Genomic DNA, 235,991 nt, shown 5'->3' on the forward strand with positions numbered 1-235,991 from the left:
CTTTCAAGCGTTCAGTCTTACAACTTCACAAAATTCTACCAAACAAGTGTCGCATAAACATGTCAGTCAGTCATAAATTGTTTTACAATAATGCAAATAAACCGGTGGCTTTATCGCTTCAACTTTTCATGTTTCATGAAACAATATGTAAACACGCAGACTGTACTTCTTAAGCAATACACTTATCTAGACACTATAAAAATCCATCAATAAAATACAAATGTATTGATTTTGATTGAACGTTCAGCCCATTCCTAAGTATTGACTGTGGTCGAATGCTTTAGTCTACAGATGAGCTTCAGGGAAGAAAACTGGAAATCAGGGATGTGTAAACAGACGCCCAATTGTCGTAACGAGACGAAAAGAGAATGAATGAGCACAGGAGGGAGACATGAGGGCTCTCTTGTTTTGGCATTCTCAGAATTACTGCCCTTGTTTTCCGCCCCACATCAGATGGACAATAAGATGAGTCCTCCCCCCTCGCCCTTGCCCCTCTCTCAGCTGCTTCTCAATGTCATCAATCGGATGATGAGCAGATATGAATTCTCATCGCCGCAATGAAATTTCAAACACTCACTCTAACAGTATGGGGAGCATCATGAACCGTGATCATCGGCTCACGTTATCTTCTGATGTATCTTTGTTCCGTTGGTCAGCACTTGTTTGCATTTGTTCGACCTTGCAGCAAAGACAGAGCGGCTGCAGAATTTGCGCTCGGCTGCACAAATGCGATGCGACGCCACTTCCTCTGCAGCTCCCACGGGGCGGGAAAGAAATCGACTAACTGCACTAAATTTGATGATGCAAAGTCACACCTCATTCACTTAGATATTCTCAAAGGTCTTTCGTGCATTTTTCTCCCATTTTTTTCCCACTCCCACCAAACTTTCTCTGAAGTTCTGCAATGTTTGCAGTTTTTATTATTAAATATCACAGTTATACTCCCAAGTCAATCTTCAGTGCAGCTTGAAGTGTATCGATATCTGATATTGCTGTGTTTATTTTAGCCATGCTCCATAATACATTTTCTCCAACCAATAAACGATACGATTTTTCGCTCTTGAGTAATCACCGATACCACCGGCACACATATAAAATGTAACATTTTCATCAGCATAATGTCAAATCATGATGAACAAATCCTTCTTTCTTTCCGGTGTACATGATTTACTGACGTGTCTAGCCACTGCATTGTAGTACAGTCAGAATTATGTTTATTGTACTTTCTTTTTGGTTTGATATCGGTGGCTGATATCGGCAGCGTTCGTGATACCTGATACCTTGAAATAAAGCTGGTATCGGCCCGATCACGATATTTGGTATCGGTCCTCACCCATCCCCGCTTTACATTTAATGAACACATTCCATGTTTGCGCACAGCCAGCAGGTAACGACACAAGCATCGTGATCAGGGCAGCCATGAATGAACATCAATATTAAATATTGCATGGTGATTGCAGCAATATATAACCATACCTGACATGTAAAACAGACACTGTAGTTACGATATACTGCATGTCTTCACCCTCTAAATCGCCGAACCCATTTTGAGGCTTTTATTATGAAAGAGGGATTGAAAGATGGCGAGACAACAGGTCACCGGGGAGCGTTTTAAAAGCACAGGGAGGAGATCACATGACTAACATGACTCCTGTATGGTCTATCAGCATAGGCATGTGTGCGTGAAGACTTGGTAGACCTGCTGAGGGACACTCATGCCGGATCAAGTATGGTACATTCATGTAAAATGTGGAAAGATTTGAGGAAATTGAGAAGGAGATGAACAAGCAACAAAGGGGCGAAAGTTTGCTTTGGTTGTTGTCAGCGAAGGAGATCAAAAGTAAGCTAGCCCAAGTATGTGGCCTGGTTGCTCTGCTCAGGCAAAAGTGATACAAGGGTGTGTGCTTTCAGGTTAATCACTAATGCGGTACTGCAAGGACAAAGTCCACACAAGCGTTACTGTCGATGAACCTTGTGTCCTTAAGCTGCTGTTTGTCAGGCAAAGTTTGGACTTTTCATGCTTGTTGCCAGACAAGGTGGAACTTGTTTTTCTCTTCGGACACATTTTTCTTAACGGTTCATCCCCTGACGCTTGCAGAACTGTGCTCAAATGACATCATGCGTGACGGCGGTTCGATGTCAGAAGGCCATTTCCCGAAAATATGTGTAGAATCCTGAATAGTGCAACCTGGCGCTATTTGACGTTTCCATTTCATTCTATTTTATTGTCATTTATTGTAAAATAATCTTTTTAAGCGCGTCATCTGATTATTTCGGGGGGGTGGGGGGGGTTCTCATTTACTGTATGCGAATAAGATAATCGGTCAATTAAGGAATCAAATCCACTAATCTGATCTCAAGAGTTCACATGTGATTTCCTGTTCTCTCTAGTGTTGACATCATGAACACATCATCCTCTGGGCGCAGGACTCCAGTGGACCACGGCGTCCAGATCCGCTTCATCAATGACCTGCACGACTCCCGAGGATTTGGCGGAGGACAGCCTGGGCCTCAAACCAAGCCCAAGTCTCAGACATCCTCCAAATATGGTGTCGCAGTCCGGGTTCAGGGCATCGCCGGACAACCGTACGTTGTTCTGAAAGACGGCAAGAAGGGGGACTCGTACGGCGTTCAGCTCAAGACTCAGTCCAATTCTGGCTACAGTAGCCTCCCCCGCAGGAGGGAGAGGGGCGAGCTAGCAGTGCAGGGGGCAGATGATGATGATGATGAGGGCCGCGGAGGCGCGCTACGCAGAGCCCAATCCCACGGATCCCTCCTGGACAGAGACGGGGAGGGAGGGGCCGGCGATCGGGAGTTTCAGCTGTCTAGACCTCCAGGGGATGGCAAATCCGGCAGCTACGGCAATCTGGACAGCGGTCTGGGAGTGCGAGGAGAAAGAGAACCGGCTCACAATATGTGGAATGGTTCATATAAGGCTAAATTGAATGGCTCAGTGGGTTCGCTGAGTGAGAGAAGGCACTTCTCCAGCCCGCCTCAGCAGGCACCCGCAGCCAACCACCCGGTCAACAGGTTTGACCACAACAGGGGCCACCAAGGTCAGCAGCGAGGCTTATCGCCTTCCCAGGATGCTCGAGCCAACCACTACGCTTCGCCCTCGTCCTCAACTCACAGCAGCCCGGGACGCAGCCACAACGTTCCCGGGAGCGCCGCCGCACGCTCGGTTCATCAGCAGCCGTCACCGGGCAGATACGTTGCCGTGGAGACAGAGCCACGAGTAAGAGTGACTTTTATGGACGGAGCTGGACTTTTCAGCTTCAAGAATCATTTTCTCCTCTGTCTTAAGGTGACCCCTGACCTTTTGCTGGATCAGAGTGCGGAGATGAGCCGAGAGGAGGAGCAGATCATGAAGACCATATATAGCATCCTCAGAGAAGGGTACACACTTTCATCCTTTTCTCCTCTTAGAAATGATCGGATTCATGCTACCAAGGCATCTTGGAGTGTACATTCTTTTTTTTTTTTTTTGTTGCTTTCTTAATGTCTCTTTCTGTCTATCCTTCATTTTGCCTATCCAGCCATCTTTCATCCTTCATTCGTCCTTCTTCGTCCATCCTGTAGAACGTCCCGACTTCCATCCTTCCTTCAAACCTTCCATCTCTCCACGCTTCAAGTTTTTAAACCTTCTTTCCACTCTTCAACTTCCTTCATCCATCCGCACACACCCATGCATAATTTCCTTCCATCCATCCTCCGTTCCTATCCCCTAACTTCCCTTCTTTCAGCTCCCCCTTCCTGCCATCCTTCAAACCTTCCGTCCTTCCTATTATCCTCCCTTCCTCCCTTTCCTCAATTTTTCCCATCCTTCAACCCATCCATCCGTCCATCCAACCTTTTATCCCTAAATCCATCCTTTCTTCATCATCCTTCTAACCTTCCTTCCTTCCATTTGTCCTCCAAGCCTCTTTTTCTCCCTTATATCCATCCTTCCCCCCACTTGTCATTCTCTCATTCTTGTCATCCATCATCCTTTCTTTATTATGTCCTTTTTCTTTCACTTTCTGCGGTTCTCTCCTCTCATTCCTTTTTGTTTTTCTTTTCTTTGGTTCACTTGCTCCCTCTCTCTCTATTTCTCTCCCTCCTTATTATTTTACTTATTAAGTAACCATCAAATCTCTTTCTTTCCTTCTCTTTCTTCTCTCCCTTAGGACCAATGAGAGTGATGTTGCCATCAAGCACAAAGTCAAGATGATCCGTGAGAGGATTCAGAACCTTCAGGTCTGCTTTTTAGACTGCCACTTTTACATTTCGGTTACACCCGTTAAAGAGTTAACAAATCCTCGCGTCTTCATCTTCACCAGCATAAAGAAACACCCTTGGAATTGATGAGAGAAAAGAGGGTGCTTGAGAAGAAGGTGGCGGAGCTGCAGAGTGCCATCCAGGAGGCCCGAAGGGTAGGTGGAGAGCACCCACTCTAAGATACTCGTGAAGGTCTCCTTGAACAACACAATGATGTTGTGAGTGGGATTCCGCTTCAAAGTATTTATGCCTTTTTTTTTTGTTTACAATCAGGCGGGCTCGTTATACTGTTGAGTGTGCTTCAAATGAATCCTCTCATTAATCCTTTAAATCCTCTGCGTTGGTCAGAGGTGCACACACGCACGCACGCACGCACGCACTTACACTATAGGATGTAACTTCAGTCATGACTCATTCCATATTGTCTTAAGGAAGTTGGTCAGTTCTTAATCTCTAATAGCCCATAATAACATCATCCCTATTGCGTATTGATCTTTGGGTGATTGCCAGTCGCTCCAAGCGCATTGTTTATGCTTAGAAGCCATCTTGGTCCAGTGTTCTGATTAATTTATCATCTGTGTCCGTGTGCAGGGCTCTCTTAGCCGATCCGATAAAGCTTTGAAAGCTGAGCTGGACTCCTGCGTGGATGCAAATCTGGAACTGGAGGAAACGCTGGCCCGGATGAAGAAAGAACTCAATGAAACCCAGTCTGAGTGAGGAACACAATATTCACACACGCATACACTTTATAGAGAGAGGAGGTGGGAATCTGTAGACACGGCATCTGCAAATCCGCACTGTATGCTGGAGGGGAAGTCGAAAGAGTTGCTCGATGCAGTAGAGACAGATTGTGTTAAAGTGATCTCCCCTGGAATGAGTGAGGCTATAAACCATGAATCCATTGTAATAAGTACTTTTATCATCATATCTATTTTATTTTTAATACGAACTATCAGTTTCATGTAGCATCCGAGTATCAGTATCATTCTTTTTGGGCATAGGGAGGATACATCTAAAAAATGTCACTTGTAAAGCACAAAGGTTCTCATACACAAAATATCTTCGCTCGCAGACTGACGCAACTGCGTATCGAAAGAGAGAATGCAGAGGCTCGTGCCAGAGGGATGGAGGACCAGCTGGCCGGGCTCCAAGATGAACTGAGAAGAGAAAATGGCAACAAGACGGTAAAACAGCAACGGCACTCACGCACAGTTGCAACTGCGCCTGATGGGAGGTTTTGAAATGTGGCATCTCCCGGGGATGTTTGCAGGACGTGGTGACTCTGGAGGCCGAGTTGATGGAGGTCTGTTGCGTGAAGCAGAAACTGGAAGAGACGCTGCGCCAGCGTGAGAGGGAGCTGACGGCACTAAAGGGAGCGCTGAAGGATGAGGTGGCCACGCATGACAAGGAGATCGAGGCGCTCCGAGAGCAGTACAATGTGGACGTGGAGAAACTCAGGAGCAGCATGGAGCAGGTGTCTCAGGTACACATACATGCACGCCGTTAATTTGTCACTAGATTATTTTTTTTAAACTATTAATACATTTTGAAGCGTTCATGGCCGTGAACAGGGAGGAGCTAGTCTACAAAAGTACCGTTAATGCAACAGCAACACATGTTGTGAAGATGTAATTTTCCTTTTCTATCACCGAAGGGGGGGAAAGAAGCAATTGAATTCGGTCATTGGATTTTTGGGAAAGAAAATTGGACACACTATATTGGCCAGCCCTATGATGGCCCATAAGGCTTTTATGTCACACTCGCGTTTTGTCACCTGTACCTGACTTGGGCCACATTGAAATGTTCTCTCCTCTCTGTCAAGACTCACGCTGGGATCGAGGCTGAGCGCTTGCGTGTCAATTCGTCAGTGCGTACTCTCCAGCAGCAGTTGGAGGACTGCAGGGATGAGAGCAGCCACTGGATGGAGCAGTATCACAAAACCAGGGACGAACTTCGCTCTACAAAGCAAGAGTAAGTTCAAGGATGTTCCGTTGCCTTGCTTTCAACGTTTGCTCTGCACTCCCGGGAAACGATTAGGGCTCTTTTGTTTCTTTGTGTTCTAATTTACTGTATGTATCCATCTCTTCTCTTTCCTCGGACCTGCTCAATATTTCTGCTCTCTTGTCACCCAGTATCCATGAAGTAGTGTGATAGTTACCATTTGTATCGTTTTGTCTGTTGATATGGAAATCAACAGACTGTAGCATAAAGGCCCTCCAAACTTGAATGCATAATTTGTGGCAAGTGTAAAGTTATGGGACACTTTACTCAACAAAAATAAAATGCAGTGCTATTTTTGTTCCCATTTTTCATGAGCTGAACTCAAAAGGATTAAAATTGTTTTCCCCTAATCCAAAATACGTATTTCTCTCAAACCTTGTTCACAAAAGTCTAAATCTGTGTTTTCCATCAATTTTGCGCGTTAGCTCAATGTTTCACCATGATCTAATTTAATCCTACAGCCGCTAATCAAACAAATGATCATAAATACATACATACATTATCGTTTAAATAATAGGGTTGATCAAATTTGTGTGTTGACATTTAAGACTCCTCCAAACCCGACTGGAGAAAGACGAGAGTGAGGAGGAGCTGAAGGAACTCCAGGACAAAGTGAATACTATGAAGCAGAAGATGCCTGACCCCAACCACACACAGACTCTAAACCAGGTACAGGAGAGAGCACGCACACGCTGAGGCTCACAAAAATCGAAAAAGCAAATTCTAAGCATCTTGTTGGTCGTGACCTTGTGCAGGAGCTTGAGCGACGCAGTGCTGATCTGCAGAAGGTAAAGTCAGAAGTGGAGAAGCAGAAGACGGAATTCGACAAAAAGGTGATGGAGATCATCTCGGTAAAAAAAGCTCATCAGGAGCAAGAGGCAGAACTCAGGTACGAGATTGACCGGCTAAAAAACCAGCTGCAAAAGGCCAAGGATGATTTTGCCAAGGTCCAGGAGAAAAACAAAAAGGTTAGTTGTTAAAATGAAACCCCGATGAATGACCGAATTATTTGTCTCCACGCATGTTGTCTTTTCTAAATTCTTCCCTTGTTATTTTGTCCCACAGCTCCCAGACCCAGCCAGCTTCTCAGAACTGCAGCAGAAGCTCAGTGAAGCACAAAATGAATTCAGCCAGCTCAAAGAGAAACTGTCATCGGCTGAGGATGAACTTGAGGCCAGTCAAGCCCGCTTGAGTAGGTCTCAGGCGGACCTTAAGTCTTTTGAAGATACCCAGAAGGAACAGACTGAGTCCCATACACGTCTCAAAGAGAAACTGTCTCGGTTAGAGGTAAGATTTCATCCTGAAAGCCGAAAATCGCTCAAAACGATTTCTCTAAACTGGGCTGCGGTGTCTTCAGGCTCAACTGCTTGCCAGCAATGCGCAGAGCTCAGAAGCCGAGCTCGCCCTCCACAACGAGGTGAGAGGTCTGAGAACTGAGCTGGATGAGGCGAAGCGCAAAACCTCCCGCCTGACACAAGAGCACCGTGAACTCAGCCAGCGTGCGGAGGATGCTGAGAGGGAGAAGGAGGCACACAAACAGACCATCGACCAGATGGAGGAGCTCAAACGACAGCAGGAGAGAGCTCTGGAGAAAATCAACAAAGAGGTAGGAAAGAGGGGCTCCAGAGTGTGTTGGGGAGGGACAAAAATATCAATATTGTTATCGGCTCTAACGCCAGTGTTACTGTTGTACAAGCCTTGGAAAAATAAAACAAGAACGAAATAACATTTTCAATAAGTAAAATAAAATAATTTGTTTGGTTTAAAGAGGGGGGTGCGGTCGTTTGTAATCATGCACTGACTGCAATGAATTAGGACAATTTTGGCACTTCGCTGTGTCGACTTAGCTTTATCCGACACGCAATTTAGAGTTGCCAACTGTTATTTTTTCATGATGGCCCTCCTTCATCACGTTTGGCCGCATCAATGGTGAGCAGTAGCCCTGACAAAAGGTGGGTGACACAGTGGGTTTTATTTGGCTTCCTTCTCCATTCCCAAAACGTGCACACGTTGTATTAACTTGAAGACTCCAAATTGCCTACTGTTGGGAAGAGCTGTTCGTCTGTGCCCTGCGATTGGCTGGGATGGGCTCCAGTTTGCCCAAATGAGAACAAGTCCCATAGAAAACGGATAAATGGAAGCTTTACAAAAACAAAAAACCCCATCAGTTTACCTACCTTTCTAAACCTTTCCTTGCTTCAATTGCATAGAAATGGTGGTTATATTGGTGTTTCATCTTACAAAATATCAATCCTTTTAAATTATTTTTTATTTATCACACATTGCTAATCATCGTCATCTTTGGCAAAATGTGATACAATAGTGTACTGTGATCCCCGCTGCTACAGAATGCTCACTCGCAAACACAAAGCACCAAAATAATCCCCTTTTATCCCTGCTTTGACCCCCCCCCCTCCTCCCCCTGCTTGTCTCGCTGTCAGTTTGAGTCTCTCACCATGTCCTCAAGAGCCCAAGTGCAGGATCTCAAGGTTCAACTAGAGGAGCAGAGAGAGCGCACACGCAAGGAAATTCAGGAGGTACAGCGTCAGGGTAGCGACGCTCAAACCGAACTGGACAGAAGTCACACAAATGTGAGGCGACTGGAGGAGGAGGTGGGTGACAAACACAAAGAAGTCAAAGCGTGATGAACAGCCAGTTTGGCGTGACCGTGCCTAATATGACGGTGACTCCGTGCAGCTGTCACGACAGAAGAAGGAGCTCCTGCTCGCATGCGAGGAGAGGGACAACCACCAGCTGGATAAAGAGATGCTCACCAACAGACTGCGCCACCTCGAGGCAGCGGAGGAGGCGGGCAAGAACGGCCTCAACGAGAAAACCAGGGAGATTCGTATCCTGGAGGTAACATATGTGCATCTGTTTGTCTCTGTGTTTGGGATGCGAGGGCATGCAAGTGGAATAATAATGAGAATACAAACAGCGCTAGTTGGGATAAGCCATATGGGAGCCCGAAGCTAGCATTTTCAGTGTCACTTCAGTGGAATACAAGAACTGATTTGACCCCATCTACCTCTTGTATCAGGTGACGGTTCGTTCGTACTCAAAAGTGCCAAGTGGTATGACAGCATTGTTTTATACATGTCCTCGGCTCAGTTTCAAAATCAGTCCTTGGTCCTTGGCCTGGGCCTCGGAGGCAAGTCCTTGGTCCTTGGCCTTGGCTTCGGAAAATGTCTCAAGTCCTTGGCGTTGCCCTTTAAAATTTTCCAAGTCCTTGGCCTTGGCCTTTAAAATTTTCCAAGTCCTTGGCCTTGGCCTCGGGTTGCCGGTCCTTGGACACAACACTGTCATAGACACAGACAAATATTTTGTCATTTTATGGACGCAATCCATATTTAAGCAAAGAATAAACATAGTAGAGATGTGTCCTCCTCTCTTTCAGGACAAGTTGAAGCGCTTAGAGCTGGAGCTGGAGGAGGAAAGGAGCGGCACGGAGATGTTGACGGAGCGCGTGTCCAGAAGCAGAGACCAGATTGACCAGCTGCGTTCTGAGCTCACGCAGGAACGCTCATCCAAACAGGACCTCGAGTTGGACAAGAACGCCATGGAAAGACATGTGAGTTCACATTAAACATAAACAATTCATCATTTGTTTTTTACTACACATATTCTTAAGGTTGACATATTTGATTGTGTCGCTACAGCTCAAGGAGTTAAGGGGTCGTGTCGCCGACATGGAGGGCCAGTCTCGCTCGTCAGCTGGGGCCTCTCAATTGGAGAGCAAAATCCAGGAGCTCGAGGAACGTCTCCGCACTGAGGACAGGTACTGGGCTTTGTCTTGTGACCAAAAACAGCAATGACATACAAACAAATCCCTCAGTAAACAATCATCATAAGAAAAGTTAAATTCATCCTTTTTCAATCCTAAACTAATATCATGCCATCTATCTATTACATCGTGGGCTAGGCGCCACCAAGACGCATACTGTCAAATTACACATTTACTTACAATCACACTTGAGGACATACTTCAGTTTACCTAAAATATGTTTTTTGGAAAGGAGGAAGCTCGAGCAACTTTGGGCCCGATAGGATTGGTTTTTTTTCGTATACCACCAAGGAGTATCTTTCTTAACTCATTCAGTACCAGCCAAGTCTGAAAAGACGTTTAAAAACGTCTTTGGGAGTGAATGAGTTAATATGCTACATAGGACTGGATAGCTAAAAGTATTGTGATACCTAGCCAATAAACCTACAGGAAGTAGAACTGGCGGACAATATGGAGTTGTTCCACTTTTTGTTCCACTTTTTCTTGATATATATAGTGCATTCAAATAACTAAAATGACAACATTTAAAAACATGTACAAACAAAAGAATTACAGTTCAAAATCAAGCAAAGACAGATGATGATTTTGAAGAATGTCATTTTTTAAATGCATTGAGGGGCCTTAATCATAGGTATGGTAAGGATTTACACTTGGACCTGACCTCCCTACTGTTGCCAGCTCATTCAATTTGAGTGCAGCATAATGGCTAAATGCTGCTTCTCCGTGTTTGCTTTGACGTGCGCTCCACTATTTGACCCATATGATTGCCGGTGTCTCTGTATCCACCTTTAAAGGGAGAAGAATTCAGCTTTGGCGTCGCAGCGCCGTCTGGAGAGGAAGCTTAAAGAGCTCAACATGGTGATGGATGAGGAGAGAGAAACACACACTGAACAGAAAGACCAGGTGAGTGCATTCTCTATTTTTACCGGTACTTCTGTAATAGTGGACGAGGGCTTATTACCTTGAAACCCCCCCTCCCCCGCGCGCCTCCCCTTTTTGTTGCCTTGCAGCTTTCTCTCAAAGTGAAGGCTCTGAAGAGACAGGTGGACGAAGGCGAGACGGAATTGGAGAGGATAGACACATTGAGGAGGAAGGCTCAGAGAGACTTGGAGGAGCAGATGGAGCAGAAAGAAGCCTTGCAGGCACGGGTCACCACTTTGGAGACGGAACTCAAGTAAACCTTACCCTTTTTTTTTAAATACAACTTCTTCATTTAACTCAACAGTTCATTATTAACAGAGGGTGTGTTAAACAACACCCGTTTTGCGTCACAAGACGTGAAACCACATGTAATTGATGCCATCACCCAGACATTCCAATGCCATTATTGTGGCACAAACTTCCCACACACCTGCAAGACCGTGTGTGCATGTGTGCGTGTTTGTTTGCGTGCGCGTTAAATATTTCACAATGAGCTTAAGATCTTTCAGCACATGCTGAAATAGTGGCCTTACTCCGGGGTCACTCCATGATCATGCGTGTTACTTGTCATGGCCACCAGAGGGAGCCCTTCCACTTCTCTGTTTAGAGTAGAAAGCTGAAGCTCAATAAGCAACACAACTCAAGAACATCCAGGCATTGTTTACCATTTAAGGTCACAAGGGAACGGGAGCCTATCCAAGTTGACTTTGGGCACTTGACACACTATTCTACTCCACTTCATTTACATATTGTAGCACTTTCACATCTTCAGCTATAACAAAGAATTACAATAATAATACAATGCACTTAATATGATCCTTTTTTTTAATTTGCAAAAAAGTGATGCACCTTTCACCTTAAAAATAAAGTGAGGAATTATGCAGGAGACCACTCCAGAAATTGTCTAAATAGAACTAAAATGAATTCTTTCATGTTGCAGACGGAAGAGCAAGGCCCCGATGCGGTCCGCTTTGGATTCGTCTGCTCTTAGCTCAGATGATGACGACGACAGCATTTACGACACGTCCACGATCGCGTCCATCCTAAATCAGGGCAACCTCCAGACCAGCTCCTGTTGAAAGCAGCGTAACACAACATTTAGACGAGTTCTGAGGGAAGTATGGTTGCACTAAAGACCAGGAGGGAGTGTTATGGAGGTTAGTGGGGTGACCGTCCTCCACATGGGAATGAATTGAAGGAAGCCAAACTTCCCGTGTTCAAAGCGGTTTCCTTCACAGCATACGTATGTATGCAAGCAATATTTGGCACAGACGTAGACTGAATATGAACCCTGAGTGCTGTTGCTGCTCCACTATTTTTTTTTCTTTGTCTACTTGTCTTCATTTTAACAGAAAATAACAACCAGTGCTGCACTTTTTTCTATGCATTCCTTTTAAATAAGGTCACAGACTACACAATGCCTTAAAATTGAGATCATGATCAGGACAATTTTTGTCAATGTTTGTATTGAACATGCCCTCGTTGTACTTGTTAAGTCTTCATTTTGTATCCACTTTGAACAAATTAGCACAGAAGGACATTTGCTGCAATGTATTGTTTATTTTGTACGTCAAAGTCAAGTGGGATATTCATAGGTTTGTTGTACTTTAATTTGCGGGTGTTCGAAATGCATCACAATGCTGTTATTGCTGTTGGGACAAATATTTCACAATTTTGATCTTTTTTGTAAAAAAAAAAAAATCTTCATTCACAAAAAAATTGTTTGGCATTTTTCATGATGTAATAGCGGTGATTGTGTGTATTGCGGGACATTTTTTGCATATTTGACGAAATTATACATCCACTTATGGAACTCACTCCTCCATGAGGGATGTGTCAGCTTTTTAGGAAGTGCTCACTCACAGTGCACTAAACATAAAAAAAGTTGAAAGCATGAGGCAAGAAGATTGAGAATTTCTGTAATTAACTCCCCCAAAAAGGACTCCCACAACTTTCTGGACTAGGAAACACTGCCGACAAATAACGGACAACCTCAAAAAATGCATTGAAGTGCAAATTGAACATATTAACCACGAAGATTATAGCATGAGAACAAAAATATCAAACTCCATAATGCACAATGCTAATAAAATAGCCTTCACCGTGGCAACCGCACGCCCCCTTCGCTGGTGGTATGTGTAAAATGGGTGGACCAGCCGGGACAGCCATTTGTCAGCAAATGATGACCAAGGAGCTGAAATTAGACAGCGGCAGTGTGAGATGGCAGCTAAGAATTCCTCATACATCATTTTTATTATTTACAGTTTTTCAGTTTCAACAAACAGTGGTGAGCCTCTTTTATACAGGACTTCTATTGTAGAATGTGAATAAAAACATGCAACCACTTCTCTGCAGTCGTTCCCCACGTGCTTGAGGTTCACTCTTCAAAAATTCACATTATTTATTCATTTTTTTCCTGTGGAACTTCTCAGCTATTCACCTCAAAGACAAGAAACCATTCTGAAACGTCATCAGATTCCGCCGAAGCTCAGTCGAAATAGTTCAAACAGAAATTGGTGTAAAAAAGAAGCCATTCACACATCATGAAAGTTTGAGTTACTTGAACTCCTTTTGGCACCGACAGTTAAAGTTAAAATGTTCTATGGCTGCATTGTCACTAAAAGTTATGATGTGGCCGGTTACACCGAGAACCAAAATCCAGTTTCTCCGACCTTTTGGTTGGGTACTATTGTCCTACTGGACAAATTGCACTGTATCGGGTGTTGAAGAGAGTGTTATTGCAGAACACATTTGTTAACCAAGTCTGAGGTTGCCGCAGGCTGAGCGATCAAATGTTACCCAGTGTTGACAGTCGATCTCGTTCTCGTTGCCTCATCACTAAGCTGTGATGTGACAAGGCAGCTTGTTGCTGAGTGTGTCTTTTGATTCATGTCCAAAACATTTCTTCCAGTCACATGTTCCACACTCGCACTGCTGCATGCAGTCCTCCTCAATGCTCTCACCGGGTGTCACGTGACAAGGTTGGATTCAGATTTTACCTCATCCATGATTCACCAGGGAAAAAAAAAAAAAGTCGACACAAATGCCGCGTTTTTGCGTTAGAAATAAATGAGACTGAGCTAAGGCATTTAAATAAAATGCAAATTTGAACTATAACCTGTACAGCTCAATTACCGAAATAAAGCAAATGAGATCTTTGTGAGGAATTATATGCGGTTGAACAAGCATGCACACACTCTTACAAGTGACAGCCACGTTTGTCCAGTGGCTGTCTTCAAAATGAAGCAGTGACATTTAAACTCTTGTAAAATGGGAGTTAGCGCACACCTGCCCTCAATCAAAGTGCTTCTGATTCACCCAGTTAAAGTTCAGATGTTCAAGCAGGCTTTTCCTGATCATTACGTTGCTTTCGAGCAGAAGCCAGAAGATTGGCTGTTATGTTTCTGTGAAACCAAGCAATACATCTGGGAGAATGTTTCGCAAAGAGGGTTTTTTTACGAAAAAAATCCCCCACCCCCCCTCGCCCCCATGTCATTCTCTGACCTTGTTCCACTTATGGGGCACTCGATATCTGAGGTACCACTACATTGTACTGTTGTTGCGTTCTCTTATCTCCTGCTCCAGGATTGTTTCCATTTCAGTCTTTTTTTTTTTTTTAGGGGAGACGTGTTCATCAGCGCAATTCTCATGCAGCTATGTTTTTGTTGTTAATACCAATGCTTTCCTTTTTTTGTGTGTGTTTGTTTTTTTGGTTATTTCTGTGATAGTGACCTACCACGTGTGATCATGACTTACCAAATACACACTGAGAACTGCAAGGAAACAGGTTGAGATTGATAATAACACGATCAATGATCCTGTTTCTTTGGCACTAGCCATAAAAATCAAACAAACAATAAAATCATTGATTCCACGCCAAAATAATTCCCACCCTCAAGCGTACCTAACTACGCCCTAAACAGAACATGAAAGACAGCATCCTGCAGGGAGACAGTTGTTCCTCGAGGTTCCATATGGGTTGACTTTAAACCCCCCTTGTAGAGCTGTTATGTGACTTGTTTACCTTAGAAATCACAATGTTGAAAACCTATGCAAAGATACCATACCAAACTCAACTGTACAGTGGTACCTGTACTTGCGAACGTCTCTTCATACACAATTTTCAAGTTACGAAATGCCTCAACAGGAAAATATTGCCTCTTGGTTCAAAAGAAATTTCAAAATACTTTCACCAGTCAGGCGATTGTTCACTATGCTGACGTGTGCCTTGGACATTTTTGAAGGCTTGTCAAGAGTCAACAAAAGCAAACGCCCTTGCATCAGTTCTTTACACAACGCCAGGCAAAAACAACTTCTGAGAGGACATGAACTAAAAAGGGCAAAAAAAACGATGAGGGCCCAGTTAAAAGTTAAATGACCATCATTTGTATCTTTTATTCTTTGTTTTTTACATTGTGCATAACTCATTTATTGTGCCATAATCTAATTGCAACATGTATTTGTGACATTTTGATGCATTTTTATGCTTTACAAAACATTTTTGTCCTAATTTTGTGTGGCTTGGAACGGATTAGCGCATTTACATGGAAAATGCGTGTCTACTTACAATTTTTCTACTTAGGAAATTTCTTCCAGAACCAATTAATTTCATACGTAGAGATACCACTGTATCTGTAATCTCTTTAAAATAATGTAAAAACAAAAAATGTAAAACAAATTCAAATAAGTTGAACATAACAGCAAATAATCGCCATCTCGTGTGTAAAATAGAAAACTTTACATAGAGCTCTCAATACCCACCTATGGTGTCAAAAATAATCTCTGTAAAAATAAAAATAAAAAATAATGGAAGCAAATTATTACATTCCATAAACTTCAATACTCCACGCCCAGAAAACCATCACTTCCCCATGTTGACTTTGAAACGTGTTGACGATGGATGACGTCGCACTTTCACTGTCAACCGTCGACGATACTACACCACCCTTCCAGTTTGACCAAACCCGCGTGCTACCTGTTATGCTGCTGTGTTACAATCAGTGGACATTCCTTCTGAGGGCGGGGGATGACGTTTCCCATCGCATCCCAATGCAAACTACTATGCCAGCGTAACTGTGTTTTGGAAGGATGCCGTATGTGTTATTCCACTTAAGTTATGTTGTCGAGAGGTGTGTCTAATTGTTTGCTTGTGCCTACAGATCTGTGGCTTTAGGCTTGACGGCACATGACTTATCACATCGGTGTTATTTTTAGTGCGCCTGCGTTTTGCAAATGACCTTAACTGGTGAGTGAATCAACTCCACTTTTTTTTTTAATTTAAAAGATAAGGATGAACTATCATTCTTTTGCCTTGACTTGTTACTCCAATGCAAGAGCTGTATCCCCACGCCCCCCAAAAAATCTGCATTTATTCCCCCAAAAAAGTACAATGATAATATGTTTTAATATACCGGTACTTAGAATATTGTTTTATGACTGTAGTTCAGTTCAAAAGGCGACTCTAAAAGTGAAGTTTTTTAGATGAATTATATTAATCAACAGCTTGCAGCTACAGCGAGGCCAGGCAGCTTCACATTAGACAGCACATTTCATACACAATGTAACTCAATGTGCTTCACAAAAGTAAATGTTCAACATTTAAAAAAAAAAAGTGAACCAAATTGAAGAGCAAATAAAGGGAATAAAAGTAGCTTACTAAAATGACCAGAATGAACCGTGCAATTGTTAAAATGCTTTGAAACTCCTTTAATCATAGATATGGGAGAAAAAAAATTTAGTCTGTATTTAAAAAGCATTTACACCTGGAGCTGACTTTACTCATGTTTGCGTGCAGCATAACCGCTAAATGCTGCTTCACCATGTTTGCTTTCAAACCTGGGCTCCATCACAGACCTCAGAGTCCGACTGGATTCTATCTTTTGTGAGCATTTTATTTCATGTAATCAGGACCTATACGCATCAACAATTTATAGACCAGTAGCAGATTTTAAGAATTTGAAGATTTGGACTGCACAACAAAGCGCTGAAATTGCGTGGATGATGCGGCTTCATATTTCGCTGGACTGATGGAACTGAAATCGGTAAGTCGTTCGTCTTCACACTTGTCATCCTGCAACGTCAGCCCTGTGTGTACGTTCCTCTTTCTTGACTCTGTTTTTGTTTTGTTACAGGTCCGTTGGTACTCTTAGTATGAGTCACTACGGCGTGGATGCATGAAACAAGACAGACATTTCTGGTAACTATGCGCTGCCTGCAACCGTCTGCCCTGTGATGTCATTCGTTTGGCTAATTATATCAGTCTGCTCGCAGCCGGCATACCTTTGACATGAGAAAACGTCACATCTTTGAAAACAGATGACAGTACTCCCGTTTGCATCATTTTCGGGGTGTTCCACTGAGGTTTCTCTGTGCAGCTGTCGTTTCGGTTTCATTTGACGTCATTCCCTCTGCTAATGTCATTAAGATCTTTATCCCACTGGAAGTCGGCGTCCATCTGGACCACTCGGAATCACAACAACAAGCCGCTTCTGGTTTGTTCACTTGTCTTGTTCCTCAACCTGGATTAACACTTACTTCAAAGAATTCCCAGGACTGCTTATTTAATTCTGTTCTGTTTGGTCTCCTGTGGTTTCAAATTTAACTACATTAGACTGTATTTGTTTTTTAATTCGAATGATCCAAACGAAACGCCTCGAGGACAAAAAGTCTGTGGAAAACCAGACGAGACTTTCTGCTAGACATATTTAATGGCAAATGTCGCGGTCCTTGGGTCACGCGGTTCAACGTGAGCTAGGTGCTCTGTGACAAACGCAAGCAGGAATGCGATGAATTAGCTTCATGCAAGTGCCAACTTTTAACACGGTAAAGTCTTTCTGTGGGACATGCCATTAGGTACACCTGCACAGTATCAAGCCATCCAATACAAAAGATGCGCCTGAATTTTTGCCTGTACAATCAAACATCAATTCATACATTTAGATTTTTAAAGTGTGTGTGTGTGTGTGTGTATGTGTATATATATATAAATGGACAAAATAAGTGTCGTTATAAATTAAATCATTAAAAAGTTTCTCCATAATGATATGAAAATAAAAAAAGACCAAGTTTTATGATTAAAAATATAATAGACAAAAAAAATGTCAATGTTATTTGAAAAGATAATGACGATAAAAGTCGAATGTTATCTTTTCAAAGTATATCACCAATCAAGTGATTCTCCGAATATGAATAAACAGTCATGCAAAAAACAAGAACAGCAATGAAAAACGGTAAAATCCACGATGTTTTATGTTACTTTGCACTGAAGCCTCAGTGGGTCAATTTGTCTGCTCACCGTTCCGTGTCTGTTCATTCCTCTTCCAGCCTCCTCGCCTCCTTATTTGGTCATCTGGGTTTAAGTGGGCGTATCCAAGCTGTGACGTACGAAGATTTGTGTCAGGACAGGGAAAAAAAATATCAAGAGCAGCCGGTGTGAAGTGTTCAGACCTGCATTGCACTACCGGGACAGTCAGCTGCTACTCCAGCAACTCACTTCTACTGGAATCTGTTTATTATTTATTGCTGATTGTCTATTTATTATTATTACATGAGAGATATGATGATGATGAATGGCGGGACCAGAAGTCTCTGCACAGTGGAGGACATCAGAAAACAACATGACCAGGTAAGTCTTTGTACCATGTGTCAAACATTAACCTTTGTGCACCTCAACTTTTTGTGTGCTTATGTTAAGGGAATAATTGATCGAGATGATTTAAAGTGCGTTTGTTTTATTTGTATTTTATTTGTTTGCAGGTTTTGATTATCCATCAAACAAATCTATATACTAAAATATGTACGTCATAAAGTCAAATCATGTGTCTAACTACCCATAAAATCATGAAATTAAGTTTTATAAAAGTTGTAATTTACCAATCCATTATGTGAACTGATGGTGAATAATTTAAAACAATGTGTATATATTTGTACATACTTTTTTTTTCTTTTAAATACTAAATAATACATAGGATGGATTTTGTTGTCAATTCACACCTAAAATTAGCAATTAGATTTAAAAAAAAATTGCAGCAAAATCTAATTTGGGCTAAATTTGCTGTGTGAGCGTGACATCACGAAGCTGTCATGGTGGCAACAAATTCAGTTTGGATCCAATCCAGATTATACTCATTACAAATTGATCACGGCGAATTCATGTTCCACATTCCAACGCTTATTGTGTGCCGCTAAACTCATCCGGTTGCATTCAGTTGCGTTTATATAGGATGTATAAAGAAGGTCAAATTTTAATTTGGATGCCTTCCTGTCCACATGAAATCGTATTTCCCCATCCTGAAGTTTGAATCTGAATCTAACATGGGCTTCTACTTGGGTGTATATTACATAACATGCATGGTAAGACTTTTGTCAGCTTTTCTTGTTGAACTGTGACTCTCCCCTGGAGGTACTGTCACTTGTGAGTTAAGAACGAGAGCAAACAGCCCGTTGAGGCCTTTACGTTGGCAAACGGTGACAACCGCACCTGTGCGTGCGGCGTCAATTTAACAAGCTTGGACGTTGCGCACACAGACCGACATGAAGAGGGCGTGCTGGGAGATGAGCGTCTGCGTCACCTCGACGGGCCTTATCGCTCCTGATGGTTTAATCATTTACGACGCGAGCTGCGCTCGGCTTTACAAGTTTTCCAGCCGACACTTTCGCCTTATCGGCACACGTCACATCATGTTGTAACGCATCCATTTGGATCATTGTGTGTACTTTTCACTCTCATGATTGTGACTCAAAGTCATGGCGTGCGAAAGGGGCATCAACACACATGATTAGATTTTGTGTGTTTCAGTCATGTGGAAGTGTAAAATCAGAAATGAGGAATGACAGCTACGGTATATGCATGCTATGTGAACACTTGCCGTAAAACACAATAACACACTGCGGAAAATAGTAAATGAATACCACCTGCTCGTCCATTCGTTTCCACCATTTAGGTTTTGCGCCTCATTTACTGCATGAGGTGAGATCAAATCTGTGGTCGGTTTCGTGTAAGTTCAATAAGGTCTCCAAAATGTCAGCGTGCGCAAAGTGGGGCTGTATAGCTAGATTATACCAATCCAAATTTTTTGGGGGAAACGATGTTGAATATGGAGCAATCTTACTGTGTGTTGCTAAGAGGTGAGTCTTTTCACATTACAGTGCGGAAAATAAAAAAAAAACTGCGCTGAACACGAGCAAAACACAAGCTTAAAGGCCTTTTCGCACTGCGCTTGGTTGTCTTGGTGTGCGCCACGAGGCAGGACGCAAGGACAACAGTCCCCGGGTGCAAGCTTGTCCATATTTGGGAGTGATTGGAAGTGACAGCGCAGCTTTTCTTGCGAGATGGTTTATCATTATTATTACAAATAGCATTCTGAAATCACTCTGCCATCCCTTCTCATATCGAATGTTTCTTTTGACGTCACTGCATTGGCGTTCTCCAATTGAACAGTTTTCATAAGTCAAGCGTCACGATGCGGCACGCGGCCATCTTGCGCAGCTCCGCAACGCGCCCCGCGGTCTTCGAGTCCTCGAATCACATTAACAATGAATTGGTTAGTCTGCGGTCTGTTGTCCGCGATCGACGCCAAAAAATAAACCAATGTATATGTATCCTGAGAGCAGCAGTCATAACTGTACATGAATAATGAATACTGTACGGCAGGTGTGTCAAAGTCATTTTTGTCGTGGGCCACATTTTAGTTACCGTTTCCCTTGGAGGGCCTTTATAACTGAAACCGCATAAAAAAAAAAAAAGACAATAATAATGGTTTATTCGACTATTGTTTAAGTAACTGTAATGAGGTGTTTGGTCACAAGAAAATGCTTACAATATGACTCTTATTGGTTACATATGAGAATTTTAAATTTTGGTCGAGATTTTAGCAAGCAGCATGGAAGTTGAACATGTTTGATTTGCTTTCACGGGCCACATAAAATGATATGGTGGGCCAGATCTGGCCCCCGGGCCTTGAGTTTGACGCCCGTGCTGTACGGTATGATGACTGTAAATGATAAAGAAGTGAATGAACTGCAGCAAGAATAGTCAGCAATATTATATGTAGCGGACCACCACACACTTGTGGTTCGGCACATGCAAATTAGCATCTATACAAATTTTTATTTTAAAAAATTGACGACTCCATGTGTCAACAATTCTGTACTCAAAGGTATGCAGCTGGGAATCTAGTAATATCATCTCGACTGTGTGTCTTTTGCACTTTGTTTTGTAACAACACTTCAAATCCTGCGAGTCTTAACTTCCTTCTCCGCTACATATTTTCCTACTAGATCAATAATAGCTACCGGTAAGCTATCTAACTTGGGCGAGGCTAAAAAAATAAAAATAGCCCAGACGTGTGAGCCTCACAGGGGTGAGATTGATGCCATCTGTGCTGCAGGTAGACAAGGGGAGAGACGGGGAGAGTGATTTAGTGCGCGTCCGCACGCATGCCTGCACACGAGTAGCAGCGCTGCCATATGTGGAATGTAGCAGGTGATTTTTTAGGATTTCTTTCCCCCGTGCTCACATAATTCAGCCTCGGCCTCCTCACCATGCCAAAGCAGAGTACAAAATGTCCCGGTAGCCTTTTAAAGCCTCCAGACAGCCAGCCAGCCTCTTTTGTGCCCTTTGTTAGTGTGCGCGCAAACCCGGGGCTCACGTTTCAGCCCTTTTCTGGAGTCAGCATTTACACTTTGTGTATTTCTGCGCGTGTCGTTTTTCCGTGCGGGTTTGTTCCATTGCTCCTTTTGTCCAGTGGAGGCTGTATAATGTTACAGCTGCTGGCGTTGATGTCCATGTGTAAATAGCTCAAGCTCTCAGCTTGTGTAATACCTTCCCAACAATTGTGCCACTGTTTCCCTCGCTCCTCCCTGACCGAACCCCTCCCTGCATCCACTACAGCCGCCCAAATGGCCCATCAGAGCGCTCAAGATGTAAAGTGAGCAGGCCGTGTCAAACAGAGAGGGAATTTTTAGACTTCTGTTTTTCATACTGTAGGCTCGCCTCGCACGCTATTTGTTATTTCAACTGCTCCTGTATTGTTTTTGCTCTGACCAGTGGGGTTTTTTTTCCCCCGCCCAAGCACGAGAGTGCTTTGGAATTATTTTTGGAGCCACTTTGGATAAAAAAAGAGACTAGAGGGGTTTTGATTCCCTTTTTTGTCTTTTGAGTCTTATTGGAATAGTCCACCCCACTTCGGCATTTAAATGGTAGAGTCTGTCATCTGTTCCTAATATTCATCTTCCGAGCCGCTTGATCCTCACTAGGGTCGCGGGGGTGCTGGAGACTATCCCAGCTGTCTTCGGGCAGTAGGCGGGGGGACACCCTGAATCGGTTGCCAGCCAATCGCAGGGCACACAGAAACGAACAACCATTCGCACTCACACTCACACCTAGGGACAATTTAGAGTGTTCAATCAGCCTGCTACGCATGTTTTTGGAATGTGGGAGGAAACCGGAGCACCCGGAGAAAACCCACACAAGCCCGGGGAGAACATGCAAACTCCACACAGGGAGGCCGGAGCTGGAATCGAACCCGGTACCTCTGCACTGTGAAGCCGACGTGCTAACCACTGGACTACCAGGTCGCCCCTGTTCCTAATAGTGATACTCAAATTAGTTTCATTTAGTATCACCATTATGACAAACATTAAAGTACAGTAGCATAGGAGGCCTAAAAACACAACATTTTATCCCGCAAAAGTGTGGCTAGTACTGCGCCAACATAGAGGTAAACTTGCTCAAATTTGCCCTGGACCTGGATTTGCGCTCCTGTTCAATGTCCCAAGTGTTACACCCACCATTTCCTCGGAATAATACATTCAATTTCAGAACACAGAATTGAAAGCAGCTTCAGCTCTTCAACTCACCCAAATCCAATTGTATGCTGGGAATAATTCCCCAACATCTGCGCAAAAAAAACCCCCAAAAAGTTATCTGGCCAACATGACCTTTTTGCTTTTTGGCTTGTCATCACTCAGGTGCTATGTAAGGCCAGACACCAAAAGATTGCAATTCATCTCACCATTTTCAAGAGCACTTGGCCTCATAGGGGTGTCAGGCGAGCTATCCCAGCTCACCTCTCGACCTTGGCTGATCGCAGGGCATTTAGTGACGCACGGCCAGCCGCGCTTCACATTCCCACCTGTGAACGATTTCGATCCGTCAATAAACGTGCGTGTTTTTTGGAATGTGGAAGGAAGTCGGTCTATTGTTTTGGGAATTGTTTTGTCTTTTGTCTGTAAACGTTTGAGAAATGCTGCCACATACCACAAAAGTGGGATGGGTGAGGTCGCCATGGGAACAACAGCAGGAGTATCAAAAAATACCTTGACATGATTGAGACCCTGTACATTTAGTTTCAGCTTTTGACATCGTTGTGCTTAAAAGTTACCGATTCCTCTGGCACGTAACACAAATTGACACTAGCCCTGCTCCTTTGAACTGAAAATGTGAAAAAATCAATAAAAATCACACACCGTGAAATTGTTCCGTCAGCCGGCCAAACGGTGAGCTTGACGGCGTGCATGCTTCACGTAACAATAGTGGAACGCGCTTGGAGACAAAGACGGCAAATGTCGAATGAGAGGAACGGTGGGAACCACCACGCCGAGTCACACCCACGGCAATCTTCACCCATAACACACATCAAAGGCCACGCCTGTTGACCGAAACACGCCTTGGTACACATTAACTATTTTTTGTTGTTGAAATACTTCACTCATTGATTTGGTATAAATTAACTTATGTAATTGATATTGAGTGTGCGCGTGAGCAGCAGAATTGCAAACGTTTTTGGCTTTGCATGTTGTGTGTCTTTTGTTTGGCTTGGAGTCAAGACACCACAAGACGACTTGTTTGGAATGTGTTATGTAATGTCTCTGGCCTCCTCCCATGCATCTGCAGCCCACACACACGCACACGCACAAAAGGAGTATTAATTAGGGGCGGGGGCGGAGGGGGTTCCCTGCACTGGTACACACACACACACACACACACGCCCTTTCACTTCCTGGCAGAGGCTTTTTCTGCGAAACTTCCCTTCAGAGAACTGAAAGAAAAGTAGTTTGTGTATTAGAGATGAAACCACTTTTGTGGCTATTGCGAGGCCAGGTTGCCACGGAAACCGTCTGCCGTCGCCTGGCATGGAATCTTTCCGTCTGCATTTCCAGAAATCCGCCTCCATCCTTATGACGTCCATCGCGCTCAATTCAAAGCAAATCGTGTGCGTGTCTGCGCAGGCTTGGATAACTTTTACTTCCTCTTGTGACGTTTGCAACCCCACCCTTTCCTCGCTGAGCCCCTCCCACCCTTGACTTGTGCATTTAATGACTCAAATTCTCCTATTTTTGTGTGCGTGTGCGTGTGTGTGTGTTTTTTTTAAGGAAATAGTGGCCAACCGGACTTCCCATCATATAACGGTCTCTTTGTGGTTTTCTCCTGTTGCTTTTTCCAGGAGGGGTGCAGGCGGCTGCGGCTCACACTGCACGACCACAACCAAACGGTTCGCAGCTCAGGGCAGCAGCAACACAGAGATAAGGTAAGCCTTTTAGATGGCTTCTTACTTTCTGTATGTGTCAGCTCACGAAGATATGTTTTCATAGGGACTGTATGTTATTGTGTGTGTGTGTTTTTTTTTTATGACTAAACCCAAGAGTGTCTTGCTTCTGACTCAATATTTTTCCAACGATGATATCTTTCAATTTCGGTTGTATTCCACACAGTGACGGCATGTTTAATTTAAATGTATTATTATTTTCATTTTCAAAAGGTGTATTATGGCACTTGGATATTTGTATCCTCATTTATTCTTTTCCTTATTTATTTGAATTATTAATTATGAGATAGTATAAACTGTAACTTTTTATTTTTTTCCATACTTTTTACATTAGTTTATTGAAATTATTTTATCTATCATGTATTGTATATTTTAATCAGATTTGCATATATTTTTGAGTCATTGTATCTTTTTTTTGATTGTTTGTTTACATCTATTTATGCCTATTTTATTTGTATTGTTCTGCATTTGAACTTTTACATTTTATTCACCTCACACTATTTGTTTTTGGTTGGGGGGGCTGTGCTTTTTTCTTTTTTTTACATTTTTATTTTCAGGTCTATTATGTATTGTCTTCTGCATTTTGTTTTTTATCATTCGTTGTCGTTTCATCATCCGAGTGTAATGGTCCAGATTGTACATTCGGAAGCGTTTTAAATATTTCAATACAGCATTGAAAATCCAATTTTCTCACATTAATAACAAAGTTTGGTTGAGCTACATTCCTAAATTGTCCTTGGGTGTGCGGATGTATTCGAAATGAAACGACTTTCACGTTTCTATGACGGGACAAGTGTTGTTTTGTGTGTGTATCTAAAGAGAGACATCTGCTTCCCATCAAGGGAGGTTCCCATATGTTCTGTCCTCTGGACTTCTTGAGAAAATCGTCGTTCAGCCAAGATGAGTGCCAAAGTTGCGCCAGATTGTTGCATAACCTCTACGCGCCACTTCCACCGTGTGTCCTTCCCTACCTGGTGGTGCTTCCAAGGGGAACGTGAAGAGATTTACATTGCCCGTGACTCAACCGTATTTCCCATTTCAGAGTTTAGTTTTCCTCCAAATGTTGTTTTGCAATATCCGTCCCAAGCGGATTGCGGCCCTTCCCGGGTGATCTCATCAGTGTTGAATTCGTTCCCATCTGTGAATATTTCAAATCACACCTATCTTGCTCATGCGATTTTCTAAATGGTTGGTCATCTTTTCTCCAGCCTGTCGGACGTGCGTTTGCGCTGGTGCAGCCCCCCGAGAGGAGGACGCTTCTGCCACCCGAACCCGTCAATTCTACGGAGGAGCAAGTGGAAGTCATCAAGGTGGGTGTGAAGAAAAGTTGAAAACAAACCTTTGAAATCACATTCAAGTACGAAAGGGCGGCAGTTCGAATCCCACTTCTGACGTCGGTTTTCGTATCTAATTACCCTGACCGGATGACTTTTAGTCTGTCTGTATGATATCAATTAAAGTACAACCCAACCCAAACCCTTGGAAGGAACCAGTCAACAAACTGAATATGTGAGACGAGACCCTTGAGTTGGTCACGATGGCCGAGCCGTCGCTAAGGCGCTGCATTCAGGTCGCGTTGGAGCCGTGGGTTTCGGATCCCACTTCTGACATCAGTTTTTTAAGGTCGCTAACATAACTGGACGAATCAAGTGTCTGTCTGCTTAGCTACACGTTTTATATTCATGAAAGTATCAACCAAGAAATGAAGCAACGAGAGAAAGAAGCAACTAACCCCCGCCGCTAAAAAAAATAAAAACCATAACATCGGCTGCGTTTGTTGCAGGTGTACCTCGAGGCCCGTAGAGAAGAGACTCAGAAACAGAATCAGAGTCTGAAGATGCTGTCAGATGAAGTTTCACAGATCCAAGAGGTCAGTCTCCTCAACGCCGAGTGTCCACCATCACCGTATCTTTTGTCACCTGCCCATGGTGGCGTTTTTTGCTTCCCGTTTGAAATGTTATGTCATGGCACCCGCTCTCGTTTACACACCAAAACAAACAAGACGCAAGGTTTCACACAACCTGTTTGCATTCCACACAGGTGCGATATTGCCTGAAGACACTGAGGGAGCAGATGGCGTCAAAAAATAAAGTAGGCAGCGCCGGCCCACCAGATGGCGCCGGTTTGCTTTCTATACAATATGTCCAGTATTTTACAGTTAATGCAGAGTAGCGCTTAACCGTCATCCTTTCTGTGTCCAGATTCACACCAACGGTTGGAAGGTCTCATCTCCCTTCAAGAAAATGAACTCTTCGAGCCAGAAAGGCGAAACCAAAAGTGTCGAGCAGGTGAGTTTTCTTTTTTGTTCTCCAGTAAGTAGTAAAAGGATCTCCGGACATGTAAACCGGGAAGGTGAGGAAATGAGGTTATGGTGTGTGACAGTCAGACACACCGAAACGGAACTGTAATTAAATAGTAGAGGGGATTAAAACGAGGGTAAATACACACAGAGCACCTCAGGGGATGAGCTGCGAGCAGACATTGTCCTTCCTTGTGTTTCTTTTCAGGTCCTACCAATTGTCCCATTTCACATGACATCATTGCAAAAGCATTCATGTGTGTCATTGTCTGTTGATCAGGAGGCAGACGACGAGGCGGAGAGGGCCAAGCTGAGAGAAGTGAGCAAGCGTCTGTATGCTCAGCTCCAAGACGCTGAGAAAAAGCACCAGGAGGAGAAGGAAAGACTGCAGGTGACTTGGCACATCTACAGACCAACCATGTCGTTCACCGTTTGCCGACCTTTATAAGACCGTATAAGACAGACATATGGATGCAGTACATGTACACGGACGAGCTAAATTCCTTAGTAAGTCGCAGTAATACTAGTCAGTCACGTATTTACTCAGTGTGAAGGGCCTTTTTAGTTGAACACAATGCCCGCTTAATGGAAGGATTGGAATGGATTACAAGCGATACATCATCATTTTCTGACCAATAAAGTGGAACATCCGTTGCTCTCTCATGACATTCAACATGGGGCAACAATAGCTGGGAATCACTGATCGCATAGAAACACAACACAAAGGTGCGGGAATGTATTGTCCCGTTTGGCCTTGCCCGAAAGAAAATTCTTGAATACCCGTTGTCACTGTACATTTGGGTTTAACCCTTTGAGGGACGGCGGTTACTGCAGTGGACAGCCTCTCATGTGATCAGTTTACAGGGTGCATGAAAGGATTCAAATGGTTGTTCATCACAAAAATGCGACAATAACCCAACTCAAGAATTCATTCATTTCCGGACTATAGAGCGCACCCGATTATAAGCCGCACCCACTACATTTTGTCCATACATAAGCCGCACCGGTCTATAAGCCGCGGGGGCCCACATTGTAACATGAGATATTTACAAAGAAAGACGGTACACAGGCGGCCGTTAGAAATCTCTTTATTAAATAAGCCGCAGAGTTGAAAGCGTGTGACAAACGTTGCGGCTGATAGAAAAAAAATGCAAATACCGTCATTTCCGGACTGTGTGGAAGGTAACTTTGGTTATGGTGGGGAGGAGTTAAGTTTAGCCTGGGTTGCTAGGAAGCATAACTGAGAGTCTGTGCCACATGAGGACGTACACAAAGACTTCATGTGTACTATTTTCCCCCCAAAATAAAATCATTTGTGAGACATTTATTTTGAAGGGTCATGTACGGTGAGTTTGAAATATTAAGCGCAGGAAGTTTACAGTTACTACAGAGTTGTTACAGTGTCGGAAATTGTTTTTTCGTTATTTTTTTAGTGTGGTTGCCTCACTCTTCGGGGCAGCGCTCGGTCATTACTCTCTGCAAATAGCTGGCCGATACCGTCGCATAAACCAACCTCACTACACCAAATTGAATCATGTGCCATTTTCCATGAGGCTAAAATCCCACTGCGGGCCATCCGGTACAGGCTGAAGGCAGCATGCTGAAGGAGCGTCTGAGCGAGCAGGAAGACGAGCTGAAGAGCACAAAGGAAGACGCCGAGAAGAAGGACCAGCGCATCGACGAGCTCCAGAGGTTACTGGGCGGCATGGAGAAGGAGAGCGCCGCCTTGAGGGAGACCATCCGCGAGCGGGAGGAGGAACTCCTCGAGCTACGGCGCTTCAGAGAGGAGGGCCCCAAAGGAGACCAGAGGTTGGAACTTTTTGGGGGTCCCGGGGCACTTGCACGAATGGACTCGTGTCCATTCTGGAATCTTAGAACATATGAAATCGGGACTTTTGGATGACTATTAGTCTTTGGGTGTTGAGAACATGTTCTGGGGGTGGTTCAAAGGTCATTTGAGGGGTAGAAAGAAGACCCTGCTTCGAGGTTAGTACTTTGAAAGGGTCCAGGAACTTTTGTGGGTAGGTACGGAGGTAAATTTGGTGCAAAGGTAACTTGTGCTGTAACTGTAGAAAGCAAATTTGCAGTAAGAGCAAAAATCACCTGTGCCGCCTCACTCACCTTCAATTTCGTGTGTGGCGCTGTTCAGGGCAGAGCAGTTGGAGAAGGAGGTTGCCATTCTCAAGGAGAAGATCCACCATCTGGACGACATGCTGAAATGCCAGCAGAGGAAAGTCAGACACATGATTGAACAGGTGGGACGAGACGCACGTCGCAACACCCGGAGGGGGAGGAAGACATCGTTTGTATTCGCGACAGGGTTTGATCCCCTGGTTTGCTCGCTTTCAGCTTCAGAACTCTCGCATGGTGATCCAGGAGCGCGATCGCGTCATCAAAGAGCTGGAGGAGAAAGTGGCTTTGCTGGAAGCGGAGGTAAGAAGGCCTTTATTCTTCTGCTCAGAGAGAAAAAAAATCAAAAATGTGAGATGGTAAAGGTCAATTCGCCTTTCTGCCAAGTGAGGCGATACGCCAAAGACAAAATGGATCTATTGTCCGTTTTGAGGAAGCTGGCTTGAACTTACCTCGTTATTTGACCTCGTCTGGGTGCAGAACCGAGAGATGCGCGATCAGATGGATCACTTCCTGGGAGGACAGCAGAGCAGTTCTTACCTTTCATCGGAGCAGAACCCAAAGATTGTATACAGGTAACGGCCATTTTGTCACATCAAACCTATTTTAAACTCAAGAAAATATTTTCAAAATTCTTAAATGTCATACAAGTGTTAAAAAAAATCTATCAATTCTGTATTGTTTCAACATGCCAATCAAAATACTCCGCAATTAATTAGTTTCACCCCCAAAAAAAATCAAACAACCGATTATTAAATGACATACACAATTTTTTTAAAGTATTGGCTCTCACCTCGGTACACTTTTTAAAATGTATCTTCGTCCTGTTCTTGCCTTGGCAGCAAACCATTCAAGCTGTCCACCTCCTCCAACAAGCCGCTTCCGTTCATAAAGGTCATTGAGATCAAGTCTTGAGTCTCTTGAGAAGCACCAAAGGTGTTTTTTTTGTTTGTGGACTGAAACCAAACAGCAGCTCAGACGGACCACCTTGCGTTGACGTGGCAAGATCCGAGCTGAGCTTTCACTACTATTTGCCCTCATGAAGTACGCACTGCACTCTCTGTCCTGTACAGTACTTTTAAATGTTTAACACATGTTCCGTAATGCACATGCGCAAAGTACTGCAGGCTTTTAAGTAGGCAATTAAGTTTGTTTAAATAACAGTTATGTGTAGCGTCAATGTTACAGTCACTGCAATCTTCTGTCTACTTGTGTAGTATGAAGCTTGACCATAAAGGATATTTTATACTGTTGTCGGAATTTAGAATAACAGTTTTAACGTAAGCACTTAATGAAACCGTGCAGAAATCGAAGCTGACAAAACTGCATCATAGAAGTGTCTTTTTTTTTCACCTTTTAAAGCATTTCAGTTTGCTGTCATGATACAATACAATACAATACAATACATGCTGATTTATATAGCGCTTTCACAACAGCGGCAGCTGTAACAAAGCGCTTTACAAAACAGTTAACATAAAGTAAAATAATAAACACAACACATAACATAAAACACGGACAGTCGTGCAGTCCTAACCACTTTTCCGTCACACGCTTTGTTGTTTGAAGCGGTTTGAGATGAAAGAGGAGAGAATCAAAGTGTCCTTTAACCAGTGGATCAGAGACGTCATGCTCAAAATGTGCACACGTCGGCTACAAGCTAAGTTTCAAAGTCAACAAGAAGCTGTAGCATTCATTGACGAAAAAAGAGATTGGTTCACTTCTCCTGTCCCATGGAAATCCATTTCAATTCCAAGCGGCAACTCACGGTTCCAAATACGAATCGGCGCTCTTCGCCAACGCTCCTCTCTCCTCATCCTCAACTTCAGCGGCCATCCATCCAGCCGCACCAACGCCAACTGTCCAACAGCGCTGACATAGCCACTGAACAAATCGGGGTTGTGAAAAATGCTGCCCATTACTGGCGCAAAAAACACAAGCGCCCCAGGTCTATCCAGCACCGACAGTCAATGGCGCCGACATTCCTCCCAATCAAAAATCTGTGCTGGTACAGGGGTGCTGCCGAGAAGGCGCAACCACCAAGCACAGATACTGCTCCTTTGACGAATGTCGTGGCCAAAAAGCGCTGAAAACAGTCCATATCAGGTCCACACAATGAAACAACAAACAACATGTGACAAAACAAAAGACAAAAACAGCAAAAAAGAACAAAAAAGAACAAAAAAGCAAGGCTCTTGAAGAGAACTTGCCGAAGGCTGCCTACTCGGGCGCCATCTTGGAAAAAAAAAAAAAAAAAGTAGGTAACAACGACACAATGGCCAAGCTCAAGTCCGGTTTTGATGACTCCCCAAAACATTCATTCATTCATTCATCTTCCGAGCCGCTTGATCCTCACTCATGATGTAAATGTGTTCACATGAATGTTCTTTCAATTTTTAATTTACTAAAAGCTGTCTACTTTGTATTTATTTATATTATTAAAAGCTTTCAACTAATTAAATGTCTTGTTGTTTGGTTTTCCAGAAGGCCATCAATTTTAAGCACTATTTAAAATAGTTATTTGGGTGGCCTGATAAAATATTTGTGGCATGCTCTCGTCACAATAACCTAAATATTTAAATAATGATAAATAATTATACAGATAGATCTTGCAAATACACTACTAAAACGTTTTTAAAATCAATGTTGGTGATTAAAAAAAAAGACGGACGTCCATGTCGCATATAAAGCTTGTAGGCGCCCTCTGCTGGTCCTTCTGCGCACCACAGTCAAGAACTGAGAAGAAAAGTTCGACCACCAAAAACTATTGAGGTCACAGTTTCATTTAGAAAATTACAGAGAAATTACAATCTTGGCATTCAGACGTTAGAGTAGCTTTCTGGGATAAATCCAAATAACAGACGTCCGAAAATCGCGTTACATTCAGAAAGAACTGATGCACTGCAAATAAATTCAATTGCATTGAAATTATGTAATTCAGTAAATCATGTTAAGGCATGAAAAAATAAAATATAGAAATTGAAAAATAAGTGCATGCATTTCACTAAATGTGATTAGCTCTCATGCTATCATTAAAGTGGTCATACAGGAAGCGTGTTTTTTTGTTTTTTCACATCGGCGCAATAAATACTGATTGTCTTATCATTCCCACATACCATCATGGTTTCAGTTTTGGTCAAGTCAACTCCATGAGTACATCACATAGACCTGATGCTTGCAAGTATCAAGCAAAAACTGCGAGTGAGAGGGAGGAATTATATGGAGGAGGATTAGGGCCAATGAAAGCAAAACGAAAAAAAAACTGCCTGATTTAAGTTGTAAACTTGTGAAAATTAAGGTGTCCCCCCCCGAAAAAAAAAAGTACCAGTAGATATTTTGAGGATACAGTTCGATATTATCCAGGGGAAAAAAGCTCACGATTAACATCGTCATGCTGTATTACGAAAATAAAGTTGTTCGTACCAAAACAGCCAAAGTACAGAATATTTTATAGATTTATTTTTAGAATTTTTTTCAACTCAAAATTCTCATGAGTACAACTTAAATCTCTTTGTTCTTCTTTTTGTTTCCAACTGCCTAATACTCCTCCATGACAATACATATTGATATTTAAAAGTAACACTTTGAGCGGCGTACATATACACTCATAGGGTTTTTATCATGTTGCTTCAGAGGAAAAAAAAACTGAATCAGCCCCCCCCCAAAAAAAAATTATCAAGAAATGTTTACTTGATCCCTGATTAAATTTTTTTGAATTTTGATGAGTGTGATCTACAGTAAGACATAATCTCTCTATGAAGCAGCAAACTGTCCACGCGACGAGACGAGAACAAATAAGACATTTGCAAAAACATCCACTTTTACTTTGGTAAAAATGAGCAAGATTTTTGCCAATTTTCTGACCTATAACAAACCAGTAACTGAATCATAATCAATTGATGTTTGCGCACTTTCTGTACTGTCAACTTGAAACCATGTCCTGTCCTGGGAAAAGGGGACAGAAATTCAACAATGTTGTTTTTTCCCCTTTTTTAATCTGATCCATCAGTGAATTGAAAAAAGTTTACAGATGAATTAATTATTATTATAAAAGTTAGTTGCTGCCCCATTTGCAAACATTAAGTCTCCTTTGAAAGATCACACCTTATTTTTATTGATTGAAAGTGCAATTTTGAATTTGTTTTCGACACCAAACAAAGTTATTAATGGAACGTAATGACTTTTTTCTCTTGAAAAATATTAATTATTTTGCCATTCAAGGGCACACTTTAGTTACATTTAATCAACGTCAGAATGACAAAGAAAAAAGCTTTCCCCTGAAACGAGTCCCTGAACCAAAAAGGTTTGAGAAACCTGCTACAGAAAACGGGCAGCTGTTGTAACAAAAAACGCCTCTAGATGGCGCCAACCTTCGCTTCCATTCATTCTTACAATGTGCTGTCGAGTGTGTTGTACTTGTCCTTAAAGTTCTTGAGCTCCAGCAAATTCCTGGTCCTCTTGATGCGCTGCTGTGCCGCCGACGTGAGGTGGGCCCGCGACGATGGGGAGGAGCTTACGGGCTCAGCGGGTGGGGTCAAATCCTTTGCGGCAATCTGGTGCCGCTGGCTTGCCGTGCTGCTGCTATTGCTACCGCTTCTGCTCTGGCTCTTGACACTGAAACCACAAGCGGGAGAAAGCGATCACTCCGGGCTCATAATTAAAATTCCGCACTAGGATTAGCGTCGGTGTTTACTCACACACTGGCCAGTTCAGTGAGAGCCTCCTGGTATTTACTGAGTTCTGCTTCACCAAAAGCCTGCGGATATTGTTCATGTGGCATGTTAAAATGACTGCGAGAATGCTGAAGGAGTGAACAAGCTGGCAAAATGTTTGTCTGTTGGGTGTGCCTGCATTTGCCGATGAAACTCAAAGCAGTATACACATTTTAAGAGAAGAAATTAGGACACACTTGTTGATGTTTTAAAAGTAAGTTGAGATGTTTCGGTTCATTGTGTGAGTACGATGAATCCTGCTGCTCCATCGCTCGTTCTAAAGTAAGAAGCGCTGCTATTTTGCGGAACTTTTTCTGTCGAGCTGACTGACATACAGTTTTATCCTTGATGTTGTGGTAATTCTACTTTTGGCCACTGTGTGGCAGCACACGATTGTTTAACAGAGTCGCTCTTTTTGCTCTCAATATATGAAATGTTTTTGAAGTTTGTATTATTTTTGAGTGTACTTCAAGTAAGTGACATAAAAGCTATAAAAATATGCCAACGGAGTATTCAAGCAGCTATTTCTGGTTATTTCTATATCGCAGAGTTCACTTCACTCATTGCGGGGGTGCCTCACTTCATGCATATTAGGAGAGAGACAAAGAGTCTGACCTTGTCCCCATGGCGTGCTTTATTGTAGCCATCCAGCACCATGTCAATCAGACCCTTCTGGCCGTCCCGGAAGAGGCAGTGTGAATTTTTTAGCTGCAGAAGCCAAGTTCTGAATCGTTTTCCCGTCACAGCAGTGGAGGATCCGCCCAGCTCCCAAAAAGGGAAATCTGGACAGAAAAAAAAGGTTTGCCATCCATTTAAATAAATTCAAATAGTCATCTGCCATGACATTTTTGTTTTCTTTACAGTACTTGTCTGTCCTTTTCAGAAAGAACATGAGGAAGCAGAACCTTGTTTACACAGCCATTGCGGGTTCACATATTCATGCTATAATTTTTTTTCACTAATCCGCTTATCCTCACAAGGGTCACGGACGTGCTTTGGAGCCTATCCCAGCTGTCTTTGGGCCCCCAAACACCCAGAACTGGTTGTTTAGAAAAAAGACAAAAAACTATTTAGTGACCTGTCTCTCTGATGGCGTCCAATGCTCTCATCCTGTACTGGTACTCACAGGTAGCTGCAACACACACACACAGACACACACACACTTATTTCAAAGAATAGAGCTATGTGTGTGTAAGACTGGATTGATAATGCCAGTCCAAAAGCAAAATTCCAATTTTAATGAGCAAAAACTGATTTTCATCCAGTGTCTATTTCCATGCATACTGCAAGTGACACATACTGTATACCAAATGTTGATGTTCATGTTCACAAAACAGGAAAAGCAACACGAACACGCAGAAAGCCAAGGTGTAGTCTTAAAAAAAAAAAAGATATTTGGACTATATTGAAACTATACATTTCTAATGTAGCATATTTATCACATAGTGTAGATCCAGCTTGAATGTGTAGTTCGTGATGAACAGACCTGATTTTAGCCGCTCATCCTCTGGAGACAGCAGACGAGGCTCAAAGTGGATTTTCTGAACTTGGCACAGTTTGGCTTCGATTTCTTGCCTTAGCTCCTTCAACAAAAACCAAAAACACAATGTAGCAGCAATACCAAGACGGTCACTATGTATTACTGTACTTCAGAAGGACAGGTTACCTTTGGAGCATTGTGACCAATGGGAACGTGGGGTCCCCGTCGAGATTTCATGGCCAGTCGCATAATTTGCCTTTTCACAAAGATGAACAGCAGTACAAAGACCTAAAAGAAAAAGACAAGAATAACACAATGGCTTCATCCATAGAAGGCTTAATATTGCACCCATTAATCGCCGCAACAGAAACATGCCACCACTAGATTCTGATGATTACAACATTCACAGTTACAATAATGAGTGTTGTTTTGTATTTTTAGTCCTGGAAATACAGGAAACAGGTTCTGGTGCATCATACCAAGAAGTGACATTAGCAGCTGTGGAGACTGTTACTGGACATTCATGACTCAGCTATTATTAAGCGAGGGCTGAATAAATGTCGTTGTACTGAGCCCGACTTACCAGACTACCAAAGGCCATGACGAGCACGACGTTGACGCTCGACAGAGGAGAATCGCTTCGCATTTTACACTTTGACTTTTACTTTCACTCCTCCCTAAAAAACAAACAAAATAAAAACAAGCGCGACAACAGTTGCAAGGCTGCGTCTGCTTACGAGTCGTCCTTCGAGCGCGAACTGCGACGCTAACATGCAGCAAAACGACACTTTAAAATGCACTTTTAAAAAGTTAAGGCTCGGAGAAATGTAAACGTTGCTTTTGAAAAGTTACATGTCGCCGTCGAGTTTGTTGACTTCCGGGTTGGTCACGTGATGTCGGCGACGTTTAGTGACGGCTTCTTTAACTTAACACATGAAATTCGGACAGCAGCGCCATTAACAACACAATTTAAAACAAGAAACTGTATAATATTATACATGTCCATGTCACCCCATTGTATTTGTGTTTTACCAAAACCGTTACTGTAAGGCAGGTCCAAGTGTTATACCTGTCAACCATTTTCCCATACAACAATGGCGCTTTTCTTCCATTGTGTGCTCATCCGTGGAAGGCTGTCGAAATGCTGAATGTGGGCAACATTTGCATCAATCCCTTGGGGACACTGAGTGCTTTCTTGTGTCAAGAACAAGGGTGGGTGTCAATGTTGGAGTCAAACTGACAGACGTTGTGAATAAGACCTCAAAAGCCTCTTGGCCATTGATTGATTTCAGGGTCTTGGAACATGGCCTGCAATGAGCTCAATGCTGCCTGACTTTTGACACTCGTCAGTCATTCTCGAAAGGTGACATGAAAACCAGTCTGTCTGTGCCAGGCTACCCATACAAAGAATAATATGTCGACCATCCAAGAAACAGCGTAAGTAGAACTGCATTTCTCATGTCTCGACACATTTACGTTTTCATTTAGAGGAGTTTCATTTAGAGTTGGAGGATTCATTGTATTGGGAAATATTTCCCATCTGTGTTTGTTTTTTTTCCCACCAATATATTTACCGGAACTATGGCTTTACTCCTACATCACCGTCGTCATATGGCCATTTTGACTTGCATACGTAGTCGCCGTAGGAACGTAACTACATCATAAAACACCGACCTGTAATCAATAATCTGGTGCCTACACCTATTGCAGAATATGACACCAAATTTAGGTTGGATCCTATCAATTCTGACTCAGTCATAATTGCTGGCCTCAGGTCACTTTGGCATTCGTGTTTTGGCACGGTGTTATGCTATGACGTTACGAACAGTGTGCAAGTTATTGCCTAAATGCGTGTTTCATTCAAAACATTTACTGTAACTATGGCTTCATTTCTGTGTTCGCGAGAGAGGTTAGTGACGATGGCGCGTTCTAATTTCGGTACAAATTTGGGATACATTGCTTCCGTAAGACGAAGCTCACTCACCCAGTTTAAGATTTACATGTAACAAAAAAAAAAAACGTCAACATCCTCTGTAAGCCTTTCTAGCCACAGTACTATTAGAAGCTTCTAGTAGAAACTGAAATGACAACCATGTGGTCCCAAAACCTCAACCAAACTATCCTGCATTTTTGACTGGCACCAATGTTCAATTTGGAAAGACAGTATACCTGGTGGCATTTCTTTGACGCCTGCATCCTAACACTCATTTGTGTCACAAAAATGACATTTTAAACTTTCAAATTTCAAAGGAGCCACGTGAGCACTCATAAGTGGCGCTGTCAACAGAGGAGCGATGGATAGCTAGCTACGAGCGCTCAGTGACGTGAGCATTAAATATAACTACCGCTCCATTCCAAATTACTGGGAAGTGGGGGAAAAAAAATCTAGTTCCGACCTCAAAGTTTTCTCGTTAAAAATAAACTAAAAACCCTCTGACGACTTTGACAAACATGTCACACGCTGACAACAACTTCATGTTTTTGTTTGGCAGCCTCCTATGCTTTTTTGGCATAGATTTGTTCAAATGACTTCATGCAGTGCGACTGGAGCAACTTTACAGCACCGATTTGTGGTTATATTTCATAAAACCAATAAAAGCAGATGAATAAACAGTATATTTTTAGATTCTATTTTACTGCCATTGTAGATGTCCTATTTCTTTATCGCGGTGAAGTCACGGCACATAGATTTTTCACCAAATCCACTAGTGGAAACTTCCATTGCAAGTTTCCAAGTAGGAGATCGGAAATGTCCAAAATAACCGTCCGGTTTATCCATTTAAAAAAATATATGGTTGAAGTGAACGTGCACTAGACTTTGCGTGCTTCTTGGTGATAGAAGACAAATCATCATCAAACGCATTAAAGTTACTTGATACAACAACAACGTGTCATCGGTTCAGGGAAGTTGAGCGACATCCACACATAGCGCTCTTTGGCAACTCCGTAATACGTAAGTGGCATTGAAACAGGAGTTTAAAGAGATTATCCTGCTCACGGAAATTCCTATTCTGTCACTATAATGACTATTGTCACCAGAGATGTCATTTAGTGGTATGCAAAAGTGTTGAATAGGCCTATAAAAGGCTTAGGCCTCACAACAATGTTCCGTATTACACAACCTGCATCTGATAATTTCCCCATCAAGCTAACATTACAGGATGTATAGGCATACGTGCTCATGCTTTGTTGTGCACGTCAACCGAGAAGTGTTCTTTTACATGTAGTTATCCCAGCTGGTATTTCTGCTGTCTACTTGAGCCCATTGTGTTGTCTGTTTCCAATTAAAGTACCTCTGTCATTATGTATTTGGATACCCGCCAGCCTGCACGATCGAACTCTGGTTAGCCTGAGGTACGTAGAAATTGAATGAGTCTTAATTCACGGTGAGATTGGCGCAATCAAGCGAGCTGAGGAGTGTTTCCCATGATGTCACACCATGCATGCTTGGAGATGGTTGAAAGTGTGTGTGTGTGTGTGCGGCTGTTAAATAGCTACACATTAAACTTACACCAGGAATGTGAGCCTATGAGATGAGGAAAAGAGTGAGAAAACAACAACGGAAGTGGGAGGAGAGAGAGAGAAAGAGAGAGAGAGAGAGAGAGAGAGAGAGAAACAAAGAAAGTGAGAGAGGACAAGAAAACAGACCAGTGTGACCGGTTTGCGTCACTGTACACATCCCAGTGTGCAATGCTAACAGGCAGACTGACTGAGTGAGAGAAAGATAGACGAGGAGCTGATATCATCCGACTTATAGGAGTTGACCTGCGACGAAGGTAAGGCGCATATTTGAATCCCTTGATGGAAGAACACGTTTGAATGAGCAGGTGTGTGTGTGTGTGTGTGTGTGTGTGTGTGTCTGTATCGTCGTCCGAGTTGAGGTGTACATTTGAGCTTTTTCTCTTATTTCCACGGTCAGTCGCTGTGAGTTTGATTTGGAGCGAGCCATGTTGCCCAGGTTACCCAGATGGGAGGCACGTGATCAAGCAAAACAGGTGTATCTGTAAGATGACACTCGCTTGCATTCAGAAGCTCCACCGGGGAGACTTATGCATATACATTTACGACTTACAAAAATAGTATTTGTCTAATATGTACAATTATCAGACAAAGCCATTTGTTCAAGTGCTATCTCGGTTTGCCGACTGTTTTTCTCATTATGGGCTGTATGTAAATAAATACATGCGTCGTTATCCACTTGATCTGATTATGTCTTCCCACCGCCAAGGTTTCGGTGAGTTGTTGACTATCTGTAGGTGTGTAAGAATATGCGCTGCACACGGACTGATTGTGTCACATTTCGACATTGTTGTGCCTCACTGGATTGCAGCGGAGTGAGTTTTTCCAGTTTTTGTGTGCAGGTTGAGCTGACGGTTACAGTATGAGCAATGCATGTTACTAGTGTAAACAGCTGTTCTCATCTAAGACGGCGCATTGTACAGCCTTGCATGAATTGACTCATTTAAGTGGTGTTTTTTTGTTGTTGTTGTTTAGTTTTTTTTCGCATGATTTGAAAGATAATCTTGGGCCTTTATTTCATCGAGTTGTCTCAGCATTCCTTGTCTCTCTCCACCCATTGGCTATTCTGTGCAAAGTTGTGTTCCTTATCCTCAACCGCTCTGTGATTTAAATTTGACCATTGTGAGAAGCCACAGCTGCCACAAATCCACATATCACAACATTCCATTTCAATTTTTTTTTCATTTTTCTTTTTTTTTTATGCTTGGCAGGCTTCGGGAGCTCGTGGTTCAAGCCCTGCTGGGGAACTAAAGACTTCCATGGACAGAACGACATAGAAATGACGACAACCAGACAGCCGACCTTAGCACATAGGAAATGAACAACGTTTAATTCACAGCAGTCTGCAGGAATATAGTGTAGGCGGAACAAAATGAGCTCAAGCTGCTTGCTGCTCTGCAGTCATTTAGAAAAGTCTAAATAAATCCAGTGCAGTCATCAATTCTCTTTTTCGGGATTTGACTTTTGTCAGGTAGTCATTAACTTTGTTTATGCTCTGACAATGGATGTGTTCTTGCTGCATGCTCCAGTGACTGAGTATACCAATCAGAGGTCTTTGGCATGCTTAACTGTCAGATCGGCCAACTCTCTCTCTGGCAGCCTCCCTCGCAGGCCAGGTGTTAGGAAGGACCGAGCTTCAGCCGCAGCCGTGGTGTCCAGAGATGTGGAACTTAAAGAACGAGAGACAAAAACTGGATACAATTGTTCAAGGAGGTGGGCCAGATCAGTCGATGGCCAAGATTTCAGGGCAAGAGCCATGTCAGGCTATCAAGCATGGACAGTGAGTTGCAAAGGTTGGAATGAAAACAAGGTCTTATCGGGTAGCACAATCTCTTCCAATCGGACTCAAAATGAGAACATAGACAAGAAACCCACAGACTTTGGCATCAACAGAGGTCGAAACTCTAACCCTGCATTTGTGAATCGGAATGGGACTGGAGGAGAATGGAGGCAGAATTTGCCAAGTAGAAGTAGGAGTGTCGACTGGAAGTCAGGGGCAAGCAGCCCTGATCGAGAAGCACGGCGATCCAACATAGCTGCATTGCTTTGTGACAAAAACAAAGCGAGAGGGAGGGATACTGAAGGCCTGAGAGGCAGCTCCACGTCTACGTTTCAGACGTACAACTCTGCAGGTGTTTCTTCAACTAGTCAGAGCAACCCAAAGATTTCAAGACTAAAGTCGGCCCCGGAACTCATCAGTGACTCCGTCGAGACTGGTTCTTTTGGGACTAAAAGAGGCCAGAGTATATCGGAGCGTATCGAGAAGCTTTTTGGCCCATCTAAAACTGAGGACTTCAGCAAAGTTAGGGATTTCTCTTCCCTCGAAAGAAACTGGCGTTATGGAAGGGGTGGAGCTAAAGTGCGCCATCGCTCAGTCATCAGCAGTTTGCCAAGCTCATGTGACGGGGAGACGGGAGATTTCACCAGTGCACTTCTCGACACCAAGACTGGGGGCTCCGTTACTTCACCATGTCCGAGGACCAGGCCAAGATTACCAGAGGGACAATGGGAAGAACGGATCTATGGGAGGTATTCCGACCACGGTGGAGTTAGCGCAGTTATCGGGTCTATTGAGACAATGTCTCTGGACCGAGCAAGGAGCAGGAACACCAGAGCTCGTCAGATTAGATCGGACAGGGCTGCCTGCTCAAAGGCTTCATCACAGAAGACATCTTTTTCGGGACTGTCTGAGACTAACCGGATAATTGGGACGCAGTGGGAAAAAAATATGCTGGATAAAGGAAAGACTGCAGCAGAGCTTGAATTAAAGGTTTATGAAGATGTGTTTGATCCCAATCTGAACATCAACGGGGTAGGGTGGAGGGTTCACCCTGATACGCAGTCTCCCTCGGTCAGTGTCAGAAACAAGATCAATCAGTTTGAGGCTCTGACACAGAAAACCCAAACTTTTGCAAAGGGCCAGAACATCATGCCCCGAAGGGCTTTTTCTGTGCCCACAAGACTCAACACTGCCCATGATGGCTTAAAGAGTGAATCAGAGAAAACAGGCGGTATTCTTGGTGACAAGTCGATGGGCCTGAGAGGGTTGGGGGAGACGGATAGAAAAGCTCAGGCGAAAGTAGGTCAACTGAAAAGTCAGTCACAAAGGTCTTTGTCAGTGGACGAGATTGGAAAAAGGTTCATGGGGGATTTGACAAAGATGGAAGGGACAACTATGGATCTTGTTTACAAATGCACAGATGTCAGTAACTATTCTAGGTTCAAGCATACAGTAGGATCACCCCTCAAAGAAGTTCGTCACTTGTACATAGACGAACCAGACTCTTGTATAGTCTCAAGGGATCAGGACCGTAGAACGAACAATACCGAGTCATCCATATTGCTGAGCTCAAGTGACCCTGAGCCACGCCCGTATGCCGAGCTTTCTGGGATAAAGAAAGCAAAATCTCCCGTGATTATTGTGGCAGTTACCGATGATGACAAGACTCCAACAAACTCTCCGAACCACTCGCCCTCAAGCTCTCCTATCCCACCGCCAAACAATGGCCCGCAGCTTCCAATGACTGAAAACACAAAAGCAGCCAAAAACCCCCAACGAGAATTTCCAGCCCCCGTGCAACCTCTTTGCACCTCTTCCCACAGCAAGTTCTTTCCAGATATCACTGACAGTGATTTGAAAGGGAAGAAAAACGTGTTGGATTTGGATTCTTGGGTTGCTGGCTTTAATGCCTGGAAGCAGGATGAAGCTTTCGACAAAGATGATGACGACGACGACGACACGGAGAAGGATGACGATTCCTACTCCGATTCAGACTCAGGGGAGTCCTCCGTTACCATCACCAGCAACATGAGCCTGTCAGATCGCAGGAGCTTCTCTCTCAGGTACGTACAGAAAAAAATAAGAATCAAATCAGTCGTCATCATTTCCTTACTTGACAACCCTCGCCCCTGCAGCCTGGCGGAATTGTGTCACTTCACCGGAGCTGACTCGGAGTCAGAAAACGACATCGACGAGATCTCGGCGATGGGCAGGAGGTCGGCTTCACTGAGCTCTGAAGTGTCTGCGCTGTCATATGTGTCTGTGCTGCCCAGCGAGGAGCTTGACAAGCTGCTGGAGGATGTCAGGAGTCTGGGCGACAGCAATCTGCAGGTGCACATGCTCATAATGTAGACATTTCATATTTCTACTCACCTGTTGACAAGACTCATCCCGTCCAGGGTCATACAACTGGGGAGTCTTTCCCAACTGGCTTGACTGACGGGTACCACTGTAACTGATCCCAACGCTGATTTTTAAATTCCTTCCCAAGTGCTATTAGAGTGGAACGATAGCTGTGTGATGATTCTGTAATGCCTGGAGTGGAAGGTGAAGGGTTACTCATTGCAGACTCATTGGGTGGGCAATACTTAAAGGAGGCCCAGCATTCCTGCGTAAAATGGTCACGTGGTACAAGATGACATGCTAAATTGTCACCATACTTGACCGTGACTGTCCAGCACTCTGGCTCACACAGTCCAGTCCAGTCCCGTTTCTTGGCATTTTGTATTCACCAGAAATCAAGATTGCTCATGTAATGGTTATTCTTAACACTATCAAGACTGCTGATCAAACTTCTATTTCTAACGCAGGATGATGTGCATGTGGTTGTCCTCCACAAAGAGGTGGCGGTCGGCCTGGGCTTCAGTATCGCTGGAGGCATTGACCAGAACAAACCAGTCAGTGTGAGTAAAATCCATTTAAAAAAAAATAATGTCTCTTGATTGTGTCTGGACTATTTTTTTTTTGACATGTGGTTCTTCACAGGTCCACAAGGTGTTTCCCACCGGTGTGGCAGCACAAGAAGGCTCCATCAGAGAAGGCGACCAGGTCCTATCCATCAACGGCACTGCCCTGGGGAGCTACACTCACTGGGAAGCTCTGAGGGTCTTGAGACGGGCCAAGACTCGAGAGATGGGAGTGGTGGTACTGAGAAGGGGCGACGTTAGGAGCATCTCGAAAGGAGACGAGGGTCAGACTGAGGAACCAACGCAGACTCAGACTTCAGAGACTGGTTAAATTCATTATACTGTGCATATAAAGTCTACACAACCCTGTTTGGATGCCAGGTTTTGTGATACGACAAATGAGGCCAAGATAAATCATTTCTAAACTTTTTCCACCACTGATGTCACTTTATTTAATGTTAATGTTGAGAAAAAAAATCTCTATTTTTGAGTAGGGAACTAAAAATGTACAAAAGTGATCATGTGGTCGCACGGGCTCCTATAACTGGAGATGTTTCAAACTCCTGTTAAATGGGATTTAGCACACACCTGCTGCCCTTTAAAGTGCCTTTGATTAACCCCAAATAAAGTTCAGCTGTTCTGGTATGCTTTTTCTCACGTTTTTCTAGTCGCATCTTACAGCAGTCTGCAGAGCGGTTCCACAGCATCAGAGTGGTCTGATTGCATCTCATGGCGCGGCGGCATTGCTCGGTGACAAAGTGGTCGCCTCCCAGCCCAGAGGTTGTGGGTTCGATCATTTGTGACCATGTCGAAGTGTCCTTGAGCAAAATATTGGAGCACCAGTTGCTTCTGATGCTGTGTCAAAACTTGAAATTAGCGTGAAGCGCTTTGAATGCCTTATTGGTGGAAAAGCGCTATGTAAGTGAAAACTTCAACGGTATCGGGAGAAATAATTTACCAGGCATTTAAAGACCATAGAAGACAGTGAAGATGGTCATCATCGCATAGAAAATATGACGCAGGACGTGACACTAAACCAAGAACTGGACTATCCTCCAAGACTATTACAGAGATGGGAAGGAAACTGGTCAGGGAGGACGCCATGAGGCCCGAAAGCAACTTTGAAGATCCCGCAGGAATTTGGGGCAAGTACTGGGTGTTTAGAACCTGTGACAACAATCTTCTTTCTTCTTTATTCGTCTGGGCTATGGGGTTGACTGGCAAGATGATCTTACAAGCTTACGTTATCTTTAAAAGGCAAAACATCTGGGCCTGGCTACATTTTGCACTTCCGGATCAACCAGGCGCATGTTGGAAATGTGTTCTGATTCGTTGAAATCTAGGTTGTATTTAATTTTAGAGGTCTGTTGGGCACAGTGTTCTCTGAACACTACTCATCAGTGAAAGAACACTAGACCTACAGCGAAGCTTCGTGTGCTCTGGAGCTATTTTTCTTCAGCTGAACTAATGAACAGTTTCAAATACCAATCAGTGTTAGCATAAAGGCTTGTGCTAAGCAAACAACTTACTTTGGGGGTTAATCAGAGGCACTTTAAATGGTGGCAGGTGTGCGTTGGCTCTCATTTAACAACTTGAATGCCGGTGGTTCATTTTTATTTGGTTTATTTTTACCTCCCCTTGCGAGATTTTATTTTTCTTGTTTTTCCGGCTCTAGGTGACATGAATGGTGCTGAAAGGTTTTACAAAAACCGGGAATTTCAACAGGCTTTTGTAGACTTTTCGTATCCAATGCACATGTTTGAATCTTAAGCAAGATCGCTGTTGTGTATTTAGTTATTTGATTTCGTCAGGTCAGTGTATGCGTGTGCATCTGGAGAAGAAAAGTAGAGATCTGGGATTCAGCCTGGAAGGAGGCTTCGGTTTAGGCGACAAACCGCTCACCATAAAGAAGATCTTCCAAGGTACCTTGACTAAAACCTCAAATGGAGGTACAGTACATCATATGGTTCATTTCATTGACCTTTTCTTCTCCACAGGTGGCCCAGTGGACAAGATTAGTCCCGGTGACGAGGTGATGGAGATTGAAGGAGTGAGCATGGTGGGGATGAGGCGCCTGGAGGCCTGGGCTTTGATCCGAGGACTTCCCTCCGGACCCGTGGATGTGGTAATACACCGGCCCCATAAAACCTCCGAGCCAAAGGGATTACAAAAGCAAATCTAATATGGACTACTTGATGAACTGTTCTGGGAAAATGCCATTTGTAACCCAATTTACACCACAATAATCCTCACATTTCTCAAAACCTGAACAGAAGAGGCACATGAAGGTGTGAATTTTACTTAAATTTTTGAAGGTGTTTAACATGCATCTACCTCAAGGCCACATGGCACGTGTATGTGAAGGATTGTAGGATAAACTGTGAACCGATGCTAACAGCATTTATAGCTTTTGTTTTTTTTTCAATAAAGCTTCACTCAAATGGATGCGTTTTCTTTGTGTAGCCTGCAGATGGCGGTAGAGTGGCGCATGATGTCGTTTGCTTTAGTACTATTGTCATTTTGATAAAATAAGTACAATGTAACTTAGATAAATAGATAAACTACATGACGTCACAAAAAAATTACAAAATTTTCCAAGTATGTTAGCAAACAAGCAATGCACACAACACGCAATGTGATAAGAGAAGACTCAATCAACAATACATAATGTTAAGGAGCAATGAGGTCATTAAAAATAAGAGAAAATTCTTGATTTGCTCGGTATTTTATCAGGAGCTTTTCTTTTTGCTTCAGCTTTTTTCAGACGTATCAGCAACAGCATGCTCCATGCATAATTCTTTTAGAGTCCAGAGTGTAGTGAGATTCGCCATCATGACATTCACGGCGCCAGTAATAAGATAATTAAAACCAGATGAATAAATCTTTCATTCATCATGACTAAGATTAGATGGATTTAGACATTTACTGTGTATTGTTTTGCTCTCTATAGCTTGAGCTCAGAGTTCAACAGAACTGGTCAAATGGTCTATTTTCACTGCCTCCTACTTTGTTTTGTTTGTCCTCACAATTCCACACAAAATAAACACAACCAATTTCCACGAAACCCTGTGGAGAGCTTTGCCCTTTCTGCCAATTTAAACTTTATTGGCCTGAATGATAACATTCAGGAATAGGCAGCATTCAGAAGGGTGTACAGTGATCCCTCGCTACTTCGCAGTTCGTTTATCGTGGGTTCAGTGCATCGCAGATTTTTTCAAACATATAAAAAAAAAGTTGTTTTTTGTTTTTTATTCTTTTACATATACATGGAGGACAGCACTGTATATGTTGCTCTATGTGACTCGCTGTTGTTTTGCAGCTTCTCGCGGGCCGTTTGCGGACTTCAAAAAAAAAAATTTTTTTTACCTGTTTATGTTAATTGGACGCTACTTCGTGGATTTTCGAGGGATTACTGTATTATCTTTTTATTTGTATTATTATGAGTAGTAAGCAGTAGTAGTAATTAAGAACAATACTACTCATGATCATAATTGTTAAAATTTTCAAATTATTGATAGGTTTGTACATTTCAGATTTTTACACTTTATTAGTTCGGTTAATGTATTTATTAGGAATAGTAGTAACGGCGCAGTATTTCACATTAGTTCTGATTAAGATTTCTAAATTAATGCAATAAAAAGTCATGTATTTTTATTTTACTCTATGTACTATATTGGGTGGGTCTCTCTTTCTGTGTGTGTGTGTGTGTTTCTGTACCGTATATATATATATATATATATATATATATATATATATATATTCATTAATTCATTCATCTTCCGAGCCGCTTGATCCTCATTAGGGTCGCGGGGGGTGCTGGAGCCTATCCCAGCTGTCTTCGGGCAGTAGGCGGGGGACACCCTGAATCGGTTGCCAGCCAATTGCAGGGCACACAGAAACGAACAACCATTTGCACTCACACTCACACCTAGGGACAATTTAGAGTGTTCAATTAGCCTGCCACGCATGTTTTTGGAATGTGGGAGGAAACTGGAGCACCCGGAAAAAACCCACACAGGTCCAGGGAGAACATGCAAACTCCACACAGGGAGGCCGGAGCTGGAATCGAACCTGGTACCTCTGCACTGTGAAGCCGACGTGCTAACCACTGGACTACCGGGCCGCCCATATATATATACACTGTATATATAATGTATATATGTGAATACAGTCCTTAAAGAATAAATGCAAATATACTGAATTTGAATTGTTAAATACAACTGAACTGTACTTGGGCAGTTATGCTTTCATGTACCACTAGAGGGAGATTGATACAACTACCACACTTTGAGACTCACTGTTCTATACGATTAGTAATGTTGTTTTAAGAAGTCATCACTATCATCATAATGGATATAAAGGTCGTGGCAGTCAGAGTGGAAGCAACATCAGTCCTCCGTTCTCCGTGTTGATGCCGTCAGCAACCAATGGTGCGAATGTGTGCGCTGTGACGAGCTGGTAAATGATTGTTAATGTCGGAGCAGCTGGGCTGAAAAAGGGAGGAAGAGGCCAGGTGGACAAGGAGATGCTGCTTGTGGAAGCAGCGCCTGCTGATGTCCAAGAACCTGGCAGTCATGTTGAAGCGACGTGTCTTGCGGGTGAGGAATGCTCTGTTGAGAGAGTGCTTGGCCGAGTTCTTGGGCACTTTTGTCTTGATGGTGAGTAACATGCTGATCAGCACATTTGGATGTAAAATCAACTGTCAAAGCTGCTATGATACTCAGAAAGGTGTTGTACCCTTGACAGAAATAAATCGAGTCATTATGTAGGGTATATTATTGTACTCTATTAGTATGACACAAGCATTGTGATGACAGCAATCCAATTCGACAATTAGTAAGTCCTTTGAGGCAACGTGATGTCATTATATTTCCACAAAATTGCTTTATGACTATGATATAGCTGTCATCGTCTTATAAATAATTCAGAGTGTATAATAATGATAGGATATTGATACTTTTCTGCTACAATATTTCTATAGCTACTGGAAGTGAGACACAGTCACTATAAAACCATTGCATTTTAGCATGGCTACAAATCTCTCTAAAATCTCCAAATAACGCAATTCTTCGTGTTACAGGGGGGAAAAAAGTTGAAAATTACATCAAAACTATTCATGTGTCAACGTGACCCCGCTGCATGTTTGTTTTCTTTTCCTCTGCTTGACGGGACAGTGTATAGAATTTAGTGTCATCTAGTGGTGAATTAATAGAATGCAACGACTCCAGATCGAAACTCATGCAATATGAAGCACGCGCACGACAGTGCCTCAGAGAGCACATACTTCGTATATCGACCACCCGTTTATTTCAGCAGAGGTACAATCAATATGTTATCCCTAAAGACTTATATTATTCTTTGAAATAGATGGGGTAAATGCATCGCATTACTGACACATGCTTTAATTTAATGTTGAGGAACCACTTTCACTAAGTTTGTCTTCTTCGGCCTTCCGTAGCAATAAGACGGTGGCGAAACATGGCGGCTTCCTGATAATTGTAACAAGCGATTACGTAATTGACCTGCAGTTGGATTTAAAAATCAACACATTACGCAAACCCCCTTTGAAAAAATAATAAAATATTGGACCTGTGCTCAGTGAAATTATAGCATGACCTTGAGAGGCCCTCTAAAAGACAGCGGATTAATGTCATTTGAGCTGATGAATTAATCTCTTTTGGGCAGTTAGACTGAACGGCAGATTTTTGTCTGCATTGTTTAAGGACAGAGTTTCATCTAGTATATTTTTTTGTCTGTGCCACCAAGCTTTTCGGCTGCTCAGCGGCAGCGCAGGTGAAGACCAGCAGGGAGACCAAAGGCCAGTTTTTGTCCATCAACATGTCCTTCTCAGTGGGCGTAATGTCGGCCATGTACCTCACCAAAGGCATCACAGGTGCTGTACAAACTTCAGACCTTTCCTTACTCTAGTATTTAAACTCTAGTATTCTAGTACTACACTCTAGTACTCTAGTACGGGTGAATACGGCATCACCCAGGTGAGTGTAAGGCCCAGCATTAAAACTTCAAAGTGACATAAATAAATAAATAATAAATTTGATATACTTTATAGTAATATAACTGTTTGTTCTTGTTTTGGATTTTGATCAACTTAACAATCGTATTCAAGGAATGCTAATTATAATGAATATCAGAAAATTGAAATACAAAAGAAGAAAGAATAACTATATATATACAAACCAAAAGGTGTAGAAATAGAATAGTATAGTATACACAAGGGTAAAAATATTTAATGATATGTAGTTTTTCATTTCTTTGTTTTGAAAAATGAACAATTCAGTTACATAATAAGGGGTAGGACTAGATAAGTTATTTACTTCTTCCTACTCCTTTGAGCATACAACTGTGATGATGTGTGTTTTTTTTCTTTTAACTATTTCTAATTTTCCTTTTATAAATTTTGTTTGATCTTTGTCAACCTGTTATTATGTCTACTATATATGCTTAATAAAACAAACAAACAAACAAACAAACATCATTCTCTCTTTCTCCCACTGCCGCTTCTGCAGGGGCCCATCTGAATCCGGCCGTAACACTCAGTTTCTGTGTGTTGGGCCAGGTGCCATGGAAGAGGATGCTGCCCTATTGGCTCTTCCAAGTTCTGGGAGCATATGTTGCATCAGCGCTTGTCTACATGGTCTACTTCGGTCTGTCTTTTGGCTCTCGTACTATTTTGGGGAAGTTTTGGATCTTGGACTCGCTGTAATGCGTTAGTTTGAATGAAGTTGCAAAACAAAGTACAGGTATGAGTAAAACTATTCCAGAATAATTCAAGATGATGAATGTCGTGATATTCCTCCTCCGAGCAACAAAATGCAGCAATTGTAAGATAAGGAGCACAACAGTGGGAACGCTCACTTGTTACACAACAGCAAAGAGCAAAGTTTTAACGCCCGATTGTCAGGATAATAAAATAACAGGTTATCTTTTAAAAAGCCAGGATAAAGGTAAAAATCTACATTTACTGTACATCTACATTTGGAAAATGGGAGGGTTTGTTTGCACACAACGGTCAAAATGACAGCTCAGCTTGTGATCGTCACATGGCCAAACTCAGAAAACAGGTGAGCCATGATCAGTTGTTACCTGAGCCCGGAACAACCGTGATGTGATGTCACATGATTGTAAAGATTTTTTAGACTATGCTTGAGTCATTAAATTAAAATAATTAAATACATGTTTTGTTTGAAAAATCAACATGAGGTATGGCAAATATTCAATACATTTATGAAAAAATTGCAAATGTATCAAATTTAAGATACCTTACCATATATATTTTAATAAATTTAAAAATGATAACCAAATAATTGTTAAGAGGTATATAAATAAATATTACATAATGATTTTTATTAGACTTAAATATTTCATAACAACAAATATAAAATACTATTGACTTAATTTAATTATTTAAAACACAGCTTTTATCCATTAAATATGGTTTCTTTAAAAAATGATGTTTGATAGCAAATTACCATAAGACACACAAAAAAAAGAAACCTCAAAACAGGGTTTTAGAATTTTAGAAATATTTTCATGTTTGATATAAATACAGCCCTAAAATACTACAAATATGTAAAATAATTCTTACAGCAAAAATATTTGATCAAATGATATATTTACATCAATAAACGAATACAGTATTTTGACTTTTACAAATGAGAATGTTTTAATTTCCCGTTTTAACCAAAGCAAATCTATTTGGATTTATGTCTTAGATGCAATAATGGAGTTTAGTGGCGGAATACTGACTGTGTATGGACCAAATGAGACGGCATCCATATTTGCCACATATCCTTCCGAGTACGTCACCTTGAGCACAAGTTTCCTCGACCAGGTCAGTTTATCAAAATACTTTTCTACTGTATATTTATTGTTAGTGTCATGATATGGCTGATGTTTGTCATCATCAGGTGGTGGGCACCGGCATGCTTATGTTATGCATCCTCGGTCTGGACGAGAAGAGGAACACCCCGGCTCCTCGCGAGCTGATCCCCGTTATCGTGGCGGTCGTCGTGCTGGGCATCTCCATGTCCATGTCGGGCAACTGCGGGGCGGCCATAAACCCTGCCCGCGATCTAGGACCTCGACTTCTTACACTGACTGCAGGGTGGGGCTCGGAGGTCTTCACGTAAGTACAACCCAACGAGATTGGGAAAGATCATGGTCAGGAGTCAGCCACATTCTGTGTTTATGATTGCGATTGTTGCGGTGTTCACGGTTCAAGATGTGCTTGAGAGCAGCCTGATTGTTCAAATGCGATTTGGGAAAACGTGCAATTGTCTGCGTGTTAGAAAATAGTGAAAGAAGAAGTGAACGGTGATCACGCGACAACTTTTATCAGGATCAAAGTAGCAAGCATCCGATTACGACGGGTCGTTTGTGTCAACTGCAAACCAACTAGCCACCCTCGTGTCGTGAGTGTTGTTCGCATTGCAGACGGAAAGCTGTTGTGTAGTTGTACCTAATGAAGTGGCCAGTGAGTGTCTAATAATTGATCACTTATTGACCAATCTAACCACGGATAGCAGTAGTGGTCGACTCTTTCGGAAGAAACATGCTCCAGATCGCACCGATGCTATTTGTTAGCCGGTCTAACATTTTGTCAGCGTGAAGTGAAAGGGACACTCCAAAAGGCAGGGCATATAAAAGGTGAATAGGGAATAGTTCAGGGTTCACTGCACCTCTCTGACAGTGCCAATCAAAAGTGAATGTCATCTTTGTAAATTATGCCGCGGTTAATGTTCATGAATACAATATCTGAATTGTATCTGATCATACTAGTAATTGTAATGTTTGCTTTGCAGGTGTTACAACTACTGGTTCTGGGTACCTCTGGTGGCCCCACTTGTCGGGGGTGTTTCAGGTTCGTTAATCTATTTAATCTTCATCCACTGGCACCTGCCCGACTCGGTTCCCCCCCAAGAGACGGACACGTCCTCCAATTCCAGCGATGTCATTAAACAGGCCGCAAACACGCCACTGATAGGGATTGAGTTAAAGACGGCGTCATTCTGAGACGGTCATGGAAAAGTCTTAACAGGCATTCTTGTACGTTGTCGTTAAGTTAGGAGGACTTTATTATTTTTTTGTCTGTATTTCATGCATCAATGAAGTGGACTTCAGCTTGGTAGAAAAAGTGAAGGAATCTTGTGTCATAATGCTGTTTATATTTTTTTCCTGATTAATTTGAATTTAAATAATTGCATTTATTTGTTTGTGTCTGTTTTTCTGAGCTGGACAATATTAAAATGCGTTTTTGTTTTTCTGAAAGCTTTGAAATTGACATTTATTAATTAAAGTTAAATAGTAATTAATCTTGTATTAATAATAGTTTTGAAAAAATAGTATATATTATAATATGAAATTATTTGATTATTTTAAATATTTTAGCAAATTGTAAAATTCCTTTATTAAACGATTTTAAAAAAGTGAAATTAGATTTGTCTAATAATATTTAATGAAATGTATTTTATCGAATACCACTTTATACGTTTTATGAAATATTTTAATTCTAGATTTGTTTGGAAATTGTATCATTAATAATGTCACTGATGGTGTTGTGGTACACACGCCGGACTTGTGTGCGGGCGGTGTGGGATCGGTTCCCATTCAGTGACGGTGTGAATGGTCATTTGTCTCTACATGTGCCCTGTGACTGACTGGCGACCAGTTCAGGGTGTAGCCTGCCTTTCACCCAAGGTCAGCTGGGATAGGCTCCAGCAACTCCCAGTGATCCTGTTCAGGATAAGAGGTGTTGAAAATGGATGGATGGGTGGATAGTAATGTTGAAAAGTTTTCTGGGAACCTTCCATCAGGTACTTTTAACTATATTAAATTAACGCAAGACCGCATATTCTCATGTAATGAATCCGTCCAAAATGGTTCCTATTGTTTATCCTCCCTTGGCCTGCAACCCACAAGGAGCCCTGGGGGAGTGACGAGCCCGTGTGACCCTTTGCGAGTTGGAACATTGAATTCAGTTATTCTTTCACGAACCACTAGGGGGAGCCTGCATGATACAACCTTCAGAGGACACCAGATTGACGCATTAAAATAATACTCAGGGGTGTGTACCACAACAAAATTTTCCCACCCCGCCCCACCCACATCTTTTAAAGCAAAGTTATATCACTGTATCACTTCCATTATGCTGATGAAACAATAGAGGGCGCCACTAAATAGGACATTTCAAGTGGAAAGTGGATTTAAAAAACCAAACTCAAATCATGTGTAAATAAACATGTACGAAGAATAAACTACAAGGAAAAGGAAGTTTAGATAAACTAAAGTGAAGCAGAGCAACATCACGGATGACTTTTCTCAAACAAGTAGGAAAATGGAAAAGGATGCAGCTTTCTCCCTAGCCCCCTCCCATTCTCCATTATCCTCATCCTCATCCGGCATCAACAACTACCAACCTCCTTGGTGACCTCGGGCAGAGTGAGGAAAAGCGCGGATGCCTCCACTGGAAACATTTCACTGTAGCCAATTTTGAGGAGGTACGTTTGATTCAGTCAGTCACGTTTTCCCGTTCAGCCTTGTTCTACTTTTTTATGTTGTTGCTGGACTCGGCACCACTGTGTGTATTTGTGCGCGTGTGTCCATTATTGCTGCTGCATGATTTGCTTGATAGTAATACCAATTAATACTTTGTTGGGTTTGTTTTAATAACCATCTTTTTTTTTCACTTTAATACAAAAGACGTTATCCGGCTAGAAGTGACACAAGACTGACACATCGATGCGGATACAGTGCTGCCTTGAGATAAAAGTGACCTGACATTGCTTGCTGTTGATCCCACGATTTCTTTTTTTTGCTTTGACCTGAGAGCAAAAATTGAAGATATGAGCTTTGTAGAGTGAACACCACTTCACAACAGTAGACAATTCTTCAAAGAAGAGGCTGTCAAACTAAACATAAAACAAAGAGAATTACACATTGTGGATTTAAAACAACCACTAACCTGCTTTCGATCAATTAATTTAGCCAAATGCTAATGAATAGCATCAGTGTTGGAGTGTTTTAACCCTAAAATATGTATTTCATTTAATTAAGGCCTGGGCAGCGACCCCTGCATGGTCTGTGTTTTGAGTTGAATTGATTAATTGAAGAAATCATTCTTTTTTTCCTTCATTACGATTGCTATACACGAGAAATTACATTTTGAGGGCCTAAACATGCATGGAAACTCACCAAACCCCGCATACACATCGGGCCTTTTGAAAATTGTAGTATTTTAAAGTTTTCATTCACAATCACCCCCCAAAAAAATGGCTGTTGTTCCCCCTCTGGAGCTTTTATTAAAGCCCCTAGCCTGGTACATTTTACCAAGTATATTTATTTTTAAAGATAATAACATATTTACTTATTATCACTCGTGTTGTATATTTAACTTATTTCCCTTAATTTGGTATTTACATTTACTTAATTGTATTTTTTTATGTACTGTAATTTATTATTTCATTGTATGTTGGATTTTCCATTTCATTTTGTATTGTAACTGTGTATTTTTTTTTCATTTCACTTCATCTTCTTAAAATTTGATATTGTAAATGTATTTCGCTCTATTTGATAGCCCACTTGAATGCATTATTTGATGTTTTGTCTTTTTTTTAAAAAATACATATCTGTATATTCAATTACAGCTACTGTATGTATTACAGTATGGCACATCTCGCGTCCCACAGATTATGGATTCAAATCTGAGCGAGCACCTATGACCAATAGTTCAAAGTGCCCTTGAGCAAGATATTAAACCCCCATTTTGCTCCTGGACCTGCGTCACCAGTAGATGAATGAGGGGGACCATGTTAATGCACTTTGGGTTGCTTGAATATAAAGAAAGTGCTGTACAACACAAAGTCCATTTCCCATATAAATGGAAATGGAAGGATATGGGTTTGTGTGTATATGTGTGTGCGCGCGCGCGCCTGTGGGCCGTGCAGAAACAACTGGAAGGTCATTATTGCAGCACACACATCTGAGCAGAAAGGAACTGGAGTGAAGTCTTTGTGGTAATGAGATTACTTCACAAAAGATAAATGCTAAATGATTTAGGCCTTAACTTCACAATTGTTATTTTGAGATTAGACATCTAATTAGATGTATTCAAAAATATACATTTTCATTTTGCAAAATTTAAAAGGCCACCCCTGCACAATCGAATGCATTCATTCAAAAGTGTGATGGATGAAATTGGCAAAATGGCAAATCTTGTGAGATGAGCCCCAATCAGACACAAAAAACTGTGCCAACACAAAATTTGTCAAGAATCGTTGCAGTTGTCACTATAAATTTGCAGTGGCAAACATTTATTATTAAGTTTAAGACTTTTTGTTCTGATCAGACCGTGTCTTTACCTTGATATGACGAAGCAGCATTTGTATTTTTCACACGGCCTGTTCCAAGTGATTGCAAACTTCAAATTCGCTGGTAGCAGTTCATTTACCTTCGCTCTCTTAATTTCTTTTCATTTCTGAACCTGATGTCTGACATTTAACATTTCTATCCTCTAGTATTACTAAAGGAGCTTGGATTTTCTCCATGTTGCGAAAGCAAACAGAGAGGACATGAAGACAAACTGAGAAGCGAAAGAGTGACACGGGCAAGAGAAGAAACTGGAGCTGAAAATCTCTCTCTCCCTCAGCAGTATTGATTAAAGGCTCGTCTGCCACGGCGTGAGTATCAGTTCGACAGAAGAGCCGACGAGACGTCCTCCTGTGCGGTACGGTGTCCTATGAGCTAGCACGTCTGCCTCAGAATTCTGAGGTTCTGGGTTTGAATCTCTGCAACAGCCTTCCATGTTTTTAAATATTTCCCTGAGTCAAACGATCAACTCATCGGCAAGTTCTGTGTTTCTTTTGTAGACACTCTCATGGGCCATTGCAGTAGCAAGGAGGCAGCAGTGTGGAGATGTTTACAAAGAAACCTCCTCCAGGTAAGCCCTAGACAATCCATGGCAATAAATATTCCATAATGTGTGTCCTCAGTAGGGCGGCGAGCAACTGGAACAACACATGCCTTCACACATCTATCTATGTATAGAGCAGTCGACTAAAGCCATAATATCAGCTGTGTGTGGACAACTATTCCGTACATACAGCAGTGGAACCTCAATTTAATGGACGAATGGGGGGCAAAGGCTCTTTTATTAGAACCAATTGTCCATGACATCAAAGTACCGTATTTTTCGCACAATAAGGCGCACCCAAAAGCATTGGACGCCTTACAATCCGATGCACTTTATATATGGATCAATATTCTGATTTCTTGGTTGTATTATTTTAAAGGTTCTGGAAGGTGCTTTTCACAGCTGCAGCGGTTGTGAAAGCACTATATAAATAAAGCTGTATTGTATTGTATTGCCTTTAGCGTAGCTCCATCTACTGGATGCATTATGCAACCACAGCCACTAATGTAGCTTCTATGCAGCTTATAATGGAATAATAGGAAAACAGTTTTAAAATAAGCCATTCATTGAAGGTGTGCCTTATACTCCAAAGCACCTTATAGTGCGGGAAATACGGTACTTTTTTTGTGGCTAATTAGATGTATTCAAAAATATACATTTTCATTTTGCAAAATTTAAAAGGCCACCCTTGCACAATCGAATGCATTGTACGTCAATGCAGTACGTAATTATTGTAAGTTCTGAAAATATTTTTATAACAGAATCAATCTCAATTTTTAGTAGGATACCCAAACATCAAAATATTCGATAGCTGCTGCCATGGCACTGTATAACACAAAGCAAAAATAATTTATGAAGTGCCACACGGAATTCCTGATGGTCCATCACGGTGGCGCCCGGTTGAGCCACTGCGCAACTTGATCCCCCTCAGCAAAGAGACCTTTGGTTGCCTTGGTCATTTGCTTGTTGTAAAATCGTGAAAAGAAAAGACTGCAGCGCATTGCCACATCATGAACAGGCTGGAGTCAAGAAGTGACGTGATGATGATAGCTTTGGTCCGCTTTCTGTGCGATGTGTGCGGCAGTGGTATTAATGTCAACGACCTTGCCTTTTGCCACTGCTGACTGAGACGCTGATCAATTTGAAGGCGCCGGGCTCGCTTAGCTGTGACATCGCTTGCCTCATCATCATCATCATCATCATCATCTTCATTCGTCAGCTTGAACACATCGCAACAATGTGACCCTTCCTCCAACCTCTGGACGCTCACAAAAAAAGCAGCAGGAAGCCAATGATGGAAGTCGTTGTGTGTTTCTGTTAAAGCTCAGCCTGAACCACTGGCAACAAACTTGAGGACACCCCAAAGTGAAAATATCCCAAGATGCAGCATTGGAGGATTCTAAAATTCCAAGAGGACTGAAAAGCTATTCCGCGTCAAACAAATCAACAGCTAGCATTTTCAACCCTTTCATGCACCCTGTAACCTGATAACATGATAAGCTGTCCACTGCAGTAAGCGCTATCCCCGAAAGGGTTAAAGTCCCTCCCAATATGAAATTAATATTTAATAGAAAGTCGTAATTCAATGATGAATGAGCGTACGGTGCTCTTTTTGGAGTGGTTCACCTTCGCGTTTTGTCTGACTGACTTCCTGAAATCGTTAGCATTCTACTTTGCTATTGTTTCGGAGCCCAGTTAAGTGGTTTGGAGCCCCACAAAATTTCTTTCCGTATAAAAATGCCACTCGACTGCAATTGGGATCAAAATTTGTCATACTCCGTGACATTCTAGATATCGGGTCTTTCATCTTGAATCGATACTCATAGACTCGCTTATGTCTCCCGAGTCAGCTGTCAGTTTGTCTGTAATGGAGCGTTATGGATTTCTACGCGCGTCTTCTCACATCGCAGTCAGCGTCGGGGCTCCTAATGCCTTCGCTGCTGTCAGATGTACAGTATTAAACACTTAATGGGCAGTTTGCTCAAGATGCATTCAAGTGACCGCTCAGTTTCGAAAGGGGTGCTAGCACCTGACGGGAAGAGGGTCGACATCTGCTTACTTGGAACTCTGAGCTACGGGGAAAATGGAGCCGGGACCAATGTTTTAGAAAAATCGTTTTTGTATGACTGTGTGTCATTGTTTTGTAATTTGGAGAACAGAAGAGTCAAAGAAGAAAGTGTTTGTCTTCAGAAATGGTGAAACATCATGTGGCTCATTATCCAAGGTCATATATTATTTCCAAGAAACTGTATACTATTTGATCTGTCACACCTATTCATCCATCCATCCATCCATCTGTCCATCAACCTGTCATCACCATCCATCCATCTGTCATATAATCATCCATCCATCTAGCCACAAATCTATGAACTACCATCCATCCATTTATCCCCCATTCATTCATCAATATGCCCATCATCCATCCATCCATTTGTCATCATCCGTCCACCCGTCCATCAGCCATCCATCTCTTCATCCATCTCTCTGTCACACACCCATTGATTCATCCATCCTTCCATCTACCAGCTACCATCCATCAACTATCATCATTATCAATCCTTCCTTCCACACATCAACCCATCTATCCATCCATCCATCGTCATCCATCCAGCCAGCCAGCCACACATCTGTCAACTAACATTCATCCATCCATCCTTCCATCATCTACTCATCCATTCTTCCATCCATCCACGAACTCACCTAGCCATTCCTCCATGCTACCCATCACCCATCTTTGTCTTCGTCCATCCCTACATCCATCCACTCCCGCAACAGTCATCAATCCACAATTTGTCATCATTGGCACATCTAAATAATATTTCAGAACTGCTAGGGCAAATCTATTATAAGTTGTGATTGAATGACACGTGCCAGGCGGGGATAATGACATCAGGTTATGAGTCAAGCCTGAACAAACGGCGAAAACTGCAGTGCATTTATTAATGTGTGAGCATGGGATTGCTCGTTAATCACGTTAGTTGTGCCGACTCTTCCTGTGGCCTCCTCGTTGCATCTCATGTTGTCATCAGTGAAATCTGTGCTGAGAATTCTCTCCTATCCTCTGAGCAACACAGGTAAAGCGCTTGCATCTTGGCGGCGCTCTGCAGAGTCATTTCAGTTCAAAAGCGCTCTCATCAATATTTAAGGACGCTGATCTAATCCGTAAAAATCTCGGCATCATGAGTATCATGGCACGTTTTGGACGAAATGCAACTAAATGTCCAGGATTATAAGGTGGTTCTTTCTAAAACGGTTATGGTTGTTTGTCTACATGTGTAAATGAGCTTGTCATGTGTTTAATAATATTTGTATGTTTACATTGCACAATGTGTCTGGTGTGTTTCCGCAGAGGAGGAGAGAAGGGTCAGGGCCAATGACAGAGAGTACAATGAAAAATTGCACTATGCTGTAAGTTCTCGTTCTCTCTCTCCCTGCTACACAACATTATGCTGTGCTATACAGGATTTGATCTGTGTGTGTCCTTTCCTTGTGCGCCTTTAAAATACAACAAGAGTAACTGCATCACCACATCCAAGTACAACGTGCTCACCTTCCTGCCCATCAACCTGTTCGAGCAGTTTCAGGAAGTGGCCAACACCTACTTCCTCTTCCTGCTCATACTTCAGGTGAGCGGCAGCCAAGAAGGAGGAGTGGGTCACACTAAACATCCGCTGCCTGCTGCTCATTGCAGAAACCCCGTGGAGGTTTTCCCAGGCTACTGATTTTGCTCTTCGAGTCATGACCGTAAAGAGCGCCGTTTGATATGAGGGTCATAATAATCTCGCACTCTAATTGCTCTCATATCCACTACTGATACGCTCTCGCTACTGATTTCTTTCGGTTTACATACACAAACACACTACTGGAATGTTTTCAAAGACCAGTAAAGCAATTTTTTACCTCATTTCACATGACTGAAAAGCTATCCCGCACACATGACTAAAATACCCTCACATTCTGGTGAAAATTGTTTCGCTTCTATAAACTACTGAAACACAGACACACTCCTAATATGCTCTCTCATGCACAACAGAATGTTTCTTTGCTTTCCATTCTCTATTGGAATGCTCTCACATAAACTATGGAAATGCGCTAACACGCTACCGAAACTCTCGCAGGCAATTGAAATATCACACTCACACTAATACCAGAATTCTTTGCTCATGTTCACCACTGAAAAGGTCTCACACACTACTGAAATGCTTTCACACACACACACACGCACACACACACACACACACACACACACACTGTTGAAATAGTTTCACACATACACACACAAGTGTAATTTGTTTTGCTTTCACACCACACTACTGGAACGCTCACACACACAACATTGAAACACTCGCACACACGTACACACGACTAAAACGCTCTCACACATTCTACAGATTTTTTTTCTCCCTCACATTCACAACTGAAATACTCTCATGCACAAATGGAACTCCCCGGACAAACTATTATATATATACTAGTCAAACACACAAACAGTGACGACCAAAATGCTCTCATACATACTGAATTTTTTCACTCCTGTAGACAACTGAAGCACTCTCACACAAATAAATGACTTTTTTGGGGGGTTTTTTTGTTGCTAGTACACTACTGAAAAACTCTTACATGCATAACCCCGAAAGTCACCGACACTGTTATTTTTTTTCGCATACTTATACGATTAAAACGCATTCACACGCACACTGCCAAAACACTCTCACCACCACTCAAATGCACTGTTCAAAGTTTGCCAAATTGCGTTTCCTCATTCATTCTAACGCAGAGGTGTATGCTCTCTATGATCCAGTTGATCCCTCAGATCTCCTCCCTGTCGTGGTTCACCACCATCGTGCCTTTAGCTCTGGTGCTGAGCATCACCGCTGTGAAGGACGCAACGGATGACTACGTGTGGACAACTCCGTCTTGCTTTAACTTCACACTGAAAAACATTTCTTAAAGACCTTTGGGGTGAAACGCTAACATTTGTCTTCTTCTTTGGTGGTGCTTTTTAGTTTCGCCACAGGAGTGACAACCAAGTGAACAACCGTCAGTCTCGAGTGCTGATCCGTGGCTCGTAAGTTGTCAACATGGAGATATTTTTTTACATGTATAACCTCCATTGGACACAGACAACACATGCCGTGATCTGAGTATTTCAATTTTACTTCCCCTCTCGAAAAGGCCAGCTTTGAGAGTCTTGAATGTTTAATGTGTTGCTAATGCGTGTTTTAAATCATGGTGATGTGTAGAAGTAAGTCATATTGTGCAGCATGAAAGGGTCCAGACCTTCGGGACACCGTTTTTTTCTGTCAAAAACATACCAGCTGAAAGGTAATACACATTTCCACATTTTATATTATTTAAGCATTTTATTTTGCTGTTTCAGGCTTCAGAATGAAAAGTGGATGAATGTCCGAGTAGGTGACATCATCAAATTGGAGAACAATCAATTTGTGGCAGTAAGTAACTGTATAATCTCATGAGATTCAAATGTGTGCCCGTAGGACTGTTCTCACTAAATCAAAATAATGGACATTGATTAAATTGCTACTTAATTGACAATGAAAAAAAAAAAGTTATGTCCTTGATTGATTTACTGTTTTATTTCTGTACATCCGCCTCTGTTTGCAGGCCGACTTGCTGCTTTTGTCCAGCAGTGAACCTCATGGTCTCTGTTACATCGAGACAGCCGAACTGGACGGGTCAGTAAGCGCACTGCAACTTGTCGGTCAGCTGCACATACAATAATTCATTTTATGAAGTGTTAAATATCTTACAGAGAGACCAACATGAAGGTGCGCCAGTCTGTCTCTGTGACATCCGAACTGGGGGACCCCAACAACTTGGCTCAGTTTAATGGTGACTTTTGAGCTGACTTTTTATGTATGTGTCCCCCCGCCCTCCTTTCAACTATGATGTTCATCTCTCTGTGTGAAGGTGAGGTGGTCTGTGAGCCCCCCAACAATAAGCTGGATCGTTTTAGGGGGATGTTGTACTGGCGGGAGAAAAAGTATACTTTGACCAACCAGAACATGCTTCTCCGAGGGTGTGTCCTCCGCAACACGGAGGCCTGCTACGGCTTGGTCATCTTTGCAGGTAGAAACATGTTTCTGGGCATGTACTCAATCTGTATGTTCAGACAAGATTCAAAAGGTCAATACAGAGTTCAGGCTTCACGACTGTGGCCCCACTATATGACCTACCCCCACCCATTTTATCACAGAAGTCTGCGGTTTTTAGTGATTTGATCAGCACAACAAACGAGCAGCCACTATACTTCACATTTTATGCTTGCAAATTGTATTGTTTGAGTGAAGTCCTAAAAATGTACTACATGTGCTGAAACGGCATTTAAATATGGTTGAATTAAACATATTCCTAGCGATAAATAGGGATTAAGTGTACTAGTTTGTGACTGTTTTGTTGACGAAGTCCTGTACAAACTCACTTATGGAAAATGTCCGACCATTTGCCACAGCACATTTTAAACGACTTGAAAATATTCGTTTATTCCCTTGGGTTGTGGAAATGGGAATCGGTTGACTGTTTGTGCAGTTATGCTACATTAGTTATGCTACATAACTACATATGCTCTCTGTCGCTGCCCCCACCCTCTGGAACACTCTACCACAACATATCCGCAACTGTACTGACCTCCAAATCCTTTAAATCATCACTTACACTCACCTGTTCCGCAATGCTTTGAACTTTTAATCTCTTTTACCCATTTTTGCTTTTTTTGTTCATCTAAATGTGTTGTTTGTAAATCATGTATGTCTTTTAAGTGTACATTTTTATTCTGCGTTTCAAGCTCTTGAAAAGTGTCTGAGTATGATGAAAAGCGCTTTCCAATAAAATGTATCATTATTATTATTATTATTACAAAAGAAGATAACAAGGCTACATAAGAAGATAATAAGTATGCGATTAGAATACAACTCGCTAATACTAGAAAACAAGCTCAAATGCAAATACAAACTAGGTAACTGTCTAGCTAATTAGCTAATGAACATTCATCAGTTCAATAGTTTTTGCAGTCATGTTAAATAACAATTTAACTAAGTAGTTAACTAACTAATGAGCTAAGTGGTCATTTAACTTCCTACCTTAGTCATAAGAATACATTCTGTTGAGGAATTAATTAGCAAAACATAATAAGCTCCCAAGCTAACTAGTGAAGTAGACAACTAATGTGCTTAATCAAAAGCTAACAAGCAAGACAGTCAGAGAAGAAATATAGCTTGTTTTATAATTATTTTATATTTATGTTTTATAATTATTATAAAAGGCCACATGCTTGCTAGACAGCTATTTAACTAAATATAAAATTGGTTTTAGCTAATTAGTTAGCTAGTTAGCAAAATAAGTAACGCCGCAGCTAGGATGGTGGTCAATACATTCCCTCCTGATTAAAATTGTGTCAGGAGACCTGTTCTTCTAATAACAGAACTACCTTTTGTACAATACGAAACTGATTGATAGTATTGAATCGCTTGTCCGATATTATGTGTTTGCTTTCCAGGCCCAGACACCAAGCTGATGCAGAACAGCGGTCGTACTAAATTCAAGCGTACCAGCATCGACCGTCTGATGAACACTTTGGTCCTCTGGGTGAGACACCTTCTCACTTTCATGGCCGACAGCTATTGGAGGACATGATCTCAGTGGATTTAGTGTCATGTCTGAAGGCATTCATTTTTCTCCTTGTCAGATTTTTGGTTTCCTGGTGTGCATGGGTATCGTTTTGGCTGTGGGCAATGCAGTGTGGGAGCGAGAGGTGGGCACGCTGTTTCAACATTACCTACCTTGGGATCCTCCCGTGGATGGTTTCCTCTTCTCCGCTGTCCTCACTTTCTGGTCCTATGTGATCATCCTCAATACAGTGGTGCCCATCTCGCTGTATGTCAGGTGAGTAAAAGCCTACATGTTAGATAATGTCAACAAATTAACATTTAAATAATAATGCTTGATTTTGGAATCAAAAAGTCCTAATACTAAAGGACAATGGTATGTCATCATTTTTCAAGAATAAGGTCAGAGTTTGATGAGTTAGTAGCTCAAGTACGAAAACACACGAATATGCCACAATCAGATGAAAGAGCGTAGCTACTTTGATTGGCCCTGACTGAAGTTGGTTGTGACCACTCCCACAGTGGCGCAGCCCTTCCCTCCGAGCTATAAGTCAACTCTTTGCCGATACCCCATTCGCCATGCTGAGGTCCATTGCATTAGAAGAAAAAGCTCTCAAGTACATAGTAATTTTACTCAAACGTAATGTTCCTACTGTGTTGTACTTTGCAAAATTTCAATCTTAATTTTCTGACTAAGTTGCAATTGTATATGCGAATGAAGCTGTAATATTATGAGTAAAAAATACATTTTAAAAGAAAGTAATAATTTTACATAAGAAAAGCAAAATACAATCAATCACATTTGTATGTTTTTTTTGTGTGCATAACAGTGTGGAGGTGATCAGACTGGGCCACAGCTACTTCATCAACTGGGACCAGCTCATGTTCTGCTCCAAGTGCAACACAGCAGCCGAGGCCCGGACCACCACACTGAGTGAGGAGCTGGGCCAGGTGGGCTTCCGCAGCAAAGCAGAGTGTAGTACTAGTGTGGAGGGAGTCAATGTTTGATGTTTGACATTATTCTTTGAATGCTCTGGTGTTTGACCCAATTAATATTCTGCAACATTTTAGTTATTTTCAAACAGAAATTATTTCATTCAGGTTGAGTACATCTTCAGTGACAAGACTGGGACACTCACACAGAACATCATGAGCTTTAAAAAGTGCTCCATCAATGGGCACAGTTATGGTGAGTTGACGCACAGACATGCAAAATGCATTCTACCGTATACAGTATATGACTTTTTGTGGTCAAATTTTACCATAACATCAAGCCAACAATTCTCCATTATACTTAAAAATAAAATAGTACATTCAATTTCATATCACATTTGTGTCACTTTTAGGGGAGGTAGCAAATCCATTGGGGCCGCATCCAAAGGTCAGTATCCCCACCAAAAAATGTCCAGCACGTAAAAAGTCCCTAAACGTAAAAAATGCACATATGACTCTCAATAATATTTTCTTCCAGAGGTTGGACTTCACTCCTTTCAATCTCCTAGCAGACCCAGACTTCTGTTTCTATGATGACACGCTGCTGGAGTCGGTCAAAGTGGGAGATTCTCACACTCAAGAGTTTTTCCGTCTGCTCTCCCTCTGCCACACCGTCATGAGTGAGGAGAAGAGCGAGGGTGAGGACCCAGGACGAAACACGATGAATCTAAGTGATCCATGACATTTTACCCTTTGAGTTTGTATGTGTCCAGGAGAGCTGGTCTACAAAGCCCAGTCTCCAGACGAAAGTGCTCTTGTGACAGCTGCAAGAAATTTTGGATTTGTATTTCGCTCTCGAACGCTGGGGACCATCACCACCACTGAGATGGGGCGAACCGTCACCTATACCCTCCTTGCCATCCTGGACTTTAACAACGCACGCAAGAGGATGTCTGTCATTGGTGGGACGGATGGATGGATTGGATAGACAAAACGAAGCATGATGATCCTCAATGTTTTTGTTCGGTTGTTTGTTTGTCAGTCCGTAACCCCGAGGGCAGGATCCGGCTGTACTGCAAAGGTGCTGACACTGTGTTGTTGGAAAGGCTCCGCCCATGTAAGCAGGACCTGATCAATATCACCTCAGACCACCTCAATGTGAGTCGCCAACCACAGGTTCAGTCAACGTGTACCTATGCTGCCATCTACTGTCACAATGGCAAAACCGCCAATGCAAACATAGTTTCAAGTGTCCTTCGTGCCAGTGTATTCAGATTTTGCCAGTTTTTTTTTTTTTACTACAGGAGTATGCCGCTGATGGGCTGCGGACACTGGCTCTGGCCTACCGGGACCTGACAGAGGAGCAATGGGACATGTGGTCAGAGAGCCACCAATGTGCTGACAAAGAAGAAGACTTGTTGTCAGCTGCCTATGAGCAAATAGAACAAGACATGACGGTCAGTCCACTCGGTTAGACTTTTGTGCCAATCTGATATGAATCGAGTACGACTACAGCGGTTGTGGGTAAACTTCCGGGTAGAGTGAACGCTGGCGCGTTTTTGGCTGCCGCTGCTCTCCCACAAACTTTTGTGTTTTACGGTGTTTTTACGCTCGACTGTTTTACTGTTTCGCATGGAATCACGATCATCATCTCACAGTCATTCCACCCAGCCCCCATTCAGGCCTGTCTCGCACTCTCAACTATCTTCGACTGTTTCGTCCCGGCGTCTCAGCGTCCTACCTGTCAACCTGTCGCTCCTCCATCGACCTGTCAAGGGTCTGCTCCAGTACTCGTTGGCCGAGCTCCTTCGGCTCCGCTTCCAATGGCTGGGCCCTCCTCCTGCTCTACACCGGCTCCCGGACATCGTTCGCTTTCCTTCCCGGAAATATATTCATCGTGGGTCTCGTCGGGGCTTCTGCCTCAACCGATCCAACACCATCGTCTCCTTCTGGTCTTCCTCCCGTCGGCCATCCAGAAACGCCGGCCGATCCGTCGACTATCGTGCGTTAGCCGGCTTGGCTAGGTCGGCTAACGGCCCCCGCAGCAGCGAGACTGCCGCCGTCAACTTCGGGCTACTTAACATCCGTTCGCTTACTGGGAAGGGTAATCTCATTCAAGATATCCTCACGGACCGTAAGCTTGACATTCTCTGCTTGAATGAAACCTGGCAAACTCCCGGGGACTTCTCACAGTTGAACGATTCCACTCCCCCGGGATTTGTTTACATTTCCAAGCCCCGCGATTCTGGTCGCGGAGGAGGTCTCGCGATAGTATACCGCGAGAAGTGGAAAGTACTTTCGGTTTCTCTCCCGCCACTTTCCTCCTTTGAATGCCTTGCCTGTCAAATATCCGGACCTATCCCCACGATTATTGCCACAGTGTACCGCTCCCCCAAACCCCACCGCGACTTTTTAAATGAAGTGTCTACCGTCCTCACCCATCTCTCCTCTCTGTCACCAAATGTAATAATCCTGGGAGATTTTAATATACATATGGACAACACTGCTCTTCCTCTCACCATTGACTTCACTTCTTCAATTAACAGTCTTGGTTTTGATCAATTTGTAGATTTTCCCACACACATTAAAGGTCACACCCTGGATCTGATCTGCTGCTCTGGTATTTCCCCCTCCAACTGTACTGCTGACGAACTTCCAATAACGGACCACTTCCTTATCTCATTCAACATTACACTCCAGCTCTCAACTGCCAAATCACCCCGGACCATTGTTTACCGTAATATTAAAGACATTAACATTGACTCTCTCACTGCATGGCTGACCACCCTGACTCCGGACATTGACTCCACTCCTGATGATTTGGTTTTCCAATACAACTCTGGTCTCACCAGCATCCTCAACACGCTCGCCCCTGTCAAGTCCCGCTCTGTCCTTTTTACTCGGTCTGCCCCTTGGTTCACCCCTCATCTACGTTCCTTGAAATCCCAAACCCGGCAGCTTGAGAGACTTTATAGGAAAACCGGCCTCACTGCTCACAAGGACATCTATGCAGCTCAGCTATCCCTCTACAAGGATTCCATCTCTCAAGCAAAATCACATTACTACTCCGGACTCATCTGCTCCAATGCTGGAAATACTAAGACTCTCTTTTCCCTTTGGAACAGAATCACTCAACCTCCTGACTCCCTACCACCTCACTTTTACTCTCGTGACACCTGCAATGCACTTCTCCTCTTTTTCAATGAAAAAATCAACAGAATCCACCAGCATCTGGGCTCCTCTGTACCTTTCCCCTCATCTGAACCTCTCACCCCTTGCAAACTGTTCTCTTCTTTTGAACTCCCCCATCTCTCATTAATTTCAGACCTCATCATTAAATCCAAGACTTCCTCCTGTCAGCTTGATCCCCTCCCCACAGTTCTGGTCAAATCCTGCCTACCCTCTCTGCTTCCCTTCATCTCAGCCATTATCCATTCCTCTCTGTCGACTGGAATTGTTCCTGTGCTCTTCAAAACTGCAGCTGTCACACCAATCCTGAAAAAAACTGGTTCAGATCCCAATGACTTCAATAACCTACGCCCCATTTCCCATCTTCCCTTCATCTCAAAAATTCTGGAGAAAACTGTCGCCTCTCAGATCCACTCCCACCTCACCGACAATAGTCTTTATGAACAATTCCAGTCCGGCTTCCGTCCCCGTCACAGTACTGAAACAGCCCTCATAAAAATCACAAACGATCTTCTCATGGCAGCAGACTCTGGCCTTATCTCCATCCTCATCCTCCTTGACCTGAGTGCAGCCTTCGACACAATCTCTCACCCCATCCTCCTCAATCGACTCTCTACCATAGGCATCACCAACACCCCTCTACATTGGTTCCACTCATATCTCACTGGCCGCTCTCAGTTCATTCAAGTTGATTCTTTTACTTCACAATCCCTCCCCGTTTCTTCTGGTGTTCCCCAGGGTTCTGTCCTCGGTCCGCTCCTCTTCATTGTCTACCTCCTTCCACTCGGAAACATTTTCCGCAAATTTGGCTTGCACTTTCACTGCTTTGCGGATGACACCCAGCTCTATCTCTCCAGCAAACCCGACGCTTCTCTCCCACCCTCGTCCCTCTCTCACTGTCTCTCAGAAATCAAATCTTGGTTCACCCACAATTTCCTCAAGCTAAACAGCAATAAAACTGAACTCCTACTCGTCGGTACCAAATCCACTCTAAACAAAGCCGACAGTTTCTCCCTCACAATTGATAATGCCACTATATCTCCTTCCCCCCAGGTGAAGAGTCTGGGTGTCATCCTTGACAGTTCACTATCCTTTCACTCCCACATCAATAACATTACCCGGTCCGCTCATTTCCACCTTCGCAATATAAACCGCCTCCGTCCCTCACTCACTCCGCACACCACCGCTATCCTTGTTCACAGTCTCGTCACTTCCCGTATTGACTACTGCAACTCACTCCTCTTCGGTGTCCATCAAAAATTCCTCCATAAACTTCAACTTGTTCAGAATTCAGCAGCCCGGATCATCACGAGAACCCCCTCCTTCCATCATATCACCCCCATCCTCCGACAGCTCCACTGGCTTCCTGTCAAACTTAGAATCAACTTCAAAATACTTCTCTATACATTCAAAGCCATCCATAACCTTGCGCCCCCCTATCTGTCAGATCTTCTTCAAATCTCCATTCCCTCTCGCTCACTCAGGTCCTCATCCTCCCTCCACCTTTTTCTACCCTCTGCCCGTCTCAGTACAATGGGGTGCAGAGCCTTCAGTCGCTCTGCCCCCAAACTCTGGAACTCACTTCCTCCCAACATTCGTAATATTGACTCTCTTTCCTTATTCAAAACCCAGCTCAAAACCCACCTATTCAGACTTGCCTACCCGCCTTAAATCTTTCTTTATTTATTTATTATTTTATCTGTGTTTTACTATTGGTCTTGGCTGTACAGTGTCCTTGAGTGTTGTGAAAGGCGCTTACAAATGTGATGTATTATTATTATTATAAACTACGGCCCGTGGGCCAAATCCGGCCCGTTGGTCTTTTTAATCCGGCCCGCCAAAGGTTGGTACACAATTAAGGTTCGATGTCAACAACTGCATTCATTTCATTTGGACTTGTAATGACAGGCATTTCAATGCCAGGTGGCACAGTTACTTGAAGTTGCGATACGGAAACGATACGGAAGCCCGCAGTAGCGCCAAATCAAGCAAATCCCGTTCGATACGAGGGAATAATGTACTCTTAAAGTCTGAAAAATGTGCCAAAAATGCAAAATACTGCTTTTTAAATAAAGAAATCCAATTAATATTATGTCGAATTTAGTTCACCCTTTTGATCCGGCCCGCCATAATATTTTCTGGTTCTCATGTGGCCCTATGCAAAAAATAATTGCCCACCCCTGAACTACAGGGTGTTTGTCTTTCAAATGGATACTTTCCAGTTTCCTTGAGCGAGACACTGAACATTTCATTCATGTGTAGCAGGTATGATGAGTCATGGTCCACTTAGCCTCACTAAAGTTCTTTGGTAGCCAGGCCATGGTGTAGTTCGCTATTTGCCTCATCATCTGTTTCTTGCCATAACTGCTCAAGGGAACTTCAACTTTGTGCAAAAAGTGAACTTGCCTCACTCCTGCAACCGGACACATTTTCATCTTTGTCACTTCACACCGTTGACTTTCACTCCCGCTCGGACTGAAGAGTGCGGAGTGAGCAAATTGACTAATGACAACCCGTCCAAGGTGCACTCTCACTGGGGTGTCATTTGAATGGCCGGACGGACAGACAGCTGGACTAACATGGAGCCAGTCGAAAACCAAAGTGATAAACATTACGCAATACTTACCAATAGAGCAAGTGACCTAATATGCAACCATTATTGGATTAATAGGAGAATCCTACAAATCAGACATAAATCGGAGGCCTGCAGACCGAGATTTTAGAACTGAAGAAGCCTTTTTGATTAAAGTTGAAACATCTGCAACAACCAACCTCAATTCAACTTTTGCTTATTACTTTGAGATTGAGCAGTCTTTTGAATCCTGTTGAAGTCAAGTTAAAACTCACAGTGTGTGTATGTGCACATGTGCGTGTTTAGCTGCTGGGAGGTACCGCTATAGAGGACAAGCTGCAGGAAGGTGTCCCGGAGACCATTGCTCTCCTCTCCCTGGCCAACATTAAGACGTGGATCGTTACAGGAGACAAGCAAGGTGGGACACAAGCGGTGATTTCTCTCAAGAAAGTTCCAGGATCCGCTCAAGTTCCTGTTTTATCGCACACAGAGACGGCTGTCAATATTGGTTACTCGTGCAAGATGCTGACAGATGATATGACTCAGGTTTTTATCATCAGTGGACACAGCGTTCAGAGAGTGAAGCAGGAACTCAGGTCAGACTTAAGAATTTACATTTTCGACATTCTATGACACAGACAAGCCGATGTTTTCTTTCCTCTGTAGGAGAGCGAGAGAACAGATGATTGCGCTGTCGCAAACAAAAGACAGTGAGAGAGAGGAGGTGGTCGAGGGATGTGGAGAGGTCTGCTTCATGAAATTCGGAGGCGCAGGAAAGCAGTCGCAATGTCCTCCTTCCAACCGCATGGACAACATCTCTGGAGATTTTGCCCTCATCATCAATGGCCACAGCCTGGTAGGCATTTAAAAGCCATATCATTAGGTACACCCGTGCACTCTAAATTAATGTACAGTGTAACAGTGGCAGCCCGGAGGTGTGTCGACCTCACAGTGCACAGGCCGTGGGTTCGATCCCGGCTCCGGCCTCCCTGTGTGGAGTTTGCATGCCCTCCCTGGGCCTGCATGGGTTTTCTCCGGTTTCCTCCCACATTCTAAAAGCATGCTTGGCAGGCTGATTGAACACTCTAAATTGTCCCTAAGTGTGAGTGTGAGCGATGGTTGTTCTTGTCCCAACTATCCAAAGACAGCTGGGATAGGCTCTAGCATGCCCCGCTTTCTGTCGGCATAAAAAGCAGGATCACAGAGATGACGTTCAATCGTTTTCAATAAAACCGCAAAAAATGACACAACATACTAATTTATGATTTGAGAACCACTGGTCTGCAGAGATTTAAACAAAGGCTTCTCTCCTGTCGTCCAACAAGGCCCACGCACTGGAAGCTGACATGGAGGAGGAGTTCATCACGACGGCGTGCGCGTGCAAAGCGGTGATTTGCTGCCGCGTTACGCCGCTGCAAAAGGCTCAGGTGGTGGAGCTGGTAAAGAAATACAAGAGGGCCGTCACCTTGGCCATTGGGGATGGAGCCAATGACGTCAGCATGATCAAGAGTAAGTTGGAAGGAAGAGCGGTAACAGGGAGTCGGGGAACAAGAAGGAAAAAGAGAAGTTGAGGTGCCGGTGTCCACCTTTAGGCAACCGCATGCTCAACAGAGGCTCGGTAACGCACGTGTTTTTTGACCACGCTGTTACGAAAAGCCAGGCAGACTGTGTGGCAATACATGTTGCAGTGTACGTTATGTCCTCATCGTACTGGGAACTTGTTTTTTTTTGACCATCTAAAAGCCCCCATGACAAGTAAACAATAACCGAGTAACCCAATGTGTTGTGTTCTTGCAATCGACTTTGTTTTGTAAGTGTTACGTCACTCATATTTGTTTTGTTTTGTTTTGTCAGCATGTACATGCATGTGTAATCGTACTTGGCGGTAAAAAACATACGCTAATTAAAATTTCCAGTGCATTCTGTCATTCAAGGTACAATTTGCATTAAGGTTCCACATAGGTCTTATTTTTGGTCATCGTGATAACTATTTAAAGTTTGTGTTGTCTTTAAATAGACAACACGACAGTAGACAACAGTGCCAAGTGGCCTCTCTGAAAAACTGGTGCACATTTGCATGCTGGAATGACTTGTCATTTTGAACCTTCAACCCTTAAACATATAAAAAAGTACCAGAATCATGCTGATCCAAAATCCTCTCCTCCAGGTGCTCATATCGGTGTCGGTATCTCAGGACAAGAGGGCATCCAGGCCGTGCTGGCAAGTGACTACTCCTTCTCCCAGTTCCGTTTCTTGCAGCGTCTTCTGCTGGTACACGGCCGATGGTCCTACCTACGCATGTGCCGCTTCCTGTGCTATTTCTTCTACAAGAACTTTGCCTTCACCATGGTGCACTTTTGGTTCGGCTTCTTCTGCGGCTTCTCCGCTCAGGTCAGAGCGGAAAGCTTCTGTTTTGCAAGCAAGTCTTAACTCATGGAACGAGAACAACTGTCGTGTATCAATCTCTGTCTTGCAGACGGTATATGATCAGTTCTTCATCACGCTCTACAACATTGTCTACACTTCTCTGCCTGTACTCGCAATGGGCATATTTGACCAGGTATTAATACATTAACCCTGTCATGCACCCTGGAACCTGATAACATGATAAGCTGTCCACTGTAGTAACCGGCAAATACAAATTTGAGCTTCGGCAAATACAACCAAGGCCATCTCTGCTTGCCTAAACTATCAGCAGCACTGACTTATATTTGCAACCTGTTTTAGAAAATCTTATTGATTTTTTTGAACTGTCTGTTGTCGTCACTTTTTGCCTCTTTGCATTTTAGGACGTGCCTGATCAAAGGAGTCTGGAGTATCCAAAGCTCTACGAGCCTGGCCAATTCAATCTGCTCTTCAATAAGAAAGTGTTCTTCATCTGCATCGCCCAGGGCATCTACACATCAGTAGTGCTGTTTTTCGTCCCCTACGCCATCCTAGCCGACGCCTCGCAAAACAATGGAGAGCCTCTCACTGACTACCAGACCTTTGCCGTCACCACGGCAACAGCGCTGGTCATTGTGGTGAGTGTACAGGTAAGCCGATGGTGTGAATTTTCCACGCGGGTGCTGCCCCCAGCTATATGTCATCATCAAGTGTGTTCTAACCATCCTTGTCTTGTTTTTGTATGTTTGGGATTATGTAGATCTCACTGGACACCGGCTTCTGGACCATTTTCAACCATGTGTTTGTGTGGGGCTCGTTAGGCTGCTACTTTACCATCATGTTTGCCGTGCACAGTCAGACACTCTTCAGTAGCTTCCCCAATCACTTCCATTTTGTAGGTCGGTCCACACTGCTGTTCCACCCACAAACACAGTAGAAAGAAACCGTAACCCCTGAAAAAAATGTGTTGTTGGTTTTTTTTCATCAGTATCTGTAAAGTAAGTGTTGAATGTTTTTGCATCAGTCTGCGGTCAAAAGGTTCAACATTGGTGTCATCAGACCGTAACACATATTCCATTTGGGAGACTTAACTGTTTTTTTCCCAAAACTTTGAACCAAGGTTGAACTTTTTGCCCCAAATGCATCTGTGGTAGCTAAATATGACGCTGCTCATCATCAAAAGAATACCACATCGACCGTGAATCATAGTCATACCAGCATCATGCTTTGGGGCTGTTGCTTTCCTCCCCTGGAACTGCGAAGTCAACGTAGAGTGAGTTGAGAACAATTCCAAATTCCAGTCAGTGTTAGCGGTTAGAAATATATTTTTTTTTATGTTGAGAAAATTCTAATAGAACAAATGACATTTATTATGGCTGACTCAGTGAACATGAGCTTAAATGTAATTGCTTGATTTTGTACACAGCCACACGACCCATTATAAGACCGTGTGCATACCGGGGGAAAAATGGACTTAGGAGAGAGCCATGGGGAACGCCACTTTGTAACATGTGTTTTCTACGGTACATATTTACCATTTGAGGCTTAGCAATTGCTTGTTTGTGTGTTTTTGAGTACAGGCAGTGCTCAGAGCACACTATTGCAACCAGTCGTGTGGTTGACGATTGCACTGGCAACGGTAATCTGTATAGTTCCAGTTTTGGCATTCCGCTTCCTCAAGTTGGACCTTAAACCTCAGCTCTCAGACACGGTGAGAAAAACAAGAACACTCACTTCAGTAGTGTGGCTTCATGCATTCCACTCCAAATTTCTCAACCCGTGATAAACTGCAGAACCTTTCTGAGCTCGTCCGTGCATTTTCATGGGTGAGCAAAGCTGTGACTGACCTCACACATTGTAAAAAGGCTGCAAATATTGACAAAATCAGTGTACTGTAATGACAGAAGAGGCTTTTAATGCAGCTTGTGGCCTTTGTAATTAATGTGTCTTCATCTAGATCCCTAAGCTTGATGTGAAGAACATCCTCTCTTTCTGTAGTGTTTTTTTCCCCTTTTAAAGCAGACCAAAGGATGGAAAAATATGTTTATGGTACCACTCAGTAAGCCTGTGTTTCTAGTTGCTGACATGCATAAGATACACATGTCCCCTCAAAATAGGCTCATTTCAAATAGACAAAAAATATACTTTGTCGCGCACCACATAAGTGTCACCGAATGCACATTGTAATTGTTTTGAATTTGGGGGGGTCTTTTAGTTACATTTTCCACATCTCGTTGCACTTTGAGATCATTTGAGCAAAACTTAGACGACACAATGACTGACACGCAGAAGCCATATTCCCCCCCCAAGAGAACGCATGCGGCAAAAGTAGTGTGGGATAAATTCCTCTGTGACAGGAAGAAAAACATTGAAATAGCAAGTGGGTGTCTCTCGAGAGGAGAAAACGAAAGGAAAAACGTTTAAAGGAAAGAATGTAAACATGCATACAAAGTTGATGAGACATTTCAAGTATGAAAAAGATGTCTTTGCATACGTTTGATGGTACCAATCTGCAAATAAAATGAAGCGCCCGTTTGAAAATAGTTTGCCTCTTTAATACGGATGAGCGATTTTGAAAAATAATGTCAAGGCTGTTTTTTTCCCTTTTTTTCACTCAATATAGCGATTACAATTTAATGTGATGATTTGTTTTTTCAAAGTTGTCTTCCCATCAATTGTTTAACAAATGACACCTTTGGTTTCCTCTCTCTAGGTCCGCCACACTCAGCTGATGTGTGAAAAGAAGCGCAGGCCAGCGGGCGGTCGCGTGGCATCCAACTGGCGCAGAGCGGGCAGCGTCTCAGAGGGCCGGCTGGGCGCGAGGGGCGGTTCCCGGCGGTCCGGCTACGCCTTCGCTCACCAGGAGGGATTCGGCGAGTTGATCACCTCTGGGAAGAACATGCGTCTGTCGTCTCTGGCTCTGGCCAGTTTCGCCTCCAGACACAGCTCCAGCTGGATCGAAACCCTGCGGAGAAAGAAGCACGCTCACACGCCCCCCAGTACGTCGGGGGAGTGCACTCCTGCACTCTCTCACTCCTCTTCTGTTTTGGGGTGCTCGCAGGAGGCACCCATTGAGGTGGAAACAGTCCAAGAATCTCGGATGATTCCCACCACTTCCACTTGAGTGGAAGCTTCGGAGGATTTTCGGGAAGGAGCCGTCAGCACAGGCTCACCCTGTGTTGCCGAGAAAACCGCTCAAAAAGAATGTGAAGAAAAAAAAATAATGACAAAAGAAGACTCAAACAAACAGGAAGTAGAAATGCATGAAATCCTCTAATTGTTGATGATACTGTAAAGCGCTGGCGGCCCGTGCGTTTGGTCCCGGGACTTTAATCCACCTCTTATTACTAACGCTGTCATGTTTTAATCATACAAGACATTGATACTAGCCAAAAGCAAAATGTAACAGCCGCCTCCCTCCATCATCTTGAGCAGTTGAGAATTTCTATTTACCTACTAACTGGACAAAGGCATAAAATAGTTCAATAAGACCACGCCTTACTCACCAGAGATGGTTCTTGTTAAATGTATGATAAGGTACAGATCACTAGCGTGAGGTTATTCGACATGAACAACCGGTCGGAGGATGTAAAAATGCTGACGGTATAGTGGGCCAGCTAGCTGAGGACAAAGTTGAAATCTGATTGGTTCTTTTCGTTTCAATTGCATTGGCCAGCTCTCCTGATTGTGAAGGCCTCGGGCAGATTACATTGACATGGCAACAAATGAAGAAATCTGATTTGACAAAAAATAATATTTTATAATATTTTATATATATATATAATTATTAAATACATTTTACACCCACATACACGTAGTGGTAGCAGGGCAGCCAAGAAGAATGATGCAAAATTACGAGGGCAGGCTGCGGGGAAGAAATGAATACAGTTTTATGCAACTGATTTTTAAACCGTTATGGGTGTTTGCCAGTAGGCGGCCCACACCTCCTAAAAGGCGGCAACAGCATATTTCAAGCGAGCATACACATTAAGCCAACAGAAAAATGCAGCTCATTAGTTCTCAATGAGAACAACGCAAGTTATCGTCGTGCCACACATCTACTCATTACTTTGGGTTTTCTTTTTTTGTGTTTGTTTTGTTTGGTTGGCTGCATCATGTTGATGTGTTTAAAGCAGCGTGATGTAAATTTAATGACTGCCTGGCTTGTAATGGAAAGCCAAGTTGAAACTCAAACAGACTAATGGATGTGGGAGCTCATTTTTGTGTGTCGACTACATACGACAAACGCTCTGAAATGTTTAAACGTTTCGTCAGTCGTTATCAGTGAAAGGTGTTCAGGCGTTCTCATGCCTCGTTTGCGGTGTGTCGAGTTGATCAAGTGGTCTAAATATATACTGTACATATCTTAAAGATTAAGCATTACATGATCTTAAACAAGACAGAATGTTTTGGAGATATGTTTATTCAACAGCACTTGACTCCAGGAAGCGGACTGTATGGTTTCAAAGTTGGAGAAAGAAGCTGACATTTGAAAAGTTGATTTAGTTGGAAATTTGGCAGTGATGTGTTCCTCGAGCCGGTCCTCGAGGCCAATGACCAGCTCGAGGACCAAAGGTCCTCGGCCTTGGGTTCGGAGTCAAGTCCTTGGTCCTTGGCCTTAACCTCTGAGTCAAGTCCTTGGCCTTAACCTCTGAGTCAAGTCCTTGGCCTTGGCCTCGGGTTGCCCGTCATCGGATACAACGAGGGATTAGAGCCCCTAATCCTTCGTCCACAGGTATAAAGTGGGCCAGAGGACCGCAAAGATCACAAAGAAATCGAACAAAATCCATCCAGGGAAACCCACGTTGATAACTTTGTCTGGCGCTTTAAGAGGGGCGGGGCTGTCACTGACGGTCAGTACAACGTTTAAAGAGCGGCATCACAGTTAGTTTCAATCACGGTTCGTTCCGTTAGCGATCGGCAGTTTAAATAGCGTGTAAAGCCTTTCTGTAAAAGTGGTATAACATTTATTTAGTTATTTTTGCACAGTCGTCACGTTTTAAGAAAAACGACCATGTATAGTATGGCGTTTTTAACCGAAAAAAAAGATCATGTATAGCGTGCGTTTTTGGCAAAAAAGAAAAAACGACCATGTATAGTAAGGCATTTTTTGCCGAAAAAAACGCCCATGTATAGTAAGGAGTTTTTGGCCGGAAAAAAACAACCTGGTATAGTAAGGCGTTCTTAGCTGGAAAAATATGGTGCAAATGGTTTTTATTGCCTGTCAGCCGGGTGAGGGTGCCCCCTCCCCTCTGCCAATGGCCCGAAGACAGCCGGGGGAAGGCTCCAGCACCCCCCCCCCCCCCCCCGACCTCGACCCTTGTGAGGACAAGGGGATGAGAAAATGTATGGGAGGGTGGACGGACAACACCCATGCCAGCAAGAAGAGAACACGCAAGTGCGACAGGCCGGAGCTGGACCCTGGACCTCTGCGTTCGCACTCCAATACACGAACCAGTGGGCCATGGAGCCAGCCCAGCATCACACTCAAATGTATAAATGACAGCAAAAAACACTTTTTTTTAAATAAAAAAAAATAAAAGATCAACACATTAAAAGTCATGATACTCTTAATTCTCTCTGTGTTGTCCTTTCTTGCTCTTGTGCAGCTTTCTTGGCTTCGATCTTCTCCACCAGTTCCTGTCGGAGAAAGGGGATATGTCATCTGACCAAGTTTTTAAGCCCACGCCTTTCTGTACATAGTCATTTTTTTCGGCTAAAAACGCCTTGATATACATGGTTGGGTTTTTTTTCGGCTAAAAATGCCGTGCTATACATGGTCTTTTTTTTCCGGCCAAAAACGCCTTACTATACATGATCGTTTTTTTCGGCTAAAAACGCCGTGCTATACATTATTGTTTTTTTTTTTTTCGGCTAAAAACGCCTTACTGTACATGGTCGTTTTTTCGGCCAAAAACGCCTTACTATACATGGTCGGGTTTTTTTCGGCTAAAAACGCCTTCCTACACATGGTTGTTTTTTTGGGGCCAAAAACATCTTACATCGTCATTTTTTTCGGCTAAAACGCCTTACTATACATGGTGGTTTTTTTCGGCTAAAAATTTAGTCCAAAAACGCCTTACTATACATGGTTGTTTTTTGGGGCTAAAAATTCGTTACTGTACATGGTCGTTTTTTGGGGCTAAAAATGCCTTACTATACATGGTCGTTTTTATCGGCTAAAAACACCTTTTTATACATGGTCGTTTTTTTCGGCTAAAAACGCCTTACTATACAAGGTCTTTTTTGGGGGGCCAAAAATGCCTTACTATACATGGTCATTTTTTGTGGGGGCTAAAAACGCCTTACTATACATTGTCATTTTTTTCGGCCAAAAATGCCTTCCTATACATGGTTGTTTTTTTCGGCTAAAAATGCCATGCAATACATGGTCATTTTTTTCGGCCAAAAACGCCTTACTATACATGATCGTTTTTTTCGGCTAAAAACGCCGTTCTATACATTATTGGGTTTTTTTTCAGCTAAAAACGCCTTACTGTACATGGTCGGGTTTTTTTCGGCTAAAAACACCTTCCTACACATGGTCGGTTTTTTTTCGGCCAAAAACGGCTTACTATACATCGTCATTTTTTTCGGCTAAAAACGCCTTCCTATACATGGTCGTTTTTTTTTCCAGCTAAAAACGCCATGGTCGTTTTTTTTGGCTAAAAACGCATTTCTATACATGGTCATTTTTTTCGGCTAAAAACGCCTTACTAGATAGATGGTCGTTTTTTTTTTCGTCTAAAAACGCCTTCCTATACATGGTCGTTTTTTTTCAGCTAAAAATGCCATACTATACATGGTCGTTTTTTTTCCAGCTAAAAACGCCTTCCTACACATGGTCGTTTTTTTTGGGCCAAAAACGGCTTACTATACATCGTCATTTTTTTCGGCTAAAAACGCCTTCCTATACAAGGTCGTTTTTTTTTCAGCTAAAAACGCCTTATTATACATGGTGGGGTTTTTTTCGGCTAAAAATTTAGTCCAAAAACGCCTTACTATACATGGTCGGGTTTTTTTCGGCTAAAAACGCCTTCCTACACATGGTTGTTTTTTTGGGGCCAAAAACATCTTACATCGTCATTTTTTTCGGCTAAAACGCCTTACTATACATGGTGGTTTTTTTCGGCTAAAAATTTAGTCCAAAAACGCCTTACTATACATGGTTGTTTTTTGGGGCTAAAAATTCGTTACTGTACATGGTCGTTTTTTGGGGCTAAAAATGCCTTACTATACATGGTCGTTTTTATCGGCTAAAAACACCTTTTTATACATGGTCGTTTTTTTCGGCTAAAAACGCCTTACTATACAAGGTCTTTTTTGGGGGGCCAAAAATGCCTTACTATACATGGTCATTTTTTGTGGGGGCTAAAAACGCCTTACTATACATTGTCATTTTTTTCGGCCAAAAATGCCTTCCTATACATGGTTGTTTTTTTCGGCTAAAAATGCCATGCAATACATGGTCATTTTTTTCGGCCAAAAACGCCTTACTATACATGATCGTTTTTTTCGGCTAAAAACGCCGTTCTATACATTATTGGGTTTTTTTTCAGCTAAAAACGCCTTACTGTACATGGTCGGGTTTTTTTCGGCTAAAAACACCTTCCTACACATGGTCGGTTTTTTTTCGGCCAAAAACGGCTTACTATACATCGTCATTTTTTTCGGCTAAAAACGCCTTCCTATACATGGTCGTTTTTTTTTCCAGCTAAAAACGCCATGGTCGTTTTTTTTGGCTAAAAACGCATTTCTATACATGGTCATTTTTTTCGGCTAAAAACGCCTTACTAGATAGATGGTCGTTTTTTTTTTCGTCTAAAAACGCCTTCCTATACATGGTCGTTTTTTTTCAGCTAAAAATGCCATACTATACATGGTCGTTTTTTTTCCAGCTAAAAACGCCTTCCTACACATGGTCGTTTTTTTTGGGCCAAAAACGGCTTACTATACATCGTCATTTTTTTCGGCTAAAAACGCCTTCCTATACAAGGTCGTTTTTTTTTCAGCTAAAAACGCCTTATTATACATGGTGGGGTTTTTTTCGGCTAAAAATTTAGTCCAAAAACGCCTTACTATACAAGGTCGTTTTTTTTCAGCTAAAAACGCCTTATTATACATGGTCGTTTTTTTTTCGGCTAAAAACACCTTTTTATACATGGTTGTTTTTTTCGTCTAAAAACGCCTTACTATACAAGGTCTTTTTTTGGGGGGCCAAAAATGCCTTACTATACATGGTCATTTTTTGTGGGGGCTAAAAACGCCTTACTATACATTGTCATTTTTTTCGGCCAAAAATGCCTTCCTAAACATGGTTGTTTTTTTTCGGCTAAAAATGCCACGCTATACATGGTCATTTTTTTCGGCCAAAAACGCCTTACTATACAAGGTCTTTTTTTGGGGGGGCCAAAAATGCCTTACTATACATGGTCATTTTTTGTGGGGGCTAAAAACGCCTTACTATACATTGTCATTTTTTTCGGCCAAAAATGCCTTCCTATACATGGTTGTTTTTTTTCGGCTAAAAATGCCATGCTATACATGGTCATTTTTTTCGTCCAAAAACGCCTTACTATACATGATCGTTTTTTTCGGCTAAAAACGCCGTTCTATACATTATTGTTTTTTTTTTTTCAGCTAAAAACGCCTTACTGTACATGGTCGGGTTTTTTTCGGCTAAAAACACCTTCCTACACATGGTCGGTTTTTACATGGTCATTTTTTGTGGGGGCTAAAAACGCCTTACTATACATTGTCATTTTTTTCGGCCAAAAATGCCTTCCTATACATGGTTGTTTTTTTTCGGCTAAAAATGCTACGCTATACATGGTCATTTTTTTCGGCCAAAAACGCCTTACTATACAAGGTCTTTTTTTGGGGGGGCCAAAAATGCCTTACTATACATGGTCATTTTTTGTGGGGGCTAAAAACGCCTTACTATACATTGTCATTTTTTTTCGGCCAAAAATGCCTTCCTATACATGGTTGTTTTTTTCGGCTAAAAATGCCATGCTATACATGGTCATTTTTTTCGGCCAAAAACGCCTTACTATACATGATCGTTTTTTTCGGCTAAAAACGCCGTTCTATACATTATTGGGTTTTTTTTCAGCTAAAAACGCCTTACTGTACATGGTCGGGTTTTTTTTCGGCTAAAAACACCTTCCTACACATGGTCGTTTTTTTTTCGGCCAAAAATGCCTTCCTATACATGGTTGTTTTTTTTCGGCTAAAAATGCTACGCTATACATGGTCATTTTTTTCGGCCAAAAACGCCTTACTATACAAGGTCTTTTTTTGGGGGGGCCAAAAATGCCTTACTATACATGGTCATTTTTTGTGGGGGCTAAAAACGCCTTACTATACATTGTCATTTTTTTTCGGCCAAAAATGCCTTCCTATACATGGTTGTTTTTTTCGGCTAAAAATGCCATGCTATACATGGTCATTTTTTTCGGCCAAAAACGCCTTACTATACATGATCGTTTTTTTCGGCTAAAAACGCCGTTCTATACATTATTGGGTTTTTTTTCAGCTAAAAACGCCTTACTGTACATGGTCGGGTTTTTTTTCGGCTAAAAACACCTTCCTACACATGGTCGTTTTTTTTTCGGCCAAAAACGGCTTACTATACATCGTCATTTTTTTCGGCTAAAAACGCCTTCCTATACATGGTCGTTTTTTTTTCAGCTAAATACGCCATGGTCGTTTTTTTCGACTAAAAACGCATTTCTATACTTGGTCATTTTTTTCGGCTAAAAACGCCTTACTAGATAGATGGTCGTTTTTTTTTCAGCTAAAAACGCCTTACTATACATGGTCGGGTTTTTTTCGGCTAAAAACACCTTACTGTACATGGTCGTTTTTTCGGCCAAAAACGCCTTAGTATACATGGTCGGGGTTTTTCCGGCTAAAAACGCCTTCCTACACATGGTCGTTTTTTTTTTTTTTTGCCTAAAAACACCTTACTGTACATGGTCGTTTTTTTGGCCAAAAACGCCTTCCTATAGATGGTCGTTTTTTTTCTACATCTGGCTCCTGATCGGGATGGTGACAGGAAGGAGAGCATGAGAAGAAAAGAGGACATGGAGAGCGCAACAATTTGATGGACAGAAAAATACAGTTCAAGAGTAAGCTGCATTCCAATTTGGACTTTGTGTTCACTGTTAAATAAAGAAAAGTGCATTTTTTTCCAGTGTATGTGGAGTTATATGTGAGGTTCACAAATTATGACAATAAACATATTTTTATAACAGTCGTTTTTGAGACTTTTTTTATTAATGTGGGTCAAATATGGCTCATGAAAGATGTGGCTTAGTTGAGGTTGAATTCAGGCTGATATCAGGAACCTGTTCCGGCCCAGCGTCGGGTCGGAATAGGGCCAGATATGGTTTTACAATGCGGCTCAGATCTGGGCCGAATGCGGCCCACATCATGGATGCCAGACGTGGGCCACTGCAATCCTCAGGCCTGCTACTGAATTATTTAAATTTTTGCAGCATTTGTTTATAATTGTATGTATATGTTGTTGTTTGTGTTATTTTCATATGCAATTGAATAAGTAGACCATTCCAGAATTAAAAATTTGGGACTCTCTCAATGCATAATGGGACTCATACTTTAATTTAATTATCTATATATATATTGCGCGTCGTCCCGCACGCAGTCTGTCCTTCCGTCTGTCCCTTTTCAAAACGTACCTACTTCACCGCACCGCTGCGCGCCGCCACTGCGCCGCTCAGGCAGTGGCTCACTACGATCGCGTGGGCATCTTAGCGAAAAAATGTTGTCTACCCACAAGCATTGCAATAAAATTGTTAGTTATTTAGTAGAGCTAAACATCTCAACAAAAAGTTGAACCAAGCAACAACACTTTTGTGGGCCGAAGGCCCACCTTACCAGCCTTCCGCAGGAACTAGCTGATGAGCCGCCGGGAGGGCGGCGAACCAGCTAGTAATAATAATAATAACAATTTAGAGATTCCATTCCTTGGGAATAATTTTCTCGAAAGCCTTTTTTTTGTTCTCTTCTTGGACAAGCAGTAACTTGAAACGAATTATTATGACTGTACAAATGACTTCACTCACAACATATTTATAAGACAAACGATGACCCTGATTAAATCATTGCTCTGCTGGCATCCCTTCATTGGCTCCCCATTCCTTTTAGAGTTATTTTCAAGATCCTCCTCTTTGTTTTCAAATCTCTAAATCAGGGGTGTCCAAACTTTTTGCCAAGGTGGCCAGATTTTATGTGGTGAAATGTCGGGGGGCCGACCTTGGCTGACATTCTTTACATTGAACAACAATATTGTTCAACAAATTTTAGTAAGCCAGTCTGTTTCACATTTCCATTTTTATTTTAATTTCAACAATCTTAAGAATTTCTTTTGGTTCATTTGAAACAGGTATATCACATGCAACTGCTTATTCACTTGACTTTTTCTTAAACAGAAGTCTCCTGAGTACAAATTGATTGATTTGAAACATAAGATGTATCACCATGACTTTTCAATAGTCACAAAACCTTTGACTCGAACAACAGGGAAATGAACAAGCAATACACATATCCACAACTGCAATGATCATTTGAAATATGACATATCAGTCAATATAAACACGGAGTGATGTCTTGTTAACTCGTGAGTGATGCCCTCTAGTGTCTAAATGCTATTACTCATTTAGTGAATGCTATTACTCATTTAGCCACTAGAGGGAAGCAGTACTCTATGAAACATCACTCACCAGTCTACGAGACCTCAGTCAATGCAACACATGTTCCATTGCGCCCAACCTGCGGGCCAGATGGCACTGATTTTATGACAGGGGCCGAGGGCCGGATGAAATTCGACCGTGGGCCGGATTTGGCCCGCGGGCCGGACTTTGGACATGCCTGCTCTAAATAATCTCGCGCCACCTTACCTCTCTGAGCTCATCCGCCCCTACACACCTGCCCGGCGCCTCAGGTCTGTGAACCAGTCTTTTGTTAGAAGTACCAAGAACTAAACTGAGGCTCAGAGGGTATCGAGCCTTTTCTGTTGCTGGTCCCTCTCTCTGGAATGACCTCCCACTGAACATTCGGCAAGCCTCCTCGCTGCCCATCTTTAAAGCCCTCCTCAAAACTCACTTGTATTCTTTGGCGTTCGACTCAGCATGATTTGTCCTTGATTTTACTGCTTGGTGCTTTCTACCGCCTTTATTACCATTTCGTCTTACTGTTAAATCGCTCCATGTACAGCACTTTGTATGCAGCGATGGCTGTTTGAAAGTGCTCTATAAATACTGTTGACTTGACTTGACTTGCTGATATATTACAGGACGTTAATATATTACGTTTGGTTGAGATCCTCAGTTTAATATGTGTGTGCGTGTGCGTCAGAGAGAGAGAGAGTGTGTGTGGAAAAGGGCGGGAGGGAGGGGGCGGATGGGTTTCACAATAACGTGTCTCAGAGGAAGTTTGTACACTCACGATACAAATTGGACTTCCAGTGCAAAGACAGCCAGTTGGGTCCACAAGCACGACTTTTTTTTTTTTCTGGAGACGATGTGAACATTTTGGATTTTCGGCATTGAAGATGTGCCGTTTTCACTCCCTGCTGTGGATTCTATGCGCCGCGCCGGTAGGCAGCATTTTCCGGGGGGCTTGTCCGAAAAAAGGTACATTTCCACCAAGCGTTGTGCTGTCTTATTAAGCAAGGAATTTTAAGTCGAACGATTGAAAGCATTTAACCTTCGAATATACTGAATAAAATACATACCGTCGAGGTCGGCTGCTTCTCTTACTTTAAGAGCCAAACAGAACCTATCAACATAAAAAAAAATGTCCAATCAATTATTAAACAACAGAATATAATTTAGGTATGCTTAACATGAAATAATATGATGCTCAAACATAAAAGCTTAGGTCACTCCTAAGACCCGAACTCTTGCAAGGCATGCATTTTTATTTTATTTTTATTTTCTCTTTGATATTTAGGCTAATTGGGACCTGATGAATGTAATAACAAGGAATCATCTTTTTACTTGATGTAACGTCCTCGTAAGTGGACGCCAGGCCCTTATAGTCCAAAATTTAACATTATAGTCTTGAAAACCAAAGACGTCATGTCCACACATGTGGACGCCAGGTCCCAAGAGTTAATAATATAAAATGATAATTAATAATATAACATCATCTTAAATAAACTGCAAATGACAAGTGGAAGGCAATTGACTTACGATTTCGAACAATTTCTTTTGCATTTATCTCCCGTTAATTTTTTTTTTTTAGCCATTCCAGCTGTTGTGTGTTTACCCTTCAAAAATGGCTAAAGGTCATTTTGTGTCAACATCTATCTCTCTCTCTCCCCACAAACTCTGCAATGTGAACTTAAAAGGGGTCAAGGTAGTTGGTTATTCAAATAAGAGAGAGTGCATTAGGAATGTGGTGCACAGAAGCAAGAAATTGAGAATTTAAAGAGGAAGTACACATATTTGGTCATCCTTGTGTGGAGGGGAACAAAATATGTCCAGAAACTAGATCAACTTATGTAATGGTCATTCCGCAATGTGCGCTTAACGTATCCAAACCTTAAATCTGTCAATCCTGGCCCAGATTTACTCTCACCCTATTTGTAACCTAATCCTAATTTTCAGAACACCCCGATGCTACACTTCACGGTAATTTACGCCAAAAGGTATGTTTGGTGCGAGCAACATCCAAAGGAACACCATGGGCGGTGGTTCAATTGGGGCCTTTGCCAATGCGGAGGGAATTATGAACAGTTCCATGGAACATCCGTAGCCATTTGGGAGTTCTTGAGCCTTACAAACTCAGTGGACAAACAAATGTCACATGTCCAGAAATGGCAATATCGTTTTTTTCCTCAGTATGTGGCCTTGTAAAGTTTGCGCTACGCCAATTCGTATAAATTAAAACAATATTCTTTGCATACAGTCTAAAAATAAACAATCATTTCTACCATTGCCTTGCTTGTTCTCTCGTCAGAGGCTCCTCCTGGAGTGTTGGTGGTGTCCCCCGGAAGCCGATTACTTCTGTCCTGTGATGGCGACGTGAGGGTGGATGGAGCAAAAGTCAACGCGGACGCGTCTCCTGAGACGCACACCAGCAACGGAGATTTCAGAAAAAAGGATTTGAACGCAACGAAGGAAAGAATTCACCAGCGTGGTGGACAAACATCGTTATCGTTATCATCATCCTTTCCCGCACATCAAGTGGTCCGGGCGACCGTGACACCTCTGGAGGGCGGAAACGCAAACGGGGGGACGAGGGTCGTCAAAGGGAAGTCCAAATGGAAGTGGAACGGGAAGACGGTGGGGAGAGGACACTGGGAGTCGGACGGCTTCGCGTTGGGAAGAAGTGGGACGCAGCTGTCCGTGACTTCGGTGCGGCTGAGGGATTCTGGGAATTACACGTGTCAGTACAGAGGTCGAGTGATGTTCTCCTTGAAGGTCATTGTGGCAGGTGAGTTAACATGGTGTTGAACGAATTTGTGTGGGGTTTTTTTTCTGTGATTGCAACACCCACATAATTTCCGTTCGTCATAATATTCAGTGGCAGCTTGATTATCAAAGTTTTTCATGTTATAAGCATTTGGTCATGATTTCTTTTTTTGCTTTTTGGCGTGACCCAAAATTCGAATGATCTCATGACGCTGCTGAGTGAAGTGAAAATAAAATTAAACAAAAAGGATCAAATAAGATATCCAGTTTACTGAACAGGATAAACAGTCCAACAAAATGTGAACACTCGTAAGCAGCTGCTGTAGACCACAACTCACGCCCAGACACTCACAAGGACAACAACCAACTTCAGCTCTTAGATTACTTTTGTACTTTACATTCTCTTTGTTGCGTCTTACTATGTTTTGGACGGTGCATACGGCAAAAAAAAAAAAGATATTGGTGTTTTTTGGGGAACGCATGAACGACATTTCAATTCATTCCAGTTAGAAACACCGATTTGATATATTGTAGTCTTAACCTCCATGTTTGAGTTGAACTGAGGTCTCCTGCAACCACACCTCATGCGCATGCCAGAAACCGTCACTGCCTGCACGTCACGCTGATGATTAAAAATTGCTGACGTGGCCAAGAATCTTGTTCAGGCTTGTTTGGTCGATCCTCAAAAACATCATTTATTGCAGTTTAATATGTGGCACAAAAGATCTTCCCTGCGCAATGCCTTTGGGAGATGAATTACAACATTTATCATGCCGTGCGTTAGCCGCATGATAAATAAATATGGCCGCATGATGTCACGCTTTCATGAAGTAATTGGAGGGTTCATGTGCTGTAGATCCTCCAGAAGTTCCCAAACTGTCCTGTTCCAAAAAGTCACCCAGCAGTAAGATCCGCTGTGATTGGACGCCTCGGAAGCCATTGCCGTTACATCCAAACTGCTCTCTCTTCATCAATAAAAGGTAAGAGTAGGAGCCGCCGTTAAAGCGTAACGCAAGTCACGATAATGCGAGTTGAACGTGAGCGCCAGCGTGCGGACATTGGGCTCCGGGCTGGTGTCGCCCGCTTTAGAGTGCCTCGTTATTGGGGTGTGCAAAAGCTTTGCAGCGCCCGGTGTTTTGGAGCCATTGGGTGGTTGAAGCAAATATTTTTTTTGGAAATTCATTTACGGATTGTGTGGGCCTAAGAAAGACTGTGGACAATTTCCACAGGATTTGAAAGTGGGAAGAAAGGCTTGCTTTTCACAATTTCAAAGCGGTATTGTAAAAAGGAAGTGATTTTTTTTTTTAATCGTTCCGATTTGGCTGGGATGTTCATAACACTCTTGACTTTGCTGCGTTTGCCAACACTTGAACGACAAAGATGGCAATGGAGTTATTTTGCAAATGTTGATTTCCTCCAAGTCTAAACGAGCTTCTCCTTTGTCTTGTTCTGGCCCAGGCCCAGTGACAGATTCCAGCGTGTTCAGTGCTCCTTCTCCTCCCAGCGGTCCCGCTGCTGGTGCGTTCTGGAGCACGACGACGACGAGCTCAGGACACGTCACATGGCCTACTTGTGTGTCACGAATATGGCGGGAAACACCACCAGTGCTATTTTGTCCTTTAGTCCTTTGGACATTTGTAAGTCCACACCCTTCTCGCCAGCTCACCGCAAAATGTTTTAGGGCTGGGGGTTTGAAAGTGAATTCTATCCTCCTCTAGTGAAGCCTGACCCTCCGTCAGCTGTGTCAGTCCAACAGGAAGTGGGACACCAAACCAGGATGAGAGTGAACTGGACTTTCCCTTCGTCCTGGAAGTCGCAAGATAGCTATTATGAGCTTAAGTATGAAATCAAATACCAGCCCGTCGACTCGTCGCCCTCGAGTGTGCAGGTACACAACAACAACAACAACAACCGCTACCGTATTTTCCACACTAAAAGGCTCACTGGATTATGAGGCGCACCTTCAACGAATGGCCTATTTTGTCATTTTTTTCATACTTTGGGCGCACTGCATTATAAGACGCAATCTCCAATGCATCCACTAGATGGAGCTACGCTCGAGGAAATGCCAACAGAACGATCAGATGTCACACAGTTCACTTAACCAACAGCAAGTTATAACATTGACTGGTTAATGTTTAACTCTCTTGCCGCTGCTCTATTTCTGTGCTCGACTGCATAACCGATCGCCTGAAGTTTGAACTCTGCGTTCTAAGCACGCCTCTCGCCAGGGGCCATTTTGGGGTCAACATATTCCCGTAATAACCATCGCATCGGATTTTAAGGCGCGCTGTGAGCTGGATGCTTTTAGGTGCGCCTTTTAGTGCGGAAAATTAGGTACATCTCGTGAACCTTAACAGAAATCAAATAAAATCAACCCGGTGTCAGATGTGGGAATATTAACGTTGAGCTCATTTCCAACAATTCCTGTGTGTGCGTGTGTGTTAGCTGAAGCCAATCAAGGGCCGCCGCTCGTTCACGATCACCGACGCGATTCCAGGCGTGGAGTACACGATCCAACTCAGAACTCGGGACGAATTCGATGGACTCTGGAGTGGCTGGAGCGCACCCGTCTATGGAAGCAGCTGGATTGGTAAATTACAAAAATTTAAGTTTTTCTTTTTTTTTTTTTAATGTACGAAAATCCACACGGAAGCATCTTATTGAATGGCAAAATATCCAAATGGATGTGTGGCTATGATTTTGGCGTCCTCTCAGAATCCAGCACATTGTGTTCTACAAGCGTTGGGGCTTGCGTTTCCTTCCCGCATGTTGGACTTTTCCGAAGAGCATTCCAAAGAAAGCAGAGTTGTAAACATGTCTCGGCACACGTACTTGGAATTCTAATTGCTTCTCTTCCTCTCTTTGTTTCTCTGAAATATGTTTAAAAAAAAACAAACATTATAAATGTAAACCACCCTCTCTGCCTTTTCAAGGGTAATTATTTTTTAATCCAGTTACTATACTTGCATATATAATTACTTTTGTATGTACTTTTCAGCCATGATTATTGTGCTTGTGTGTGATCAAAAATTCGATTTTGTGGATATTTGATATTCTGATTTATTTATTTTCATAGTTAAATTGAAAAAATACATACTGCATGATGCAAATTCATGAAATATAATCCAAGGCTAATTGCTGTCCGTCTCCATTTTCTGTACCGCTTATCATTACTAGGGTATTGAACCGTTTTTCTTTCTTCTGTTGCGATACTCAAATCTGTTGTGATGGTGAATTTTGGATTTTCGTAAACACTCAAAACGCAAATCATTAAAAAAAACAACAACATTTTAATAATATTTTCCAATCTTCATGTTTCATTTCAGACTCCAGGACAGAAGAGCCAATTGCATTGCTGACTGAAGAACTGATGAACATCACGGTAAACAAGTTGGTTTGATTGGGAACTGATTCCTGACAGGAGTTTTTTTTTTTTAAATTAATGACTACAGAAAAACACATTCTAAAAAGTTTCATATCAATGGGATACACTTTTAAAGATTCACAAGTCTGTACTGTGGCCTCAGTGTAAAAAAAATAATGATAAGTCTACAGAATAATATATATTAAACCCAAACAATCAAAACCAGTCCTATATGACTCTTCTTGAATTTTCTGAAGCTAAAATTGAAATTGGAAAAATGACGATTTTTTTGTTTTTTTGTGTGAAAAACAGTTTTTTTGGTTTTGTTTTGTTTTTTTTTAATAACCAATTGACAATGGAGAGAAAGAGAAAGAAAGAGAATTGCAAAATCCCCCTTTTAACTTTTTTTTTTTGGTGACTTTGTTTCATCTTGTAGTTTCCCGAGTATGAAGGTTCCGGCACGGATGATCCATCTGAAGGTGAGTCAGCCTTGCAGGCATTCTTCAGGTCACTGAGTATGAAACGCAGGAAGACAAGTGTTGATGTTGAAAAGTTCCTTCTGGTTAAAACAGGTAGTTAAGCCACAAAAGCACGAGGCGCGCTCAGGAAACATGGCTCAACCTTCCTTTTTGCATACACCGCACACCCTAAAATGTACTTTTGGTGGTCATGACTCTCGTGTCTTTGCAGCACATCCCGAAGCCAGCGTCAGACCCAAAATAGTGTCGCATCACCTCGCGTGGATCTCCTGTTTGTTTGCCATCCTCGCCATGATTTTGTCCGCCTACTTGTTCAGGTAAATCTCAAATGACAGCGTGGGGGTACGTTCCAGACCGAACCACGATTGGAGAAAATGTGTGTTATCAAGACAATTGTGCTTGCCTGAAGCTTCATTTGACACGTCCAGCTGAGATTGACTGTAAAATTGATACCCAAAAAAAAAAAAAAAACTGAAAAAATTCAAACTTTGACAGCTCTAATTTGTCAGAGAGCGCATCTGCCCCATGGCCCAAATTCAAATTTTTGTACCACAGTGCCTATTAGTCTCTTCTACTTGCTCATAATTGCTCTGCATCTCTGTCAGTAGACTTCATTCGTGGTTCTAAACGTCGTACAAATTTGCAATATCACGGTAGCACAACAAAAAAAAGTCAATCATAATGTAACGGCACACTACTGAACAAACTTGTCATTTTTACCCTCCTTGTTCCACTGCAGACACAAAGAAAAATTATTTGCCAAAGTGCACAGTCTGAGTTTCAGAAGCCAAAACAAAGGACCCGCCCAGCCCAAACCGGCTGCCCCAATAGCGCCAGAAAGTCGAGCTTTGGTGACCTTGAGCCCCCCGTGTCCAAAGGAAGAGCCGCCCGTGGCCGAAGAGGAAGACGAGGGGGTCGAAAATGATGCAGAGACGGCAAGGACCGAAGCAATTCACTTCAACAATACAACCTATTTCTTCACCCAGAGCGAGTGATAACAGAAAATGAACTCTGAATGTTTATAACAACACCAGCAAAAGCTTGTACAGTATATGAGGTGTAACAATTTAGAAGGAAGACTGTTGGCCATGAATCCAATTGCTATTCTGTTGTAATATTTATTGTTTATTCCTTTTACTCTGTGCTACTTTTGCAAGCTTTTTACGTAACACACACACACACCGCACACAAAAAAACATAGGGAAGGAAAAATTAATGATTCGATCTTTTTCGGCCTTTTTACTTTATATAGTGTCAAGCATACAGCCTTTAAGCTACCGTGTATTTAATATACACCGCCATATTGTATCGTTAATCGATGGAATTTGTACCAAATGCTCTGTGTATAGTTCAATCAGTACGTGTCTGTCAAATATTTTTTTTCTAAAGTTTGTAAAATATCAGATTCATGGAATTTATGCACTGTGAAAATGTAAATATAAAGATTTATCTATATTAAGGTACTTTTTGTCTATTTTTCCCCCCAAAACAAGGATTTCCTACACTGTGAGTTTGTAATTTAACAATGCAGTGCTATCGGCCAAATGAGGTAACAAAAATATGATGTCAATATTATTTAAAGCTCTGGAAAGAAATTTTGAGATTGTTACAACATGATCAGTTTCTCAGATTTTGTTATTCATAGGAATACATTGAATGTGCTTGAGAGATTTTATCATAGGTTGTACTTTTTCGCCATAATTATCTATTCGCTTCTCTCCAAAAGTTTTTTCTCGTCAACTGCAACCTGGGCATTTGACAAGGAGGAGGTAATTTATAGTAACAGTCAGAAATAGCAGTTAGTCTTAGCGCAAAACTTTCAGGCTTCTGGTAGAAAGCAAGACAAACGTTAAAAAAACGACTCGTATTTGGTATTTTAACTATATAAAGCACTGAGTGAAACCTCTCTGTGAGAATTCTGATGTATGATATAAAATGAGATTTTTTTTACACTAGTATAAAAAGAAAATGTTCCTGACTTTTTATTTTATAATCCAGTAGTTCTCAAACTTTTGAAGTCAAGACCATTCATTGTTCGGACTGATGAGGCTAATTACCGTAAAAATAACCATTTTTTAAAATAGTTCAAAATGTAACGATTTAAATAAACATGCCTTTGTTGGTCTTGGGAGTAACGTTTCATGATGTACTCGTTTGAATATGTCGCTCAAAAGCAATTACATTTAAGCGTATCTATGATGATTGACACGGACGCCATGAAGTAATATCCGGTGTTTTGCCGCCCTCCTGTGGACACAACATGCAACCTCGGGCGAGCGTTTCCATAGCAACTGCTTTTGTGTCGTGAGCAGATGACCGCCATCGTTTTTTTTTCTCCCTTCAAGCGACTCAGCAGTAAGTTGTAACCTTGATTTGGCACTTCCAGTGTCCCCCACGAGTACAAATGTCTGCCCAAAGCGGGTTAGGCAAACTGGACGCGGGCGTCCTGAACGCCGAACAGCGGGAGACACTGCGCCAGTTCAAAGTAAGTCGCAAGGCAAACAAACGGCACCTCATAAACAGACGTCGACTTCATGAAACGCCTTCTTTGACGCCAGATCCAGACCAGGATCGACAATGAGAAGTACCTGATGGCGCATCCCGAGGTGGAGGTCATGGTTGAAGATTTTCTCAGGTTCGATAATTTTATGAATCTATTTCTGTACTGTAAATAAGTTCGTGGCAGTGACACAGACTTATTGTATTGTACTGTAATAATAATAATACAATACTGTATTGTATTACAGTATTGTACATTTTCCAAATTCGGTTTAAAATATCATCCCAATGTGTGAGCCACTATTCCCCACATAAAAGGTGAAAACTGATTTAAATCTGCACAAATGATTTATTAAGCAATAATGTTTGAGTAAAATAACTATGTACAGGCTTGAAGGCAAATTAAATTGCATGCTGTATAACTATAACAAATATCATGATCTAATGATGGTGGCAGACACAATTTGCATGTAAAAAACTGCATAATTAGGGGGATTACTTTATGTAAATAGTAACATATTTGTGTCTCTTGAAAGGCACTATATAAATCATGGGTGCCCAAACTTTTTGGACCGAAGATTACTTTTCGATCAAGTAACCTGACGGGATAGACCCTTACCGTCGCGCGCGCGCGCGCGCACACACACACACGCACACACGCCATGATGAGAAACAGCCTGAAACGGAGGCATGCGATGCACTTTTGCAGCCTTGTAACTATCGTAGCTCACACGTACCGTTTTAAAGTGCTTCCCTGGGCCCTCCTCGGTTCATATTCTTTGCCCGTGCCCTCGGTGAATTGTACACGAAGCAAACTCAGAATGAGAATAATGACGATAAAAGATAGAGCACAACAACTCTTATCACAAGCTGCAATTGCAGACTGCTGAAAGCTAACAACTTCTGCTGACGTAATCACGCGCCACCGTAAATTCAAGATTGACCTGCTTTATTTTATTTTTGAAATATTTATTTTGTGAAAATGTGACTGATAGGACTATTAGGGTGCAGCGTACATTAACACAAAAAATATATTACTAACATGTACAAAGACACACAAATGGTTGTTTTTTTTCTCCTTGACACTCCTCGGATCTACTTCGACCTGTCTTAGATTTACCGGTAGATCAGGATCGACGTAATGGGCACCCCTGATATAAATGTACTATTTAAATTTGATATTATTATTGTTATTATTAATTTGTGGTAGTAGTATGTAGTTATAAGTGCATATTTTTTCAGTGTGAAATATTCAGCAAAATAATTTCACGAAACCTAATTAAGTCTGTTTTTCAACGCAGAAATCCCAAAAAGCGACAGGGACAGAATTGTTTTCATAATGCGATGGGGATTTTTTTTTGGTGACATATGTACGCAATGTTATGTTGCATAGAAGTATACATGAGTCTGTAATTTTTAATGCATTATATAGGCATGTATGATTGTGATGAGACAATTATCTTTCTACTGTATCTATTTACAGTACCCGTATCTACTCAATAACTGCAAGGTGTTTCTTTTGTAGGGACTTGCTTCTGAAAAGGCCAACTCACATTCGTGCATTTGCTGCGGGTGAGTTACACATGCAAATGCTCATCATAGAAAATTAATTGCATTAATGTGCACAACCTGCGGCCATAATCCAAATTAGGCCAAAAAGTGGGAGTCATCCACAACCGCCCGCGACAAGAATAGACGTTTTTAGCGGAAACCAAAGGCATGGTGGCAAGTTTGTGTCCCATTTATGATGGGAAAAGTTTTGAAATCTTGAAAAAAAAATCTTGGTCTCTCTTTTTTTTTTTAATATTCCAAAAAGCTGGCATGTGAGCGGGGGTGTGTAGACTTTTTACATCAACCATACAGTCTTCATTTTGTCCGAGGACTACATTGGCCTCAAACAAAAAGGATGTTTTTTTTTAATCTATCAGGAGTTCCTGACTACTAATCAATATTTTCAATCATGTTTTTCAGATCATTTCACCAACCCTGACCTTCACATTGTTATTAACGCTAAAATGGCAACTATCAATATGGATGCATAAAAAGCTGTTAACTCATTTCGGAACCGCTTTTTTGTTGTCATGTGCTGTCACACTTCATGAAGCACAAAATGCCTTCTTGTGCAAACATGTGTTCCCTGTATTGTATTTCAGACAGCGTCACTGGAGCATTGAAGCCATGTTTGTGTATGTGCTTTAATAACTTATATTGTATGCCATTGCAGCTATGACCTGTACACGCATACACATACACAACTGGACGATCACACGCGCATACATATCCTTATTATCACCGTCTTCATCCCTCTGATTCTTTCCCCCCCGTGACGTAGTATTATCTGCAGAGCGCATCGGGGACCGTGCAGCTGGTCAGTTAAGCTGCGTCACGGTCGCCCCCCTCCATCCGCCCTCTCATTACATGTTATGTCTTGTGACTTGTTGTAACTGTCATATGCTTATTTATGTGCTTGGGTCTTTTTTTATCCTGGACTTAAATTATCCTCAGAAGAGGATAGTTCGAGCATGGTTTTTTTTCCCCCTCTCCCTACCCAGTGTTTTCCTTTCTGAACTCTGACTGTAAATTTCCCCATTGCGGGACAAATAAAGGATATTTTAATCTTAATTGTGTCACTGCATAGGTCATTCTTCTTTAGCATTTAGTAGGCTGACAAGAGGCAAAAAAGAATAAAGCTTGTGTTCAACCACTGGATTTTTGCTCCTTATTTGCTTAAAGGTACACTATTATTTGCTTAAAGGTACACTATTTTAAATTTGAATCAGAATCACTTAGGTGAAAGATATATTAAAAGTTTTTACACACACAAAGTATTTTTTAAGTTTAAAGAAGGAATACAACATCGAAAAAACAAAGGAGTTGTAATATATAGATCAGTGGTTCTGTGAATCGGTCTCAGGGGTTCAATGGAGCCTCTGCCATGCTAAGACACACTGAACTCAGTATTTCAATGAGTTATGACACACCCGCTTGGCCATCACTGGCTGCAGATGATCACATGACATTTCTTGTCCAATCAGTGCTGGGGGACTTTTGTGAATAGGCAAATGTGTGAATAGCAAACTGAGAATAAGTAGGGGTTCATTGTTTTTGAGGTTGTATATTTACATCCATCCATCTTCTTGAGCACACCACTTCTTTTGTCTTCGAACCTCCTCAGGGTCAGGCTCAGTGGCTTGTTACTACAACGAAGCTCCTGCTTTGGCTCCTGAACTCAGTTGGAAACTCCGCGCCGAGTTTGAATTCTGCGACAACCCGAACACCAAATTGGCATCCAAAAAAGAAACCTCTACCAAACACTCTTTAAAACCTCTGCAGTTCAACAGGCAGCTTCTACTAGTGCTGAAATCAAACTCCAACTGGACCGGCGCTGAAGTTCTGAGCACATTGGGCACCGGTGGGGCACATTTTTATTTCGTTTTCTCCATCAACATTTGATCATGTAAATCAAAAACCTTGATGAAGCACCGATTGGTCACCTGAGACTGCTCACAATCGCACACAGCTTGTTGCTTCCAAACAATAACAGCACATTGACGGAAGTGTTTCAGACAAATACATAAAAATAAGCTCTGCCGATGGCCACCAAAGAACCGATTTTACGATCACCCGAACTCTTCTGCCGGAAGAAAGATACACATGTTGTACATGTAGCTATTTTAAACCAACGGCACGATATAGCAAACATTTTAAATATCCTAATTCACAAGTCACAAAGTCCTTTTCAAAAGGCTTTGAGAAGGCTTTAACAACTAACGCAGAACACAACAAGTGATAATTGATCACTCAAATGGTACGAAATCAACTGAAGCATGCTCATGAAGTATAGTAATAGTGCAGTGATTCCCAAACACTAGTGTGCCCTGGGAAATGATAAAATTTCACTGGTCCAAAAATATATAAGTATAAATAAAACACTTAAAATGTGTCTTTGTTCATCTATCAATGTCAGCATCATACAGTGACATCCAGAACAATTGAGGTTTGTGAGTAAACCGAAACGAAAATAGGATACATGTACTTTTTGTGACGTTTTTGTCTGGTCGAGTGGGTTTTGAATGTAAAAAAAATGTGCCTCTGCTCCAAAAAGGTTGGGAAACACTGCACTAGTCAACTTTTGCAGAGAGGAAGTCAGCAGTCTACTTTGTGACTACTGTGCAACCTCCAAAGTACAGTTTGAAATTTCCCTTTTGTGAGGAATCACTCATGGCTCCTCGCTACAACCAGTTTGACATCGATGATTGGGATGCACATTGTATGGTCACCCCTAACGGTTTAAATCTAATCTGCCACATGTCAAAGTTAAGTGTGAGTAAATACTCAAGTCTACCGTAAGGGTTTTCATGCAGTTACAACTGAAAATATTTAAAGCCGATTGCTTGTTCGCGCTGTCGATGTCTTGATAGTAGAGGGAGTCATTTAAGTTTTGGTTTAGTCGGTCGATTTGACACATGTAAGAATGTTAAAATGTTCAGTAAGTCATTCACTGGCAGCAGAGTTCAAATGGGTCTTTGGCGTCTCTCGCCGTCAATGGGAGTGAATGAGTTGACTGAATTATCGCTTGCAATCTTACGGGGCAGCGACGAACGGATTGTGGTGAACTTTGAAGGATCCACTGGAAATACAAATCGACTAGCTGGCACAGACCAACGGTCGTGTGTTTTCTCATTCCTAACGTAAAACACATTTGTACATGTTAGTAGAACTTTTAGATGACGACGGGCCATCTTAAAAGCAACTGTGCTGTCCTGCAACAAGCAACCAGATATTCAGGTGTTACAAAGGAAGGCCGTATTTGTTATACCAGTCATATTCATCATCATCATCATCATCATGAGTCACAGTACAATTTGGTTGAAACGCTTTGAATGCACTCTTAAGTGTTTTCTGAGATTTCCTGAGGGGAGTTGTGTGTGAGCGAGATAAAATTGACAAACACTAAAGAGCAACTCCACATTCCCTCGTGTACAGTGATTGCACGTACAGGACATTTGCGGTGTTGGCTATTTCGCCTAGTCACAGATTTTGGAACTGATTGTGTTTGACATTGGAGGTTCTGCCCTGTACAATATCCTGAGTGTTACACGTAGAGGGTTAATAAGGCTGATGGGAATCATCTTTGAGTCACTGATGGCGTCGCAGTACACTCGCCTGAGTTACGTGCGGGCAGCGTGTGGTTGGTTCCCACTGGGTGACAGTGTGGATGTGGGTGTGAATGGTTGTTTTTCACGATCTATGCCCTACAACTGACCGCCGACCAGTTCGGGGTAGTCGGCCTTCCGCCCGAAGTAAAGTGGGATAGGCTCCAGCGACCCTGTTCCAGGATCAGCGGCGTTGAAAATGGATGGAAGGAATCATTTTTGTTTTATGTTGACGTGACAATTTGTATTTGTATCATATCTGGTTAAATTGCATACCGATGAGTCAAACGCAAAGCCTCCCATCTGCAGGATTTTATGATTAGCCATTTTCACGTTGGTGTCTGCAATATAATCTTGCCCTTGGTTGTGACCTTTAAGTCCAAACAAAACCTGTGATCAGGTTCGCTGGGGAAATTTCGCAGTGATCAGATTTCAGAAAGGAGGTGCTATGTTTTTTGGCCAAGGATGATCCTCAATATAATAATAAGGCACGTTGTGAAGGTCTACTCACACCCTAGGTTGGTTTCACCGTGTTTCTTGCATTGATAAAAGCCATGCCATGAGTTCTGAAGTGCGTGTTGAGATCAGTGGCCCTGTCAAAATGTTTGCCGCACACTTTACAGTTAAGCGTGTCGTCATCTTCCTGACCGTGAGTTTGCGAGGAGGGCGATGTGGGGAAACCAAGAGAATTCTCATCGAGCTTCTTGCTGTTAACGGGAGACAACGCCGCGCCCACGATCAGGGCTTGATGTTGATCGGTGAACGCGTCTCGGACCTTGTGGGTGATAAAGAGGTGGCGTGCCAACGACTTGCTCGAAGTGAAGCAGGCGCCGCACTGAGTGCACTGCTGCCCGCCGCCCTCCACCCCGACTCGATGCTGGCTAATGTGCGCCTGGAACGTGGCCTGGTCTTCCGTGGTGAAGCCGCAGGGAGCGCAGCGGAACCCGGACTCGGGAGGAGAATAGGAGGCCGGCGCGAAGGATGATTTTAACTTTTTTGAGGGAGAGTACTCTTCGTTGTGTTCTGTCTTGGCGGCCGCTCGGCGTCTATGGCGAGTCAGCGAAGCGCCGTCATGTTCCGAGGAGCTGTCGGCCTCATCTGTGCCTCCCTGCTCAGAAGGCGCCATTTTTACATTAGAAATACACTTAATCCCACCTCATGAGGTACAACTGCTTCAAACAAGCTTAAGCAAGTCAAATTGAAACATCTTAGACTCTTTTGAAGGGCACTTCAATCAACCTGACATTTAACGGCAAGATAAATTTGTCCTCATTTGAAGACAAATAAAAGCCAATTTGTGCCTTGTGTAAACCCATAAGGTGCATAAAAAATAGTCCCCTCATCCTCTCCACCATCATTTCCCATATAATCTTAATTATGCTAATGAGCAAAATGCTAATTACATAACTCTCAAATCAATTTCTAATATAAATGCTTCGTTATTTACTGTTAGAGCCTAAGGCAGGGATGGGAAAACATGCGCTCAAGGGCTGCATTTGAGTTCTAAAACAGACAGATTGGTCAGGCGTACCTCCTGGTTCATGGCTTCCGCGCGGTGTCGAAGGTGGACGTGCTTGTCCAACATCGCTCGGCTGCTGAATGATTTCTTGCTGCCTGTACAGAACCTACAAACACAAAAAAATGTTCAATGTATAGATTGATAGGAGGTCAAAGTAAAGAAATATATGCATGCATGACAAAATAAACTACTTACAAAATGACTTTTCTAAGTCCCGTAATGTAAGAAAACACTCTTTTATCCCATATAACATAATTTGGAGGAAAAAGTGGCAAATGAACACTCAAATTTGAGCTTTTAATTACTTTTTCCAAATGCTTTTTTCTTTTTTTTTTTACATCCAGGAAAGCCTTAACATAAACGATGGCTTGTTTGTGTCTGTGGTAACAGGGCGTCACTCACTGGCAGTGGAAGCGACTTGTAAGCTTGTGTTTGTCGCGGACGTGGCGTCTCAGACTGGATGCGGAGGAGAAGGAGCTTTCGCATTTGTTACAGGGAAAGTTCTTTAAGATCTAAAAGCGCGCGCGCACATACACACACACACACAAGGTGACATGAACAACAACTGCTGTCAAATGGGAACCGACTTAAAAAAAAAAAGATATATGACTTGAGTTAACAACCTTGCCATGTTGTTTAGCCATATGGCTGATGAACTCTTCCGAGTCAGTGTAGCATTCCTGGCAGTGAGCGCACTTCCACCCTGGCGTGGTGATGGTAGTCTCAGCGTTAACTTCCTTCTCGCCGTCTTCCCCGTCCGAACTTTCTATCTTGACCGCAGGCTGAGGACACAAAGAAGCAGCCGCTGGGGCGGAGGCTAATTCTTGCTTGGATGTCTTGTGGCTCTAAAGAATAAGAACGAAGAAATACAGTTAAAAAGTGACCAGTGATGAATGAGTCCAATAATAAGCATGAGTATACCTTAAAATGTTCCATCAGTGCACTTCTCTGAGAAAACATCTTGGTGCATTCGGGACATTTATACAGGTGAACTTTTTGAGTGGCTAAATGTGTATCGAAGTGGACGTACAGCAAGGACTTGTGCGTGAAAACTGTATCACACATCACACATTTGTAGATCAACCTGTAAGAAACAAGAAATGTTGTGCTGTTAAGAGGCGCATTCAGAATGGAAACGCGTAACCTGGCTGCGTGCGTCGTACATGGCCTGGCCTTCGGTTAACGCAGGATGCTGGGTTGTGATGTGGCTCTGTACACTGGGTGCCGATTTGAAGGCCATGGGACAGCTGGGGCACTTGTGGAAAATGTCACAGTGGGCCTGTTGGATGTGCGCCTTCACTGAATTCAGCCCTCCAAACACCACCAGACAACTGGAGCATCTGTACGGACAAAAACAAGAGCGTGCAATCAAAGGCGGACTCACCGTCAAGGCCAAACAATAACGGCAGATAGTGGAAAATTCCTCCCTCCTCCTTTGCTCAGCAGCGAGATGTAATAGTGTTATATTTATAAAACACAGGCTAAAGCTTCACGCATAAAAACACCTGCCTGTTCTCTGTCCATTATGTGCCTGTAGGTACAGTGATCCCTCGCTACTTTTTAAATATACATGGAGTACAGTACTGTATATGTTGCTCTATGTGACTCGCTGTTGTTTTGCAGCTTCTCACAGACCGTTTGCGGACTTAAAAAAATAAAGAAAAAGTAACCGGTTTATGTTAATTGGACGCTACTTCGCGGATTTTCGTTTATCGCGGGTGGTTTTCGTCCCCATTAACCGCGATAAACGAGGGATTACTGTATTCACAAAGGGTGAGTTTAGTTTTATTTTATCTTTACATCGCCCTGCCAGCTTCTCCTCTATTGGAGGCACTTGTGTGATGCCCCAGCAATGCCGTTCAAGAGTACATACAACATTTTTTAATAAGAGGCGCCTTGCTGCACACTGCTAAGTGCAGTGTGAAAAGGTCTTGATTATTGAACTTTCTTGCCGCTGCTCGATTTCCGTGTTCAACTGCGAACCCGATCAACTTAAGTTTGAACTCTGCGTTGTAAGCATGTCTCTAGCAAGGAGCCATTTGGGGGGGTCGACATATTACTGTAATAACCATACACAAGGCGCATCGGATTTTAAGGCGCTGTGACCTTTTAAGAAAATACGGTAAGTGTTTTGGGATCAATGTTTGTGGAAATATTACCAATATTTTAGGGGAGGGGCATCAATTCTTAACATTTTTCCCTTTGGTTTACTGTATATTACAAAGACTAATCGAACAGCCGGTATGGGCTGATGACATACCTGTACCCGATGCGTCGTGAAAAGTGCAAACAAGCGTGTTCCAGATGTGACTGAAAGACTTGGTGCTTGGCGGTGCCACCGCACTCGGGGCAAACGCACGGTGGACTGCCTTGATGGATGCGCTGATGAGCTGCCGCGCTGCAGGTGTTGGGCAGCAGCATCGGAGGGGAGCATTCGGTGCATTGCTGGAGAGGAAGAAAATAAAGTATTCAGAGCTTGTGTATGCAATTCGAGAGGAAACAAAATGTAGACTCACTGTGGTTTCAGGTTGTTTGATTTCTTGGAAATGTTGGATCACCTCCATTTTGCTGCTAAAGTGAGTCTGACATTCTGGACATTTATTACCAATGTGCCGGACAGTGTCAGATTTCTTGTTCACAGACGCTTGCTGTGGCTGCCCTTTGGCCTGGAAGGTGGACTGTCCTAAAACAGATGATGACAGTGTATGCAAGGGAACCTGACATTTCAAATACTTGTATAACCCCTTCAAAAGTATTTGTCAAAGATGCTTAATTTTACAATCAATTATTCCCTCAGGAAATCACGGAAAGTGAATTCATCGTTTCCAAAGTTGAACTTTTGCCATCATAAAACGCTGTTTTTTTTAAAAATAAAATTTTACAATTTTTTTCCCCGAAGTTGTTCAGTTTGGAAGGTTATTTGTATTCAGATGTTCAGGCACGGCATCAAAAAGCAAACATATTCCAGACAACAAAAGCTGGACACTGACCACTGAGTTCAATCTGGTTTATCATCTGCTCCAAGGACACAGGTTTCATGACAAGGTGCGAGCATTGCATGATCAGGCCTCGCTCTTTGTGCTCCCGGGCGTGTAAAAGCAGGCTGCACTTGTTGTAGAAGGCCAGCCGCTTGGCGCAGTGGTTGCATGTCACCTCGATGCGCAGCGAACGCCGGTCGTAGTGGCGGGCCAGGCTCTGCTCCAGTGCGAAGACGTCGCCACACTCCAAACAGCGGTAACCCTGTCGAGTGTCATGGACATGATGTGACATCAGCACTGCAGTGCACATGAGGCTAGGATAAAAACAGGATCTAATGTTAATCATTATAGGCTTATAACTGGCCACCGTGTCCATCGGGGTTGTTTGATTTAAATTGACTTAAATCAAACCCAAAAATAATATGTATGTAAATCAAGCACAATAAAAATGATATATTTCACCTTCATTTTCTTTTTTTGTAATTGGGAGAAATGGTTTATTTAAATACAGTGGTTCACTGAAATAGGAGTTGAATTTGTTCCTTGGAACCAAACCCAATAAGTAAATGTCATTAACCAGTTCCAGCCAATATTTGGCGAAGAAAAATAGCACTCTATAAATCATACAGTTATGACATAAATAAAAAGTTGAGAATCAGGCCCAACTAATTAGCAACCAGCCCATTTAACCGACCAAAATTCTTTTAAATTCTGCAAAAGTGAACAGCATTAGACGTGCCTTTTTGTGTGTGTGTGTGTGAAGTGAGTTGAGTTCGCTGCCACCAAACTGTGGATTTTGTCAGAGTTACCTGAGCCGGCAAAGGAAGGCCCCACTCAGCAGGAGGCGGGGAGCTCAAATCAGGTTTGTAGCTGGGCAGCAGGTTCTTATTGGTGAGAATCTTGTTGAAGATTTCCACCAGGTTGGTCTGGCTTTTGGATACGATGGCCCCACCGCTGGTGACTATGGAGGCAGGTCGGCTACTACACTGAGGGGAACTCTGGAGAGTCTTCTGACCCAGGCAGTGCAGGTTTATGCCACCGGGTCCAGCTGTTGAGTCGGTCATGGAGGGAAGAGGTGTCGTTTTGGCGACACTGACCACTATGGGGGAGGATTTAGGTTTGATGGTCACTGAACGTTTTTCTTTGACTGTCATTTCTGAACGAGATTGCTGGGAACCGCCCTTCTTAGATCTCGGATTATAAGCCTTTGGTGACAATTTGGAAGAATCCGGACCTTTAGAATTTGCTTTTGGACTTCTTTTAAGTGTCGTCTTCATTAAGCTTCCTGCGGGCACCTTAATTTTAACTTTGAGGGGCAACAATTCAGATGGTTCTGTTTTTGGAGACACGGTGTCAAAAGATGACTCCTCATTTACGGTTTCACCATCTCCTGCAGTCTTTCTGTTGTCATTAGGTCTGTCCTCTTGGCTTGGCTCGCTGTCCATAAGCTCCTTGTGGTTTTCCAACTCAGGGCTTCTATTGGGAAAAGGGAGCCCTGTCTCACTCGGCGGTGGACTCTCAGGTGAGTCCCTCTCATCAATCACATGCTCTGGATATTTCTCTTCTTGCACAGGTGCCAAATGACAGTTCTGAGCGCTCGCTGACGGTTGTGGCGATGCGAGGGAAACAGATTTCTCCTCATGCTTAGTCAACGCTTCAAGGGTACATGAGGTGGCCTCAGGGGAGACACACAGATCAGGTTGATGTCTGACGCTGTGTTTCAATTTCGGAGGGGACGGCATGACAAATTCTGGGCTTTCGTGGATCACCAGTGGGCTTCCCAAGTCTGGTTCAGAGTCGTCCTCATCCAAGTGAGAGGCCCCATTGTGAGATAAAGGGGATGACGGTACATGTGGGAGGAGGTGTGCTTCCTCCTTCTGAGGCAAGTCGGACTGCGGAGAGGAAGGAAAAGGCAACTGTGTGGATTCCAGTTGTGGCTGGGGCTTCAAACTCGTCACATCTTCAATCATGTTTCTGACCGAGCCAACCTCCATTGCATTCCCTTCGTTGTCATCGTTCAACTTCAGCAGTGAATGCTGTTGCCATGGTCCTGCGTTGGATCCTTCCTGGTCATTTGCAGCAGACCCATTAAATCTATTGGCAGTTTGGGCAGCAGTGAGATTTATCTTAACACAAGAGTCTAAAGGAGTGCTTGTAGTCTTGTCTTTTTTTCCAACATCATCTTCACAGGGCCTCACGGTGTTCATCACTATAACACTGACAGGAGGGGGGTCAGTGTGTGAGGCAAGGGAGTCTGGGTGGGATGAATTTTTTCTGTCATTAGCAGACACATTGTCCTCTTCTGGACTCGACTGTATGGCATCAATGTCGGGAATATCAAACGCCGCCAACAAATCATCAAAGTCTGGGGTCTTCACGTCCCCCATTGCCCGCATTCAGCTAAAAACCTGCCAATGCAAAACAAGAGTTATACAAAGGTCAACTGTTGAGGAGCTTTGTTAAATTTCCATGCACATCACAGTATGTCAAGAATATTATCATAACTATCTATATCAAATTATGAACGCTAAAACATTTAAAAGATGTACTGAGTCAGACTGGCATTCATAAATGAAAAGGAGAAAAGTGTACATTTATTTGCTGTGGCGGCGGTCGAAATTTGTTTTCCAAGTGCAGAATGCAGATCTCACACCTGTGTGCAGGTACATTTTACACTCTGGATAACATTGAGTCCTCGTGTTTAGTATGTATCAATCTTATGCTGCTTTACTCTGTCACTATTATCCTGTAGAGCAGGGGTGCCCAAACGTTTTGGATCGAAGATCTACTTTTCTATCAACTAACCTCACGGGATCTACCCTTACCGGCGCACGCACGAACACACACACACAAATTTAAGATTCACCTGCTTTATTTTATTTTTTAAATATGTTTTTTAGTGAAAATGAGACTGATTAGTGTGCAGTGTACATTAACACAAAAAATATATTACTAACATGTACAAAGACACCCAAATGGTTGTTTGTTTTTTTTCTTCTCGACACTCCTCGGATCTACTTGGGACCTGTCTTAGATCTACCGGTAGATCAGGATCTACCTAATGGACACCCCTGCTGTAGAGTTTTACACTTCAAAAGTGAACACCATTTCCCTTTATTCAACACACTCGTGAATCATTTTAAGTCGTGTCAACTCTGACAGTGTGGACAGATATTTTGAGGTACCTGTACAAAAGATTGACATTAAAAACAACATTATTTCAGTTTCAATTATTTTCCTTGCAGTAAAACATCAAAACGGCAAATTTTTGACCCAAGCCGGATATAAGGGTTAACAAAACATCCTGTCACCACTGCAGTTGGCGACAGAGAAAATTATGTGGCGTTTGGTGAATTACAATGTTGAACATAAACTGGTAGTTGTCGGGTTTACTCAAACGAACAGTTTGTAACGTAGTTTACGAGAGATGCGTTCGGCTCCAAGTGATGATTCAACAAGTGGTAGCTTCGGCTCAGAGCTCAACTTTAGCACGTCACGGCTAGCCGGCCACGCTAGCATCGGTCCTTTAAAAGTCGAAAAACACTAATGGGCGAGACAAACGGCTATTGTGTCAAAGTGTTGCGTTTAATGTATGTTATATACGAATAATTTAAGCATATAATTCGTCCCAAATCCTAATGTAATGCAGTTGCCTACCAGCGAATGTAGTCGAATCCTTACTTTCCACTCCGTCGCGCAAATAATACGTCATCACTCAGCGCGACCGAAATTACCGAACCAATACAGTACAGTACTACTGTAGTGCGTTTTGCTCAAATTTAAACTGGTGGGAAGCAACGAAGTACAAATACTTGATTATTGTACTTTAAATTCTATGTATAAATTGCACTGTAGTTCTCTCAACTTTACTTGAGGACTGCATTGAATTTTGACACTTTTTTTCTGCCCCATGTTTGAAACAGATAGCTGTGGAGTCTTGACTGTCAAAGTCGGCCCATCACTATTGCAAGCCCAGGTACTTTAGACTAGTCAAAAAAAATCTGCCATTTGTCACTCAATTCTTTCTATTCACAATTGGCATTTCAGATTTTAAAAAATTTACATTTGTCACTCAATTCTTCCTATTCACGATTGGCATTTTAGAAATCTGCACCTTCATTTCAAGAAAAATGACATCACTTTTGCCATTAATGAGATTTGTCATTACAGTTTCAGCTTCAGATGTGCACCATGTGAACAACATATCTCCAACAGAATTGTATATATACAAACCAGTTACAAATTATACAACATAATGTGCCATTTAGGATTGTGTAAATTTATTCAACATTTGAATTGAGATAATGTATTCACAAAAGATTCAAACAAACAAATTTGTTTGGAATCTGGGGGAAAAATATGGGGAAGAAATAATGGAACCTTAAGGTAAAATGTAATATTGAGACAGCAACATGAAGATGGTCGAACAAAAGCGAAACATGTTCACGGTGGTGTTAACTGATCCTATCACAAACTTCTCCCTTGATCTGCGTTATCATTTCTTTTTCTCCTCGTTCTTCTTGGAATCGGGTTTAGGCCCAGTCTGCGTTGCCAGGGAGCCCATGGCGTTACGGATGGCCTCATTGTTCGGGTCAACGCCAGGAAGGTTCTCCAGGACGCTCTGAAGGAACTCTGGATCCTGCATCACGTCATAGTCTTCTTCATCCTGAACACAGATTAGATATTTTTTTCATGAAATGCAAGCCCATATCGTTTGAAAGAACAAAAAAACAAACATTTACCTTGGTCTCACCAGAGTCCATGTCAGCACCAGTGTCCATATCTTCAGCACCAAACTCTACAATCGAATAGAAATGTTTGCTGACTCTGGATAAAATGATTCCGAAGATAACTGACCTCAATGCTAAATTTAGTTACATCCCACCACAACTGATGTTGACTGTGTCGTGTTTAACTTCAGCGGTTCCAGTGTATGTGTATGCGCCAATGACAGCACTCAAATGACTGAAAACGATCTCTGAAGATTTGGAAGTCTTCACCTGCTGCTGATCCTTGCATGGACATCTGTAGAGCATATGCAATCTGCTCGTCTTCTGTCATGCGGCTGAAATCTGGCAACACGGGTACTGCAGAGTCTGTACTTGGAACTGACATCTTTAACAGGGCGTCATCGGACTCTACGACAGAAAGAAAAGACATTTGAAAATAAAATTTTGAGTCTGGCTCAGCTTACATTAGGTAAAAGGCAGAATATTGCCTGTGGGCTTAACCTTCAAGTTTAAAACAAGCCCAGAGCTCCAGTGGCAAAAATTAAACAGGTCAAGTCGAGTCGAGTCCCCGCTAAATTTTACATCAAGTGTCCTAAAATTGACAACTTGAGTCAGATTCAAGTGTCAATCAAGCCCCCCCACCTCTAGTTTCTGATTTTTATATTTTACCATCAACGGGGGAGGGAATGCCAGCTTCAGCAGCGGATGCCACAGTGGCCCTACGGGCTTCATCCTCTTGTCTTTGTCTTTGCTCCTCCATCGACACCCTGAGAGCCTACGAGACCATAATGATGAGCCGGGGGTAACTTTAAATCAATTCAATGGGACCTCTGATATTGTCCCATTTCTTTATCTGGAGTAATATGTCTCAAAACGGCCAAAATCAGACCACAAATCAAAAACTCTGTGGTACGATGTGACACATTTGTGCTGTTGTGCTTACCAGGGCCAGTTCTGGGTCTGCACTGGGATCCACTCCAAACTCAAAGTCACTGGCACCCAAACCCAACGCGGCACCGCCTTCTCCGGCGAGGATGGGTGAGGATAGCAGAGCGTCCGCCAGACTGGGTCCCGGAGGTACTGTGACCAGATGGGAGCCACTGCCCTCTTTCCCATTCAGCGTGTTGATGAAGACCGTCAGCTTCTCGGTGTTCATTTCCTGCGAAGAAGAATCGCAGTGAGCTCGTGTGGTACAACACAGGGTTGCACGGTTTTGCATCAATGTCATTGTAAAAACCTCTTCTCCAAAGTTGATGATATCCACATTCACTTTTTCTTTCTTCAGGCGTTTTGCCATTTTGACCAGCTTGGGGGGGGGGGGGGGGGGAATAACTCATGTTGTGATTTAGAGAGCATTAAGACAAACAGAACACATCAAGACATAAGGACTGCTTTATTTCAACATCTTTTAATGTAGAAAAATATTTATTTACTTTTGTGTTTATATTACACCTGCAAACCTTTTGAGGAATCATTATTTAACATGCTTACCGTTTGGAGTTGGAAAAGAAAGCAACTGTAGAGGAAAACACCTCACCTCTTTCTCGTTGTCCTCCACTGGGCTGCCAACGAAGGCAATGATACGCATCTTGTGGTTTTTGCCCTGTCTGTGCTTCAATGCCAACTGCAAAGATAAGAATCAAAACAATAAGAATGAATGAACAGAAAAAAAGCATCAACTGACCGATTGAGCATGTTCCTATAGCATGTGGGAAATAAAGTTACCGTATTTTCACGACTATAAGGCGCCATTAAAAGTCTTAAATTTTCTCCAAAATGGACAGGACGCCTTATGATGCGGAGCGTCTTGTGTATGCGCCGAGTTCCAAAACCTGACTGACACCCTACATGCTGTTTATATAGAGAAAAGGCGGAAGTGACTGGACAGGCATGCGGCAAAGAAGTCGGCCAATCAGTGAAGGGTGGGCGTGTATATATACATAGATGGAGATCGAGAGAGAGAGAGAGAGAGAGAGAGAGAAGGCAGACGTGAGAGAGGACAGGCATGCGGGGGAGAAGTCCTCCAATGAGTGACGGGTGGGCGTGTAAGTGGACGCTAAAGGGACGTCCCAAGTAGGTACCAACACCTGTATAGAGTGTGGCTATGTGCATTGTTGCAAAACCACTTTGGTTTTGGTTTCGAAGAATCCCCGAAAATAAATTCTACAAAGAGACACGCCTACGAAGCTCAGTTCAAACTTCAAGCCATCGGTTATGCTTTTGGCATGTGTGCCCATCTCACACTAGCGGTGAAAAACCAAGTCAAGCAAATGAACTCGGAGCTTGCCGTTATTTCCGGGGGCTTGACTAAAGAACTCCACCCGCTGGACATCGGCATCAACCGGGCGTTCAAAGTAAAGTTGCGAGCGGCATGGGAACAATGGATGATCGATGGCAAACACAACTTTACAAAGAGTGAGAGGCAGCGCCGGGCGATTTACGCCACAATTTGCGAATGGATTGTGGCTGCTTGGACGAACGTGTCTGCTTGCACTGTTGTTCGAGTTTTTGGCAAAGCCGGCATAATTTCTGTGGAGCCACATGGCAATGAGAGTGACTCTGACAACGAGAGGGAAACACGACGTTTTTGATGGATTACCGGTACTTGCACAATTGTTAAATTCTGATACAGAGGATGAGGACTTTGATGGATTTCTGGGTGATGATTGATCGAAAAACGTGAGTACGTTGGCTAAATAAAATACAACAGAACTCAGTTTTGCTTCTGTTGCCTTTTTAAAAACGTGTTTTTAGCTTGTATCTGTATGTCTTGGCATGCTACCGTAGGCTTCAAGCTAACGTGTTTTTAGCGTGCGCGCATGCATGCCGTATGTTTAAGCTGTCGTATGTTTTACCACTATAAAACTGCGCCCAATAATACAGTGCGTTTTGTCTATGTGTAAAATACAGAAATAGCACCCATTAATGAGACTGCGCCCAACCATACGGTGCGCCGAATGGTCGTGAAAATACGGTAATGTGATTTTTGCTCCTGAACTTTAGTGTGCAGCGTCACATTTGTTTGTGTCACATATTTTTAGTAACTCAAAAAAAATAATTTCTTTCTTTGAAAGTTACAAGAGCACCACAACTTTCAAATTTAGAATTAAAGTTGAAAAATAAACAGACTCAATTTAAATTCAATACTGCTTATTTTCTCATGATTGAGAGCCACAGTAAAAGGATGAAAGAGCCACAGGTTGCACACCCCGTAGTGTATGGTGTAAAAATGTGCAATAATCACAAAATTAAGAAGAATGTATTATTTTTTTAAGGATGTGCATCATGATTTCATGCTTCAATGCCCATTGACATCATGCTGGTCCATATGTGCACACCTTGACCAGCAGGGGAAATGTGAGACTTACAAAATAAAAGAAAATGCACTCTTCTTGGATCAGCTTGTATTACCAGTACAGTAGTTGTTTTTCACAGAGGATAAAGAATATATGAGCTGGTACCAAATGGTGCAGCAGTGTTTGGAGACCACTAGCTTAGACAAAGTGTCAGAATGCTATAAAATGAAAAACTCACATGAGCTACCCTGATGCCAGTACAGAAGCTGATGTTTCCACGAGGCTGCACGGCATGCAGTTTTGAGAGTATCCTTCCTGTGTCTGGAGTCAATGTCGTCAAGACTTCACAGTTGCTGCGCAGGAAACAAACACCAGGCACTTGTTTTGTTGATAATATCATCAGTTTTCAGTAAAATGCATATTCAGTGAACTGAAATGTCGCTCACTTTGCCATGGTGATGAGGCCGACGTTGTTTTCAGGGTTGCTGCGAGTCTTGGAGTGACAAACAATATTAACTGCATCCTGCTGAGCTTGCAGTCTGGTGGGCAGAAAATCTCCATTGCGCATGTATTCACTGTTGTCCACACTGCAAGCAAACAAAAGGGAGATTCAAATGAAAAAGTAAGTTCACGATTAGTTATTCAATATATTTTTAATTCTATTTGGTGTTTGAGTGTGCCGAAAGAATATGATATAAATAGGCATACATGATTCAGACATTAAATTTATAGATTATTTATGAGCCGAGTATGAGAAAATATTTATAACTGAGACACAGATGCTCGAAAATTAATCTGTTAACAACAGACGCTTTGACAATGGCACTAGCTTCTGTCTCGTAGCTAACATTAGCGCTTTGAAATTCTCTCTTTTGTTGCACAAACCAAAACAAATAGCGAAAAATTACGTCCCATGGTTATCGTAAATAAATAAATACTCAGTGTGCCATCGGTAATTCCATAAAATGCCAAGTCAGTTACATAAAAACATCTTGTTTATCTTGCTACGCGTTAGCGTTGGGAGAGTGACTCAGGAAAAAGTCCAAAATACAATATTTGTCTCGAGCGGAGACGTTTAGCATCGAAATAAAACTGAAGCGGGTTCAACAATACGTCATATTATTTTCCTCGTGGCGTAAAATAGCATTCATGGTTAAATTCAAACTCGTTTTGCCATCCTTACCAAACCATAGTACTTTCCAGCACCATCTTGAAGTCAAGTCTCTTTAATGCGTCATTGTGGTGCATGATGGGTAATGTAGTTCTTGAGGTAAATTTGCGTTTTCACGAAAGAAAGCACGCTTCAGCCAGATGGCACCTGGTAGCGACAAAATCATTACTTTTGAGGAGACCCCCAAAATGGCAGGTTTGAAATCTGTTCAAACCAAATTACAGCAAAAAAAAGGAAAAAAAACGACTGCTCACTCCACTCAGGCAAGTTTCTTAAACTCCTGAAAATCCCTTCTATGAAAATGGAACGCGATGTCTTCTCTTTAGCAGATATATAGATACATCTAAAACCTTAACCTTCTTAACCAAGAATTTCAAGAAAGTGGATTTTCAGCAACCCCGCAAAATCTTGAATTCAAACTGACTTTTGAATACATTTTTGAATACATCGGCCCGGTAGTCAAGTGGTTAGCACGTCGACTTCACAGTGCAGAGGTACTGGGTTCGATTCCAGCTCCGGCCTCCCTCTGTGGAGTTTGTATGTTCTCCCCGGGCCTGCGTGGGTTTGCTCCGGGTACTCCGGCTTCCTCCCATGCTCCAAAGACATGCATGGCAGGCTGATTGATCAGTCGAAATTGTCCCTAGGTGTCAGTATGGGCGTGGATGGTTGTTCGTCTCTGTGGACCCTGCAATTGGCTGGCAACCAATTCAGGGTGTCCCCCGCCTACTGCCTGAAGAAAGCTGGGATATGCTCCAGCACCTCCCTCGATGAAGCGGTTTGGAAAATGAATGAATGAAAGACAGCAGGTCAACACTATAGATTGGTCAATAAATTGTCAGAGAAAATAACACCTACACTAGCAGTATAGACTTGTAAATAAAATAACAAATAAACTGTGACATAGGAGGTTGTTGTTATTTGTTGGATTAATTAGCTGCACATGGCCCAGCTTGGTTTAAAAAGAAATTAAAATTGGTTGATGGATTGGTTTCAGTGTGTTTAACACATTAAGATATAAGAATGTCAAAGCGGCTCTAACATCCTTCCTTTTTTCTGTACGTGGCCCTTGGAGGAAAAAGGTTGGTTGCCGCCAGTTTAACACCTGCTATGTTATCACGTCATTTTAGTTTCCTAACTTGTGATCTGCATTTCCTTTGTTTTCCTGTGTCTTCCGTGTCTCCCCATTATGTTGGTGTCAACTAATCAACTCTCTCGAACCCCTCACGTCTTGTCCAGGTGTTCCTCGTTGTCTCTTCACCGTGTTTGTATTTAGTTCTGTGTCTTCCATGCCATTCCTCCGTGACTATTGTCAATCATCACATGTGGCCTGACGCAGCGAGTTTCTCAGGTTGTATTTGCTGACTTGGTAAAGAACAGACTAGAGCTCTTCTCAGATTGCATGATTCAACCCACCAGTATGTGAAGCATTAAAAATCTTTATACATTGTAAATGTACAATTCATGCTCAATGGTGTGGTGCAGTGATAAAATGCGGACCTTTTAATTTCAGATGGAGAAACTCTTTGTTCTCACGGTGATGCTTGCATCATGTTGTGCACTCACCAAAGGTAAGAATCCATGTGTTCACGGTCACCCCCAAAAAAGGTTAAGCGGTTAAGATTAAAAATGGGGTTGAAACGCTGTGTTGTAAGTAATACAAGGGAAGATGCAATGAGCACGGTTGTTTGGGGGGGGGTTGTTGTTATTTTGGGGGGGGTTGCAACAATTGCATTATTTCACTTGAGGTGTGAAATTTGGTTTCATAGTAGGTCTCAATGACTAGTGACGAAAGACTAAGTGTACAATAAGCTTCTGATCTCAGTTTGTGCTGATAAAATGAACTATGTCTTTTGAAATCCACTGTTGTGATGACTTTAATCCTTTGTTTGTGCAGATCTTTCTGGCAAAGTCTTTGTGTTCCCCAAGGGGACAGCCAATGATCATGTGAAATTGATCACACCCAAGACATCCTTCAGTGCAGTCACCGTCTGTTTCAGGTAAAATGGAGTCAGCTGTGACCCTCTTGCTTTCAGTCCTCATCTTCAGAGGTGAAAGTGATGAAGCTGTATTTTATAGGGAAGGCAATAAAAAAAAGCCTTTACAAAATGGTATGTGTCTCCCACTAGTCTCAACACGGCATTCATTTATTGCCTTTGTAGAAAAACCTCATCTCATTTTTATTTATTTTTTTCGTGGGGAGGGGGTGTGGGAGGGCACCTGACAATGACCAACCACGGTTGCTCAGGTAACACCGATCACGACGCACGTTCTGAGTTCGGTCGTGTTTTGCAAGCTGAGCCATGATTGGTCAATACCTGAATGACAGTGGTGTCGTATTCAGTTAACATCAAGTGGCAAAATGGCGCCCCCATGAGGCGGGGGATAAAAACTGGGGTTTAAATCCCCTCCAAATAATTATGTACAGTAAATACCGGTAGAATTTCAGACTCTAAAACGAAGGTCTACTGTCCCAAAGTATATATTAGCAGTGTTGTGCTTGATGACTTACCTCTGGTGTGTCTACTCAGATTTGTCACAGATCTCACCAGGAACTATGTCCTCTTCTCTCTGGCCACACCGGCGCTCAGCAATGATTTAGTCATCTTCAAGCTCCAAACGGACAACCTGAGAGTTCACATTCGGCAAGGCGGCACGGACTTCCTGTCGCTGTCTTTTCCTTCCAACTCCTGGCATACATTGTGCGCCACCTGGGACTCTGAAAATGGAATTGCCCAATTGTGGATGGACGGCAAGCCCACCATCAAGAGGTTTATCCACTCTGGGCAGCCCATCACGGGCAAGCCGAGCATCATCCTCGGCCAAGAGCAGGACAAATATGAGGGAGGCTTTGATGCCTCTCAATCTTTCATTGGCATGATCTCGCGACTTCACATGTGGGACTACGTCCTGTCTCCAAAGGAGATCCGACGCTACGAGGAAGATTCAAACTTCACCCCGGGGAACGTCCTCAACTGGAGAGCCTTAGACTATGAAATCACCGGCAGAGTTTTGGTGGAAGATGAGCTCACGTTGTAGAAGTCTGAAATTACACTTGTGTATTATTAAACTTGCATTTGAAGATCATGTCTTGACTTTTGAGTTTTTCTTTTTGGAAGGCTAGATGGCCAACTAGAACAGTTGAATTAGATTTTTGGGGTTAATCACTGATCCTCATCGTGGACGGTGCCAGCACTGGTGGTGTTCTCCGCGTTGACTTGATCATGAAAAATATTCCACAAAATATTTTTGGAGATGAACGGGAATGAGAAATTGTGGCTACGGTTGTAATGCATTATGGCTTTTTTTTTTTTTTTTTAACCTGTTGATTTTTAAGTTTGGTTAAGTGCAACATTCAAGTGGGGATAGGTAATTTGCATTCAGTTATGCAACAGATTACAATTGTCTTGTAGGCGAAAACGTTACTCAATTTAAAATATAAAAATGGAACAAGTTACCAATGCTTGTACATCTTTTCCACTCACGAGATTTCACTGCAGGACTGGCAACTGCTTGTCTATGCAGAAGTGCATGAACTCAGAGAATTGCAGAAAAGTAATCAAGTCTTGTCAATGCAGCCCTCCCGGTTTCTTTTGAGATTAACACCAAGTCACTCAAAAGAGAAAATTTTACATACAGTCGAGACAAGGTGGGAGAAGTCAAGGTAGAAGTCAACTGCGCTGGCTGCTGGAAAACAAAACTCAGGATATTGCTTTTGTATGATGACAATGTGTCGAAACGTTTTGTCTTTGAGTAGTACAGTGATGCAAAACTGATTGCATTTCAGATGGAGAAACTCTTGGTTTTCATGGTGATGCTTGCATCTTCTTATGCAGATACACAAGGTAGGTGAGAGTGTGCGTCACAAGCACACACCCAAAATAGCGTGCCAAGCGAGAGAGATGGGAAAAGTGGGGGTTCACTGTTGTTCACATGTTGCTTTTGTGCAATGGGCCATCATGAGTTTGCACCAACCAAAACTTCAAACAAAACACCCAAAACATCCTTGAGTGCACTCACCGTCTGTCTCAGGTAACCTGGGTATCACCAGCAGACCTTGGCTGGATAGTTGCATCTTGGTATGCGGAAACCAAAGGTAGGTGAGAGTGTGCGTCACAAGCACACACCCAAAAAAGTGTGCCAAGCGAGAGACATTTTCAAATATTAACTTGAGTAAAAGAGTCCACCTTTTGCCTGAATATATATTTTATTCTTTGAACATTTTTCATGGGGGGGGGGGGGGGGGGGGGACACATCCTCTTCAAACGTTGTTAATGCAGTATTTCAATTTTTGTTGAAAACAGACAACTTTAATTCCTATTGCACAGCTAGATTCTTTTACATGACCTCTGGCTCCACCAAAATGTTGCCAACTACTTCATAGTCCAGGGCTCTCCAGTTGAACACGTTCCCAGGGGTGAAGTTTGAGTCGGCCTTGTAGCGTTGGATCTCCTCCGGAGAGAGGACGTAGTCCCACATGTGAAGTCGCGAGATCATGCCGATGAAGGACTGATTGGCGTCAAAGCCTCCCCCATAAGCGTCTTGCTCTTGGCCCAGGACTGTGCTGAGCTTGCCGCTGATGGGTTCCCCTGAATGGATAAACCTCTTGATGGTGGGTTTACCGTCCACCCACAACTGAGAAATGCCATCTTCGGAGTTCCAGGTGGCGCACAATGTATGCCAGTTGTTGGGAGGAAAAGACAGTGCCAAGAAGTCAGTGCCGCCGTCTCGAGCATGCATCCTTATAACGTCGTTGTTGTTTGTCTTGAAGAGGACAAAGTCGTTGCTGATCCCCGGTGTGGCCAGAGAAAAGAGGCCGTAGTTCCTGCTGAGATCTGTCTTGAATCTAAGTAAACACGCCACAGTTCAGTGGTGGTGTTTTTTTTCAGATGCTAAAAACAATATCTTGCCAATCCTGGTTTAAATTTACTGTCAAACTAAACGGCCAGAGTACAGACAGATAATACAACAATACACATGTGCATGTATTCTTTATCCTCTGCCCAAAAAAAACCACACAAAAAAAAAACAATATCAATGCAGCTAAGCGAGAAGAATTTTTTCTGGCTCCATGCATAGCCTATAAATATTTTGCTCTTTACATTTCATTTGATTTGTCATTCTTATTCTCAAACAAGTGAATGAAAGCAAGCCAAGGGCCGCTGGTGATACCCAAGTTACCTGAAACAGACGGTGACTGCACTCAAGGATGTTTTGGGTGTCATCAGTTTCACATGATCTCTGTTCGTCTCCCTCGGGAAGACAAAGGCTTTGCCAGAAAGATCTGAACACATCAATAAGGACATGATGTGAATTAGGAAGACAAGACATGTTTTCATGGGTGAGTGTCCATCCATTTTCTATTAGTGGTTCTCAAATGAGGTTCTCTGGACCCCTGGGGGTCTGCAAATAACGTACAATAAATGATGTGGTATCAGTCAAGAGGTGCAGATGGCTATTTATTGGCATCGGTGTGCCAATACAAACAAACGCAACTAGCCCTTGCCTTGTTCAATTTCTTATTATTGTGATTATTGGTACTGTAAAGTAATTTTTCAGAATAAAAGTCATTTTGACAAGAAAGACTGATAAAAAGGGCAAATTGTGATTCGTTAAAAATGTTACTTGGTGAATGTGTTCCACCTGACTACTCTACCAAGATTGACTTTTTATCATGACAAAATTGACTTATGTCTTTGTTCTTTTTAGAGCAGGATTTGTTTTCTTAAAAACACATTTAGTCTGAAAATGAGAACATTATGACGTTCTCTCAAAGACGACAATTAACTTTTGAAGTAGTTTGGATGCTAGATAGGTTTAATTGTCATTTGAATAAAGGGAGGGCGGCCTGGTAGTCCAGTGGTTAGCACGTCGGCTTCACAGTGCAGAGGTATCGGGTTCGATTCCAGCTCCGGCCTCCCTCTGTGGAGTTTGCATGTTCTCCCCGGACCTGCGTGGGTTTTCTCCGGGTGCTCCGGTTTCCTCCCACATTCCAAAAACATGCGTAGCAGGCTGATTGAACACTCTAAATTGTCCCTAGGTGTGAGTGTGAGTGCGAATGGTTGTTCGTCTCTGTGTTCCCTGTGATTGGCTGGCAACCGATTCAGGGTGTCCCCCGCCTACTGCCCGATGACAGCTGGGATAAGCTCCAGCACCCCCCGCCACCCTTGTGAGGATAAGCGGATCAGAAGATGTAGATGTAGAAATAAAGGGAGGTGGGGGGGGGGGGGCAGAAATTTGGTACACCAAAAAAATGCTTTAAGTGTGGGGGTCTGTCAGCATCGGCAGGAGGCTGCCAACCTCACCCCGGTGAAAGTGCAAGGAGACAAAAAAAAGCAGATCATTTCCTCTTTGGCTTTGACTTTGTATTATCACTTTGCTGTGCAGGATTTCTAGAAACTTTGCTCGGCCGTTCCAGTTGCATTAAGGACATTATCACATCTCCTCTACTGAAGGGTTTGACATTTTCCTTTGACACCCCTAGTCTCAAAAAGGACGTTTTGGTTGGTGCAAACTCATGACGACCCATTGCAAAAAGCAATCTGTGAACAACAGTGAACCCCCACTTTTCCCATCTCTCTCACTTTGCACGCTATTTTGGGTGTGTGCTTGTGACGCACACTCTCACCTACCTTGTGTATCTGCATAACAAGATGCAAGCATCACCATGAAAACCAAGAGTTTCTCCATCTGAAATGCAATCAGTTTTGCATCACTGTACTACTCAAAGACAAAACGTTTCGGCACATTGTCATCATCCAAAAGCAATATCCTGAGTTTTCTTTTTTCCAGCAGCTAGCGCAGTTGACTTCTCTTACCTTGTCTCGACTGTGCAGCTTCGAGTAGAGAGGTGAGCTCCCTTTTCACAGTATTTATAGGGAACCGTGTTGATTTCATAGATCAGGATTCTGGACTCCTGGACTCTTGAATCAACAGATTTTCATTGTGCAATGTAACGGGCACGCCGAGGCCAAGTTACAGAGTCCGGAAAATGGACAGATGTCCCAGCATGACCTCTGCACTCTCAAACACTGAATTGGAAAATGTTCTATTTTGATTGACTTGGTGTTAAACTCCGATTCACCCCAAAAATCTAATTAAACTGTTCTAGCAGGCCATCTTGCCCTCTGACAATTAAAATGGGAAAATTAAGACATGCCAAATCCAAGTTTCATTCATAAATGTAATGTCAGACTTCCACAAAGGGAGCTCATCTTCCACCTAAACTCGACCAGTGATGTCATAGTCTAACGCACTCCAGTTGAGTACATTGCCAGGGGTGAAGTTTGAGTTCCACATGTGGCGTCAGATCTCCTTTGGAGACAGGATGTATTTTGTACTTCAAGTCTCCCCAAAAATATATTTTCAATTCAGGTGATCAGGTTGTCGGTTATTGTATAAGGTTTGACAACGTTTTTTTTTATGTCTGTGTAAAATCTTGTTCCAAAGGCCACGTGATGAATGACTTTATATTTCCGGATCCTCATCTACCCTGCTTATTTTAAAGCGGCGCCTTCATCTCTCAAGCCTCTTTCCCCACTGAAGCCAGTCTTGTCTTTTGTTGATAATTTGATGGCTTCAGAGTTAGTGGTAGAGCAGGGGTGCCCACTACGTCGATCGGCGATCGACCAGTAGATCAAGGATTGTTCACAAATCAATCCGAGGAGTGTAGAGAGGGAGAGAAAAAAATATGTGTCTCTGTGCATGTCAGTAATCTATTTTTGTGTTTTTTAAAGCCATTGAAAGCTATCCATAACCTTGCACCCCCCCTATCTGTCGGATTTGAATTTCCGTTCCCTCAGGTCCTCGTCCACCCTCCACCTCTGTCGTACCCTCTGCACATCTCAGCACGATGGGGTGCCGAGCTTTCAGCCGTCCTGCTCTCAAACTCTGGAACTCACTTCTGCCCAACATTCGTAATATAGATTCTCTTCCCACATTCAAATCCCATCTCAAAAGCCACCTTTTCAAAATCTCATAATCAATTTCAATTAATCTCTTGTTGAATTATTTAGCATTTTATCTGTGGTTTTGTTCTCTTGTTCCTGATTGAAAATTGTCCTTGACTGTTGTGAAAGGCGCTTGTAAATAAAATAATTATTGAACGTGTCTCTGCACAACCGCAAATAGTTTTGATGTTCTCGTCGGCTTTTTTTTTGCAGCGAGGCTTTTTTTGCAGTCTTGCAGCAGAACCAATTGCCCACGAGGGGGAGATAAAAAGAAGAAAAATTGTTGAGAGTTACTCTGAAATATATCTTTTATTTTTGAACATTTTTCATTGGGAGGACGTGTCCTCTACCAAAGTTGTTCTGCAGTATTTCAACTTTTGTTGAAAACAGGCAAGTTTAATTCTTATTACACAGCTAGATTCTTTTACATGACCTCTGGCTCCACCAAAATGTTGCCAACTACTTCATAGTCGAGGGCTTTCCAGTTGAACACGTTCCCAGGGGTGAAGCATGTGTCCTGTTCATAGCGGTGGATCTCCTTTGGAGAGAGGACGTAGTCCCACATATGAACTCGCGAGATCGTGCCGACGAAGGACTGACTGGCGTCAAAGCCTCCTCCGTAAGAGTCTTGGTCTTGGCCCAGAACTGTGCTGGGCTTGCCGCTGATGGGTTGCCCTGAATAGATAAACTTTTTGATGGTGGGTTTGCCATCCACCCACAACTGAGAAGTGCCATCTTCAGAGTTCCAGGTAGTGCACACGGTGTGCCAGGCGTTGGGAGGAACAGACAGAGCCATGAAGTCTGCGCCAGCGTCTCGAACATGCACCTTCATATCGCCTTCTTCGGTATTCTTGAAGAGCAGAAAGTCGTTGGTGTGCGCTGGTGTGGCCACAGAGAAGAGGGCGTAGTTCCTGGTGAGATCTGTCTTGAATCTAAGTAAACACGCCACAGTTAAGTTGCGGTGGAGAGTATTTTTACCCTTTGTTTTTTTTAAAGAGGGTTAAAGCAATTTCTTGCCGATCCCAGTTCAAACTTACTGTCAAACTAAATGGTCAGAAAAAGACAATACGTACATGCATGTATTCTTTATCCTCTATCACTCCAACTGAGGAGGTTTTTAATGGCTACGTGCATAGCCTATAAATATTTCACTCTTTACATTTGATTTAATTTGTCATTCTTATTCTCAAAACGAGTGAATGAAAGCAAGCCAAGGGCCGCTGGTGATACCCAGGTTACCTGAGACAGACGGTGAGTGCACTCAAGGATGTTTTGGGTGTCATCAGTTTCACATGATCTGTGGCAGTCCGACTCTGGAATACAAAGGCTTTGCCAGAAAGATCTGAACACATCAAGAAGGATAAAGACGTCATGAGATGAATTAGGAAGACAGGACATGTTTTCAAGGGTGAGTATCCATCATCAGTGGTTCTCAAATGAGGGTGCTGGACCCTTGGGGGTCTGCAAAAAATGTACAATAAATGATGTGGTATCAGTTAAAAGGTGCATATAGCTACATGCTGGTACTGGCACACCAATAAAAACAAGCATACTAACGCATCTCGCCCTTGCCCTGTTTAAGTTTTTATTGTAGTGATTCCTGTAAAGTTATTTTTTTCAGAATAAAAGTCATTTTGACAAGGACGACTGATAAAAAAAAAAGTGATTTGTTAAAAACTTGGTGAATGTGTTCCACCTGACTACTCTATCAAGATTGACTTTTAAGTGTGACAATTCAGCATTCAAATTCAGCATGACTTAGATTTGTTCTTGGTTTTAGTTTGGTGCTTTCTACCGTCTTTATTCCTGATTTGTCTTACTGCTTATTGTGCATGTTAAATTGCTCCATGTACAGCACTTTGTATGCAGCGATGGCTGTTTGAAAGTGCTCTATAAATACAGTTTACTTGACTTGACAAAATATAGGTAAGTCTCGTTATTTCCGACACTGAATTATTTTCTCAAAAACAATTTTCGTCTAAAAAAAATGAACATGATAACTTTATCAAAGCCGACAAACAACTTCCCTTTGGCATTTTGGAGTTTGTATGCTAGACAGGTTTGATTGGCAGTTGGACAAAGGGTCTTTCCAATATTTCTAGCCTGTCAGGCAGGCAGGGGTGTCAAACTCATTTTTTTGTTGCGGGCCACTTTGGTGTTACGACCTCCCTCGGAGGGCCGGTGCAAAATCTCAACATTATTTATGACCACTGACACTTTACCATTTATGTTCAGACTTCAGCAAGAATCGTGATAGTTGACACACATAATGTGCTCCCGCGGCCCACACAAAATGACGCGGTGGGTCGCATCTGGCCCCCGGGCCTTGACTTTGTCAAGTGTGGGAGTCTATCAGCATCTGCATGTGGCTGCCAACCTCACCCCGGTAAAAGTGCATGGAGACAAAAAAGCAGATCTATTCATCTTTGACTTTGATTTTGTATAATCACTTTACTATGCGGGAATTTAAGATACTTTGCTTGTCTGTGCTAGTTTCATTAGGGAGATTGTAATGAGATTATAAAATCTTGTTGTCTGTTTTCAGAGGGAGGAAATTTCATCTGTGCGGTATGCACATTTGACAATAATGTTGTACTTGACACTAGACTTGATAACATCTTGTCTACTGAAGGGTTTAACATTTTCCTTTGACACCCCTGGTCTCAAAAAGGAAGTTTGGGTTGGTGCAAAAAGCAATCTGTAAACAACAGTGAACCCCACTTTTCCCATCTCTCTCGCTTGGCACGCTATTTTGGGCGTGTGCTTGTGACGCACACTCTCACCTACCTTGTGTATCTGCATAACAAGATGCAAGCATCACCATGAAAACCAAGAGTTTCTCCATCTGAAATGCAATCAGTTTTGCATCACTGTACTACTCAAAGACAAAAACGTTTCGGCACATTGTCATCATCCAAAAGAATATTTGAGTTTTCTTTTTTTCAGCAGCCAACGCAGTTCACTTCTCTTACCTTGTCTCGACTGTGCAGCTTCGAGTAGAGAGGTGAGCTCCCTTTTCACAGTATTTATAGGGAACCTTGTTGATTTAATGGACAAGGATTCTGTACTCCTGGACTTGAGTCAAAAGTTTTTAATTGTGCAATGTACCGGGCACACTGTGGCCAAGTTATACAAAAAAATGGACAGATTTCTCATCATGACCTCTGTACTCTTCGACAAACACTGAAATGGAAAATTTTCTCTTGACTTGGTCAACTCAAGAGAAACCAGGAGGGCTGCAAAGACGAGACTTGATGAATTTCTGCAATTGCACTTCTGTATAGTCAATCAGTTGGCAGTCCTGCAGTGAAATCTTAAATACACCACGAGTGGAAAAGATGTACAAGCATTGGTAACTGGTTCTTCCATTTCTATATTTTAAATTGAGTGAAGTTTTCTCCCAAAAGACAATTAACTGTTGCACCAAATCCACAAAAAAAAAGTTACCTGCAAGCCATGTGAACGTATTACAACTTCAGACAGAAGGATACAAGTTCTCGTATTATTGCTGTTCATCTCAGAAAATATTTTGTGTCATATTTTTTCATGTTCAAGTCAACATGGGGACCACCACCAATGCTGGCACCTTCCCCTTACGTGATGTGGGTAAGCGATTAACCCCCAAAAATCAAATTCAACTGTTCCAGCAGGCCATCTTGCCCTGTGACAAACGCGCCCCTACTCAAAAGTCAAGACATGATATTCAAATGCAAGTTTAATAATCCATAAGTGTAATTTCAGACTTCTAAAGTGAACTCATCTTCCACCAAAAGTCTGCCGGCAATGTCATAGTCTAACGCTGTCCAGTTGAGCACGTTCCCCGGGGTGAAGTTTGAGTCTCCCTCGTAGCGTCGGAACTCCTTTGGAGACAGGACGTAGTCCCACATGTGAAGTCGTGAGATCATGTTGACCAAGGACTGAGTGGCATCGAAGCTTCCCCCGTAAAGAGTCTTGGTCTTGGCCCAGGACTGTGCTGGGCTTGCCCCTGATGGGTTGCCCTGAATAGATAAACCTCTTGATGGTGGGTTTGCCATCCATCCACACCTGAGAAATGCCATCTTCAGAGTTCCAGGTGGTGCACACATTGTGCCAGGCGTTGGGAGGAACAGACAGAGCCATGTAGTCTGCGCCACCCTGTCGAACATGCACCTTCATAACGCCTTCTTCAGGTATTCTCGAAGATCATAAAGTCGTTGCTGATCGCTGGTGTGGCCAGAGAGAAGAGGCTGTAGTTCCTGCTGAGAGCTGTCTTGAACACGCCACAGTTCAGTTGCGGTGGAGAGTATTTTTACCCTTTGTTTTTTTAAAGAGGATTAAAGCAATTTCTTGCCAATCTTTTTTTTTTTTTTTGAATGACTTCCCTATAAAATACAGTTTCGGCACTTTTGCCTCTGAAGGACAAGACGTGACTCCTCCTCCTGGCTGCCTGTTACGACAGTGCAGCCGAGGAGCCAACTGAGGAAGATGAAGGTGAGGTCGACAGCAGGTCCGGACAACAAAATCAGCTCCCGGCTCCTCAGGACCTGCTCCGACCAGCTGTGTGACATTGTCCAGCACATGTTCAACCTGAGCCGGAATCCGGGCAGCTGCGGAAAACTGCGCCATGTTGTTCAACCTAAACCAGTCTAGTTTATTGTTGAGAACAACAACCAGGGTACTTGTAGGAGGTCGCCCTCTCAATGTCCGTACCCTGGATGTTCATTGGTGCAGGTGAAGAACGTTTCCTGCCGAAATCCACAACCAACTGCTTAATTTTCCTGAGGTTGATCTGGTGTCTGTCTTAAGGAACCAGTCCACAAAGTCGTCCGTCAGTCCCCACAAGCCCGTCAAAAGAGAAAATTTTCCATTTCAGTGTTAGACTGAGAGTGCAAAGGTCATGATGGGACATCTGTCCATTTTTTTGTATAACTTGGCCAGTGTGCCCGGTACATTGCACAATTAAAAACTTTTGACTCAAGTCCAGGAGTACAGAGTCCTTATCCATGAAATCAACAAGGTTCCCTATAAATACTGTAAAAAGGGAGCTCACCTCTCTACTCGAAGCTGCACAGTCGAGACAAGGTAAGAGAAGTCAACTGCGCTAGCTGCTGGAAAAAAGAAAACTCAGGATATTGCTTTTGGATGATGACAATGTGCCGAAACGTTTTGTCTTTGAGTAGTACAGTGATGCAAAACTGATTGCATTTCAGATGGAGAAACTCTTGGTTTTCATGGTGATGCTTGCATCTTGTTATGCAGATACACAAGGTAGGTGAGAGTGTGCGTCACAAGCACACACCCAAAATAGCGTGCAAAGTGAGAGAGATGGGAAAAGTGGGGGTTCACTGTTGTTCACAGATTGCTTTTTGCAATGGGTCGTCATGAGTTTGCACCAACCAAAACGTCCTTTTTGAGACTAGGGGTGTCAAAGGAAAATGTCAAACCCTTCAGTAGAGGAGATGTGATAATGTCCTTAATGCAACTGGAACGGCCGAGCAAAGTTTCTAGAAATCCTGCACAGCAAAGTGATAATACAAAGTCAAAGCCAAAGAGGAAATGATCTGCTTTTTTTTGTCTCCTTGCACTTTCACCGGGGTGAGGTTGGCAGCCTCCTGCCGATGCTGACAGACTCCCACACTTAAAGACTTAACTTTTTGGGTCCAGGGACTCCTTATAGGGTGGAAATATTGGAAAGACCCTGCCACCCTACTCCTGCCTTTTTATTGGCGCGCCGGTACCAGCATGTAGCTATATGCACCTTTTAACTGATACCACATCATTTATTGTACATTTTTTGGAGACCCCCAGGGGTCCAGCACCCTCATTTGAGAACCACTGATGGATACTCACCCTTGAAAACATGTCTTGTCTTCCTAATTCCTCCCATTACATCTTTATCCTTCTTGATGTGTGCAGATCTTTCTGGCAAAGTCCTTGTCTTCCCGAGGGAGACTGCCACAGATCACGTGAAACTGATGACACCCAAAACATCCTTGAGTGCATACACCATCTGTCTCAGGTAACCTGGGTATCACCAGCGGCCCTTGGCTTGCTTTCATTCACTCGTTTTGAGAATAAGAATGACAAATTAAATCAAATGTAAAGAGCGAAATATTTATAGGCTATGCACGTAGCCATTAAAAACCTCCTCAGTTGGAGTGATAGAGGATAAAGAATACATGTATGTACGTATTGACTTTTTCTGACCATTTAGTTTGACAGTAAGTTTGAACTGGGATCGGCAAGAAATTGCTTTAACCCTCTTTAAAAAAAACAAAGGGTAAAAATACTCTCCACCGCAACTGAACTGTGGCGTGTTTATTTAGATTCAAGACAGATCTCAGCAGGAACTACGTGCTCTTCTCTCTGGCCACACCGGCGATGATCAATGATATTGTGCTCTTCAAGACAAAAGATGACGGCGTTATAAGGGTGCACACTCGAGATGGTTTTGCAGACTTCAAGTCTCTGTCTTTTCCTCCCAACAACTGGCACACCATGTGCACCACCTGGGACTCTCAAGATGGCTTTGGTCAGTTGTGGATGGATGGCAAATCCACCGAGAAGAAGTTTATCCATTCAGGGCAACCCATCAGCGGCAAGCCCATCTCCATTCTGGGCCAAGAGCAAGACTCCTACGGGGGAGGCTTTGATGCCACTCAGTCCTTTGTTGGCATGATCTCGCGACTTCACATGTGGGACCGCGTCCTCTCTCCACAGGAGATCCAAAACTACGAGGACGACTCATGCTTCACCCCAGGGAACGTGTTCAACTGGAGAGCCCTCGAGCATGAAGTAGTTGGCAACATTTTGGTGGAGCAAGAGGTCATGTAAAAGAATCTAGCTGTGAAATAGGAATTGAAGTTGCCCGTTTTCTACAAAAGTTGAAATACTGCATTCACTTTTGTAGAAGACGCGTCCTTCCCATGAAAAACGTTCAAAGAATAAAAGATATTTCTCATCCAGACAAAAAGTGTACTCTTTTACTCAAGTTTAATATTTAAAAATGATAAAACACGTTTTTCATTTGTTGTTAAACAATTTCATCTCTAACTTTCAACTTCCTTTCTTCATTTGTCCATGGAAACGAATTGATTCTGCAACAACACGGCGTAACGACCTACTAGGATATCTGAACTTTATTGGGAAAAATCTGAAGAACGACTTTTGCTTTTTTGAAATGAACTTTTGACTTTAATATACAGTATGTCTAACTCTCAACAATATTTCTTCATTTTTTTTCCTCAAGTGGGCAATTGGTTCTGCAGCAAGACTGCAAAAAAAGCCTATTCGAACATCAAAACTATTTGGGGTTATGCAGACACATTAAATGGTGGCAGTCATGTGCCGAGTCCCACTTAACGTGAATTTGGTTTGGTTAATTCTGAAGAGTCATCCTTAGCTGTGGACTTGTGCAACCACAGGATTTCGATGTATTTTGTACTTCAAGTCTCCCCAAAAATACTTTTTCAATTAAGGTGAACAGGTTGTAGGTTATAAGGTTTGACAAAGTTTTTTTTTCACATCAGAAATCTTGGAATTCAAACTGGGGTGTATGGACTTTTTCGATCCACCATACATTACACTTTGTATGTACCCTTTGTATGTACACCTTTTAATTGACCAAAAGCTATGGGCGAGTGAAGTAATTGGTTTGTTGGCACAGTGATCCATGTATGCAGTTTTTTAAACCACACAAAAATTCATTTCATATTTTGCAGACCCCCAGAAAAACAAATGATTCAAAAATATTCAGAGGTCGTGGTGGAGGCATGTCGGACATGAAATTGAAGCATACGGGGGATTTTTTTTTCTTTAAGAAACTCTAGTTTAATCCCTTGAAAGCATGAAAACGTCACCACCACATAAGTGAACCATGGCAGGAGGAACAGGCAGCACACATTGCATGAGAAGGCATTTGAGTGACTTCTATTTACATTATACACATTTGTTTGTACACACATTTTGTAGAAATATAGTCATTGAAGCATATTGGACAACCAGCATTATTGGCTCATGTGGAAACATTCATGTAAAGAGAGAGAGAGAGAGAGAGAAAAAAAAGCAACTGAGATCAACAACCCAAATCTGTTATGGAGAGAATACAATTCTATTTATCGTATCACAATCGGAAATAGAAAAAGTGAAGTAGTCACATACTCCCCTTTTTTCATAGCTAAAGAGATTGAGAAATCCTTCAGGAAAGTACAATCACACAACTTCTTTCATTTCAAGCCAAGTCTTTCAAATAAATACACTTCTCTGTATCGTGAGCAGTGGCGGATTGTGGCCCACCTTGCGTCCACGAACAAAATGTAGTGTCGCCACATTAAAGCACCAGAGGAGGATATTTCACTTGTGCGGCGGAGTCATGCGGTGGGAGAATGCATCCAGCCATTACGCAACACCGCCCGTCAAAATACAGCGCAACAAAATGTAACCTATGAGCTTCGCAAACTTAAAATGGAGATTTTTCCATTCCTTCTTTAATATCACAAATAGCTCGCATAGGCCAAAGTTACTTAAAAGACGGATCTACACGCTACCACAAAGGTAGTAAATTAAACTAGAATGTCACAGGAATGTGGTGATGATCTAAACATCCCCAGTCTCAACATTAATTTGAAAAGAAAAAAATTGTCATTGGATAGACATCTGATTTAGCTTATCAGACATGAAACTATTCTGGAAAATAAACTAAAACATTTTCAAAATCATCAAACAGGTCAAACCAGTGTTCTCACCATTGCCAAAAGTGGATCTGAACTTTTGCTAAAACTATCTGCTCCGTTCTTCTCTTTGGTGCACAGAGTGGCCTTGAAAACACACTGACACTTTTTTTTCCAGTCCATAATAATTACAACTTCTCCCTTTCTGCTGCATAGACCACACGTGACTAAGATTGCAGTAGATGAGATGTTTTGCTCAAGTCAGCTTGCTATATTGTGACTGCCTGAGAAAACTCTCATTGCTGTACAAAGTAATTACGGAAGAGGGGTCGTGACCCTGCCTGAACATGAATGTGTTGTTTTCAACAGCACCGAGACAAACAAGAAAAAAAAGCTGATGTTTTATACATACAGTACAATACAACAGAACACAAGAGTTAATTTTTGGTCCAGGAGTGGTTTTAGGCAGGTTGTAATTTCTGTAACCAGCAGTAATGATCAACAACAGTCATCATTTATAATTTGTCTGTAGGCGCATTCAAGTCAACCACTGAGCCGTGGGAAATGATCCCGACAAGGTTAGTATATGAAACTTTTGGACATTTTTCACATGCAAATCCAATTTGCCAACATGTGCTCCTGGATTTAAAAGACTTAAATAACCAAAAGGTGCAAAGGTGTATGAGGCCCACCCTGATTCGGGAAAGGAAAGTGTGACAATGAAGTTATATTAAAAGACTCAATTTTAGGAGAAAAGAGGAAAAGTCTGACTTAGGAGCATTCAGTTAGATTTTTGCAATACACTTTTTTAAAGTCAATTTAGACATTAATAAAGCCCATTAATGAAAAGTTCCTTGCAAAAAGTTATTTTTTCTCATAAAACTGCAACTTTTCCAATTTGACGATGCAGAGCTGCAATCGTAAGAATAAGGAAGCATTTTATTGAAGGGAAAATGACATTTTACAAAGGTCATAAAAATAGAGGCCTCTTTTTATGCTAAAGTTGCATTTTTACAAAAATGCTATTCACCATGAGATTGCGACGTTCCTAATTTGAACCAAAAAAAGATATGCTCTTAAAAATTAAGTCACATTTTATGGGTAATGAAGTCATAATTTCACAAGAATTAAGTTTTTTTGGGTTATAATTTAGCAAAAGTCCTAATTTTCCCTCATTCGCTAACACCTTTTCAATTTCCACAAGCAAACTTGCAATTTTAGGAATAAAGTTCCAATTTTATGATTGACCAAAGTACATTTCACATTGAAGCCCGAATTTCACGAGAATTTGGCATTTTATGCTAAAATTGCGATTGACCCGTTTCAAATGAATGACAATTATTCAGTTGTTAAAATGACAACTTTGCTTTTCTAAACTCAAGCCCTGTTTCTCGTAAAGTTACGTTTATTTTCAATTTGGTCATGATCACCCCCCACCCCCCCAAAAAAGATTCTACCTTTTGCATGGGAAAAAAATGCAGACAAATGACACGCAAATGGTAGCCAAATGGTTTCCACTGTAGTGATAAGGCAAGTACGTGTTCACTGTTATTAAAAATTTTTTTTTAAAGTCAGTTGTGCATCACATGGCAGATGACGGGATAAAAATGCATTAGGGGGAAAAAAAAGGCACCGACATGGACAAAATAACCACATTTGCAAAATGGTTGCCACCGTCAGCTTAATACTTAATGGAAGGGCACGGACTGGCTGCCAACTGCACTTCTCGCTATTCAGATAAAGATGTTTAGCACATGTGGTCATATGCCAAAGACGTTCCAACACTTTCTTCCATTTTACAAAGACGCATTCCATGATTGGGGGTAAAGAGGGAGTGTACATTCAGCACCACAACAACATCTTCCGGCACAATTCATTAGCGGGAACACCTGATCGTCTAGCACTGGTTCAAGCCATCCATCTAACTAAGATTTCAACAAAACCCTCCATGATTTTAAGACAATGTGATTGCAATCGGACAGCAGCACGTGTTGACGGGATGCCTCTCATTTGCTGATAAGGGGCTAAAAAAGACGGGGCAGCTCAGAGCGAACATGTATGCGAGGAAGGTACCGAGTGTGCTGTGACAGGAAGACGAAAATCAATGACCCCACTCGGACGTACTTCAGTGTGCACTGCTCCCGTCTATGCCCCCACACACACTCCACGTTATGCTTCAACAAGTGACTCCTTACCATTTCGTGACTCTCACGATCCGCAAACGGGGAAAAAAGATAAATCAAATTCTACGATACAAAGAAATAATTGTGGCAAAAACCCTCTTTTGTGGCATTTTGAGACGTGTGACAGTGTTGATGGCTGGGAGAGTCTACATACACGCACACACAGCAGCGTGGAGCTCTGTCTCTCCGTTTCCTCCACCACGCAACTTCCTCCAGCAACCCCGGTGTGTGTTTCAAATTGGAGCGCTGGGGAAACGGGTGCCGACGGGATTCTGACTTGGATGGCCTGCTTTTGCGGTCTTTCTCCTTCACTCTGCCCAGTTCGCATCTTCCAGGCGCATCTCCTCTTGGGGCACTTTGTCCAAATGTTTACTGTGAGGATTAAAAAAAAATAAAGATGAGAAAACATGTGGCGGAAGGGAATTGAATTACAATTTATATACAATTGAAAGAAGTTTGATACTATAAATATACATGTATGCTCCCCCCACCCTAAACTTTTTTTCTAGGTCATTTGACATCATGAAAATTATTTGCATGATCTAAATGCTACAATAATGAGGGACCCTCCCTCCCCCGCTGCCAGATAATTATTTAGTACTTTCCACAAAGTCAGAAGTTGTCATAAATTTCAGTAGCATTTGTTACCAAAGCCTTAAAACTGTATGGCTCACTGTCCATTTGGAAGACCCATAAGTGCGCAACTTTCAACTTCCTGTCTGATGTCATGAGATGTTGATACAGTATTTTCACATAATGTCCCTTCCTCATGATGCCATCTATTTTGTGAAGTGCACGTAGCAAGACAACCTCACAACATGATGTTGCACTCCTGGAATGGCGTTCTCAGGCCTGCAATCCCCCCACCCCCAAACATAATGGTGCTCATTTTAGTTTAAATCAGACCACAGGACATGTCTTCAAAAACGTAGGCCTTTGTCACTGTGAGCAATTGCAAACTCAATTTGGATACATTTTTTCTAAAACAAATGTACTAAATATTAAATATACTGCAACGTTAAAAAGTTTGATGTCATATCAAAGGTTTAGAGGAGGTCAAATTAAGTTCACCTGTAAAGGTTGTAGTGCATTCCGGTTACATTCTGACATTTCAAAAATGCTGTTCAAGTACCTTTTTTCTGCCTCCTCTCACTTCGACGGTGCCTTCGCACCAAGAAGCCACTAGATGGTGCCAAGGCAATATTTTTTATATTCGGGCTCAGCACAAAAGAAAGATAAGATATCCTTTATTTGTCCCACAATGGGGAAATTTACAGCCTCCAGCAGCAAGAATGTATGTAGATGAGCTGAAGCAAACTACTGTAGTTGCATTTTTTTCCAGTAAATATCCCAACACAAATACACAAATAGGCGAAATTCAGGAATGCCGAATTTCAAATAGTCAGTGGTTCAATGTAATGAATTAATTAAAAATTCAACAACATCCAGAAACAGATTTAGATATTAGCACCCATTTAACAGAGAGCCAATTTGACTTTTTACTTACGGTACTTCCTAAATACTAAACTTATTGCACAGTGAAATGATGTCAAATTGTTGGAATGTTGGTATGTAAAGGTCTTAGGAGGATGGTGGTCAAACATACAAAATTGATGTTGGTCTCTGGGATGATGTCCGACAATGAAACTACGTCTTCACTTCCGGACAGGTGGCCTGAATTGTCTGCACTGCCCTCAATCTCAAAGCTGGAACACAAACAAGTCAAATTCAAGAAGATATATCGATCTATCTATAGATATAAAGATACAGTGTATCTACTATAGGCATGTTAAAACTGGCTTGTGTGTCGCTACCTGTGAAAAGCACCTTGTTCATAGTCTGTGTGAGCTGATTTATGCACCTCCACCCCAACAGACCTAGACATTAGAGCAAGATAATATTAAAAACATCAATTGAGTAGTAGGACCAGACCAGCACAGTGTCTCCCAAACTCTAAATCACTCTCGCCATGAAATTCTAAGTTAATGATTATTTGTTGAAAGCAATCCAAGTTATATTATTTGGAAGAATCAAATGAAATTGACTAGTTTCCAACAGTACATGTGATGATCTCTCGCTACACATGAGTACAGTGGTTGGGAATCACTGGACTAGGAGGAGCAAGTGCAATTACTTCGGCGATTTTTTACCTTAGAGGAGGAGAGGAAGCAAGTTCTAAGCTGCCTACTGACGAGGTGGAGAGGTTGGCCTCGCACTCAGCAGGGTTGTCATGCAGCGGTGGGGTCCTGGGAACCAAATCCGGTCTGCCTAGCTGAACTATAAAAACAAATCTAAATTAGGGAATGGAACTGCTGCAAATGCCAATTTGAGCATGTCTCTTGTTGCTTCAGTACCTACCACTATCTGCTTCTGACTCTGTGCTTTTAAAATGTGCGCGGTAAACCAGTCTGGGGTCCATGGCTGAATGCCCCGTTGTGTGAGAGAGTGGGGTTGGAGCTCCCAAAGTGGGAGCCCTCCTAAGACCTCCTTGACCTCCACCACGGCTCTTCTTAGATGGGGAAGGCCTTACTACAGAGGATGTACAATTGACAAGCACTGCAATTCCTGTGCTAATAAATCATCAAGATATCCCTCTCTGCAAGTAACTTTGAAAACCAAACAGACGTGCACTTACATGGAATTTTCTTGAACACTGTATTGCACATGAACTGCTGGAAGCGGTCTGCGTAGAAGCCAGGTCTGTGAACTGAAACCGTGTCCTACAATGGAACAACAACGACAAGGCTCCAGCTAGAGAATATTTAGAGAATTTATTTGACCAATTTTCCATCAAGAAATTGGACACAATTGACTTTGCACGATTAACTCATTCAGTACCAAAGACATTTTTAAACGTCTTTTCAGACTTGGTTGGTACTGAATGAGTTAATAAACAACAATGCCAAAATAATTTTTTTTCTGTCGAACTGGGGTCCCTGTCCTCTCCTCCTACTTGGTATCTGTGACTCTAAATATGTGTGGCTTTAAAACTTTATGAGTGACGTGTGGGTCGACTGAGTCAGAGTGTACTTGGCGTTGTTAGCTCAGGCTAGCCAGTCTGCGTTTTGAGTCCCCGGGCGTCAGTTATTGAAGTTGCAGATGGTGTGTGAATATGCTTGTGTATATCTTATTAGCATTTGTTCAGTCAAGTGATTGAAAGTGCAGTGGTGGCTGTGTCTACACGTAACCCCTTGTGGGGGCATTACAATATATTCTACAGTGGTGACAGGCAATATGAAACAAACGTGAACAGCGACACTTCTTTGTGTTGCTGATCATAGGCGTGCTGTTGTGGTATGCAAGTTCTGCTTTGGTGTTGACAGAATGCACTTTATCTTGGTTTTGAGTGTGAGATTATTGCAAGTGCCCCACCCTTCGGATTTTATCTGTCTTCATGCACTCGTTCACCAAGCAGTTTGAGAGTCTGCGGTAACAGGCCGTTTAGAAAAATGGTCACCGCGAAGCCACAAAAGGAGGGATTCTGCGTCAACTATTTTCATAATCAAATAATTTGAGCTCTTTGATTTACTCTTGCAAATGATAATTTTGTCTTGGAATCTTCTTAAAATTGAGCAGGATCTTACCCCATCATGCACCAATGCCTTCCAGGAGTGTTCCAACCTTTTAACAAATCTAAAGGTAGGATGAAGAAAATGTTACAAAATGCCACAAAAATAGCACGCAAGGGGGAGATTTTCTCTCGAGTCAGATACCTGTAGGACTGCAGGATGTCTATGATGCCAATGTAGATGAGTAACCGCTCTCCTTTTCCATTACGAGCTGGAATGCCTCCCATGCTGCAAAGCCAAAATACAAGCGATGATTCAGAGGTTGCAGATTCCCAACCAACAACATGTTGAGGTTCAGAAATTCAACTCACTGGTCTTCAGAATCCAACGCGCCCTTTCCACGAGCCTCACCCTGGATGGACTCCATGGCTGTACAGTACAGACTTTTCTGGGCTTGAGGCCGCCGCTGATCCGGGGTCACCGCTCCATCCGACCCACCACTGTCCCCCGAATAACCCCCAGCTCGCTCCCGATTGGCCTGATCCATGTTGTGAATGCCCATCAAGAGACTGTAATCCATGATCTTGAAACTCTGCAAGAGCTTGATAATGCACACATACAAACTTTAAATGGTTGTCATTTTAAAGTCAGGACCTACATGAAGAGTTAACACACTGGAGTATTCGCCCCCTCCAGGAAATTTTGCACATTTGGTCACATTGCAAGAGGGGCGATTATATCGCAAGCAAATTATTATTCGTTTTTTTTTTAAACCAATTACTAATCACATCATTTTGAATATGATCGCTAAAAGCATTAAAAGTACAAGAAAATAACTCTAAAATGTTTTGTTTTCTTTTCAAACAGACTCATCGTCAGAGACTGAGAACCCCTTGGCATTTAAGATTCAAAACAAGGCAGCTACAGAGAGGCTCGACAGGTTACCCAACACGATTTACATGAGTGTGTTGATGTGATCTTTTTTTTCATGCATCAACAAGTAAGACTGCAATAGGTAAATTCACTGTGCCTCAGCAGGTAAATCCAAGGCTTAACAGTCATCATTTCTATTGCTCTTCTCCAAAGTATGATTCGTTGCTAATCTAACATCTGAGATGCCTTCAGGCACCTTGATACTTTGAAAAACGGTAGCATCCCACAAAGTAAGCCAAGGATTACTATTTAGTTTCGCTCAAGAACAAGTTCTCTTTTAAGCACTTGAGTCATCAGCCACTTTCTAGAACATCATTGTTGAATACAAAATTCATGTCATAAAGAATAAGTTTGGGTTTAAAGAAAAAGCTTTGCTGTATGAAGCTTGGGTCGGGACTTGTATTGGCAGAAAAACAGGCGTATATAACACCAAGGCTCAAATTAAGTTGGTATATATGTGACGTTCATTGGTGTTGTATAACTTCAATATACTTCTTTAAAACCCTTATATTATGTTAAGGGTCAATTCGACCCGTTTCAGTTTTTGTGGTGACCAAAGCAGTGGATGTCCTTTCTTTTTCTTCATGAAATTTAGTGACTTTTCCTCATCTAGGGTCATGAACTGGTGTGTAAAATCTGGACACTCTAATGTGTAGTGGGATGTCTGTGCACAGTTTGCATACAAATATGATGTTGGGGTCATTTTGACCCAGACACTTCAATATGGGCAAGTAGCTTTTCAGATCCAAAAGAAACATGTCTAATTGATGAACAGTACTTTGTTTTGACTGCTCAGTGACTTCCAGATACCCAGCCAGGTATGTGTAGAGCAGGAACTTTCTCTCATTTTACTCGTCACTCTTCTCATCTCATTTCTTTGACCAACATACAAAAATGATTCTCCAGAATATTTACAGCTGAATAAGCTTCATCACCGAGTTTGAACTGGGATAGTGATGCAGAGGAAGATATTTCTGAGACACAGGATATTTCTGGCACGTATGGCATCAAAATGTGGGAATCCTGTGGTGCAATATCTAGTTTTGCATGGAATATGCAAGTGCATACTGGAAAGCTACCTGGAGGAGCATCTGAGAAGATTCAGATGATGCGTGTGGTTCTGAAGATGAGTGAAGGACTGCAAAGTCATAACTTCTTTACAATATTACGGCCTTGGAGATGAAGTTCAGGAGAGAAAGCTGACTATGTTGGCAACAGTCAGAGGAAATAAGACAGAAATTCCCGGTGAAATTCTGAAGATGCAGGGAAGACCTCTGCATTCCTCAGTATTTGTTTTCACTGAGAAAGCAGCAGTTGTGTCATATTGCCCAAAGAAAAACAAAAATGTTCTTGTAATGGGCACAATGCACACTGATGCATCTCTGAACACAAGAGAAGACATGAAGCCACAAATGATCCTGGATTACAACTCCACCAAAAGGGGATTTGACAATCTGACAGCACACATACAACTGCCAGTGCAATACTTTGTAGATAAAACACTGAAAATCTCAGAAAAGTTAAATGAAAAAAAGAAGCGTGACATGGAAAAACTAACTCAACAGTTCTTAAATACACTTTTGGGATTAAAAATCTGTTGTCTGTCTCTTATCTGAATGTTTACATCATCTTAAACAAAGTTGTTACTGGTGTAACCTGTTTTTTGACTATTTTGTGTGGATTTTTACAGTGCGGGTCAAAATGACCCACAACATAATCAATGTGATTTTTTTTTTCAACATAATATGAGGGTTTTAAAGACCTACTACGATATTTCGTTTAGTCAGGGCTTTGGGACCATCTTGTGGTCTCTTAGGGCATCAGAAAAAAGGGCACAAAAAGTAAACATTGGATTTTTTTTTACCTCAGATAATAGTGCAGGATAGTTTGCACTGAAAAAAAATGCATTTGTAAATAGCGAACCGTAAATACGTTAATTGTGTGATTATTTGTGGGGAAAATTATCATACACACCTATATCCATGATTTTAAAAAACACTGTAAATTAATTCATTCATTTTGAATAAAGTGCTCGTCAGGCAGTTTATGAAGCAACAAGTCTAAGCTATCGGATGAGGAAATATTTGACAGTATTTAATGCGTTGTACATTTTAGTAAATTTTATATGGATACAATTCCATACTCGGAGAGATATTTCACGGCATTATTGCTAAATAAAAACCAAAGCGCAGCACTTCATGACTCACCAGGCAGTCCCTCTGTATTGTCTTGCTAAGAGCGTTGTAATTGTCTGCTTCCAGCTGCAGGCCATCAGGCAAATCCTGGATAAAGTCGAGGTCTTTGTACGTGGGAACAGCTTTCTCTCTCTCCTTCGGCGACGCCCGTCTCTTGTAAGTGGATCCTTTCATGTCGTATTTGAGGTGCATGGGGATTATCCGGGGTAGGAGATTGTTCATAACAACTATGCGAATATTCTTGCCCCCTGCTTGGACGCAGTACAGTCCGTAGAACTTGGGCAGCAGTGTGCGCTTGTTTTGGTTTATGTTCTAGAGGAAAAACAAGTTGTGTGAAAACCTGAAGTTGAATGAAGTTACTGAATTTAATGACTAAAACTGCATCACGCTCACCATGAAGTATCCAGGAAGTAGCTTCTGGAGAAACTCTGCCTCTTTGTGCTGAACAGTTTTAATGATAAACTCGTCATCGCTGGAGACATAGAAGAGCGATCCACTGGCTCCGGGGTTGGACAGCTCAATCAGTGGCTCATTACACAGAGAATACTTGGAAAAAAAAAAGACTCAGTTCTATTAGTACTGTGTCAAAAGAGATTCCTCACTTGTCCTGAATGATTCTTTAAAAAATAAACATGAAAAAATGTGTGTGTGTGTGTGTATGGGGGGGGGGGGGTGATGAGGGTTTGACTGCAACACCTGTTTTTCAGAATATTTTGTAAATTTCCTCAAGTACTAACCAGGTAGTCATCGGGCCGAATGCCAAACAGCTCTCTGAAATAACGGAAGGCAATGGGAGCGTAGGTCTTAAAACGGAAATCGCTGTAGTGATGAGCTGGAGTCAGGTTACTGCCTTCACTGGAGACAAATCAAGACGCAGTGAGACAATTGAAAAGAATAGTATATACACACAACCTCATATGTGCTACCAACCTGGGGAAAAAGATGCTTTCAACGACCACAAAATCTTGCATGAGTACATCCCTCTCGGCTTTCTGACTCAAGCTGCCGACCGTGTGAGTAATGCCCAACTGAATGGCACCTTTGAGGGCAGAGGAAGTTGTCTGCACCAGTCAGAGAAGAAGCGACTTTAGCAAAGTAGATTACGTGAACCCCTACGCTGTTGCTGGTGTTAGCTAACCAGTGTCACTGAACCCCACACCAACCCGCCTCTAACCTTTTTGTAGGTAGTCTCTCCGGTGGTGGTCTCAACGCCCCGGTGGCCGATGGTCTTTTTCATACTCTGAGCGGTGCCTGAGGAGCCGGGCATCTGAACAGATGAGGGGTGAAAAGGCTTTCAAAAAGGGGCTGGTGAAAGCTACATGTGTGAAAGCCGTGCTCTTTGCTTCAGTCTCCAGTGACCCACCAATACGAACCAAATAGATCAATACATGACATACATAAAATACAATTTCGCTGATATTGCAGTAAAAAGTGTACTTTTCTGTGTGCCATTAAAATTTAGACTCTTTCTTGGTGATTTTAATCCTTTATTCTGCCACTTTGCCGGCCTCACTTGGCTTCCATTACCGACTGTTCTTTCAACCAATCCCCACATTCCTACATATGCACTTAAGCTATGGCAAGTGATGAGGACTTAGCATTTTGAATTACAAAAAAAAAAAATGCCGACAAACACATCCAGCTGAACCACATCGCCAACATGGACGAGACATCGTGGCAAACCACACTGGAGAGAAGAAGCGAACCAGCATGGTAGCGATACGCTCAACGGGGCGTGTGAAGTTGGCTTTTACTGTTGTGCTTGGTTGCCATGGTAATGGACAGAAACAGCCAAAGTGAAGTTGTGAGCCGTGTGGGAGCGATGGCGAACACAGCTTGACAGACACCGGGAGGTCTCTGTCAATTTAAGGATGGATAGATGGATTTGAGGATGAGGATTTATTGGAAAAAAAACAAAACAACGTGAGTACATTGTTTTATACTTCCCTAAAGTACAACCGAACTCAGTTCTCCTCCCACTGGCTTTTTAAAAACATACGCTAGCATGCATGCATGCTAGCATTTTTAAAATATAGTATACATTTTACCCTGCCTGCGTCCAATAATACAATGCGGCTTGTGTACGCGTTAAATACAGAAATAGCTCCCGTAACTGTCACTACACTTTTTAATACGGTGCGCCGTATGTTCGTGAAAATGCACTCCAAAATATCCGATTGCCTGGTCAATATGTAGCGCTAAGAGAGAGACCCATCTCGAAATGAAATGGAATCTAGCATGTAGGACGGCATGTCAAACCACTGAACAGCCCCAGCACTATTTTTTAATTCACCACATAGTTTCAGCGTGCTATGGGCTGCATCAGCTGGTTTGGACTGGTATGCGTCACACTGGCTCAATCACTCGACCAGACGAGTCAAACAGGAACCAGTTATATTTCTGATATGATCAAGAATGGCTCTGTAGTAATGATTATCTGATGACCGCGGGGCAACAACAGCCATTTGGATGAACATGTGAACAACAAAACGGTGGCTGTAAAGTATTCATGTGCGTTTGTCATCTAGCTATAGAGAAATACTTTTTGTTTTATTGACCTATAAACATTCATCCAGGGTCAGATTTCACAGCAGTAAAAATAGTGTGTGGTGCTACTGGCTGGGCGCAGTCTTTTTCTGTCAGATTAAAATCTGACAGACACAAACAAGAAAAAAAATGTAAGTGACCATTTGCAGTAAATGTAATACATGACTGTGAGGAGACTTTCTTGACGCAGAGTCAAATGAGCAAGGTGGTTTCCTGTATGGTGTCAACAACTGAACTGATGACTGAAATACAAAGGAGATTGCTTCAACACTGGACAGTACATCTCTTGCGACAAACTAATGAACAGGCAACAACAAATTATTTCACACTGTCAAAGAATATTAAATGCAATGTGTACCACAACAAACACTACTATTGCCATCACGAGTGTGATGTATTGATGTTAGTTAATTTAATATAGCCTACCATCGTTGGTTAATATCCACCGTAATTCTCCAACAAGTGTTAAAAGGAACAACACTGTTGCCGATGAACATTCAACCTTAACTCCACACAGATTCACTGACACCCACATCACTCACAAATGCAGACCCTCCCTTTAAAAGCCACAGATGCTAGAGAACGATATGAGGATGCAAAAATATATTCCGATCCAATTTATCAATAGGATGATTAGCAGAATACTTTAACTACACAGAACTAACACTGACTAGCTCGACTGCTGATATCATCTACTACAAGGCCAGGCCCATAACTGGCAGAGACACAATCAACACAACATTACAGTATCACACCATGTATATTAATTTCATTTTACATAATTGATTTATTTGCATTGTTTTGTGATGCATTATGTTTTTGTACAATATAGTGCAATTTAAAATATTTTTTGTGGGGGAGTATTGGAATGGCATATGGGTTCATTTCATTGTGAAAATTTGATTTGTTGTTTTTACGAGCTTGCTAATGGAACCAATTAAAATCCAAGTCAAGGTACCACTGTACTTTACTCGGAGGTGTAATACAACATGTGCACATGCTGCCTTCTAGTTGTGCTCGTTTGGGTTCCTCCAACATTTCAAAATTTCATATGTGTGCACTTTACAGTTGTATGTTATTAAGAAATGCAAATACCGTTCCAAAGTGTCAGTACAGTGATTGACGAGTGTTGTATTGTATTGTATTCTGTCCCGGGTTTGTCCTTACCTCCGAAGGGCCTCCTTTGAAGATGACACTTGTCCCTAAAAAACAAAGCAAACTTGGATTTACAACATGAGAGACTCAGTTTCACCTTGCTCTCACCTGCTTGGGGAAAATCTGTTAAATGCCTACCGGTGACTGATCTATTTTCAGCACGGGATGCTGTTGGGTGACAAATGAGGTCAATAATGAGCCCAGACCTAAATGTGGCGACATTTACCAGCTACTGCTTCTGATACTAGCAGCTCGGTGCAAACTGGAACTACTTTTCCCCTGAGCTGCTTGCTCCAGATTCAGCAGGTCCCTGAGGTGGTTTCTGCAATTACCACCTTCATTAACTAAATACAGCTTCTACTGCAGACTGGAAGTTGATTCGATCTGTTGGTAAAGAACTCTACTGGATGGATTTATTTTTCCTAATGATCAGATACACATTACTGTCAACCATGCTATTGACCACAGCAAGCACATGTTATTAGTGACACACAGAAGCAGCAGCTCCAACATTTTCCATGCCACCAGGCAGTCCATTATGATCAAGTAACTCCAGCCTATAATTATTAGGTTTTCACAGTTTATAACAGGTTTGACTTTAGCATGACTGTGCATCAGCCATTGCTTAAAAGTCTCTCTTTTGCCCTAAAATCTCAGCCAACTAAACTGCTAAGTCATTGGCAGACAAACTCAGTGTCGCGTGGCTATTATGTAAATTAGCCAAACCACGAGCAGACAGATTTTCCGAAAAAGGCAGACAGATGAACATTTAGGAGTTGGTGAATTTGACACTTGCATTACTTGAAGGCAAAAAACAGTCAACTTTCCATATGTTCCCTCTCATGTACAAAGTAACACTGTATGTAAAACTATCCCAGAACCGTGAAAATGTCCTAAAAAGCTTCCAAACTCAAAATTTCACTTGTCGTTATTGTGTATGTCTTGGTGAGATTTTAGCTCAGTGAGAATCAAAATATTCCAAGAGCGTGTTTTTGTTCTATGTTGCCACCACAGAAATACACCCATTATGGCAGAGAAGAAATATGGCAACAACAACAGAACTGAAAATGGAAACAGCAGCAGAAATAACAGTCCATTGTGTCTGAAACACCGTTTATTATTATTCATATGACAAAACATACTCTTTTGGGGAGCCTCAACGTGTCTGAAAAATGTGAAAATGAATATATTTTAGTCGTCCCAAACACAACGCCCCCAGGAAACTGAAAAAACAAAGGAGGTCTCAAATTGTTTTCCATGGCGGGAAAAATAGGGGTTGACCAGTAAACACTTTTAGTGGTCGACAATTTGATGAAAGTCAAGTCAAAGTTGACTAATCGATGAGATTTTGGATGTTCTTTTCTGAAAAGTAGAGTGGTTCCGATCAGTGAGACCAAAACTAAGATCAAAATTTCAACTAGCAATCACAGCAAATGTACATTTTGTAACTATGCGGCGCTACCCTTGCTTCGTACCGACAGTTTCAGAGTCACGCTGGAATGAATACTTTAAGACTAGTGGCAATCGGTATAGCCTAATCTTGAGAGGCTAAACGCTATTCTCATCCACAATCATTTTTATTTGCATACTCTTGGACCCTTGTTGGTTGGATCAAACACTGCTCCATGGAGTGTTGTTGTCCAGTGACCTCAGCTGACAGGACAGCCAAAAGTCCCTTGTAAATTGGCTGATTTGAAGTCGGCATGCCAAAAACTGAGCGACCACTCGATTGAGAGCTTTAAATTTCAATATGGAGAGTCCTGCAATTGGCTGGCAACCAGTTCAGGGTGTACCCCGCCTACCGCCCGAAGACTGCTGGGATAGGCGCATGTCCCGCAACCCTTGTGAGGATAAGCGGGTCAGAACTTGGACGGATGGATGAAAGTCTTCTAATTCTAAGTTCAAAAATTAATATGTACAAGAATAATTTATAGATCAGAACGTACGTAATTCAAAAGAACTATGTTCAATGTAATTTCCTGACATAAACGTAGCATTTATCACTCCAGTGCATTCTCGCCCACTCTGAGAGCACCTCTCGACTGTAACCAGTGGCAACAGCTACGGCACTTCAATGCAGCAAAGCCGCAGGTCAACAAATGCAAAAGGATGTCGAGATGATTGTACACCTGTAGGAACACTCACGACCACATTCAAAGATAGAAAGGGTACTCCAAGCTAAAGAGGAATGTTAATAAGGCACAGTCACCTGCTTGCGATTAGCCTGGCCACACTCACATTTATTCCACTGAGTAAGCAATGAGCATCATTCTGCTAACCCTTTTGTTACATAAAAGAGCATCGCCTGCCATGCACTTTCTGTTCACGCATCAAGACACACGCCCAGGCCAGTACCTCGCTGCAGCGCTCTCCTCCAGAAATGTGTCCTAATATCTGGAAAGCAGGACATGGCTCAAAACTGACATATGAAAACAACAACACAGGGCTAGGGGAAACCCAAATTGATATCTCTTCCCTAATATGTATATTTTTTTAATGCCACCAGACAAGGGCCCCTGCGCTGGGAAATGAGCGTTGATGACAGAACCAGAAATCGTTAGCAGAAAAGCATAGTTGCCAAAGTTAGAGCTGTAGATCTTAGGGAATAAAACCCCACTTTTAACAACAACAACCACAAAAGTAACACGATTCCTGTTACATCAATTCACCTTTTGAAGACTATGGAATAGATGACTGAGAATTTAAACAAATTCAAAGAAAAAAAGTTGGATTGATATTGTGACACCAATTTAACAATTATTTCATCAAATGTCATTTGGGGAAATCTTGTCGAGTTGACAATGACATTGTTAATTGTTTACGTTTTAATATACATTTTTAAACACAATAAATAGAGCGCCATTTTTCTAAAAACAGCAGCGTCGGACACGGAATAAAATTAACTTTAAGTCAAGGCGCCCGTATAAAGCAAAACCAAGAAGGAGGAGGGGGGAAAACCCAAACCAAAATATTATGAATAAAAGTCATTGTCAATGGCTTTTTCCGTAAGCGAAAGAATGGGGAGAAAAATCAATTGAACAGACGGCAGGAAAAATAAACAAGGCTTACTGGAACACATTCGCATCGAAGTGAATAATAAAATACTAAGAAAACATAACAATAATGCGTAAAAAGGAGATGATGTGTGGGTGGGGTTGGTTTCGTGTGGAAAAAGTCGTTTTTTTCAATATATGGTTGTAATGAAACAGTAGAAAGCCGAGGCGGGGTAGTAGGAAGGGTGACACGGCAATGTAGAACTGTTTACCGTTAGTTGCTTGGTTGGAACACAAACAAACGAAACAAAATGTTATCACAAAATAATGACATGGGAGTCTACAAGCTCAATGTAAAGAGTCCCTGGATCCAGCTTTCTCCATATTACATCACGACAGAAATGACCGGTTCAACAATTAAAAACAACAACTGAACCACAGTGCTCTTTACTATTTAGCATAACGAGACAGAATATTTAAATGTCCCGGGAAGTGAAAACGAGCTTCGCCACAACTAACCTACTAAATTAAGACAGCGAACTAACTAACAAGGTAACTAAACACCGGTTCTTTTATTTGCTCGGCATTAGCTTAGCAACCTAGCCTCCCGGGGCTTGCCAAATTCAAAGGCACAGCATCCCCCCATTGATCCTCATCCCTACAAAACGTCACACCGCTGGCTTCTGTGGGCTGGTTTATAGGTAACAAAGTATAAACACGTGTTGGCCAGATACCTGTCGGAACTGTTGATCCCGGGTCTGCTGTTCCACCAGCAGTCGCCATTATGGTTCGTTGGTTCCACTGCGCCGTTCACATTTCAGACTGCCCAGCTGCATACTGCGGGTTTAATGGTTGACATCGGCACCACATTGCCCCCAGTGGAAGGAAATTGGAGTGTTTGGAATAGTCCCCTAGTGGGTGGTACGTCTGCCATACAGGTCCGAGGTTCTGGATTTGAATCTCTTGCTCCCACATTCCAAAAACATGCATGCAAGGTTAATAAAAAGACTGAATTGTCCATAGATGTGAAAGAGAGTATAAATGGTTGTCTAATTATCAATCCCCTGAAATGTAATACTGTAGAAACATTTTCTTGCACAATGCTCAATATTTGGATATCACTGGCAAATTAATCATATATTAAGTACATGTAAATAAATAATTTCCCTGAGACAATGGCATTTGATGACACATATAAATCCATACATGTTCTGCTTATCCTCACGAGGGTCTCGGGTACTGACAAAATGACCACTATTTTTTTAATTATCTTCCTTTCCTACACATTTAATTTTAATGTGTATACTGTATAAAACAGCATTCATTAGTTCATCTTTATACTACAAATGAATGTTTTCATCCTGGACGATGCAGGCATTATTTTTACTTCTCATGACCAATTACATCTTTTTATTAGTCCAAGTGATTTTTCACGGATTGTTTATCTGACGACAGACATGTCAAATCTTGCTGGCTTACTGTGATGAAAAACGGATTCAAACCAGAATACAAAGTCTATTTAGAAAAAAAACTTTATTAGAACAGTTTTACTTGTAATCTTGACAGGAAACCCAACTAAACAGAAGAAAAGTATATGGTTTCAAAACAAACAAATGCACACAAATCTATATATAGGGCAGCCTTTAAAAAATAGTGGTACAGGGACACACAGACAATAATCTGGTTCATAAAGGATGTATTAAACAATTAAAAAATCTGTTTCTTTAGAAAGGCACTCAGGATAGAAAGATACAAATAATACTGGCAGTAGATGAGGCACAAATTTGGTCCACGTGTTAAGAAGTGGCATTTGTGCAAGACGAATATTCAGTGATCATGTGTCACAGCTGGTGGAAGTGCATCATTCATCCAGTTGGACTTTTAAAGGGGGCATCTTTTCTTCTTCTTCTGGTTGGAGACCTTGGTTGCCTTGGTGATGGCATCCATGACAAAGCTAGTGACGCACTTTGGTTGCTCTTCAGGAGCAATGCGGCAACAGCGGCGGGCGACAGGAGGCGATGGCTTCTTTGACGTACACATACGCACAGATGCTTCCTCAACCTATAAACGAACATGACATTAAAGTGTGAAAATGTGGAGGCTGCTAATTTATTAATAAGACATATTAATGTAAAAAGTAATATTGTTCCCATATTATCTCATAATTTGCGCCCTCCACTACACCACAGCTTTCTTTTTTGCAATTATCTTTTTGGGTTTTAACAGGATACAGGGAGTACAAATTTAGAGTTTCGTGTATAAAGCTAAAGGGTATAAAAGCAAGAAGAAGACGCAGAGAGGGTCCCCCCCCCCAAAAAAAAAACAGTTATAGAGAATATATGTTTGTGAGTATTGCTATTCGATTACAGGGATCAACATACCACAACAAAGAAGAAGGAAAACAACATCTTCAGTACCCAAAATAAATAATAAACTCGAAACACCATACACAAAACATCTTCTATCATTTTGAATTTCATTCTTTCAGCCATGTACAACTTTGGTGTTCTATATCACCTCATACGACTTTTAAAGATTGTGATGTTTAAAAATAAACAGATTTCCTAATATTTCCTTATTTGGAGAATTATGCGACCAAGAAAGTGAGAACAGGTACTCAAATGTACTTTTAAAAAGTGTGTTTTAATAATTCTGACTGTGTTTAAATGCATGTAGGTGGGGGAAAACTATTTTAATTTCTTTTGATATGGTCTTCATTTCAAGTGCATGTGTTTTGTTTTTCAATTACTCTATTGCCTTTGGTTCATTATATTATGGGACAACTCACCTTTTGGACAAAGCAAGACTTATGGTCTTGTGGTGAACGGGCGCAGCATTCATCCAAAATGCTCTTGGCATGAAAGTCATTTGGCAACCTGAAAGGCAGTCAAAATCCAGATTAGATTTGAGAGGTTTCACTGCTTTTGAATCGAAACACAATACACACTGTAATTTGGTAGTCTGAGATCCACTTAAAGTGCGTCAGATTTGGAGATGATCCAAGAAAGCAATGAAAACAGGCATAAACAAACTTACACTTTCTTGATGACCTTGCGGGACTGACAGATGTTAGGAGACAACTCGTCCTGGGAGAACGTCATGTTGTAATGCGGGTCGGGAGATGTGGACTGGAAACAGTCAAGCTTATCACCAGCTGTGCTGCCCAAACAGCATTCGTAGTCAACCTTGCCGCCCTTCTTCCCGGAACAAAACCTACCGAGTGCGTCGCGCCACTGAAACACAAGCAAATCATCACCAGTTGGTGGGGGCTGGGAGCAGAATGTCTTGCATATTAAAATCCATATTATCTTAAAAAAAAATTAATAAAATGAAACAAGATTCAAATACACAAAGAGAAAATGAGTATAATCGGGGCAAAAGGAGAGATTATCTTAACTAATAATATTCTTTTTTACCTTCTATGAATACACCCCCACCATAACACTGTGAGACAATGATCTGGTTGTTTCAAATACACAATGTGTAATTATTTTTGTTTTATTTAAAAAAAAAAATAAAAAAAAGATTGCCTCTTTTTTATTGTCCATAGGAGAAAATGTCTCCACCAGTGATTGACTGACAACAAGGCTGGTTGCATGGGTTTTTCCTCCAGGTTTCCAACAACATTCCAAAAACATGCATGTGGATTAATCTACATTTCTGGACCCTACATTGTCCATAGATGTAAATATGAGGATTCATTATTTGTCCATATGTGACCTGTCATTAATTGGTGACTGACTCAAGTTTACCGGTAACTCTAACCATGATTATTGGGAAAAATGTTGTCTGACGCTCTACCTTCTGCTCAGCACACACAAGCACGTCCTGGTTCTTCTTGCAACATTGTTTATATCCCTTCTCCATACGATTAATGATCTTGGCCTGACGAGCCAGCAGCTCGTAGCCGGTGCTTGGCAGGCACTTGATGCTGTACAGGGGTCGCTGCTTCTGGTTGCGACACAGCGCTTCCACGTTATGCACGCTGGGTCGACCGGGGGGGAAGTTGATTTCACTTTTCTGGGAACCGGACTGTTCCATCCCTCTGCTGTCACTGACGGCCGGTTGACTCACTTTTGTCCTGTTGAGCACAAGTCATACCAAAATATTTACCGGAGTGTCCTGGATACATTAGAAATACATGTGCAGACTTCAGTTCATTGAATTTCCTTCATAGAATGACTAAAATATATTATTAAATGCAGTATATCTGTGTCTAGATGGCTAGGATGTAGTGTAGACCCCGTACAGTATCGTAATTCTCTCAAATTGACTGCTGTGGAAATAGATAAGGTCCATTTTTGATTATACTGTCCCATATACCATGAATAAAAACTAAATTAAAGCCAATCAAGACCAAACTATAAAAATAAAACTATTGAAAGCTAAGAAAACTGCTCCAAAACTAGAACTCATGCAATTGAAAAAAAAGAAAGGCAAAATGAAATTAAAACGATCTACAAATGAAAAATCTAAAGATGTTATAAACCTGCTCCATACCTGCGGCATGTGTTTTTGTCAAAGCTGAAGTCGACTGTAGCGGGAAGGGGGACCACCGGTAAAGCCTCGGTCGGCTCGTAGCGTGGATTGGGAGAGTCGTTTTGGAAACAGTCAAACCTCTGGCGGCCGGCCTTTCTGCAGCAGTGATAAAGTCGGTCTTTGACAGATGAATCCTCCTCGCAGAAGTTTTCCACAGACATCTCCCACTAGGCAGCAGACGTCATGTAAAACACATAATTGAAAGTCAGAATGTACGCAGAGCTGAGATCACAAGCTGGGTGAATGAAAGCAGCCACACATTTTTGCAAAAGCACTTCATTAAAAGTCGTGGTGAGAGGAATATTGTTTGCCCTCCGGCTGCTTCACTCCGGTGGGCATGCCAAGGCCTGTTTGCTGTGTCTGCGTGGGGGTGGGGGGGATAAGAAGCTAATCAACACAAAGCCTATATGATTGAAAACGGCCAAGTTTCATCAAGTCTACATTGTAAGAAAAAAAGTCTTCTTTTTTGGGGAGAAAAAATATAGCAAAACAAGAGTGCTGCATGATCAATCATCAATGTGAGCCCATTAGGATTGGCGATATATAACTAGAATGTTACTCTGTGGGGAGCCAAATTGTCAAAAACCTGCTAAATGATTTCTAAACAAATACACACACACACACAATGCTGATTTTTTGGGAGATCTGCAACAGATTAATGGCATTTCTATTCATTTAATGGGAAAAATGATGCAAAAACTATTGAAGCTCAAGGCATCACTATTTGTTTGTCTGTCTGCCTGTTAGTAGCAGGCTACTACCTCCTGTTTATGGATAACGATAAAACAGATGGGACTATTTAATGTTTTACAATGTCGAAATGACTTTTCCAGAATATGGTTTTCCCCCAAACGGTGGTCGCCGTTAGACATCATGCCCTAATTTGTCAATGCGTGCACAAAACATTTACAGTGATGCATTTTTTTTTATATGCTGAAGTGTATCATTAAAAATAAATAAAAAGCTGTTCAGCCTCACCGCCTGCGTGGCGCAGCAAAGCGTCACCTCCGTCCCCCACGTCTGGTTGCCTGCACAGCACGTGCTCAACCACGACTCGGCATTATTGACGGAGCTGGCCTGACGCCGCAATTTGCCAAACCCTGAGCGGGGGAAGTAGGAGTCGGGGTAGCGAGGGCGAAGGTCTCCATAAAGACAGACGGCCTGGAGATTGTCGGAGGTGGGTCGTCCGAGTGGGAACTGAACGGGATAGTCCAGCACTGGGATCTCGGAGCGGGATCCAACACTTGGACGGCCTTAGGGGAAAGAAATGAATCATAAGGTTACCTGTGATTTTAGGGCTGGGCTAACTTTTGTGCTCATCGACCACAGTTGATTTTTAAAACTGACAAACGGGCCTGATCATTAAAAACAAAAAGTTCAATCAATTAAAGATAAAAATTTGAAATTAATATTCTTTCATTATTAACAATAAATCAGTTGACATAAAAATATTAGTCACAATCATCCACTTTATTCGAGTAAAATTTTTTGAAAAGTAATGTAATGACATTTTTTTCCCTCAATATTGAGATTACGCGTGAGTAGAATTCTCATGGTCTTTTTCCACAATGTGTGTGGGTTTTTGTTTTTTGTTTTTTGTTTTTGTTTTTTTACAAAGAACAAGCAATATATATATACAGACTGAGTGTTTTATTGTTTTGCTCTCACATGTAGTTAGCTTTGTTCGCTTGACTGACAGGAAAAATGTTATGCTGCTTATACAGCGCTATTTTTATGAAGGCCAAAATTTGACCCAAGGACAGATTAATGTTGTTATTTCCTATGGTAAGGTTTTAAACATCAAACACAAAATCAGGTGTTGACCAGCATCCTCAAACAGATTGGGTTGGACCTTAGAATACATGCCGTAATCAAACCTGCTCAGAGGAAAATAAACACATACGTCCTCTAGGTGAAAAGGATGCAGGTCTGGAACCTGCAAAAAGAAAAGAAAAAAGTATTCATTAAAAAATATAAATATATGTTTCTCCTTAAAATATTTAAGTCAATATATTGGTATAGAGTTAAGACAGCCCACCTCTGCCTCTTGGAGTGTCCAATATTTCCGGGACGGGGAAGTCTATAAATGAAAAAGAACAGGATGTGTAATAATATAATCAGTAATGCAAAATTGTTATGATTTCATTCCATTTTTTACAGTACATATATTTATTTCTTTATCAGATGAATAATTCACAAATATTGTAGCTTCATGTTTTATATTTATTTTCGATAAAAGACACAACGGTACCTCTCGTATCAACCAGATCTGACAAGTCTGCCTCTTGCTGCATCACAAATGATTCTGGTAACTGCTCCTCTGGAAGACAAACGTTTTTATTGTCAATACCTCTGTCAAGTGAAAATATATATAGAATATAGCACCCCATATATATATGTATGCGCGTACGCACGCACGCCATGATAACCAACGGCCATAACGGCCCCAAACGTGAACGAAACAGAAAAATAAAGTAGACACAAGAGTTTGTGAAAAGGAAATTCACTGCCCAACTTAGTGGGGGGACCTGAGGCAGAGGACACACTTGGGAAATTAAATTGTACTCCATTGCAATACTAATCTGAATTTGATTAACTGTTCAGCTTTATTTACAACAGAATCCTGATCCTAATGATTTATCATTGCCGCATGATAACGAAAATACAAATAGGCAGACAGGCAAAACCAGTATTCCATCATGCTGTCTGAACAAACAAAAATGTAAAATAAAAGTTTCATCCAGAATTGTGCCCAAAAGCCCCAAAACATAAATGCACACTCGTCAAAAGTCGCATGCGTCCCTTAATTATCGCTGGCAGAGATTTTGCACTCGCATGTAAAATACAAACCCACACAACTCACCTTGCATGATGGCACCAATGTCAAAGGTGATCTCGCGCTGCTCTATGTTGCTCTCATCTGGAAAATTGGAATCACAAAGAGAGAGAGAGTTCGCAAGAGGGAGAGCAAAAAGTCAGACGGTTATGCAACGGCAATGTTTTGTTTTGCAGACAAAATATGAGAACGGCCCAGACGGCCAGCAAGTATTGAACTCTTTTATTAAACACGCTGTGCCATTTCAACCTTGTTGATTACAGAGTAAATTATTTTTCACAACCCCATTACATTACTCCTGACTTTGCATTAGTGTGACATTTTATCATTAATAATAGCATAACAAGACTACACATTCCTGTTTACATGCCAGATATGTGATAAGAAAAAAATGAGACAACGATAACCCATTTCTTTTTCCACCATTAAAGTCACCGTGTTAACGTGTTCAACTCAAGTCAATTTATTTTCCAATGTTTTCCAAAACGGATTTAAAAACAAAACAAACATCCTGAGATGATGTGGTTAGTTAGACCACACCTGCCCCCATTACTCAATATACCGTTAATTATTTTTGTATTTTTTTTAAAGACTCCTTGCATCTGCCAAGACGAGCATGACAGTTGACAATGCACTTTCAACTATTTACTGAACACGACACACAAATCTAAAATGCTAACATTTGCAAAGAGCTCCTGTAGGCCACAACTCACGACCACATCCATACTAAATGACCAACTTGGGCCAATCCAACTTCAGCCCCCAACATCAGTCATTACATCATGCCCCTAAAAGGCACACATACGACACTTTGGGCTTGTCCCATTGTACATTAAGTTATTTTATAAAACCAGACACTTTCCTTACATTCAACTGTGTTACTTAGGGTGAATATTACTAATTTACTCCAAATGGGTATTACATAATATAGTATCTTTGTTCCTCAATCGATGCCAGTGACGTATAATGACGGGTCGAACACATAAATGCTATTCCATCCATTTTCTGTTTCGCTTTATCCTCCCAAGGGTCGCGGGGCATGCTTGAGCCTATTCCACCTGTCTTCGGGTGGTAGGCGGGAGGCACTCTGAACCGGTTGCCAGTCAATCGCAGGGCACACAGAGACAAACAACCATCCGCGCTCACATTCACACCTCGGGACAATTTAAAGTGTTCAATCAGCCTGCCATGCATGTTTTTGGAATGTGGGAGGCAACTGGAATACCCGGAGAAACCCCACACAGGCACGGAGAGAACATGCAAACTCCACACAGGGAGGCCAGAACTGGAATCGAACCCATTACCTCTGCACTGTGAGGTCGACGTGGTAACCACTGGACCAACAGGCAGCCTGCTATTCCACTAGAGGCCAACTAACCCGTGTATCCACATTTCGTGACATTTTCTGTTTGGTCGTGAGCCATGTGATATTTTCTCAAGTAAAATATATCACAATAAAGTGATGTATAAACACTGGTTCATAGTACAGTATAATTTGATGTTGTTTTAAGTATAATTTCTTTGCTATGTCCAAGTTAAGCACAAACATCTCATTTAACGTATAATAAATACAATAAAAATGGAAATGATGAGAATTGTATCATATTAATATAAAAGCTGGTTCGTGCACAAGTAGAAATCTATTTGTACAGAGAAAACGTCCAAAGGCTAATCCAAAATGGAATCTGGTCATCATTCAGGAAGAAAAGACTCAACAACAACAACAAGTAGCTAACAGACAGCGCAGTAACTTCGTATTCATTTACCATGGTCTGCCGAACCCAGCAGAACCAACAGAGCCCCAACAGTTGCGTGAAGTACAAGCCAAGACGAGCCCATGGTCGCCGGTGTTCGTCCTGCCCGGCGGTGGGGAAGTTGAGTGAAGCGGGAGCAGCGAGCGCACAAACCGACTTGCAAGCTCACTCGGCGGGGCAGCGCGTGCACTCAGACCCGGTATGAGGTTCCACAGAATCTGCGGTGCCGTCCGTAACTTGAGCTCGGCCAGCACCGGATGAGCCGTTTTATGCATCGGGGGTGGGGGAGTGTGTGTGTGTGTGTGTGTGTGTGTGTGTTGGGTCACGGTGGGAGGGAAAAGTTTTTGAACATGACTCATCCTCAGTGATCAAATCTGACATGGTAGTTTACATGGTATGTAAACTACTTAAGCCGACTAAGTTATCTGAGAAGAACATGCATGGACATGACTCCTTCCTACTCAAATATTTACTCACTTTTACAAACTATAATTAAGTTATCACTCCCTGTAATTGGTTTCCAAGTATAATAGGCCATTGTTTGTTTAGTAGTACTTCATACTATACAGTAATGCACTGTAGCTTTTTACATGGCAGCTCAAGATCAATAATACAAAGTATGGAATTTTGGGCGATTTGCTAATAGACAGTAAACAGTGCACTTATTAGCATGTTGTAAAAGATTGAAGTTAAAAATACGGTAAAACGTAAGTTTTCTGTCCTTTCCCTGCCAATGTGCGCTCTGTAGCAGACAGACATGTTTCTTTACACTATATGACTCAATATTCCTGTAAGATAAATTAAGGATTTTTTAAAATGATACCTCGTGGCTGCTGTGGCGATTTCCCACTCAAATAAACTTTATTTTTCCATTTATCTCAATGCGAGATCACACTTCTTGACTGTATTTTTCAACACCACATGCTTCTTTTTGATAGACCGTCTGCATGGAGGCCAAGGCCTCACAACATATAAAGTTGATTTGTTTTTATAAAAGTTAACTTTTAACCTGTGACTCATCTCCAATTCTAATGATAAGCATTTATCATGACCCAGGATAATCTCCTCCCCGAAAGTGGACATTTGTTATCCATACTCCTGTGTCTCGCTGTACAGTGACTGTGAAAAAATGACACCAAGATAACTCATTTAAAAACTTTAAACCATTAATTGGACCTATCACCTTAACAACTAAATGTAATTTATTTTCTAATTGTCATGTCACATCGTTCATGTTGTCATCTTTTGTTTTGTAGTACCGTACTTGTTGTCTATCATTTCAGAAAGAAAAAATGAAATGGCTTAGAAGGGGGAAGTAAAAATGACAAAAGATTAGGTAATGTGGTTGTACAAGTGTGCACACCCTCTTATAACTGGGGTTGTGGCTGTTTTCATAACTAACCAATCACTTTCAAATTCATGTTAAATTGGAATCCAAGTTAGAAGCGGGTGTGCACACTTGTGCAACCACTATCTGTTCTTTATTTTGACTTCCCATCTCAAACTTGTTTTTATTTTTATTCAAGTGTAAAAGTTACAGGTAAAATTAACGGCGGAAAAAGTTTTGCCATGATTTATCTTTGGTCTGTTTTAATTTGTCACAAAAACCTGGCTTTTGAACACGGCTGTGTACATTTTTTATTCCAATGCTTCAAGACGTTTTTTCAAGGCCTTTAAGTTCCTTCTTATCGTGAGCCCGAGGTTACTGTGGCCTCCCAGATTCCACTCGGAGAAATAAGTGCGATCTTTGCACGGTCCCTCCTTCTCGCCATGTTTTAAAAAAAACAAATGAGAGCAGCTCTGAGTTGTGCTCTGTAGTTTGTTGACTGCAACTTTTAAAGAATGTTGTTTGATTACTTACTTAATTTACATGAACTCCAAGAGTCTCATGAATTGTGTTTAACTTTGAAGAGGACACATACATACTAATAATCTGAGCTAGAGAAGTTAACACGGTATGCGCAGTTAGCACAAAACCTTCAGGCTTTTTGGAGAAAAAAAAACCCTCACGAAAACCTACAAGAACAGCTGAACTCTATTTGGGCGCTGACTCTTATTTAATGTGTGAATTTGATTGGTTAATTCTAAAAAAAAGCCATATTCCAATTGTGAGGGTGTGCACATTTCTGCAACCACATTGTCTCATTCTTTTGTTTGTACTTCTCTTCTCGAAAATATTTCTTCAAAAAAAATCACTGTGTTAACCAAGTAGGTCAAATTAATGTTTTTTTTGTCAACATCGTGGTTTCACAGAAACTAGCATTTGTCCAGGGGTGTGTAGACTTTTTATATCCACTCCGGTATATCCATATACAGATCCACAAACATGTCCCTTGTGCAAGTGAATACATTGCTTCTTACTGCAAAAAGTTGCTTAACATTTTTTAAATTTGATTGTAAGGATTTATTTGCACTGTTCATTATAACAGAAATTCTCAACAAAAATATTTCCACAGAAGAGCATAAAAAAGTAAATCAATAAAGCCCATTGAATGACATTTTAAAAGAGAATTCCTCTGTGCTATCTGTGCTAAGCTGTATTCGTTGCCAAAGTAACGCCACAATAAAAAAAAATTACTTGTTGCAGATAAAAAGCAGCTGTGCGATGTGTCAGCCTCTTCTTAATCATATCCTCCTGACTCATCGCCATTTTTTTTCATCTATCTTTCAATTGCTCTGGCGGCCTTTGTTTTGTCTACATGACAACATTTGGAGAGACCACTTCCAGTACAGCTTTTGTTCAATGCAATGCCAAGTCTGTGATAGTCAGAGCTAAGATGCCAACCAATACAGCATATCTGTCTTCAAGTGCCGTAAGAGCATGGAGTCGCCCTTGGATCAACATTTCCAACATTTTTATTTCCAAACCTTCAAAATAGAGAAGTGGTTGACACATTTCCTTGCGTTTGCAGTGTCAGCATTTTACTCACTTCATGTTGAGAGACTTTAATCTTAACCTTATGCATGATAAATTGCTGTATTATTCTACAATTAATGCCACGAGCAATAGAAGCCCAAGCTTTGTTTTCAACATATTAAACGTTCAGTTCAAGTTCATGTGACATGTTTGCAATAACCATTCTGCTTCACAACATTTTGAGCACCCTGTTGAATATGCTGAGTGAATGTGATGGAAGTTCTATAGGCTGTAAGATACAAAAATAGTATCTAGTCAAGTTTATCAAAGCCCTACAGGGAGGAAAACAATGAGGGTTGCAACTGGATCACGTCACACTGCAAGCTGACAGTCTTATAACACAATGTACATCTTCAGAAATAACATTCCCAAGAAATAAATTCAGGAATAATTCAAAAATAGTTTAGCTATCAAAATACAGAATTATCTGAGTGACGTGTTCTTTCAAGTTGTGGCGACTCCTATGATTCCACGATATAAAAATAGATTCTGTCACAAAAATATCCACCCAGACAAACGTATGCGATCCAATACATTTCACTCCTTTTGCCTGAACCAAAATGATAGTAATGCTAAGATCTTATTGACTTTTTGAGAGTTTTTTTTATCAGACATGTATATGTGTGTGTGTGTGTGTGTATATATATATATATACACACACACACACACACACACTGTAAACTCCCCCCAACCCCCAAATGGCAAAAATATCAGCAGATTTAATTTTCTCTGTTGTAAAGTTGAAAAAATACTATGTATCCTTATTTGCCGTTTTTCTGCTCTTTCTGTGATGTCCTAAAATGCCAAAAGACGGTGCCAATGCACTGGCTAATAGGAAAGTAGAAACTAGTATGTCATGTTTGAGTGATGCATTCTGACTAAACTTTGTCAGGGAGGAGCTCAGTTTCACATGAGATGTTAGCGGAAGTCCAAGACTCTTAGCTGCATTTGAATGATTTTGCTTTGCTGAGTGGCTATAAAAAAAGCTAAATAAAATAATATGTCAGGCATTTCTATTTTAAAAATAATGCTACAATGGGAATTTGAGAAAACAGAACCGCCGGACACTTTTTGCAGAAATATGAAAGTTTGAGAGCAGCCTGTGGTTAGCGCGTGCGCCTCACAGTTCTGAGGTGTTCGAATCCCGGCTCCGGCCTTCCTGTGTGACGTCCTTGCTGTGTTTGTGTGGGTTTTGTCGAGCTTAATCCAGCATCCTCCTACTTCCTAAAACATGTGTGTTATGTTAATTGAAGACCCAAAATTGTTCAAACATGTGAGTGTGAATGGCTATTTTTCTATGCCTGCCCTGCAATTGACTGTCGACCAACCCAGGTTGTAACCTGAGCCACATGTACTATATTTGCATAGTTCATGATACAGTGATATTGTATTGGATCTCACAAAACGTGTGTGTGTGTGTGTGTGTGTGTGTGTGCGTGTGTGTGCGTGTGTACGTGTGTACGTGTGCACGTGTATACGCGCTCTCAGTGTGTGGTTCCCGGCAGCAGCATCAATTCTGCCTCGGAAGCAAACAGCTCTTTGTAGAGCGGCGGGAAAAGAGAGTTGGCGGTGAGCGGGTAACGCTGACTGAACCAGCGCAGCTTCTCCATATGTAGACTGCAGAGTGAACGTAACACGGACATCCTCTGGTACAGCTGCAATAAATACGGAAATAAATAAACAGGTAAATAATTACGGTGCACTTTAGCCAGCCTTCTATTTGACCGTATATACAGCAAGTGGTCTACGGCGAACCTTGTGCATTAGACTGTCCCGGTTGTCTTTGTGTAGAATGTGCGTGAGACCTAACGCCACACTTCTTTGCACACGCTGCACCCTTCCTCTGTCTTCCAGACATGGACGTTCTGCACAGAAATAAACAACAAAGTCATATCATAACAAAATTTGACTTCAAAATGGCGCCGCGAGAGTGGCTGCCTTTCCAGCAGCTCCTATATTTTGTTGTTCTACTTCTTCCTTTCATAACTTTGCTGCTGTGAATTGGGAATTTCTCCATTGCGAGACTAATAATGGTTTTCTTAAAGTCACCCCAGAGTTTGTGCTGGTTCGCCTTGTGAATTTGACAATGTTAAAAAACAACCACACGGGGGCAACACGGGAACGTCATAATCCAAATCTCCTACCTACAGGTACCGGTAATAATGAAATTGCACTGAGTAATGAATGCACAATTGAAGTTGTTGCAGTACATGTGCACCACAGCAAACTGCAACTATTAAAAAACTATTGAAAAATCATCCCTCCCTGAAATTGTCAATCAAAACTAATAAGAAATGTACTTACGGAACTAACGCTCAATCTTAACTACAGCCAAACAATCAAATTAAACATTGCATTGAAGTAGAATGCAATTTTAACCCCCCACCCCACGGCTTTATTTAACACAATATATTTACCACAAGTCTAACTTACAAGACCAAAAATGAATGTATAATACATCTGATATTGTTTATTGAAATGCAGATTAATTAATTCTTTTTTTAAAAGAGGGCTTGATGGCACAGTTTGTCTAAATGGCGCTTGCCAGCTTTTGCGTTTGACCTTCTCAACTCTACCTAACGAGGTGTCCAGTTGATTTAATGCCAGCGATAAATGCAAAACTGGATAAGTGAGTGAATCCAACCTGCATTGATCAAGACCAGAGCGCTGAAGAGAGCCACCTGCTGATCGGTGAGCCTTAAAGCACACACGCTGTGAGCAAAGTCGAACACCGCGGTTATTAAGTCGCCACATGCTGCAAGAGAAAAGCCGGGACGTGTCATTGAGTGGCCCAAAGATTTCAAGAGTCCGTTCGTGTAGAAGAGGCCTCACCCAAAGACTTGAAGACTTCAGTTCCTGCAAATTTGCCATCAAAGAAGACGGTGTTGTTCTCTGTGTTGAACAAGCGGCTCATCCTCACCAGAACAACCTCCAAAGAACCTGAGGTAAAAGGAAGACTCACAGTTGTATTCAGATTTGAGGTGGCGTGAAAGGAAAGTGAACTCACCGGTTTTGAGAAGGGCGATCTGGTCGTTCTGACTGAGGAAACGGAATCCGGGGATGTGTTTTGCGAACTCCACAACGTACTGCACGGCATCGGTCAGCCGGATGGCACAGTGCTGCCACATCTCATCCACTGACTGAAGTAAAAAAATTTGATTCATATTAAGTCCCAGCCATGACTGTTAATACCGAAGCTGAGTTTGATTTGTTTAAATATAAACAGTACCTGGCAAAAGTATGCATTTAAAAACATTTAATTTACAGAATTATTGATCATTTATTTCCTCCATAGTTGAGGAAGTGTATTGTACTCAAAAATGCTCATCCCGAATGAACCCAGCATAATGACACCAAGAGAAAAGGATGTATCTACCTTTTAAGAAGAAAAAAGAAAGCTCAAGATAAATGCTTCTCATTGCATAATGGTTTACTGTACCTTAGCCAAAGATAAACATTAAATTATTGGCCCACACACTCCCTTGTCTATAAAAAGTTGTTCTCTCTTTAACCCTTTCAGGGACAGCGGTTACTACAGTGGACAGTGTATCATGTTATCAGGTTACACGGTGCATGAAAGGGTTAATTGCGTAACGACAACGGAGGCCATTCCCCATGCAACTTCAGTCGAAACATAATGAACAAAGTCAGAGGTTATTCACCAAATCACTCAACATGCGATAGGGAAGTGGTTCTTAAAGTAAGTATGGTACAACAATATCATTAGTAAGGTATGCTGAAAGTCAGTTGAATGTTATATTGTGATCGCTTCAGAGTTAGTCAATTAGAACAGTGGTACCTATACAGTTATCCCGTGCTATTTTGCTGTTCGTTTATCGCGGCTTCAGAATCCTGTGTAGAATCTCCACTCTATCTGTCGACAGAAAGAATGTGTCTATGCAGCATCCTCGTCATTCGCCGCTCGGGCCATAAAGGGTTCCGATACGTGAATGTCCATCACCCAGAAAAAAATGTTCACCAGTCGGAGATCGCTCACTATGCTGATGTTTGCCTTGGACATTTTCGAAGGATTGTTAAAAGCTGATAAAAGCAAACGTCCTTGGATCAGTTCCTTACAAAAGGCTAGGCAAAAACCACTTCAGAGAGAGAACATGGATTAAAGAGGGCAAAAAAAACGATGAGGATGCAGTTAAAAGTTCAAAGACCATCATTTTTATTCTTTACTCTTTGTTTTTTTTTTTACATTATGCGCAACTCTCATTTATTGTGCAATCATCTAATTGTAGCATGTTTTGGTTACATATTTTGATACAGTTTTGTGCTTTAGAAAACATTTATGTCTAAATTTTGGGGGGGCTTGGAACGGATTAAGGCATTTACATGGAAAATACGTCTCTACTTACAACATTTTCTAGTTAGGAAATTTCTTCCAGAACCAATTAATTTCGTAAGTCGAGGTGCCGCTGTATTTAAATGTTAGTTAGTGAGTTAGTTATTTATCTGGTAATGGCCTGATTATTCAAAAAACGTGGGCAAGCACCACTATGGGGACCCACTTTTTTAACCTCCAATAATAGTTGAGCTTTGGTGGAGTTGCGTGTCATTCTAGTAAGCAAGTGAGAGAGGAAGGGAAGAAGAGGGAGTGAACAATCTGAATTTCATGTTTTCTCAGTTTCCTGTTTAGTTGATCAAACGGAACAGTAGCCGCGGTCTCTAGCGTTTTGAAAGGCAGCATCTTGCTTTGAGAGAGCCCTTCGCGTGAACACAAGAAGAGGGTAGGCGTGTGAGTGGGAGTTACTTTGCTCTGGTAGGCTTGGATCTCCTCCCTGCTGAACATTTTCCACTTGAGCGCCTGCAGCTCCTCTGCTCGGTACTGGCAGGTGTCTTTGTTGGAGCGCACGATGCTGTCACATAGCTCATCTGAGCAAATAGGAAAAGTTATCAGAAAGATGATGTGGACATTATCGCTTTGAGCAGTAATTCTTCAACATAGTTTTCAGTTTTTGGGGGCTGCATAGGTGGCTGCATAGGTGAGACATTGGAAATATAATTGACTATAAAGTTATATATGAGAGGTGCAACTATAATCATGCCTCCCGCCAGAGGAAGTGATGCATAAACCAGTTCTTCAAAAGCCAGCCATTAGAAAGTTATGGCAACATTGTTAATTAAGAAAAAAAATGACAACAAAATTAATGCCAAACCTTGCCAAAAGACAAAATTCTTACAAAAGTACAATGCAGATTTCATTTGGAATTTAGAAACGGGGCATCAAGTAGTTATTTTGAGAAAATGGGCTGCAGAAGCACAAACGGCGTCTCGCCCAAACATGAAGATCGCAAAAGCAATTGTCATATTTGCAGATCATTAGTCTCTAATTTCTCAGATTTTATTTTGCCATCATTGAAACTCTAATTTGAAAACATACTTTTATTTGTTATTGATTAAATGCATTCATTTTTCTCATCAGTATTTTAGAGTGCCTTCTTTTTTTCTTGCTGTATATATCGAATCACTAGTTATTTCTGTGTTAATAACCCTGACTTGATACTAAATTTGTTCTTGTAGAAGCTCGTTTTGTTCCATCAATTGTTCATCTTTTTGTATGTTCAGCTTTACATGCAGCACTTTATCGAGACTGTCACACTGTGAAAATTCATTCAATAAATATTTTTAGCTTATTAACTCAACTCAACTGTATTTATAGTGCACTTTAAAACAACCATCACTGTATACTGAGTGATGTACATGGAGCAAAATAATTCCTAAAACAATAAATTCATAACAAAGACGGTATAAAGTACAAAAACAGGCAAACTAAAAATCAAGTCTCATGCTGAGTCAAAAGCCAAAGAATTAAAAGTAGCTTTAAGACGTTTTTTAAAGATGGGCATGGACGGGGCTTATACAGTTAAACTGTACATGGTTTTCCTTTGGATATTTTATTGATCCTGTGAAGGAAATTGACTAAGGTAGAGGCAGGAGGTGGATTTGAACCCCTGCCTCCGAAGAAAGTGGAGCCTTAGTCCTGCAATTTAGACTGCTCGGCCACCGTACCACAGAAATAACATGCATTTACTAATCACACCAAAGTTACAACATGTATTTGCTCTCGGCCCGGAAAACATTCCTCCAAGCTGTCCTGTTAGTTCACCTATAGTGCGCAGAGAGTGAGGATAGGACCCGCGAGGATCCTCGGGTGGATTATAGGGATGAATTGCCATTGGGTCATGTGAGGACGGTCTGGATTCCAATCCTAATGTGGGGATGAGAGAATGGAGACGATTAAGACGGTACTATATTCATAATCACTCCTTATCTATTCACTATCTGGCGAGTTTGCCATTTTGTAGAGCGGTTCGAATGAGACCTGAATATCGGTGTCCACAATGCAAGAGAAAAGTAGTGAACGATAATGCTCACGAGAAAAACAAATACAGTACATCACACGACAAATACAAAAAAAAAGCATTTGCCGTCTTCCGTGGTATTGATTGAATGCGTGATGTGTGGCGACAGCTCTTTTCACAACAAGCAGCAGTTTGGCAAATATTGAACAATTCTTCAAAAAGAGGCTTCGGGCAGTTGAAAGCCACTCACAGTTGACGTTTGTTGTCAAACTAAACATAGAACAAAGGGAATTATGTGTTGTGTATTTATAAGAACCACATAACTTTTGCCTTAGGAAAATCCGCTTAGCTAAATGCTAATAAAAAATGCAAAACACAAGAGACGGGTAGACGAATAGCATCCGTGCTGGGTTATTTTTACCTTTTAAGAAACAATTAAACACAAAGAATGGAATAATTTAAGTAGACAGAGAATATAACGATATTCACAGGCAGCTACTGTAGTCTTTATTCTCTGTCAAATGATACTGCAGCTCAAGGAGTTGTGACTACTCCTCGATATGTATCTCCGCAGGTCTGTGCTATGCTGCCCCCAGGTGGCTAAGATGTGCACACCAGAAGATGCAGTCCTATCACAATGACTTAATCGTAATACACAAACTGTTTCATTCTTTCCATTTCATTTAATGGCGTTATAATTTTATAACTAACAACATTATAGAGTGATATCTTCCTTAATACAGTGCACATTATAATTTGTTGTTTTTAAATCACTCAACTTTAAGTGATAGAATGCTATTATCATTTGCTTTAAAAAAAAATATTTAACAGCGAACGTAAACCGTATTAATCTGGTATCGTGTAATTATGCAACAGCAATGACCTAGTTAACGGTGTGCCCGGGTAGTGCTTGAAAGTGATTAGACAGACGGAAAAGAATGGTTGATTCAGAAAACAGCCAATGAAGACAATAACATTGAGTGTGTTCATAGTGGAGGCATCACCTCTCAAATCAGCATGTCCACTGGTGTCTACCCTCGGGTGGGCTCTGGATGAGGGCGAGACGCCGGAGCTTCTGTAAATCAGATCGGACACTTGCGGCTGGTTGGAGGAGTACAGTAGGTAGGGATGAGCATCAGAAGTGAAAGACAACGGCTCAGAATCGCCCGAGTAGGTATAGGCTGAAGTCATGGGCTGAAGGAGCTGTGGGGAACAGTCTTGGCGCTCCTTGGTGTGGTAGGACAAGCCTGAGTGGGCGTCCACTTGGAGCTGCTGCTGCTGCTGCTGCTGCAGTCTGTGACGCTCAACCTCAGCGATGAGAGCGTCCCGCTGGTGCTTGGACATCCGACCAAACTTCACAGCTGAAGGGGACCGTAAACATTTAGTAAGCTAGCGTTTGTTGCGTGGGATATGTTCTGGACTCATCGGTAATAAGTGAAAAATGCCGATCTAGAGAGACCGAATTTGTATCAAAAATATTCTTTTAGCCTTCCCACTTGTAAAGTATTCCTTGGTGCCTCTTCTAACCCTCACTTTCTGTCACGTCGCGTGCTCGCCAGCAGGTGGCGGGTTCTCCCGCCGCCTGTTCGGCACACCTGCCCGTTATTTCGGGCTGATTACGTGCCTTTATTAGGCGACTCCGGCAGTCATCTCACTGCCGGAGAATTCCTCGCCGAGCCATTATTCGCTCTCGCTATCTATTTGCGCTATTGCTATTTGCCTCGTTGCATACTTGCCTTACGACCTATACTTGTTGCCCACTTATTTCGACTTTCGATATTTCGTATTTTTATACTATTTCCACCAGCGCGATTATCTCCTCGCGTTTGCTCTAGCCGCGAGCGTTTTCTGTTTGTTTCCTGATCCTTATTTGATCAGCGTTTTCTGTTAATTTCCTGATCCTTATTTGATCAGCGTTTTCTGTTACCGTTTTTCCCTGTCGGGCTCTTTCTGTTGTTTTTTCGTTCTGTCATTAAAGACACCTTATTTTGTGACAATACTCTCTCTTGTCTGCTTTACCTGGGATCCAACTTATTTAATTCATTTGTTCTGCTCGGAGCGATTTTTTCCCCTCGAGCAGAACGTGACAGAATTCTCCGGCCACCATGGATCCCGCGGATGTAGAGAGAATATTGTCCGCTCTTACCCGAAAAGAGCAGCAAATGAGTCAGCAGGGCCAAGCCATTTCGGAACTCCGAGGCACGGTCTCCATGCTGGCTCATCGGTTCGATGAACTCGAACCTCGTTTGGTGCGGGTGGAGGAACGGAGACTCCCCCCCTCAGGGAGCTATCCAACCACTCCGGAGGCACCCCTCTCTCAGACCACTATGTCGAGGGAACCCTCGCTCCCACACCCACCTCGTTACGGGGGTGAGCATGGGCAGTGTGGTCACTTCCTCCACCAATGCTCGCTCATTTTTTGCCAGCAGCCGTCTGCCTACGCTAATGATGCCGCCAAGGTGGCCTACGTTATGAGTTTGTTGACAGGTCCGGCGGCGTCATGGGCGATTGCGACCAGCGAGGCCAAGCCAAATCTCCGATCATCGTACCCGGAGTTTGTGACAGCATTCCGCCGGGTGTTTCACCATCCCGTGCGGGGTCGAGAGGCAGAGGGTCGGCTACTCGCCCTCCACCAGGGGAGACGATCGGTCGTCGATTACTCCATCGAGTTCCGGATCCTGGCGGCGCAAAGCGGCTACGAGGATCGAGCGTTGTGTGGGCTGTTTCGCCGAGGATTAAACTCCCAACTCAAGGACGAGCTGGCGACCCGTGATCACAGCACCGACCTGGAAGAACTGATCGATCTCGCCCTACTCATGGACAATCGCCTGAGGGAGCGAAGCCGGGAACGTGGGGGAGTATTCCGGGAGACAGCACCAGCAGAGGAGCCTATGCAGCTGGGAAGCGAGAACATTGGTGGCGAGGAGAGAGATTCCTTTTCAACCATCACCAATCACCCGGGATCATCTGTTTCCTTCGAACATGAGTACTGTGAGTCACCGTCACGCGCGTTAAACCCCAAGTCTGATCGAGTCGACGCGCGACCGAACAGACTAGTACTTGAGGGAACGATATCTGGGGAATCCCGGTCTAAGCGGGTTCGGGCCCTGGTGGACTCAGGAGCGGACGTATGCCTGATTGACACCGAGCTCGCTTCCGAGCTAGGTTGTGCGTTAGAGAGACTGATCGATAGGAAGCGGATTCGTGATCTCGATGGGCGTCTCCTGGCGGTCGTAACCCACAGAACGGAGCCACTGAAGCTCCAACTCTCGGGTAATCACATCGAGCTGCGGCGCTTTTTGGTCATGCGGTCTCGCAACGCTCCCCTCGTCCTCGGGTTACCATGGTTACGAGTACACAACCCCGTAATCTCCTGGGCGCGCCCAGCAATCAACAGCTGGAGCCCTTACTGCTATAGACACTGTCTACAGTCGGCCGTCGGGGGGTACGAACATGTCACCCCCTCCGTGGAAGTCTGCCTTGACGGAGTGCCGGATTGCTATCGGGACCTCGGGGAGGTATTTAGTGAGGATCGAGCGCGTTCTTTACCTCCACACCGCCCCTACGATTGCGCTATTGACCTGCAGGCGGGCGCTCCGTTACCGTCCTCGCGGCTGTACCAGGTGTCTCAACCTGAGCGCGAGGCGTTGACGGAATACATAAACAGCTCGCTCGCCGCAGGTCTCATCAGACCGTCGCGTTCACCGTTAGGGGCGGGTTTTTTCTTTGTGAGCAAAAAAGATAAGACTCTGCGCCCCTGCGTCGACTACCGTGGATTAAACGACATCACCATAAAGAATCGCTACCCACTACCATTGCTAGACTCCGCCTTTGCCCCATTGCAATCCGCCACTATATTCTCTAAATTGGATTTACGCAGCGCTTACCACCTGGTCCGTATCAGAGAGGGAGATGAGTGGAAGACCGCTTTTAAGACCCCTCTGGGCCATTTTGAGTATCTGGTCATGCCCTTCGGACTCACTAACGCCCCCGCTGTCTTTCAAAACCTCATTAATGACGTTTTAAGGGATATGATCAACATTTTTTGTTTCGTTTACTTGGATGATATTTTGATTTTCTCCCGGTCAGAAGAGGAACACCAGCAACATGTCAGGCGGGTGTTGCAGCGCTTATTAGAAAACCGGCTCTTCGTCAAGGCGGAGAAGTGTGAGTTTCATGTTCCCGTCATTTCCTTTCTGGGGTTTATAATCGAGCGGGGTAGAATACGAGCGGACCCCATCAAGACGCTGGCAGTCAGGGATTGGCCAGTCCCGTCTAACCGCAAGGAACTGCAGCGCTTTTTGGGGTTCGCAAACTTCTATAGACGATTCATCCGCGGCTATAGTCAGAAGGCGCTCCCCCTGACCCGCCTTACGTCAACTAAGACTCCCTTTAAGTGGGACTCTACCGCGGAGGCCGCATTCGTTAGCCTAAAGGCGGCGTTTACCAGTCCCCCCGTCCTTCAACATCCTGACCCTGATCTTCCCTTCGTTGTAGAAGTGGACGCCTCGGATTCAGGGGTGGGGGCGGTATTGTCCCAACGCTCTCCAGTCGACCAGAAGCTGCACCCCTGTGCCTTCTTCTCCCGTCGACTCTCTGCTGCCGAAGCCAATTATGACGTTGGCAACCGTGAACTGTTGGCGGTTGTCTCGGCTCTGCAGGAATGGAGACACTGGCTCGAAGGGGCAAAAGAACAATTCACGGTTTACACGGACCACAAGAACCTCGCTTACCTCCGTACCGCCAAGAGGCTCAACTCCCGTCAAGCCCGGTGGGCCTTGTTCCTGACCCGATTCAACTTCTTACTCACATACTCCCCAGCCTCCAAGAACACCAAGCCCGACGCTCTTTCCCGTCTCCACGACCCCCCGGAAGTGGACCTATCCCCAGAGACCATCCTCCCGGCTCAGTGCATCGTGGGGGCCGTTCAATGGGAGGTGGAGCAGCGGATCCAGACCGCCCTGGAGGGGGTGCAGGTACCGGCGGGGTGTCCGGCGGGGAGACTGTTCGTGCCTCCGTCCCTGCGGTCGGAGGTTCTTCAGTGGGGACACGGGTCCAAGGTGGCATGCCATCCAGGGGTGAACCGGACGGTACAACTTGTCGCCCAGCGATTCTGGTGGCCGGAACTCCGGAACGACGTGACGGAGTTCGTCAGGGCCTGCACCTCCTGCGCCTGCGGCAAGTCCTCCCATCGACCCCCGGCCGGATTGCTCCAGCCGTTGCCCATTCCACCTCGCCCCTGGTCACACATCGCGCTGGACTTCGTGACGGGTCTTCCCTCCTCCCGAGGTCACACAGTCGTGCTCACTATCGTGGACCGCTTCTCCAAAGCGGCCCACTTCGTGCCATTGTCCGGGTTGCCGTCGGCATTGGAGACCGCCGACCTCCTGGTTAAACACGTTTTTCGTCTCCACGGCCTCCCTACAGATATTGTGTCGGACCGGGGCCCCCAGTTTGTGTCACGCGTCTGGAAGCGGTTCTGCCGGTCCCTCGGAGCCACGGCCAGCCTGACGTCCGGCTACCACCCCCAGTCCAACGGACAGGCCGAGCGCGCCAACCAAGATCTGGGGTCGGCCCTCCGCTGTGTGTGCCTCCACCAACCCGCGACATGGGTCGACCACTTGCCTTGGGTGGAGTACGCACACAACACCCTCGTCTCCTCCGCAACCGGCCGATCCCCGTTCATGACGGCGTACGGTTACCAGCCGCCGCTGTTCCCGTCGCAGGAGGGGCAGGTGGAGGTCCCTTCCGTTCAACACCACCTCAAGCGGGCCCATCGCGTGTGGAGGGAGGCCCGGGCGGCATTGTCCCGCACGGCGTCCCGAAATCGTCAAATCGCGGATCGTCGTCGGCGCCCGGCCCCCCCCTATGTGGTGGGGCAGAAGGTGTGGCTGGCTACTCGAGACCTTCGCCTGGCCGGCTCCTCGGCGAAACTGGGTCCTCGATTCACTGGTCCCTTCGAGGTCGAGGCCGTCATCAACCCGGCTGCTGTCAGGCTCCGTCTACCTCCTACCATGAAGGTGCACCCCGTCTTCCACGTCTCCCTTCTCAAACCCGTTTCTTCCAGTGACTTGGCTCCTCCTCCCACGCCGCCGCCCCCTCCGCGGGTCGTCGACGGTGACCCGGTGTACACGGTTCGTGCCATCCTGGACTCTCGGCGCAGGGGAAAGGGGTTCCAGTATCTGGTCGACTGGGAGGGCTACGGGCCTGAGGAGCGGCAGTGGGTGCCTCGCTCCTGGATCCTTGATCCGTCCCTTTTGCGCGACTTCCACGCTGCACACCCTTCCAAACCGGGTAGTCCGCCGGGAGGCGTCCGTTGAGGGGGGGGTACTGTCACGTCGCGTGCTCGCCAGCAGGTGGCGGGTTCTCCCGCCGCCTGTTCGGCACACCTGCCCGTTATTTCGGGCTGATTACGTGCCTTTATTAGGCGACTCCGGCAGTCATCTCACTGCCGGAGAATTCCTCGCCGAGCCATTATTCGCTCTCGCTATCTATTTGCGCTATTGCTATTTGCCTCGTTGCATACTTGCCTTACGACCTATACTTGTTGCCCACTTATTTCGACTTTCGATATTTCGTATTTTTATACTATTTCCACCAGCGCGATTATCTCCTCGCGTTTGCTCTAGCCGCGAGCGTTTTCTGTTTGTTTCCTGATCCTTATTTGATCAGCGTTTTCTGTTAATTTCCTGATCCTTATTTGATCAGCGTTTTCTGTTACCGTTTTTCCCTGTCGGGCTCTTTCTGTTGTTTTTTCGTTCTGTCATTAAAGACACCTTATTTTGTGACAATACTCTCTCTTGTCTGCTTTACCTGGGATCCAACTTATTTAATTCATTTGTTCTGCTCGGAGCGATTTTTTCCCCTCGAGCAGAACGTGACACTTTCAAGGAAACAAAAAGAAGTCTCTTTCGTAGAGTTCAAATCCAAATAAGGTGTAAAGGGTATATGCTTTACCGTCTTTGCTCATGCCCAGGGCCAAGCACTTTTGCAGACGGCAGTGCTGACAGCGATTGCGGCTGGACCGGTCGATGGTACAGTTACTCTGCCTGGAACAGGAGTAGGACACCGTGGGCAGCTGGCTACGTCGGAAAAATCCCTGAGGCATGAAGAGTTTGGCCACAGACGAAGAGGGATTATTAGCATCGTTTCCTCAAATCTGAATTGTAAGGTTAAGGATAAGCCTATAACATAAAATGTGGAAATCGGAAGCACTATGAATAGTTCCCATTTGCATTGTATATGTGTTAACCCTTTGTTTCAGATCGATTGAATTCATGAACTTTTTTAAAAAATGATTTGAAGCAGTCGCTTTAGAGGCTATTGTTTGCACACAAGCAATTGAAATGTCAAATTTCTCCCGTGTTTGTCTCACCTTGCAGCCTTCACATGTAATGACTCCATAATGAACTCCAGAGGACTTATCACCGCAGATCTTGCAAGGGATAACTTCAATCTGAGCTGAATAGACACAAAATGTTTTTTGTTAACGTACTTTAATACAGCAGCAATGCGACATAGAATTCAACAATCTGCTCGCATGACAATGTCATTAGAAATCAAGCAAACCGTTAGGCATTCAATTATGGTCAAAATTTCAGGCAATATGCAGAGTGCAAAAAAAGAAAAACATTGTTGCAATGCACTCAAAACTAAAAACTCTTTAAAATCTTCAAAGTTACTGCATGTGTAGTCATATGCTGTAAAGAGTGTAACATGTACAGTGGATGATCCATCAAAGAAGAGGACATTCAAGTCGTAACTGAAGACAAATAGTAACATTTTGGCTGTACAAATCAAGAAATACAGTATATAGCATACATTTAACTGTATCCATCCATCCATTTTCTAATCCGCTTTTCCTCACCAGGGTCGCGGGCGCGCTGGAACCTATCCCAGCTGTCTTCGGAGACACACCGAACCGGGTGCCAGCCCATCGCAAGGCACACATATACAAACAATCATTCAAGCTCACACTCACAACCAGGGACAATTTAGGGTGTTCCATTAACATGCCACATATGTGTTAGGAAACCGGAGTACCCGGAGAAAACCCACTCAGGCACGGGGAGAACATGCAAAACTCCATACAGGAAGGCCGGACCCGAAATCAAACCCGTCACCTCTGCACCGTGAGGCGGACTTGCTAATCAGTCGAAAGACGTGCCACCGGAAATTAAATACATACAATGAAACTAAACAGCTAATATGTATGTTGTGATGAGCTGATCCTTTAAAAAAAAATCTTTTCAAAGTTGAATTCCCACTCTGAGAGCAGGCAATGTACTTCCCCCTCGAAATCAAGTGATGTGAAAGGAGGAGCTAGTTTCCATTACACGATCACGAATACTGACAAAAATGCCATCAAATCGAGGCGGCTGTCTTGTGTGGAGGTGGAATTTGTACAAATGGAGAGAGGCGACAAGTGTGGGGGTGTGAAACCTCAAAGTCTTTTCAAGTGGTTGACTAAATTCTCAAGTTGTGTCTTTCTCAGCCAAATCCTTCTCTGTCTCGCTCATCAAGGACATGGCTGCCAGTAATGCTCTCTCGAGCCATCATTGCCAGTAATGGCCATCCCCCCACTGCCCCTAAACACTCCTAACCTCAATTAGCACTTTCATCTGGGTCAGTTGTGTTGCTTTACACACACTCACACACACACACACACACACGCAAAATTGTGGAAATAAAATGATTGATGAGCAAAGCTGAGTTCTTCTCATCTTTGCAAGAAGGATTGACAGTGTCAGTAATGAAAAACAGAAAACAAAGCGTGCAGACTTGTCTGACAGCATTTTAAAAAAAAATTGATTCTGACTGACATTGTTCCTCCTGCGGCGAATGCAAAAGAAGACAAGCATTTTTGTTGATTTGTCTTCTGCTTGTGTCAAACTGTGTCAGGGTGTCTACGTGTTAGTGTGTCAGTGTGTGCCCTTCTTTCCTGGTGCCATACTTATCACCCTTATCACCGAAGAGACCAACAGAGGGACAACCTACAATCAGATTGTGATGAACAATTTCACTGTCATGGGTCATTGAGGTTTTTTTTTTTTCAATTCATTCGAGTGCCGGGCAAAATGTATGAAAACAATTCATGCAACATTCTAACATAGGTTTATTATTTTAAGATTAAGTAAGAGAATTTGTTAGTTGAATTTTTTCGTGTCAGGGTTTTTGAACTCTTTCAGTTTGGCTGGTCCTGTGACTTATACTCACACACGCACGCACACACACACATACACACTCACACACATTGCGTTGACAGCAGTGAATGAGTTGCGGTTGGATTAGAATTTTCAGCTTCTAACTGTGGAAATTATTTCCTTTTTAGTTTAAAATGACTTACTTTAACCAAAAACATGCATCACATTGTGGCCAAAGGTACAACAGTAATTGGATAGTGCGCCTTTTGGTGCTCAAAATAGTAAATCCTTGTAGTGGCGGAAGCCGTATGCTAAACTAGCGAGACATCACACATTAGTTGAGAAGACCTACTTTAGCGTGCTAATGAGGGCCTTCTAGCGTGCAAAAGAAGGTGGTGATGGTGGGAATGCACTAAAGGTATTGGCCAATCACTATAAAAAAGAAAGAAATTGAAAAAGAAGAAAAGGAAGAATACAAACTTGTCAACTTGTGTACACTAAGACACAACAGGGAAGAGGAAACGGGAGGAGGGAATGATGCTGGTATTTAGCCAATTTTTTACAAAAAAAAAAGAAAAGTGTGGAAAAAATCTTGGGGAGGTCGAGAAAGTGAACTTTATGGCATACTGAGTGAGCTAGAACTGAATTCTCAAATTAAGCTAATGGCTGGTGTTATTATGCAATACAATACAATACAATACAATACATGGATGTAGCGCTATCACCACAACTACATCTGTAACAAAGCGCTTTACTGAATAGCTCTCCCAGCAGCATAGGTAGGACATGTTTTTTATCTACACCTGCATCCTTGTTCCTCAGTCAGGTCTCTTCTCGATCGGCTACAGTACGCTTCACAACGCAGACTCAGGAGTTTTCTGCATTCCTCACCTGATGATTTTCAGTCATAAATATTGAAGACTTAACTCATTCACTCCCAAAGACGTTTTTAAACGTCTTTTCAGACTTGGTCTAGAATTGGCTGGTACTGAATGAGTTAATGTCGGCGGGGCCGGGCCCTTGCAGACAAATTTACTCTAAACACACCTCAGTCCACATTCTGGTCTTATAAAACATAAAGTCATTTGCGGTTTGTTGTTTATGATCGGGAGGGGCAAAATGCTTTGTAATACACTCTCCCATGTATACACAGTGGTGGTGCACTAGGAAAGAATGTAAACAAGTAGAATAAATACAACCTAATCATTCTTTCATGTCTTTGTTATAAAACACTGTGGTCAAAATTGCAGAGTGCTGACAACACGTTTTGGGAGGTGCAGGATGAACCAAACGAAGGAAAGAGCGGTCTCGATCAGCAGCCTCTGCTTTTTCGCAATTTCAGTTGTGATTGTCAACCTCAAAACAACAGGAAATCCACCGTGACCCACAACCTTTCACTGTTCACACATTTGTAATCACGCACCGCGCCGAAAGCCTTCCAGCAACTTTCCATACACGGGTGGACCTGATTTTGCGCACCAACTGATAAATGTCATGTCAACACGTCAGATCGGCAAAAGTGAGATCCAATGGGACGTATTCGTGCTTTCGGGTACGACTCAAGACAATGTGTTCTTTTGACTAAGTAAACAAGCATTGAATACAAAACAATTTACTCAAAGCTACATTCAAATTTTCACTTGGGCAGTTTGAATGATGTTCAAAAAACAAACACTGTTCCTGTATGTGAGCGATTGTGAGTATTTTTTAACAGAGGGTTTTATATTTCAAATCTTGTTTAGGAATCTGTATGTATTTTTGTTTATAGAGGCATTTGATCTCACAATTTTAGAGAGAACGTCAGAATTCATTGGATTTCCTTTCACCTGCATTGCCTGCTCCTTGAGCAGAGGAGTTTCTTAATAGAATATCAACAGAAGGAAGGAACTGAAATCTAGATTATATCATGCACATAACTTTTGCTCAACGCTCTGGGGTTTGCGTGTGTGCTTGCATGCGTGTGGGGCGGGTGGGTGGGGGGCATCTGGTTGGGTGGGCGAAACAGATTTGCTTCAGACAAAAATCACTTGTCAGCAGTCTGTGCTACACACTGTAAATGGACAAAAAAAAAACTCGACTTTCCTGTGACGGAAGTTTGTCTTTGGTACCAGTATTCAAAAAAAGAAAAACACCCACACACAAACATTATATTTCTATACACGTATAAAATAATCGTGTTGGCTGCAGGCATGACCAATCAATTCAAGGATAATCTACCTGCTGCACAAGTAGCGTTTTTGTTTACATTTTGACACATATGCAAATTTTTCTTCAAGCAATAGAAAGCAGTTTACCATTCAAAAGAGTTGAGTCTTAAAAACGGAACACTTGAAATAAATTATGACAAAAAATAAACTTTTTTTTCCCCCTCACAGAGCTCAATAAGGAGATCAATTTGAGGGACCAAAAAAGTTGTTCTTTTTATGCATAAAAGACATATGCAAACTGTACTGGAGATTGGCAATACTGACTGTGCTTTTGTAAACTTTCCCTCTCTGCCCGCAGCCAAGCTGTGAAACGTTAACCGGTAACAATGAATAAATATTGAAGTTTGTTAAATTCCTATTTAACACCTCATGAATATTTAGTTCCACGAGTCAGGCATTCAGCTGTGCACAGGTTAGCAATATCTAGAGGGGGGGGTGGGGGGGGGGTTCTTGAAACAATGTCAGCCCTGTAAGAGGTGCTTGGACCCAAAAAGATTGAGAACACATTAAGTTGAAAAATAGACAATAGAAAGTGCACAATCTCAAAGGAATTTAAATGCCTTTTTTAAACGTTTACAGCATTTATTATGACCTCAGTTAATATGAGGTATTCTCTTCAGACAATATTTAAATCAAATTTAAATATCATGTTTTGTTTTGTTTTGTTTTGTTTTTTTCAACAAAGGCAAAGCCTATTTTAAAAATGAAATTATATGGATAACAATTCAACTAAGTGCACCATCACGCTATTGTAATGGTTGGGAAATTTGATTTGACTTGGTCTTGTGAGTGTGGGGATGTGAACCCGAGAGTGCAGGGGACCAGGGAAGCAATGCAGGAGAACTATACAAAAAAAAAGTTTTCTTTTCAATTCTATTCAATGCAAGAAATCCCAACATGATGCTGCGAGACAACTTTATTGCATCAGATCTGATCTACTTTGAAGTGATCCATTTGGAAAGCCGTAATGGTTTGACATTCACAAGCGCGTATGAATCAGCTCGACGCTTGTTTATCATTTGCCATATTTTTGGAAGAAATGTGTCACCTGCCAGACTGCGCGCTTTGATGTGAAGACTTTGATAAAGACGCTGCAGCGCAACAGAGGAAACCCTTTCAGAAGAACAGACGCAGGAATCCCCCAAATGTCGCACAGCATTCGCAATTCATTTTCTCTCCACTGATTTATAGTTCAATGTGCATTGGGATGTGATATTCGATTTCATCGCTCATTGTTAAATCTTGACACCTTCGAATATTATCACCATCTCCTCTGCGACTTGTTAACGGCACAAATGAGATCACAAATGATGAGTTGGCACAGAAAATACTACTTGCTTTTCATAGACCCTGTCGGAGAGTTACTCATCTCACAATAGATTTATTATTGGAGTTGTAAATATTGCAGAAACGTAGCATCATACTGATAGAAACTTTGAAGATTATGGTGAGCTTATTTAGTGACATGAGTCAAAATATTAGAAACAGCTCTCCGTCCAACACCATGACCACAATCATTTTTAGAATTTTTTTAAACAAACACCTCGCTGATTGGAAGACCTCAACATAACTTTTGTTTGTTTTGAAGCCACGGTTGCATGGTCGTATCGAATTAGGTTTCTAGAAACGTGTGAAAGGACAGGTAGCGTTAATGGGATATGATATAAAATGATATAAAATGAAGTCATTTCACGTAACGTTGAGAATGACAATGTGAATTCACAATTCCTTCTTTTTTGGGGGGGCAACTAAACATACCTGCTCTACCTGTTGTACATACAGTACTTGTGCTTGCTGGAAGTACAGTCACAGATTTTTAAAAAACTGAAAAAAAGTATTAAGTTGTGGGTTGGAGAGTACTCAATGCAGCGTGCTCAGAAAACCAAGATGAATACATTTGACCCACAAGTGATCATCATAAATAATCAATTGTTGCAAGCTTAATTCATTAATGTCGTATCGCCCTGAGAGGGCATGTTAAAAATTGCCCTAACAGAATAACGTGATAACAAAGTAAGGGTGTCTTACTTTGTCATCACGTAAATTTCCCCAGTGTGGGACGAATAAAGGATATCTTATCTTATTGAATGAAGACAACATTCTTGGAGCTGGAGATGGATATGATCAGATAAAATATTATAAAGATGATCTCATACAGTACATGTGTCAAAAGTGGAATTAAGAGAAGATTACAATTTAGTTGGAGTATTAGATATGTGTACAAATCAATACCCCAAACAGGCAATGCAGTTTGAGTTGACAAGAGCGGAGAAAGCCTTGTCAAAACTGCTCCAGTGCCAGACTGGATCCTTCATGAACCAACTTGGATCCAATCAGGTTCCAAGTGTTCACCCGCTCTACTGAACATTACATCAAATGTTACATTTCACACACGCCTGCCCACACACCCGCAAGCTACAAAAGAATTGGATGCCTACCTCGCATCATCCTCAGTCCTGCACTTGTCGCAGACGTTTGTCCCACTTTCACAAACTCACTTGTCCTACGACTTTGACGGGCACCACCTCATCCAGCTATTGAGTGAGACAGGTTGGGGACATGTTGCGGCCTCAGCACACATCATTTGCAAGGGGGATTGGGGGCGTGTAGGGTGATGGGGGGGGGGGCACCATCTTTCTTGTCCGTATGAGAGACCAAAGATAAAGAAATGGGACTGTCCCCCAAATCTTTTCAAAAGGGGACTTTTTCCTCAAAGCTTTGTTGTCGCCTATCTTTACCCCACTCACACTTGAAGATGCTTTTTTTTTCCTTTGCGGTTTCACTCAGATTGATGTTTGAGAGGGGAAAAAAGTGACATATTCTTAAAATAGTCTACTGCCCTGCACAGACGTGTTGGTGAAACATCTCTTATAAAATCCTACAAAGATACATATATTCTTCCACAATTAGTAATAATACTGCACTAAAATGGAGCGATGCTACCTCCCGTGGAAATCCAGTAGAAAAGAAAAGAAGTTTCCCACAAATACAATTTGATGGTGTCTTTTATTATCAGAGCGAATAATATGAATGCATAACAATTCAAAACATAATGATAAAGTGTAAATGCTTTGAAATCCAGGTTTAAAAAAATAGCTATGATTAAGGTATTTCAACGTATTTTTAAAATCATGTTTTTAAAAATCTTGTTCTTGCACTGTATGCCCTGTTAGTAATTTTAGTATGTTCTAACAGTCGCCATCATAAAACCTTTATTAACTGTACAAGCAATTTACCATACAAGTATGAGCACAAATGAATGAATAATAATCCATTCAAAACATTAAGGCACAAAATGACAAGAGGTGATGAACATCTCATTGATTGAGCTCCCACCTATATTGTTAAATAATACTAACTACCACACAAGTGTAATATAAAATGCACATAGACCACCTTTAAGAAAAATTAGTCAATGTAGAATTCCAAGCCAATGGGAATGGGAAAAGAAACAGGAATTACAAACCTGCCAAAATGTGACCAGTAACAGCTCAACATCTCTGAACTGTGACTATTTTCCAACGGTTTTCAACTCTGATGACACTGAAACATTTGCTAACATTGGCCAAAAGCATTTGCACAATCTTTTAAAGGTGATAACCTCTGTTGGATTTTCATTCTTACATCTGTTTTCTATACCATTCGGCTGAGGTGGGAGTAAGTCACAAAGGTGCAAGTGGCATGTGAGTCTCAAGTCAAACGCTTCAAGTCTCAAGCAAGCCGCAAGTTACTGTGGAAAAAAAAAAATCAAGCAAGGCAAGTCGCGACCAAATTTAAAGCATGTCGAGACAAGTCATTACTTGGTTCAAGCAAGTCGTAAGTCAAATCAAAATCCATCATGTTCACTATCCACATCATTTGCTGTCATTAAGAAGGAACTATGAAAAGGACAATGACAGCCCAGCTCATTGCTGAACAAAACTCCAAAATATAAACATAATCCCATGTTGCGTGGCACACTCAAAATTCATTCTTTTTACAGCTGCACAGAAGTGGCCTGATATAAATAACATTGTTTTTTTAAAATTTATTTATTTTAACCAATGCTCCACCTGACACAGTCGTGTGGTGACGGATACTACGGTGCATGTAGCATCTCGTCTTTCATAACGCATCCAGGTGCGTTGTGGATGCGTTACCCACTTAAAAAGTTGGTACCACTGGAGATGCTATCACTATGTTGAGCAAGGCTGCTGCTATGTGTGTGTTTGTGCGTGTACGTGTGTGTGCGTGCGTGTACGTGTGTGTGTGTGTGTGCGTGTGTGTGTGTGTGTGTGTGTGTGTTGGGGGGATCGCAGTACAGGTGCAGCCCATGCACACGCTATGTTGCTAATGGCTCAACTCCAACGACGCCCCAGTGTTTGAATGTGCCGTTATTTTCTGTGAGTTTCTAAGCAGGTGCAATTGATACTTTCCCAACCAGACGTAAACCACATTGCATGCAAAAATATCTAGCACAAGCACTAGCAATGTCTTTACCACACACACACACACACACGCACGAACTCACGCACACACACACGCACGCGCACACGCAGTTGCACTTACTCAAATGAGTCTTCTTGGACACTGCTCCTGTGAAAGACAAACACACAGTTAGTTTACTCAGCATTTCAACACTGTAAATTCTTCAAGTTGTGTTAATGGCGATTCTCACCACGAAAGAATACACACATCATGCATATTATGTAAGTGTATTTATGTGCGCCCCACTTGAGGCTTACACTTGAATTCAACAGTCAAATCTGCCTACTGGTGTTTGTAAACGTATCTGCAGCAAATGTGAGATATAAAGTGAAAGGTCTTCATGATCCAAAATACAGAAATTATGCCAAACAGGCAAGCCTTGACGTTCGAGAGAGCTCTTGACTTCAGTTTCAGTCGACAACAGACAGCACAAGACGGTACAGAAGCGGTACAAGACAGGATCGCAGTGCCTGTGAGCAATTAATCTGCCTCATCCTTATTCCTCAGAAGCAATATTAATCAGAATACCGTTTTTAGACTAATCAGGACACATATCATTGGACCATGCGCGCTCATGTTCCCTCGCTCACGGTTTCGTATTGCTATCTGCTGCGATGGCCGAGTGGTTAAGGCGTTGGACTTGAAATCCAATGGGATCTTCCCGCGCAGGTTCGAACCCTGCTCGCAGCGAGCAGTCGAGTACGTTTTGGGTAATACACTATTTATGAATAAATCCACCCAATAACAATAAGTCAAAGGTTACATCAAGAGTAACAGATCGCTGACCAGTCTATTTCCCTTAGACGTCGAACGTGACACTTGCGGTGTTAATTAACAACACAGCGAACTGCGAAAGACCTCTGAACCCGGTGAGTGGACGAAGAGTTTAGATTTAATTTGCCACAAATTAGTCTCCTCGGGAACAGACTTCTAATAACCGTAATGCATTCAAACGGAAAACGGCATTTTACAATCCGGTACTCTTTAACCAGCAGGGCAAACCTCAAAACTATACGTCTTTTTTCTTCCAGTTAGAACTGTGTGCCACAACAGTCAAGACGATACTGCCCGAGTCATCCCACACATATGAACGATTACAGGATATAATCACATGAACTGTTTGATCTAACACAAACTGTATGTTTGTAAAATGTGTGAATGTTTTGCCTTTTCTATTATGTTCGATGCTGCATCCTGTGTTCCACATCGTTCAGGAAAATGTCTTAGCTGCCGTACACATTGTGAAAGACTCATGAATACAGATTGACTCAATAATTTAAAAAAAAGTTGAGTGCCATGTTATATTTTATTTTGAAATTTCATGGGTTGAATGTTTTTGGCCTTGTTCTAGCAGTTCCTTCTATTCTGTTTGAGAATTGCATGGTGGGCTTCATTGAATGCTCAGGTTGTGAGTGGGTCGAATTGGCGACTGCTCATGATGCGTTCAGTGGCAGCTCGGAAAAACGTGGAACAACATGTTCCAAAGGTAAAGTATTGAATTGTTTTAAAGCACGTGAAGGTACTTTATGTCTGCTGATTAGTGTGAAGGGCTACCAGTTTTATACACACAAATTTGCTAAAATCACGTACTTTAATAATAATAATATACTGCTTATATCATATTTTTATAATGCATTCTGTACTCGGTGCAGTTTTTTTAATTTTGTGCATGCAAATTGTTTTCTACTTTTTCTACTTCTTCCCTCCGAACTTTGCTCCTGTACATTGCAAATGTCTCCATTGTGAGAAAATAAATGTTTTCTTATCTTATTTAATGTTTTAAACAACAATAATACTGTTGTGTATAACGATTTCAGTAAACTAAAAGAAATGTAATCTAATCACCTTTCAATAATGCATTATTACTATTGCCAGCTGTTGAGTGTAAAAAAGCTAACCGCTGCATGTTAAAATTTTAAAATGACAAATTTGTGTATTCATCGTTAACTTTAAAGACATACACAAATATCGGAATGTTTGGACTACAACAGCAACTTTTTGTCTTGAACAACAGTGCATCTTTTTGTTTTTATTTTCCAATCCCAGAAGCGTCACATACACGTCTTTTCGTCAGTTTTTTCATTGCGCTCCAAGTGCTAACTGTTCATTTTTAGTTTTGTCTAATATTTGGATAAGTAATATGCACATTTTATGAACCATAGCAACTTCAGTATTGGAAGAGGTCTTTTTTGGTAACTTATTTAGTGATTCCTACCTGTGCTTGAGAGTTAAGGCTTTTCGCTTTAAGACACCACACCTGCCTTTGTTGTGTACACTCGGTTCTTTTATTAATGACGTTACAATCTTCTTTGACCACACACACACACACACACACACTCTTCAGCGCTGGCATCAGAAAAAAATGTTAACAAAACGCAAAACAGTAAAAAACACACTTAACACTTCGATGAATCTCAGTTTGAAATGTTTGAGGCATATTTGTTTTTCTAAAATTGTAGTATGTTTCCTATGAATACAACATTTTGCGTCAGGGGTGCCAACCTTTTAGAAAGTGAGATCTACTTACTGGAAACCAGTTTGACACACACTTCTGGAAGTACCAAATTTGTTCACATTACCTTTAATAATATTTTGTTATTGATAATTAATTTTATTTATCTATGTGAAGCCACTGGTCAACAGTGAGATATGAACACTCTGTCTAGTCTTCACTGAGACAAAACAGAACATGTGACTCTAATAACACCATACCACTGCAATCAGATTTTAAACCTGCACCGGGAAGAGTCCACCGGAAGTCAGGTCCTACACCTTCACCACGATTGCATCGCATCTCATAATTGACAACAACAGCATTAGGAGGCATTGCAGGCAAATGAAATAGCACCCACGTCAGCCACCAAAACCTCATCAGATCTCACCTAAAAAGAGCCTTCGCAGCATTATGAAATACTGAAAAACCACATTGAAACTCTGCTTTCACCAGAATAAATCAACATCATTTGCACTATTAAGATTTGGCACTGCATTCCCAAACTATAAAAAGAAATGTTTCTTGATCTAATTCACAAGTCCTTTCTTCTATGACTATGAGAGTAATCACATGGCTTCCCCGCCTCTCATTTAATCACAACAACGTCATTGTACTTTTCATATGAACTAGGTGAAGAACCACACTCACCACACATACTTTTACACCCATAATCTAACCAAAAAACTTCCCTACAATATAATTCAATGGAACCTCTAAAGTTTTGTGGCATTTTAAACGATTTCACTTGAGTCCTCAGATCACGAGAACGAAGTTCAGAAAGCATCAAAGAAATGAATTTGTCTCTTTTGACCCCACCCCCACTCAACTCCAAAAACTGCCTGCAATGGTAAAAACTGGATGCTGAAAAATATTGTTTCATTTTTATGGATAAAATATTTTAACTTAATGATTGAGTTGTTTTACCTCAGAGGTTTCACTGCAATAAAATGGATCTAATATTCCCATTACCTATTAACACCGCCCCCACTTTTTGGATATAATTTTATTGATTAAACTGTCCGAGCTACCTTTGCACACCAACTGGGCAACTCTTGTTTCCATGGCAGAGAAACAAGTAGTCTGTTCTCAACGGAACACAGATTTATTTTAGCAAGGCTGGGAATAGAAAGCCATTGAGTAAAAAAACCAAAGCAAAATGAGGGCTAATCCCCATGGATTACTCCAGATTACTGCCATTTTTAACCCACTCACACAAAGCGAGTGGGACGTGGTGTGTTAGTGGGATGAAGAGGGCTCCAAGTGGATGAGAATGACGATGCGATGAACCAGACGTACTGTTGCGGGAAGCTAATGTCTGAGGCACAACCTGAGCATTCAATAAAGCCCACGATGCAATTCTCAAACAGAATAGAAGGAACTGATAGAACAAGCCCAAAAACATTCAACCCATGAAATTTCAAAATAAAATATAACATGGCACTCAACTTTTTTTTTATTATTGAGTGAATCTGTATCCATGAGTCTTTCACAATGTGTACGGCTGAGCGATTTTGAAAAATAATATTTAATATAATCGGCGATTGTTTTCCTCCCCTTAATATTGCTATTGTGACTTAATATGCCATTATTTTTTAAAGGTCTGCTTAACGTGTACAGTATTGTTTAACAAACACAAGCAATAAATTGATGTGTATTACAAAAAAACGCTAACAACCTTATTATACATAACTGTTTTAGTTTTAAAGCATAGACTTTTTGTGAAAGTAAGTGCAATTGAACAATGAATTAAAATAGAAGACAGTTTATTATCTACTTATATTAAAGTTGTTAAATGACTAAACATTGACTTGCAGTCTTTCAAGCGCTCACTAAAACTTCACAAAATTCCACCAAACGAGCGTGGTTTGAGCATAAATCAGTAAGTCATAAATCGGATTGCAAGAATCATGCAATCAACAGATCAATTACATGTTAACGTGTGGTGTGCACTTCTTAACAAATGAATTTATTTAGAGAGAGCGAGAAAGTGTGTGTATTGTGTATATATATATATATATATATATATATACTGTATATATAAAAATCCTAGCAACAGACCAATATAAAACAGAATTTTTGTTTTCCAAATTGCAGCCTTTGCAAATTAAAACAATTGCATTCTTCTACATGGTGATATTGATTTGAATTGGATTAATGGTTCAGTCCTAATGTAAAGTGACTTGAGGTAACTTCTGTTGTGAATTGTCGCGACAAACAAATCTGACTTGACTTAATTTGCTGGTAAATACCACAGCTGGGATAGGCTCCACCTCAACTGTGACCCTGAAGAGGACAAGCGCTGCAGAACATGTATGGATGGACTATTTAAAACCAACCAGTAGCTATGCTTGAATAGCCTTGCTGTCCTTGTGATTTACTAGTGGTAGTAATTAGAGGTAAATTAATTAAATTAGGTAAATCCTCATTGAAGGCCAATGCATCAAATGCATGGCATGTCACTGGAAATACAGTGCTGGATACTTTGTGTAACAGTAAATACAAAAAAAATAATACATTTAGATCATCGTTAAAACAAATGTACCTCTTTTGATGGAGTTGTCAGCAGGGGGCGCGTCACATTGTTCATAATCCATCACTTTCCCTGCGAACACCTGTCAGGCCTGCGCATGCGCACAAACATACAGTCAAATTGGCACTCCGTTGTTGAAGTAAACATTTCCAAGTTGGCCCAAATCGTCTTGTTACCTGATGTTCTAGCGGCCAACCCGACGCAGACGTTTTAAAAAAACGCGCTGCCATTTGCAGACCACTTCCTGTAGTCACAGCAAGTTCCGGCACGCGACGGCCATAGTTTAGACCAGTCCCCACTTGCCGCGGGCCGCTTTAGAATTGAAAGCAATCGTGTAATTCCAACAAGGAGGGCAGGACACGACGTGGAGGGCGGTGGTTGTGCCGTTGGTCGGACCGCCGGCCCGTGGACAAGTCACTCCCCTGGAGTCCTCCCTCTCTCGGGTGCTTCCAAGCGAGCGCGCCTTCGCTGTCCCGAGCCCGCAAGACTCGAGTTACGTCAATGACTATTACGTAATGGCAGCGGCTCATGTTCTGTTTGGGAATGGGCCGGTTAGGAAATATAATCCCCATGTTGCTTGGCACACTCAATAATCCAAAGTGGACGTTACATATCACATTTTATTTAACGTGTTAATACAGACCAAACTGTATATTTGTGAATGTTTATTACTGTGGTTGTACTTTGCAGTGGTGTAAAAGTGCATAGCGTCATACTGAGCGTTGCTGGAGCTATTCCAATTGTTTGACCCCTTCGTAAGGTAACCAAAAGATTGCAAATACACAACAACAAGTGCCGTCAATTATATACTACAGTTGACTGCAAGAAACGTGTCAAAGGGTGCTTTGAGGGACAAGAGACCAGATTGATGCGTTTTTATCGAGATATAAACTGTCAACTGATTATTTTTTTTCTTTGACATGCATACAATTTTGGGTTACGAGCGCTGGTGGCAGTGAACTCAACTCTTCAATGCTGTTTATTGCGACTCAGATGAATTGTGTTAACTAAACAAAAGGAGAATTAAATATTGTAATTAACCGACACACTTGCTTAATAATGTCTGCTAGCTTAATGCTAACACACAATGCAAATCGTCATTGATCGGCTAACTTAATAGATCACAGTTGTGGTGTTACATTCCTTAATCCAGCCCATCAAATTGCATTTATATTCTCAAGAGTCTTTTAGTATGTGTTGTATTAAATTAGGGGATTTATTAAAGTTAGTCAATTGAAATGTATTTGTTCAGTTTGTATAGATTTTTTTATTTACATTTAAATTTTAGAACTGGTGTCACACAAGATATACAGTATGTACAAATCAAACTACACGTTTTACCCTTAATTCTGGCTGTTCCACCATGGTAACGCACCTGCTCTCAATGCTTTGAGCATCTGACAGTACCTGGAATAACATCTCCATGTTGAAGCAACCTCCCTACTCATCCAACATGATTCATGAGATTTTTTTTCCTTCCCAAACTCAAGGAAAAGTTAGAATCGGGTGATGACTTACAAGGGAAAACTTGATTTGACATTTATCTTTAAATTTAATTCACGCTGTGACCACACTTCTCACTACACTTCTCATCTCTCAAATCAGCTTTAAAATGAATGGAAATGCAATTTATTTGTTTCAGCGACCTAACAAAAATGTTTTTAAATAAGAAAACTTGAACTCCATACTATTGTACTTTATAAGGACATGATTAAATGTAAATATTTTTGCCACCTTAAAAAAAATTGCGTGTCTAAATGTGTGCTCCCTTTGTATACAATATTTAGATATCTGTTGTTTAATGAGCAGGAATATGGCCCATGGGCCTCCTCATCTAGAATGGTTTTAGCTCTCAACCAAAGTATTGCAAAATATATGATGCAGTGCAGTTACACACCATTAAAAACTCGAACCACAATAATACTTTGTCTAGTTTTAATTAATACTATTGTGGCAATAAAAATAGACCTTTGTTCTTTATACAAGTCCAATTTTTATTACAACACATTAAAAGAAAACTTCAAAACAACTAAGTAGAACCAAAACAGGTGACCAATAATATTTCTGTTCTGGGTGACTGTGATAAAGTGTTTCTAACCGAAAAACTTCCACAAACTTGACCACATGAGTCTTCACACACACATGTGCACGCACACACAACCAACCACTAATATGTTTGTAGATTGCAAGGTTGCTTTTCCAACTGTGTTTAACTGAGGTTTGAGAAGTGAGGGGCCCTGAAGGCTGACAAACCACACAATTGTGTGCGCTTAAATAAGCATGTGTGTGCGTGTGTGTGTGTGTGTGTGTCTGTGTGGTGTCGTGTCAGCATTGTAACGGATAAATACTTCACAACATCTCGACAAATTGTGCAATATGAATGGGGTCTGAAAAAAACAGATGCTGGAGAGTGCTTCTTAAATGTAGCATTTTTTAAATCTCTGCTTTTGTCCTTGTCGTATCAAGAATACACAATATCAACAATTATGGCAACTGTGTCTTTCCCCAAATGATCTTTGTTCAGTGAATCCAAAATTACTCGCACATGTTCCCCAATTTTTTTCAATAATTCACACATTTGCAAATAAAATGTAGTGTCTTCCATAAATTAGCCAAAGGCAAGGCTTTATTGTGAAACAAACAACCATACAGTAAGGTATAGTTTCAAGCATTTACTGCACTCAGTAGCTGCAAAGTTAGTAAAATACCTGTGATAAATAATGCTTGGATATGTGTTAGTGTTAGTAAAACTGAAACATGAGGTAGTCAAGTAATAACATTGTACAGTAATTCCTCATTCAGTCACATGAGCAGTCACTCAACACACACAATCTATTTTCTTAGGCGCTGGTCCTCACTAAGGTTAGGCCCGAGTTGTAGCCTATCCAAGTCACTTTGGGTGAGAGTTGCAAGTCTATAGCACAAAAGGCACTCACTCACATTCACACCGATGGACAATGTAGTCCTTAGTCAATGAACTTTACATGCCCACACTCAGATTCGACCTTCCAACCTCAGTCTCAGAACTGTATGGTCGAACGTGCCAATCACTCCTATGCTGTGTTACCCTTGTAGAGAAGCTCCTAAAATAATTTGACAAGTAAAATAAATATTTATCCATCCATTTTTCGATCCGCTTTATCCTCCCAAGGGTCAAAGGGGTGCTGGACCCTATCCCAGCCGTCTTCGGGTAGTCGGCGGGGGACATCCTGAACCAGTTGCCAGCCAATCGCAGGTCACACAGAGACGAACAACCATCCGCGCTCACATTCACACCTAGGGACATTTTAGAGTGTTCAATCAACCTGCCATGCATGTTTTTGGAATGTTGGAGGAAACCGCAGTCTCCGCAGAAAACCCACGCAGGCCTGGAGAGAACATGCAAACTCTACACAGGAAGGCCGGAGCCAGGATCAAACCCACAACCTCTGCACTGTGAGGTCGACGCGCTAACCACTGGGCAACCGGGCCGGCAATAAATATTTAAAATAAGCTACATAATACTGTACTCAAAGGCACACCAATAAGTCTTTCACTTATTAAAATGCAATGGTTTTTGTGTCACATTCCCAATAAATGGCCGAGTTTGATAGACAGGAAGAGTGCTAACAAACAAACAAACAAAAACAACAGTCAGGAAATAAAATTACTGTCAAATAAATGTAACATGCTGTAAATAATGTTACCTGTTGCCTCAGTGTGCAGCTTGGAACCATCAGTGCTGGTCACTTTACAGGAAATGAATGTTTTTCTACCTTCCTTGTTGTCAAGGGAGGATTCGAGTATCACTGTACTTCCTAAAGGGATGGGGCTTTGAACAAATCAACATATATTGTCAGTATATAATGCTGAGGATTCTGCGCCAATTGAAACAAAAGTTGCCATAGCATGGCGATAATTCCAATTGACTTCACAAATGAAAACTATTCTGCAACAAATACATTGTTACCTGCGGTAATTGATGTTGAGATTGGCTGTCATGACTGGTCCAGACATGAAAGCTGCATGAGCGCCTGTGACAGAGTCAATCATAGTGGCGATTGCCCCCCCGTGGACATGCCTGGAAATACATGCAACAGCTTTTCAATGACACCCACAACGTTGTAGTTTCAAAAGAATAAAGTTAAGAATTCCCTCCACCTTGCCTAAGGTCTCAAAGCATGATGCACCCACCACCATGCTTCCTGTAGGTATGGTGTTGTATTTATAATGAGCAATTTTATGTTATCGCCCAACACACTTTTTGGACTCGTCGACAAAAAGTTTATCAGACCATAATGTGTTTGGGATATTTTGCCTGTATTGTATTTTTTTATTTTTATTTTTTACAGCCAGTGTTAAATGGCCAGATGACTCACCCTGGAGGGCCCTCCAGCAGGTGTCCAGCCTGGAAAATGCAAATGCACCTCTGCTCTTCTTTGTTATTAAACATGACATACTCAAATGCAGCTCCTGTGGTTTTGATACTTCGGGTGAAAAGACGATTTTTGGACTGGATTAATTTGCTGAGATAGGCTCCTCCTGAGAAGAGAAAGAGGCGTGGTGAGTCAGCAGCATCATGCAAATGTTGTCAAAGTGTACCGTTTATGAGAGCGAATAGGTGTGTTTAGACAATTCAAATGCTTTCACCAGTGGCATACTTGAGGGTCCGATTGTAGCTGGGCACTCTCCTCCAAGGTCCCCTTTGTTTCTCTCCAGATTCATTTTCCGACTCACATTGGCTGTTGTAGAAGTCATACAAGCGCATCATTTCTGCACTCCACGAGGAGTTGGGTAGGCTGAAGTCCCGAGGCTTCAGGGAAAAGGAAAATGGCAGTGCCTGCATACAAAATTAGGATACCATATCTCCAGTGTCAGTAAATTCAATCATTTGATTTTTATTTAAATTCGTGTGGTAGAGTTTTGTTAAGCCGTCATAGTGAACTCTCAAAAGACTGCAAGTCAAAGTCTTGAGCAATTTAACTCGAAGTAGAGATCCAAACTGTATTTCGTATGAATTCACGGTTCATTTGACTTTATTTTAGCGTAAGCCTAAGCACCAGTAAGACGAAACCATTAACGTATACATAAACCTGGTAATGTTTAATGCAATACAGATTAATTCATTGCGTATTTATTCCTTACTCGTATTCATAAACCGTTATTCTACCAATATTACAGGTCAAACTGATAAAACCTCGTTCACCTTGTCTATTATTTACTCTAATTACCCCACGGGGATAAATAAAGTTTTCTGCAGCTGAATTGTACAACAGGGTACATACATACCACCATACTCCGCACAAAGCCGCTTCCGAATGGCAACCCGGTAGACGGACGGCAGAAATGAGGAGACACGGATGGAGATGAAGCAAGGCGCTGGCAGCCCGTCAATAGTCGTAAGAGTCTTCTCGCCATCTTCGACATGACGAAGGGCTGCATCAGTCGTACAGTCTTGGTCAAATGTCTAAACTGAGGGATTTTCCGCGTTAAAACGGAGCTAACCAAAAACGTTCAACGGCCGACAAACCATTTCCATTAGCATATTTTAATAATGCGCTTGTGTCCGGCTATGGCAAAACACCGTAACAACCTGATGTAAGACGATATATGACTTTCATTGAAACCGGTTTACCCTTGTTAACTTCCGCTGACGTAAGTTCACACGTCAGCTCACGTGATTCATCCCCACATCGTGTTTGGGTGAAAGACCTCTTGTGACGCAATGTGTACGCCAGGTAAACAAATGTGCCTTTTGTGTTTTGTGTGTAACTTTTTGATTGTTTAAAAAAAAAAAATCTGAACGAATACTAAACAAGAAAAAAATATGGTTGTAGTTTGTAGTGTTGTACCGAAAGGCAAGTGAACATTTATCTGTGTGGAATGACAGACACGAGACGAAATGGAAAACCAATTTTATAAAACACCAGCTGGTTCGCCGCCCTCCGGGCGGCTCATCAGCTAGTTCCTGCGGAAGGCTGGTATGGTGGTGGTTCGCCGGCCTCCGGGCGGCTCATCAGCTAGTTCCTGCCGAAGGCTGGTAAGGTGGGCCTTCGGCCCACAAAAGTGTTGTTGCTTGGTTCAACTTTTTGTTCATCTTCATTGCTTATCGCGAAAATAAAGATATGTTTAGCTCTACTAAATAACTAACAATTTCATTGCAATGCTTGTGGGTAGACAACATTTTTTCGCTAAGATGCCCGCGCGATCGTAGTGAGCCACTGCCAGAGCGGCGCGGTGAAGTAGGTACGTTTTGAAAAGGGACAGACGGAAGGACAGACCGCGTGCGGGACGACGCGCAATATATATATAGATAATGGGGAGGGAGCGGGCATAATCGTGAATAATAATTTGTGAATTTAAGTACAAATTGCAGTCTAATTATTCCAAGATATCTATTCTCAAAGTAAAAGAGATTTTTTTAGTTACCGTATGTTTATTTTGCTGCTACACACACAAAAAAGATGAAAGATTCTAACAATCACACACAACAACAGAGCAAAACGTTGGCAATTTGGCTGTATCAAAATTTTAATTTTAACACCAAAGAGGATTTAGTGTAACCACGCAACTGTACAAAATGCAGCCCTGCATGGCTCCTACTCAAGTTCACTGTGAGCATTGGTTGTTTTTGAGGTGTCCTTACTGCGCAGCATCAATACCACACAACCTCCTACAAAACAAGAACAACATAAAGCAAAAACTATTAGTGCATTTGGCCGAAAAAAAAACGTAACATATTGTGGCTGACAAGATAATGTCTCTGCTCGGACTAAATGTTTTTCAGATCTTACCGAACTTCTGCAAAGCTTGGATCAGCAAAAATGCATACAGCTTTGTCTCGATCCAAAATATGCTGTTTTACATTCTGCATTTCCTCCTCAGCTTTTCTTCTTTCCTCTGCGTGATCAGCTGAACAGTGTGACAAAAGACACAAAGAAAAATAAAAAACCACGACAATAAAGAATTTGATGCAGTATGATATTAGTCTTAAACCACACACAAACTGTCAGGGAAAAAATGGCAGCAGTTACATTTAGTTTATAGTATATTCAACCAGGGTCGATGAACTGGATTGATATTTGGCCGGTCTGTGTTGCAATTCCATAAAAACGTTTTGAAACACAATACGTACCTTTGAATTTATTACTTGATTCGATGACAGCGTTCTTCTTGCTCTTTTCAATTCCCTTTAAAAAAAAGATTGTGATTAAATCTTTTTTAATCACAAATTATATCCTGTTTAATAGGCAGGCCCAGAGTGGGAATATGGATATTCTGGTGAATTCCTGGAGGGCAGGCCTGTTATATACACTGATAAGGCAAATATTTCAGCCTGCATATTAATATCCTGTGGTCCTCGGATCTGTTTTGAAATCAAAGTGGGTTCACAGTATTCAAATACATGACCTGTCCAAATGAACTAATGCATATTATACATAGCACAAAAGGGACTACTTTTGTTACCAAGGGACTACTTTTGTTACAAGGGTGTACCAAGTCGCAATGATGTAAAGGTACAGTGTGTAGAACTTTAGTGCCATCTCGTGGTGAACTAATTTAATACAATGACATCAGCTCAAAGAGCGTGCATTTTGAACCATGCGCACTACGGTGCCTCGGAGAGACCACACTTCGCAAATCTACGTCCAATTTCTTCAGTAGAGGGGGAAGCAATTTATTGTCCCAATGACTTCTAGTACTGGGTGGCTCGGTGGTCTAGTGGTTAGAGTGTCAACCTCACAGTACAGAGGTACCGGGTTCGATTCCAGCTGCGGCCTTCCTTTGTGGAGTTTGCATGTTCTCCCTGTGCCTGCATGGATTTTTATCCGGGTACTCCGGTTTCCTCCCACATTCCTAAAACATGCATGCTGATTGAACACTCCAAATTGTCCCGAGATGTAAGTGCGAGCGCGGATGGTTGTTCGTCTCTGTGTGCCCTGCGATTGGCTGGCAACCGGTTCAGGGTGTCCCCCGCCTGCTGCTTGAAGACAGCTGGGATAGGCTCCAGCACGCCCCGCGACCCTTGTGAGGATAAAGCCGAGCGGATAAGAAAATGGATGGATGGATGGACTTCTAATAGTCCCTCATGTCGTACATATGTAGCACATGTAAAATCGCATTTGTTACATATGCTACAGTTGAGGAACCTTTTTATAATAAATTTGTGACTTTTGGGTATCCATAGCAGAAAGATGATGGCGACACATGGCAGTCTCCTGGCTGGGAGGTGAGTGCTATATAACTAACGAAATATAATTAGCGATTACTTCACCTACAATTTCACAGAAAATTATGCTGATGTGATGTAACATTTTTATTTATTTATTAGGTTTTTTTAGCAGTATTTTAAAGTTGGAGTTGATGCCGATCTTTAAGGCGGTACTTGGTGTAAAAGGTTTGCCAACAAATGATCAAGCTGGTCTGTGACTGCATGCTCGTATTCTTGATCCTTGAGTTATTTTGACAGAAGCATGCCACTGACATGTTTCTTATACACCTACACCTAGGAATTGTTTTCGAGAATGTAACACAGTCATAATAAATAGAATATGATAATAATGAACTTTAAGAACAAATCGAGATGTCCCTACTTTCTTGAATCTACATTAAAAAATAGACACATCCACACAATAATGTGAACTTACACGATTACCACAATAATACTACAGTAATATTAAATTAATACATACCTGTGGTGTCAATAAAAAATAAATATTAGCATTTTTCCAAAGGCTGACTTTTATTTGCTCCTGCATAAGATTGTGCAAGCGTGCCTAATGAAATGGCGTTGTAAAGTATTTCGTGGTACCCGCTGTAGGTTGCATTCAAAATAAATACAGTAGGAGAAAACAATGTGCTCATGCTTATGTGCGTGTTGCCCTTGCCTTCTCTTCGCCGCATGCCTGCAAACGTTTTTGATGCTCCTGCTCCTCGTTTTCAGCAGCTGCTTTGCGCTTCTTCAGTTCGTCCACCCTGCCCATGACGGACTCCAGGTTCGTCTTCAGCTCGTTGATTTGACTTTTTATTAGGGTGATGACTCTCTCCCCCCTCTTGGAATCTGCAAGGTGTTCCACCGTGCGGGTTCTTAAGTGGCGCAGTTGCAACTCCTGGCGTACAGTCTGGAGGATCATCACGGCCATGACAGCCATGCTGGAGAACGTTAAAACAACCACTAACTTCATAATTGGAATTAAATCACGCAGCTCGCTGCTATCAGCCGGACTCGCTGGACCACTTGTTCATTTGGGCGTGTCGAAGCACCTATTTCCTCGTTGCGTGAGATGACGCACCGACGAACACATCTTGATAGGTAACACTCAGGTTACGGAACGGGCAACATCAGGGCGCCTATGTGCTATAGGGCACGCACACACACACTTTTTTTTTTTTTTTACAAAAATACGTTCATATTATTCAGGTAATATACATGTCATTCGAAATCTACCCCAAAATTATTAAGCCTCCTCGTTTGTTGTATAGAGCAGTAGAGAAGACCCAGTGGAAGTGTAACTCAGATATTTGCCATCTTGTGGTGTTTGTTAATATTATAACTACAGTCGTCTCCTACATATTGATAGTTGATAGTTGTTCCCCAGATTCACAGATCTTTTTTTCCCCATTTTTTCCCTTATTTCTTCCCTCACTCCCCCCCCCCCCCCCCCCCGGGGGGGTTGTCTGTGGGAAATGTATATTTTACGTTTACCAACATTTTAGAATACTGTATTTGTTTGGGTTTGCAAAAACATAAAAAATAAATTTTATCAAGGTGTCACTCATAGTGCGCCCGCAAACCACCAGTTAACCCATCGATCCTTGAAGTATTACCACATTAATGACATTTAACAAGAAAAATATATTTCTACATTATGGTTTTGTATAAATGTTTCATCTTGTAGATTTTAGACAATAAATAAAGATGCCGTTTTCAGGTAATGGGCGTGTTTTACGTCAAACCTGGGCGTGTTTACGGCAGACTCGAACACCTCGCTGAAGAACATCGCTTCCAGGTCCTCCGCCGTCGCGTTATATTTTAGGTTAAAATAATATACTTTTACAAATTTTAACAGAACGATAAAAAACCCGCGCGTGGAAGCTAACGAAGCGGTACCATGCCGTTTAATTAAAAACATTTTTGGGGCTACCTGACAAGACGTCCCCGGGTAAATATCAAGGATGAAGTTTCAACTGTTGCTGCCTCTGACCATTGCGTTGACCGTGGCCCTGGTGGTAGTCATTAAAAGCCGCAAAAGAGAGCACGACAAAGTGGACAAACGGAACAAGTTCGAGAGTATGAAACTGCGGGTGACTAACGACGTGGTGGGAGAGTACCAAACGGAAAAGATCTCCTTGGAGAACCTCATCGAAAACGCCCAAAAAGAGGAGAAAATGATACAGACCGATGCGGGGTCGTGTGAACAGAAAGTCCTGAAAAAGAAGAAAGAAGTGGACGCGTGCCAACGAGCTGTGGTAAGGAACAATTATGTACTCTCGTATTATTATAATTATAGCCTACATGATAATTGTCGCTGGTAAACACTTCAAACCAGTCTCATTGCCCCCAGGAGAAGGAAAATGTTCTCCAACCCTTATTGAGCAAAGACACAAAAATCTCATAACACATCATTACACGAAAGTGTCAACCAAATTACTGTACATTGAAATAACGATAATCTTTCATCATTTGAACAAGAAAGTGTAGCCATTTTATATCCACTCTAACTGTATTTTCTTCCATCTAGTTCTGCTTGTCACTGTACATTGATGGCATGGACAGATACAATACAATACAATACATGCTGATTTATATAGCGCTTTCACAACAGCGGCAGCTGTAATGAACAAAAATACATTATGCACAAAAGGTAATCACCAGCTGCCAGTCATATACATATATATCACAATTGTGATAAACCCAAAAGTCATCAAGGATAGACTGTCACGATGCAAGGTGGTGGTGGACCCCAAAAGGCAGGCAGGAGAGAGGAGCAGGGTGAACTTGATGAATTGTATTAAAACAGAGAAAACTAAATCCTAAACAAACAAAGTCCAAAGTATCAAACAGAACACATGAATGAAGATAAAACATAATGACCAAAACCTGACTGAAACAAACATGACAGGAGCACACAGCAACACACGAACATGACAGTAGCAGACAAACGGCAACAAGCAAACATGACAGAAGCCAAGAGCAAACACAATGACCCGACAATGAGTGATCGGGCTGGGAGTCCTTTTAAAGCACTAATTACATAATGACCAACAGGTGTGCAGCTGCAGGGGGAGCCCTACAGTGCCACCTGTTGGTCCCAAACCAAATCATGACATAGACATAGCCGCTAGTCCGCATTTAATTGCTTTACTAAACAAACGATAAGAAAAGAATAATGAGACACATGCACATTCATACACACGCTCCCAATAGCCACAGTTCACATTGAGTCATTCAACACATTGACTATGTGTTGGCAAGGCTAATCCACTCTCATTCTCTGACGCCCACGTCACTCACCAGCCCCGGCCTCACCTTGTAAAGCCAGTTATTTGTTCTATGTCAAGTGTTTTGTTACAGCTGCAGCTGTTGTGAAATGTGATGTAAATAATGTAATGTATTGTATTGTATTCCATTCAAAGGCTCATGGACGACAGCAAAATGCGTGAATTGTGACCCTGAGTGGGCAGAAATATCTGCACCTCAAATGCACATCATTTTGTGTTTAATTTGTATTCAATTGCTCAATTAATCGATGCAACAATCGGCTCGACTAAAAATTGTTCACCAGCTACACCTAGACTGTACATACGATACATACAACAGAATAATAGCGTAGTGTTTAACTAAACAAGCCCAAATTTCACACTGAGTACATTTGTAAGCTAATTGTGACAAGATCATTATTTTGTGGCGCATGTGTTTCACTTTATGATTTTTTTTTTTAATCAGGATTTTCCCCTCCCCCACACAATTGATTGAAACGCAAATGTCATTAGATGTCCCACCTCTCGAACAGTGCTGATCAAAACTGTGCTAATGTTCGGATTTTGTTATATGGCAACATGGCAAAGAGACATTACATATTACACGCACACATATTGCACAACTTTGGGAAAGTGTGTGGTATACAGTATTTAACGGTACAATTCTGAGCAGTGATCATGGGAGTGAAAGATTTGGACATGTTGTTGGTATGCCTTTTGTTCTTGATCATGCCGGTGATGAATCGTGTGTGAAATTTGACTGTGGACTGTGCATGGTGGTGAATTATGTTGCTGACTTCCTTTTTCCTTTGCTGCAGAAATCGCTGAAAAAAGGGGTGGCCGGTATAGAAGGACAACTGCAGAATCTGCACGGTAAATTTTGTCATGACGGATTGTCCATAACCAACATCATGTTCAAGCACAAGAGTGTCTGTACATGCACGATACCCTAGACCGCAGTTTGGTGATCAATTTTGTAGTTGTGTCATCAGATTTGCGGTGGTATGTCTTGAAGACTCAAGTGACTGTAACTGCCTTGCTGGTAATAATCTTGAATAATGCGTACTACAAGAATAAAATCTTTCCTTGTTGTCAAAGATTCTTTCATATTCTGCGTGCAGCTCAATAATATCAACAGCAATAGATGGTCGGTCAGTCTAAATCAGGCCATATTCAAAATATGGCCCGGGGGCCAATTGTGACCCATGTTCAAATTTCGACCGGCCCACAGCCTCTGGCGTGAAATCAATTATTTATTGCCCGTTCGCACTGCTGACCATTATACAAAATACATGCGTACAAAAAAGCAATGTTATAATTCACCAGAGGATGGCGGCAAACCCACGGCAACGCTTTCAGATGCATTCGGAAATACTCTCCGAACGTGCTCTGCCTCTCCGAAACACACCGCTCTCTCAAATAGTCGTGTTAGGCGTCGCTGCATGACCCTTGCACCAGCCTATTGGTAAAGTGGAGACTATTGCAAAGGAAAAGAAGGTTGATGTCGCTTCCAGGATAAGTGGAAATTGGCCTTTTTTTTCTTCACAGAAATACAAAACAACTGCGTCTGCCTAATTGGTCAAAAGACTGTGGCTGTTTTCAAGGAATTCAACAAGAGGCACTAACAGATAAAACACGCAAACTACGATGAGATGACTGGGAATGAACGCTGTGAAATTGTGACTGAAAGCTGAATGGATAACTCCCTCACAGGATTTCACCTCACCAAATCTGGCCCTCTTTGCAGGAAGTTTGGATTAAATGTATGATGGTAGAACACTGAAGCGCCTCAGTGTAATCCAACCGTGTGGAAACGGCAGCAAGGCAAAACGAATTACCTGCAGCACAGAGTCACATTGGTAGCTAAAATACTATACAGTGCCTGTATATGAAAATCTTCCTGTAGACGTCAGTGTGGCCAGTAGGGTGGCCAGACTAGTCACCCGGTACTATAACTCCGCCCCTGTGAAGTACTCTACTCTGTATAGCCTCTTTTACATTGAGAACTCAGTGTCTTGTGTTTGCACGCCTGTCCTGGCGTTCCACTAAAGTCACACAAGCGCTATTCAACCCCCATTACGGCTCTGACACTATCTTTGAAGTGGTTGCTGCCCTTCAGCAGCACTTATTGTTATGCTCAATGTTCCTCGTGTGACTTGCAGGTAAAATGAGTAAAGAGAAGGAATCATGGATTGCCAAACTGGAATCACTGAAAAAGGAACTACAGGAGCCGAGTGCTGTGTGTGCCTTTTTGAAGAAAGGAGCACATTCTGCAAGGTATGCACTGTTTCCACTTTCTGCATCTATTTTGCACCCCCAATGCATGCAGAGAGCGCAAATAATTCTGTCTCGTTTCAATGGTACCTAATCGCCTCTGAGTGGATTGGTACTCAGTCAACGAACTTAATGAGTATTTTGCTTGTACAGACGTCGTATTCCAATGTCTGTGCTTATCAAGTAGCTGCGAGTGTTTCATTTATCCTTAATAAGGAGGAGACTGTGCAAAAAACGACATGGCGTTTCCGCATCTGAGATTTAAAGTTCTTGTCAAGTGAAAATCAAGTCAGTCTTGTAAAATTGACACCACAGAGAAGTGTTGCTTTCAACCCTGCAAAATTTGAGTGGTTTATGAAAATCGGATCATACTGTATATAATATGAGGCTTGAAAATCATGTGGGCATTACTGCTGAATGTACTGAAACCGCACCCCACTCAACTGTCAATCAAATTTTACTCCCTCTCGCTTCTAAGCCTACACACATCCCGACATATTGGCAAAAATATATTTTCTTAAAGTCCCCAATGGCTGGAATACATCTCACCGGGGGTCGTAACGGAACTTCCCACGACGGGAGGCGCTAGTCACCAGCTATCTCGCGTACTAACCACGGCATCTCTTGGCCAACGAACTGGCAACAAGCTCATCTGCAGCGTCACCTCCTTGTCTCAGTCCAGATAACAGAAAAACACTTCAGGCAAGTTGGCAGCACATGTTATTCAGCCTACATGCTGTTGTAGTAGAAATGAGCCAAGTAATTATAACTCCAGTAATTGCGTTGATGCGAACGAAGGCGCTTTAATTCATGAGGAGGAGGAGGGGCGGGGGGCTCATTCCCGAGTCCAAGTGCGTCACTAGGCACCGTTTTTGCTGCGGCTCAACCAAAAAAAAAAAAAATCACGATGAATAACACTTTAACATAACATTGCCGCAATGGAGCACGACATAGTTTTCAGTCCTTACAAAAGTTTTCAGCAATTACCTTTGAACATGGAGAAATGATTTAGAAACAAATAGCGTATATCATATACAGCTACCTTTAAATTAGTCGTGACTTTTTCTTTCTCTTGCAGTAAATTGTGTGACAGTCAACCAGAAGCAAAAGGAGAGGTGCCGAGCACAAAGCAGCCAAACGCAGAGGACTCTCAAGCACAGAAGCCGAAAGCCGAGAACCCGAAAGCACAGAAGCCAAATGCCCCTAAACAAAGAGCAAAGGGTTGAGGACTTTGAGACTGAGGAGTGATAGCCGGACGCTTGTAAACCTGAAAAACCAGTAGGAAGGACCAACATTACAACTTTTGCATCATTTTCTATTCATGTTGCACTTAAATTGTCAGATTAGATATTGCTATTCAGTTTCAACATGTTATTTATTTGGGTGGAATAAATAAAATGGTCCCTTAACGTCTCCCTTTATTGGATGCAACGATACATGTTGTGTGTTTATACGGTATTGACACATCATCATCATCCTCCTCCTCCTCCTTCCGGGCAATCGGCCCCCATCAGGGACTTGCCCCCCCACCACCACCACCACGGGTCCCACACCCACGCCTGATTTTTGTTTCAGGAGGGATGTATGCGGCTACTACCACTCCCCTCCATTCCGGCGGAGCGAGCACTGGGCGCCTCACCTTACGGTGAGACCCAAACTCCTTCCCTGCTGGCTGGTGGGCATTTAGCCGCGTCTGGGGCCCCGGCGTTCCCCCCTCATGCCACTCGGAGCCCACCACGTGAGACATCATCATCATTCAAACAAAAATGGTTGAATCTGGACATCAAAAGACTTTGAGAAGATTTAGAAAAGACCCATCTCACACGTGTTTACATGTAAAGACAAAATTCAGAGTTTTTAGTCGCAGCCTAGTCTTGGACTGAGTTTTTAAAAAGGCTCAGTTTTGCAGGATCAGTATTTATACAAGAGTACAACTAGATTCTTGTTGTTTGTTGATCTCTGTTGATGTCAAGAATAACAGTTTATTCAACTATTGTTGAAGTAACTGTAATGTGGAGTTTGGTAACAGTAAAATGCTTACAGTATCTCTGATTTATTAGATATGAGAATTAGAAATTTTGGTCCAGATTCCAGCAAGCATCATGGAAGTTGTCACATTTGATTTGCTTTCCCGAGTCACATAAAATTATGTGGATTGGCCGGATCTGGCCTCTGGGCCTCCAGCTTGACACCCGTGATGTACAGTATTGTAATTTCATTTTACTCTCGAGAACGCCCAACAGACAAAAAATAATGAGAGCCAACCAATCAGAAAGTGTTACCTGCTTCAGTCGCACCCTGTAACAATTTTTTATTTCCATACAGCTTTGAAAGTGCTAATTTGGCATAGACAATGATTTCTTTAATTGTGTCATTAAAGTGTTGTTGTAGCAATATGGAATTGAACAGGTCATGCATTTCAGTCACCTGCAAATGTATCATTCACTTAAGCACATTTAACTTGTATGAAGAGTAATTGGCTGGTTGTTGATGATTCATGGGTTCATAATTACCTCATTCATAAATATTTGGTGAGTAATTTCACCTCGCTTTTATTTTACAAAACATACAAAACAAATCTATAAATATTTGTGGCAAAAAAAAACGTTTGAATATGAAAAGACCCTTAGAGTCTTTGAAACATGCTAAACCGACAAAACATGATTGCATCAGACATTTTTAATTTGAAATGAAAAATGCTTTTTGTTATTTAACCTTTTTGGACATGTTTGACTTTGTCCCCTCTGTGCACTTACTACATCTGTTTGAGTGAGTGTATTAAAAAGTAGCCCCGGGCTCACAATTAGGCAATCAGAGGGCTGTCCTTCTGCCCCAATAGGCTCACAAGGTCAATACAGTCGCGGCTACTGAAACGGTGGCACTTGTGGTCGAGGGGGTTTGACTGGGTTAGTTCGTCAAAATGATTTGGTCAAGAGAGTATGCTGATCATAAAAAGTAATTTTCAAGATATAGTTCAACCCATTTGTGTCCTTTCAGTCTTACCTCTGTGATTGTATGAAGTGCGAAAGTGAGCGAACAATTGCGTCTTGGCCGTTATGATGAATTTATAAAGACAAGCATGTCATGGGTGTTGGGATCATTTATGTACTTGTATCTGCAAAGAAGATCTTAATGTACTGGAAAATATATTTTTTTGAAAAGTTATTTGATGTGTTATTTCTTCTATCCATTCATTTTCTATACCCCTTATCCTCATTATAGTCACTAGTTTGCTGGAGACTATCCCAGAGGACCGAGGACAGAGTTGGTGTACACCCTGGACCGGTTGCCAGCCAGTTGCAGTTTTCGTTTATTACATTTCCAATTGAATTGTCAAATATGGCTTTTGGATAAAATATTAACATTAAAAAATATTTAAATTACATATAATTTCAAATTGAAAAAAATCTTATTTGACACTATAGCTGAAAAAACATAAAAACCAAATTAAATATGAAGGTTAAAGTTTTCCAAAGAAAATGGCGAATGCTGACAGTTTTTTCAGATTTACAGTAAGTTATATTTATTATTTCTGTTTATTTTTACCATGATTGTGAAATTTAATTATATACTAAACACAAATTTGTACCTATCATTTGTGTATTATTATCCCTATTGGTCAGTGAAGAGCTTCGTAGTCACGTTTCCAAAGTTCATCCTATGTGTGTCCTGCCTACAGGCAAAGCCTGAAAGTTATTTGATTGTGCAGCTGCAGTCATGAGTGGGCGTGTGTGTGCAAGAGAGCGCTCAAAGTGGGATGAACATCACGTCTATTGATTAGGCTAATGTGGAGAGGAAAGGCTGCAGGCCTGGATCAATACAAGTTTAATTACAAGCAGCACCAAATGTGTGCGAATGCGCGTGTCGCTGACATGAGTGGCCCCCCCAAACTCACAGACCGCTGTATATAAATACTGTCCCACTGAGGAATTGCTCACATACGCTCATATTTAACAATTAATACTTGTCGAGTGTGACCTTTTTTTTTTTTACTTCCGGCGAGAAATCACGGTAAGTGTCATTTTTGCATGTGTTGATTTTATTTTAAATTTTTTTGCAGAGCTCCGAAATGTGATCCTTTGCATGTTCATGCCCATTTCTTAACGCAAAGTGAAACCTCAAATCTGTCAGGTCTTTCTCCACGGTGCATCTGTGGCATTGCCCCATATTTAGCGACTCATGTGTGATTGCCTCTTCTCTATTCACGTTTTATGTCATGTGTCATGTCTTTAGGCCGCCAGAGCATTCAGCAGAAGTTCCGATCAGCTGGGCGCTGTGTGATATGTTTGATATTCGGTTGTTCTTGTGCTTTTCCATGTCAACTAAATATCAGACATATTCCTACGGCGTCTGGCACTGGCATCGTGCAAATAAGAAGCCCCTATCATTGAAACAGTCAGCGAAGGGCCTCACTTCTAGAGCTGAAAACTGGATCTTTTTGTATAACTGAAATAGGTTTGTGCCTTTGGTGCCCTCATCAGAATCACTCTGCAATCATGAAAATGTAGCAGAATGAAAATCCGAGGTCTTGTTATAAGTGGCCAAACTTGAGCGCACACGATTAAGTACGATGATAAGTCTCTTAAAATGGGGTTTGTTCGTTTTATAACATTTTATGTCATTGGATGTACATGTCCTTAGCGGGGCCCACACATTTCTCTGCTAACTACACAGCTGGCTCCAAGCGTTCGCCGGGGTGCACCCTGAACTTTTTGCCAGCCAATCGCAGGGCACACATAGACAAACAATTGGCTGGCAACACCTGCCTACTGCCAAAAGACAGCTGGGACAGGCTCGGGATAAAGCGGGACCGGATAAAGCGGATCGAAAAATGGATGGATGGATGGATAATTCCTGTCTTTGTGTAGCGCACGATAAAACAAGAGTGAAATATAACTTCAAATCTAATGGCAACTCAAAAATGTTCAACAGTATTGATTTAAAATCTGTCCATCTGTGCATCTCCTGCGGGCCTAGCCCTCTTTGTCCATGAAATTTATAGTGAAGCTCCTGTCTCAAAGGCACCTCCGTGATTCTTTTAATAGAAGTAACAAAAACCTGCGAGATAGCACCGCACGGTGAGAACAGTTTCTACTGCTTATTCTGTCAGAAGTCACTTCAATTTCAAATAAACGAATGTTGAGCGTAACGACTGAACTGGATTGTGTTTCATTGTGGACTTCATTCTCTTTACGGGGATTTTCATCCTGCTCTGAGAGCAAACATGCAAGTGTTTATCAAGCGAAATCATGGAATGGTCTTGCTGCTGGAGAGGGGAGGAAAAGAATTTTCCTATCAACCAGCGATGTCCCTAAAAACAATGTTGAGGTCATAATGAAAAGTGTTGATTATAATTCAGAGCCCAAATATTTGTGTCAAGTAATTGGTGTTTAAAAAGTATTTATCGTATTACAGTATTCCATATAGTTATACCGAATCAGAGGAATTAATGAAACATTTATTTTTTCCAAATTAAGTGTTTTTGTCAACAAGCCAACTTAAATGTCTGATGACATCAAATAAAAAGTACAAAATGGAATGTTGCTTTTTTTTCTCTTCAGAAATGTGCCCGCAGACATACTCTACGAAGTAATGCTTACAACAAAAGACTGTAAAAATATTTTTTCTTTCCTTTTTCCTTGTTTTAAAGAGCGATGTTATCTGATCGCCGTGAACTCGGATAGGCCAAATGCAAAGCATGCGACGGGTCTGCCCACACGGTTACTGCTAGTGTACATCTTTAAATCAACTATTAGACTCCAGCTAAATGATTTAAAGAGGGAAATATCACTTTTAAGTGAGTTTTTGTTTTCTTTATTTGCATTTCTTGCAATGATTATTCTCCTTTTCTTACGAATATTGTCAACTGGATTCTGAATGGATTTGGCAATTGACGACCTTTGAATTTCTTTTTTATTCACAGTGTTACTTTCTGATATATTCCAATTTCCTCCACATGCAGAATAAAGCTCGAGAGCCAGTAAAAGATGATTGTGGATGAATCAACAAAGCTTCATATCCTACAAGCGTGTTTATAGAATCCAGCTGCTATTTTTAATCATTTTAATGAATGTATTTTACATAGAAGAGACTTTTGGTCATCGTAAGATGATCGAGCAGTCCATTTTGTAAAATGGCATAATAATCCATCCTTATGGAGTCATTTGCCAGTGATGCGTGATAAAGTAGCCCCTGTTCGCCAGCACACAATACGCAAATGTGACACGCAACTAGTGAGACGAGATAAGTAGATAAGAAGTAATGTGAAGCAGGCCTCTTTTGTTATCAGAAAAATCTCAGAGAGCTCGAAAGACAGGTTCGGTGGCATAGAGACGGGCAAATGCAGTGTTAACAAAACAATCACAAATACAATAGTAACCGTTTCAGCTTTGACCGCCAGCCTGTTGGGCCTGTTAGAAATAAAAGGCTTGGGATGGTCCAAGTTTTATTTCCATAAAGCTAGCTGTTCTTGGACTCAATGACCAGGAGAGATATTTTCCAAAAAATGCTTCATCTTATTTGTAGTTTGGTACCACGAGACATCATGGAAACTACAGACAAATACACACAATCAACTCATAGAGCAATGAGGTATAAAAATGGTCAATAAATTATAACCGAGTTCAAGACTCAGTACTTCAATTTTGTTTTGTCCATTTTATTGCAAGCTGGCGTTCAAAGATCATAAACAATGAAAGATAGACATACATAAACAAAAAGATGACAAGACCCCAATTTTTTCTGTTTGATTCACATTCCACGAATGCAAGATTAATCGGAAAACTGTGTTTACATGAGTAGAAAATATGACAGTCAAGAAAATTTTTGACTTGCATTGATACTGTAGCATGTTCCCACCTCATGTCTGTCAGAGAGTTTGTGAAAAATGCTAGGTGACATGGAAAATGACTTTTAAAATAAACAAACTGGCCAATAAAATATGTCAAATTGCTTCTTTGAAGAAAGTAATAGCACACACACACGCACACACACATACATACAGTGGGGCCAATAAGTGTCGTGCAACTTAAACATTTGCAAAATCACACATTTTAAAAGATAAACTAAGGCATATTTGCCATTATTCCCCCCTCATTATTATCATTATTATTATTTTCTTCTTTTTTTTTGGTCGCTGTACATGTTTTCCAATCAGCAAAAACATACCATATCAAAATGAGATATTCATTTTAAGTGCCGTTTGAAGGCCAAAGTTCCCCCAGTCATGTAACATCTACATCAATCTCATGTAATTTAAATGATATGTTCATTACGTACTGTATCTGATATGAAATTGAATTAGACAAATTGAATTAGATGCACATCAGTGAGTTACATTGGTGAGTCATCCGTGATGATTAGCAGGCAATTTGAGGAGCACAAATGCTTGAAGTTTTAATGTTCTCAGCTTTAAACCAGTTTTATATTGTCCAATAAAAAGCAGGCATCTCCAAATTTTGTGCAGTTTGATCCCTGCGTTTTCTGTAGTGCGTGTCACAGCTGAGCTAGAAGTCTGTCACGACTGACTTCATGTAAGAGGTGGGGTAATCACTGGACTGGTTGCCAGCCAATCACAGGTCAGCAATTATCGATACATTGGGAAAAAACATTTACAATATATCCAGAAATGAAACAGAAAAATTGATCTTTTGTGTCATAATATGAACATTCACCAATAGATGGCAGACATGGCTTAGCTGCACTGGATCTTATGCGACCTTATACGTGAGTAGGCCCAAAATATTTTTGCAGAATTGTAATGATATGCAGGACAAACATAGAGTGAGGTCATTTATTTATTGGGGTGTTGTTTTTTTAATGAGTTCTTGTACTCAATGTTAGTTTGCTGTTCAGCAGTTTTATGCCATCCTTGAGTATTAATTTTTATACATGAGAGCCCTTGCATTGGACAAAAAAAATTCCTAGCATGTACCTGTAGTTATATTTGTTGTTTGCTTCTAACTCTTTGTATTTGTGTTTGGATAGTAGACAGCTCTTTTTTACACGCATTGAGGAATGTACTGTATATGATAGATAAAATATTGAATATTAAGAGCACATATTTTGCACATATGCACCTGTTTTGTTCATACCGGTATCCCAAATAATCGATTTGTCATACATCTTGTTATGAACCTTACATGATTCCACTGTGCTGCCTGTTTGCAGAAAAAAATAAAATAAAATAATAATTTGGAAACACAAGACTACATGCAAACAACATTAATGGCAAAAGGGAAAGAGCTCAAGGTATTTTGTGCACTCACACGCCACATGTGCAGTTCCTGTATAGGAAAATAGGTGCCTGTGTGTTGTCGTGGTGGTGAGTCTCACCGAAGGAACCCTCTCCAGAGACAAATGTGAAAGAGTGCACATTGTATGCTCAGGGGGGTCATTCTTGTGAAGCAGCATCGTAATAACATCAGTGTGTGTGTGTGTGTGTGTGTGTGTGTGTGTGTGTGTGTGTGTGTGTGTGTGTGTGTGTGTGTGTGTGTGTGTGTGTTCGCGCGTGTCATGTTTGTCTCTTATAGGATGAGCATTAATGAGCAGGTTGTGGGGATGGACATATAGTAACCAGAAATGGAAAATGTGCACTCTGGTGATATAAATAAGTGAGCCTACCGTCCTTGTGGTGCATTGTCAAGGAGACTACGCTTGAAGTCGTTTTCTTTCTTGGGGTAGTTTGCAGCGATGGCAACAGTACACACGTTCTTGTTGGTGTATGCGGTCCTTCTCAGTGCCAGCGTGCCCTTATTTTCACTTCATACCAGCGGGGAGTGCTTCTTCAACACCAAAGGTCAGTGCAGGATGAATTTTTTTTTTTAATGGCATATCACAGATTTTAATTGCAAAGAGTTTCCTGGTTTCCATTGATTTGACAGTTCAAAAGGACTTTGCAAGCACATTCAAATGCACACGCTTCATAAATGTGACTTTCCTGCAATCTGTCACAATGTTCAACACAACAATCCCAATGGAGCACAATAATGCACCTTTGTGCACATTACATGCAGTTTGAACTATGAAGCAAATATGTGTAATATTCAAAACTTGTTTTCATGTATTCATTGTTTTTACTTGCTGTACACGATGTGTTATCTGTTTTTACTCAATACTGTACACATGTAATGGGAATTTCCTCCACTATGTTACAATCAAATGGTTGTATTAACTCCCAGAGCTTGTCAAATGTACAAAGCCTGCACCCGATGTAAAATTAATGAGTTAGCCTAAACCAAAAGCATTTATGATTCACAAAAGCATTATTTTATGCTCCTGTTTAATATTTTAAGTGTGAGGGCACTATGGAAACCAAATTTATATGAATGTTTGAATGACTTTTGAATGACTATTTGAATGAAAAGGAATACAGTATATCATCTGCCTCATGCAACTGGTGCACCCTCAACCACAGATATCTTGCTTTGTCGCACAGAAAATGAGAAAAGAACAAGCCTTCTTAATCTCGCACATAAACAAAAAAAATATACAAGGTTATAATTAACATCAAAAGTATAAGTGCAAAGGCTAATATTCTTCTCACCCTTCATTAATTATTCATAATTAAACCCTAATTATTGGGAAAAAAGAATAACAATTATGTTGTACAGTTATGAGGAAACGTATGATGCATGTGATGCAACAATCAAGCAAATGTTTATTATTTCGTGCTATAAGAGGATTTGAGGTCCTAATATGTTGGGGCTTTTTCTAGAGTTGCATGGTGGGCTGCATCAGGCTGTGTGTAGAGTCCACACCGCTGTATTATAATTTATGTACCTCACGTTACCCAGAGTGTGTGTAAATACACATTTCAAATACCGGTAGTTTTATTTTTCAATATTTAATCTCACCATTCAAGAGCCACAGTCTGTTACTCCACCTACTTTAGTTTATGTTGCATTTAGACATGGGCGGCCCGGTAGTCCAGTGGTTAGCACGTGGGCTTCACAGTGCAGAGGTACTGGGTCCGATTCCAGCTCCGGCCTCCCTGTGTGGAGTTTGCATGTTCTCCCCGGGCCTGCGTGGGTTTTCTCCGGGTGCTCCGGTTTCCTCCCACATTCCAAAAACATGCGTGGCAGGCTGATTGAACACTCTAAATTGTCCCTAGGTGTGAGTGTGAGCGCGAATGGTTGTTCGTTTCTGTGTGCCCTGCGATTGGCTGGCAACTGGTTCAGGGTGTCCCCCGCCTACTGCCCGGAGACGGCTGGGATGGGCTCCAGCACCCCCCGCGACCCTAATGAGGATCAAGCGGCTCGGAAGATGAATGAATGAATGCATTTAGACATAATACATTACATATTTTGCAGGGAGTTGTGAGTACTCGGGTCAGGTGTATGGGATAGGACAGCGTTGGATCACTGTGGATTGTTACCAGTGTGTCTGCATGGAGCCTTTTGGAGTTGGATGCTGTGATCAGTAAGTACATTTACCCCAAACCTATTTTCCCTCCCTTGGTTCTATGCACTAATGTAACTTTCTGATAGCGGCTCCAAACCTGTGGACTATCCTGAATGGTGTGACATCATCCGCAAGCCTGACTCTTGCACCAGTGTGGTGGTAATGAGAGCCAATCACAAGCTGCCTTGCCTGTGGGGACGAGGCCACCTCCGGACAGCTGGGGGCCTCCCCTGGAAGGCTGACAATGATCCCATGTTTTGAGTCCAGTAACTTATGCAAAATAGAATAATGTTATTGTACAGTATATGTTATCGTAATAAAATATTTCATTTTTGTTTCCCCCTAAAAAAATAACATTGAACCATGAAGTGTAAACTGATTGTCATTCTGGTACAGTAGTGACTTCAGATACAAGTGAATGAACTCATGATATTTTTGAGATACGAGCCACGAGTCTGGCGAATTTTTGCTTTGAGTTACAAGCAAAAATTTAAGATAATGTGCAATAGTATGTGGAATAAAAAAAAAAAAAATCAGCTGTTTTAATGCCAATTCCAGTTTACTGTAAAACTAAACATAAAACAAAGAGATGCATGTTGTATATTTAAAATGCCAAAGACGGTAAGAAATAGCCTACATAGTCACTGTGTTATCACCAGATATTTGAACACAAGATGTGCATCAACACATGTAGATTAGAGATGTGAATCTCAGCAATGAGGACGATTCGATACACATCTCGATGCACTACCAGCGATGCGATACTTAAACGATACATGGAATTTTCTGGCGACACGATGCGATACGTTTCACCGTCTTCACGATGTGATACGATGCGATACACATTTAGTTCAAATCAATGCGATCCGATCCGATACAGTGCAATTTGTTGTGATATTGTGTGTGCAATTAAACATGATGCAAATACGCAAAGAAAAAAAGTTTTAAAAAAAAGATGGAATTCAGTATGGTATTGCAAAAAGTAGACCACTTTATTCCTTATAAACAGTAGAACGTGTAAAACAACTTATTTAAGCCCTTTCACAATTGGGTTTCGTGCAAAGAAAACGTAAACAATTTGGCACCTGAGACTCATAGCTGTTGCTGTAGTGTAAACACAAACAGACTACTCACTGAGTGTCTTATATGAAATATCCATCTCCATAGGACAGAAAAAAAATACAATTGAAACAATGTGGCAGTCACAGCCTCAAAGCTGCTGTGTGTATTGTAGCGTACACAGACCACTCTCACTGAGTGTCAAAATGAAATGTCCAAAAGAGTCATCCATATATAGTTTTTCCTTGAGTGGTCACAATGAGCTGCAAGGGGACCCCCAAAATAAGAGGCGATTTTTTTTCTGATCCTGACCTGGTTTGCCAAGTTTCTCCGGTGTCCAACGAGGAACAGGACGGGGAGGGGGCGGGAACCTTGTCGGTGATGTGGTGCCATCGTTTTAAGTGGTCTGCATATTTGTGGCGCTGCCGTTGTATGGCTTCGTAGTGCGACATTCTTTGCAAAGTACCGAGGTTTTATCAAGCTTTCCGTCTTTCTTTTCGAAGCCGTAGTATTTCCAAACATAATATCTATATGTTGCGGGTGCATTAAATAAAGTAGTTTCCTCGCTGCTGCTTGCGCGAACTTCCATAGTGATTCGCGAGTATTGTACTGGACTGTATGTACACTCACGGCTTCCGTCCGTATTCAACACAAAACGCAAAGTAATGATGGAGCATTCACTGCACCTAGGAAAGGGCAGACAGGTGACGTTTAACATGAATAAAACGGTGCTTGAATCGGATTTTACCGATACTCACCAATGCATCATGATGAATCTCGATTTCACCCGTCAATCGCGTCGTACCCAGTATAAGCCGATGCACTCCCATCGCGCACGTGCGCATCGATTAATATCGATTATTTTCCACACCCTTAATGTCGATAGACACTCTAAAAATAATCACAGGTACATTCTCTTTATCCTGTGCGGACCTCCCCGCAAAATTACTGCAGTTTACTGAGTCTCTCAAAGTACTTGTTAAAAAAGTCTTCTTCATTTGTATCTTCATGACTGTATATTACTGCCCCCAGTGGCCAAGTCGCACATCCCAGCACTCTCAATGAATTATTCAAGGTACAAACTACCTGTACTAGACTAGGGTAGGATAGGCTCCAGCACCCCCGCGACCCTAGTGACGATTAAGCGGTTCGGAAATGAATGAATGAATGAATAAAGAGAACTGTACACATTTCAGAAAGAGTTATATTTATTCCCTTTACACCTGTGCACCCATCATGTGAAAACATCACCAGGCAATAACCTGATTTTTAACATGTACACACACACACACACAATAGACAACCTTATAACTCACATACTTCTGACGATATATCATTGACGTTTTTTTTAATTGTGTGCGTTTAGTTTCTGGTAATTTGGCGCCAAAATCCAAAAACGCTTCCGGTAGAAGCCAACGACTGTACTGTACTGGAATCACAACAGTAGAATACCGCAAAGAGACGCAGGCATTTGACGTCACGCGGTCGCGCGTGCGCAATGCAATGCACTTCCTATCATTCGTGGCTGCAAGGGGCGAAGACGTCTTGGTTTTTCTGTAAATTTTGTTTCGCATTCAAAGTTATCACAAGGAGGAAACGCGTCTAAGATCAAAATGTGGATACTGAGTCCAATGGAGCGAGGAGGTAACTTTTTCTCGCGATACTGACGTGTTTGCGCAAAGGAACTCACATAAATCAATGCGCTCAATTAGCTTTCATTTCGCAGTAAGTATGCGCGTGCCAGTCAATAAATTTCAGACTATCAACATTAGACCAAAGTACTCATTTTATGTCTTTACCGTGTGCACTTAAAAACGAACGTTAAATTTGTCTCGTAGGAGCTGAAGAGAGTAAGATATTTGGGCATCGTCAGCCATTTGTGAGGCACGGTTAAGTCATAGAATAAGAATAGACATTTTCAAAAGTCATTAAATGCTGTCTTTTTTTGCAAATAGGTGAGACCCACTACCTCCTCTCCGGTAAAGAGTATGTGGTGGGTCGCAAGAACTGTGACATCGTGCTGCCGAGTGACCAATCTATCAGCAGAGCTCATGCTCACTTCATAGTTACTGATCAGGTGAGAAAGATGATGACCTGGAATGACATGTTATGTACACTCAGGGTCGGTGTTCTACTTTGTCAGATAAGAATTGCATTGCATTAGATTAATGATTTACGATCACTGTGCCATAATTTTTTGAAATTATGGATTCAACCAGTCCCGCTTAATTGATTCGTAAATTATTATTATAAATAATGTATCTCGGTTCATCTATCCATCTCAACATTTAGTAGTAAACTGCAAATGCGAAGCAAATGAACTTTGTTAAACTCGTTCATAGTGTTTTGTGTAGTAACATACCTAATTGCTAAAAACACAATCAAAACCGGAGTTAATATTTCTCTTGAAAATCTTTATTTGTTCACTCAACAACAACAAACAAAACCATTTAAACTAATTAATCTAGTAGCTAAACTGTAGCCTATTCTCTTAGAGCAGGGTGTGTGGCCACATCCAAGTAAGTGAATTTGTCAGTTAGACAAATACCTGTCTTGGTATGTCTAAAACTTACTGACTTACTTCAGACACTGACCCTGAGGGACACCTCCAAGTATGGCACTGTCGTCAATGGCCAGCCCCTGGCACAGAACTCTCCAGTCAACCTGAAGTCTGGGGACAGCATTACATTTGGGGTTTTTCAATCCAAATTCAGGTACTGAAACAACAAACCGCACATACATTGCCAACAGCAGATATGATGCAATTTGTCAACTCATGTTTGCGCTCATTATTGATGTTGCTCATTATGTTAATTTGTTTAGGTAATAAAAAATGTTAAGTTATTCAGGGTGGCCCGGTAGTCCAGTGGTTAGCACGTCGGCTTCACAGTGCAGAGGTGCCGAGTTCGATTCCAGCTCAGGCCTCCCTGTGTGGAGTTTGCATGTTCTCCCCGGGTCTGTGTGGGTTTTCTCCGGGTGCTCCGGTTTCCTCCCACATTCCAAAAATATGCATGGCAGGCTGATTGAACACTCGAAATTGTCCCTAGGTGTGAGTGTGAGCGTGGATGGTTGTTTGTCTCTGTGTGCCCTGCGATTGGCTGGCAACCGATTCAGGGTGTCCCCCGCCTCCTGCCCGGAGACAGCTGAGATAGGCTCCAGCATTCCCCGCGACCCTAGTGAGGATCAAGCGGTTCGGAAGTTATTCAGGATTGTGCTTTGTACGTTTTGAGAAAAGGGACATTGATCAAAAGGAAACACTTATTTTTACATTGGTTAGAATGTATTTTTCTTTTTGCTAATAAAAATTGATACAACTTAATGTTGTGGGTGGGGGGAACTCTCTGCAAAGCTTGTTTGATATCAAGAGAAAAATAAAAATCCCAAAACGGGAAATGGAACAAAAATCCAAACTTGCTTTGAATTGTCATTTTCTTTTATAGGAGGAAAACAATCACAAATTAGGTTAATCTATAGTCAACAAATTTTACTATGTTTTTAACATCAAGGATGCACGTTTTCCAGAAGTGTTATAGGGGAGTAAACAATAAATCAGATTTTATTTGAAGGTGTTACTGCCAAGCAATTTATTTAACCTTTTTCTCTTTTCCTTACCCAGTGTGGATCATCAGAAGCCAGTGGTGTGCTCATCTTGTTTGGACAACGATGGAAAAGCTGCACTCTCTGAGGCTCTGCAGCTGTTTGGAGGAAAGCTGGTCAATACGTGGACCAAGGACTGCACCCACCTGGTTATGCCTTCTGTTAAAGTTACCATCAAGGTCAGGGCATTGTTTAATTTTATCTGTGATGTGTTTCTTGTTAACCGTGTGCATGTTTTGTATGACTTACCCCTATTAGACAATTTCAGCTCTGCTGTGCTGCCGTCCTATCGTGAAGCCGGAGTTTTTCTCAGAGCTCAACAAAGCAGCTCAGCAGAAGCTACCGCCTCCGAAAGCGGAAAGGTAATGTGCCATCGCAGTCTCTGGGGTTCTCAAACGTGGTCTCATATGTGCTTGTTTTACAGATTCATCCCTGACATCGACGAGCCATGTTTGAGGAATGAGGAGGTGAACCTGGAACCAGATCTGAGGCGCAAGCAGCTTTTTGCAGGCACAACCTTCGTTTTCCTCACGGGCAAGCAGGTTTGTTTGCAGCAGTCAAGATGGAAGAGAATAGCATAAGTAGAAATTTACCTGCCAAACAAGTGCTTGTCTGATGAAGACAACTATTTATAGCCAAAGTTCCCCTCCTTATGCGCTTGTTGTTTATCTGCTAATTGTCTGCTGCTAGGCAGAATCAGTCCTCAGATCCTCTGGGAATTTTTTCTAGAAACTTACTGACTTGTGCGGTGTTTTTAAGGGCAATAGCTCATGATCCTTTCTCAACCACCTTAGTTGATATTTTGAACTCGAGACCTCATGTTATGTCATATGCTATCCCAGCTGTCTTCAAGCAGTAGGCGGAGGACACCCTAAACCAGTTGCCAGCCAATCGCAGGGCACACAGAGACAAACAACCGCGCAACATTTTAAATATTGATTAATATAGCAGTCGCTGATGGTGTAGTGGTACACTTGCCTGAGTTGTGTGCCAGCAGCGTAGGATCGTTTCCCACTCAGTGACAGTGTGGATGTGGGTGTGAATGGTTGTTTGTCTCCATATGTGCCCTGCGACTGACTGACGACCAGTTCAGGGTGTAGTTTGCCTTCCACCTCAATTCAGCTGGGATCAGGCTCCAGAAACTCCCGCAACCCTGTTTAGCAAAAGCAAGTTTCTGAGCTGGAATTAAAGTTGATGGTTGCTTTTTTTTTTGGGGGGGGGGGGGGGGGATAATTACTAGATGGATGAGAAAAGTCACTCATTGGCAACAAAGACTGCTTTTATGAAGTACCTTCATTCTGTTGACAGCCATGTTGTTTGTTTAAGCAGTACAGGTTATTCGGGGCGTGATTTGAACTACGGAAGCCGGACAGGGGAAATAAAATAGCACACTCAAAAATAATCGATTACTTGCCCAGCACTAGTTTAGCTTGTGTACTTAATCGTTGCTATTATCTTCCTTATTAACTATGTGGCAGTGTAACTGATTCACATCTTTGTTGTTGGTAGTTCAAGCGTCTGAGTGCATCTGTGACTTTTGGAGGCGGCATGAGCCAACTCCTAGAGGAGGGCACTCTACCCCGTGACCTCCTGGAGTCCCCGCAGAGCTGCGTGGTGGATTTTACTACTGGCAATTCACAACCTTCCCTTCCTGCTTCAACCACTGGGTGGCACAATTCCTTGAAGCACATCATTCAAAGGTTTTGAAAAACTCCACACAAGAGAACAGCTCATCTTGACTGTCGTTGGTGAAAATGTAAGCCTTCCATTGCCTCTTGTGAGATAGAAAAGGCCTTCGAGTCATCACCGAGTCTGAAATCGGATTGGCTGCTATCTACACTTCACGTGACATGTACTGCAACCCTTCCAGTTTAACGACAGATGCAGGTGGAAGAACATTTGTGGTATCTTGGGAGAATGCTTTTGTATTATGACTTACTTTGTTTTGTTTTGTTTTTGTTTTTTAGAGACAAAGAAGTCTCCAATACTTCCGAGTGCATCACTCTCCCAATATGTGGATGAGACCGTTTTGCCTGCAGCATCGCAGAACATCACAGCATACGCAGTCAACACAGAAACCTCACAAATGTATACACGCACACACACACACACCATCATCTGCTCAAACAGTCCAGACTTTGCCTTCTGATTTATTCCAGTTCCATTTCCTCATTAATCAGTCCAGAGCGGTGTGAGGTAAGCAGGATCACCACGGTGGGAGAGACTCCGGAGAAAAAGCTGAATCGTGACAGCGCTCGTCCTCATGGCCCTAAAGCCACAACCCAGAAGATGAGCACTAAGTGCATTGTGGACGATTCGCGTAGCTCGTCGTGGTTGAGCACTACAGAGAACGCACATTCCCTGAGGAAGAAACTCGCATCCAAAGTGACAGGTAAATTTCATGTGTGTTGGAAGACCATGACGCTGAATCTGAGAGCGGTTGTCAATTGGAAAGGTTGCACCTCGCACTTACACGGTCCAAAGTCGGAGCCTTCCCAAATGTCGTGCATGAATGGCAATGTTGATGATAGGAATTGCATTTCATCTAATGTCGCTATTGCTAAGACTGCAACTGAAAGGTCTTTTTTTTTTATAATGGGCGGCTCTTTACATGTACTTGTAGTCAATTTGTGGACCCAGCTGTGATAAAGAGGGACAAAAAAGAAATGACATCATAGAGGGAAATAAAACACAAAAGGCCAATTTAACAAAGACAAAATTAGAAATGTGAAATGATGCGAGTGTAACTAAAAATTGCAAACGTTTTTTTTTTCAAGCAAAACATTCTTGCACTTGCAGGCCAGGATAATAACAAGACAACTTTTCAGCCTCCTTTGGCAAAGTCCAGTGATGCTAAGAAGACACGTGAACCAAAGAAATTTTCTCAGAAATCTCCTCAGAAACAACATGTCTCTCCGCAAGCTTCGCCACAGAAACAGGCAACAATGACGAGCTTTTTCAAACCCCTCAACAAGAAGAGGTAACCATCCATTTAACACATTTTAGTTGTCGGCATCCATTCGTGTGTGTGTTTTTACAAAAAATAGAATCGAGCCTCCAGGTTGTATAAAATTCATTCTGTGCGGCTGGTTGAATTCCAAGTTGGTCTGAGACTCAAATCTTGATTAACTTTCAAGACACTGTTTGAAGTAAAAATGTAACTTTCATGCACACGTAAAGAGAAGTATACCATTGTAGGATTTTTTTTCAAGGTATCGTTGAAATTAATAAGGGCTTATTTTATATATTGACATTGCTTGGAGTGAAATAAATGAACTTATTTATGTGCGGTCACTTATTGAAATGCGCCTGTTTTTTAAAATTGGTTGAACACCAAATTATTCTTAGGCATTAGAATTTTGACGTTTCACCATTAGTGGGGGGGTTGTTAGTTTTTTTTTTTAGGGGAGGTGTGTGTGTGTGTGGAAATTTCAAATAACTTTTCCTTACGTATTTTTCATTTTGTTCAAGGCCTTTAGATGAGGAATTCTCCACTGTCACATCAGAGCCAAAGCGTCCTGTACTTGAATCTGACATCATCAGCCAGGTCGCAGACTCCCCTGCTCCCTCATGTTCAGCCAACGCCCCCGCAGCCTCTTCCCAGATGCCAGTGGACTCCGAAAGTAATCCATTTGTCAATCCACAAGCGGCTTTGTCCCACACGAGCCGAAAGAGGAAGGAGATGGAAGATGAAATAGATCCTGTTGACCTGGAATCTATCATGTCTGAAGAAATGGACTGCATGGATGAGTCATTTTCCGTCAGCGAATCTCCGCAAGCAGGAAACCATCGCTCTGAACAGACGTCTAAAAACGTCGAGGCTTTGAATAAGAAGCAACGAGTCGAAGTCAACCCGGGCAGCCGAAGGTCGCCTTTGGAACCGGCAGACGACCCGTTTCCACCTCAGCACTGCCAAACCGAGCAGGAAGTTGTCCCCATGACGACGCAGAAGCTCCAACCATCAGCAGAGAAGACGAGTCGCGGAATTTCATCTGACGGCACAAGTCAGCATAGCAACGCTAACAGAGAGTCCCCCAGAGAGGTGAAGATACTACTACTAGATAATACTACTTGCACCTTCCAGTTACTATTCATTGAATGTTCCTGTTGATTGTCTTAGAAGCTTGGCCAATTCAAAGGAGATGTTGATCAGCCCAAAGAAGCGACTATGGTTGATCTTACGAAACCTGTCGACAGGCACGAGACCCAAGTAAGTTTTGCAGGGCAGGCGTAAAAGTTATTTTCTATTTAGTAAGGTCCAATTTCGGTGCCCCCTCGATTGATTTAAAATAAAGCACTCAAAATGTGAGTTAATTGTAGACTTTCAGCTGTTTGAAGATGTTTGGCAAAAAGTTGGCATTTACCTTGAAGGAAGGACAGCCATTTTATTCCTCTCCAAAGAGCTCTAAGTTAATAATAGACATTATTTTTCAGATTTAGCAGCCGGTGATGTCTGGAGTTAATGGAAATCACCAAATTCCAACTCCTCCCATTGTGTTGAAAGATGTAAAACACATTTTGAATGAGTTACAAGCATGCTCCAAAACTGTAGAGTGACAGCAAAGCGTGCAGTTTAATATGTGATTATTTACTTCCCTTATGTGTCTTGTGTTCTTTTTGTCATTCTACGTTTTTGTACGTATCAGATACGAACGGTGGAACTTGTGCCATTGCATGCAATCTTTCCCAGGCTAATGTTCAATTGCTGGTTTGTGTGAATTCAGAATCACAAATAGAAGTGGAAACGAATACGGTATGTTTCGGCAGCCTCCCAAACTGTCACCCCCGTGAAACGTTTCACAGTACAGGCAACGTTTTATGCAACATTTTATCAGTTGCACCAGTCATGCAAGAATAAAAACTTTGCGCAATACACCAAGTGCAATAAAATGACATAGCCTTCGATGAACGCAATCATATAATCAACATAATTAATTCGGTACATGGCGTGTAGGGAACTGGAGAGAAATGGTTGATGACCTCACAAAAGGTAAAAAGAAGTCATCAAAGTGTCAAGAATAAAGAAATGAGGTCGCATGAAAATAAATGTATCTGGTCATTTACAATTGTTTCTTCGGTTTATTTTTGAAATAACGCAGACTTTTTTAATTAACAGCCTAAGGAAACAATAGATGCATTAATACAACAAATATTACATAAATCGTGGTCTTGTAAATGCGCCGTGGGCAGGATTCATGAGTGGGCTCGACAATGCCGGCTGGCCATGCCCGTGCCCGCCCCTGCGTTGGATGCTCACTCGGTTGTTGTGTTGCAGAAAACGGAGCTGGACGAAGACCTCCCGAAACAGTTGATTTTAGTTGAGTTTCGATCCCTCACGGTGAACGCGCTGCCCAAAACTAAACCGCAGCAGGTGCACGCCAACGGCTTTGCGAAGAACTTCAAACGGTTCCGCAAGGTCAGAACACATTTACAATACCAAAACTTCATTTTGTCATTTATTTTCTAAGTAGTCAACCGCAGCTTAGGAAAGGAAAAATTCTTTTACGCTGATGTGTGCAACGGGACAGGTGCGAGTGCCCGGGACGGACGACTCGCCACACATCATCGGGAGGTCTGACCTGCTGGCTCACAACCGCGGCAAGAACTCGGAACTGGACGAATGGTTGAAAGACGTAGAGGAGGTTCGATTCCCTTGCTTTCAGTTCATCATTCCGTGAGCGATGCATTGAGTCTTCCGCTGCTGATGTGCGTTTGTTGTAGGAAGAGCGGCAGACCAGACTGGAGGAGACTGAAGGAGATAACCTCTTTAGGTGAGGAAACCGATGACTTTGAACGGGTAAACCTTTTTAAGTGGACAGCATGGTTGACTCATGGTGAGCAGGTCGAGCTCACAGTTCGGAGGTTTAGACTTGAAATCTCTGCTGTGTGTACTTTGCATGTGTTTCCCTTCAAATCAAGGTCTAATATGGAAAACTTACAAACACCAGTTTTTGATGTGACAAGTGACAAGTATATTCCATTGAACGTTTTAGTTGCTGCTTGTTAGCTCGTGGCGAACATAATAAGCTAATGTAGCACTCTACAATTTTGCTCAATGCTCCATCTTGTCAAATAGCACAAACGGATTGACTCAAATGCAAAGCAGCAGTCACAGAAGTTCCAAATTCAATCTAATGTTCACATAAAGCTGCTCAGAATACACCTGCGCTGGATCTTTTTGTTCTCTTAACAGCAGCTTTCTTTCAGTAAGTGCTGCAAAAAGGTTCGGAGAAAAGCAAAAGACAAATGCAGAATTCATTTTTTGATGCTGAATGAAATGAGTTCGAGTGAGGTGTGCTGATGTCAAGCATGCGTACGATTTCAGAAAAGGTTTTTGCCGGCTCGGAATGAGGCCAAGGTGCGACCGTTCTGCTTGTTGACTTCATAGTTCTACCCGTTTTTTTGTTTACCCCTTGAACACCATTTATTAAACTAAAAGACAAAATAAAAATACAAGAGCCCTCCTCTGTCCTAAATGAAATATGACAAAAGGGCATGTGTGTCGAGTTAAACAGCAAGCAAAGTTAATCTGTTGCCCTGTTGAATCGTAGTTAAAGATTGGCTTGACTCAGATCATTGAAACATTTCTCAGCCAGATGCTAAACATTTAAAAAAATTGGAGCGAGAGAGAGAGGGGGAGAGAGACTATACAGGATGTATAGTGTCATTGTCATTTGCTTTGTCAATAAGAAAAGGGTTAAATATTCATATCACATAAGATGAGGTCTCTAGTTCCGAATATCAACTAAGGTGGTTGAGAAAGGATCATGAGCTATTGCCCTTAAGAACACCGCACAAGCGAGTAGGTTTCCAGAAACATTTCCCAGAGGATATGAGGACTGATTCTGCCTAGCAGCGGACAATTAGCAGATAAACAACAAGCGCATAAGGAGGGGAACTTTGTCTATAAATAGTTGTCTTCATCAGACAAGCACTTGTTGGGCAGGTACATTTCGACTTATGCTATTCTCTTCCATCCTGATCTAGCTACCTATATTTTATTGATGTATTTCTTTGTCTTCAGGGATTTTAGGGGCGACTTTTGTCTCTGATACAGTGCTGTCCCGTCGCCTACAGCTGAATATCGCAGTCGCATTTGTAAATGACACCCACCTTATTGCAAGCAATTTTAGAATCGGAGAGGGCCTCAAACGTTACGGGTGGGAAAACCCCTGGTTCACTGCATATTTTCACCCCAAATTTTAGTTGTGCTTCAAATTTTAAAAAGTTGAAAGTATTCGACTGTGGACCTTTTCCTTTTCCCCACGTTTGTTGCCTGAGGATACTTAAATGTGCTTGTACTTCATTCCCACCTGTCGGTGTTGTCAAATTAACATCCATTTCTTCAGCCCACGCATCTTTGGTTCTATTCGTGGACTCGTACTAATCAACATAATTAAGGGGAATTATGCGTTCTGTCGTCACAGCGGTTTCCAGGTAACGGGGGTGATGTAAGCTGCTGTGTTTTCTTTGACGAAGCAGAAAAAGAGATTGATTGTGCGTGTATGTGCATGCGCGCGCGTTCATGCGGTGCGTGCGTGTTGAGGCTGAGCTGTTTGATCACGGCGTCACACTCAGTCAGGCATGCATAGCCGGGGAGGAGACCCTGCCGCTAAGAAAACAGTCCCAGGGCATTTCGGTGGCTTGAGACCAGAAAGTGTCTAGACGTGGTTCACAGGACGCCTGTTTGCTTTTAGTTGTTCAAACACTCTCTCCCGTCTTTTACAGCGCTGTTTTTTGTTTGTTCAAAATGCCTCCCGAGCACAGTGAAGGATGAACTGTGAGGAATGTTAAAAGCCCGTCCAGAGGGAGCGATGACAACTGTGTTTGTTTGTTTGTGTGTCTTTAGGTACAACCCCACCAAATTAACCAAGAGAAGAAGATGAAGCAAGTTCATGGTCAGATCGTCTCGAATGAGAATCAAAATCTACGTGTGCATCGTGAATGGTTGTTAGCCACTAAAGTTAGTTTTCGTCACACCGATGCTTTTCTGACGCCACCGACAGCAAGTATTGTAAAAGAAGTTTTCCAATCACGTTTTGTGCATTTGTGCAAAAATATGGCATTGAAAACATTTCAAAGACAGCATTAAAAGTCGATATGCCAAGAGCAGCTTTTCCTTTTTTGTTACGTTAATGGATTAATCGTTTAAAAATTGGGTCGATTTTGAGTCTTTGATGTTATTTTGTCTTGAAGAAATTGAGGCAAAACGGAGTGTGCTACTTAAATTGAATCGGCCGAGGCTCTATTTCTTTCTCAACTATGGTTAAGTCTCAGGAGGAACAACACGGCGTCAGCTGGGCGACATCCACGCTATGGCACAATTCCGCCAGGCAGCATAATTCTGAAGCTGTTCAGTGAAGTAGTCATCCTGCCAAAACGCATACATAAACCCTAAGAGAGGTTAAAAAAATAAATAAAAAGAATAAAAAGATACGTTTACACTCAGCAGTCACAATTTTAAGTGGGAGGCCAATACACAATGTTTTCATCTCAAATGAGCATTATAAAATGTTTAAAGGCTGAGTTTTTGAGACCACTCTTGTATCTGACGTCATGACTTGGACCTACCGTTTATTTTGTGGCCAGTGTGTGTGTCCGCGTGCATGCTCAAGCACAGCAAAGCAATATTTGGAAGTCTGTCAAAAACCACACTGTAGGAATTCATGAATGAACACCAGACTGTTAGGAAGCATATAACTATTGTAGCTTTTGAATGCATAACCCCAAACATGGCTAACATATTAAAGGGGACTCAAAAAGACCCGTCATAATCAATAAACCATTAGCTATGTGTGCAGTGTGCACGTGTCTGCACTCAAAACTGGGAGCTGACATGAACGTTGTTTTTCAATGAGGTGAAAGGGCATATGTGCGAAATGGATCATAGCCACCGCTCACCGTTGCCTATTTTGCACAAGCTGACAAGAAAAGTAGCGAAAAGAGTAGCGCACTGATATCTGAGCTGGCGTGTGAAAAGTTCCCTTAGATTATATGAAAGTTACAACCAATGTATGTGGACCTGCCACAGTGTTGTTGAATTTGCACTGCCCCCCCCCCCAAAAAAAAAAAAAATATATATATATATTATATAATTGACAATTTTAGGAGGAATAAAGTTTTACTTTTATGCTAATAAAGTTCAGAATGTTCCAAAAGTTCACCTGTAAAAATATGACATGAACTCCATGAAGTCAAGTCAAGTCAAGTCAACAGTATTTATAGAGCACTTTCAAACAGCCACCGCTGCATACAAAGTGCTGTACATGGAGCGATTTAACATATACAATAAACAGTAAGACGAATCAGTAATAAGTAATAAGGCGGTAGAAAGCACCAAGCAGTAAAATCAAGAGCAAATCTAAGTCATGCTGAGTCAAACGCCAAAGAATACAAGTGAGTTTTGAGGAGGGCTTTAAAGATGGGCAGCGAGGAGGCTTGCCGAATGTTCAGTGGGAGGTCATTCCAGAGAGATGGACCAGCAACAGAAAAGGCTCGATCCCCTCTGAGCCTCAGTTTAGTTCTTGGTACGTCTAGCAAAGACTGGTCCACAGACCTGAGGCGCCGGGCAGGGGTGTAGGGGCGTATGAGCTCAGAGAGGTAAGGTGGCGCGAGATTATTCAGAGATTTGAAAACAAAGAGGAGGATCTTAAAAATAATTCTAAAATGAATGGGGAGCCAGTGAAGGGATGCCAAAGTAGGAGTTATATGCTCCCTCTTACGAGTACCAGTCAAGAGGCGAGCAGCGGCATTCTGTACCAGCTGAAGGCGCTTGATGGAGGACTGGCTGACTCCAAAGTACAGGGCGTTGCAGTAATCGAGCCGGGATGTGACAAAGGCATGAATTACTGTCTCAAAGTGTTCATTTGAGAGGAAAGGTTTTATTTTGGCCAGCTGTCTAAGGTGAAAGAAGCTGGATTTAACAACGGCACCAATTTGCCGATCGAGTTTGAAATCACTGTCCAGTTTAAGTCCCAAGTTTGAGACCGTTGATTTCAGATAAGGAGATAGGGGGCCCAAGTCTACAGGATGGAATGTACAAGGTCCACTGGGGCCAAACAATATCACCTCTGTCTTCTTTTCGTTGAACTTCAAGAAATTTTGTGCCATCCAGGTTTTGATTTCTTCCAGACAGGATAGGAGTGGCCTTAATGAGAAGGTGTCTTTCTTGCTCAGTGGGACATAGATCTGGCAGTCATCTGCATAGCAGTGGAAAGGAATACCATGTTTCCTTAAGATGGAACCCAATGGGAGCAGATACAGCGAGAACAGCAGAGGCCCCAGAATTGAGCCCTGTGGAACACCACATGACAGGGGAGCAGTGCGTGATTCAGAGCAGCCAAGGCTGACACAAAAGGTCCTGTCAGCTAGATAGGACCTAAACCAATCAAGAGCACTCCCGCCAATGCCCACCAAGTGCTGCAAACGAGTCAGCAGAATACTGTGATCCACTGTATCAAATGCTGCAGTTAAGTCCAATAAAACCAGACACACGTGGTCTCCAGAGTCATTTGCCAGGAGGATGTCATTAGAGACGCGTAACAGGGCTGACTCCGTGCTATGCATCGTCTTGAAACCTGACTGGAAGACCTCCAAGATGTTATGTTCATCCAAGAAAAGTTTCAACTGCATGTGCACCACTTTTTCCAGAATTTTGGAAATGAAAGGCAGTTTGGAAATGGGTCTGTAACTTGACAGCTCATCTGGATCAAGACCAGGTTTCTTGATCAAGGGTTGGACCACAGCATGTTTAAACTGTTGGGGAACTACAACAAGTAGTTGTAGTAGTAGTTGTAGTTGGGGACGTGTTGAAGTCACGTCGTTATTCTTGTAGTTTTACATTTTTCTTTTCTCTGACAAAATAGAACCACATTCTCATGAGATGATGACTTTATTCATGTTCATAAAGATTTTTCAATACGTTTTGACTGTAATTTGACATCGTACAAAATCATTTAAAACCCTGGTGTTATTTTTGATAACTACAATTAGTGCCATGTCACGAAATGTTAAATGGCTAGTCACAGTAGTTTGAAGATATTCGAAACATAAAATACTCAGAAGTACATTCTCTATAACATGATTTGCTTAAAACCTTCTCCGTTGAGCAGCTAAACACATCTTTAGCATGCTGCAAATTTGAAAAGCTTTTCAAGAAACATGCTTGGAGACATTTGAATCAAGTTAAGTGTTGGAGTTTGCATTCTTCAAAAATTTTACATCAATGGTGTCCCTTTTACTGCAAATGAATATCGGTTATCAGGCTCCTCGACGACTGAAATCCGCCCTGAACAAAAACATATCGCTCTATCTCTGTTTTTTTGTTCGTTCACATTTTCTGTGAAGAAACTGGGACCACAACATGGTCAAAATATTTGTCTCTTTCAGTACTCTTGAGTTTATTCTACTTCTTGCCTCTCAATAGCTTCATGAAAGGAAATGGTAAATTCGTTCGGTGAATTAAAATACATGACAAGGGGGAAAAAATGATTTTAAAAAACGTCTCAAGTTCTGAGGTTCCAAAAGGATGGCAGAGATTGCAAATGTCGGCACACGGTAGCTTCGATTCCTGGAAAGTCAAAGCATGTCTTTTAGAAATGTACAGCTGTTTTCTTTACGATTCTTAAAAAAAATGCTTTCGCACAGAAATGAAGACGTCTTTCCGGTTTTTAAACCAAACATTTTTGCTTTCGTCCCCTCGTTTCAACTGAAGTTCTTCCCTCCATTGCCGATGAGCTTCCCCTTTTTCTTGAGTCTTCTCAGAAGGCAGGCGGCGATGCCTAAAGCGCCACCCTTTAAAAAGCGAACAAAGTTATCTCCCACCAGCGGGCCCATGGCAAACAGCCCAGGCTCATTGGTACACTCAAAGGTGTACGGGTTAATGTCTATGGGGTTCTGCTTGCAGGAAATCGGCTTTGTGGGGTCTTGACCCAGATACTGGCCGTGGCCTTTGAGGAAAAACAAATTGGGGCTGGTCCCGATCAGTACCAGGGCCATTGAGATCTTGAATGCCTTTAGGGCATTGTTTCCCTGCAGCAAGCACTTCATATCAGACTGTAAGGAAACCACGCAGTGTCCCGGGAAACTTGTGTAGTCGGCAAAGTGGCTGACGCTCGCGTTACCGGTCATGCTAGCAGCCACCAACTGTGGCCTGGGGCACATCTTGGCGCAAACGGAAGAAGCAATACTCATCGTCTGAGCCCTGCTTGAAGAAGACGAGGGAACCGCATTTGTGTAGGTCTGAGAGCACATCATGTTGTAGACCTTGTGGTACTCTGGGTACAAGGTCTTTGGCAACTGTTTGAAGATGAGGTCGGCGTCATCGACACTCTTTCGAAAGACATGCAGCACTCTGACGTTGCAGCTGCAAGCGCACAGAACCGCGTCTGCGGCACTTAAGCCGGCCCCGACTATTAAGATTGGATCTGAGTTTCTATCAAGCTTTTGCAGGCTAATAGCCAAGCCCAGGTCGGCGATGCTGTGGTACACAAAGGGTAGGTCCTCTCCCTCCACGCTTAATCGAACCGGTGAATCGGATGCACCGGTGGCCAGGACCACGTTCTCCGCAAACAGAGAGAAGGGAACATGAGTTTTGTTCTGCAGCTGTTGGTATCCCCTGACTTCCCATAGAGGGCCCAGTCCTCCCTCGCTGATGCTTTCTACTCCATTACCCTCGAAGCTCTCATCTCCGCAATCATCCACTCTTTCGTCTCCGAAACGAGTGTGTCCATTTTTCAGATATTCCGTCTTGTGGTCCCGGCAGAGTCTTTGGACTGAGGTCACGTAGGTGTTGTCGACAAAATTCTTTTGGAGGCCTTTTAGCTTCACATAGTTGCGGTAATAGGAAGAGATTTCCTCAGGTGTGGCCCTGTCATTGGTGACACCCCTTGGAGGAAGAAAATGTCAATGAGCAAAGGCAGCAGAAAACAAAAGTTGATGGATGTTCTATCAGTACCTTCGTTTTACGCCGATCAGGTCCCTGTAGTTGACTCCGGGAAGCTCCATCCAGATGCCAAGACTTATAGTCAGCATGGAGCCTTCCATTGCCTGAAAAGGAAAAAGGGGGTGACTCGTCAAAAAAATAAGAGAAAACCCCAAAGTGCATACAAAATTATTGTATTGTATTGTATTGGCCCGAATATAAGACGTTTTTGGGATTTTTTTGCATTGAAATAAGACCGAAAAAGTGGGGATCGTCTTATATTCGGGGTCTAGACATTATACCCATTCACGACGATAGATGGTGCCAGATATCATTGAAGCGAATGCTCAACTTGACTCCACAGGCCTCTCAAATATATTGTTATAATCATTTGTTTCAGGTGTACTGTAATTATTTTCTGTATAACAATTAATTTGGTGTTCAAAAAGTCTTTTTTCAAACATGAGTTTTGAAAAAGAGGGCGTCGTCTTATAATCAGGGCCGTCTTATATTCGGGCCAATACGGTATGATTGAACTCACGTGCCAGGCTCCCCCAGGTGTTGCTCTCCCTAAGACGAGATGTGGGATGTGTTGCTGTTTGTCCCTCCTCCACTGAAGCACAGGAGGGTACTCATAGCCGTAGTCGGCGTTTGGGTGCAGCAGTGTGTCAAATAGCACAGCCACGGGGTTCCTTGACCGCCCCTCAAGACCTTCACTCAAGTGTTCGAGATCCTGCAGACAAAAAGCAACTGGGTTTGATGGGAATTGGTTGTGAGCAAACATTCTCGGTCTCACTGTGCATTATTTCAAGTCTGCTGTACTTTTACTCGATCCTTAGATCATATACAGAGTGCTTACCAATAAGTCATCTTCACAAAACAGAACACCACATACACACAACGGGAGAGTCTCAGTGAGGAGAGAAGTTTTGAGTCTAAGATACAGTGGTAACTTCATTCAAGAGTTTAATTTGTTCCGTCATTGAGCTTGTAACTCGATTTACTTGTTTCTAAAAATGTGATTTTTGGTTCAGGAGGACGCGAGAGCACCTGGAGAAAACCCACACTATCACAAGGAAGACATGAAAACTCCACAAGAAATAGTCTGAACTGTATTCAAACCCGTAAGCCCGCGAGATCTTTTTTTTTTTGCTGAAGAACATTTCTTGTGTTCTCCGTTTTTACCTGTTCAGTGACGGCAAGGTGTTTGGTCTCCTGCAGTTTTCTGTAGAGTATCGGGTTTGGGTGGACCGTTGTTGGGTCGAAGTAAGGTTTGTTGCCACTGAGCAGATACGACAGACAAATACCTGATGGTCCGTTTCCTGAACAGAAAAAGAGGAGCGACGAAGGAATTAGCGCATCACGGAACAATCTCAACGACTCAAATGATGACGATGTCTGCTGAACGCTAGGTGAGGTTCGCGGCAAGTGAATTACCTATGATGATGACAGGAACAATGGGTGGGTGTTCTTGTGGGTGAGTGGTTTCTTCTAGAAGAGGCATGACGGGAGCCTGAGACACAGTTGGCACTGTGGAGGAACACAAAAGTTGCGGACGTTTCCAATATTTTATTGACTGTAGAGCCTCATTGGTGCTCGTGGGGTTTTTGTTTTTTTGTCAGGACTTGATCAGTTGAACAGCTTTAAACTGTCCTGCTGTCATTGTTTGCGCACGGCCATATTGTCATTTTGATCTCATGATCTAACCCCCCCTTATATGGAAGCACCCTGTCACAAGATAAAATGCCAACCCTTTTCCCTTCCTGCCAGAGGGTGCCCACACCCCCTGGCCCATCCTATCGAACACCGCCTGAGGCCAGGCTTCCATCTCTTTAACCCTAGTGATGCTTCCCAAACAAAAGCCAGTTCTAATCAGATTTATATAGGCTGGGGGCCCTGTTATGAAACATTACTATTGTGTGTCGTGCATGTTTGTGTGTTACACGACGATGCCATTGTGTGCCCACCGGGCAGCAAATCCCCTCTGATCACTCCTCCCCAGCGGGCTCTAATCTCACTGTGTTTGTTGATATCTTTACCGCCCTCTAACACAACAGCAGAAATCTTAATCATGTAGTTCTTGCGCTCTGGCAGAGCCAACCATCAAAGTTCCTTCCTCTTAGAGAAGCTTCTGCCATAACACACTCATGATTTCCCTGAAAATCATGCCAGGTAGAGTACAACAGTATCCCTTTGGCCTTGTTTCTAACTAAAACCCAGAGGAACCTCAATTGACGGAAGTCCATTCATGTATTAGGGTTAGTTTGAATCGGTTAGTATGACTATTTATTAGTGTTACGACGGCGTGAACACTCCCTTAAAACATGAAGGACAGTGCCCTGGGCACTTCCCATGTATGCTGAGTATGACCAGGGCTAGAGTTAGCATGATTAGAATAAGTATGACTATACTTGCTTTCTCGTGATCAGTCACCCAAGAGAGAGTAGGACAGTACCATCTTGAATGAGTTTTACGGGTAGTATGACTGACCAGGGTTATAGTTAGTATGATTAGGTCGAGTATGAGGGTTAGTATGACTCAGATTAACCCCTTCAGGGCCAGCGGTTACTACAGTGGATAGCAACAGTGGACGTTTTATCAGCTTATCAGGTTGGTATGACTCAGGTTAGAATTCATATGACAATGATTAGGGTTATTATGACCATGAGGGTTAAGATTAGTGTAACCAGGGTTAGGGTTAGCTTGACCAGGATAAGCACTAGCATTAGTATGACTGGTGTTTAGATCAATAACTAAGGTCAGCACTCCCACAACCGGCCGTCCCGGCAAACACAAAAAGCTCGAGTAGAAAAGTGCTTCTAAATTCTTACCAAATTTCCCAAGCACATTGTACAAGCGGGCTGGAGTTGACCCGGGTTAAAGTTTGATTACTTTAGAATTGGGTTAGTGAGACTAGAGTACGGTTATGCTGTAGGATCACTGTATTTTACATTTGTAAACATTTTGTTGCCATTCAAGGCAGTTTAATTGCACATATGGCATGTCATGTTTGAAAAGCACTGCGCCTCTATTTGTGACCGGTGGGATTTTTGGCACCATTTAATAATAGCAATCACCATGTTTACATTTTTTATCCATATTTTTTTTTCCATGTTCTGATTATGCAAGCAGCAAATAATAAACATCAAAACATCTCTAATTAACTGACATATTGCTCCGCCAGCAAGCGCCTCCAATGTATTTCATTTTGGAACATATTACAATACAATACAATACATGCTGATTTATATAGCGCTTTCACAAACAAAGCCCTTAACAAAACAGTTCACCATAAAGTAAAATAAATAAACACAACACATAACATAAAACACGGACAGTAGTGCAGTCCTAACCACTTTTCCGTCACACGCTTTGTTGTTTGAAGCAGTTTGATATTGGCAGCCAATACCTCATGTACAGCAAATATTGCATCATTGAACCACTGAGGTGGTTCCATCTAAATGCACGTTTTATACTCTTGCCTTTTAAGTCTTGGGACCATATAGACATTTTAACTTACAGGTACAAGTAATAACATTCCACTAATTATCCTCACACTAGCGCACTGCACTCCATCATGGGATAGAATAACTCTTCGACTGTTAGATCCCCTCAGTTTGTTTTACAATAAACATCTTTTGATGTTCAGATTCAATGGAACATGGTGTTCTTAGGTTATTCATATTGTTCAACTACACCTACAGAATGTTTGCTTCTATAAATTGGAAAAAGAAAGGAAATCATTCCAGGCCTCGTTATTTGCGCATGCTACACATTCAAATACAACAAGAATGTTGCATTACTGATAAGATTTTTTCCCCTCCCATCATCCTGCTTTACACTTCAGTCTATCTCAGTCCAGCAGCTTGTCAAGTGCTTAGCCATGTCTCCATCATTCCATTATTGAGGTCGAACGCCAAAGCAGGGACGATGAAAAGTCCCATTCAAGGACGGCGCGTCTCTTACCGCTCTTAGGATGGTGTCTCTTCCTCCACGCTATGTCCTGTGATGACGACAAACGACGATTTGTGTGTGCCTTATAAATACGCAGATGCTTGTGGGAGGATCTATAAGCACAAGCCACGTAGTTCCATCTGATCGTCTGAGAATGGACCCGTTCTTCGGCGCCCGTGTGTCAGACTGTGTCCGTGTGGGATTAAAAATAATAATACGTGTCGTCACATGCGCATCTCCTCTGCGCCGGCAAGTGTAGGCGCGTTCACGCACGATTCACACATCCAAATCTGCGCATCCGTGCACGCTGATGCTCTCTGCATACTCCACGTGGGAGCGTGCACAGAAAGCCGGCTCCCCCCCGTCAGCACACCACAGGCCAAAACGACACCGGATTTTGGCCATCACAAATTTGTGATACAAACACTGCTTTAATAAACGTGGCCACCATCGATGTATTTGTTCAATCGTTTTATTTGAAGAGCAGCGAAAATCAGTCGTGATAGTTGAGACGATTTTCCCCCCACATACTGTACTTTAGTCGTATTTAGTTAGTTTTTGTTGTTATGGTCAGTTCTGTTCTCGTGTACATGTAGTCTGCTTGTTTACGATTTTTAATAAAATTGTATTGTAGTAAGATTTGCGCTTAATGTAGATTTTTCTCAGTATCAAATGTAGGGTATTTGAGTTTGAAATCAAAACGCGTTTGGTGATACAATATAATTACGACGTTTATTTGAGGACTTGAACGCAGCAGCACAACCATTGGCCAGTGTATCACAGCTTGCTATGACGTACTTTGATCACGTGTTCAGGAGAGATGCTACTTTATAACAACTAACCATAAAGCAAATTGACCTTAAAGCTTTTGGCCAGTGTGTGTTTTTGTGTTTATAAGCGTGTGCCTATATACCTTTTTTTTCTAAATCACCCAACTCACGTATTAGATTTACAGTTTTGAGTTAATTTCCCAAACGCGCCATAACTCGCTAGCAGGCTAACAAAGTCACGTGATCAACTCTCAGTGGTTTGGCTGGGTGAAGCGTCGTCCCACTTGTCCTTCTATCTAGCGCATACTGTGTAGCTGTTAGCATGTTTGTAGCATGCGGCTAAACGCCCGTTAAACATGGTGCACCTCTGTAGAATTCGCCTCCGTAAAGTAAGTATTACTCCGCCGACTAGTGTCCTCGCTGATTAGCAAATAATTGCAAGCGCTTGGTAGTTAATGACTCGCTACCATGCTGTCAGCCCCGAGTTGTCAAACGGTGAATGGATGCTATCTGCGTAAACCGTGTGTTACTATCATGCTTTTGAAAGTATAAAATTGAAACATTTAAAGGACAACAGAGGATAATTGTGCATGTTTTCATCGATTTAAAACAGCTCTCGTGATTTTGTGAAGTGTTTTCGTCGAAATGCCCCTAGGATCAAGAGGTTCAGACACACACTGAACGGAAACAAACAATTTTCGATCCCATTTTTCATGCGAATGCATCCACTTCACAGGTGTGGCATTTTAAAATGTTCATTAGACAACATGATCATGCACAGGTCTACCTTAGTCTGCCCACAATAAAAGGCCCTTAAAAATGTGCAGTTTCACTTAATCGGGGGGGGGGGGGGGGGGGGGGTTGTCTGGGGACAGAAAACCAGTCAGTGCTTGGTTGCAGAAAAACAATGAGTTGATAGGTGTGACGATTTGAAAGGCACCTCAGGCACCCTACTTACAAATAGGAATAATACGATCACATCCGATCTGTTTTATTGGTGATAAAAATGTAGTTTTTAAGACAAATGTCATGACATGTTTTTCCAAAAATCTTTTTCAGTATGGAAATTTCGTGGACAACCTTCGACTGTATGTCCGCGGAGGCGCTGGCGGCATGGGCTTGCCCCGCATTGGGGGCCACGGAGGAAACGGGGGAGACGTTTGGGTGGTTGCCACAAAGAGCATGACCTTAAAGAAGGTCAAGGAAAACTACCCTCACAAACGCTTTGTAGCCAACGTAGGAGGCAACAGCAGGTGGGAGCGTATAGTCTGGATGCTTAAGTGGAAGTTTTAATGAGGACGTATAAATGTTTGCTTTGTTTATTTGGCTAAAAAAGAGCTTTGTCAACAGTGTGCGTTCACTGAAAGGACAGAGAGGGAACGACACTGAGATTTTGGTTCCCGTGGGTGTCACAGTCACGACTGATGATGACAGGATACTCGGTAGGTCAAAAACCGCCTCATGTCATATGCTCGTATTTTGTCTTCCTTACATGGTGTATGCAGTTTGTTGTCGTCCTTAGTTTCACAAGGAATGAAAAGGGAGCAATTTAAGTTTGAAAACAATACACTGGTGCCACTGTGCTATGTTCAAATATTAAAATTTTCCCATAGGGAACAATGTGAAAAGAACTAATCACTTCCAGGGTCATACTATTAACAATAGAGGTCGTGTTTTGTTGAACATTTTAACGTTTCTGCCCCCCCCCCCCCCCAAAAAAAAATGGCAACAACTGTTTCATGTATTAGGGTTGTTTAGCGGTGTAGCCCTGTCTTGTCACATATTCGGATTTTGCGACTTTACATAATCTCAGATTGCTGAAGATTTCATTTTTTGCTGTTTTTGTGCGGAGACAAAAGTAAAGTATTACTTTGGCACCATCTTGTGGAATGTTGTTGCTGTTTGATTTCCTGTATGAATACTGTCCTGAGTTTGAGATATCCCGTATTGTTGTCAATCGTTGAATGTCTCATGAGCTTCCCAGAAGTGAAACCGAAAGTATGTTTCTGCTTCTCTCCCTATTAGCTACTTAGAATAGTCCACGTGGTCTACTTTGGCATTACAATATAACTGCATTTTTGCGTTTGAATGCCAAAAAGTTACTTGTGCACTAAATACTGAAAGCATCGTAAAGCATCAACACGATTGCTTCGAGCATGTACACAGTCCTACACCCATGTTGCATAGACGCCTGTCTTCTGGAGTGAAATTACTCAACGCAAACAAAGCACCTCCACATGAGGCTTTCCAGGCCAAAAAAAAAGACCTCTCAAATATAGACACCAAAAAACTGTCAGTGAATTCAAGTTTACAACTACTGTATATCAAAGATTCCACCAGATGACACCAACGTAATAATGATTTATTTGTGGGTTCACTCTTTTCCAATTGTGTTGCTGCTCCCCCATAAGGAGACTTGAATGCGGAGGGTGATCGAGTACTTGTGGCCAAAGGAGGACAAGGAGGCTCCTTCTCCTCCTCCTTCCTGCCCAGTAAAGGCCAGTCGAAGCTTATCAGGCTGGACCTCAAACTCATCGCTGACATGGGCCTGGTGGGGTGAGTGCACAACGTCAAGAGTCTCTTACGTTCCATCAACTCGCAAAGTGGCTTGTGAGAACTTTTCTCTCCGTCAGGTTTCCAAATGCGGGAAAGTCGTCTCTGCTGACTGCCTTGTCGAATGCAACCCCTCAAATAGCCAGCTACCCATGTAAGCGCATCTGCAGTAATCATGAATCATTAGAGCTGAACATTCATTGTCTTTACAAGTGCCTGTTTTTTTTTTGTTTGTTTTTTGCAGTCACCACATTGAAGCCCCAGATTGGAAAATTATTGTACGAGGACCACAACCAGGTGTGAAAAATTCCTCATCATTCCTTGATGTTACTCGTCATGTGCTGATCGCTTGTCTTTCGTCGCCGGTCTAGATCTCTGTCGCGGACCTCCCGGGCTTGATCGAAGGCGCTCACATGAACAAAGGGATGGGACACAAGTTCCTCAAGCATGTGGAGAGAACCAAGCAGCTGCTGTTTGTGGTCTGTGAAACATTAATAACTCATCAGCACTTGATGGGGGATAAAGATTCAACACATACATTCTGGTTTGTTCGGATTTGGGAAAACATTCCCATCGGAAACAATGCAAATTCTCAGAAATTCTTACAAGCACTGATTTTGTGAATCATCGACACGCATGCGTTTCATTTCCAGTTTTGTTTGAAAAGGTGATTTAATTTATTTATTTTTTCCCAGGTGGACGTTTGCGGCTTCCAGCTCGCAAGTCAAACGCCGTTCAGGTCCGCTTTTGAGGCCGTACAGCTGCTCACCAAGGTCACAATCATCAGGCGATAACGAAGTCACTCTTTTTCTTCTCTTCGAATTTAATCCTGACTCGTGTGTCTCTCATTTGCTTTCCAGGAGTTGGAGCTTTACAAGGAGGAGCTTGTGAGCAAACCAGCCCTACTGGTGGTCAACAAGATGGACCTGCCCGAGGCCGACCACAAACTAGAACAACTGAAAGAGCAACTCCTCAACCCCGAAGGTAAACGCATTAGGCTACGATAAACGGGTGCTTTTGTTGAACAGACGTTAAGAAACTATCTGTGTGGTGCAGAGTTCTGCCATACGTTGCCCAATGACATGACACCGAAGAGTCACTTGGCGTTCAGGCACGTCGTTCCCATCTCCGCCGCCACCGGGCTCGGCGTCGACCGTTTGAAAGCTTTCATCCGAGAGTCGCTGGAGGAAGAGGCCTCCGAGGCCACCGAGATGTTCCGGCAACAAAGACTGCAACTTCTGAGGCAGCGCTCACGATAAGCGCGTGGACTTGTGTACTGTATGTTACGCAGTTAACAAAATATTCGATACACCTCCGATTCAAGGGCTGCATCGAAGCATTCTGCCTTTACAAAGAAAGCCATTGTAAAGGATTGAAACGATCAGAGAGCTCATGATATTGTTTCAAGATTGTACTTTGTCATGGTGAACAGTGACACTTGCAACTGGGAGTTATTTGATATTCAAGTATTCACTATTTCGCTGAGATATTATGTTGATTCTACTTTTGTTGTGAGAATTTCCCTTGAGGAAATATATCTATTAAAATTAATTTTAAAAGAGTTTCCTTTTGCAAGACCTAAAACATTTCATCACACCTCAGATGCTAGAAAAGGAGACCATATTACGTTTTTTTTAAAAATTTGGGACAATTAATGTGACCTAGAATGTTAACAATTCATTTTAACACAAATCTTTTTAAAAGAGGAAGTAAACAAACAACGGCGGTAATGTGGTTAAAACCCGGAATGTGTCATTTATAACAGTGAACAAACGTGTCGATGAAAGATTTATTTTATATTAAATATTACAATACAGAATTAGGGAAAAAAAATAGGGGGCTTGATTTTTGCATCAGTCTGTACAGCATACAGGCAATAGTAATTCACAAACGAAAGACAAGAGTGTCCTCACAGGTATGACAAGTGGGGCGAACATCTTCCTTTGAAATGAAAGGATGTGACATGTTGATATTTGGAGTCCTCCAAGGATACATTCAATGGACAGGAAGTCCTGCGCGTGTCTGTTGGGTGAATTTTTGTCCATGACATCAAGACAAACACATTTCACTGAATGTAATGCAATATCATTGTTATTCTTAACATTAAAAAGTTGTGATGCTGATGAAGAGCTCTAGTTGAAGGCATTTCTCATTCATGGTCAACAACAAGCACTAATGGGAAAATCAATGTGTCAGTCATACATCAAAGGACTTCTGTACTGACGAGTGAGCCGCCGCCGCTGTACATAATGTCAAGAATACAAAGGTACTTAATCCAAAATATACTACAGTGGTCGCAATATTAATTCAGTAGGGTGCCCTTCATAGTAACGCTAAAGCCTAATACAGACATGAATTACAAATGTGCTAAACAAAATGACACTATTAACTGTACAAAGAATAAGTTATGTCGCATTTCATTAACCCCCCCCATAAAATAGCAAGCGAATGATTTTCTTTACCGTTTGGATTTCAACATTGACATTTAAAGACAATAAAACTAGGCAAAATGTTTCTCTGTCATGCTCGTTTCCAGTTATGCTCATCTAGAGCACAGGTGTCAAACTCAAGGCCCGGGGCCCCGATCTGGTCGACCACATAATTTTACGGGGCCCGTAACACCAAATCAAACTTGTTAACTTCCACGATGTTACCGAATTTACCTAGATTCATATTCTCATACACAATAAGAGATATTGTAATCGTTTTCTTGTTGCCACAAACTGTTATCCTTGACTTCTTTCTATGGTTGCAGTCATAACAGCTCTCCAAGGGAAACGGTAAAACTGAAACATGGCCCGTGACAAAAATGGGTTTGACATTCCTGGTGTAGAGGAATAACTCGGTATAACTGTTATGCTGTTGGTCCATACAGCACAGTCCTGGGTCGAGGAACGCACAAAGAGCGGTTTGATCCGGCCGGCCATGTAATTCTCAAAACAAATCACACCTCACAGGAGCTGTCATTTCCAATTATTCTTGGACAATGTTTTTGTCATTAATGTATTATAAAATGTATATAAAAAGGACTTTAAGAGAAAGGTCACCCATTTCAATTGAAACAACAAATGCACACTTGTGGTTACAAGA

At 42.1% G+C, this 235,991-nt stretch overlaps 24 protein-coding genes, 5 long non-coding RNA genes and 1 other non-coding gene across 50 annotated transcripts in view; 16 read left to right on the plus strand and 14 right to left on the minus strand.

The window, feature by feature from the left end:
- Positions 1 to 13,315, plus strand: part of LOC127601134 (cingulin) — a 14,963-nt gene extending 1,648 nt beyond the window's left edge. Inside the window, exons 2-20 of the mRNA XM_052066172.1 lie at positions 2,392 to 3,235; positions 3,305 to 3,396; positions 4,167 to 4,236; positions 4,320 to 4,412; positions 4,849 to 4,970; positions 5,330 to 5,441; positions 5,528 to 5,740; positions 6,080 to 6,228; positions 6,807 to 6,927; positions 7,014 to 7,226; positions 7,324 to 7,545; positions 7,616 to 7,864; positions 8,700 to 8,870; positions 8,956 to 9,117; positions 9,656 to 9,829; positions 9,918 to 10,036; positions 10,837 to 10,945; positions 11,053 to 11,216; positions 11,904 to 13,315. Coding sequence (XP_051922132.1) covers positions 2,402 to 3,235; positions 3,305 to 3,396; positions 4,167 to 4,236; positions 4,320 to 4,412; positions 4,849 to 4,970; positions 5,330 to 5,441; positions 5,528 to 5,740; positions 6,080 to 6,228; positions 6,807 to 6,927; positions 7,014 to 7,226; positions 7,324 to 7,545; positions 7,616 to 7,864; positions 8,700 to 8,870; positions 8,956 to 9,117; positions 9,656 to 9,829; positions 9,918 to 10,036; positions 10,837 to 10,945; positions 11,053 to 11,216; positions 11,904 to 12,042 — 3,528 coding nt within the window. The 5' untranslated portion in view covers positions 2,392 to 2,401 and the 3' untranslated portion in view covers positions 12,043 to 13,315. The remainder of the gene's footprint in view (positions 1 to 2,391; positions 3,236 to 3,304; positions 3,397 to 4,166; positions 4,237 to 4,319; positions 4,413 to 4,848; positions 4,971 to 5,329; positions 5,442 to 5,527; positions 5,741 to 6,079; positions 6,229 to 6,806; positions 6,928 to 7,013; positions 7,227 to 7,323; positions 7,546 to 7,615; positions 7,865 to 8,699; positions 8,871 to 8,955; positions 9,118 to 9,655; positions 9,830 to 9,917; positions 10,037 to 10,836; positions 10,946 to 11,052; positions 11,217 to 11,903) is intronic.
- Positions 12,591 to 23,462, minus strand: LOC127601181 (uncharacterized). The gene is made up of 4 exons (XR_007962502.1): positions 22,978 to 23,462; positions 22,823 to 22,860; positions 18,258 to 18,336; positions 12,591 to 13,157 (listed from the first exon to the last, which is right to left on the minus strand). It is a non-coding gene; the product is annotated as an uncharacterized LOC127601181 (long non-coding RNA).
- LOC127601179 (uncharacterized) lies at positions 14,440 to 18,050 on the plus strand. Its single transcript, XR_007962500.1, has 4 exons — positions 14,440 to 16,208; positions 16,871 to 17,004; positions 17,095 to 17,159; positions 17,234 to 18,050. It is a non-coding gene; the product is annotated as an uncharacterized LOC127601179 (long non-coding RNA).
- On the plus strand, positions 18,276 to 30,300 carry tuft1a (tuftelin 1a). 2 transcript variants are annotated; one of them, XM_052066212.1, is made up of 12 exons: positions 18,276 to 18,587; positions 24,409 to 24,492; positions 25,719 to 25,820; positions 26,294 to 26,380; positions 26,551 to 26,601; positions 26,712 to 26,798; positions 27,090 to 27,200; positions 28,395 to 28,618; positions 28,959 to 29,064; positions 29,159 to 29,242; positions 29,420 to 29,514; positions 29,782 to 30,300. In XM_052066212.1, the coding sequence occupies exons 1-12, from the start codon at positions 18,510 to 18,512 to the stop codon at positions 29,852 to 29,854; spliced, it is 1,182 nt and encodes a 393-aa protein (XP_051922172.1). In that variant the 5' UTR covers positions 18,276 to 18,509; the 3' UTR covers positions 29,855 to 30,300. The 2 variants fall into 2 exon arrangements, with proteins under 2 accessions (XP_051922172.1, XP_051922173.1); XM_052066213.1 differs by lacking the exon at positions 18,276 to 18,587 and adding an exon at positions 24,012 to 24,175.
- A 1,398-nt stretch (positions 30,301 to 31,698) lies between these two features.
- Positions 31,699 to 37,303, minus strand: c5h1orf43 (chromosome 5 C1orf43 homolog). 3 transcript variants are annotated; one of them, XM_052066223.1, is made up of 7 exons: positions 37,113 to 37,303; positions 35,315 to 35,416; positions 35,135 to 35,231; positions 34,727 to 34,780; positions 34,264 to 34,430; positions 33,634 to 33,692; positions 31,699 to 33,550 (listed from the first exon to the last, which is right to left on the minus strand). In XM_052066223.1, the coding sequence occupies exons 2-7, from the start codon at positions 35,375 to 35,377 to the stop codon at positions 33,325 to 33,327; spliced, it is 666 nt and encodes a 221-aa protein (XP_051922183.1). In that variant the 5' UTR covers positions 35,378 to 35,416; positions 37,113 to 37,303; the 3' UTR covers positions 31,699 to 33,324. The 3 variants fall into 3 exon arrangements, with proteins under 3 accessions (XP_051922183.1, XP_051922181.1, XP_051922182.1); XM_052066221.1 differs by lacking the exon at positions 37,113 to 37,303 and adding an exon at positions 35,712 to 36,039; XM_052066222.1 differs by lacking the exons at positions 34,727 to 34,780; positions 37,113 to 37,303 and adding an exon at positions 35,712 to 36,041.
- Positions 36,239 to 45,778, plus strand: si:dkey-92i15.4 (uncharacterized). 4 transcript variants are annotated; one of them, XM_052066174.1, is made up of 8 exons: positions 38,618 to 38,904; positions 39,048 to 39,131; positions 39,859 to 42,490; positions 42,563 to 42,758; positions 43,238 to 43,330; positions 43,413 to 43,659; positions 45,145 to 45,255; positions 45,331 to 45,778. In XM_052066174.1, exons 3-8 carry the CDS (start codon positions 40,149 to 40,151, stop codon positions 45,513 to 45,515), a joined length of 3,174 nt encoding a protein of 1,057 aa, XP_051922134.1. In that variant the 5' UTR covers positions 38,618 to 38,904; positions 39,048 to 39,131; positions 39,859 to 40,148; the 3' UTR covers positions 45,516 to 45,778. The 4 variants fall into 4 exon arrangements, with proteins under 4 accessions (XP_051922135.1, XP_051922134.1, XP_051922133.1 ...); XM_052066175.1 differs by lacking the exons at positions 38,618 to 38,904; positions 39,048 to 39,131 and adding an exon at positions 36,239 to 36,565; XM_052066173.1 differs by lacking the exon at positions 39,048 to 39,131.
- Positions 45,779 to 47,708: 1,930 nt separating this feature from the next.
- aqp10a (aquaporin 10a) lies at positions 47,709 to 52,621 on the plus strand. The gene is made up of 6 exons (XM_052066219.1): positions 47,709 to 47,991; positions 49,100 to 49,226; positions 49,861 to 49,998; positions 51,067 to 51,185; positions 51,262 to 51,479; positions 52,156 to 52,621. Exons 1-6 carry the CDS (start codon positions 47,887 to 47,889, stop codon positions 52,364 to 52,366), a joined length of 918 nt encoding a protein of 305 aa, XP_051922179.1. The 5' UTR covers positions 47,709 to 47,886; the 3' UTR covers positions 52,367 to 52,621.
- Positions 52,622 to 52,840: 219 nt separating this feature from the next.
- Positions 52,841 to 76,732, plus strand: atp8b2 (ATPase phospholipid transporting 8B2). 8 transcript variants are annotated; one of them, XM_052066164.1, is made up of 30 exons: positions 52,842 to 53,850; positions 55,878 to 56,075; positions 56,218 to 56,288; positions 59,611 to 59,669; positions 59,776 to 59,887; positions 61,063 to 61,161; positions 61,268 to 61,329; positions 61,642 to 61,714; positions 61,887 to 61,957; positions 62,035 to 62,114; positions 62,193 to 62,351; positions 63,778 to 63,866; positions 63,967 to 64,163; positions 64,717 to 64,837; positions 64,988 to 65,075; positions 65,233 to 65,267; positions 65,358 to 65,517; positions 65,593 to 65,781; positions 65,862 to 65,977; positions 66,124 to 66,276; positions 70,887 to 70,998; positions 71,071 to 71,176; positions 71,247 to 71,436; positions 71,906 to 72,089; positions 72,748 to 72,971; positions 73,057 to 73,140; positions 73,370 to 73,615; positions 73,726 to 73,864; positions 74,546 to 74,676; positions 75,679 to 76,732. In XM_052066164.1, the coding sequence occupies exons 3-30, from the start codon at positions 56,226 to 56,228 to the stop codon at positions 76,087 to 76,089; spliced, it is 3,753 nt and encodes a 1,250-aa protein (XP_051922124.1). In that variant the 5' UTR covers positions 52,842 to 53,850; positions 55,878 to 56,075; positions 56,218 to 56,225; the 3' UTR covers positions 76,090 to 76,732. The 8 variants fall into 8 exon arrangements, with proteins under 8 accessions (XP_051922129.1, XP_051922128.1, XP_051922124.1 ...); XM_052066163.1 differs by having other exon boundaries at positions 55,878 to 56,028; XM_052066162.1 differs by having other exon boundaries at positions 55,907 to 56,028.
- A 638-nt stretch (positions 76,733 to 77,370) lies between these two features.
- On the minus strand, positions 77,371 to 77,919 carry LOC127601187 (uncharacterized). Its single transcript, XR_007962509.1, has 2 exons — positions 77,615 to 77,919; positions 77,371 to 77,549 (listed from the first exon to the last, which is right to left on the minus strand). It is a non-coding gene; the product is annotated as an uncharacterized LOC127601187 (long non-coding RNA).
- Positions 77,920 to 85,399: 7,480 nt separating this feature from the next.
- On the plus strand, positions 85,400 to 92,714 carry il6r (interleukin 6 receptor). The gene is made up of 10 exons (XM_052066202.1): positions 85,400 to 85,624; positions 86,955 to 87,431; positions 88,266 to 88,389; positions 88,868 to 89,046; positions 89,128 to 89,297; positions 89,858 to 90,002; positions 90,739 to 90,794; positions 91,213 to 91,255; positions 91,467 to 91,572; positions 91,995 to 92,714. The coding sequence occupies exons 1-10, from the start codon at positions 85,543 to 85,545 to the stop codon at positions 92,248 to 92,250; spliced, it is 1,638 nt and encodes a 545-aa protein (XP_051922162.1). The 5' UTR covers positions 85,400 to 85,542; the 3' UTR covers positions 92,251 to 92,714.
- A 140-nt stretch (positions 92,715 to 92,854) lies between these two features.
- Positions 92,855 to 96,463, plus strand: LOC127601174 (RIIa domain-containing protein 1). Its single transcript, XM_052066248.1, has 4 exons — positions 92,855 to 93,740; positions 93,814 to 93,890; positions 95,280 to 95,326; positions 95,726 to 96,463. Exons 1-4 carry the CDS (start codon positions 93,660 to 93,662, stop codon positions 95,794 to 95,796), a joined length of 276 nt encoding a protein of 91 aa, XP_051922208.1. The 5' UTR covers positions 92,855 to 93,659; the 3' UTR covers positions 95,797 to 96,463.
- A 698-nt stretch (positions 96,464 to 97,161) lies between these two features.
- znf687a (zinc finger protein 687a) lies at positions 97,162 to 107,140 on the minus strand. The gene is made up of 11 exons (XM_052066171.1): positions 107,065 to 107,140; positions 104,217 to 105,815; positions 103,420 to 103,669; positions 102,946 to 103,112; positions 102,690 to 102,874; positions 101,593 to 101,769; positions 101,351 to 101,513; positions 101,053 to 101,274; positions 100,832 to 100,941; positions 100,442 to 100,535; positions 97,162 to 100,018 (listed from the first exon to the last, which is right to left on the minus strand). The coding sequence occupies exons 2-11, from the start codon at positions 105,801 to 105,803 to the stop codon at positions 99,425 to 99,427; spliced, it is 3,549 nt and encodes a 1,182-aa protein (XP_051922131.1). The 5' UTR covers positions 105,804 to 105,815; positions 107,065 to 107,140; the 3' UTR covers positions 97,162 to 99,424.
- A 525-nt stretch (positions 107,141 to 107,665) lies between these two features.
- LOC127601153 (26S proteasome non-ATPase regulatory subunit 4-like) lies at positions 107,666 to 112,749 on the minus strand. Of its 2 annotated transcripts, none has more exons than XM_052066214.1 (10): positions 112,617 to 112,749; positions 111,880 to 112,020; positions 111,672 to 111,786; positions 109,675 to 109,761; positions 109,375 to 109,443; positions 109,081 to 109,296; positions 108,807 to 108,912; positions 108,408 to 108,545; positions 108,150 to 108,205; positions 107,666 to 108,073 (listed from the first exon to the last, which is right to left on the minus strand). In XM_052066214.1, the coding sequence occupies exons 1-10, from the start codon at positions 112,679 to 112,681 to the stop codon at positions 107,903 to 107,905; spliced, it is 1,164 nt and encodes a 387-aa protein (XP_051922174.1). In that variant the 5' UTR covers positions 112,682 to 112,749; the 3' UTR covers positions 107,666 to 107,902. The 2 variants fall into 2 exon arrangements, with proteins under 2 accessions (XP_051922174.1, XP_051922175.1); XM_052066215.1 differs by having other exon boundaries at positions 111,672 to 111,811.
- A 1,172-nt stretch (positions 112,750 to 113,921) lies between these two features.
- On the plus strand, positions 113,922 to 115,688 carry LOC127601493 (C-reactive protein-like). 2 transcript variants are annotated; one of them, XM_052066818.1, is made up of 4 exons: positions 113,922 to 114,019; positions 114,115 to 114,172; positions 114,499 to 114,601; positions 115,133 to 115,688. In XM_052066818.1, exons 2-4 carry the CDS (start codon positions 114,115 to 114,117, stop codon positions 115,638 to 115,640), a joined length of 669 nt encoding a protein of 222 aa, XP_051922778.1. In that variant the 5' UTR covers positions 113,922 to 114,019; the 3' UTR covers positions 115,641 to 115,688. The 2 variants fall into 2 exon arrangements, with proteins under 2 accessions (XP_051922778.1, XP_051922779.1); XM_052066819.1 differs by having other exon boundaries at positions 113,927 to 113,970.
- A 554-nt stretch (positions 115,689 to 116,242) lies between these two features.
- LOC127601490 (serum amyloid P-component-like) lies at positions 116,243 to 127,502 on the plus strand. Of its 2 annotated transcripts, none has more exons than XM_052066816.1 (4): positions 116,243 to 116,250; positions 125,740 to 125,797; positions 126,446 to 126,548; positions 126,856 to 127,502. In XM_052066816.1, the coding sequence occupies exons 2-4, from the start codon at positions 125,740 to 125,742 to the stop codon at positions 127,361 to 127,363; spliced, it is 669 nt and encodes a 222-aa protein (XP_051922776.1). In that variant the 5' UTR covers positions 116,243 to 116,250; the 3' UTR covers positions 127,364 to 127,502. The 2 variants fall into 2 exon arrangements, with proteins under 2 accessions (XP_051922776.1, XP_051922775.1); XM_052066815.1 differs by lacking the exon at positions 116,243 to 116,250 and adding an exon at positions 125,516 to 125,611.
- Positions 116,922 to 119,549, minus strand: LOC127601491 (C-reactive protein-like). Its single transcript, XM_052066817.1, has 4 exons — positions 119,420 to 119,549; positions 119,234 to 119,291; positions 117,783 to 117,885; positions 116,922 to 117,447 (listed from the first exon to the last, which is right to left on the minus strand). The coding sequence occupies exons 2-4, from the start codon at positions 119,289 to 119,291 to the stop codon at positions 116,940 to 116,942; spliced, it is 669 nt and encodes a 222-aa protein (XP_051922777.1). The 5' UTR covers positions 119,420 to 119,549; the 3' UTR covers positions 116,922 to 116,939.
- On the minus strand, positions 116,922 to 123,626 carry LOC127601489 (serum amyloid P-component-like). Of its 2 annotated transcripts, XM_052066814.1 has the most exons (5): positions 123,523 to 123,626; positions 123,338 to 123,395; positions 121,790 to 121,892; positions 120,984 to 121,482; positions 116,922 to 116,948 (listed from the first exon to the last, which is right to left on the minus strand). In XM_052066814.1, exons 2-5 carry the CDS (start codon positions 123,393 to 123,395, stop codon positions 116,940 to 116,942), a joined length of 669 nt encoding a protein of 222 aa, XP_051922774.1. In that variant the 5' UTR covers positions 123,523 to 123,626; the 3' UTR covers positions 116,922 to 116,939. The 2 variants fall into 2 exon arrangements, with proteins under 2 accessions (XP_051922774.1, XP_051922773.1); XM_052066813.1 differs by lacking the exon at positions 116,922 to 116,948 and having other exon boundaries at positions 120,841 to 121,482.
- On the minus strand, positions 123,627 to 124,705 carry LOC127601215 (serum amyloid P-component-like). Its single transcript, XM_052066278.1, is given in 2 exon segments — positions 123,627 to 124,494; positions 124,496 to 124,705. Coding segments are annotated over 2 exon segments (417 nt in total). The 3' UTR covers positions 123,627 to 124,287.
- Positions 127,503 to 128,333: 831 nt separating the features above from the next.
- LOC127601488 (phosphatidylinositol 4-phosphate 5-kinase type-1 alpha-like) lies at positions 128,334 to 145,600 on the minus strand. Its single transcript, XM_052066812.1, has 16 exons — positions 145,448 to 145,600; positions 141,733 to 141,767; positions 139,193 to 139,285; positions 138,949 to 139,079; positions 138,756 to 138,873; positions 138,412 to 138,564; positions 138,031 to 138,330; positions 135,262 to 135,491; positions 135,095 to 135,178; positions 134,966 to 135,014; positions 134,017 to 134,101; positions 133,740 to 133,910; positions 133,532 to 133,658; positions 133,196 to 133,258; positions 132,988 to 133,087; positions 128,334 to 131,753 (listed from the first exon to the last, which is right to left on the minus strand). Exons 1-16 carry the CDS (start codon positions 145,494 to 145,496, stop codon positions 131,751 to 131,753), a joined length of 1,791 nt encoding a protein of 596 aa, XP_051922772.1. The 5' UTR covers positions 145,497 to 145,600; the 3' UTR covers positions 128,334 to 131,750.
- A 629-nt stretch (positions 145,601 to 146,229) lies between these two features.
- On the minus strand, positions 146,230 to 154,121 carry LOC127600210 (extracellular matrix protein 1-like). The gene is made up of 11 exons (XM_052064523.1): positions 153,855 to 154,121; positions 152,116 to 152,172; positions 151,504 to 151,572; positions 151,291 to 151,332; positions 151,156 to 151,188; positions 150,231 to 150,505; positions 149,214 to 149,419; positions 148,515 to 148,794; positions 147,750 to 147,946; positions 147,502 to 147,589; positions 146,230 to 146,774 (listed from the first exon to the last, which is right to left on the minus strand). Exons 1-11 carry the CDS (start codon positions 153,925 to 153,927, stop codon positions 146,595 to 146,597), a joined length of 1,500 nt encoding a protein of 499 aa, XP_051920483.1. The 5' UTR covers positions 153,928 to 154,121; the 3' UTR covers positions 146,230 to 146,594.
- Positions 154,122 to 157,443: 3,322 nt separating this feature from the next.
- Positions 157,444 to 185,018, minus strand: rorc (RAR-related orphan receptor C). Of its 2 annotated transcripts, XM_052064515.1 has the most exons (13): positions 184,088 to 185,018; positions 183,924 to 184,002; positions 178,969 to 178,995; positions 170,446 to 170,531; positions 170,028 to 170,169; positions 164,075 to 164,431; positions 162,875 to 162,976; positions 161,519 to 161,640; positions 159,767 to 159,899; positions 159,592 to 159,699; positions 159,404 to 159,514; positions 158,515 to 158,624; positions 157,444 to 158,414 (listed from the first exon to the last, which is right to left on the minus strand). In XM_052064515.1, exons 2-13 carry the CDS (start codon positions 183,973 to 183,975, stop codon positions 158,244 to 158,246), a joined length of 1,521 nt encoding a protein of 506 aa, XP_051920475.1. In that variant the 5' UTR covers positions 183,976 to 184,002; positions 184,088 to 185,018; the 3' UTR covers positions 157,444 to 158,243. The 2 variants fall into 2 exon arrangements, with proteins under 2 accessions (XP_051920475.1, XP_051920476.1); XM_052064516.1 differs by lacking the exons at positions 178,969 to 178,995; positions 183,924 to 184,002; positions 184,088 to 185,018 and adding an exon at positions 176,859 to 177,060.
- LOC127600206 (uncharacterized) lies at positions 164,362 to 171,204 on the plus strand. The gene is made up of 3 exons (XR_007962292.1): positions 164,362 to 164,454; positions 170,047 to 170,241; positions 170,941 to 171,204. It is a non-coding gene; the product is annotated as an uncharacterized LOC127600206 (long non-coding RNA).
- Positions 179,496 to 179,577, plus strand: trnas-uga (transfer RNA serine (anticodon UGA)). The gene has a single exon. It is a non-coding gene; the product is annotated as a tRNA-Ser (tRNA).
- Positions 185,019 to 186,501: 1,483 nt separating the features above from the next.
- On the minus strand, positions 186,502 to 189,555 carry them4 (thioesterase superfamily member 4). 2 transcript variants are annotated; one of them, XM_052064518.1, is made up of 6 exons: positions 189,180 to 189,554; positions 188,541 to 188,730; positions 188,270 to 188,432; positions 187,861 to 187,971; positions 187,598 to 187,722; positions 186,502 to 187,516 (listed from the first exon to the last, which is right to left on the minus strand). In XM_052064518.1, the coding sequence occupies exons 1-6, from the start codon at positions 189,330 to 189,332 to the stop codon at positions 187,473 to 187,475; spliced, it is 786 nt and encodes a 261-aa protein (XP_051920478.1). In that variant the 5' UTR covers positions 189,333 to 189,554; the 3' UTR covers positions 186,502 to 187,472. The 2 variants fall into 2 exon arrangements, with proteins under 2 accessions (XP_051920478.1, XP_051920477.1); XM_052064517.1 differs by having other exon boundaries at positions 186,502 to 187,722; positions 189,180 to 189,555.
- A 751-nt stretch (positions 189,556 to 190,306) lies between these two features.
- Positions 190,307 to 191,339, minus strand: LOC127600192 (uncharacterized). Its single transcript, XR_007962289.1, has 3 exons — positions 191,026 to 191,339; positions 190,685 to 190,802; positions 190,307 to 190,563 (listed from the first exon to the last, which is right to left on the minus strand). It is a non-coding gene; the product is annotated as an uncharacterized LOC127600192 (long non-coding RNA).
- Positions 191,340 to 193,846: 2,507 nt separating this feature from the next.
- Positions 193,847 to 199,054, plus strand: zgc:174935 (uncharacterized protein LOC796019 homolog). Its single transcript, XM_052064494.1, has 4 exons — positions 193,847 to 194,360; positions 196,190 to 196,244; positions 197,534 to 197,648; positions 198,724 to 199,054. Exons 1-4 carry the CDS (start codon positions 194,067 to 194,069, stop codon positions 198,869 to 198,871), a joined length of 612 nt encoding a protein of 203 aa, XP_051920454.1. The 5' UTR covers positions 193,847 to 194,066; the 3' UTR covers positions 198,872 to 199,054.
- A 7,021-nt stretch (positions 199,055 to 206,075) lies between these two features.
- Positions 206,076 to 208,963, plus strand: LOC127600191 (prostate-associated microseminoprotein-like). Its single transcript, XM_052064495.1, has 3 exons — positions 206,076 to 206,442; positions 207,956 to 208,064; positions 208,133 to 208,963. The coding sequence occupies exons 1-3, from the start codon at positions 206,337 to 206,339 to the stop codon at positions 208,305 to 208,307; spliced, it is 390 nt and encodes a 129-aa protein (XP_051920455.1). The 5' UTR covers positions 206,076 to 206,336; the 3' UTR covers positions 208,308 to 208,963.
- A 1,608-nt stretch (positions 208,964 to 210,571) lies between these two features.
- nbn (nibrin) lies at positions 210,572 to 220,860 on the plus strand. 2 transcript variants are annotated; one of them, XM_052064492.1, is made up of 17 exons: positions 210,572 to 210,749; positions 211,061 to 211,182; positions 211,692 to 211,819; positions 212,722 to 212,881; positions 212,961 to 213,064; positions 213,127 to 213,244; positions 214,212 to 214,402; positions 214,489 to 214,589; positions 214,670 to 214,790; positions 214,883 to 215,094; positions 215,502 to 215,682; positions 216,174 to 216,744; positions 216,823 to 216,912; positions 217,978 to 218,118; positions 218,231 to 218,344; positions 218,424 to 218,473; positions 220,552 to 220,860. In XM_052064492.1, the coding sequence occupies exons 1-17, from the start codon at positions 210,719 to 210,721 to the stop codon at positions 220,586 to 220,588; spliced, it is 2,472 nt and encodes an 823-aa protein (XP_051920452.1). In that variant the 5' UTR covers positions 210,572 to 210,718; the 3' UTR covers positions 220,589 to 220,860. The 2 variants fall into 2 exon arrangements, with proteins under 2 accessions (XP_051920452.1, XP_051920453.1); XM_052064493.1 differs by having other exon boundaries at positions 216,826 to 216,912.
- Positions 220,861 to 223,574: 2,714 nt separating this feature from the next.
- On the minus strand, positions 223,575 to 229,896 carry osgin2 (oxidative stress induced growth inhibitor family member 2). The gene is made up of 6 exons (XM_052064912.1): positions 229,591 to 229,896; positions 227,062 to 227,154; positions 226,810 to 226,946; positions 226,166 to 226,357; positions 225,658 to 225,749; positions 223,575 to 225,588 (listed from the first exon to the last, which is right to left on the minus strand). The coding sequence occupies exons 2-6, from the start codon at positions 227,126 to 227,128 to the stop codon at positions 224,406 to 224,408; spliced, it is 1,671 nt and encodes a 556-aa protein (XP_051920872.1). The 5' UTR covers positions 227,129 to 227,154; positions 229,591 to 229,896; the 3' UTR covers positions 223,575 to 224,405.
- A 587-nt stretch (positions 229,897 to 230,483) lies between these two features.
- Positions 230,484 to 234,191, plus strand: gtpbp10 (GTP-binding protein 10 (putative)). Its single transcript, XM_052065834.1, has 10 exons — positions 230,484 to 230,737; positions 231,408 to 231,601; positions 231,699 to 231,790; positions 232,760 to 232,904; positions 232,982 to 233,055; positions 233,146 to 233,198; positions 233,273 to 233,380; positions 233,597 to 233,674; positions 233,762 to 233,885; positions 233,958 to 234,191. Exons 1-10 carry the CDS (start codon positions 230,705 to 230,707, stop codon positions 234,158 to 234,160), a joined length of 1,104 nt encoding a protein of 367 aa, XP_051921794.1. The 5' UTR covers positions 230,484 to 230,704; the 3' UTR covers positions 234,161 to 234,191.
- Positions 234,192 to 235,991: the final 1,800 nt, after the last annotated feature.

The sequence above is a fragment of the Hippocampus zosterae genome, chromosome 5 (genome assembly GCF_025434085.1).
Source record: "Hippocampus zosterae strain Florida chromosome 5, ASM2543408v3, whole genome shotgun sequence".
Classification (NCBI taxonomy): domain Eukaryota; kingdom Metazoa; phylum Chordata; class Actinopteri; order Syngnathiformes; family Syngnathidae; genus Hippocampus; species Hippocampus zosterae.

Excerpts from the sequence above, each read along its gene's own strand:
- tuft1a (XM_052066212.1), top strand. The coding sequence starts at position 18,510 with ATGAGAGATATGATGATGATGAATGGCGGGACCAGAAGTCTCTGCACA. Across the intron at positions 25,821-26,293 it reads AGCAAGTGGAAGTCATCAAG|GTGTACCTCGAGGCCCGTAG; the intron begins GTGGGTGTGAAG and ends CGTTTGTTGCAG. Across the intron at positions 28,619-28,958 it reads GGCCCCAAAGGAGACCAGAG|GGCAGAGCAGTTGGAGAAGG; the intron begins GTTGGAACTTTT and ends GGCGCTGTTCAG.
- c5h1orf43 (XM_052066221.1), bottom strand. The coding sequence starts at position 35,774 with ATGCGAAGCGATTCTCCTCTGTCGAGCGTCAACGTCGTGCTCGTCATG. Across the intron at positions 34,431-34,726 it reads GGACGCCATCAGAGAGACAG|ATTTCCCTTTTTGGGAGCTG; the intron begins GTCACTAAATAG and ends TTTTCTGTCCAG. Across the intron at positions 33,551-33,633 it reads CTCACTGAACTGGCCAGTGT|TGTCAAGAGCCAGAGCAGAA; the intron begins GTGAGTAAACAC and ends TTGTGGTTTCAG.
- si:dkey-92i15.4 (XM_052066175.1), top strand. The coding sequence starts at position 40,149 with ATGGATGTGTTCTTGCTGCATGCTCCAGTGACTGAGTATACCAATCAG. Across the intron at positions 42,491-42,562 it reads CGCAGGAGCTTCTCTCTCAG|CCTGGCGGAATTGTGTCACT; the intron begins GTACGTACAGAA and ends TCGCCCCTGCAG. Across the intron at positions 43,660-45,144 it reads GACTCAGACTTCAGAGACTG|GTCAGTGTATGCGTGTGCAT; the intron begins GTTAAATTCATT and ends TGATTTCGTCAG.
- aqp10a (XM_052066219.1), top strand. The coding sequence starts at position 47,887 with ATGTCCAAGAACCTGGCAGTCATGTTGAAGCGACGTGTCTTGCGGGTG. Across the intron at positions 49,999-51,066 it reads TGTCTACATGGTCTACTTCG|ATGCAATAATGGAGTTTAGT; the intron begins GTCTGTCTTTTG and ends TTTATGTCTTAG. Across the intron at positions 51,186-51,261 it reads GCACAAGTTTCCTCGACCAG|GTGGTGGGCACCGGCATGCT; the intron begins GTCAGTTTATCA and ends TGTCATCATCAG.
- atp8b2 (XM_052066164.1), top strand. The coding sequence starts at position 56,226 with ATGGGCCATTGCAGTAGCAAGGAGGCAGCAGTGTGGAGATGTTTACAA. Across the intron at positions 62,115-62,192 it reads CAACTTGGCTCAGTTTAATG|GTGAGGTGGTCTGTGAGCCC; the intron begins GTGACTTTTGAG and ends CTCTGTGTGAAG. Across the intron at positions 65,518-65,592 it reads GAGTGAGGAGAAGAGCGAGG|GAGAGCTGGTCTACAAAGCC; the intron begins GTGAGGACCCAG and ends GTATGTGTCCAG.
- il6r (XM_052066202.1), top strand. The coding sequence starts at position 85,543 with ATGTGCCGTTTTCACTCCCTGCTGTGGATTCTATGCGCCGCGCCGGTA. Across the intron at positions 87,432-88,265 it reads CTTGAAGGTCATTGTGGCAG|ATCCTCCAGAAGTTCCCAAA; the intron begins GTGAGTTAACAT and ends CATGTGCTGTAG. Across the intron at positions 90,795-91,212 it reads AAGAACTGATGAACATCACG|TTTCCCGAGTATGAAGGTTC; the intron begins GTAAACAAGTTG and ends TTCATCTTGTAG.
- LOC127601174 (XM_052066248.1), top strand. The coding sequence starts at position 93,660 with ATGTCTGCCCAAAGCGGGTTAGGCAAACTGGACGCGGGCGTCCTGAAC. Across the intron at positions 93,741-93,813 it reads AGACACTGCGCCAGTTCAAA|ATCCAGACCAGGATCGACAA; the intron begins GTAAGTCGCAAG and ends CTTTGACGCCAG. Across the intron at positions 93,891-95,279 it reads ATGGTTGAAGATTTTCTCAG|GGACTTGCTTCTGAAAAGGC; the intron begins GTTCGATAATTT and ends TTTCTTTTGTAG.
- znf687a (XM_052066171.1), bottom strand. The coding sequence starts at position 105,803 with ATGCGGGCAATGGGGGACGTGAAGACCCCAGACTTTGATGATTTGTTG. Across the intron at positions 103,113-103,419 it reads AAACCAGATTGAACTCAGTG|GACAGTCCACCTTCCAGGCC; the intron begins GTCAGTGTCCAG and ends CATCTGTTTTAG. Across the intron at positions 100,536-100,831 it reads ACAAGTCGCTTCCACTGCCA|GTTCTGTACAGGCAGCAAGA; the intron begins GTGAGTGACGCC and ends TTGTGTTTGTAG.
- LOC127601153 (XM_052066214.1), bottom strand. The coding sequence starts at position 112,681 with ATGCACCACAATGACGCATTAAAGAGACTTGACTTCAAGATGGTGCTG. Across the intron at positions 111,787-111,879 it reads GGCCTCATCACCATGGCAAA|CAACTGTGAAGTCTTGACGA; the intron begins GTGAGCGACATT and ends TTTCCTGCGCAG. Across the intron at positions 109,297-109,374 it reads TCATCAACTTTGGAGAAGAG|GAAATGAACACCGAGAAGCT; the intron begins GTTTTTACAATG and ends TCTTCTTCGCAG.
- LOC127601493 (XM_052066818.1), top strand. The coding sequence starts at position 114,115 with ATGGAGAAACTCTTTGTTCTCACGGTGATGCTTGCATCATGTTGTGCA. Across the intron at positions 114,173-114,498 it reads ATGTTGTGCACTCACCAAAG|ATCTTTCTGGCAAAGTCTTT; the intron begins GTAAGAATCCAT and ends TTGTTTGTGCAG. Across the intron at positions 114,602-115,132 it reads GCAGTCACCGTCTGTTTCAG|ATTTGTCACAGATCTCACCA; the intron begins GTAAAATGGAGT and ends GTGTCTACTCAG.
- LOC127601491 (XM_052066817.1), bottom strand. The coding sequence starts at position 119,291 with ATGGAGAAACTCTTGGTTTTCATGGTGATGCTTGCATCTTGTTATGCA. Across the intron at positions 117,886-119,233 it reads TTGTTATGCAGATACACAAG|ATCTTTCTGGCAAAGCCTTT; the intron begins GTAGGTGAGAGT and ends TGATGTGTTCAG. Across the intron at positions 117,448-117,782 it reads GCAGTCACCGTCTGTTTCAG|ATTCAAGACAGATCTCAGCA; the intron begins GTAACTTGGGTA and ends GTGTTTACTTAG.
- LOC127601489 (XM_052066814.1), bottom strand. The coding sequence starts at position 123,395 with ATGGAGAAACTCTTGGTTTTCATGGTGATGCTTGCATCTTGTTATGCA. Across the intron at positions 121,893-123,337 it reads TTGTTATGCAGATACACAAG|ATCTTTCTGGCAAAGCCTTT; the intron begins GTAGGTGAGAGT and ends TGATGTGTTCAG. Across the intron at positions 121,483-121,789 it reads GCACTCACCGTCTGTCTCAG|ATTCAAGACAGATCTCACCA; the intron begins GTAACCTGGGTA and ends GTGTTTACTTAG.
- LOC127601490 (XM_052066816.1), top strand. The coding sequence starts at position 125,740 with ATGGAGAAACTCTTGGTTTTCATGGTGATGCTTGCATCTTGTTATGCA. Across the intron at positions 125,798-126,445 it reads TTGTTATGCAGATACACAAG|ATCTTTCTGGCAAAGTCCTT; the intron begins GTAGGTGAGAGT and ends TGATGTGTGCAG. Across the intron at positions 126,549-126,855 it reads GCATACACCATCTGTCTCAG|ATTCAAGACAGATCTCAGCA; the intron begins GTAACCTGGGTA and ends GTGTTTATTTAG.
- LOC127601488 (XM_052066812.1), bottom strand. The coding sequence starts at position 145,496 with ATGGCGACTGCTGGTGGAACAGCAGACCCGGGATCAACAGTTCCGACA. Across the intron at positions 138,874-138,948 it reads GAAAGCATCTTTTTCCCCAG|TGAAGGCAGTAACCTGACTC; the intron begins GTTGGTAGCACA and ends ATTTGTCTCCAG. Across the intron at positions 133,911-134,016 it reads AGTGTTCAAGAAAATTCCAT|TAAGGCCTTCCCCATCTAAG; the intron begins GTAAGTGCACGT and ends CATCCTCTGTAG.
- LOC127600210 (XM_052064523.1), bottom strand. The coding sequence starts at position 153,927 with ATGGGCTCGTCTTGGCTTGTACTTCACGCAACTGTTGGGGCTCTGTTG. Across the intron at positions 147,947-148,514 it reads TTGTGTGTGCTGAGCAGAAG|TGGCGCGACGCACTCGGTAG; the intron begins GTAGAGCGTCAG and ends CTTGTGTTTCAG. Across the intron at positions 146,775-147,501 it reads AGTCTTGCTTTGTCCAAAAG|GTTGAGGAAGCATCTGTGCG; the intron begins GTGAGTTGTCCC and ends GTTCGTTTATAG.
- rorc (XM_052064515.1), bottom strand. The coding sequence starts at position 183,975 with ATGGATTATGAACAATGTGACGCGCCCCCTGCTGACAACTCCATCAAA. Across the intron at positions 170,170-170,445 it reads TTACATGTGAAGGCTGCAAG|GGATTTTTCCGACGTAGCCA; the intron begins GTGAGACAAACA and ends TTCATGCCTCAG. Across the intron at positions 158,415-158,514 it reads GGGACAGTCTAATGCACAAG|CTGTACCAGAGGATGTCCGT; the intron begins GTTCGCCGTAGA and ends TATTTATTGCAG.
- them4 (XM_052064517.1), bottom strand. The coding sequence starts at position 189,332 with ATGCAGCCCTTCGTCATGTCGAAGATGGCGAGAAGACTCTTACGACTA. Across the intron at positions 187,972-188,269 it reads CTGCTGGAGGGCCCTCCAGG|GCATGTCCACGGGGGGGCAA; the intron begins GTGAGTCATCTG and ends ATGTATTTCCAG. Across the intron at positions 187,723-187,860 it reads CTCAACATCAATTACCGCAG|CCCCATCCCTTTAGGAAGTA; the intron begins GTAACAATGTAT and ends ATTTGTTCAAAG.
- zgc:174935 (XM_052064494.1), top strand. The coding sequence starts at position 194,067 with ATGAAGTTTCAACTGTTGCTGCCTCTGACCATTGCGTTGACCGTGGCC. Across the intron at positions 194,361-196,189 it reads ACGCGTGCCAACGAGCTGTG|AAATCGCTGAAAAAAGGGGT; the intron begins GTAAGGAACAAT and ends CCTTTGCTGCAG. Across the intron at positions 197,649-198,723 it reads AAAGGAGCACATTCTGCAAG|TAAATTGTGTGACAGTCAAC; the intron begins GTATGCACTGTT and ends TTTCTCTTGCAG.
- LOC127600191 (XM_052064495.1), top strand. The coding sequence starts at position 206,337 with ATGGCAACAGTACACACGTTCTTGTTGGTGTATGCGGTCCTTCTCAGT. Across the intron at positions 206,443-207,955 it reads GTGCTTCTTCAACACCAAAG|GGAGTTGTGAGTACTCGGGT; the intron begins GTCAGTGCAGGA and ends CATATTTTGCAG. Across the intron at positions 208,065-208,132 it reads GGAGTTGGATGCTGTGATCA|CGGCTCCAAACCTGTGGACT; the intron begins GTAAGTACATTT and ends ACTTTCTGATAG.
- nbn (XM_052064492.1), top strand. The coding sequence starts at position 210,719 with ATGTGGATACTGAGTCCAATGGAGCGAGGAG. Across the intron at positions 211,820-212,721 it reads GTTTTTCAATCCAAATTCAG|TGTGGATCATCAGAAGCCAG; the intron begins GTACTGAAACAA and ends TTCCTTACCCAG. Across the intron at positions 216,913-217,977 it reads TCGACAGGCACGAGACCCAA|AAAACGGAGCTGGACGAAGA; the intron begins GTAAGTTTTGCA and ends GTTGTGTTGCAG.
- osgin2 (XM_052064912.1), bottom strand. The coding sequence starts at position 227,128 with ATGCCTCTTCTAGAAGAAACCACTCACCCACAAGAACACCCACCCATT. Across the intron at positions 226,947-227,061 it reads TGTTCCTGTCATCATCATAG|GAAACGGACCATCAGGTATT; the intron begins GTAATTCACTTG and ends TTTTCTGTTCAG. Across the intron at positions 225,750-226,165 it reads CACCTGGGGGAGCCTGGCAC|GCAATGGAAGGCTCCATGCT; the intron begins GTGAGTTCAATC and ends TTTCCTTTTCAG.
- gtpbp10 (XM_052065834.1), top strand. The coding sequence starts at position 230,705 with ATGGTGCACCTCTGTAGAATTCGCCTCCGTAAA. Across the intron at positions 233,199-233,272 it reads TGTACGAGGACCACAACCAG|ATCTCTGTCGCGGACCTCCC; the intron begins GTGTGAAAAATT and ends TCGCCGGTCTAG. Across the intron at positions 233,381-233,596 it reads CCAAGCAGCTGCTGTTTGTG|GTGGACGTTTGCGGCTTCCA; the intron begins GTCTGTGAAACA and ends ATTTTTTCCCAG.